The sequence below is a fragment of the Saimiri boliviensis genome, chromosome 5 (genome assembly GCF_048565385.1).
Source record: "Saimiri boliviensis isolate mSaiBol1 chromosome 5, mSaiBol1.pri, whole genome shotgun sequence".
In the NCBI taxonomy this organism is placed as follows: Eukaryota; Metazoa; Chordata; class Mammalia; order Primates; family Cebidae; genus Saimiri; species Saimiri boliviensis.
The window spans coordinates 27,494,294-27,704,584 of NC_133453.1; the positions used below are offsets into that span (position 1 = coordinate 27,494,294).

Here is a 210,291-nt window from a genome sequence, read left to right on the forward strand (position 1 = left end):
CCACGCCCCCGCCAGATTCCTGTGTTGAAATAGTAACTCCCAGCTTGGTGGTGTTAGGAAGCGAGGCCGTTAGGCAGTGATCAGATAATGAGGGTAGAGTCCTCATGACTGGTATTAGTGACATTATACGGGACTTCAGAGAGCCAGCTAGCCCCTTCCACCACATGAGGACAGAGAGAAGACAGCAACATCTATAAATATGAAACTGGCCGTCATCAGGCATCAAATCTACCACCGCCCAGATCTTGGACTCTCCAGAACTGTGAGAAAAAAAATACAGTTGTTTATAAGATACCCAGTTTATGATATTTTCTTAAGTTATGGCAGCCTGAACAAACTGAGTCAATATCCATATTCATATTTTCCAGAAAAAAGAGGAGTTAAGAGGAGAGGGAATAATTAAAAAGGTAACATGAACCATTCTATGGCTACTAAAGGTAGGAGTCTTCAGAAGTAAATACATCATAAAGGACAAATGCAATTTTGCATATTTACATACTTTTGGTTAAATTTCAGAACAAAAATCAAGAGAAGATCCTAGAAATATAGAACTTTCTTCTCCCCACCTGCAAAATGTCAGCATTTTATTTCTTATTAGCAACTCTGCATTCTGAAAGACAGTGGTAAAATGTCTCTAATATTTGCCGAAAATGATTCTGAATATTGAATCATCTGGCTATTGGTATTACCAATCTAATATGAAAGAAAAATGAACACATTTCAGACATGTAAGAATTCAGAAAATGTACCTTCATGTGTTTTCTTTTAAAATTATTGGAAGAACAAAATGAAAGAGGGTTTCAAGAAAGATAAATTGCTGGGCATAAATTGCAATTCAAGAAATACGGTGCCTCAGATAGGAACACTACAAAAAGAAATTTCGGAATAATAGCTGGCCAAGGGACCTAGAACAATGTGACTACATATTGGAACATTCAAGACATAATGTGATAAAAGAGCTAGAGTACATTAGTTATACAACAAAAGGCATTTTTGATAAAAATACTAAAAATAAAGGCAGTTTAAAATTCTTGGAAAAATAGAACATTATTTAAAGTCTTTGTTGAAATAAAGCAAACAAAAATATAGCATGATTCTAAAAAAGGCATTACATTTAAGACAATAGAATCCTATTTTTCTTCATGTGTGCATATATCACTTCAGACAGCGAAATTTTGCTAGAAGTAAAGAATTATGTATGTATTTTAACTTTTGTGGGTATGTAGTATGTGTATACATATTTTGGGGTACAAGAGATATTTTGGTACAGGCATACAATGCATAATTATTATATCAAGGTAAATGGGGTTTCTATCCCCTCAAACATTTACCATTTCTTTGTGATATAAACATTCCAATATACTCTTAGTTATTTTACAATGTAAGAAATTGTATTTTTTATGCATAAACGCAACCAGAATATAGTCAATAGTAGTTACATAATCATAATATTATAAATTCTATTCATTGAAATCAACTTTCAGAATGAATCTTCAGTAAAAAAATTAAAGGTAATTCTAACTAATATACATTTTAATGTATATATTAAATATACATTTAATAATTACTTTACATTTAATGAATCTATAGTAAAAAATTAAAGGTAATTCTAACTAATATACATTTTAATGTATACATTGAATATACATTTAATAATTACTTTAATAATTTTAGTTATTAAATGTATATTTTAATATACATTTAATAACTTGTTGAAATAAAGCAAACAAAAATATAGCATGATTCTAAAAAAGACATTACATTTAAGACAACAGAATCCAATAATGTATACATTAAAATATACATTTAATAACTAAAATTATAACTGAAATTATTAAAGTGCTAGCATATCAGATATAATTTGTGAAAGTGGAGGCAATTGGACAAAAGTTAATGGTTGCTGGCTAGGTACAGTGGCTCATGCCTGTAATCCAGAACTTTGGGAGGCCAAGGCAGGTGAATTACTTCAGGTCAGTGTTCGAGACCAGCCTGGCCAACATGGTGAAACTGCATCTCTACCAAAAATACAAAAATTAACTGGGTGTAGTGGCAGAGCCCTGTAATCCAAGCTACTCAGGAGGCTGAGACTGGAGAATCTCTTGAACCTGGGAGGAGGCAGTGGTTGTGGTGAGCTGAGATCCTGCTAGGGCACTCCAGCCCAGGCAACAGAGCAAGACTCCATCTCCAAAAAAAGAAAAAAACAAAAATGTTAATGGTTGCTAACTTCATCATTCATTATGTGTAGTTGAAAAACAGTAATTTAAAAGAGTTGGATACTGAAATAAAGCTTAACTTTTACTAACTAAATTTATAATATGAAAATAAACTCGAGTAGGAAGTAGAACGAGAAAGTAACTCTTACATTGTGGAGAAACAATAGATTTTTCTTAGAGATGACATATTAAGAAATACAAAAACATACAACTTATATCACCAGAAGAACTAAAAACAGAGATGGTCAAAAATAGCTACATGGAAGAAAGGGATCTGAGAATATAAAGTGAGAGGATCTTTTACTAGTCATTTTTCTTCTTCAATGCATTTTGAACTTTTATTTCCATGCCCCTATATTAAAATTATAAAATTTTGTTTTGGAGGTTTGCTAAAACTTGTTCCATTTATGTTACTTTATATCTGAGTGGATTCTCTTCATCAAGCTAGAAATGCTTGAAATGCATGTGGATTTATTTCCTATGAAGGAAAAAAGTGACACATTTGTGACTTTTGTTAGTTCAAGGAATTAGACAGAAACTTTCTAACTATAGTTTCTAGCTTTATCTTTTTCCAAATAAGAAACATGCCACATTTTTTATGATCTTCCATACCCCCAATATTTTATTATGCCCTAGAATTTTGCTGAGATCCACGGCCTATTAAACATTCCTTTTCTTCTATTGAGGCTTCTTAATAAAAGAAAAATTACAATTAAGAGGGTAATCAGATAAAATTTTAAACATTTGCATTTCCTGAGTGAATGCATTCAACATTTATAATATATAAACAATATATGAGCAATATGTATCCATATCCAGGCTGGGTGGGGTAGGGAACAGGTTGCATTTTTATCTCTGACTCTCACATAATTTTTATGTATGCAAAATTTATGGCCTAATAGCATAAACGTGCAAGAAAATACCTATATAAATTAAAAGCATATTATCAGAATGCTATATTTAAAATATTGATTATCAATCATTAAAGTAATGTGGAATTATTCTGTTAAGTATACCTTTGTTGAAAATGAGGCAATTTTTGTTCTATGAAATAATATCAACATATGCTCACATATTTTTAACTAGAATAAGATTATCTCTATGAAGCCTTAAACTGTTACCTCACTGAGAAATTATATTGTTAGGAAAAAACAGCCAGTAAAACTTTCATAAGATTTTGCATATTTTTAGCCTTGTTATACATTTCTTATTGTGAGAGTAACTAAAACTATACCAAGTCCATTCTGATTACTCTCTTACTTGCAATTTTTCTTTTATTAAGAAGCCTCCATAGAAGAAAAGGAATGTTTAATAGGATTGTGGATGTCAGCAAAATTCTAGGGCATAATAAAATATTTGGGATATGGAGGATCATAAAAATGGAGCTAAAATTAAAATATATGCACTATAATTTTACAAGTATATTGAGAAAATATTTTAAAATATAACAAATATTCAAAGTCTAAAATATAATTCGTGGTTCAGATTAAATCTGTAGGTAAGTTAGATAAGCAAGCATAATTTTGTGCAATTTATGTAAAATGAGCTAAGCTGTTAATTTTTTTTATTCAGTGAGATTTCTCCTTCCTCTTGTTTCTCCTTAAAAATGATTGCAATTACCAGTAACGCATTGATGCACCTGACGCTAATTGTATTCTTTCGCTGAAAACCTTCATGACATCACATTGCCATCACAAGATTAGAAGTTGATGCACCTGCTGACATCTCTCAGTTAAAATGAGAACACTGCCATTCCGTTTGGAATCTGTAGATAATTCAGAAATGTTTCAAGATGGCAGTTGTTATTTTGCTTTAGAAGAGACAGGCATAGAAAACTAACACTCATAATTGTCTTCTTATTGTGTCAAAAGAATAAAATCAATGTTATATCTTAAATATTACCTTCAGAGTTTGTATGGCTAAAATGAATTCTATACAGCTGACAGAATTTTAATGAGGCGTAGATATTAGATAATATCAAGAAATTACTATGTATTTTTTCAAGTAATAATGTCATTATGATTATGTGCTTTCTAAACTTTTTATCTATTAGAGATACATATTGAAGTATTTATGAGTGAAATGAGATGATGTCAGGACATTCATTAAACATCTCAGGAAAGATGAGAGAGAAGGAGTAAGGAGGAAAAAATTACACAATATAAAGATAATTATTTTTGAAGCTGAGTATCGTACATGGAAGTTCATTGTAACATTCCACTTTTGTGGCTGGTTGAAATTTTCTATAGTAAAAAGGTAAAATTAACTAAAAAGGAATTTCCAAAAATAGCCAAATTAGGACCCAAAGTATTATACCATCTGATTCATATCTTTATGACAGAACTAACTTGTATTGTGAATATTCTTAATTAGATTATAAGCAGTTGAGGATAAAGTTTCTTTTCTAAAAGTAGACTTTATCTTTTAAGTGTTTAGGTTCACAACAAAATTAAGCAGAAGATACAGAAAGTCTTTATCTTTCACGTTGTTTTTATCTCTATAGTCCCTGTACCTGACTAACATAAAAAAGGAAATGCTTAAGGCTACCTCAGTAAATGTAATTAGTTAAAACATTTTATTCACATTTTATTATAAACATTTAATAATATTTATGGGATAAAAAGCTTCTAATTTGTTCCTTTCATCTTAAAGACATGATTTCTTACCGAAGTTGGGAGTGATTTTCAAAAGACGTCTTAAGGTTAAATATAATTAGTTCATCTGTTTCATATTTTTAATTTTTAGAACCTGTTAGTATGATGCTCTGTGGAAGATGAAAGGGAAATATGGCTATGGAGCTGATTTTCACATAGTTACCTTATCAGTTCGAATATGTTTATTCTTATTTAAGTACTAATATGTTTATAAGGAACTAATAAAATAAAATGTACAGAAACAAGATTGATAAAGTATTAATTCACTGGATAACTATGTAATCTGTTCCTCTGAAGTGCTGTTTTCAAAAAAATTGCTCACATGCCAAGTAGAAAAAAATAATTATTTTTCAGAAATGAAAACTCACAAAACATCTATAATGAACGTTTTAGTCTAGTTCTAATTCCTTGTTCTTAAAAAAAAAAATCCTTTTAGAGAGAATAGAATTGTACTGCTAATATATGTGTTTTAAATGTAAATATAGAGAAGAAAATTAATTTAATAGTGTTAAATTAATAGGCAGATGTTGTTCAATGTGAAAAAAGAAGTATTTTCAAAATATAAACTCAAGCTAGGAACTGTGGCACATGCCTATAATCTCAGCTACTCAGGAGGATGAGGAGGGAGGATTGCTGAGCCCAGGAATTCAAGAGCAGCATGGGCAGCGGAGTGAGACTCTGACTCATTTTTTTAAAAATGTAAACTCATTAAAGAAATATAACCTACTGCTTTTTATTTTACCATTTAGAACTTTTCTTGCCTTTACTTTTTATTCTATTTTTTTCATAGACTATTTTCTGGAATGACTCAGCAATTGTCAAAGTTTTCAAAATACTCTATTCTTAATGGTTACTATTACCCCACGGACATATAATTCTTCTTCATGAAAATGTAGGCAGTAAGCCAAAATATTTTAAAAGTTTCCAATTTTCCAATTTTCAAAGCTGTCTCAAAATATTACATGTATATAGAATCGCAGAGAACAGAGCGTATGTTGTGCATGTGTATGTGCTTACAAGAAAACAACAAAGACTGAGCAAGGAAAGGACTGGTAAGAGATTAAAACGGAGATAGGTAGCTCATTATCATAGACATAGCCATCAGCTGGCACACTTCAGAGATCTAAAGGCACTGCTTGTCTGACGTGGTCCATTATTCAGTCACCTGACTGGAAGATACAATTTATTTACTGAGGAAAAAAACCCACAAATAGCATATGCTTAATTTTTATATTATGCTATACTAGTTTGAGCATATTCCAAGCATGATTTTTAGTCTTAAATATTTTGTGTCAGTGAAATACTTTCTTGACTTTTGATATAAAACTATCATGGATGATATTATTTTGGAAATCTGGCAGATACATGAATAGAGAAGTGAAGCAAGAACATCTTCAAAGAAAAGATAGTCGGTAATTTTAATCTTATTACATATTTTAAGACTTATTTTGTAGCCTAACATATGATCTATCCTGGGGAATGCTCCATGTTCCCTTGAGAAGAAAATGTATTCCGCTGCGGTTTGATGGAATGATTCGCATATGTCTCTTTTGTTCATTTAGTCTAAAGGGTATAGTTCAAGTCCAGTGTTTCCTTCTTCTTCTTCTTCTTCTTCTTCTTCTTCTTATTATTATTATTATTATTTGGTCTGGATGATGTATCCTTTGTTGAAAGCTGGGTATTGAAGTCCCCTTCCATTATTCTATTGCAGTCTCTTTCTCTCCAAATCTATTAATATTTGCTTTATATGCTTGGGTGTTCTGATGTCAGGTGAATATTTATAATTTTTGTACCTTCATAATGAATTGATCCCTTTATCATTATATAATGGCCTTCTTTTTCTCTTTTTGTAGTTTTTGACTTAAGATCTGCTGTATCTAAGTTTAGCTATCACTGCTATCTTTTCGTTTCTGTTTGCATAGAATATCTTTCCCCATACTTTCACTTACACTTGGATTTTAGAGGAAAGTGAGGCTCTTGTGGATCTTGTGGTTTTGTTTGTTTGTTTGTTTGTTTGTTTGTTTTGTTTTGTTTTTGACCCATTCAGCCGCCATATGTCTTTTGATTGGAGAATGTAATTCATTCATATTGAAGATCATTATTAATATATAAGGACTTACTACTGCCACTTTGTTATTGTTGCTGTTGTTTTTAGCTCCTTTGTTCCTTTCTTCATTTTTGGCTGTCTTCTTTACTGATTAGGTGATTTTCTCTAGTGATAGGTTTTGTTTCCTTGCTTTTAATATTTTGTGTACCTACTGTAGGTTTTATACTTTGGTTACCAGAATTCTTATATAAAACAGTTTATAGTTATTACAGACTATTTTAAGCTGATAACGACTTAACCTTGATTGCATAAAATAAATCTATACTTTCATTCCACCCCATTTTATGTTTTTGATGTCACAATTTATGTATTTTTAGCTATTATTTTAATAGTTTTATCTTTCTTTATACTAAAGATATAAGTGATTTATACAGTATCATTACATTAGAGTATTTTGAATTTTATTGTTTACTTACTTTTACCAGTGAATTTTATATTTTCAGATGTTTTAGTATCCTTTTCTTTTTGCTCTCTCTATTTTTTTTTTTTTTTTTTTTTTGATAAGGAGTTTCGCTCTCCTTACCCAGGCTGGAGTGCAATGGCGCGATCTCGGCTCACCGCGACCTCCTCCTCCTCCTGGGTTCAGGCAATTCTCCTGCCTCGGCCTCCTGAGTAGCTGGAAGTACAGGCATGCGCCACCACGCCCAGCTGATTTTTTGTATTTTTAGTAGAGATGGGGTTTCACCATGTTGACCAGGATGGTCTCGATCTCTTGACCTCGTGATCCACCCGCCTCGGCCTCCCAAAGTGCTGGGATTACAGGCTTGAGCCACCGCACCCGGCCTTCTTTTTGCTTTCTTAACATTTCTTGGAAAAGTCTGTTGATGAGGAACTCCTTCAGGTTTTTCTTATTTGGGCAAGCATGTATCTTGTCTTATATGTAAAAGACAGCTTTGCTGAGTGTATTAGTCTGTTCTCACACTGCTATGAAGAAATACCTGAAACTGGGTAATGCATGAAGGGAAGAGGTTTAATTGGCTCACAGTTCTTCATTGCTGCGGAGACCTCAGGAAAATTTCAGTCACGGTGGAAGGCAAAGGAGAAGCAGGTACCTTCTTTGCAGAGTGGCAGGACGGACTGAGTGCCAGCAGGGGAAATGCCAGACAGTTATATAACCATGAGACCTTGAGACTCACTCACTCTCATGAGAACAGCATGGGAGAAACCACCCTTATGATCCAATTACCTCCACTGGTCCTGCTCTTGTCATGTGAAGATTATAGGGATCACAATTCAAGGTAAGATTTGAGTGGGAACACAAAGCCAAACCATATCACTGGGTAAAAATTATTTTTGTTTGTTAGAGTTTTTTTTTTTTTTTTCTCTTCAGCACTTTGAATATATCATAGCATTTACTCATGGACCGTAAGCTTTCTGCTGAGAAGTGCACTGCTAGTCTTATTGGAACTGCCTTATATAGAATTTGCTTCTTTTCTCTTGATGCTTTTAGGGTCTTCTCTTTTTATTTGGTTTTTGATAATTTGATTATGTCTTGGTACAGTCTTTTTGGACTTAATCTGACTGGAGATTTTGGACCTTCATGTATCTGAATGCTTTTTATCTTTCTCAGGTGTGGAAAGGTTTCTGCTACTATTTCTTTAGATGAGCTTTCTACCTCTTGTCTCTTTCCTCAGCTTATTCAACTCTTATAATTTGAATATTTGTATTTGATGCCATCCTATAAAACCCATAAGCTTTCTTCATTCATTTTTGTTCTTTTTTTTCTTTATTCTCCTTTGTATTTTAAAATAGACTATCTTCAAATTCACAGATTTTTTTTCTGCCTAATTCTGCTATTGTATTCTATTTTTTTTATCTCTGTAAGTTTTGTTTGTTCTTTTTTATAAATTTTTATTTCTCCAATTTTTCATTTGGGTTGTTTATTATTTTTCTTATTTTACTGAATTATTTATCTGTATTTTATTGAAATTCACTGAGTTTCCATTAAACAATTATTTTGAATTCTTTGTCATGCTGTTCCCATCTCTCCATCTTTAGGAGTGTTAGCTACTGGGTGATCATTGTGTTCTTTTCATGATGTTAAATTTTACAGGCTTTTCGTGTTTCTTGTTGCTTTTACATTGATGTCTGTACATTTGGTGGCCCTCTTGCAGACTTTATATGTTAGTTTCCCTGTGGAAAGACCTTTGTCTAGGGATGTTGCAAGGGCACTTGCTGGATGAAGTGCAGTTTTTCTGGTACCAGTGAGGATGCCAGATATGTAGTCTCTGTGCTGCTCTGATAACTGAGGTCAGTGTTGATGAAGATTTCAGGGGTCTTCAGCAGCCAACGCTGTATATGTCCACAGTGGCAGCAAGTGTTAGGGTCTTTGATGGTGACAGTTTTTAATGTCCTTGTGACCTCTTTTCCTCATACCAGAGAAGTTGTGACTAAGGGAATCTTTTCTGGAACCCTATCTGTCTGTGTACTCCCTTGTGGTAGTGGTGGTACTGTTATCTGGTGGAGTGGCCAGAGAGCTGAGGTTAGGCCTGAAGTACAGGCAAATATGAAGGGACTATGACCCTGGAAACCAGGGTGATAACGGAACTGGTACCTGAGGCATAGATTCCCCCATTGCCAAGTTTATAACAGTATGCAAGGAAAGGGTGTTCGTAAAGCAGCAGAGGAGCCGAGAATGGGTAAACGGGCGTGTACAGAGTTATAGTGGCTCCGAAGTCAGAGCAAAGCCTAGCTATCTATAGAGTAGCCAAGCTTGTGTCTAGAGAATGGACATCCACAGAAAGGGCTTGGCTCTGAGTCCTGCAGTACAATCTAGCTCAGTATGGCAATGGCTGTGGTATATGAAATATGATCAGGCCTAATACAGTCACAGAACCCGGGCCTGGAGGACGATCACTCATGAGGTGGCCGTAGTTCCAGGGTCAGGGCATATACTCAGGGTTGGGAGAGATCGGTATACATTTCAAGAAAGGAACACCTCTACTTTCAACAGTGGCCACTTCTTGAAGGGGAAGAGTGTGCAGCCCCTCTTTTAACAGAGGATTGTTAAAGTGGTTGAGGCTATTGGTTACCTCAGTGGCAAGGGATGCCTATGTTCTCTGTGAAGCAGGATACTGGTAACCACAGTGGTTCCTGTCAATGAACCAGGCTGATAGCCTATACCATTCTTCTTTACTCCTAGTTTTCTTCTGGCATCTCAGGTACTTGGGTATGCTGTTCTTACCAGAAATTCTTTCTATGTGGGTATTCTCCACATTTTTACTCCACTGGGTTGCTGCAGATTCTTTGATGTGACTGTGGGCTGCCTCTGGGGTATTTTGGTGTGTGAATTGCCGTCCATATTTTTGTCTGTGGACAGATGAAGTGTCTCCTTGTATTAGTCAAGGTTCTCTAGAGGGACAGGACTAATAGGATAGATCAATATATGAAGGGGAGTTAATTAAGGAGTATTGACTCACACAATCATAAGGTGAAGGTGAAGTCCCACAACAGGCTGTCTTCAAGCTTAGGAGCAAGGAAACCAGTTCAAGTTCTAAAACCTCAAAAGTAGGGAAGTCAACAGTGCAGCCTTCACTCTGTGGCCAAAGGCCCGAGAGCCCCTAGCAAACCACTGGTGTAGGTCCAAGGGTCCAAAAACTGAGGAACTTGGAGTCTGATGTTCGAGGGCAGGAAGCATCCAGCACAGGACAAAGATGGATGCCAGAAAACTTAGCCAGTCTAGTCCTTCCACATTTCTCTGCCTGCTTTCATCCTAGCCATGATAGCAACTGATTAGATGATGCTCACCCAGATTGAGGGTGGGTCTGCCTCTCCTCTAGTCCATTGACTCAAACATTAATCTTCTTTGGCAACACCCTCCCAGACACATCCAGGAACAACACTTTGCATCCTTCAATCCAATCAAGTTGACACTCAATATTAAACATCACACACCTATCGCACCATCTTGATGCTATCACCATTTGAGAATATGTTTCTGAAATGAATAAATTATATCAGCTCTGGAAAACACAGCTTATCAATAGATAAATAATTCAAGGCAGAAGCATAATTGAGTTGAGGAAATAAATAATCATATAAAACTAGAGCATATGTTAAGGAGAGCCCCACCAAGAAGGTTAGTGATAGAATTCTAGCAGTTTCTGCAGAAATGTCCAGAGCATGAAGAAGCAGGGCGTGGAAAGAAAATAGATATTTGTTGTTGATTGGTGAGGGCTAGGGAAACAAACAATTTTAGAAACCTGCAGAATCCACAATTCAAAATGTAAAATTAATGCTCATTTCCACCATTTACGGGGCACAGAGTGTGCATACTAATGCAGGGAGAGAAGTCAAGAAAGGCAGATAAGAATGGCTAAGCTAGCTTCGGCCTAAAACAAGAAATAAGGAGACGACAAAGGAAAAATAAGCTCCCATAAGACAAAATACATCCGCACCCACTCCTTATTTCCTACTTCCTATTTCTTAAAAACAACTGATGCAAAAACCAAATAAAGGTGGAGGGAGTGTGCCCAAACTTGGAGTAACATGAATGGAAGCAGATTTAGACAAGTGAAAAATGTGGCATAGAATTCCCAAGCCTATAAAGATCCTGGAAATTGCTACTAGGCATAGTCATGGGAGCCTCTAAAAACTGTATTCATCCTCCTCCACTACCTAACAGATGTGACATGATAAGGCAAGGTTCTGGCATTATTTGAACTAGAACCTCAAGATGATATTCAGGTCAAATACAGAAGTGGAGTGGTGAAGTCACTACTGAAAAATTCAACGGCAGAAAAGAAAGTGCCCAGAAATAAATGAATGCCACTTGAACTCAGATGCCGTCTAAGGAACTCTTTGTATTCTTATGGCTATCTGAAATCCTACTTAACAGAATAAGAATATAGGAAATAGAAACTTTTCCCACTGCTATCTAAAGATCTGAATAGAAATCAACACAGTTTTTGACAGAATTAAGAGATGGCCAAAGTGTTCCAAATTTATTTTATCAGGCCAGAACATTTGATACCAAAATCTAAAAGTAATACTGACAGTAAATTTTTAAAATCTTATTGACTGATCTCATTTGCACTATAAATGCAAATAGCACTTAATAAGTAAAATACTGCATATTTCTTGAAATAAAAACCTATGAAATTTTCCACCTCCTGATACTTTTCTTGGGAAGTGCCCCCACTCCAACACCAGTGAAAAATTGCACTACAAGAGAAATATCGTGCAATGAGATACATTTATCTCTGAAGCCAGAAGGAGCTTCAGAGGAGTCTCTCAAAGGACCAAAGCTTTCAGTAGCTTAAATTTTGGAACATGAAGAAAACTGTCTGCAATAGAAGAAAAGAAGGAAGACAGTAAGCAAAGAAAAACAAAATTAAGAGTTGGGCTTCCCAAGTGCTGGGATTACAGGTGCAGTGGCTCATGCCTGTAATCCCAGCACTTGGGGAGGCAGAGGTGGGCAGATCACGAAGTCAGGAGATCGAGGCCATCCTGGCTAACACAGTGAGACCCCGTCTCTACTAAAAATATACAAAATTAGCCAGGCATGGTGGCACGCATCTGTAGTCCCAGGTACTCAGGAGGCTGAGGCAAGAGAATCACTTGGACCCAGAAGCCAGAGGTTGCAGTGTGCCAAGATTGCAACACTGCACTCCAGCCTGGGCCACAGAGCGGGCTTTCCAAATCTCTGACTACTAATGTGAGGAAAATTCTGAATTTTTCTAAAATATCTTGATTTCGTGAGTGATCCCTCAGTTATACTAATACATGAAAAGTATTATTTAAATTTTTAAAAGTAAAAAAATCTTGATTAAAAAAATTTAAGAAAATATGCATAAAGTATAACTCATAATTATGATTAAAAATGGCTGTTCCAAATTCATAGCCAGTATTGTACTTATTATTGTAACTATAGATACATTCCTACTAAAGTCAGCAATAATATAAAGGTAATCATTTTCACCTTTACTATTTTTTATATTTTTCAACAAAATATTTCATGGAAATTATAGCCAATTAATTTAGACAGTTAAGTGAAATAAGAAACATAAAAATTGGAACATAATAGCTATAACAGTGAATATAATATGCAATAAGTACATATAAGTTTAAAGGAGTTTTGTAGATTTGATATGATGAAAATGGCAAGAATTTCTTGAGAGATATAAAATTATACTTGAGTAAATGCCATGGCATATTCCTCCATGAGATTGATCAATATTGAAAAGACATAAATTCCCTAAAACTATATTATAAATAAAAAGCACTCCAAATAAAAATACCAGCAGCATGTTTTCTCAAGGAACTAAATGAATTGCTAAAGATTTTCTTGAAGATGAAAATTCTAAAATAAGGAGAAATAAATATTTAAATATACATTAAAAGCACATAATTTGAATAGTGTTAAAATAATGTCAGATTGTCAGGCTATAATAGAAAGATGACTAGAATTTAGAATATAGATAACCATAGAATTTAAAAATTGGTGGGAAAGCAGCATTGTTCAATAAATGATGCTGATTAATTCTGAATAAAACAGTATGTTATATTCCTAATTCAAACTATATAAAAACAATTTCCAGATAAAATTTTAAAAACAAGGAAGCAACCTAAACATGGTGTTAAAATAAAATAAGATTTGCCAGTGAACACACCCACATATATACCGAAACCCATAAAGGAAGATATTGATAGATGTGAATAAATTTAAAAATATAAAATCTCCTTTTTGTCAAATTTAACTATAAAAATATTCAGACCCTAAGTGGCATAATAAGGTTTAAAATCTTAAATTATTACAAAAAATAAGAACGCAAAATAATATGAACAAATTATATGAAAAGACGTCACCTCCTTCAAATTACAAATATCCAAGTAAATTACAAAATGTTTTAATCTTACTAGAAATAAAATAAACGCAAAACAGACACACACATACAATTAAAATGCCTTTTAAATTTTTTTTAAATTTTAACTGATGAAGTTTTGTTCTATTTTATTTTTAAAGCATATTTGCAGATATTGAGATATGAGCACTTCAAACACCACTACTGAAAGGTAAGAAGCCTTTCAAGTTTTTGAAGTTGGTAGTGAGGGATGGTGCAAGATTACTTTCACTCTTTAGGAGATTCGCTGTTTAGCTTCCATATGGAGATTGTTGGACTAACACAAATAAGTGGTGATGGCAATTTTGTCCAAGATAGAGACCACCAAGTGGGTGCTGGAGAGAAATGAAGAAATTAAGAGATTTTTAGAAGTCACAGTCAACAGGACCACAGAGTAAGAAGCAAGAAACAGAGATGACTCCTGATTTGAGCCTTGACAAAAGAATGGGAGTAAGACAAAATAATAAAACTTTAAACATGTTGATGAGATAGCTGTCAAAATTTAACTATTAAAATACCTTTATGATCTCATCAATTTGAGCTTTCATTAATAATGCATCAAATAAAATCTGTAATTTAATATTTTAAATAAAAGAATATAAAGGACAATTTTTAAATAGATGATGGAAAAATTATTTAAAATCTGTAATGTAAAAATTCCCATTTGAATGTTACATTATAGGTCTTTTTGAAGAATAACATTTTAAAGTGAAAAGAAATAAATAGAATTACAAACCAAATTGGTCACATCAAAATTGAGTTCTATTTTGAGTTCCCTGGACCACAGGTCGAAATAAAAAGCATTCAAGTATATGGCATATCATGAAGGTGACATCTTAAACAAGAAAACAAGAATTATAAAAGTTGTATTGGAACAAATCAGTGTCATCAGGAAAAAATAAAGTGACATTCGCACTTTATATAATAAGCCAGGATAAATGCATTTATATTAAAATATAAAATATATAGTCATAAAAAATATCAGACATGGGAGTAGCCCTTCAAAAGTTTGCATGAAAACAGTTTTTATAATTTTTCTATTCAAAACTTTAAAATCATAGACTATAAGAAAGCTCAAAAGATAACAAATGGGAAATATTTTAAGTTTACAGCATACAAAAATAAATTATCTCATACATAAAGAGATCCTAGAACCTGAAATAACCAGATCAAAAGAAAAATGGAGAAAACATATGAATAGAAAATCTACAGAACAGAAAACACAAATAGTAGCTTTTAAAATCATTCTCAACCTCAGTTATAATAAAAGATCTAAAAATAAAAACTGTCCTGAATATTTGATTACTCACCTATCAGATTGATACAAACCCAAAATATTTTTTAAATGCTGTCAGAAAATAATCTGTCAATTTTTTGGTGGGGGTAATACAAAATAATTTAAAGTGATGCAATAGTAGGAATTTGAAAATATTCATATTCATCAGAATTGTAAGAACTTGTCCCTTGCATTCAGTAATTCTACTTCTGGGGCTTTTCCCTGTAGACTTATATATTCAAAACAATTTAAGTATAGGTCATTGATTGTAGTAGCAGAATATTGGGCAAAAGACAGTTATGTACCAATTGGAAACAGATTAAATGAATCTTGGTATATTATACAATATAATACTACAATGTAGATATGTGGCTCTTTCTATACCAGTATAGAAAGGACTTTAGACATCAGTGATAAAAACAATGTGTAAAGCAACCTTAAAATATGCTAAGTTTTAGGTACATAAGGATAAATAAGAATTTATGTTCAAGCTTGTTTGCATATAAATGAATCCTATGAAGGATAGAAAAAAATATTAAATAGTTACTTTTAGGTAGATTATGGCACCTGGGAAGAGACAGGACCATGCTGACAGTGGGAATTTCATAGTGTACCTAGTTTTATAGATACAATTTTAGAGCCAACTGATTTAATCCTCAAATTAAAACTACTCTTTATTCTAAAATCACACTCTTTCTGTATTCCATGATTTAAAATGTCATGATTTAAAAATCGATTACGTTGTTCTTTTAAAAATAGGTTAAAATAATATTAGAATACTTTAAATGTTTATGTTTACTAATTTTAGTAGAAAAGTACTGACATTTAAGTGCTCTTTTAAATGAAATGATTGACATATAAACATCTGCAAAACGTTCAAAAGAAAATAAATTATTAAGTCGAATAGTCAAAATAATTATTCACTTTCGAAGAAATGCAAGGGAAGGATTTGATATTATTTCTCTTTCAACAAAATAAAGAAAGAAAATAAAGAATATACCATGACTATTTTTACTAGGACAATTGCATTTTTTGCAGCCCTTTTCTATTTTATTTCAGGACTAAAAAAAGGTGGTATTTCTAATATGATATTTGTCAATGATAGGAAGAAACTATATCAATGATGTATTAGGTTATCTTCTGATAATGATTTTTTGAAGAGCCCTGAGGTTATTACTTAAATAGAAAAAGTAAATGATATTTAGTTTGAATTCTGAAGGGAGATCCACAATAAAATACATTATTTTAATCTATGCTCCATAGTGAGATGTAATCTATTTCTATTAGCCTCAGGTTCTTTTCCCTCTCTCTTCAGCTGCATAAACAAAAGAATATAACTGCATTATACATCTTTTTCAATAGCAACTTAAATTTCCAAAGGGTATTTAAAGAACACATTCATTAAACAGGTTTCTATTTCCAATTCTCCAAAGGCAGAGAAAACAACGAGAAGAGATATACTTCTTGTAAGGTGATTATAACCCTACTAACCATTACAAATCTCATTCTTATTTCTGAGTGAATTTTTCAGTGATTCATTTGGTCCTTGTGTTATGAGAATATTTAAAAAAGAAATAATCAAGCAAGAAGGAAGAGGCCTCCTTAAATAAACTACTTAAAATATACATCCACTCTGTCATATCTCCTTTTCTATTATGTTTTTCTTCATGACACTTATCACTAACTCCAATTCTCAGATAGTTTTTATTTGTTTATTATCTCTTACTCACAATAATGGAGTTCCCATTGCCTAGCACAGTTACTGAGATATAGTAGACTATTTGTTGAGTTAAATTATGATTACTACATATTTGTATATGTTATCATAGATTCATGTTCAATCTGAAACTATTACGAAATTCTTCCTATGTTCAGAGACTAATCTGAGCACTATAAATAAATGCATAGTGGAAAAATACATTTCTAACTTCTGTTTTAAACACATTGAGGTAAGGATATAACAAAAACAAGGAGAATAATGACACATGCTATGCTTGATGAAAAAAGGAGGCATCTGTAATTCCACCCTGCAATGTAAGGGAACAGATGCTGAAATGGTAATGACTTAGCCAAAGAGAAGACAGCAAACCTGTGTTTACAGAGAAAGATACAAAAGAGGATTTAAAAATCATGTAAAGTGAAAGTAAAAGTAGAGAAATTGACTCAGTCTATTGAAGAAGTAGTTAAGCCTGACAGTTCTTGGTCTCACATCCTCATTCAAAGAAAACTTACAGGATATATTATTTTTAAAAATTCAACACTCAGACCCCTCTTTGAAGTAAGGCAAATGTAAGGCACCAAACTAAAGACAAAAAGAGAAAATGACATTCTAAAAACAATAGCACCCTTCACCCCAAGTCCTCTTCTAATTAGCTGTGGGGCTTCCAGGCTTATATTCCTGGAGGTTCATATATGGAAGCTTATTCTCTACAGAGAGAAAAGACTGTGGACATCAACTTTTGGGATTCTCCAGTTAAAATGATGGTTTGTTTTGGACCATCACATCACACAAACCCCTTCCATACATAAAGTCCTTCATTCTTAGACATAACGGTGAGTCAACGATCACCAAACAACAAAGGAAAACCTCCCACATAAAAAACAGGAATCAAAATAGATGAACACATAAAAAGTAACTCAGGATAAACAGAAGAGTTACAAGCAGAAAAAACTGCAAAGATCCCATAATTGATCACATTTCAGTGTAAAAGGAAAACTATAAAACTTCTAGAAAATAACATGAAAGAAAATCTAGATGACCTAGGGTTTGGTGATAATTATTTCGTGCAATACCAAAGAAGAGTTCACAAAATAACTTGATAAGCTGGCTTTCCTTAAAATTAAAATTTCTGGTCTGTGAAAGACACTGTCAAGAGAACGAAAACAGAAGCCACATACTGGGAGAAAATATTTGCAAAACACACAACCGATAAAGGAATACTATATAAAAATAAACAAAAGGCATTTATAACTCAACAATAAAAAAATAAACAACCTGACTTTAAAATAGGCCAAAGACCTTAACAGATACCTCACCAAAGATGTATAGATGGCAAATAAGCAAATAAAATGATGTTCTATAACATATGTCATCAGAAAGATGCAAATTAAAATAACAATGAATACCATTAAACATGTGCTAAAATGACCATAAACCACAAAATTCTGGTGAGAATGTGGATCAACAGAAACTCTATTTCATTACTGGTGAGACTACAAACTGGTACAGCCACTTTGGAAGACAGTTTGGTAGTTTATTACCGTACAATCCAGCAATCTCTCTCCTTTTCAACACTTGGATGCAACCAAGCTATCCTTGATTCGGTGAATGAATGAACTATGGTACAGCTAGACCATGGACTACTATTCAGCACTGAAAACAAATGAGCTAGCAAGTCTTGAAAAGACATGGAGAAAACTGAAATGCATATTACCAAGTAAAATAAGCCACTATGAAAAGGCTACAAGCTATATGATTCCAACTATAAGACATTTTAGAAAAGACAAAACTATGGAGATAGTGAAAAAAATCAGTGTTTGCCAGAGGTATGAGGGCAAAGAGATATGAATAGGTGGATGACAGGAAACTTTTAATGCAGTGGAAGTACTCTGTCTGATACTGTAATAATGGATACATGTCATTGTGAATTTGTCCAAACATATAGAATATGTAACACTGAGAGTGAACCCTAATGTAAACAATGGCTTTGGGTGATAATGATGTATTCATGTAGGTTCATCAGTTAAAACAAATGTACCACTTTGATTGAGGATGTTGATAAGGAAGGAGACTATGTAAGTGTGGAGGTATGGAATATATGAGAAATCTCTGTACCTTTGCCTCAGTTTTGCCATGAACCTAACACTGCTCTTAAAGTATATTTTTAAAATTCCATGGTTAATAGTCTCTTAGAAATAAAAGAAGGTATTGTATTGACACAATATAAATAGAAATATTATGAAGAAAGATTATATAGTTTTTGAAAATGATATATGTTATTTAAAATGCTAATTTAATATTTCTAAGATAAAGTCAAAGAAGTTATTTCAAACAGTGGGAACTTATAGAAAATAAAAAGGTGGACTAAGTAGGAAAGAAAATGAAAAAAAAAAAACAAAACAGAAAGCCAGTACAGTAGAACCAACATTTGACTAGCATGCATTCTTGAAAGAGAAGACAAGAAAAATATGAGCAAAGAAATTAAACAAAGCATTTACAAGACTTTCACTGAAAATATGCAAAGCTTCTATTAAAAGATTTGAAAGATAAATGACAAAGTTGTACCATGTGCATCAATAAAACAATTTTCCAATGTAACTATTCCACTTATGCCAAAATTAACTTGTAAATTCAACACAACTCCAGTGAAAATTCCACATGGAGTTTTTTTTTTTTTTTTTTTTTAGGAAGTCAGTATGATTAATCAAGGTGCCTATGGTAGAATAAAAGTGCATGAAGAGTTTATGTCAATTTTAATTTTAAAAAAGACCAAAGGAAAGGCAGAGGCTCATTATTCCAGCCTGAAAAAATATTTTATAAGTTATCATAATAAAGTTGTTTGGTCCAGAACAAATTGACCAATGGAACAGGATAGAGATCTTTGAAAATTACCAATATGAAGAGAAATTGGTACATTAAATCTCAAATAAATTGGGATGCAGAAGAATTAAAGATGTATATCTTAATAGCAAAACAATAAAGAGAATAAATTATGATATAGTAGAGTATATTTTTATCTAGGAATGGAGAAAGATCTAAATAAAATCCAGAAAGTAAAAATCCATGAGAGGAACATTGGGTACATTGAAAATAAGCATTTCCATTCAATAAATGACACCATAGTTTAAATTAACCAATTAAAAAAATAGTCCATCATTCTTTGCAATGTCTAAAACTGACAAGGGATCAATATATAAAAGTAAAAAACTAACAAATAGAAAAGTACTGAGAGTCTAATACAAAAATAGGCAAAAGATATGAAATTACCATTAAGAAAAGACAAATTAAATGAGATGCTCAACCTAATCAATTTCTTAGAAGCTATTTAGCTCATCTATTTCTTCCATGGAAACCAGCTGATCTGAAAGAAGTTACTGATGAATATTTGAATAATTACTTTAAGTCTTTGGGAAGCAATGATTTAGTAGTTTGTATCTTTTAAGAAATTTGTTCATTTAATCAGTGTGTTTATTGACAATAAAATTGTTCTTGATGCTTTCTGATTATCTTTTAAACATCTGGAAACTTTGTAGCAATGAACCATCATTCATTCCTCTTATTGAATTTGAATCTTCTTTCTGACCAGTCTAGCTAGATGTTTAACAGCTTTATCAATCTTCACAAAGAACCAGCTTTTCATTTCACTGATGTCTCTATCATTTCTTTTTTATTTAATTGATTCATTTTAATTTTATTATTTACTTTCTACTGCTTACACTGGGATTTATTTGTTCTTCTCTGACACAAGTATTTCCAGAATTCAAGTAAAACAAGAGAATACATAGCGTTGAGCAAACTAAAAAAAAAAAAAAAAAAAAAAATTAAGAACTATAATCAGTAACATTAATTCTCAGAGACATACATAACTGCATCAATTCATTTTTTTCTCTTGGTATTTGCATAATCTCAGTGGAAATGTGCTGCATCTTTTAATTAGCAATATTCTTATATTTACTATTAGTTGCTTTTGTTTTTCTGGTTGTTGTTTTTATTTTTCTGCATTAATATTCTCATGGTTGATGCATCATAATTAGTGACATCAGTGAGGGTAATTGTAAAAGTTGTGCTAATGCAAAGGCTTATTGGGAGGATTTTACTGGCAAAGAAAGAAGTAAACAAAAACAGCAGCAATACACATCAATATTTTGTTCCTTATTTTTCTTTCTTTTAAACTTGAACTTGACAGATTTTTATCCCATAAAAAAATTATAATGTGAAGATTATGCTTTCTTCTCTCTCTCTCTCTCTCTCCTTTTGAGACAGAATTTCACTCTTTGTTGCCCAGGCTAGAGTGTAATGGTGCGATCTTGACTCACTGCAACCTCTGCCTCCTAGCTTCAAGCAATTCTCCTGTCTCAGTCTCCCCAGCAGCTGGGATTACAGGCATCCACCACCAGGCCTGGCTAATTTTTGTATTTTTAGTAGAGACAGGGTTTCGCCATGTTGGCCAGGTTGGTCTCGAAATCCTGACCTCGGGTGATCCACCTGCCTCAGCCTCCCAAGCTTTCTTCTTAATGAATAAGAAAACACTGAAAAAAGTAAAGCTTTGTAAAAATAATTAGCTTGGTTTCATGTAAAAATAAACAAATTGAAAAGGATGAATAACCACAAGTACCATATTCAAAAGGATTTAATATGCGTTAACTTAGTTTAAATTACATGATAGCAAAGATTTTTAAAATTCTTACTTATTCATTTATATCTGAGATTGTTTCTCATGTAAACTGTGTTCTTACTATGTTTATTTTAATTCCAGGAAGAAAATTATCATCAAACTAATTTAAAATATCAAGTATAGTTCAGGCTTAATTTTGAGAATTTGGCTATGAAAATGGACTTTTTTTCTGGATTAAACTAACTCTGACTTTGTGGTACTTACAGACAATGGCATCTGGGACTCATATAATAACCATAGAGGTGATATCTTTATTTACTCCCCAGTCCTACTACATGTCAACCCCTAGTTAGGAAGAATTCAGTGGGTATGATTTAAGTTACAGAAAAAAACAATTTATCAACTGTCAAAGACATTTCTTTCTTTAGACAAGGGAAGACATTAATTATCCACCAGCTTTTGCAGAAGAGGAACAAACCACTGTTGTTTTCTTTTTAGCTGTGTTGACAGAGGTCTGATATTCTTGTTCTTTATATTTATTACACATCTTGGAAGGGTTCTCTCAACCCTCTTCTATCTGGCTAAAATCTCCCCCATCCTTCAAGATGTTTTTATTTTTATTTTTAGAGATGAAGTCTTGCTCTGTCACCCAGGATGGAGTGCAGTGGTGTGATCTCGGCTCACTGCAACCTCCACCTCCCAGTTATGAGCGATTCTCCTGCCCCAGCCTCCCATGTAGCTTGGACTACAGGCATGCACCACCACACCAGACTAAGTTTTGCCATTTTTAGTAGAGATGAAATTTCACCATGTTAGCCAGGCTGGTCTCAAACTCCTGACCTCAGATGATTCATCTGCCTCAGCCTCCAAAAGTGCTAGGATTACAGGTGTGAGCCATGGTGCCTGGCCCAAAATGTTTCAAGAGCGTACTCTATCAGCAGTTTTCACTCTCTGCATCCTAATTTCTGTATTCTAATGATAAGGTTTTTGAGGAATTTTCCTCTGGAGACTAGAGATTATTGCCCCAAAACTGTCCTCAAACAGTTCTACTGCTCTCTCACTACTGAGACCTCTATTTCTTCATGGCCTCCATTTTCAGCCTTTTGTTTTCACTGTAAATGAAACAATGACAGAAGTGTCAAAATAGAAAAAAAAAAAAAAAAACCATGGTAACAATAGTAGTGACCTAATCAATGGCAGAAGTAGCACATATGTAACAATATTAACTATGCAGAGGAAAGCCCTCTCTAGTCTTTACTTGTATCTCTGAGTGCACATGCACACACGTGCACACACACACACACACACATACATAGCTTCCATACCTCTCCCTAGCTTTTCACATTCTCTCTTTTGGTGTGCGTATGTACCCCCAGAGTACTACAAGTACCATAATCTTTCTGTACTTTCTGGCATTTCCGTGGTTGTTTTATTTACAGTGAAAAGTAAAGTCTGAGGCATAATATTTCATTTTCTAAATCACATCATTGGCTACTTTAATTAAAATGCATAATTATATGCTAGGTCATTGAACATTCTCAAACTTCTCCACATCGTGAAGAACTATAAATGAAACACTTTTTTACAGATGAAATATTATTTTTCATAATATGGAAATATTCCTTTATATTAAAGTCTTCTAATTCTCTGTTGGAAAAATCATTAACAAAGCAATTAACTCAAGGCCAAGAAACTTTTGTTAATTAAAGATGAAAAAAATAATGACAGAAAATGAAATGTAAGAAAATATGAAATATTCATTGACTTATATAAAGGTAACCTACATCAACCATTTTAGAATAGTGTTGACATTTATGAAAATAAATGATAATTACATAATAAATGTATATCCAAATTTGTATTTCCAAGTTCCAAGGTTAGGGAACTTCAGACATGGTGTAATATAAAGATTCAGTTAGAAGTACAATGATTTTTCCTCAAGGACCTAGAAATAGAAATTCCATTTGACCCAGCAATCCCATTACTGGGTATATACCCAAAGGATTATAAATCATTCTATTATAAAGATACATGCACACTTATGTTCATAGCAGCACTGTTTACAATAGCAAAGACCTGGGACCAATCCAAATGCCACTAACGATAGACTGAACAAGGAAAACGTGGAGAACATATACACCATGGAATACTATGCAGCCATAAAAAAAAGATGAGTTTGTGTCCTTTGTAGGGACATAGATGAATCTGGAAACTATCATTCTCAGCTAACTGACATAAGAACAGAAAATCAAACACTGCATGTTCTCACTCATAGGCGGGTGTTGAACAATGAGAACACATGGACACAGGGAGGGGAGCATCACACATTGGGGTCTGTTGGGGGAGGCCAAGTGAGGGACAGTGGTGGAGGGTGGGGAGGTCAGGGAGGGATAACATGGGGAGAAATGCCAGATGCAGGTCACGGGGGGATGGAGACAGCAAACCACATTGCCATGTGTGTACTTATGCAACAATCCTGCATGACCTGCACGTGTATCCCAGAACCTAAAATACAATTTAAAAAAAAAGAAGTACAATAGGTTTTTAATGTAGCTTTGAAAAAAGTAAAATCCAAAAAAGCAATAGTCTTGTTTGTGAGGTTGTGAATTTAACTACATTAATGACCTCACTTCATTCAGCTTTCAACATTAAAATATCATTGTGCTAATAAGAAACTCCATTTATTTCACTTCCTTTATCTAAATTGTGCTGACCAACATGATTACAATATGCAAAATATGTCAGTACATTAAAATAATGGTGTAAAAAGATGAAATTAAAAGACTCATTATGCCAAACTTAATATTTTGATTTCTGTCCTTTGTCAAGTTGTTTAAAATTACATTTTAATTTTTTAAATATCAGTAACAACCTGAAAATAATTTTCATTAATAGTGTACTTTTATTATTATTATTTTAAGCATACTTTTAGCAAAAATTCGTATGCTTGATAGTATGGTTTATTAACAAGGACAACTGTAGTGTTCACTTTTTGTTCAGTTATAACACAGTGAAGCACAAGAAATCACTCAATCATTCATTTTTTTTTTTTAAGTGAGAAAAATCATGATTGCTTTCTTTGTTTGCCGAACACCAAATAGGTCTGCTGGGTACAAAGACACAAACATTCTGTAGTGAAAACTTGTTTGGACTTTTTAATAAACATCTAATGATAGTTGTATAATTGAAAAAGACTTGCACAAAACATATTACAAGATTCAAGTAATTAAGTTTTTGGCTAACTGAGTTTCACTTTGAACTTAGCTATATTTAATGTGCTTAATGAGCAATTAAACATTGTCACAACATACTATACTTTCAGCTTAAACAGATATTGGTGATTTAGCAGGTGTCAATGAGGGGCAGTATCACAATATCACAAGATCAACTACTAATTGCTGCTATTACTAAATAAAAATATTTTTAAGGGATAATTTTAGCATCCATGAAGAGTATGTCATACTATGAATCTATGGGTTTTATAGTATTTAAGAGCATGTCTGCTTACTCTTCATAAATTCATTCAGGATCACTGATAGTTCAAACCCTCCTGAAAGCACAAGACAGATCTTAATCTAAAGAAGCATATCACCTGTCTTAGAAGATAACTAGATTATATGCATACTTTTAAGTTTGAATGAAATAAAATTCATTTTTACAGATCACTGTTACATTTATACAGTATATTTCCACTGGCAAAATTAAAGAGTATATCTAATCAAAGAAAACCACAAATATACTAAATATCAATTATGATTATATGTGTGTGTATGCATGCGTGTGGATAAATAGATGATGACAGATAGATAGATAGTTAGATAGATAATTTTTTTGGTTAACACAAAATAATCCTAATCCTGTGAATGGTAAATAGTACTTTTTGTGTACTGAACTTTAAAAAATGTCAAATATTTAATTTAACTAAATCAATGGTAAAGCTATTAGTCAAAGGAGAAACAAAGAAAACATAGGGAGAAAATACTTAGGGTGATGGCAGAATCCTTTGATGCAGACATTCTCCACATTTTTAAAAAAAGTGATTATTAACATACTCCCTTAGTAACTACTCACTATGATTGCCTTCTCTAGATTAACTATGAATCTGTGAATTTTATTTTATTAAGGGTTTTTTTTAAAATAAATAAACACGTTATTGTTCTTTTACATTACAGAGAAAGTTACCCTTAGAGAATCATAGAATATGCTACACATTCCTGAGGCATAAAAAATGTTAATCAAAATATATCCTGATTTCTTAAGAACATATATAATGAATTCAACATAGCATTTCAATTTAAATACAGGCTGTAACATCACATCCCACTTAATCTTGATTGAAATGCCCAAAAGAATTTAAAATAGGGAAAACGGAATCATTCTGGTAATTAGAAAAATATATCATCCAAACAGTTCATCAAATTTTGTGCTACATGTAGAGCAGTTAGGACCATATTGAAAGAAAAGAGTATTTTCAATATTTCCATTTCTGAAAAAGTGGGTTTAAATTTCTTAGATTTTCACTACCATAACTTGGAATTATATATCGCTTTCATTTGTTTTCTGATTGTTACCTAATCTTATATACAAAAACCTCATAAAATTAGAGCGAACATCCTTTTGATCCTGCCAGTACTAAGCTAATACATGGAATGATGGAAGAGTGAGTGAATAAACCTCACTGACACTTTCTGTATTAAGAAGTAATAGCTGGAAATAAGAGAAAGCTCGAGAAAGATCTGCTGCCAAGTATAACTACGTCAGGAAGCGGCTGCCCTGAAACACTCAAGCAAATGTAACTGACCCAAACATTAGAGCAGTAGGCAACTGACATTATGACATCAACAGCTTCTATTCCTTAACAGACTATAAAAACCAAGAAGCAGAAAAAACACAAGCACAATGAGTTTCTAGATTGTAAACTAAACCAAGCTGAAATCAACACACAGAAAAAAATGTCAAGAGGTGGCTTTGCCAAATATAGACATCAAAAAACAAAAACACCTGACTGTGGAGAAAAAAGATGCATAGGCGTGGCTGTGCTACCCCTCACTGCTCCCTATTACTCTCTAAGTGCACTATCACTGAACTTATTTGAGCAGAATTCCATCATCAGCCCTTGGAGATTCTTTTTCATTTATTTATTTATTTATTTATTTATTTTTGAGATGGAGTCTTGCTCTGTTGCCAGACTGGAGTGCAGTGGTGCAATCTCAGCTCACTGCAACCTCCGCCTCCTGAATTCAAGTGATTCTTCGGCCTCAGCCTCCCGAGTAGCTGGGACCACAGTCGCGTGCCACCACGCCGGGCTTATTTGTGTACTTTTAGTAGAGATGGGGTTTCACCATGTTGGCCAGGATGGTCTCGATCTCTTGACCTCGTGATCTGCCCGCCTCGGCCTCCCGAAGTGCTGGGATTATAGGCGTGAGCCACCGCCCGGCCGGAGATTCTTTATGTATCAACCCTCAGTGATTTTTTTTTTTTTTTTTTTGGTATATGGTTTAAGTTTATTACTGTGACCTTGGGCATAGAGTCCTTTCTGTTTTTTTGTTGTTGTTGTTGTTTTTTGTTTTTTGGTTTTTTTTTCATTTTTCATGTAATACCTTAGTAGGAATTTGTGTTAGGAGATGTGGTCCTTGGCTTCTTTGAGAAGACTCACTGAGGGCAGGGGCAGTGGCTTCTTGAATGATTTTTCTTTTTTTTTTTAAATATTTATTTATTTTTTTATTGCATTTTAGGTTTTGGGGTACATGTGATGAACATGCAAGATACTGTTGGTGGGAATGTAAATTAATTCAACCATTGTGGAAGACAGTGTGGCGATTCCTCAAGGACCTAAAAATAGAAATCCCATCTGACCCAGCAATCCCATTACTGGGTATATATCCAAAGGATTATAAATCATTCTACTACAAGGACACATGCACACGAATGTTCATTGCAGCACTGTTTACAATAGCAAAGACCTGGAACCAACCCAAATGCCCAACAATGATAGACTGGATAGGGAAAATGTGGTACATATACACCATGGAATATTATGCAGCCATCAAAAATGATGAGTTCACGTCCTTTGTAGGGACATGGATGAACCTGGAATCCATCATTCTCAGCAAACCCTCAGTGATTTTTAAGCAATTTTAAGTTGATCCATATGAAATCTCACTACATAGGATTTTTACACTGTAAAAATGAAATTTCATACAGTTCAACCTAATGCTTGATCCAAATAGTTGTTTCTTTATTCAAATTTGAGTAAAAACAAGAAGAAAAATATCAACATCATTTTGAGAATAAGTCAAAATTTAAGAGGCAAAATAGAAAATGTTTAAAATAAAATTCAGTATACAAACTTAAATATGCACACGTGCACACACACCCACATACCTCTTGGATGAAAGAACAGATAAAATATGTTTTAAATTTCCTTATTGTAATTCAAGACAAGCTTGTACTTGCATTACTTAATAAAAATCCTCATATCAACCCTATAAAATATGTTCAAATATCCACATGATATTACATGTAAATAGATTGCTGTCAAGACCCATGAAAAAATGTGTTCAAGGTTACAGTTAAAATGTAATAGTTTTTTAGCCTGCACTCTTAATTGCTAAAGAACACTTCTTCTTCTGATATGGACTTTTAAATTCATATAATCATTTACACATACCTGCACTCATAAATATGAAAAACTGGCATTTCATATCAATGAGAAAGTGACAGTGTTCTGAATATTGTTTAATAATACAGAAAAATTAATTATATTATACTTCACATTATACAAAATACATTTAAGGTAAGCTTTCAATATGAAATAAAAATTGCAAAGAAATTACAAAAACGTTTGTTTTAATATTTTTGTCTCAGGGTGGTGCATACACTTAGCATAAATGCAAAGGAAAATAGACATAAGTGACGTTATTCAACTCAGACATAATTTTCATTTCTAGAAATTGAATTTGAATCTTGTTTATATTTCTCATTGTGTCTACTTCACTTGCTTAAACTTTCTTTTAGGTTATTGAACATATGGTATGTAGTTATTTAAATGTTTTAGCATACTTATATACTAATTCTATCTTCATTGTTATTTCCATATTATTTATAGTTGTTTAACGTTTTTGTACTCATTTGGAGTCATGTTTTTTTGCTTCTTGGTATTCCAGGTAATTTTTGTTTTGATGCTGAACATTATGATTTTACATTGTTGGGTTCTAGATATTTAAACATTTTTACGAATTTTTAAAATTTTTGTTCTAGTACCACAGACCAGGTAACTTAAGTCACATAAATTTATTTTCTCACAATCTAGAAAGTAGAAATCCAAGATCAAATATTAGCAGGGTTGGTTTGTAGACAGTTGTCTTCTTTCTGTGTCTTTACACGGTCTTCCTTTGTGTGTCTTGGTGTTCTAATCTACCCATTTTTTTAAGAACACCAGTCATACTCAATTAGGGCCACCTATATAAACTCATTTTAATGCATTGATTGTTTTGCAATTTTTTTTTGTCTCATTAGCTATAGTTAGTGTTTTTTATTGTGTCATGAGACAATTCTTCTTCTTCCAATGTAGCCCAGGGAAGCCAAAAGATTGGACACCCCTGATTTAAATACAAGAAAAGATTACAGGAAAGATTTCCAGCTTGTTCAGGCTGTCAAATCGGGGGAGTCAGGCTAAGTTTACTTAAAATATCTTCAATAGGGAAGTAACAAGTGACTTCTGGATTTACTCATACAATTTTTGGTGAAATTCTTCTGTGTTGAGAAAGCAATTAAATGAATAAATCATTCAAGATTAAAATGTATGAAAGATTGAACACACACACACACACACACACACACACACACATACACACACACACACTTCCGTTATATACTATATATAAAAATTTAAAAGTTAGGCCGGGCACAGTGGCTCACACCTGTAATCCCAGCACTTTGGGAGGCCGAGGTGGGCAGATCACGAGGTCAAGAGATCAAGACCATCCTGGCCAACATGGTGAAACCCCGTCTCTACTAAAAATACACAAATTAGCCAGGCGTGGTGGCACGCGCCTGTGGTCCCAGCCACTCCGGAGGCTGAGGCGGAAGAATCGCTTGAACCCAGGAGGTGGAGGTTGCAGTGAGCCTAGATTGCACCACTGCACTCCAGCCAGGCAACAGAGCAAGACTCCATCACAAAAAAAAAAAAAAAAAAAAAAAAAAAATTTAAAAGTTAATGTATATAACTTTGGTAAAACCAAAATAGGTTTCCCATTCTGCAAATTAAATTTTACTTTAAAATGCTTTGTAGTTTTATTTACAACATCAAACTTTACTCGATTTTTACCCCAGCCCCCAACCAAAGACTATTTTTTCCAGGTATTAAAATAATATCTTAGAAAATAACTGTTATTTTTCTCTAAATTACCAATATAATATTGGAGTTTCACCTATCCTGAAAATTACCCACTGACTCTATTTCATACCCTTTGGTCATGGAAGAGGTTCTGATGGGCAGCCCATTGAAAACATGGGTTTGTCCTGAATTAAAATCCCAAATAAGCTCCATCTCTTCTGTTATATTTTCCAAGTCTATGGTTTGTCAGTATCTGCCTTGTTTGATATTTATATCATGATTCATATCTTCTTTCCCTCATCTAATTAACTTCATTTCTTTTTGCATTCTTACTGATTTTTCTCAAGCCTCTCATCCGTATCCCTAACTACTTTTCAGTAGTTTATGATATATGTTGCTACTACTAGTTTAATTTTCATTTCTTTAGTGAATTTTATTTTAGAAAACTTCTAAGTGCTGCAAGGAATATATAGATGGTTGTGCACATAGCACCCTTTCTTCTACAGTTTGTTGCATTTTTTTCTGTATATTTCATGTATCTCCTGACCTATTTTGAAAGTATTCTTTTGTGAGTTGTGGCTGATTTCTAGTTTCATTTAAATTGTTGTCTTATTTTCTGTGTGTTGAGTTTTTAGTGTAATTTTTTTCACAATTTCTTTTAGAATAGGAAATGTAATGAAAATCTTCATTGTGCTATATTTGATCAGAATTTTGTACTACTGCTAATATTTACAATTTCAGGGAGAAGAACATTTTAACAAAGAGGCAAAAAGGCAGAAATTATCATTGATCAGAAGTTGCAATTTAAAGAATACATTAAATGCAAATGCTAAATTCCTCTCCTCAAATCTCAGCTAAAATGACAATAAGGAGTAAACAAAATTCACCAAGGTTAAAGAAAATATAAAAGAGCAACAGAGGCGAGGTGCAGTGGCTCACACCTGTAATCCCAGCATTTTGTGAGGCGGAAGTGGGTGGATCACGAGGTCGAGATCAAGACCATCCTGGCCAACATGGTGAAACCCCATCTCGACTAAAAATGCAAAAATTAGTTGGGTGTGGTGGGATGTACGTATAATCCCAGCTACTTGGGAGGCTGTGGCAAGAGAATAATTTGAACCAAGGAGTCAGAGGTTACAGTAAGCCAAGATTACGTCACTGCATTCCAGCCTGGTGACAGAGCAAGACTCCACCTCAAAAAAAAAACAAAGAGCAACAGAAGCAGAGAGAGAATAACAAAATTTTAGAAGCTGCAAAGCATATGAATATTAACCAATTAAGCTGTTCTGAGAAGGCTAAAACCAAGCAGCTTGTAGGGGTAAGACTCACAAGAAGCAAACCAGTTTTTCCTCCCAGAACCCTGAAAAATATGGGATTATGAGGCACTGAGTAAAGCTGAAAATGGGGAGAATGGTAGAAACTTTACATCAGTGGCAGCTAGACTCCAATGTCCTTCCCTAAACTACACAGCCTCCTTGGAAGGAGGCAAAAGATTTACTGTCTGAAGACACTGATCCATGGCAGTAATAGTCTTAAGGATACCAGGCACAGCTGAACGGAGTGTGAGAATCTGTACAGATAACAGAGAGGTTAGCTTAAATTAATTTCTAAATAATGAGATTCTGTAGTCATCTTCTCTCTTTCAGCCAAAGCAGAGCACTGGATCCTTCTTCTCTGGAAACCACAAACCAACCTAGAGAAAACACCTGTAGATTCTAACCTTTATGTAGATACTGTTCCCCACCCTTATGATGAAGTCTTCTTGACAACCCCACACACATTCCCAAGTTTAGGACATGGTAGCAATACTTCAACATTCTGAAGGAAAAAAAAATTGACCTAGGAATTTTCTCTACCGGGTATGAATCAGAATAATAAAGACATTTTCAGAAACGGAGATTCTCAAAATGTTCATTTTCTTTGACTTCTTTCTCCTAAAGCTGGCGGAGAATATACTCCACCAATATGAGAAGATAATTCAATAGGGAACAAAATATGGTCTCCAGAAAGTGGAATTCAACAGAGAGATGCCAAAATTTTCTTAGGATGCTGCCAAAAGGAGGCTCTGAGATGATACCTGTGCAACCAACCTAGAGAGCACGTGGTCCAGATCAGAGCAGGAGGATGAAGCGGTGCTGGAAAGATCTCTGCCTCCAAGGGGAAAGAAGATGAAACCAATTTGATTAAAGGAAGTTTTACACATCTTTCCAAAAGTTTGAGGATGAATTTGTAGTAAGTGTGTAGAATTAAACAAGAGTGAAATGAAAATAACACCAGAACAAAAGATTGTACAAAAAGAAAACATTGACATAACTTGATTCAGCTGAAAAAAGAACTTCCATAGTCATATTGTGTTTATACTAAATAACTGAAGATTATGTGAATACTAAACATTGAATTTGTGATAAATTATGAAATAATTACAAATTGGGAGACTAGAAGGAGAGAAATTGTGTAGGTGAATGAATAAAGAGAAAAGAAGTGTTTGATGATTAAAGGAAGATAGGTTTTCTATGTTAAGAACTCTATGTTAAGAAATTAAGATACAAAGCTTAAACCAGAAAAATTTATTTAAAAAGGAGGTTATTTAGGAAATGTAGAGACAAATAACAGATAAATAGGTAAAAGCGATTAATTCTGGAGATGCAAGGTGAGGAGGAAAAGAAGAGAACAATGCTATTTTATTATTTTTATAATTGCACTTTTTTTTTTTTGGAGGGGATGGAGTCTTGCTCCATCGCCAGGCTGGAGTGTAGTGGTGCAATCTTGGCTCACTGCATCCTCCACCTCTCACATTCAAGCAATTCTCCTGCCTCAGCCTCCTGAGTAGCTGGGACTACAAGGACATGACACCATGCCTGACTAATTTTTTGTATTTACTTAAGTAGAGATGGGGTTTCACCATGGCCAGGATGGTCTCAATCTCTTGACCTTGTGGTCCACCTTCATCAGGCTCCCTAAGTACTGGGATTACAGGCATGAGCCACTGCACCCAACCAGCACTATTATTTTTTATTAAACACATGTACAGCCTAGTTAATTGTAAAATTTGTAGCTAGTAAAAACTTAAGAATACATAGATATGGATATCTACATCTATATCTACCTAGGTAAAGCAACAATAGATTTATAATAGATCTACCAATGTAGATGCAGATGTAGATATACATAGACATAGATATATTTAAGAAAGTACTTTGAAACTCAATTATGGAAAAGAAATGATATAGAAAATTCGGTATTTAAAAATTGTAACATTAGATTAATTAGTGTATTAGTCCATTTTCATACTGCTAATAAATACATGCCCGAGACTAGATAATTTATAAAGAAAAGAGGTTTAATTGATTCACAGTTCTGCAGGCTGGGGAGGCCTTAGGAAACTTACATAACTGGTGGAGGGGAAGCAAACATTTCCTTCTTCACGTGGTGGCAGCAAGAAGTGCCAAGCAAAAGGAGGAAATGACCCTTATAACAACGTCAGATGTTGTAAGAACTCACTCACTATCATGGGAATAGCAGCATGGAGGTAACCACTCCCATGTTCTCACTATCAAGAGAACAGCAGAATGGGGAACCGCCTCCATGATTCAATTACCTCTCACTGGATCCCTCCCATGACATGTGGGGATTATGAGAACTACAATTCAAGATGAGATCTGGGTGGGGACACAGCCAAATCATATCAATTAATAACTGGGAAATCAAGTTTTTTGGACAAAGTTTTTTAAATTTAATAATACAAGGGCTATTAATAGTCATTAAATTAACAATAAGTAGTTGACTCTGACTTTTCATAATTTTGAATGAACATAAATATATATAATTTAAATATATTCTAAAATGCCTAAAACATATATATACATAAAGTTTTATATATATATATATACATATGTGTGTGTACATATGTATATATATATACGTTACACACATATGTATATATATACGTTATATGCATATATATATATTTGGGATATAAGTTTTAGGCATTTTAGAATATATTTAAATTCCATTTACAAATCTCTCCCAAACTAACTCCTGAAATTATATTTGTGGTAGACACAAAGATGTGTTGCCCAGATCCCCATTTCAAGAAAGAATTTGCTGCTCAATGTTGGGATGTGCAAATAGCAGGTGGTATCCAGCTATGAGCTTCTTCAGAGTCTGTCTTAGCCACAGAGAGCCACCTTGTATAAGGTCATATTCCTCCAGGGGCCAGTAACTGAGAGGGAGGCAGGGGTGTAAAGGCCAAACTATTTCAGTGCGGTGCAGGGCATAACCCTGCAGGATTGGTTGAGGTTCTGTCCACTTTTCCCTCTTCCCAGTCCTCTCCTTCCAAACCCACTTTTAAATAGCTATTGGCAGGTCTGCCTCTAGACGTTACGCAGCCCAGGCAAATATTTTTTGTTAGGTTCCTATCTACATGAACAATTTTACTTAAAATATATTGTCTCATGTGAAATACCTTGATTTATCAATAAAGCTTTAGAATAATGATATTGAAAAGTGTTTATATCTATGTTTATTATCCATTCAACAAACTTGAAGATTCCTTATAGTGGCCAGGGCCCCATCTCTTCCTATTCAGGTACTGGAACCAATTCTTTGTTCTTTAATCTCAAATAAGCCGCTCCTGGCTAATTTCTTATAGCCAGCCACAGGAAAAAGATAACAATGCTATTGTTACTTGCAATACTATAGATCTTCAGAACCTGTTTATATTGAATGATATAGATGTTCTTGGCTCTGCAGCTCCCTAATTCCATTTATTTGATGCTCACATTATTGCTCATAGACTGCATCATCCGTAATGAATACTGGCTTCTAATGATATGCTCAAAAGGTATTGCTGTGCTTCATTGATATTGACCACACATGCAAGTCTTACCCAGAGCATGCAGGAAAGCATAAACAGTAATTTACTTTGTAGTCATGCTAACTTTACCATTTGTAATAGTAACACATAAATTTTAAACAACACATTAACCATGGGAGTACTGTTAATGTAAAATGACACATTTTCAAACACGACTACTTTTGAACTCTTCAGACTATAATCAGTACATTTCTGAAATATGAGCTTTTTTGATATTGACACTGGCCTTCTGCAGACCGACACCAGCATGAAGGATAGGTGAGGAACACATGAGTAGTTCCCTTCATGCAAGGATATCTGTCCTGCATCAAGCATGGCTTAACACTGACCTAGAAGTGCACAGCATACCCACATGGATTGGACATAAGAAAGAACATGAACCAGAGGACTCATTGGTACCATGGAGCAAGAGAATCAAAAGCTCTCAGAGAAAAAGGCTCTACCATCCTGGAAGCCTTCCTGAAATACATTGACAAGCCTGAAAAGGAGGTGTGGTGATTGTCCTTGGGTGCTACAGACTCGAATCTGCACTACAAGTCAGAATGGAAACTGGTGAGAGCCTAGGCATAAACTGGCAAGAGCCAACACCCAGATCCTTGAATTGTCCTATGTCCAATGTGAATGAGAAGTCATCCCAAATCAGCTTGGTTCCAGCAGCTCAATCCTGCATGATCCTGTAAAAGAATTATCATCCAGTAAGCAGAAATCATCTACCAAGAAGGCCACCTTCCTGGAACCAGAGCCCACCTTCCTGGAACCAGAGCCCAGACATTAAAGTCCTGAAAAGATGCTATTAACACAAGTTCATGAGCTCCATAGGGCATCTGGTTGAATCCACACATAGATAAAAGGATCAGAGAGGACCCCAAAAAGGATAAATTGGGATACGGTACCCTGCCAATCAAAGCATCTGGCAGATGGCATTGCCAGCCCCAGACATTCCTAGGTACCAAAGGAGGACCTAAAAATGTCAAGGAAGTCACTCCAAATGGTAGGACCTCTGAGGATCAAAAGAATGATTTGTCCAAGTCTAAGGGCAGTACTACTGACTGTTGATCTTTGATAGATATACCTAAATCTCCAGCTGAGTGACTAATCCCAAGAATTATATGATAATAATTCACTTAGACAATTACATAAAATAATTACAAGTTACTTGAGTGAGTAATAAAAGCAAAACTTGTGGAATGCTTTGTATTTTTCGGAAAGATATTGTTTCTAAGTTTATGAACAGAGCAATGAGAACACACTAGTAGTTTCCTAGGGCTGTTGTAACAAAGTACAAGTTGGATGGATTAAAACATCAGAGATGTATGCTTTACAGTTCTGGATGCCAGAGTCTGAAATCAAGGTACAAGCACAGCATGTTCCTTCTGGAGGCTGTGAAAGATAAACCATCCCATGACTTTTTCCTAACTTCTGGTGGTTGCCAACGGTCCTGGTCATTCCTTGGCTTGTGGTAGCATAACTCCAATCTCTGCCTCTATCATCACTTAGCATTCTCTCTCTCTCTTTCTCTCTCTCTCTCGTGTGTGTGTGTATACATGCATGTGTGTATGTGTTTGTGTATATATGTGTGTCTCTTCTCTTTTAATAAGGACGTCAGTCATACTGCATTAGGGGCCATGCTAATGCAAAATGTCCTCAACTTGTTTACACCTACAAAAACATTATTTCCAAATGTGATCACATTCACAAGTACAGGGGATTAGAACTTCAACATATCCTTTTGAGAGATACAATTCAACTCAAAACAAAAAATACGGTATGAAAATGTGTGCTTTCATTTCATTTTTTATATGATTGCTACAGAAAAAGTAAATACAAAGGCACTATACACTGCTGAATAGAGTTTGTTCCTAGGAGTAAATGTTAACATTCTTAGGCATAATTTTAATCACAGACATATTAGTCCATTTTCATGCTACTGATAAAGATGTTCCTAAGACTGGGCAATTTACAAAAGAGAGAGATTTAATTGAACTTACAATTCCACATGGCCGGGGAAGCCTCACCATCATGGCAGAAGACGAGGAGCAAGTCACATCTTATGTGGATAGCAGCAGGCAAAGAACTTTTGCAGGAAAACTCCACCTTATAAAGCCATTAAATCTCATGAGACTTATTCACTATTATGAGAACAGCATGGGAATGACCTGTCCCCATGACTCAATTATCTCCCACTGGGTCCCTCCCACCACAGGTGGGAATTATGGGAGTACAATTCAAGATGACATTTGGATGGGGACACTGAGCCAAACCATATCAACAGGTGAACAATTAAAAGTTAATTTTTTAAAAAGTAAGGGTATGAGGCCGGGCACGGTGGCTCAAGCCTGTAATCCCAGCACTTTGGGAGGCTGAGGTGGGTGGATCACGAGGTCAAGAGACCGAGACCATCCCGGTCAACATGGTGAAACCCCATCTCTACTAAAAATACAAAAAATTAGCTGGGCATGGTGGCGCGTGCCTATAATCCCAGCTACTCAGGAGGCTGAGGCAGGAGAATTGCCTGAACTCAGGAGGCAGAGGTTGCGGTGAGCCGAGATCGTGCCATTGCACTGGAGCCTGGGTAACAAGAGTGAAACTCCGTCTCAAAAAAAAAAAAAAAAACTAAGGGTATGAGTCAGTAGAAAATTTTAAGCTTTCTATTCAGCATTTCAGAAATGATTTTTTGGTTTTATAACTACCTTTTTTTTTTTTAAGAGACAGAGGGTACATGTACGAGTTTGTTACTTGGGTATATTGCACCCAGGTAGTGAGCATAGTATCCAACAGGCAGGTTTTTGACCTAACCCCCCGCCAGTAGTCCACAATGTCTGTTATTGCCATGTTTATGTCTATGTGTGCTCAATATTTAGCTCTCATTTATAAGTAAAAATATGTACTATTTTCTTTAAAATTCCTGCATCAATTCACTTAGGATTATGGCCTCCAGTTCCATCCATGTTGCCACAAAGGACACGATTTCATTCTTTTTATGGCTTCATAGTATTTCACAATATATATGTACCACATTTTCTTTATCCCGTCCACCGTGAATGGGCACCTATGTCGATTCTATGTCTTTGCTATTGTGAATAGTGCAGCACTTAACAGGCAAATGCATCTTTTTTGTTTTCCTTTGGGTGTATAACGGAAAACAGGATTGTTGGGTTAAATGATAGCTCTGTTTTAAGTTATTTGAGAAATCTCCAAACTGTTTTCCACAGTGGCTGAACTAATTTACATTCCCACCACCGCTGTACGTGCTCCCTTTTCTCCACAGCCACACCAGCATCCATTGCTTTTTGAGTTTTTAATAATAGCCAATCAGGCCAGCCATGGTAGCTCATGCCTGTAATCCCAGCATTTTGAGAGGCTGAGGCAGGATGATTGTTTTAGACCAGAAGTTCAAGACCAGATTAGGCAACAAAACAAAACCCTGTGTCTACAAAAAATAACCTTGTCTCAGCCTCTAGTCCCAGCTCCCTGTAGGAGGCTGAGGCAGGAGGATCCCTTGAACTCAGGACTTTGAGGTTGCAGTGAGCTACAATCATGCCACCTGCACTCCAGCATGGATAACAGGGCACGAATCTGACTCAAATAATGATAGCCGTTCTGACTGGTATACGATGACTTCACATCATGGTTTTGATCTGCAATTCTCTGATGATTAGTGATGATGAGCATTTTTTTCACATGTCTGTTGGCCACTTCTATATGTTCTTTTGAAAAGTGTCTGTTCAGGTCCTTTGCGCATTTATCAGTGGGGTTATTTGTTTTTTGCTTGTTAAGTTTCTTACAGATTCTAGATACTAGGCCTTTGCGAGATGCATAGTTTGTGAATATTTGCTCTCATTCTGTAGGGTGTCTATCTAGATTGATATTTCTTTTGTTGTACAGAAGCTCTTCTATTTAATTAGGTCCCATTTATCAATTTCTGTTTATGTTGAAGTTGCTTTTGGTAACTTAGCCCAAAAATCTTTGTCAAGGCCCATGTCAAGAAGGAAATATCCTAGGGTTTTCTTCTAAAATGTTTATAGTTTTAGGTCTTATATTTAAATCTTTAATTCATCTTGAATTAATTTTTGTATATGGTAAAAGATAAGGGTCCATTTTCATTCTCTGCATATGATGGCCCAGCTATCCCAGCACTATTTATTGAACAGGGAGCCACTTTCCCATTTGTTTTTGTCATCCTTGTCAAAGATCAGATGTGTGTGGTTTTATTCTGAGTTTCTATTCTGTTCTGTTCCATCTGTCTATGTGTCTGTTATTACACAAGTACAATGCTGTTTTGGTTGCCGTAGCCATATAATATAGCTTGAAATTAGGTAGTGTGATGTGTTCAGATTTGTTCCCTTTGCTCAGAATTGCTTTGGCTATTCAGGGTCTTCTTTGGTTCCATATAAATTTTAGAATTGCTTTTTCTAATTCTGTGAAAAATGACATTGGTAGTTTGGTAAGAACAGTGTTGTGTTTGTAAATTGCTTTGGGCAGGGTGGTCACTTTAACATCATGGATTCTTCCAAACCATGAGTATGGAATACTTTTCTCTTTATTTGTGTCATCTCTGATTTATTTCAGCAGTGTTTTGCAATTCTCCTGGTAGAAATCTTTCACCTCTTTGGTTAGCTGTATTTCTAGGTATTTTGTTTTCTTTGCAGCTGTTGTGAATGGTATCATGCTCTTGACTTCACTCTCAGCCTGGACATTATTGGTGTATAGAAATGCTACCAATTTTCATACTGATTTTTGCATCCCGAAATCTTACTAAAATTGCTTATCAGTTCTATCAGCGTTTTAGAGGAGACTCTAGAATTTTCTAGGTATAGAATCATATCAGTGAAGACATAGTTTGACTTACTTTCTTATTTTGATGGCTTTCATTTTTTTCTGTTGCTTGATTGTGCTGGCTAGGACTTCCTCAGCAATGTTTTAATGCAAAAAGTGATGGTGGATCACAGTGCATTAAACAAATTCATTAATATGAAATCCATTATCATCTTGAAACTTTTTCTACATTTTTCCATTTAATGAAAAACAACATAATTATTTTTTTAAAAAAGTATTTCTCATCAAATATACACATTTCTCAGTGCTACATTCAAAGGCTACCTGTAACGGGGAGATGTTTTGACATTCAACTTTACGTCACAGTTTGCTTCAGGAGGCACCGTTATGTGGTTATTGTATTATTTTTCTAAGTATGACATACAGCTAGATTTTGAGCTCTTTGAGGACAGAGATTATCTTTACTTTTATAATTCTACTACCTAAGATAGTGACTGATACATATTAATATCTAAATAGATATTCTGGAATGAAGGAGAAAATAAAAATGAGAGAAGACTTATGAGTACATAGCTCAACCTTTAACCTAGAATCAGACTTCCCAAGGAAAGTAAGAAATGTAGACCATTCTCTTTAAAACTAAAGAAGCACGAAGATAAGTTCATTTATTGAGAAAAAGATAAAATGTTACAAAAGAACTTGGGCGTCATTTTTTTATAAGATGTTAGTAATGTATGGGCACTTACTGAAGGGAAAAAATGATTGGACCGCAATGGTGAATTGATTATTTTTATTATGCCATTACTTAAATACACACAAAGTAGGTATAAATTTCCACAGCTGATGTGAATTCCAGAGTATAATTTCATGAGTGCAAGAAATGTTAGGTTCTTAATCTTTCTCTGGATTAGCTGAATTTTTCCTTTGAGCATAATTTCTTAGGGTTTCCCATTTTATGCTAACACTGGGGGTAACACCATAAAAGCCTAAATATCTACTGGCTTTATAGTCATCACTTAAATCATTTAATAATAGTTCACACAAGTATCAATGGAAACTTCTGATTCCCTTCTCTCCCTATGGCCTGTTTGTTTCAATAGCTCTCTTTCTGCCACTTCAGTTTCATTCTTGGGAACACAGGAACCATTGAGCAATACCTATTTCATACTAGAGAGCTAAAAGTCTGTGATGGTATCTGTCTAGACACACAATGCAACAATTTTTTTCTGAGATCTTGTCATATTTAGGGCTGGACTTAGGAAATGGAAAGCAGATCTCTTGCATTCCTGAATCCCATAAAATTATCTGAAGGTAAAGGAAAAAGGGGTGGATGAGTATTAACTTAATTATGTTTGTTCTGACGTGTTTTTGCTATGCAATGAGCCTTTTCTGCTCCTAAGAGCTTTAAAGTACAAAGGTAAGAAAGCTATTTTTAAACCTCCCCATCTCTTTTTTCTGTCCTATTTCTCCCCACAAGCAGAAGTATAGAACCAAACTGTTTCAAATGGGATAAAGGAAATAGAAAAAAAGAAATCACATCATTTTAAAAAGCAGATAATATTTCAAGAATATCTTTGACTCACATACCTTATGCTTGCATCAGGGACACAGCAGGTATACAAACATGGCTCAAGAAATACTCCAATTGAGAGCAACAGGGCAAAAGCCTAGCTAGGGAGGTAGGGGCCAAAGTATAGAGGAATTTGGTTTTTATCCATAGGTAAAAGAAAGTCATCAATGTGAGATTGTTCAATAATGGGTTTTTGGTTTCAAAAGAATTGAATGACTTTAAAGGATAAATTGAAGTTTGAAGGTATCAGTCGGGGCTATTGAGTCCAAGAAAGAGTTCAGGAGGACCTAATTTGAGTAACCTTTAAATTGATTCAGACAGAATGGATTTTTATATATGTGCACTAGTCATCTAATAGTTTGAATATTTATTTAGTTTATTTCACAGTTACATACAACTTATCTGTTTTACAGAAAATAAGACACATAACACCTGACATGTTATTTCAATAAAAATATAAATCTACCTCTAGAAGATAAAATTTAAATATGGTTAGCAAGAGACTTTAAAGACCCTTGATGTTGATAAGTGAACTATTATAATTCATCACATTAAGACAACTTTAGAAGAGCATCTGTGATTAACCTAGAAAAATGTGTAGATTACTTATTATCAAAATGATTACATCCATCATAGTAAAATAACTTAATAGGATTCCATTTTAGGAATGCATAATAATTAATTATCCAGGTTATTAGAGCAATTAGCATAGATTTGAATCTTCACTATCAAATAATTTCAGTGTTATAAATTATGTTTTACTTTCTATCTATGAGAATTTAAAAAGTTAAAGATATAATAATATATTGAGAAAATTATAAATTTCTAATAGTAATTTTTAATGAAGTAAGCTATATTTTTAAATGATGTCAACTCTCATTATGATAACATTTTTATATTATCTTCAAAGTTGAGGGCTCATTGTATTTAGCCTAAACTTTCACCAAGAATGCAACATTTATTTAGGAAATAAAGTAAACTGCATAGAGCACAGTATTATGAATGAATGCCAAGGGCCCATTTCTTCAGCTTTCATGCACTTCTCCATAAACCATTATGTGAACAATAATCTCATGATTTCTTTGAGACTATTTATATGAAGCTTCCAAGGACCATCTAACTTCTAAAATTAGCATCATTATAATCCTCACTGGGCACTCCATCTTTCCAAACTGTCTGCTCCCTTGGTTCTGTGATACCATTCCGTCTTGATTCTTTGTCATACTCATGATAGATTAACTGTGTGGTATCTATTTACTGCTCCCTCCTCTCCTTACAAAATCCTAGTTTTTTCTGATTGCTCAATCCTTCTCCATACTGTAATTTTCTCTGTGATCAAAGCTATGAGAAAATATTTACAGTCCATGATTGAAAGAGAGGTTTTCTTCCTCTCTCCCACTGGATATAATATTTGCTACTGCAAATGGCCTGATAGAAATTATAAAGGAAACAGCCACCTCATAAATATGAAGGGGACCAGCCTAAGTATAAAACAGAAAGATGATGTGACAGAGATTCTGCTACGTGCTTTAACTTTAGCACACATTATGCAGTCTTCCTTGCATCTAGCTCAATACTAGGTGACTACATTCTAAAATGTTTAATATTCCCAGGAGTGGCCATAATACTCCCATCCATTCTACTTTCACCCATCTCAAAATCTTAAAGGAGGTCAGGTGTTGAAGATACCAGTATTACAAATATAGAAAGATCCTAAATCCCTGAGATTCCATGCGTCACCACTTGCAAAAAAGATGCTCAGAAAAGCCATCGAAATAGGAAAATCTCCATTGCCCAGGTTTGAATGAGAAATAAACTTTTATTTTATAAGTATGTGAACCCCAAATTGCCTGAGAACATGTATATAAATGTAAATACTGGAAGTCAGATATAAAAGAGACTTCAAAAATTGTAGATCCCCATCCTCAAAGTGGTGCATTCATTGAAAGTAGAACATGGGTCAGCCACAGTGTATGACCACATTAGATTTGGAATGAGCCTTTGCAAAAATGGGGCATAGAGAAGTATAGCAGTCATATATGCTAAGTTCTTTACAAAACAACAAGTCAAGGATAAAATGACAAGCAATTAGGTGATGAAACAAAAAAAGAGAAAAAAACAAAACATATCTAGTGGAAAACAGGATCATAGAACAAATAGCATTACACTGGGTATAGCTTTAAAAAGAGTTAGCTGAATGCATTACAACCATACTCCATTAATGAAGTTTCCAGGAAGAGGGCTCTAAAGAACTACTCTGCTGATAAAATTAATACCTATGGAAGATAAGAAAGCTGAAGATATTAGGAATTACCAGCAGCGGTTTTGGGCTATTTTGAGTCTTGGTGGGTAGTGCAGAGGTAATCATAATGACTAGGTTTGATTGTTGCCTTTCAAGTCAATGAGGATTCAAAACTTCCAGTTCCCAACAAACATAGAAAACCCCTGGAGATGGTGCTACATAATCTGTTCAGCTGAAAGTAATGATATATGATGAGGAATATTTATTCTGGAAAATCCTGGTAGTGTTTGGTAAATCTGCTAGGAACCAGATGGAGTCAACCTGACCTGCACAGCACTGGGCTCTCAATCTCTTGGTTTAGGCAGCCACACCCTTCTTACATAAAGGGCCCAGTGACAGCTCCAGTCTCCTTCTACCAGAATTTTTAGGGCTATAAATTAAATTGCCAGTTCACACAAAGTTTATGCCATGTGATGTTAATCAATAGTTGTCAATCTTTCATCACTTTTTCCAGTAATTATGTAGGAAGCAGTTCCCTCACATGGCCTTTAGTAATTATACAGGAAGCACTTTCCTTATATGGCCTGATAGGTTTAGGGCTCTGCAGCTTCAGTGCAAAGAATAATTTTTTCTTGCAATATGACATGACAACTGATGTTTACCTTGTTTCAAGTCCATTTTGTCTGTTTCTCTAACTTTATCATGCTACAGAAAAATCAGTAAATGTATACTCCACCTCATTCAAAAGTCCAGTTTGTTTGTTTATCTTCTTTCCCCTTTATATGCTTCTTTCCCATATCATTGAATTTTATATGCATTCTACTTCTTACTGACTTTACAGTGCCATTGAAAATTTGTTTTGCCATTACAATAACATACTGTCAGTATGGCTTTTATTTATTGATAACCATGACTGTTGCAATTTTAGGTAATTAAGCTAAAATATAATCTATGCTTCTCTATAAAAATAGCATAACATTTTATTTCATTTTTCTCAGGAGGAGAAAAATTAGACATCTATAACATTTTTCTGGGCTTCATAAAGAAAACAAAGCTTAGAACTAAAGTATTGTAGGTGCAAATGTTTTAATAAGAAATGAGATGTTAAAAAAATGCTTTTATATTTTATTGTTTGTAGATTGGCCACCCTGTTTTATACAGCTCTAAAATATGACTTTACATCTATCAAGGATGACAACAGAATGAACATGAGACCCTTAAAGGAAATATGATACTGTAATTTTGAAAGGCAAGAAATATCACTAGAATAACTTAAGTTTGATAGTAGAAAATTTTTAATTTAAAATATAATGCTAAAAGGTTTTATATCAAGAATAAAAAATGCCAAAGAAAAACAAAGCATGAGACACATACAAAGCACAAAGGCCTTTTCCAGGTAGCAACTATTCTTTTTGATGTGCTTATGGGTGAAATAAGATTTTTTTAAGAAACAGAAATAATAATTATGCTATAGACAAATCTAAAATGTATTTTCTTAAATTGAATTTTGTCTTTAGAACCAATTTATTTCAAATCACACCAAATAAAAATGCAGAATTATCGTTCAAGAAGACAATAGTGATGTATTTAACTATACATATTTTTCAAATCTGGAAATGATGGTATTTTATTTTCAACTAGCCTTCAAATCATGTTAGTTTTTTCATTGATATTTTGAAAGTGGTGGCATTTGAGATTCATCTCAGCTCAAAAAATCTAGTTACTTACTGGTGCTCTCTATCTTTGTTTAGTTGACATATAAAGCTAATAATATCATATAAAAATATTCTGTCAAGTCAGTCTCAATATGAGTCAATGTGTAAACATATGAATATCAACAGGATAGTGTTGTAGGAAAGAGAAAATTATGAAAAATAAGTCAAGAACTTTATATTAATCTTTTACTCATATATTAATATACCCAAATGCCATTTAACATTTTTAATATTTTAATATTCAAAATAACTTTTCCAAAGGGCTTTCAAAAATAAAGTGCTATTTTTATCATAACTGAGATGTTTTTATGAATCAGAATTATTCATATGGCAGTTTAAACATCACGAAATGAAAAAGCAAGTGTTTTAAACTTTGGTTTCAATAAGATGAACTCTAAATTGGTTGCAGGATTGGAAATATATTTACTTATTAGAAATATAAGTAACGTATTAATTATAAGCAGGCAGGCATAGGTATATTCTATTAAGTGTTTACTACATGACATAAGTTTCTCACTTAATCAACTCACAGTTGAGTAAAGTTGATGTTTCATGGTCAAATGCACTTTTCAGATGAGAAAATTATGCCTGTATTAAGTCCAGTTATCAACACAAAGGTCGCACAGTAAACCAGCGATAGTGTAGGCAGGGTAACTCTAGAACCCACATTGCTAATCCCTGAGCTTTAACAAATATCCAAGTTAAAGTTGTTTCTATTTACATATATCTGAGTCAAATATATACCATATCATGTTGAGATTTAATATAAATTATAATATAAATTTATAACTTGCAAGGACCTTAAACATTCACAATTGAAAGTTCATTGTATACCTCATCAACAGGTGACATCATGTTATACTAATGCACCATAACTATCATCTGTAAACAAAATAAAATAACATGTTAAGTAGTTAAAGAATGTGATTAGTTATCTCACTACCTTTATTAAATGTATCCCAATCTATCCAAGTACTTCTACTAAAATCAAACCAAACTACAACTATATCATTTTGCTATGGTTGAGAACTAAACCCCATAAACTATACTAGAATCTTTGTCCCATTATGGATGGACCCAATATCTCCAGGAAAGACCTGAAGTGGCACGAAAATAACTAGAATTTTAGATTTCAAAAAGTGCTATACGAGGGATATCTAAAATTTCCAGGGCCTGGCAAAAATCATTTATCAGGTTAACAAAAATACTGCTTCTTATAGTTTCTTTATAAAAAACTAATTTTTTGTTTGTTTTTTCTCTTAAAGCACATGAGCCTAACAAAAAATAAATTAGCACGTTATTGGCTTCAGAATATAACAAAATTGACACACAAATTATAAAAACATGTCCTGCTGGCTGGGCACAGTGGCTCATGCCTGTAATCCCAGCACTGTGGGAGGCCAAGACAGGTGGATCACTTGAGGTCAGGAGTTTGAAACCACCCTGGCCAACACGGTGAAACCCTGTCTCTACTAAAAATACAAAACAATTAGCCAGGTGTGGTGGTGTGCACCTGTAATCCCAGCTACTTGAGAAGGTGAGGCAAGAGAATTGCTTGAACCCAAGAGGTAGAGGTTACAGTCAGCTGAGATTGCACCACTGCACCCAAGCCTGGGCAACAAAGCAAGACTCTGTCTCAAAAAAAAAAAAAAAAAAAAAAAAAAGTTATACTATCTTGAAAGCCATTGCTAACATTCATTTTGATATTTATCTTTCTAGTCTATCCATAGATGAGTAAATGGAGGATAGATGGTTAGAGAGATGAATGGATAGAAGGGTGGATGGATCAGTAGATATACAAAACTGCTTATTTCTTTTTCCTCCTTGTTTTTGACCTTAATTCTTTCTCATACTGTATGAAGATTTCAAGCAAAGATTTTAATAAGACATAGTGAATCTCTCAGAGACATTTATAAAACATGCTTATGAGGTCATAAATTATGTTGGTCTACTCTATCTGGAAATATACATAGAAAATATCAACATCAGTCAAAGGCTGTGGGACTTCCAATTATTAGTTTTACTTAGCATTTAAACCACCAAAGCAAAGCATACAATGTGATGGGTATTGTTTCAATTTAGTGATCTTAAAGTGTCAATCATTTATTTTACCTGAAGCTCTTGCCCCAGACATATGAGTAATCTACTTCTCCATACAAAACTGTTGTCTCTTACCATGCAATATTGATTAATGATTGTTTACGTAGAGGAAAATGAAGGGATAATGGTCAGAGCTGAAATAGATCTGCCCTCTAGAATCACACAGATTACCACCTAAGAAGATAGATAAGAGATGGCAGCAGAGATTCAGAGGGAAGACCAAATCATCCTTTTCACAAATTAACCCCATCTCCAGTCAAACAGCACCAGAAATCAAAGATGAGTTTCAATAGGTATAGTAATACTTAGAGGTCCAGGTGAGTAGGTAAAGAATGTTTTAAAGGTAAATTCCTAGTTGAGAAGGCCCTGTCTCAGGTCACTACATTGCTGAAAAGGAGGACTGCCTATTCCGAATACGCAGAAATGAAAGACTATCATCTACCGAGAACATATCATGTAGTATGCAATACTAAATATTACAAGAACAGGGTCTTTTAAATAACAGTGCCAACACTCAGAGACACCAGTGTTAGAAACTTGAACAGTACAGCAGGTAATTATTTAGCATTATTCCCTTTCTCTCTGGTAGTAATACCTAGGCATTTTTTAAAAAAAAGAATCTCCCCTCAAACCCCTCCTTTTATTATCAGTTCAAACTTATCCTCACCTTTAGGATAAGTTTTGATAGCTTTCTGTTCATACAATGGTCACTCTCCCTGGTCACAGTTTTCAACTCTGGGATAGCATTTAATTTGGTAAGTCAATGCAACACAGGGAGGCATCTGCCTAAGCTTGCAGAAAAGATAACTTATATTTTGTTTCTTTGAGAGATATAGAAAGAGACTCTCTTCCTAGAGAGCATTGTGAAAGCATATAAAATCTAGAATTGCTTCAGCCATTTAGCTACCATGAAGGAAGAGCTGAAGATAATGTTGACAGAAAAGACAGAAAACAGTAAGATCAGGTACTTGGTAATATCTTTAAGATAGTGAATCAAGTTTAAACTGCAGCTATTCCTAATTCTGATCTTTTTAATTGATTAATCCAATAATCTCATTTCATCTTTAAATCAATTTTTGTTGTATTTTCAGTCACTCTCAACATAAGACATCCAATTTATATTGGTAGCAGATGAGATTGCAGCGTGGTTCAGGTGATAAACACTCTCTCCAAAATGGCCATCGGGAAATCATTTATTTAACAAACCTAAGTGCATGAGGAGCTGAGATGAGGGTTCAAGATAAGACAAGGAAAGATTTTTAATCACAATGAGTTAACGTGGTCCATATGTGAAAAAGGTATAGAAGGAAATTAGGTATACAGAAATTTTTTTACTTTAATATAATAAAAATTTACCTTCACACACTTGGGATAAAATTTATTAAGTGAAAGCATTTATACCTATCAGATTATACCCTGGAATTAAAAAATTTATAATGTATTGATATTTTTATAAATATTAATGGAATTTCCCTATGTTTACTCTAACATATACTGTAGTAGAAGAAAATAAATTCACAAGTGAATAGCTAAAATAATTAGCATGTTTCTATATAATACATAGAAATAAAAATATTATTGCATTGAGGACTATTTTCTCATCTAATGTCCTTATTTCCTTAAATTAAGCACTTGAATAGATTGTAGTTTAATTATAGAAGGTACCTTAACCCCAGAAATATATTGTATCCATAAATATCTAATACAAATGGAGAAAGTACAAAATATCATAAATTACAAAGAAATTCAAATGAAGCAGATAAGTACATAAAGATCCCTGTTAAAGGGAGGCTGAGGTGGGTGGATCATGAGGTCAGACTGAGACCATCCAGGCCAACATGGTGAAACCTCGCCTCTACTAAAAACACAAAAATTAGCCTGGTGTGGTGGCACACACCTGTAATCCCAGCTACTCAGGAGGCTGAAGCAGGAGAATTGCTTGAACCCAGGAGGTGGAGGTTACAGTGAGCCAAGATCACACCACTTCACTCCAGTCTGGGCAACAGAGTGAGACTCCATCTCAAAAAAAAATCTGTTAAAATATAATCAGAGCTGTGTTATTTCTTCAAATGAGAAGATAAATTATTATATATGATTTATTAATATTAATCAGATGTATAAACAAGGATGGAATGGCTAACACAGAAGGATAGTCACAAGGTCTTAATTACATAAAGCAAGTTTCAGAACAGTCTTATATGCTTCTGACTGGATATGGAAGGATGGCACTTGTAGGGATTTCTAAAAGGACAATAGTTATCCGAAGTGTTAATAAGGTTTATCTGTTTTGGTATTTGAAAAGTGAAGTAAAGGGGAGCATGTATTACTTTTTTAATTAAAAAAAGAACAAACTTATTTTCATTTAAAAAAATAATAAACATAATTAAACATAATTATCTCTAAATACAAAGCTGCCACAAGTTATATGTAATTATGTATTATTTAGTAATTTTACCTGCAATTAAAAGTTGTCATTATCATCGAGTCCTTCATCTTAATCAAATTAAATACTAAATTATTTTAAAATATTGTTAACAAATCAATATTTTCAATACCAATATTGTAACAACACAACCTTTCAAAATAAAATACCAAAAACATACATTTGTATGGTAGAGTAAATCTTGCAGAGTGCTACTACCAGATTATAGTAGAATTTTACTCATTATCTCCAAATAATTTTAAAAAGAAAAACCAAAAAAAAAAATTTTAATGTGTCCACGTATAAATCTCATTTCAACTGTAGCTACTAGTTTTGACATCGTACATTTAAATTGATAACCCTTATCCATTTCTCTAATACTCTTTAAATCTGCATTATATATAATATGTGCAGTCCAGGTGAAATTAAAGGTCATAGTTGTCAAGTAGAAAGGTCTACTTATATTTATACAAAACAGTTGCTGTTATAAATGATAATAAATGCTGAAATGTCAATGATACAAAATGATATTTTGAATGCACACCAATCCTTAAATGTTCTTCCTCTAACCAAAATAAGTATTTTTCGATGCTGTGGAGCAAGTCTGAGGGGGAAAGACTATGAGACACAGACCACATTGCCTTGGAAAACTCTGAAGGGCATGAATTTTTTGCCAATTTGAACAAGTCTGTGAAACCCTGACAGGCAGGGCCTAAGATCAGGTGAAAGTAAATGGTCCTCTATAAATGTATGCATTTTGCATATTTCCAAAGAAACAGCTATCCAGAATTCAACCTCACTGGACTATAGCTTGGAGCTTTTATACATTTTCCTTTTTTCGTCTTCCCACCATATTTTCTTTCTTACATCTTCATAGAACATACCATTTTATAGCCTAGCAGCTCACCATTAGTTTAGGGTTTCCAATTTGATTTAATTCTTGCTGCTTGTTTTAAATTGCTCCTTTTTCAAACTTCAATTGGATCCCTACTTCTTTTATCTTTAAAAGTCTTCCTATTTCCAGCATGACTTCTTTACCTTCAAATATACTTTTGTTTACTATGCATATAAAGAAATCCTTAATTGTCTTTATTTTACACTAAAAATATATTTTTTTGCCCTCTAGCTTAACTTTTTTATTTGCTGCCTTCTACTTTCAGGTTTTTAACCTCTAGATTTCTTTTATTTTAATACTTTTATCTTTATTTCTTAAAGTGTGTCCCTGATTAAAATTTAAAAATGTTTTGTTTCTATTACCGTAACCAGGGACCTAGGTTTTAAATATCACCCACTTTCTTTTCCTTCCTTCCCTCCACTTTCACTTCATCATTCCTTCCCTCTCTAGACACTGCCCTCTGGCAATGCAGGTCAATCTAATTATGTTCTTCCTTAAGAAATTCCAGAGGCTAATCTTGATACAAACCAGGCATGGAGCCCTTGCAGAGTCCTCCCGCTTAAAAAGAGTCACAAAAAATCGTTCCACCACCATTGGGGGAAGTGAAGACAATGTCAACCAGCCTTCCAGACCAGCAATAACCCACAGGGTAGCCATGGGAACAAGACACACAGACCCTGCACCCTGCACCACACCCATGTTTCCCATACAAAGGGCCCCTTAAAAAATCCTATGGTAAACTGTAAAATTTAAGATGGTATTTTAGAGCACTAGTTCACCATCTTCTCGGTTTGCTGGTATTCCAACTAAAACTTGCTTTTCCTCCCATCAACCCTCACCTCTTGTGTTTGCGTTTCAAGTTGTGAGGAGCTGAACCTAGGTGTGGTTACATTCCTAAATTGTAATTTATTTAATTTTAAACTCTTAAACGTCTGTATTTCACCATTTCACTTTCATTTACCAATTTCCCTTTATTCCTTGTCACAAAATTGCTCTAGTTTAATGATTTATTTTTAAACATAGTGCTAAGCTATTGGAAAATTTCCTCCAAACAAGAAAAGTTGGTAGCTTTGCCTCCCAGGTTTCCCTGTGTCATTCCTTACGACCACAAGTGGTTCCCTAGCCTTTTCATGAATACCTCTCCAAAAACAAATGGTCAATCTCACTTAAGAATATTGAAGTCACTTTATAGGCTAAACCAGACCTGAAGCGGGTGAGGGGTGGTGAGGAACAATGGGACTGTTGCTTCACTTCATCATCAAACCTTCTTCTAAAGTGGTGCCTTTTCAGTATTTTAAGATAATATGCCAACATGAAATTTTATGGCAGTGTCAAAAAGAGATCTAAAAGGAAGCACTGTGAAAACAAGATGGTGAGGCACATGAAAAAGGCAGGCAAAGAACAAAACCCTAAGTCCCTCCTTTCTGAGGAAATCAACATTTCAATGTCTTCACCCACTGCTTAAATCATGTTATCAATCAGAGCAAAGCTGCCCCCATAGAAGCAAAAACTGATTCATTGGGGAGGTAAAACAATATTAGATATTAGAATGTTTTGTGGGCTTCCAAAAGTCCAAGGTACATAAGCAGTTACATGGTCATCAGTACTATTAAATTATCATGATGCATGAATGGCAATCAAGGGTAAATGTCTAAGGCTGAGAAACTGGGTAACTCATATTAAGAAGAGTCTTTAAAACTCATCTATGTTTGACCCTTCTGTTGTACATATGACTGACTAGAAAATGCAGACTCAATGTTTTCTAGGAATTCATTCACTCATCAAGCAACTGTGTTTTAAGTGCCAACTGTGTTGACAGAAGCTAAACTATGCTAGAACATGTAAAGAAGAGCCAGTTCTTTCCCAAATAACTTGATAGCCAGTAACTGCTATATATGATTTGATTTTAAAAAATGACTATCACTCCTTGGTAGTGGGTCAAGGCTTTTTGAAGAGCATGATAACAAAGAAACATGTGCTTCAGGCAGTTCAAGGAGATTACACAGCATTTGAAAGTGAGACAAATGAAACCTTTAGGAAATGGATGTAGTTGATTAAATTTAGTATGGTTGGTGGAATGGATAATGTCCAAAAGTGGTCCACAAATTCCTTCTCTTACTGTATGCACATGTGACTCCACTCATCAAAATGTGCCAAATCCTCCTTACTCAATATCACCCACCTTGAATTTTGGCTGGCCTTGTGACTTGCTTTCACTAATAGAATGCAACAAAATTCACACTCTGAGATTTTTAAGTCCAGGTTCTAAAAACAATAGCAACTTTGGTTTTTTTAATTTTTGGAAGCCAGCTACCATACTGCAGAAGAATCCGGGAAATCTTGCTAGAGGGGCAAGGACATGGGGAGAGGGATGTAGGGAGGGAGGAAGGGAAGGAAAGAGAAAACTTGGAGAAATTCTAGATAATAGGAGATCATGCTGAGAGAAGAGAAACAGTCTGACACACCAAGCATGTCAGTAAGGTTTCTGGAACTTTACATCCACTAGCTGAGAACAGCTGAGTGACCTTGGCTGAGATACATGGAGCAGAACATGCAGCTGAATCCACAGAATTGTAGGAAATAATCTAATGCTCTCGGTGAAGTCATTGAGTTTTGAAAAGGTCTGATTGCTGAAACATCTGGCATACAGTATAGGGACACAGAGTTGGAGAAGTAAGAAAAAAACAGATAGAAAAAAGTTTTATGAATCTTGTGAAGGAATTCAGACTCTTTTCTCATGAACAGTGGTTACTCCTAAAGACCCTTTAGAACAGAGTAATCAGGATCAAATTAGGTAGACCAGGTAGGATCTTCCCTACACTGAAAGAAACAGGTTCCTGAACTCTAAGTTAAACTGCTTCTAAAGAGAGCAGATGCAGGCAGAAAACTGAATTCCCCACCAATGTCTGCTTTTGCGGGATTCTAAAGGTAAGACAGTTAAGGTGGCAAATTATTTTCTTTCAGTGAGTGGCTGTTAAAAGCGTCAAGTCAAAATTATGGTCTATCTCTAGCAAATGGATAGTGTCACTTGACATAGATTTTGTATAATAAGCTGTCACTACAAATTTCAATTTATTTTTCTTTTGTCATGGTTTTTCTCAGCTAATTATTTTAAATTTTATTTTATTCCACTTTGCTGTATTAAATGTATATTTAACTCCCTTAAATACCTTTTGATAATATAAAATATAAACTAATGTACACTTCCATCCTTCTAGGTTAGAGTAAGATTTCTTACTTCCTTAATTCAAATTTTTTGAGGTAAAAGAATCTTTTGAAACTCCTTTTTAAGTTTTAAACTTTATATAACTAAATTATTAGGCAATCATTGAAAACTTTTAAATACAAAATTCTGTCATTTTGAAATTTAAAATACCTTCTACCAAAAATGATGTTTTCTTACATGCAATAATTTTCTAATTAAAGTGATGCAATTTATCCATTCTACTTAGATCATTAACTTGTTATTAAACAAACATATATAATGCTTAAAAGGTACTATTTTATTTAAAGTATTAACTAACTTAAACATCATAACAGTCCTTGGAGTACGTATAACAATAATTCTGATTTTATAAATGAAGAAATAGAGGTTAACTAACTTGACCAAGGTCACAGGGCTAACATATTTTTTATAAATAGAAATAAGCAGGCCAAGTAATTTGCCTACAGTCACAGAGTTAATATGTAGTAGATCCAGGATTTGAACACAGTTGAGTTATCACTAACATATGTAATCATTATTATTATTATTAATTTGAGATGGAGTCTCACTCTGTCACCAGGGCTGGAGTACAGTGGCATGACAGCTTACTGAAATCTCTGCCTCCTAGTTTCAAGCGATTCTCCTGCCTCAGATTCCTGAGTAGCTGTGATTATAGGTGTCTGCCACTATACCCAGCTAATTTTTTATATTTTTCATAGAAATGGGGTTTCACCGTGTTGGCCAGGCTGGTCTCGAACTCCTGACCTTGTGATTTGCCTGCTTCAGCCTCCCAAAGTTCTGGGATTATAGGCATGAGCCACCACATCTGGCCTTGTAATACTATTTTCCTAAAGTTGTGTCTTTTAAAATCACATTAATTAAAAAGACAGATGAAGTATGCACATCAAAAGAAAAAGGTACCAAACATTCCAGAATCTCAGACTTCTTCTCTGTAAAATGGATAAATAATAGTATGATATTTAAAAAATTATTCATAAGGATTAAATGAGAAATTATGTGAAAAGCCTTTAACATGACTGGCTCAACTTTGTAAAACATGTTGATTGTGATCATTGTGGTAGCATCATCCAAGATTTAAGCATAAATGTTTTCTGATCTCTTAATAGAGATTAATAAACTAATTCACAAGTCACATTTTTATTTACCCTATTATTTCAAAGTTTCTACTTTCATCTAAATGACTTTGTAGTGAACAAATAAAAAATAAATTATTTTTATTTATAAGTGTAGCTCCTTGTATAAAAGGGACAACTTTTGAGGTAGCTGCAGTGGCTCATGCCTGTAATCCTAGCACTTTGGGAGGCTGCGGTGGAAGAATCACTTGGGCACAGGAATTTGAGATCAGCCTGGGAAACATGGCAAGACTCCATCTCTACAGAAAAAAATTTGTTAAAATATCTGGGCGTGGTGGTGCATGCCAGTGGTCCTAGCTACATGGGAGGCCGAGACAGGAGGATTGCTTGATCCCAGGGGGTCCAAGCTGCATTGAGCCCTCTTCACACCAGTGCACTCCAGCCTGAGTGACAAGATGAGATTCTGTCTCAAAAAACAACAGCAACAACAACAAAGATACAACATTTCAATTTTTTTAAGGTTTTCCTTACTATGTCTTATTTGAGAATAAAAGTCACTATTTAAATTTTAAAAATCACTTTGAAAATAGCTAAATAAAAATAAATGTATGTCATTTGGAGGGGGTCCCAAGATGGCCAAATAAAAGGTAGCTCTGGAATGCAGTTCCCGGAGAGAGAGACACAAAAGCTGAATGGGCTCCACAATTCCAAATGTGGTACCAGGTTCATTTTGTGGGTCTGGTTGGGCAGTGGGTATAAACCAAATAGGGCAAGTTGAGGCAAGGCAGGGCACTGCCTCACCCAGGAGGTGCATGTAACTGACCAGAGGGCTAGGGGATCTCACACTCTGGGACTTTGGTTCGGATACAGTGCTGCACCCAAGCCCTCTACAATCCACAGAACAGGAGATCTTCACCAGGCTGAAAAGCCTCAGCAAGCTAACTGAACAGGGCAGAACAGCAACTTCGGCCAGCGCCTCACCTGTCAGCACAGATCTAGGCAGAAGCACTGGATGATGCCAAGAAAGCCAGAAAGCCAGCTGGATGGAGCTACCTGTGCCCCAGAAAGAGGGGAACTGAAAGCAGGGAAAGATGCCATATGGCAGGACTGGTCTCCCCCACATAAAACCTAGAAAGCTAAAAAACTCTCACTTCAGAGTTTCGCACCCAGAACATCAATTAGAGAGCAACCAGGAATGATCGAGCTTGGCAGGGGGAAGGGCAGCCACCATTGCAGAAGCCAGCCTAATTTTTGTGAGTAAATAAAAAACAAAGGAGCTCCACTGAATCTGTGACAGCCCAGCAGCGCCTCTGCAGGCAGACAAAGGAAAGGCCGTCTCCCCAGCAGCTACCTTAGATCAAAGCTATATAAATCCAACAAGATGGGAAGAAACCTGCTCAAGAAGAATGAAACCATCAAAAATCAGAACGCCTCTCCCCACCACTGCCCCACCCACGAGATCACAACTCCTCCCAGCAAGGGAACAAAGCTGGATGGAGAAAAAATTTGACAAATTGACAGAAGCAGGCTTCAGAAGGTGGGTAATAACAAATTTCTCTGAGTTAAAGGAACATTTTTTAACCCAATACAAATAAACTAAAAAACCTTGAAAAAGGTTAGACAAAATGCTAACTACAATAACCAGCTTAGAGAGGAACATGAACGATTTGATGGAGTTGAAAAACACAGCACAAGAACTTCATGAAACATACACAAGTTTCAATAGCCAAATAGATCAAGCAGAAGAAAGGATATCAGAGATTGAAGATCAACTCAATGAAATAAAATGAGAAGGCAATAAAAGAGAGCAAAGAGTGAAAAGAAATGAACAAAGCCTCCAAGAAACATGGGATTATGTGAAAAGACCTAATCTATGCTTGATTGGTGTACCAGAAGATGACAGGGAGAATGAATCCAAGCTGGAAAACACTCTTCAGGATATTATCCAGGAGAACTTCCCCAACCTAGCAAGGCAGGCCAACATTCAAAGCCAGGAAATACAGAGGACACCACAATGATACTCCTTTAGAAGAGCAAACCCAAGACAAATAATCAGCAGATTCACCAGGGTTGAAATGATGGAAAAAGTACTAAGGCATCCAGAGAGAAAGATCAGGTCACCCACAAAGGGAAGACCATCAGACTCACAGCAGATCTCTCAGCAGAAACCCTACAAGCCAGAAGAGAGTGGGGGCCAATATTCAACATCCTTAAAGGAAAGAACTTTCAACCTAGAATTTCACATCCAGCCAAACTAAGCTTCATAAGTGAAGGAGAAATAAAATCCTTTACAGACAAGTAATTGCTGAGAGATTTTGTCACTGACAGACCTGCCTACAAGAGCTCCTGAGGAAGCACTACACACAGAAAGGAAAAACTGGTACCAGCCACTGCAAAAAAGAACCAAATGGTAAAGACCAATGATGCAATGAAGAAATTACACCAACCAAAGGGCAAAACAACCAACTAGTAACAAAATGGCAGGATCAAATTCATACGTAACAATACTAACATTAAATGTAAATGGATTAAATGCTCCAATCAAAAGACACAGATTAGCAAATTGGATAAAAAGCCAAGAACCATCAGTGTGCTGTATTCAGGAGACCCATCTTATGTGCAAAGACATACATAGACTCAAAATAAAGGGATCAAAGAAGATTTACCAAGCAAATGGAGAGCAAAAAAAAGCAGGGGTTGCAATCCTAGTCTCTGATAAAATGAACTTTAAACCAACAAAAATTAAAAGAGACAAAGAAGGCCATTACATAATGGTGAAAGGATCAACAGAACAACAAGAGGTAACTATTCTAAATATATATGCACCCAATAAAGGAGCACCCAGATATATAAAGCAAGTCCTTAACGTCCTACAAAGGGACTTAGACTCCCATACAATAATAGTAGGAGATTTTAACACTCCAGTGTCAATATTAGACAGATTAATGAGACAGAATATCAACAAGGAAATCCAGGACTTGAACTCAGATCTGTACAAAGCAGACTTAATAGACATTTACAGAACTCTCAACCCAAAATCCACAGAATATACATTATTCTCAGCACCACATTGCACTTACTCTAAAACCAACCACATAATTGGAAGTAAATCACTCCTCAGCAAATGCAAAAGAACGAAAATTATAACAAACAGTCTCTTAAACCACAGTACAATCGAATTAGAACTCAGGATTAAGAAACTAACTCAAAACACAAAACTTCATGGAAACTGAACAACTGACTTCTGAATGTTGACTGGATAAACAATGAAATGAAGGCAGAAATAAAGATGTTCTTTGAAACAAACAAGAATGAAGACACAAGGTACCAGAATCTCTGGGACACATTTAAAGCAGTGTCAAAGGAATATTCATAGCAATAAATGCCCACATGAGGAGCAAGGAAAGATCTAAAATCAACACCCTAGTATCAAAATTGAAAGAGCTAGCAGTGCAAGATCAAACAAACTCAAAAGCTAGTAGAAGACAAGAAATAACTAAGATCAGAGCAGAACTGAAGAAGATAGAGACACAAAAATCCCTTCAAAGAATCATTGAATCCAGAAGCTGGTTTTTTGAAAATATCAACAAAATAGATAGACCACTAGCCACACTAATAAAAAAGAAAAGAGAGAAGAATCAAATAGATGCTGTAATAAACAACAAAGAGGACATCACCACTGATTCCACAGAAATACAAACTACCATCAGAAATTACTACAAACAACCCTAAGCAAATAAATCAGTAGATCTGGAAGAAATGGATAAATTCCTAGATACTTTCACACTCCCAAGACTAAACCAGGAAGAAGCTGACTCCCTGAATAGACCAATAACAAGGTCAGAAGTTGAGGCAGCAATTAATAGCCTACCAACAAAAAGAAGTCCAGGTCCAGATGGGTTTACAGCTGAATTTTACCAGACATACAAAGAGGAGCTGGTACCACTCCTTCTGAAACTATTCCAAACAATACAAAAAGATGGAATCCTCCCCAAATCATTTTCTGAGAGCAACATCTTCCTGATACCAAAACTGGTTAGAAACTCAACAATAAAAGAAAATTTCAGGCCAATATCCATGATGAACAAAAATCTTCAATAAAACATTGGCAAACCAAATGCAACAATAAATTAAAAAGCATATTCATCATAATCAAGTAGGCTTCATCCCAGAGATGCAAAGCTGGTTCAACATACGGAGTCTATAAACATAATCCATCACATAAACAGAACCAAAGACAAAAACCACATGATTATCTCAATAGATACAGAGGAGGCCTTCAACAAATTTCAACAGTCCTTTATGCTAAAAACTCTCAATAAACTAGGTATCGATGGAACATATCACAAAATAATAAAAGCTATTTATGACAAACCCACATCCAATATCATACTGAATGGGAAAAAAACTGGAAGCATTACCTCTGAAATCTGGCACAAGACAAGAATGCCCTCTCTCACCTCTCCTATTCAAGAGACTATTGGAAGTACTAGCCAGAGCAATCAAGAAAGAGAAAGAAATAAAGGTTAATCAATCAGGAAAAGAGGAAGTCAAATTGTCTCTATTTGCAGAAGACATGATTGTATATTTAGAAGACCCATCGTCTCAGCCCAAAATCTCCTGAAACTGACAAGCAACTTCAGCAAAGTCTCAGGATATAAAATCAATGTGCATAAATCACAAGCATTCCTATATACCAATAACAGACAGAGAGCTAAATTAAAAGTGAATTCCCATTCACAATTGCTACGAAGAGAATAAAATACCTAGGAATAAAACTAACACAGGATGTAAAGGACCTCTTCAAGGAGAACTACAAACCACTGCTCAAGGAAATAAGAGAGAACACAAACAGATGGAAAAACATTTCATGTTCATGGTTGGGAAGAATCAATATTGTGAAAATGGTGATACTGCTCAAAGTAATTTATAGATTCAACACTATCCCCATCAAGCTATCAATGACCTTCTGCACAGAACTGGAAAAAACCACTTCAAACTTCATGTGGAACTAAAAGAGAGCCTGCATAGCCAAAACAATCCTAAGCAAAAAGAATAAAGCTAGAGGCATCATGCTACCTGACTTCAAACTATACTACAAGGCCACAGTAATCAAAACAGCATGGTACTGGTACCAAAACAGAGACACAGACCAATGGAAGAGAACAAAGGCCTCAGAAGCAACACCACACATCTACAACCATCTGATCTATGACAAACCTGGCAAAAACAAGCAATGGGGAAAGTATTCCCTGTTTATTAAATGGTGTTAGGAAAACTGGCTAGCCATGTGCAGAAAGCAGAAACTGGACCCCTTCCTGACACCTTACACTAAAATTAACTCCAGATGGATTAAAGATCTAAACTTTAGATCTAATACCATAAAAATCCTAGAAGAAAACCTAGTCAAAACCATTCAGGACATAGGCATAGGCAAGGACTTCATGACTAAAACATCAAAAGCAATAGCAACAAAAGGCAAAACAGATAAATGGGATCTAATAAAACTCCAGAGCTTCTGTACAGCAAAGGAAACCATCATTAGAGTCAACCGCAACCAACAGAATGGGAAAACATTTTTGCAATCTACCCATCTGACAAAGGGCTAATATCCAGAATCTACAAATAACTAAAACAGATATACAAGAAAAAAAAAAACAAATCCATTGAAAAGTGGGCAAAAGATATGAACAGACACTTTTCAAAAGAAGACATCTACGAGGCCAACAAACATATGAAAAAATGCTCATCATCACGGGTCATTAGAGAAATGCAAATCAAAACCACATTGAGATGCCACCTCACACCAGTTAGAATGGCAATCATTAAAAAATCAGGAGACATCAGATGCTGGAGAGGATGTGGAGAAATAGGAACACTTTTACACTGTTGGTGGGAGTGTAAATTAGTGCAACCATTGTGGAAGACAGTGTGGTGATTCCTCAAGGATCTAGAAATAGAAATCCCATTTGATCCAGCAATTACTGGGTGTATACTCAAAGAATTATAAATTTTTCTATTATAAAGACACATGTACATGTATGTTCATGGCACTGTTTACAATAGCAAAGACTTGGAACCAACCCAAATGTCCATCAATGACAGACTAGATAAAGAAAATGTGGCACATGTACACCAGGGAATACTATGCAGCCATAAAAAAAACAATGAGTTTGTGTCCTTCATAGGGACATGGATGAATCTGGAAACAATTCTCAGCAAACTGACACAAGAACAAAAAACAAAACACTGCATGTTCTCACTCATAGGAGGATGTTGAACAATGAGAACACGTGGACACAGGGAGGGGAGCATCACACACTGGGGTATGTTGTGAGGGGTAGGGGAGGGACAGCTCGAGGTGGGGAGAATGGAGATGGATAACACGGGGAGAAATACCAGATATAGGTGATGAGGGGATGAAGGCAGCAAACCACCTTGCTGTGTGTGTATCTATGCAACAATCCTGCATGATCTGCACATGTACCCCAGAACCTAAAGTACAATTAAAAAAAAGAAAAGAAAAAAATATATGTAATTCTTAAGTAACTTTGGTTAATAGCGTAAGACATCATTTGATTTGGACTAATTCAGTCTCTAAATTTTCTAATTAACAATTTTCAGGGATTTTTTTTCTTGTTGGCATCTTTTTTAGAAAGAAAAGTAAATAGCAATATTACTAGCAGTAAAGATTAAAATCAATAAAATTATTTTTCTACAATAACTAAGCATTGGTATATAGTAAGTCCAATATTTATTTTTAATATCTAGAAAAACATTGCAAATACATGTATATTCTCTATCTAGCACAAAAAGGAAAAGTATACTCTATTGCCATGTAATAAACAATTAGATTTAAATGTACTATAACATTCTGCACAAAAGGAGAAAAGGTGTCAAAATTATCACTAAGAAATTATGGTAGTTATTTCTCAATCCCTCTGTTTAAAAACACAAAGCAGGCCTTAATACATACTAATTCAGCTTCCTATTGAGATCAGAAATGTGCAGTCTATGGCCATTCCACAATGAACATGCCCTATCTCGTCAAAACTTGGATGCTAACCAGGGTTAAACCTGGTGAGTACTTGGATGGGAGATTAGAAATACACAGGTACCTTTTCTCCTGTGGGAAAGGTCTCTCCCCTAACGAGGAATTACCCATGTGTTTGTATACCATAAAACATATATCTCATTACCCTTGACCTACACTGTTTCAACTTTCTTATCCCTTTCCTGATATTGCTCTGATGTGATTAGGAGCTAGAGCTGTTTGGAAAGTAGGAGACCCAAATCCTTCCATGGTCACCTTTTAATTCCTTCTGAAGAAAATATGCAAAAAGAACTCTCGGTAAATGCAAACTAGTTAATCTCTGCTCTCAGATGTGACAGCTAGACTCCTTGGACCTACGACCTACAACCCCACTTTAAGGCCTAAAATAACATCGGTCCTCCTCCCTCCTTTTCTTCCAGGCCCATAGTCAATAATTGGATCTCTAGGTCGTACTAGTGTAATGATAAAAAGAAGCACAGAAATAAATCGCTCTCCTGCTCATCATTTTATTCCTAATGTTTAGAACACAAGGTAGGAATTGAGTATACAACCATTGAATGAACAAAGAAAACCAAGAGGAAAAAATTGTGTTTTCTTCAATTTAAGACCACTTTTCTCCTCTCACATAAAGTTCCAAGTTTTAGCAATATGACCTAATTATATTCTGGGCCTTAACCAAATCAGTCATCTTTCTCCTATTCATGGTCTTATTGGAAAAGGGAGGAGATTTTGACTACATTTTACTCCGTATCTATGACATTCTTATATCAAATGTACCTGAAATGCCTAATTTTCCTCTCATATAGTCTTCATCACTTGAAAAGTCCTAAGCCCATGGTTCAATCCAGAACACACAACATACTCTAAATTTATATTTGATACTAGGTTTCCCCACAAAAGCATTCTGTGGGTTTGTCAGGTGTACTCTCACCCACCAAGTGGAGAATGATGTGAAATACAGCTGTCAAGAGTCTGATTGGACAGTTAAAGAATAGAACTGGGAGATTATGGAGTAAAAAACCCAGGTGTCAGTTTAGCAAGCTCAAGTTTCAAGGTTAATTGGCAGTCAAAATTCAGAATCAAGTAGGCCAAATAGATGAGGAAAAAGCAGAAGATTCAAGAATCCAGTGAAAGTCTTAGGAATACTGAAGAAACCAGATGTCTGGAAACCGGGAGGAGGAAGTCCATATGAGAAGTGGGGTATGACTATTGAGAAGACAGAAAAGCAAGAGTAAGAAACCTAGAAATTTGAACAAATAAGGCAGGCTGAAAAAAAAGGGGCCTCTTCTGTGCCTTCTGAAAAGTGTGAGAGAATTGGGTCATGAGCACTTGACAGAAGTAACTCTAATTATTATGAGTAGTGTTTATAGCTTCCCTATATGCACAGAGAATGCCAATTATGGCTATGACAATGAGTTGAAAAAAATAGACCACAGGCATTCATAGAAAATTCTTGATTTTCAGGTTAAATAAATTTTAAAAGACAGGGTGACATTTGGTGATGCCTAGGTTATAAGCAGATAATATATAGTATTTTGAAAAACCTAGCTATAGAACTATAAACACTCATAATAACTTTACTGAAGTCATTTATTCATTCTTTCAACACATACTAAGGTACTTCCTATCTGTCAGGGACTATTCATAATGACAAGTTATAATCTGTGCCCTCAAGAGTCCTTTCTGGGGAGTTGGGAGACATAGACACAAAAATTAATCATAGGGAATCAATAGGTTCTGTTCTATGAGTCCCTATATTATGCATTTTTTATGTTATATACCTAGTATCACGAGAACAGAAAGGAGCTCTAGTTTAGTATGGAAACATACTTTAGGTTCCTTGAGTATTTTCAGGTGAAAAAAAAAAAGAGATAACATGTATAATGGTCAAAGGAACATAAGCCAATGCATGAACATATGAAGGGATTTCACTGAACACAGAGCATAAGGGGTGCAGAGGCAATGAACACAATAGAACTAGGGAAAAAATGGGTTAGAGCTACATAGAGAAGAGCCAAATGTGTCTTAAGGGCTAATACGATATTGGATCTTTATTTTAGAAAGACTACTATGATGGCAGTAGCAAGGATAAATTCCAGTTGGAGGAGTGACTGGAAAAGACCAGAAGGAAGCAGCTGGGGAAACATAAGTGACAGATGATGGTCTTCAACAGAAGAGAGTGACTGAACAACTCATTTTGGACACAATATACACAGGCTTAAGTGACTGATTCCATGTGATAAATAAGTGGTAAAGAGGATGTTAAGATTCCATGTGATAAATAAGTGGTAAAGAGGATGTTAAAAAGATTCACAGTCATCTTAGGTGACCATATAGATGATAATAACATGAAATAGAATGGGAGAAAGTTGGTGAGCATGGAGAGGAGGGAAATGATGGAAAAGGAGAACTGGTATTGAAACCTGCTAAATTTGAGGTACTCACAAGATATCCAACTTGAAATGTCCTATTTCATGAGGTACTCTGAATTAATAGTCATTGTACTTTGGGATAACATCAGTAATTTAAAAGTTTAAATCAGAGCATCAATGTTGTTATATATGTTGGCTCTAATAAATCTAAACAGTTTTATTACTTTCTATTAGACTATAAAAGCATTTTAATATGAAAAATTTAATTATATAAACTAATATGACAGTATCATTCTAGTCATGACCCCATAAGAAATTGTAAAAATTGGTTTAATATTTAGATCTATGACACAAGCACTGATGTTTACAACTCATTCATCACAAAAATAAATAAATAAGTGAATTATGGGATACCATTCCACATGCATCGGTTTCACCTCAACTTGCCCAGACATTGGCAAGTGGCAATGACTGCTGCCATTATTTGATGGGTGCTTCATCTAAATCAAAAGTACTGATTGCTCATACTTCACCAGGTCTTGCCACCTTTAATTATTTAAACAGAATAATGAGTACATGTGTGAATATAATATCGTTTGAAAAACTAAATAAATTTTCAAAGAGAATAAGAGATACATTTGTACTTGTTCTAAACCATCTTCTCTGACATTCTGCATTACAAAGATTAATCTTTGCTTTGAACTTGCATTTCCCTGTCTATTACACAGTATATAATCAGAATTACCAGTATGTAGCTAAGGAGGAAGCTGGATGGAAAGATGCTTTCTATATTTATTAGAATATTCTTAATGTATTGTCAGTCTGTGGAAATAAACCTGCCTTACCATAAAAGTACACTCCAGAAAAAGTTTCACGTGAAAATGGAATGTCTTAATTTTTTTTCAAAAACTGAAACTATGTCTTAAGGCAAAAAAGCTTAGTTTCATTTTTTACCAACCATAGTTAAAGGATGGGATTTTATGTGTTGTTGGCACTACACATAATGGCTATATATAATTATAGTATGTCCAACAATGCCTTCTTGTAGGTCACTGTGGTTATTACTATAGATCTAGATAATTAAAAGACAATGAAAAATGTTTATGGTCCCAGAAGGGCAACTGTCAGACTATCACTGAGTCTATGAAACACTGGAATTGAAAATGCTTTGTGCATCATCTGTGACCAATCACAAAGCCTTTCCATAATTTTAGCTGTGAGTTAACCAAGAAAAGCAAGGCAGAACACCTTCTGGAAGATGACAGCTGCTCAAAAAACCCAGTGTCTAAACAAACTCACTTTACAGTTGAAGACAGACACACGCAATGGCTATAAAGACAATCTGAAATAAATTGAAAATCGAATCTACTAATTAGATAATGTATTTATTCATAGAACACACCCCCCAAAATAAATAGCTCATTAAAATGGATGTTTACATTTGCTGCATATTGTACACCTTTCTTCTTAAAATTTAATGGCATAAATATCATTATTTAACGGAAGCTAGTTGAATGCCTTAGTACTTTGATAGTAAACTATAAAACCAGCAGAATGTATCTTTATATTGTAGAAAATATTTTAAATTATTCTGTATACTATTTATAAGTAATGATCACAAGTGTTTTAATTGTATGTAATCATCACTTTCCTAAGATGAGTTTTCTTGAAGCTTAATGGAGTATAAGTTCTTTCCCTCAGAAATGCACAATTTAAATACAGACTTTGCTCTAATAGATTGCTTGTTTGTTTTGAGGGGATATAAACATAAAAATTACAACATAATTTCAGCTTATTTTAAATATCTGTTGGGAAATATAAATATCTATAATTATTTTAAAGATAATATTTAATTTCAAAACTCACATTTTAAAATATAACTAATACTTTCTTTAAAACATATAATTTATACAGTTTATATATGGATATATATAATTAAGTGCTTAAGCTTTATATTGACTCAAGTCCAAAAGTTACATCTCTATAATGCCCATATTTTCACAGTTAAAGTTACTTAGTAACTTTATTTTTGGTGTCTGTTTCAATTAAAATACATGGACTAGTACTGACATGAACCTGTTTGCTAGGCAGCACACACAGTTATGAACATTGTTCACAGCACAGTCTAAGGTGTCCTATATATATCTAAGTTCACTTAGAAGTTTAATAACCCTCAATCACTTAACATGTCAAACCTATCCAAACCTGTTCCTTCTTTAGTCTTCCCCATATAAATTAGTGCTCACTCGATTCTTCATGTTCTCAAAGCAAAAAACTTGGAATCATTCTTAAATTCTTTCTTTCACTCCACAACCAGTCCATCAGAAAATCCTGTTGACTATCCTACCAAAAAAAGGAAAATCTGACTGCTTGTTAACCTCTGTATCACTGTCATCTTAGTCCAAGAAACCTTACAATTTTCTCAGATTACTGATATAGCTGCTAGCTAGTCTACACGCTTCTATTCTTATCCCCTGAAACAATATAATTTCCTCACAGCAGTTATAGAGACCTTGTTTTTATGTAAGTCAAATTGTGTAATTCTTCTGTTCAAAATCCCCTAATATAAGACCTTCCTAACATACTAAGATTAAAATTCAAAGTCCTCTTTACTGTGATTTACAAGGCCCTAAGTCACAGCCTCTTTGATCCCCAAGTACCTAACTTTATATCCCCCCACCTCCCCGCCATTCTCCAAGCTCACTTATTCCGTCCATGCTGGACCCCTTGCTGTTCCTTCAGTATTTGGGACATGCTCCCACCTCAAGGGCTTTGCATTTGCTGCTCCCTCTGACTCTAATTTTCTTCCTAGTGCTCCAGATGTCTCACTTCATCACCTGCTTCAGGTTTCCCTTACATAGCACTTTCTCAAAAGAGAAAGTCTCTCTTAAAACTGGTCACTCTCCTTAAAACTGGATTCAGCCTACACTCGGTTTCTCTCTATCTCACTTTATGTTTTTCTACAGCATTTATGGCCATCAAATACAATATGTGTTCACTATTGGCTTATTAACTGTTCCCTCAATCAATGTACTCTCCCTCAGAACATGTTTCTGTCTAGTTGGTTAACTGCCCAGAATAGTGCCTGATACGTGTTCAATAACATTTTGCTGTATGAATGAGTGAATGTGAAAATCTCTTCAATCCTTTTACTTTTAAAATTCATTTATCATATGTAGATTAAAATCTAATTTCACAAAAAGATAGCATATTAGTCTGGAAAATTAAAGCTTGATACAATTTGGAGAACTCTACAAGCAACAAATGATTCAGGGAACCGTGCTGCTGCTGCTGCTGCTGCTGCTGCTGCTGCTGCTTCTTCTTCTTCTTCTTCTTCTTCTTCTTCTTCTTCTTCTTCTTCTTCTTCTTCTTCTTCTTCTTTCTTCTTCTTCTTCTTCTTCTTCTTTCTTCTTCTTCTTCTTCTTCTTCTTCTTCTTCTTCTTTCTTCTTTCTTCTTCTTCTTCTTCTTCTTCCTCTTCTTCTTCTTTCTTCCTCTTCCTCCTCCTCTTCCTCCTCCTCCTCCTCCTCTCCTCCTCCTCCTCCTCCTCCTCCTCCTCTTCCTCCTCCTCCTTCTCCTCCTCCTCCACCTCTTCTCTTCTTCTTCTTCTTCTTCTTCTTCTTCTTCCTCTTCTTTTTAACAGGCTCTTGCACTGTCACCTGGGCTGCAGTGCAGTGGCACAGTCTCAGCTTACTGTGACCTCCATCTTCTGGATTCATGCAATTCTCCTGCTTCCTCAACATCCAAGACCAAGCCAGACCCAAGCCAAGCCAGCTGGGATTACAGGCACACACCACCACACCCAGCTAATTTTTTGTACTTTCAGTAGAGATGGGATTTCACTATGTTAGCCACACTGATCTCAAACTCCTGACCTTGTGATCTGCCTGCCTTGACTTCCCAAAGTACTGAGATTACAGGTGTGATCCACTGTACCCGCTGTGCCCAGCCAGAACCATGCATCTTCTATCACATGGCTTAGAACTTTCAAAGTCAATAGTGAATCCCATTAGAAGTCTTAAGGGTTAGGTCTGGAAGTGGTATGCACCACCTTTAGTCACTTTTAGACACATGGCCAAATTCCCAAATTCAATTCCAAATTGAAGATAAAATCTCCCAGTGGGCTCAGGGAAGAGGAAACTGGTTGGTGAGAATCTACCCATCTCTGCCACACATAAACTAGGACAACACTGCATGCCTTCTGAGAACCATAAATGAAATAAAGTAGAATGAAGGGACTGAACATGACTAAGGGAGTGAGAAGTAAAGTATTAGCTACATTTTTCAGGCACTGCCTCTCTGAGGAAGTAACATTTGAGCTAAGAGAGGTAAGAATGAGCTAGACATGCAAACATTGGAGGACTAATACTGGGAGTCCATGGAGAAGGTAGTGGAAAGACCTTGGAGTAGAATAAGTGTGGCATGTTTGCAGAATAGTAAGAAGACTGGTGTAGTTGAGGAGACGGGGCAAGGGAGAGTGGGAGAGCATGCAGCCAAAGAGGTAGGCAAGAGTCTCATCTTACAAAGGCCACACAGTAAGAAGTTCGTATTTTATTTTTTTAAAAAAGGGGAAGACATCATTGTATTTAAAGCAGGAAATCTCATGATCTGATTTACATTTTTAAAATGTGCTTGGCTATTGTGACATGAGTGGAATTATTGTGGGGTAAGACAAGGTAAAATAGGAGGCTTTTGCAAGAGTATGAGAAATCACCATAGTAATACAGATAGAAAGAAGTGGGAAAAAATTAAATATATTCTGGAGGAAATGCCTATCAGGCTTTCTCGTAGATTTAATGGTGGAAATTGCAGGGTGAGAGAATGATGAATTAAAATGACTCCCAGGTTTTTAGCTTGAGTAAATTCACACAGATTTGGTACTTTTGCAAAAATGGGGAAGATAAGGAGAAGAATAGGTCTTCTGGAGGAAAGCCAGAGTTATTTTTTGAACAGATGAAACTCTAGAGAAACCTATTATATATTAAAGTTCAGGAGAGACATAATGGTAAAGATACCACCATATGAAAAGCATTTAAAGCCAAAGGATGGAAGAGGCCACCTGAAAAAGTGAAAAAATGAAGCTATAAAGTTGAGTCCAGGGCCAACCTATCAACCAGAAATCTGGCCAGAGAGGAGCAGCTCACTGAAGATGCTGAGCGGGATATGAGCCTGGGAGTAAGCAGGAAAACTAGGATCATGCAAATAATAGGAATCAGGAGAGGAAAAGCAGGAGTGGTCAGTTGTACTGACCGCAGCTCAGAGGTGAAGAAAATGAGAACGGGTGAGTGACTGCTGGTGATGGACATGGCGAGTGGCTAATGACTGGCAAGAGCAGTTTCAGGAGCGGAAAGGAAGAGAACCCCATGACAGGGGAGAATGGGAAGGGCAAGTGGAGGCTGTTAGTTCACTTCACACTCGCTTTTGTCAACCTCCTTAGAGACAATGAGCAGGATATGAGGAAAGAGCACAGGTTTGATGGGGAGTTCTCTGGATAGGAAAAAAATTTTTTTGTAAACAACTTGGCCAAAATGGTGAAACCCCATCTCTACTGAAAATACAAAAATTAGCCACATGTGGTGGCGGGCACCTGTGGTCCCAGCTACTCAAGAGGCTGAGGCAGGAGAATCCCTTGAACCTGGGAGGCAGAGGCTGCAGTGAGCCGAGATCATGCCACTGCACTCCAGCCTGGGCAACAGAGCAAGACTCTCTCTCAAAAAAAACAAAACAAACAAACAACCAGTGGCAGTCACTGGAAGACACGTTCTAGACTGATGGGAAGCATCCTTTAAGAGTAGAAGAAAGACATCTACCTAAATCAGACCTTAAAAACTCTCTTAACTAATTTAATTTAAAATCTTTCTGGTTCTTTGACTTATGAAGCTATACTCTATTAAAATGCAAATTAGTAAGACATCAGTGATTTTTAAATTACCTGGATTTTAATATGCATTTATTTTATTATGACTTTGTTAGGAAAACATTATAAAAATACATTTTGATAAATCTGCTTTTCCAGAGAAAAATTATATAATTAGTCTGCACTTAAATGCTATCTAACTACTTATTTTAATATTTAAGTTTATAGCAATTATCCTAGGTCATGTTTTTCATGTATGTTGCTCAAATCATAGGTCATACAGTTGTGTATTACTGGCAAAATTGTATGCCCAACTTTAAAAACAGAGATTTTTTTTAATCATATTTATTTAAAATAATGTGTGGCTATTCACTACTTTTGTAGTTTGCCTTTGGGTTAACCAAATCTGACACAAATTCTGTCTTTGTGATTCACAAGGTGTCTGAGTCTCGTGTATATGTGTGACAGAGAAAGAGAAATGAGAGACAGAGAAAAAAATAGTAACTGTCTTACAGAAATATGAAGATCAGAGATAGTGTGTGCATACAGCAGCTGAATCCTGGCATTTATAGAGGCTTAGTAAAGCACTGTTATTGATATTATTTCCATTGCCATTGCCATTACTCTTATTGCTATATTTTTGTAGTTAGGGAACCTATACACCATAGCTGAAGAACTTTCTTTCCACTGATGGCAAATGAAAAACAAAAATAAATTTTAAAACACATAGTCCCCAAACTAAAAACAAAACAAAAACTTTCTTTTTCTTTAAAGAAATATACAATTGGGTCAATAAACACTGTATTGTAGACTTATTAAGTACTAATTTTTGTAGGTGTATGTTTGCATAGGGGTAGTATTTGGTTTGAAAATTAAGAACACAGATTATGAACCTATTTGAGAAACACTAAAAATTTTAAATTGAATTTTATATTATGGCTAGCTAAGTATTGGTAGTATGAAATGAGAGTATTAGAAAGAAGTAGCAGAATAAGGTACTACTTTTGCCATGTGTTTGGGAGAGACACAAACACACATAGCAAAAAAAGAAATAGTACAATAAGGAAGCAGAAAATGAGACCAATTGGAAAAGAAGTAGACAAGCAAAAAATGTCCCAAGTAAGTAAGTTGTTCCAAAGTCACAACTTAATCTTCCACTGAGGTATGTTACCCTAAGAGACTAGTAATTATTTTTCTATTACCAATTTATTTTTCTACTAATTAACTAATAATACCACAACCTTCCCTCCTAATAGGCATTTAACTAGTCAAGATTATTACAAAAAAAAATATTCCTTGGGTTGCAGTAGTAGTAATCAGGACAGCTGTCTTTCCGAAGGCTGGAAATATATTAAGCTGAAATCCATATTTTGCTGTTGCCTATGAGCTAAATGTTTCCCTCCACTTCTTTTCCACATTTTCATTTAATAGAAGCTTTCCTTAACCACCACTTAACTGCTGTATCGACCAACACGTTCCATTATCTCCATAAAATACACAAGCTGCACTCACTGAACCCCAACTATTCAGAGCTCTCCAATCACACACAAGTAGGCCAGCACTGGCTACTCCTGTCAGTCAAGGTTCATGATTCAGGGTTCACAGGAGTTTGGTCCTAAACCTGTTTGTAAGCCAGTTGTGTTTGCTATTGTGGTATAATTAAACGTTAGTTATGGTGATGAAATATCAGAATGATGAAACAGATTTGCAGTCAATGAAAATTAAATTAATGTTACAAAAAGGTGGGGAGATCATCTGAAGTTGCCTGAAGTTCTTTTAGATTTAAAAAATTACAAATTGAAAATGTAGAATATGCATTTTTGGCCTGGTTTAAGGTAAGAAATACTGTGTAAAATTCCAATCAATAGATATTTAAGGAAATGTCATGACCTTACATCAAAAGACTGGCATATGAATGTACAGGCACTTGTTTTACATTGAAATAGAACATTAAGGCATAAATGTATCATTTTTATTGTTCCCTTTACCAACAGACCTTTTCAATTCATTCACCTACTACTTTAGGTCATGACAGATGTATTCATATGTGCTATGCTCTTATGAAATGTACCATAGACAATATACTTGCTACCAGGAAATAATCAAACAAATGGAGTTTAGGAAGTAGATTGCACAGACCATATGGTCATCAAGAGCAGAGGAGGCTTTGCAAATGAAAAAAAAAAAAAAACTACCACAAGTAAAATACATGTGTTAAAGAGTAGTTAATGTCTCTTCTGAGTCATTAGTCCTCCTTAAGTATAATACGAGCAATTATTAAACAAATGCCATATATTTTTGTACAAGTCTTAGATTTCTTGAAGAACAATTACATAAATTTGAGACTCTATGACCAAATACAAGAAAACGTTACTTATATAAACTAAACCAATTTTGTTGATAATCATGGATATATAAATGATATATATAAATGATATATCCATGATTATCAACAAAAGCTGATCATTTAATGAAATGTAAATAGACCATGGAATTAAAAGGTTTATATAAGCATATTTCCCATGGAACTATTTTTTAATTTTGAATAAAAATACCATCCATTTTATAAGATTTAAAATAAAAAATTTATGAATATAAATATGCAGGTTCATAAAACAATTTATTTCAATAAATGTTGAGTAACACTAAGTTTCATCTTTAAACCTATGAGATTATAGTTCACAAAATTATGGTCCTCATACCAACCAAGTAAAAAGGATTTATTAACGGGGGAAAAGTACATTGGTAAAATTGGTAAGTAAAATAAACAAATGAATTGCATAGTTGCTGATATCCTATCTCTAAAGTCATCCTAGAAACTTCTCTAAAAAATGATTTGTGAATTTTTACTCCAACCTCTACAATAAAACACACAATAGTGCACTTAGTCTGCACTGCCACCAAGTGCTTAAACCAATTACTTTTAAGAGTCTTCCAGCAGCTACTAGCAGATTCTTTCACTGCTATGAGTAGCAATTTTGAAAGCAAACCATTTCGACCATGAATGACTATTAGAGCACCAAAATTTTGACATGAAAATAAAATCTCAAAACTATTAATAAAACATCAAAAATTCATACCAGCTCACTGGAAGTTCATGAAGTCTAAAAATGTTTTTCAGCTTGTAGTCAAATTTTGCTGGAGAAAGATTTTCTTTACAAACATTCAGGTTTGGATTTGGTTGCATATCTATGGGAAATTCTGAATCCTAGAGAAAAAAAATAAACAAGAGCTCTGAGTTAAATATCCAAATCACTGCACATGTTGATCCTCTTATTTAATATTAAGGGACAACATAAACATTATAATTATATTTGCCCAGAATTTACATTAAGTCCTTTATTTCCAATTTTAGTTTTGAGAAAATAATTAAAAAGATAAAATTTTAAATAAGGTACATACCAACTTATATAACCGATTTCAATTTTAAGCCACATGCTACATGATAAAAATTATTTGAAAATACTCCCTATTTGAATTCTAATGAAGCACAATATAGCATTGTCATATATTTTTGGTTGTCTTTTTTTACATAAGCTTTCCAGGTCCAACAGTAATGTCACCAGTCAAAAGTCTATGACAATTCTTATACCCCTTTTGTCCCCATAAATGGCAGACTAAAAATACTTCCATTGGGTAACAAAGTTAACATTTACGAATTGATTGATTATGGTTCTCTTTTTAAATCTAAGGACACAAAGCTAATTTAAAATCATTTACTTAAGGTAAACCATGTCTATTAATCCTTTCAAATCACATACATTAGAATCCACATCTGTCATTTGTTGGTCACCTCCCTCTCCAACAAGCAAACCATAGCTAAAGATCAAAAAGCATTTTCAGTCCATGAGAAAGTAGTCTTTCCTCAGTGGAAAAAGGACATGCTACAAATAAGCACTGAAAGCATAATGATGGACAGATTAATTGCTTAACTTTACTCAAAAAAGGAAGTTATGAATCCCCTTACAGCCAATTCTTTAAAATTGCTCTGAGAGAAGGCTCACATTGTGAATTTTTGCACACATTTATTTATTCAAAAGTTTTTTTTTAATCTCAAACATTGTTTTATGCATGAAAATCTTTTTTTGCTTTTGTTGCCCAGGCTGGAGTGCCATGGCACAATCTTGGCTCACTGCAACCTCCACCTCCCAGATTCAAGCGATTCTCCTGCCTCAGACACCTGAGTAGCTGGGACGACAGGCACGTGCCACCATGCCCGGCTGGTTTTTTGTATTTTTAGTAGAGATGGGATTTCACCATGATAGCCAGGATGGTCTCCATCTCCTGACCTCATGATCAACCTGCCTTGGCCTCCCAACATGCTGGGATTATAAGCGTGAGCCACCGTGCACGGCCAGCATGAAAATCTATCAGTGACCAAAGCAGATAAAAAATCTTGCCCTTATGGAGATTATATTCTAGTAGATTCTTTAATAAATTCTCAGAGCTGAAAAAATGATAAAGCCAATTTTCAAATATAAAATCGTATATATTTTTTTCTTTTCTTTTCTTTTAGATGGAGTCTCTCTCTGTCGCCCAGGCTGGAGTGCAGTGGTGCAGTCTCTGCTCACTGCAACCGCTGCATCCCAGGTTTAAGTGATTCTCCCGTCTCGGGCTCCCAAGTAGCTGGGATTACAGGCACCCACCACCACGCCTGGCTAATTTTTTTAATTTTTAGTATGGATGGGGTTTCACCAAGTTATCTTCAATATTCTCCTGGGATATTGATTGAAGCCGACTTGATTTTAACATAATCTTACCTCTCTGAATCCCAGTTTCATAATCAGTTAACTGCTGGCTATCTCTGTATGTCCCAGTACCAATAATAAAATACGTTATTGCTTCATGGGCCAGTTGGAATTAAATATAGTCTTATATTTAAAAAATGGAAGATCTGTGCTTGGCCTGTTTCACTTAACATAATAACTTTCTGTTTCATCCATGTTGCTGCAAATGACAGGATTTTATTCTTTTTTATGGCCAAATATTATTCCATTATATATATGTACCACATTTTCTTTTTCACTCATCTATTCATGGGCACTTAGGTTGATTCCATATTTCAGCTATTATGAATAGTGCTGCATTAAACAGAAGAACGCAGACATCGCTTTATTATATCAAGTGAAATATGCCAAGCACAGAAATACAAATACTGTATGTTCTCACTCATATGTGGGAGCTAAAAAAGTGGATCTAAGAAGATAGAGAATAGATTGGTGGTTACCAGAGGCTGAAAAGCTCAGTGGAGAAGGAAAGATGAAGAGAAGTTGAATAATGAGTACATTTAAATACATGGTTTGATAGAAGAAATAAGACCTAGTGTTCTGTAGATCAGTAGGGTGACTATAGTTTACAATAATCTATAGTACATTTCAAAATAGCTAGAAGAGAATAATTCAAATATTTCTAACATAAAGAAAAGACAAACATTTAAGGTGATGGGTTCCTCATTGAAGGAAGGAAAGGAAAGGAAGGGAAGAGGAGGTGAAGGGAGCGGAGGAGAAGGGAGGGGAGGGGAGGGAAAGAAAAAGAAAAATATTTCACTAACTCTAACAGCAATCAGATATAAATAACTACTAGAACACTAATAAGAAATACGTTAAGCCTAAAGAAAGAAACTACACTTTATTTGGAGATATGAAGCAAGGTCATATTAGCATAGATAGTCCATGGACTCAGAAAGTCTCCTGATAAACTTCTGAAGAAGTTCAATTTAAATATTCAATGCAAGTCAAAATACCAATGTGAATCTTAGAGCAAACTTATCTCTTGCAGTAGCCAGTATTGCTTACACTGATCAATACTATTGGGAAATGATGATAATCCATCAGTGACCATTCAAATTAATTTTTAAAAAGAAAAAGTTAAACAGTATGTTAAGATAGCTATTTTTAAAATAAACACCCTGTTAAAACAGATTTTATGTGGCTTTTCTTTCCTTGTCTTCATTTCTCATGTGGAGAGAAATTTACCAAAAATGGAGACATTTTGTTTAGGCCTCTGTGCCCTCATTATTTCATTCATCACTCAAACGGCCCATTACCTGCTGGCAAACTTCACACATCACTACCTAGGAGTGACTGACAGCTGACATTATCAGCAGGACTTGATTGAGCTAATTGATATTCACAATCTAAGTGTGTAAATAAGAATGGGTCAGGAAAAGCCTTTCTAACTCATATATTTATTCAATATCTTGACCTTTATGTCTGTTTTCATTTCTTAAGCTTTACACTATAGGGAGAAGGATATATTTGCAAAATGCTATTTCCCAAATGTACTTAAATATTTTTGATTTAGTACTCCTCAAGTATCTAATTATTCTTTAAGGTTTCTATTCTAGATGTTTATATAAAACAAAATAGTTTTAATGTATTTTAAATTTATCACTGAATCATTTTTTACTTTGACTCATATTAGATAAGGCTGAAGCCATAAAATGAACAACAAAGATGTACATCCATAAACATTCACTTGGAAACTTTACAACTTCATTGTTTCAACTTTATATTTCTAGACTAAACTTATTTGCGTCATAAACTAAGAGAACAGAGATCAAAGATCTGCTTGATTTAAAAACACAGAAAATGATGATTAGATTTATATTTTCTTAATATGCACAGTATTTTATATAGAAGGAATTATTTTAAGAAACATTTTTAGAATAGAATTAAAGGCTAACACAAAAATTGATATGCTTAGAAAATATTTAGCTTCTGAAGTTAAATAAGTGCATATTTTTACTATGTTGAATAATAGTGAATATTATTTTAAAACAAACTCCCGTTAGTCAATTTCAACAGCTCTCCCAGAAGCAATCCTCTGATCAGGGCATCAACATTATCTGGGGAACTTACTTGCAATGCAAGTTCCCAAATTTACTAAATCAGAGTCTCTGAGAACGGGGCCCAACAATCCATGTTTTCAATGAGCTTTCCAGGTGATTCCGAGGCTTGCTAAAGTTTGAGAATCCATCTGATTAACAACCCATCTTTTCAAAATTTGGTAAACAGTTAAAAGATTTATAAAACCTATCTGTAAGCACTACTATAATAGGTTCAATATATATATACCATGTTAATTTGTACAGGTGCTCTTATACACTGCTGGTAATACTACAAACTTTCTAGAAGGAAATTTGGCAATATATATCAAACGTATTAAATAATGACCAAACATCTTCCATAAATAAGTCCATTTCTAAAAACATATTCTGAGAAAATATTTAGACCAGTTTGCTAAGATCTACGTATGCAATTTTCTATGGATCATTGTTTGTTATAGTGAAGGACTAGAAACACCTAAATTTCAAATCAAAGATGTTAGTTGATTGAACCATAGAATGCCATGCATCCAAGTTATGAAACATTATTTAGTTGTTAATAATTATATAATTAGATTCATGAAGAATACAGGCATAGGAAAGTGTCCACATAATATAGATGACATATGTATGATATACTTACATATATATATGTGCAACAAAAAGTGTCCAAATATTAATAGTAACTACATTCATATGCTTTTCATTTTATAATGTTTTATATTCATTTCTCCATACTCAAATTTTTCTATAAGGAATTAATATTACTCTTAACACAGAAAATCATGGAATTAATTATGTATATAAACTATAAATACCATATTTAAAAGAATATAAGCAAATTAACTTAATGGCTTGTCTATTTAATATTCTTTTTTTTTCTAGCATAAATGAGCTTTGCCACTTTATTAACAATCTGGTTCCTGGCCACATAACTCTGCACTCTAATCAGAACCATGATTCACAAAGCCTTTTTCTCATATATTACCAGATACTGTATCAGGGAGTAATCAGATATTTCAAATAGCATGTTCCACTGATAGTTTATAATTACCTAAGAAGAACATAATTATACCTAAATCTCAATTTTATTAGTTAATAAAAATGAACATACAAATTAGAAGAACTATTACACCACTTGATTTTATAAACCTCCTCCTTCCTATTAAATAAGAATATGCTTATAATCTGACTACTGTCAAAACCCAACACATGGCACTGATTTTCACTGCTGACATTTCCTTAAACTGAAGTAAATTCAGCATCAGGATATTTAGTAGTGTTAGAGTTATTTCCAAATGTCAGTGCTATGCCCTCTTGTACCTGAGTGTGGCCATGTGATTTACCTGACCAATGAAAGGTGAGCAAAAGCAACATGGGGCACCTCTGGGAGCAAGCCTGAAGTGCCAGCATGTATTTGGCCACTCCTTTGTACCCTTCATCTGATAATATGAAAGTATGGGGCAGGCATTCCCATCCAGCCTGTGCTCCTCAGTGATTATGATGCACGAAGCCCCTTTGCCGACCTACAATGCAGTGCAAGAGAGATATGTTTTGCTGTTTTAACCCACTGAGATACTTGAGTTGGGTTTTTGTGCAGACACAAAATTTCAAGTTTTACAAAAGATCACATATACTGATAAAAAGTTTAGGAAAGTCTCATTTTCTATTCTCATTACCAAATCAAAATATCCTGTTACTGTTTGTAATTCCCAATTATAGTATATATTTCAGTGATATTCTGATTCTTTCTTCATTTACAAAAATCACTACAATGGCAGCCTTAATAAACTTGTGTCACAAAGCAAGAATGAAGTCTATGCCCTTCTCTTGCACAGACATTTTCTGAGAAATGGGAATAATGATCCAATTAATTTATGTCCCTTTAACTAAAATTTCCCTTTGGAGAATGCAAGAAATATTCTGTTCACTATGCACAGTGCCAGAGTGCAGCCAGCTCGCATAGTTCCTCTTACTGGCACAAAGTGGACACACTTGGGTTACTTATCCTTCTATTTCTTTGGAAGCCATCCTGTAGGCTCCCATAATCCCCAAGAGCCTAAACAGTGGCTAAACAAAATTGAGGCAGGATTCAAGAAGTCAGGGGGCACTTACATAGTATCTAGTTATTGCTTATGGGTAGCTACTAAAATACAGGTGTTTATTTTGCTGATGGTTTAAAATCAAGTCAGTTCACAGTTATGATAAATGGTTGTAACAATTTTTAAAACCTTATTTAAAAACTAAAAAAATCTGAGCAATTAATTGAAAGATGACAAAAGTCAATGGATTGGATATTTATCAATAAAGAACATATTCTATTAAGATTTGGAAAGTAAGGCAGTTTCTCCACTAGAAGTAAACTTTGAAAATGAATGAAGACTTTCTAAGCTTTTATTAATTCCTCTTGCCTAGCAGCATGTAACCTAAAATTGATAGAAGTGGAAATATCAATGACTTTTAGATTATATCCCTCTCAATATAATTTTCATTTAAGATAAACAACTGTGTGTTCTCTACAAAGCAGAGACCAAGAATAAACCTTATAAAGGTTAAATTTGCCAGAAAATGTATCTGACCAACTAGAAATTGCTGAATTGAATGACTTGTCATGTTGCATTCACTGTCTTAATATATTCTGTAGTTGGCAGGCTTCCAAAATGAAAATTAAGCATGCATTTTTGTAATTGAAATTGCAATACAGCTCAGCTATCTTATCCTGACTTTAATGATAACAAGTTAATAATTACAATTTAATGACAATTATTTCTAAGTCACTCAATTTTTCTTTTTGATAAGCTTGTTATGCAATAATAAAAACATCTGAAAAGGGTCAGTTATATGTTACATGTAAAATAATCCTAGATATGGCCAGGCACGGTGGCTTACACCTGTAATCTCAGCACTTTGGGAGGCTGAGGTGGGCAGATTTTAAGATCGAGACCATCCTGGCCAACATGGTGAAACCCTGTCTCTATTAAAGTACAAACAAATAGCTGGGTGTGGTGGTGCACACCTGTAGCCCCAGCTGCTCAGTAGACTGAGGCAGGAGAATTGCTTGAACCCAAGAAGCAGAGGTTGCAGTGAGTGGAAGTCACGCCACTGTAGTCCAGCATGGCAACAGAGCAAGATTCTGTCTCAAAAGTAATAATAATAATCCTAGACACTAAATTATAATTTTTGTTTAACACTGTGTTTTATAATCACATAAAAGTGTTGCAAACCTAAAAATATTCAAAGGGGTAATATACAAAATAGAAAGACAAATAGCCAAAAGCACATGAAGGTTCAAAATGTGTGCCATATGATGACACAAGTGACCATTTCTGTCAATACTGGGTGCTGAAACAGTGCTAGACAATGCTTTACACAAAAGTCAATAAATGGAACAGCTTTTGAAAATGGTGACCTAGTTTTTAACAGATTTGCTAAATTAAGAATTCATGGATTCATCTATTTCAGTTATGGTATTACTCTGAGTAAATGTCTACGATTTTCTGATTAGTTTTGTGGATAGAAAGTATGGACTCTTCTAGCAAGGCTAACTTATTTGCATTATTGGCTAAGGGGACATGCCAAATAGTACTGTCTCAACCAGTTGGCATCTGTTTGCTTTACGTGCCCAGCTATAAATGCCAGTTTATGCCTAAAGTGATAGCATCTTAGCTAACTGAAAATTTCATTTTCTATAGATATCCACAAGGATTATTTCCATGTAGTTTGGCAATTTAAAATGTAATAAAATTCCACAGTAAAATAACTAAATTCCACTATTAGCTACTCAAGATACTGGATCTTACTACAAGCTTTCATAACATGTATCTTCTTTCTGATAATGTATGCTTCCATACTTCTTATCTTTGAATTTTAAGTAAAGTTGTAGTTATGACCACTTAGAGCAGAGGTCAGACATTCAAAAGCCAGGCATCAGAAAAATAATTCAAATGAACAAATTAGGTGGGCATATGAAGAGAAACATTCTACAGGTTTAACACATAGATCAATTCTTCACCTCAACATAGAACATACTGTCCCCCTTGTTTCAATAAACATAACTTTCTGGCTCTTTCTTGTTCCCATGTTACCCCTTTTTGATATAGACATGAGTACTAGACATAGTTTTCCTCTTTACTGTTAAAAAATTATGTTAAAATACTGTTAAAAAAAAGAAATATGAAGAGAAATGCCAAAGCAGGTAAGGCTCAGCACTGGGAATACAAGTAGGGTGGTGATGGCTGTGGAGGACTGAGGAATGCATGTGTGTCTTGCCTAAAGCACCTGCTGCCTCTCAGTTCCAACAAATGGTGGGGGGTGAAGGAATGTAAGCCCAATGTTAAGAGGTAGTGCTTTTTTTTTTTCCAAAAAGCCATATATTTGGGGTTGTCATTGAGTCGTTCAACAAATATTTATTGATAGTCCTAATTTATCAGGCATTATTCCAACTGCCTGAGATACACTAGTAAACACACAAACAAACAAACAGATCCCAACCTTCATGTAGCTTACAATATATTGAGGAGACAGAAAATAAATAACAAACATACACAAGTATATCACATAAAAAAGATAAAAATGCAGTGGAAAGGAAAAGACAACAGGATAAGAGAGACTGAAAGCACATAGGGAGAATTTTGTAGAGGATAATGTATGAAATTACACATGTGGCAATCTGGCAAGGCCTCATAGAGAAGGTGACATGCGAACGAAAACTAAGACAGTGATAGAATTGATCACGATAATATTTAGGGGAGGAACATTCCTGGCATAGGAAAAAGTCAGTTCAAAGTCCAAAAGGAAAGAGTAAATGTGGCATTTTCCAACAACAAAAGGAGGCTAGTGTGGCTGGAGAAGAAAAAGAGAAACAAATACATATTTAGGTGAATTAGAATAAATTTTGAATGCTGACAGTAAATTTTTATTATAATTATTTAACCCTGAGATATGTCAACATTGGGAGGACCAAGCAAAATGTGTCTATGGACTGCCAATTTTCTATCCCTATCCTTCATTTGTAACTCATTAAATGTATTAAAAATCCTTAGTAAGATTATTTAAGACTATTGGTTAAATTGAAGATTCCTAAAACTATTCCAAAGATGAACGGATAAAAATAATTAAATGAAGCCTTCCTAATTTTAGCTTCTCCCACCACACACAGAGTAGGAATACAGCAGAATCTTCTGGAACATTCACATACTTTTTATTAACTCATTCAGGAAAATGTATTAATATGTAAGTGGCAAGCTAAATGCCTGGGATATGGAACTATGAAAGGCGTTCCCTGATCTCAAAGTACTTAAAAAGAAAGTTTCTAGTGAATCACTATCCTTGAGAGTAGAGAAGATGGAGTATTTTTGTAATAGTAGCTATCATCACATTCTTGTTCACAGGTCACAAGAAGAAGTCACACTTAAAAATTTTCCATGAGTGGCCAGGTGCGACGATTCACACCTATAATCCCAGCACTTTGGGAGGCCGAGCCAGGCAAGCAAATCATGAGGTCAGGAGATCGAGATCATCTTGGTCAACATGGTGAAACCCTGTCTCTACTAAAATAAAAAAATTAGCCAGGCATGGTGGCACATGCCTGTATACAGGTCTCAGCTACTTGGGAGGCTGAGACAGGGGAATCACTTGAACCCAGGTGGTGGAGGTTGCAGTAAGCCAAGATTGAGCCACTGCACTCCAGCTTGGTGACAGAGCAAGAATCCATCTCAAAAAAAAAAAAAAAAAAAAGATTTCATTAGTTAAAAATAGTACTCATATTTATGACAGAATTTACAAATCCCTTTCACATATACTGCTACATTGATACAGACAGTGTTTTATTTTGCTAGCTAGACTTAAGATGACAAAACAACTAAGGTGGTTTGCTTATTAAAGTCAGAGTGGCTTGACATAACCTCATGACAAAATGTAAATATACCTATTTGATATTCTTTGATCTTTATATGACTTCTGATATACAACCCTGTATTATTCCATTCTCACACTGCTATGAAGAAATACCCGAGAATGGGTAATTTCTAAAGGAAAGAGCTTGAATTGACTCATAATTCCACATTGCTGGGGAGACCTTAGGACACTTACAATTATGGCAGAAGGCAAAGGGGAAACAGGCACCTTCTTCACTGGGCAGCAGGACAGAGTGAGTGCAAGCAGGGGAAATGCCAGACATCAGATCTTGTGAGACTCACTCACTATCACAAGCACAGCGTGGGGGAAACCACTCCCATGATTCAATTATCTCCGCCTGTTTCACTCTAAAAATGTGGGAATTATGGGGGTAACAATTCAGGATGAGATTTAGGTAGGGCCACAGAAACTAACCATATCATTCTGCTCCAACCCCTCCCAAATTTCATGTCCTTATATTTCAAAGCCAATGATGCCTTCCCACAGTCCCTGGAAGTCTTCATTTATTTCAGCATTAACCCAAAAGTCCAAGTCCAAAGTCTCATCTGAGACAAGGCAAGTGACTTCCACCTATGAGCCTGTAAAATCAAAATCAAGTTAGTTATGTCCTAGGTACAATGGGGGTACAGGCATTGCATAAATTCTCCCATTCCAAATGGGAGAAATTGGTGAAAACAAAGGGGCTACAGGCCCCATGCAAGTCTGAAATCCAACAGGGCAGTCACTAAACCCTAAAGTTCCAAAATGATCTTTTTTTGATTACATGTCTCAAACCCAGGTCATGCTGATGCAAGAGGTGGGCTCCCATGGCCTTGGGCAGCTCCACCCCTGTGGCTTTGCAGGGTATAGCTCCCCTCCCAGCTGCTTCCATGGCTTGGAGTTGAGTGTCTGTGGCTTTTCCAGGTACATGGTGCAGCTGTCAGTGGATCTACCTTTCTGGGGTCTAGAGGATGGTGGCCTTCTTCTCACAGCTTTATTAGGCAGTGTTCCACTGATACAGACAGGAGATAGACAGATTCACAGGTGGACAGGTATGGGCCCCTGATGAAACTTGACCTTCAAGCCAAGGACAGCCTAACGCCTGAAAACTGAGCTGCCAGTTCCAAATAAAGTCCAGGACCACAGCGAGAACTTCCATCCCCATCTTATCTAGTCTCTCAATTGGTTCCTTCTGAATGATGCCTTTTAACCAATCAATGGTGCCTTTTCCAATCCCACCCATGGACCAATCAATCCACATTCATTCCCGCATTCTAACCCTATAAAAACTCCAGACTCAGCCTCACAAATGGCAACAAGCTTTTGGGTCCCCTCTTGCTGCTGAGAGCTTTCTTTCTGTCACTGAATGCAATTCTACTCTGCCTTACTCACTCTCTAGTGGCCACGTACCTTATTCTTTTGGTCACCAGACAAGAACCCAGAAATCTCTGAACTGCTTGAATGAAAAAGCTGTCACACTCCTGCTCACCAAGCTGTGGACAGAGAGAGTAAAAGACCTGTAACACTCCGTTCCACTTCCTGAGCTAAAGAAGAGAAGAGGGAAGAGGCCACTGAGCCCCACTCCCTCCTGCTTACTGAGCTATGAGAGTGAAGAAGCCACTGGATGCCACTCCTTCCCACTCACCAAACTATAGGATCACAAATGCCACAACATTTCTGGGAGTTCATCCAGGATCAATGAAAGAGTGTTAGTAGACCTGTGACTCTTTGCTTTCATTCTGAGGCTCCTGTCCTCAGATATTTTTCCAAAAACAGAACACGAGGCCTCTGTCAGCCAGTTTAGAGTGGGTAATCCAGCTGCTGATCTACAAGATTCAGAGAACAGGCTTGCTGGGGAGGATTTTGTCAATCCCCCTTCACCCTCAGGTGTTGGGTATGTTGGCTTTGTTCCAATCCAGCTTCTCTTCCAGAGGTCTAGCTGTCATGTGGGATCAGAATAAGGCCCTGAGACAACTGAAGGTATCTGGCCAAGGCCACACCTCAGTGTAACCAGAAGTCTCATGGACTGGCTCCAGTCCCAGACAGCCTCTTCGAGTGTCAGACCAAAACTTCCAGTCTTTCCTATCATATTTTCTTTCTTTCAAGACTCTTTTGGCTGCTATCCCCTCTTTATATACAATGTTACAACCAAAAGAGATAATATTACTGAGTAGAATTAATACTTGGCTTAGTCATCAGGAGTGTAATCCTGAACAATGGTGTTTCTGTGCATTCTTAGAAACAGGGAGATGCAACAATTAAGAGAGTTTTCCTTCCCCTGTTGAAGAAAGCCATTAGCATAGTGCAAGAGGCTATTTCCCCCAGGCACCTTCCCTCCTCTGCATTTAAGTAGTTTTTTGTTTGTTTGTTTGTTTGTTTGTTTGTTTCCTACCATGTCAGGAATCAACATAAACTTGCAAATACAAGGAGCTTTTCTATGTGAGGGATTAATTTTTTTTTTTTCCTTTTGGGAGACATCTTATTAGATCAGGTCCCCATTTCCCAGGATTCTCTTTCTTTCCTATGTTTGAGGAGGATCTATTTCTATAGCTTCACCTTAGCATTACTCCAATGTATTTTTCAAGCTTTGTTTTGGAGCCCTAAAAAGAAAACTAGATCTGAGGATCCAGAGGCAGTCAACAACAGAAGGCTAGGACACAGTGCAGGTAAGCATGACTATCCCTGCCAACTAGTCCTTCCTGCTTCATGGGAGGAGATCTTGCTCACATCCATGGCATAAGCACCAAGAGCCTGTCCATAGAGCCAATACCAGGTACTGAGATTCAAAGAATCCTTCAAATTCAAGATGAGCAAGGGAGAGACTAATGTCTTTTCTCCCCTCTCTCTTTTCCAGTGGGTAACAAACCATGTACAGCCTGTGCTCCCCTCAAATATATCTTGAATCACTGGGACTCCTTTGACCCCTCAGACTGAAGAAAAAATGTCACATATTGTTTTGCCTCCATCCAAAAAATCCTCGTTTTAGGCAGATCCCAGCCTCACTCATGCCCCTATATGAAATGCCTTGTGAATACGGCCCCATTAAGGTACAGGTCTCCTGAACTTTACAGGGCTTAAGACAAATTAAAGGGGATCTTGGCAGATGAGTCTGACAGGTATATAGAGGTTCCCCAAAATTTAACCCAAGTATTTGAACTCTCCTAGAAGGATGTAATGTTACTTTTGAATCAAACCCTGATTACTGCTGAGAAGCAGACAGCCCTGCAAGTGGCAGAGGAGTTTGAGGATGAGCTTTGCATCTCATATAGTGCCAAGGAAGGGGAAGAACCTTATACAATTTTAAAAACAGAAGTACCATTGGAGGACCCTAAATGGGACCCCAATCATGACATGTGTGATGGTTAATACTGAGTGTCAACTTCATTGAATTGAAGGATGCAAAGTATTAATCTTGGGTGTCTGTAAGGGTGTTGCCAAAGCAGATTAACACTTGAGTCAGTGGGCTGGGAAAGGCTGACCCACCCTTAATCTGGGTGGGCACCAACTAATCAGCTGCTAGGTCAGCTAGAATATAAAGCAGGCAGGAAAATGTGAAAAGACCAGACTGGCCTAGCCTCCAAGCCTACATTTTTCTCCCATGCTGGATGCTTCCAGCCCTGGAATATTAGACTCCAAATTCACCAGTTGGGATTCAGACTGGCTCTCCTGCTTCACAGTTTACAGATGGCCTACAGTGGGGCCTTGTTATTGTGTGAGTTAGTACTTAACAAACTTCACTCTGTGTGTGTGTGTGTGTGTGTGTGTGTGTGTGTGTGTCTCCTATTAGTTCTGTTCCTCTAGAGAACCCTGGCTAATACAGATTTTGGTACCAGGAGTGGTTCTAGAGGAACAGAATATTAAGAATGGAGTTCTTTCATTGGTTTTGGGGTTTCTAGAGTTGGTTGCTTAATGTGATTAGACCCAAAAATGCTAAGGACTCTACTTCTAATAGCATGGAGAACATTGATAGTTCTTGTTGTGAACTATTTGTAGAGTTACACAAAATAAATGCATTTGACAATCCCGATTCACGGCTCATGAGAGGCAAGAAGTTAAGTGATCCTATACATAATACCTTTAACCATATGTGGAAAACCAAGGAACATAATAAAGCTGATTGGTTGCTCCTAATTTCAGTGGACAAAGTGATGAAAGAAAATGATGAACTCAGGGATTCTATCTCCCAGCTTCAGAAGCAGATACTGAGCCTCAAATCTGCTAAGATTTCCCTGAGTGAGAGTCCCATCTCCTGTAGAGAAAGAGCTGACATTACAGAAAAGTAGACACAAGCTCTTATCTTGTGAGTGGCTGGTCTGCAACAAAAAATGCATGCACATCCTTACCAGGTGTCTATGTTAAAGTCAGGGCATTGATTGGAAAAGAGTGGGACCCTGCAACTTGGAATGAGAATGTGTGGGAGGACACTGATGATGCTAGGGACACTGCACTTGTAAACTCCAATAAACCTTTTTTTGCCAGAAGGTACAGCTTCTTCACACCCAGTAGTGGCAGCATTCCCTCCCCATTCCATGCTGCCATCAGCCTTTCTAACTTGGTCTGAGGAGATAAACCCTGTGCTGCCTGAGGCAACAGTGATGACTTCCCCTGAGGCAGTTGCCAGGCAAGATAATGTTGATGCTTCTCAGGAGCCAGCCCCAACACCCCTGTTTGCTTCTAGACCTATAGCTAGACTAAAGTCCCAGCGGGTCCCTAGAGGTGCACTAAACTTGAAATAACTGCTTAAGTTTTCTAACTTATATAAGCAGAAATCTGGAGAACAGGCAGGGGAACGGATATTAAGGGTGATGGATAACGGTGGAAGAAACACAGAGGATCAGGTTGAATTTATTGATTTGGGCACATTAAGTAGAGACTCTACATTTAATATTGCAGCTTGGGGAGTTAGAAAAGGTTCTAGAGCTTATTTGCTTGGTTAGCTGAAATGTGGGTTAAAAGATGGCCCACTGTGCCTGATCTCCCTTGGTTTAATGTAGAGAAAGGGATCCAAAGGCTTAGAGAGGCTGGGATGGTGGAGTGGATCAGTCACTTCAGACCCACTCATCAGCTGAGACGGTCCAGAAGATATGTCCTTGACCAATGCCTTACAATATAGATTTGTGTGGGCAGCACCTGCATCTTTGAAGAGCCCTATAATTGCTTTTCTCTGTATGTGAGATCTAACCATGGGAACCACAGTCACTCAGCTACAAAATTTAAATACAATGGAAATAATTGGATCCTGAGGTGGCAGGGACCAAGTGGCAGCACTCAACTATCAAAAGCAAGGTGAGCATAGCTACCACAATGGACAGCAGAGACAAAGAAGCAATCAGAATAGTCTGACTTGAGTAGAGCTCTAGCACTGGCTAATTATTCAGAGTTCCTGGAAGAGAAATTGATAGGAAGCGTACTGTATTTCTACTTAATATATAAAAGCAGACAACTTCTAGATAGAAAGGACAAAAGACTAATTTGAATTATAGAAACAGAGAATCATGGCCCCTCAATCAATTTCCAGACTCAAGACAAAGTTTACAGACACAGAACTCTTTGAAGGACCCCATTACATTACTGACAATTTATGCTGTTAATCCTTCTTCCATCCTTCCCCAAGGAGACATCTAGCCTTTTATTGGGGTAACTGTGCATTGAAGAAAGGGAAAAGATCAGACATTTCAAGGACTACTGGACACTGGCTCTGAGTTACATTGATTCCTAGGGACCCAAAATGTCACTGTGGTCCTCCAGTTAAAGTAGGGGCTTATGGAAGGTCAGGTAACTAATGTGGTTTTAGCTCAAGTCTGAATTTTAGTGCATCCAGTAGGTCCCTGGGACTCATCCTGTGGTCATTTCCCCACTGCTAGAATGCAGAATTGGCATAGACATACGTAGCAGCTGGCAGAACTCCCACATGGGCTCTCTGACAGGTAAGATGAGGACTATTACACTGGGAAAGGCCAAACGGAAGCCATTAGAGCTTCCTCTATCCAGAAAAAATAGCAAATCAAAATTGATATCCCATCCCTGGATGACTTGTGGAGATTAGTGCCACTGTCAAGAACTTGAAAGATGCAGGGGTGGTGAATCCCACCACATCCCCTTTCAACTCTCCCATTTAGTTTGGGCAGAAGACAGATGAATCTTGGAGAATGACAGTACATTATCATAAGATCAACAAGTGGTACCTACAATTGCAGCTGCTGTACCAAATGTGGTTTCATTGCTTGAGCAAATTAACACATCTCCTGGTACCTGGTATGTAGCCATTGACTTGGCAAATGCCTTTTTGTCCATTCCTGTCCAATATGCCCACCAGAACCAATTTGCTTTCAGCTGGTAAGACCAGTGATATACGTTTACTGTCCTTCCTCGGGAGTATATCAACTCTCGGGTTTTGTGTCATAATCTTTTTCAGAGAGACCTTGATCACTTTTTGCTTTCATAAGATGTCACACTGGTCCATTACATTCATGTCATTATACTAATTAAATCCAGTGAGCAAGAAGTAGTAAACACACAGAACTTACTGGTGAGATATTTGCGTGCCAGAAGATGGGAAATAAATCTGACTAAAATTCAGAGAACTTCTACTTCAGTAAAATTTCTAGGGATCCAGTGGTGTGGGATCTTTTGAAATATTCCTTCTAAGGTGAAGGATAAGTTGTTGAATTTGATCCCATCTATAGCCAAGAAAGAGATAGAATGCCTAGTGGGCCTATTTGGATTTTGCAAGCAACACATTTCTCATATGGCCTATTCATTGAGTGACCCAAAGGGCTGCCAGTTTTGAGTGGGATCCAGAACAGGAGAAGGCTCTGCAACAGGTCCAGGCTGCTGTACAAGCTGCTGTGCCACTTGGGCCATATAACCCAGCAAATTCAATAGTGCTAGAGGTGTCAGTGGCAGATAGGGATGCTGAGTGGAGCCTCTGGCAGGCCCCCGTAGGTGAATCACAGCAAAGGACTCTAAAATTTTAGAGCAGGTCCTGCCATCTTTTGCAGATAACTACTCTTCTTTTGAGAGACAGCTCTCAGCCTGTTACTAGACTTTGGTGGAAACTGAACATTTGACTATGTGTCATGAAGTCACCATGTGACTGAACTGCCTATCATGAACAGGGCACTTTCTGACCCATCTAGCCGTAAAGTGGGTCATGCACAGTAGCATTCCATATCAAATGAAAGTGGTATATACATGATTGGGCTCAAGCAGGTTCAGAAGGCAAACGTAAGTTACATGAGAAAGTGGCTCAAATGGCCATGGTCTCCACTCCTGCCTCCCTATCTTCTCTTCCACAGCCTGCACTGATGGCCTCATGGGAGTTCCCTATGATCAGTTGACAGAGGAAGAGAAGACCAGGTCCTAATTCACAGATGGTTTGCACTATATGCAGGCACCACCCAAAGCAGACAGCTGTAGCCCTATAACCCCTTTCTAGGACATCCCTGAAGGACAGTGGTGAAAGGAAATCTTCCCAGTGGGCAGAACTTTGAGTGGTGCACCTGGTTGCACACTTTGCTTGGATGGAAAAATGGCCAGATGTGTGACTATATGCTGACTCATGGGCTGTAGCCAATGGTTTGGCTGGTTGGTCAGGGATGTGAAAGAAGCATGATGGGAAATTGGTGACAAGAAATCTGGGGAAGAGGTATGTGAATGGACCTCTCTGAGTGGTCAGAACTGTGAAGATATTTGTATCCCATGTGAGTGCTCACCAGTGGATAACCTCAGCAGAGAAGGATTTTAATAATCAAATGGATAGGATGATCCATTCTGTGGGCACCACTCAGCCTCTTTCCCCAGAACCCCCTGTCATTGGCCAACAGGCCCATGAACAAAGTGGCCATGGTGGTAGGGATGAAGGTTATGCATGGGCTTAGCAACATGGACTTCAAAGGCTGACCTGGCTATGGCCACTGCTGAGTGCCCAATTTGCCAGCAGCAGAGGCCAAAACTGAGCCCTGGATATGGCACCATTCCTCAGGGTGATCAGCCAGCTACCTGGTGGCAGGTTGATTATATTGAACCTCTTCCATTATGGAAAGGGCAAAGGTTTGTACTCACTGGAATAGACACTTACTTTGGATATGGGTTTGCGTATCCTACATGCAATGCTTCTGCCAAGACTACCATCCAATGACTCATGGAATGCCTTATCCACCATCATGGTATTCCACACAGCATTGACTCTGATCAAGGCACTCACTTCACAGCTAAAGAAGGGGGGCAGTGGGAGCATGCTTATGGAATTCATTTTTCTCACCATGTTCTCCATCATCCAGAAGCAGCTGGATTGATAGAATGGTGGAATGGCTTTTTGAAGTCACAATTACAATGCCAACTAAGTGAAAATACTCCGCAGGGCTGAGGCAAAGTTTTCCAGAAGACCATGTATGCTCTGAATTGGCGTCCAATATATGGTACTGTTTCTTCCATAGCCAGGATTCATGGGGCCGGGAATCAAGGGGTGGAAGTCCAAATGGCACCACTCACCATCACTCCTAGTGATCCACTAGCAAGATTCTTGCTTCCTGTTCCCAAGACATTATGTTCTGCTGGCCTAGAAGTCTTATATAGAGAGGAATGCTTCCACCAGGCAACACAACACTGATTCCATTAAACTGGATGTTAAGATTGCCACCTAGACATGTAGGACTCCTCCTGCCTTTAAGTCAACAGGCTAAGAAAGGAATTACAGTGTTGGCTGAGGTGATTGACACAGACTATCAAGATGAAATCAGTCCACTACTCCACAACAGAGGTAAGGAAGGGTATACATAAAATACAGGAGATCCATTAGGGTGTCTTGTATTATTACCATGCCCTGTGATTAACGTCAATGGGAAACTGCAACACCCCAACCCAGGCAGGACTGCAAATGACCCGGACCCTTCAGGAATGAAGTTTGAGTTGTTCCACCAGGATAAGAAAAAAAACATGACCTATTGAGGTGCTTTCTGGAGGCAAAGGGAATACAGAATATGTAGTAGAAGAAGGTAGTCCTCAATACCAGGTATGGCCGCATGATGAGCTGAAGTAACAAAGACTGTAATTGTCATAAGTATTTCCTTCATCTTTCATGAAAAACATGTTTGTGCATGTATACACCTGTACTAAGAAGATATCTGCAGTTTATTTCCTTTTTGCTTTATCATGTGATGTAAGATTTATTGACTTCACATCAGAGTTTAAGTACTGTTAACTTTATGTTATGGTATTTGGGTTGGGGATTGGTGCATTTCCCATTTTATGAAGGATAATTTTATTATGTTAGGTGTAATTATGACCTTATTGTTGTCTTTATTTGAAGTTTATGTTTGATATCAAGAGATGTGTAGGGGTTCAAGTTGACAAGGCATCGACTAGTGATGGTTAATACTGAGTGTCAACTTGACTGGCTCATAAGATGCAACGTAGTGATCCTAGGTGTGTCTGTGAGGGTGTTGCTGAAGAAAATTAACATTTCAATCAGTGGGCTGGAAAAGACAAATCCACTCTTAATCTGGGTGGTCACCATCTAATCAGCTGCCAGTATAGCTATAATGTAAAGCAGATAGAAAAATGTGAAAAGACCAGACTGGCCTAGCCTCAGCCTACATCTTTCTCCTATGTCAGATGCTTTCCCCTGGAACATCAGACTCAATATTTTTCAGTTTTGGGACTCAGACTGGCTCTACTTGCTCCATAGCTTGCATATGGCCTATTGTGAGACCTTGTGATTTTGTGAGTTAATACATAATAAACTCATATATGTATAATATATATATATGTATATAATATATATATACACATACATATACATATACATATATAAAAACTCCCATATATGAATATATGAAATATACAGGAATATATATGTGTGTGTATATATCCATATACACACACAGAATAGGATATATATATATTTTTATATATATACAAATATAAATATATATATACAAATATATGTGTATATATCCTATATACATACATATACATATATATCCTATATACATATATATATCCTATATACATATATATACATATTTAAAAACTCCCATATATGAATATATGAGATATATAGGAATATATATGTGTGTGTGTATTATATATATATATATATACATACACACACAGAATAGGATATATGTATATCCTATTCTGTCCCTCTAAAGAACCCTGACTAATGCATCATGGGAGAATGGAGGAAGAGACACTTTCAGATGTGCATATTGGCTGCTTATGAAGGACTAGAACTAAGCCTCTCAATTACTCCAAACTATCCATGATAGACCAGGGATCAGATGACCCATTTCCTTTCTTGAAAGGCTAAGAGAGGCCTTGGTATACCTCTCTATCCCCTAATTCAATTGCAGGAGGACAACTAACCCTAAAGGGTAAGTGTATTACTCAGGCAGCCTCTGACATCAGGAGGAAGCTGCAGAAGCAGGCCATGGAACAATCGTACTTTAGAGAACCTCCTGAAAGTGACTACCCGGGCCTTTTACAACAGGGATTAGCAGGAGACTCGAGAGAGAGAGGAGATATAAGAAAAAAGGAAGACGCTCAAATGGCTGCCTTGTAGACTTAAAAACTCAGAATCCCTGATGTGCACCTGATAACTGCTACAAATGTGGCAAGCCAGGGTACCTTAACAACTGACCAGACAGCATGAAGAAGCCACCTTGACCCTGTCCAATCTGTGGAGGGAACCAATGGAGGGTGGACTGTCCCCAGAGACGTAGGTCACTGAGTGCAGAGCCAGACTTACAAGTGGTCCCGCAGGACTGCTGGGTCCTTGGACTCCTCTCCCTGGCTCCAGTAACTCAAAGTGCCACTACCATCCAGGAGCCCTGAGTGATTCCAGAAGTTGAAGAGAGGAAAGTAAACTTCCTTTAGGATACCAGCACAGCCATTTCTGTGCTCCTCTCCAATACAGGTCTCCCCATTTCCCTTAAAACGACTGAGAGGCATGTCAAGAAAACCTTTAACCTGATATTTTTCCCAACCACTCACTTGCAGTTGAGGAAACCTCTTGCGTACTCATGTCTTTTAAATCATGCCTGAAGGGCAACTCCCCTCCTTCACAAAGATATTTTAGCTCATAAGGAACTACCATCCTTATGTCTCCATGGCAGACTCTTCATCTCCCACTGGTGGAGACTAATACTAACCCAAAAGTTTTTGCAGCTTAAGGAAAAATTAGTCAAGTCACAACCACCATACTGGTCTGATTCCACCATTAGGATCCTACCCCCTTCACTAACCAGAGACAATATACCCTAAAACGAGAAACTAGGAAAGGGCTAGAAGCCATCATTGATAACTTGAAGAGTCAGGGCCTCCTCAAACTCTGCAACAGCCCTTGTCATACCCCAATATTGGGAGCACAGAAATCCAGTGGGGAATGGAGATTGCTCCAGGACCTCCACCTCCCTAATGAGGCTGTGGTCTTGATCTATCTGGTGGTTCCCAATCTCTATACTTTGCTAACTCAAATACCTGAGGGAACTGAATGACTTACAGTCCTGGACCTAAAGAATGCCTTTTTCTACATACCACTATACCTCCACTCTCAGTATATGTTTGCATTCAAGGATCCCTCCAACCACCCAGCTAACCTGGATGGTGTTAACTCAGAGATTCTGAGACAGCACCCACCTATTTGGGCAAGTATTGTCAAGGGATCTCTCTGAGTTCCTTTATCCTCAGTTTAAAGTTTTACAATATGTAGATGAAATTCTCCATTGTGCTCTAACTGAGGAAATCACCCAGGAAGGCAGTAAGGCTCTTCTTAACTTTCTGGCTAACAAAGGATGTAGGATCTCAAAAGCTAAGGCTCAGCTTTGTCAGGCTCCAGTGAAGCCTCTAGTTCTATTCTTGTCAGAGAGAACCAGGGAACTAGGAGAATAAAGGATTAAGCCCATTTCCTGCTTTCCCCTCCCCCAACTCTCAAATAATCAAGGAGATTCTTGGGCATTACAGGATTCTGCAGATTATGGATACCTGGGTATAGTGAGATAGCTCATTTCTTATATCACCTAATAAAATAAACTCAGGCAGCTAAGCCTCACTCCTTAATTGGGGAACCAGAGACTAAAAGGGCCTTTCACCAATTGAAACAAGCCTCTAGGTAGTTCCAGACTTTCCACATCTTTCTGTCTTCTTCTGAAGCCCTCTGAACTGTTTCAACCTTTGCCTGTTATCCAGCTCCAAAGTTGCTTCTATATTTTGGAGTATCGAGAACAACAGCCACTCTCTGTGGTACCAATTTACTGTATAAGTCCATTAGTCCATTCTTACATTACTATGAAGAAATACCTGAGACTGGGTTATTTATAAAGGAAAGAGGTTTAACTGACTCACAGTTCTGCATCACTAGGAAGGCCTCAGGAAACTTACAATCTTGGCAGAAGGCAAAGGAGAAACAGGCATCTTATTCACAGGGCAGTAGGACGGAGTGAATGCAAGCAGGGGAAATGCCAGATGCTTATAAAACCATCAGATCTTGTGAGACTCACTATCAAGGGAACAGGAGGGAGAAAACCACCCCCATTATTCAATTACCTCCACCTGTTCTGCCCTCAAAATGAGGGGATTACAACTCAGGATGAGATTTGGGTAGGGACACAGAATCTAACCATTTCAGACCCCCAACTAAGATGTTATCTCCTCCAAATGCAATAAAAAAGTGCTTTTGTACCCAACTCCTAAAAAAGGTTTACAATGGTAATCCATCCAATTTCTACAGATTGCACTGAGGTTATTTTATGGCTGAGGTGTCAATTAGTAATGACTGAATATAATAGTGTCCAGCTGAAATTAACTCCGTATACTGTCTGCATAGTTATGTGGACTCTGTTTAAAGCAAAATATTGTGTTTGACTGTAGGGATTCCCTATCCTCATTTCAAAAGTCCAGCAATTTTGTAGAAGTGGTCTTTGACAGCATGGGGTAAGATAAGTCAATCTCTTAAAAATTGCTCTACACAATGTCTTGCCTCTTATTGATTTGCTGTGAATGTGTCACTATCAATGCTTTAAGTCATAATCAGAATACAATGTTTTTAACATTTTTTTCAACATCTCATTTATGACAGATAATCTAATGTTAACCAACAATTTATCTGGCCTGTCCAGGCATTGTCACTGTATTTAGTTTAGTCAGCAGAATGCTACACATACATACACATACAAATGCACATACACATACATACAATCTGCCCCTTAAACACTAGCTTCTCCTGAGTCCATAACTGTCCTTATCTTTTCTCATTCCTCATCTATTCCTGTAGCATTTTTGTCCATGCCTAGGGTTTATCCTATTGTATCTTTGCTGGCTTTATCTAATTCTACCTGGATGTTCCACTGTCTAACACTAAACATTTTTTTTTTTAACTTTCACTTAAATCAGTTTCTTTTCTCGCTTTCATGATTTTGATTAATGGCACTTGCCAACCTGAAAAGTGGCATTATTCTAATTACTTAAGCTTTCTCAAACCATATATTAAAAATCCATTGCTCATTTTGTATTCACTTACTCCTTTCTTATTATACGTTTCATTGTTTTCACAAGATGTTGCTGCAGCCTCTACCATGTCTCCATGCATAATAAATTTCTCATACAAAACAACGTTATTAAAAGACACATACACTTATACATCATTTGTCTATGTATTACCACCAAATAGCACTCTACTATCCACTGGGTAAAGTTTGCATTCCTAAGACTGCTCTACAGGATCATCCATAGGGATAACTCAAGCCTATCTCTCTAACATAATTTTCTGCTGCTCCAATAAATATATGTCCTATACTGAGCCATGCCATATTGCCTCTTCCTCTTTTGCCGCCTCTGCTATTAATGTAGAACTGCATTTATTACAGAGCATTGCAAGTGTCTCATTGCATAGTCTTTCCATTCACCTATGAGCTACTAGCAAACAAGGATGGCATATTATTCATTTTTGTCTCTCTAGCATAATATCTTATCCATAATAGGCACTATATAAATGTGTATTTAGTGAACAAATGACTCTATCACAAATGAATGTCTTGTTTATGTTTCATTCATAGAATAGAGCCAAGCTATTCTGAGGTAGAAATGGCACGAAAGTAGTAATGCTATTTCCCTAATTCAGTCACTAGGTGGTATGGACTATAAGAGACTTGCTGGCGACATTATTCATTTTTGTGCTATAGAATAATAATGAGTGTTAAAGAGTTAGTGGCTCTAAAATATACATTTGCTGATTTACTATGACAAGCCATAGCATTATGTAAATATGATTTTTAGCCATAACACATTTATATTTTAGCAATATATTTCAGAGAGTCTGGTTCAAGTTCTATCTTTTGACTTCCAGCCATGCACATGTATACCAGATTTTCTATGCATTCATAACAAAATCAAAGATTAAAGAGTGACATTTCAAGATAACCTGTGTTTAAATTATTCCAAACATTTTTCTTATGGACAAAATTAGCTTAATCTCTTTGTCAAGTGATTCTTTTTTATTCCTGTTTGAGGGACCCTGCAACATCAGCAAGCCCATAAAAGGAAGTAAAGCACATTTATTTACAGCCATGTAATTTTCAGCAGAGGGAAACAGCTAGAATGGGATAGAGGCCCTGGTATGGAAATATCCTGAATCAGTCACATTACACTTTTTCTATGGATATAGATCAACTAATTTCAAGCTCAAGAGATTCACAGTGTGCACACAGAAAATGGCATTATATTTGCAGAAGATGGCAGCAAACAACATCCATTAATCGAAAAAATAATTTGTATTTGGGGAAAATCAAATCCTGGTACTGCAGATATCTTTACAGACAGAGTGTGGAAGTAAAAAAATGTCAACTCAAGTGAAAATCAATAAACAGATAATAGAAGCAGACAGGAATGAAAAGTCTGCAAAGGTTAGTGGGAGAAGACCATGAAGAAACAAGAAGACCAGATAAAACAACTGGACTTCCACATACAGTGGAGGAACTGAAATCTCTGGCCAAGACTATGATTCTAGAACATATATCAGACTTTTCAACAATAATATATTGTTTTACATTATTCAGTGGGGATAAAATCTACACATAATTATAGAAAGGTATACCTCTAAATATTTTTTCTTAAAGCTGTGGAGATTTTCAGTAATGATGAACAAGGTTACATGGAACAATCTTCCATTTGAAAGCAAGAGGCAAATATGGTCAAAATATAAACAAATAATAAATATGTTTGAAAACATTGGATAATGTAACAATATAGTGAAGAATAATAGATTCACAGCTAGGTGCAGTGGATCACACCTATAATCCAGCACTTTGGGAGGCCAAGACAGGCAGATCATGAGGTCAGGAGTTCGAGACCAGCCTGGCCAATACGGTGAAACCCCATCTCTACTAAAAATACAAAAATTAGTTGGGTGTGGTGACAAGCATCTATTTCATTTCATAATCCAAGAGAAGAGAGACATGCATGCAGATGAGCCTTGCACTTGGAGTTCATCTTTTTCTGAATATTTGGCTGCTGCCAGACAATTCTGATGGAGAAAGCAAAGAAATTGAAATAAGAAGGACTAAAATTGAAGCTGAAGGCCTTCCAGGAAATGGGTTCCAGTGATCGCTCCATGCTTTAGATTCAGACTCTGAGGGCTACAAAGAAAGAATGAGAATGATCCTCATTCCTAGAAATAGACTTGACCTACAGGATTGAAGTGAACCTTTGAATCATCTCAATCACTAATTGGATTAAGGTGACATGGAATTAATATTGCTTCTAGCACCGTTGCCTGCAGGATGTCAGTATAAGAGTTCTTTAGAAGAAGGTAATATTACTCTTGAGCCTTAAGTTAGCCCTCTATTTCTTAAGGGAATAATGTCTTGCACCCAAAAAGAAAAAATAAAACCAAACAACAAGAACAGTAGGTATATGAAATGTAAGACTGTATGACCAAACCCAGGAGAAATTAGGGACATTAGAAATTCACCAACAAGGTATGCAGATAATAAAGAAATTAGTCACAACCTTTAATTTGTGAACTGGAAGACTGATCCAAAGAAAACAACTGGTTGGCATAGGAAAAAGTTAAAATATATAGTAAAGTAAATAAAGGGGAGAAATTCTTCAAAAATATAAATTGGAGTCCCAGGTTGGAACAGAGAGAAAATAATGTAGAAGCAAGCAATATTTTAAGATATAATTGCTGAGAATGTTTCCAGTTGATAAATGACATCAACACGCAAATTCAAAACGCATGGTAAATTACATGCAGTATAAATAAAAAGAAAAGCATATTTATGTATGATAAAAATATAATTCCTGTTCATTACAGATAAAAGAAAATCTTAAATGTAACCAGAGGGAACTATAGATATACTGTATTCAACGGAGGAATAGTAAGAATGACAGACAACTTCTCAATAGAATAAGGAAAGTCAGAAGACGATTGAACAGTATCTTCAAAGAGCTGAAAGAAAATACTTACTCATATACTACTGTGCACCCAGTGAAAATATATTTCAAAACTAAAGATAAAAAAAGGAATTTTCAAACAAAATGAAATAATGTGTTGTGAGGCTTACATTTAAAGATTTTTCTTAAAATCTTCATTATTTAGAAGGCAAATGATCTCAGATGCAAACTCAGGGATATATGAAATAATGATGATAAATAACATAGGTAGATATGTGAGTAAATCTAAAAGAAAAGTGGCTGTGTTAACAATAATAATGAAGCCTTATGAAATAAAAAATCTATACAAATGAAAATGTGGCAATAGTAGAATAGCAAAAAAGGAAAGGCAATAAATAAGATCCTAAAAAGAGGTAAAAGTATTATTTATATTACAATGTAATGAGTAAGAAACTCAAGCAGTCATCTCTAATATGTCCACTAAATGTTACCAAGCTATTACTAAGCTAGAGGAACAATAGAAGAAGAAAGTAATAAATAAGTGAAAAAGGCCAAGGAAGGAAAGAAGAAATAAAACAAGAGGGAATAATAAAAAGAAAGTGTGTAGTAAAATTTAACCCAATATGTCATCTAATTACATTGAATGTAAGCATAATAAATGCTCTAATCAAAACAAGTATGCTGTCAGAAAGAATTTAAAAGCGCCGGGCGCGGTGGCTCAAGCCTGTAATCCCAGCACTTTGGGAGGCCGAGGCGGGTGGATCACGAGGTCGAGAGATCGAGACCATCCTGGTCAACATGGTGAAACCCCGTCTCTACTAAAACTACAAAAAATTAGCTGGGCATGGTGGCGTGTGCCTGTAATCCCAGTTACTCAGGAGGCTGAGGCAGGAGAATTGCCTGAACCCAGGAGGCGGAGGTTGCGGTGAGCCGAGATCGTGCCATTGCACTCCAGCCTGGGTAACAAGAGCGAAACTCCGTCTCAAAAAAAAAAAAAAAAAAAAAAAAAAAAAAAAAAAAGAATTTAAAAGCAAGATTTAAGTATATGCTGTGTTGAAATATAAAAATAAAATATATAGATGCAAAAATAGTGAAAGCAAAGTGAAGAAAAATATATACCATGTACATCAAAAAAGTAAATCTGGTCTGGCTAGAATAATACACGAAGATTTTAATACAAGGGTTTAAAACAAAAGGGACAACCATAATGTTAAAAGTCTTTGGGTAGTTATAATAATTCTAAAGTTCCTGTATGTTGCCTCAAACTATAAACCTCAAGTGTATGAGAGAACAAGTGTGCCTATAATGGCATCTCAATATATGTTCTTTAAAAATAATATTTAAAAAGTGCAAAGTACAAGAAACCACAAAAAATAAAACTTCAGAATAGTCTGCCCAAATTTAGAAGTAACTGAAGTACATAGAAAGAAATTGCCAAATTCCAGCAACCAATCCTCATGTCTCCACCCTACTCTAAACCTTCACAGAGGAAAAGCACCCGAGAAAAAAATGCATGGAAAAGAGGAATGCAAAGCATACCCATCAACAGAAAGAACAAGTCCATCCTAAATAGTCAAACAGGGACACAGTTTTCTGGTAGAAATTTAGGATTGCCGGGAAGGAAATTAGTAAAACATCCAATGCTAAGTAGAGAGCTTCAAAAGACATGATTTCTGGGAGAAAAAGCCAAAAAGAATAGCTATGCTCTTTGAAAGGGAAAAAATGAAATGGGAACATCCAGGATCCAACACCACAAAAAAAAAAAAAAAAAAAAAAAAAAGGACAGATAACTCAAAAAAATTCAGTAACAAAACCAGCTTTGCTATAAGATAGAAGAAGGCATTAATTAATTAGGAATGTTACAAACAATACCAAATCAACCAAAATAAGCAGAAGAAAAAATATTAATCCAGAGTTGTTACAAAAATTAAAATAAAAATATTGATTCTATCTGAACTGACAAAAATTCCCTCACAAAAATATTCATGAAGCAGAAGAAAACTATAAGTCACAATTCAAAACTGAGTTAAATACACTCAAAGAAGAACTTGGTGGAAAAGATCTTTGACTCATAGATTAAACATTAAAGGCAGAAATGGAGAAAAGAGAAAAGAAATGAAAAGAGCTGACAACTCAGGAAAGAATGAAAGCAAAAGATAAAATTATTTAAGAAATAAAAAATAAATTACAAAATATCTAAGAGAAAATGAACTCAAATGAACATTTATTAAGGAACATTGAAGAATGGTAGGGAAACAACCAAGGGAATGATACCTTTACATAACATTAAAACATTACATCAGACAAATGTATGCTTCTTCCTTCTGCTATGTTCACATCTTAGCCATTGATAGTTTCCCTAGCCACACACACTGAGTAAGGCTTCCTTAATAGGGTTTGGTATTAAAGTACATACAATAAATTATTTGAATTCCTCAGTTTGTAAACAAAAAACAGAGTGAAAGATGAAGACTTTTGGGAGCACTCGAATATGCAAGAAGAGCATAATTAAGTATGTAATTACAGCATACAAATTCTTCGGAAAAGCACAGCTGGCAATGAAAAAACTTTGTAATAATATTATAAATAATAACGTAATATAGAACATTTTAAAAGACCTTACACACAAAAGTGTAAACACATGCAAATCTGGCTGCTCACTGCTGAGAGCTGAAAAACATGAGAATCAAGGTGTGGTGAAAGGAAGGCAACTTAATTCAAATGCTAGCAGTTGGGGAACGGACAAATTTATTCCCTTAAAAGATCATTCCAAACTTTAGACTGGGGAGAAGAGTTTTAAAAGGGGAACCTGGAATGGAAGGCAGGCAGGAGTGGTGCTGGATATAAGGTCTGTGTGTCCTGTTCTGGTGGCTATCTTGAGTCACGCTCGCCATCCCCACAGCAGCAGACTGGTGTCGGTCCATGGCCTGGTAAGAACCAGACCACACAACAGGAGGTGAGCCATGAGGAAGGGATCATTATCACTTGAGCTCTGATCCCTGTCATATTAGCAGGGGGCATTAGATTATCACAGGAGCACAAACCCTATTGTGAACTGTGCAAGTGAAGGAACATTCTCAGGTTAAATGTTATAGGTTGTGAGCTCCTTATAAGAATCAATGATGATGATCTGAGGTGGAAAAGTTTCAACCCCAAATCAAACCACTGCCCTGTCCATGAAAAAATTGTCTGCCATGAAACCAGTCCCTGGTGCCAAAAAGTTTGAGGACCGCTGACCTGGAGCACACGCTGACATCATCTCAACAACAGCCAGACTGTTGACAAACTGCCTTGGTAATCTCTGGAATTTCACAGCTGGGTCTTGATGCTTGGTTTGTTTCAAGATTAGCCCTGAAACTTTTTTCTTTCTCTTTTTCTTTCTTTCCTTTTTTTTTTTTTTTTTTTTTTTTTTTTTTTTTTTTTTTTTGAGACAGAGTTTCGCTCTTGTTGACCAACCCGGAGTGCAAAGACACAATCTTGGCTCACTGCAATCTCTGCCTCCTGGGTTCAAGCGATTCTCCTACCTCAGCCTCCCGAGTGGCTGGGATTATAGGTGCAGACCATCACACCCGGCTAATTTTGTGCATTTTTAGTAGAAACAGAGTTTCACCATGTTAGCCAGGCTGGTCTCAAACTTCTGACCTCAGGTGATCCACCTGCCTCTGCCCCCTGATTACAGGCGTGAGGCACCGTGCTGGGCCCACCCACTGGAACCTCTAAGTAAGAGCATCATTAGATAAGCTATCAGTGCCAGGGAGTGTCTGGTGGGGAGGGAGGTAAACAAAGAGTTTTAAAGTATGCTTCAGATTAAAAGCAAGAAAGGAAAAACTGTTTCAAAATACATTTTGAAGCTAAGCTACTCCATCACAAAAGTATATGCGAGTTTTCCTTTTTTCCTCAGGTAAAACTTTAGAATCACATCTTTTAAGAAATCTCATTAATAATGAGAGAACTTCAAGGCACTCTCATTAGTGGGATAAGAAAATGAATAAAAAGTCAAACTGTGAACAAACAAATTTCATTATCTGGCATTTGCTAACTAGGAAGTTTTTGAAATCTGTATTTCAAAAAATAAGACATTAAAATTATTTCTTCCACTAACTTAGAATGAACTCTAGATTATTTCAAGATCTTTAGAATAACTCTGGAAGTTTATAAAATAGAATCAGAAAAAACTATAAGATATAGAATATAAACAGATATGGTTTAAAACTCCAAAAGAGATGTATGCCTAACAGATGGAAAGAATATGTACATTTGTACTTGTATTACAAAATTTGATCCATTCTAATAAGACAATAAAGAAATAAGACATTAGATATGTGATTTAAATCCAACCTGACTACTGCACTTTTAGCTTTGACTGTAAAAGACAAGCTCATCCCTGTGGTTAGGCTTATGAGAAAAACTGCCCTACATGTGGACAGCCACAGATTGAGGCCTGAGCAGACTCTCTGGTTAATAAGCAATCTCAGAAAGTCACTGCTAAGCATTATAATTGTCTTCCTGGTGGCCAAATATCTTTAGTTCTTGGAAATTTTTGATTAAGTATAGAGATGAAGAAGTAAATCTGTGATATTAATTTGGAAATCCGACCATTTCCAAAGCAATTCTGAAGACATCAACATTGGGAATAGAAATACAGTGTCAACTTCAATTCTATTAACTGTCTTTTACATATGAAAAAATCACAAAGTTATAAATAACAAGACAGATATAGAGAAAATATAATCTTGGTATTATTCTATAGCCTAACATACATATATATGTATTAAAAAACAATGGAAAGAAATAATATTTAAAATATTTTAGTGTTAGAATTTCGGTAAGAAATATACACTGCTTTCTTAAAATGTTATCAATAGTTTGCTAACATCAAGAATATTTTTAAGTTGAAATTAATGCATAATTTTTTTGTTTTCTGTTAAGTAAAATTATAATCTAAGAAAAAGCTGTAGATAATGTGGCCATAATCTCAATTTCGCTGGAGAGTTCTGGTTACATGTTCCCCATTTGCCATCAGAAACAAGTATATTAGGGATTTCTGTCCATGTACTACTTTCCTGCTAAAGAATCAGAGGTTATATCGAGTCACAGAGAAGTAGAGGAAGAAAGAGAGTAACAAATAAAGGAAGGGAAGACAAGAGGAATAGATGAAAAGAGAATGAGAGTAAATTTTACATTTGCTCAGCAATGAACCAATTTGCTTTTTAATATAGAATCTTTCCCCTGCAATGTTTTTGGACACAATAGCCAACAATATAAAAAAAAATCTACCTATGTGACTCCAATGAAGTTTTTCTTGAAATGCTTGTACTCTTCCCATAGAACCAGTTCATTGTCACTGACTCCCTTTGCCGACTCTGTTTTGAGGCTGGGCCATGAGAGAGCAAGGTGGGCCATCAGTCGCACACTCACTGCCTGGTGCCTACATCCCTCACGTGCAGCAGCTGGGCCTCATTCTACTTTCCTGTCTTTCACAGCCAGCCCCCACTGGCAGAGGTGCACAGGGCCTCCCTTACTTAAGTGGCTTATCCCGCAAAAACTTTTGTATGCACCCCATTATCTCTTTTACCACAACTCTCCATTTTATTAATGTTATAAATTATGAAAATATAATTAAACTGCTTAAACTGGAAAAGCTAAGACTCATGTTTTGCTTTTGAATATATTCAAGACAAGTGCTGAATGTCCAATATAATCTATTATTATAATGCATATGTTAAAAATATACTGTCACTGCAGAACAGTAGTTTTAGAGTCAGCTCTGATTTCAAATCCCAGCTCTCTCACTACCACATTATATTAATTGATTGAAAATTATTTATCATTATGAACCAGACACTATGAGAGGTTGAGATATAGCAATGGACAAAAAGAGACAGAGTATCAGATCTCTCTGAGCTTGAAATGGAAGAAATAAATATTGATCAAGAATGATATTAATAACTGTATTATTACAATACAAGAACTAAAAACTGAGGCAATGTTCTAAACAAAAAAGAAACAACAGTCTAGATTCTATGAGATAGGGAATAAAAACTAACCTGGCCTAAACAGAGGAAAAACTTCCCTAAGAAAATGAGGCTTGAGACTCATTTGAAGAATCCATAGGAACTAAGAGCCTTAAAGGTTGTTAATTCAAAAAGATCTCTTCAAAAGAAAATGGAATTCTAATATTTTACATGGTATCTTCTTCATGTTTGCTAATAATAATAAACACAATTATTTGGAGAATAATTTTTTTTATTAATTTAGCTGAGACAATAGCTCATCTTTCAAAGAGAGGTGATTTTAAGTTGTGTTAGGGCATATGCAAAGGCCCAGCCTCAGGAGAAGCCATGATGCATCTAAGCACCTGAGAAAAAGGGTCCTAAAAGACAGAGGAGTTCGTTGTAAGATTCGGTAAGCAACGGCAGGGGCCGAACATCCCAGTCTATGTTCACCTTGTTAATGATTCTTGTCCTCATCTTAACAAGCGGAAGTCACTAAAAGATTTGACATAAAAATGGTGGTATTTTAATTAGATCACTCTGTTTCCTGTGTGGGTATACCGTGTAGAGAATATAGTAATACTCCCAATGAAGGAGGAACGTGATTTGACTAGGGTTAGTTCCTGCAGTAGAAATGGCAATGCATGGATATATTAAAGAGAAGTGAGAGAGAAAAAAAAAAAAAAGAATCTGGTGATAAATTGAATACAGAGGGAGAAATGTAGAGGGGAAACAAAGATGGCTTTGAGTTTTCTGGTTTGCCTAACAGGATGGGTGATGATGACAATCACTGAAATATGTACCAAAGTAGTGTTATAGGAGATGAAAAGAAATCATTTAGGTAGTTAGATAAAGAGAGTCCCTGGCAGAAAACTTTCTTTCTAACAAAAAGCAGCTCAGAAATTGCTCCCTTTCTAACCTCATGCAGTTCAAAGAAATCACCTCTCTTCCATCATGCAGTTCAAAGAAATCACCTCTCTTCTTACAAAGAGCAGCCTGGAAGATCAGGCTGAAAAATACAGATATGCAACTTGGGTACAGAAGGGGAAGTTTCCTGGGTAATTACAAAACATCACATACATACAACGGGCCCAAATAAAAACAGTGTGCCTTAATAAGCACATTCCTTTCCCTTTCTTTAAGCACACTACAATAGGGAAGCTGAGCCAGAAGCCTGCGGGGGAGGAGGTGGAGAGTAGAATGGGATGGGGGTGAGGGGCAGGGCAGGAGTGGCCATGAGATCAAAACCTAGGTATTTACCCCAGGCAAGGAGACCGTTTTAGTAGAGATGGGAGATACCATGAGTTCACATATGAAAATGTTGCATTTGAGATGCCTTTGAGACATCCAAATGGAGGTTCCATTAAGAAGCTGGCTGAACTGTGCTGAAGATATGTATCTGAGAATTACTAACATAGAGATGGTAACTGAACCTGTGGGCATGGGACAAATTACCTAGGAAAAGAGGGTAAAGCATTCCTTTCTAATCCTATTGGAATTAAAGCCTTTTTTTTTTCATTTAAGAAAAAGGGTGATTTTTTTTTTATTTTTTGAAATTCCCTATTACTGTCTTGAAAAGAAATAAATATCATAACCTATTTACATACATAATGAGATAATATTCATGAAAGTACTTCACAGACAATGTGGAAAATTATTTACCTATAGTTCTTTCTCAGCTGACTGAAACAATGATGGATATGTTACATAAAAGCAATAAAACTAAATGAAATTCATACTATGCCTAATTACTATATAACACAATAGCTATAATAATTATACACATAATTATATGTCAGATCAATTTTGCTTCAGGTTTTAATTAATTCCCAAACAAAACTCATCAAATGTGGTAAACTTTAATAGCCTCTTTCACAGAGCATAATCCCACCCATATATTTAAAAAATGTAGAGAACATTATTCTCCAGATATATAGAAAAAAATTATATATATGGAAAATGAAGCATTCTAGTTCTTTCAGAGCAAGCTATATGCAGGTGAATATTGATTAAAATACACATAAATTACAGTTAATGTGAACAAATACATAATAATTTTGTGCACATAAATTCTAAGGTAAACAAATAATGCGGCTAAAAATCATACAAATAAAAAATCTAAAGCCACTGAAATATATACATAAAGTAATTTATTATACTTCCAAAAAATAAAACAGCCAAAATAATACACATTCAATTAATGTAAATTAAAAGTGAATTTAAAGATAACTCAACAAAAAAACTTTATGAAATCACAGAAATATTTCAAATTCCTTTATATTTAAACATAAATATGTGTACACCTAAAGAGTTAGGACAGGAGACAGTACTGTCTCCCAAAATAAATGATACACAATATAACCAAGTTAAATGAAGATATAATCAAAGCTTAGGCACTGATTTGAACTAGAATTGAGTAAGAGAAACAAATGTTAATGGACAGTTTCTTTTCCTTTTTGTTGTTTTGAGACGGAGTCTGACTCTGTCGCCCAGGCTGGGGTGCAGTAGAGTGATCTTGGCTCACTGCAACCTCTGCCTCCCAGGTTCAAGCAATTCTCCTGCCTTAGCCTCCCAAGTAGCTGGGATTACAGGCATGTAGCACCATGCCTGGCTAATTTTGTTCTTTTAGTAGAGATGGAATTTCACTATGTTGCCCATGCTGGTCTCAAACTCCCCACCTCTGGTGATCAGATCGCCTTGGCCCCAAAAAATGCTGGGATTACAGGTGTGAGTCATAGTGCCCAGCCTGAAAGTTTTGTTTTAATCATAAAAAGACTAAGTGTGGAAAGGGCCATAAAAGAATATATTTAAAAATATATGTTTATGGAAAATAAAAAAATAATCATATGGGTAGATGTTCATTATAAAATATTAACTCTAGAAACTACATTTAGAAATTCTACTAAAACTAAAACTCTATTCAAATTTTATTTTGATTTACATTTTATTTATTTATTTATTTGAGATGGAGTCTCGCTCTGTCCCCAGCCTGGAGTGCAGTTGGAGGTGCCATCTTGGCTCACTGCAACTTTCACCTCCCAGATTCAAGTGATTCTCCTGACTCAGCCTCCTAAGTAGCTGGGATTACAGGCATATACCACCACACCCAGCTAATTTTTGTATTTTTAGTAGAGAGGGGGTTTCACCATGTTGGTCAGGTTGGTCTTGAACTCCTGACTTTGTGATCTGCCCACCTCAGCCTTCAAAGTGCTGAGATTACAGGCAAGAGCCACCACACCTGGCCTACATTTTATTTTATCTATTTTATTTTTATTTTTCAACTTTATTTTAGGTTCACAGGGTACATGTGCAGGTTTGTTCCATGGTTAAATTGTGTGTTTTGGGGGTTTGGTGTACAAATGATTTCATTACCCAGGTATTGAGCCTAGTACTTAATAGGTAGTTTTTCAATCCTCACTCACCTATCACCCTCCACCCTCAAGTAGGACCCAGTGTCTATTGTTTCCCTCTTTGTGTCAATGTGCACCCAAAGTTTATCTCCTACCTATAAGTTAGAATATGAAGTATTTGGTTTTCTGTTCCTACATCAATTGGATTAGGATAATGACCTCCAGCTCAACCCATTTTGTTGCAAAGGACATATTTTGGTTTTTGGTGTTTTTTTTTTTATGGCTACATAATATCCCATGGTGTTTACCTACCACATTTCGTAATTCAGTCCACTGTTGATGGGCATCTAGGTTGATTCCGTGTCTTTGCTATTGCAAATAAAAATATAAGTACATGTATCTTTTCAGTGAAACAATTTACATTCCTTTGGGTATATATCTAGTAACAGATTTCTGGATCAAATGGTAGTTCTAAGTTCTTTGAAAAATCTCCAAACTGCTTTCCACAGTGGGTAAAGTAATTTACCTTCTCACCGAAAGTATATAAGCATTCCCTTCTCTCCGCAAACTCACCAGCACCTGTTACTTTCTGACTTTTTAATAATCACCACACTGACCAGTATGAGATAATATCTAATTCTAGTTTTGATTTGCATTTCTCTGGTGATTAATGATATTTTTTCATGTTTGTTGGACAATTGTATGTCTCCTTTTGAAAAGGATCTGCTCATGTCCTTGTCCCATTTTTTAAATGGGGTCGTTTGTTTTTTGCTTGTTGATTTGTTGAAGTTCCTTACAGATTCTGGGTATCAGACCTTTACAGGATGTATAGTTTGCAAATATTTCTCCTATTTTGTAGGTTGTCTGTTTATTGATATTCTTGTTTGTTTTGTTTGCGATGAAGAAGTTCTTTAGCTCAATTAGGTCCCACTTGTTAATTTTTTTGTTGTTGTCATTGAGTATTCTGCATGTCTGTTAGGTTTATTCAGTCAAGTGTTGAGTTTAGGTCACAAATATCTTTGTAGTTTTCTGCCTTGATGATCTATCTAAGACAGTCAGTAGAATATTGCAGTCTCCCAATATTCAATACTGTGCAGTTATCTAAGTCTCTGTATGGGTGTCTAAGATCTTATTTTATGAATGTCAGTGCTCCAGTGTTAGATGTCTATATATTTAGTATAACTAAGTTTTCTTGTTAAATTGAACCATTTACCATTATGTAATGTCCTTCTTTGTGCTTTTTGATCATTGCCGGCTTAAAGTCTGTTTTGTCTGAAATAAGAACAGCAACCTCTACTCTTTCATGGTTTCCACTTGCTTGATAGATAGATAGATCTTTCTTCATTCCCATACTTTGAGCTTGCAGGTGTCACAGCATGAAAGATGGGTCTTTTGAAGACAGTATACAATTGGATCTTGCTTCTTTATCCAACATGACACTCTGTATCTATAAGCAGGGTATTTAGCCTGTTTATATTCAAGGTTAATATTTATATGTGCAGATTCGATTCTTTCTTTTTTTGTTGTTGTTTTTTTTTTCAAATAAAGAATTGCATTTTTATTTTATTTTATTTTTATTATTATACTTTAAGTTCTGGGGTACATGTGCAGAACATACAGGTTTGTTACATTGGTATATAAGTGCCATGGTTGTTTGCTGCATCCATCACCCTGTCGTCTACATTAGGTATTTCTCCTAATGCTATCTTTTTGTTGTGTTGTTGGCTCGTTGTTATGTAGACTTGATTGTATAGTTGCTTTATAGTGTCATGTTATGTAGTTGAGTGTGTTTTTGCAGTAGCAGGTAATGGTCTTTCAATTGCATATTTAGCACCCCCTAAGGACTGCCTGCAAATCAAGTCTGGTGTTAATGAATTCACTTAGCATTTGCTTGTCTGTAAATGATTTAATTTCTCTTTCACCTATAAAGTTTTGCTAGGCCAGATATGAAATTCATGGTTGGAATTTCTTTTCATTAAAGATGATTATAGGTCCCCAATCTCATCCAGTTTATAAGGTTTCTGCTGCAAGTCTACTGTTAGCCTTATGGGATTCCCTTTGTATGTTACTGCACCTTCCCTCTAGCTGCATTTAAGATTTTTTCTTTCACGTTGACTTTGGGGAATCTGTTGACTACATGTCTTGGGGATAGTCACCTTCTATAGTATCTTGCAGTAGTTTTCTGAATTTCATGAATTTGCATTTTGGCCTCTCTAGTGAGGTTGGGAATATTTTTGTGAACAATTTCTTCAAATATGCTTTCCAAGTTGCCTGCTCTCTTGCCATCTTTTTTAGATATGCCAATCAGTCATAGGTTTGGTTTTATACATAATCCCATATTTCTTGGAGGTATTGTTCATTTTTAAATTCTTTTTTCTTTATTTTGTCTGCCTACGTTTATTCAAAGTAGCAGTATTTGAGCTCTGAGATTCTTTCCTCAGCTTTGTCTATTCTGTTGTTGGTGTTGAATTGTATTCTAAAACCCCTGTAGTGAATTTTTATTTCCTGAAGTTTGGTTCTGTTCTTTCTTAAAATGGCTATGTCATCTTTAAACTCTTCAATCATTTTACTACTTACCTTGGATTGGGTTTCAACCTTCTTCTGTATCTTGATGAGCTTCCTTGCCATCTGGATTCTGAACCAATGTCTGTCAATTCCACCATTTCATTCTGATTATGAACGATTACTGGGGAGCTAGTGCAGTTATTTCAAAGTAAGAAGACACTCTAGCTTTAAGAGTTGCCAGAGTTCTTGTACTGGTTCTTTTGCATTTGTATGGGGTGATGTTCCTTTAACCTTTGAAGCCACTGTCTTTGGAATGGACCTTTATTTGTTTATATTCTTTGATGCTCTTTAGGATTTGACTGTGGTGTAAGTTGGGTTTAGTCAATTGGCTTCATTTCTGGATGGTTTCAGGAAGCAAGCTTCAGTTGAGCACTCCTGGGCTGTGTGCTCTAACCCTAAGGAGCTGGGACCAGTTTTGCAGCTTGGTTCTCTGGTCTCTCAAGGTTAAGTGCCTGCCAGTTTGGAGGCACTGAGGTGCTCCTAGCCCAGTGTCAACAGCATTCTGATGGGGGCTCCCAGCAAAAGTGCTCCAGTGAAGCAGTGGCGGGCCCCATGTGCATACAGGCTGCAAGCGAATACATGCAAGTTGGGGAAGGCTGTAGGTGACTCTGCACTTCTAGGGATCCCTATGCAAAAGAACTCCAATGAGTAGGGGAGCTCTGATAGCAAAAAAGCTGCTGGCAAGCTGAAGCTGTGCTGCAAGTGGGTGAGTCCATGAAGGGACCCTGGAAGTAGTTGGCAGACAGGGAGGCACTCAGTTCAGACTGGCACCATCCCACAGACAAGACATGCCTGCTTTACCCAGGTCTCACACCTAACAATAAGTAATACCACCTAGAGGTATATGGTCAGCCTTGAGGGATGGGCACCCACGGTCATTCTTCTGGGCAGCCACTCCCGCACCAAACCTTCTGGGCTCCATGCAGGCTGGAGTTGTATCTCTGCCAACTACCTAGAAGTTCTCCCTGCCAGCTCAGATGTCCACGGAGAATGTGGGCTCTCTCACAGCTAGGATCTTGGAGATCTATACTGACAGTGGGCCACTCACTCCATGTCTGTTTCACTCACATCTTCCCTAGGACCTGCTCAGGCCCAGGAGCAAGTCCTGGTGTTTGGCAATCCTGTACAGGGTTCCCAGTTTCTTCTCCTTTCAGCCTGGGATCTATATCCTCCCTCTGTTCAATCTGAATGCCCTCTTGAGATATGTTTTGAGTATGCCAGTCTACTTGATGGTCTGATCAGTGCGAGAAATTGTTCCCAGCTATGTCTAGTCAACCATCTTAGTGTAATTCAAATTTTACATGTAAAATATTAAGAAAATGTTTTCTATAAGGAAGTGGAAATATAGAGAAATAAGAGTATTTATAATCTACAATGTATCAGAAGAAAAAATAATAAGCATTTTAAACAAATAGAATTATTTTCTTCTATTTGTAACAGCTTATTTCATGACATGATGCAATGCAAATGTATTCTTTTTCATAAAGCAGCTCATTTCTGGTGCTTATTCTATTGCTATTTAGTTGTGTGATGAGTGTCAAGTCACTGTCACCAGCAGGACCTCAGTTTTCTCATCTGTGGAACACTATTTGAATAAAATGATATGGACATCTCACTCAGCTCTAATCCTGCCACCTAATAATTGAAAGACATTATCACAGTATTTAAAATCAAATATATTAGCATATTTCAGTGGCTTTAAGTTTTTAATTAAATGATTTTAATAATGTCATGTTTATATTAGAATATAGTCACATACATTTATACACAGGGTGACAAAAGACATTGTCACATTATCTAATATTGTATTTTATTATTAGGTCATGATGATCAATTGGTGTGGCAGTGTGGCAGTATTTTTTTTTAAAAAAAGCTAAATTTTGGCCCAGTATTTAAAATAAGAACAAAATGTCTGGGATTATATAAAAACCAAGATTCATGTTTGCTCAATACTTTTATTTCTAATACTGGTTTCATCTGAGAGCTCCAGAAAGAAGTAGGTTACACCTCTACACCAGAAAAAGTAGGTTACTTCTTTCCAGAAGTATCTTTAGAAAGAAGGCATTCAGAGTGGACAGAGGGAGGGTCCAGACCCCAGGCTAAAGGGAAGGAAACTGGGACCCCTGTACAGGATTGCCAAATACCGGAAGAAGTAGGTTACTTCTTTCCAGAAGTATTCTCCAGCAATTACTAGTATATCATTTTCATGATGAGATGGACACTGCTAGGTAGATATGATAGATAGTCGAAAAATAATGAGATGCAAATCCTCCTTAAAAAACAAATGAAATTGTGTGAGAAAAAGAATATCTCTGTGAATTGCGATTAAAGAATGAAGAATATATACCCCCCAAAATGAGTATTTTTTAAAATATTCGTATGGAGAGTGTATTGAGTATAGAAGAACAACTGAGAAAAGGAATTGTAGACATAAATTCTGAGCAGTATTTGAATAGTAGAAACACACTGGCATACAGAACTGAGACGGCATTCCACACATTGCCAGTGAAAAAAAAAAACAGCAGCAAAGAGGTGGATATAGACACAGTCAGGAATTTTAATTGAACGAGTCGGAAAATCCACTTAAAAAGTAATAGAAACTGAAATTGGGAAAATGAGGGGACAAAGAGGAAGGTTAGACAGGCCAACACCAGTTGACCTAGATTTTATGTCATGGATAAAAGTAGACACATAAGTTCTCAGGCAGAAAAATGAGAAAATGCTTTCACAGAATTACTTTAGTAGCTTTACGTAAGAAGAATCAAAGCAGTCAGAAGCTGAAGGAATATGGGCCAGTTCAAATGAGTACACACAAAAACACACACAGAGGCACACTCACACATACAAACATCAAGCACTGGCTAGAGATGCTGTAGAGTCTGGAAACTCTACACTCACCATTTTAGATTGAAGATGCTCTGAAATCATTACTAAATTAATATAGAAAAATATTCATAACCCCTTTAAGCACTATTAACTACTCACACAATGTCATGTAAAACTACATTTTGATTTGTTGTGGGGTGTTACTAATTTATTGATTTGTACAGACAATAATTAAAAAGCACTATAGAAGTCACTTTTTAAGGGGAGAGAGACTCCTCCCCTATCCCACAAAGCAAGCCACACCTCAGGTTATATGAGGATATTTATCGAATCTTAATGCTAACAGAAAGAGTTTCTGTTTTTTGGGTTTTTTTCTTTGTTTAGCCGCCGTGCTTTTGCTTTTTTAGAAAAGTACATTTTATATTTTAGAGCACTTTTAGGTGCACTGCAAAGTTGAGCAGAAATTGCAGAAGTTTCCCATAATCCCCACTACCCCTACACATGTATAGTTTCCCCCATTATCAACATTGCTAATCAGAGTGGTTATTTGTTACAGTTTGTGAATCTATACTGACACATCATTATCATCCAGAAACCACAGGTAACATTAGGGTTCACCCTCGGTGTTGTATAGTCTATGGGTTTGGAAAAATGTCTAAAGAGATGTACTTCCCATTATATGATACAGAGTAGTTTCACAGTCCTAAAATTCCTCTGGGCTCCTCTTTTCATCCCACCCTTCACCCATTACCCCTGACAAACACTCTCTTTTTATTGTCTCTAAAGTTTTGTCTCCTGGAATGCCATATGGATAGGATCATGTAGTATGCAGCCTTTTCAGACTGGCTTCTTTTACTTCCTAATATACATTTAAATTTCCTTTATGACTTTTCGTAGCTTGATAGTTCTGAGTAATATTCCACTCTCTGGATGTACCACAGTTTATTTATCCATTCACCTACTGAAGGACAGCCTGGTTGCTTCCAAGTGTTGGCAATTCTGAATAAAGCTGCTACAAACATCCATGTGCATGTTTTTGTGTGGACATTAGTTTTCAACTCCTTTAGGTAAATGACAAGGAGCACAATTGTTGGATCATTTTTTTAATCTTACAAGAAACCACTAACCTATCTTCCAAAGTGACTATTTTTCATTCCCACCAGCAATCAATAAGAGTTTCTGTCCCTCCAATGTTGCCAGCATTTGGTGGTTCTAATTGTTCTAGATTTTGGTCTTTCTAACAGGTCTCATTGTTTTAGTTTGCATTTCTCTGATGACATGTGATGTGGAAAATTTTTTCATATACTTGTTTGACACTATTATATGTTTTGTGGTGGGTGTCTATTAAGGTCTTTGGTTCATTTTTCAATCACATGGTTTTCTTTTCGTTTTTACAGATTTAGAACAGTGGTACATATTTATGGATACATGTTACTTTGATACAGTATACAGTGTGTAATAAACAAATCAGAGTAACTGGAACAGTCATCACCTCAAACATTTGTCATTTCTTTGTGCTAGGAATATTCCAAATTCCTCCTCTAGTTATTTTGAAATATACAATAAATTATTGTAACTATAGTTGTCCTACTGTGCTACCAAATACTAGATCTTATTCCTTCTATCTAACTGTACCCATTAAACAACTTCTTTTTATCCAAGCCCCCTCCTCATTCCTCTTCTCAGCCTCTGCCAACCATCATTCTATTCTCTATATCTTCTAGGATATCAACTTTTTATATTAGCTCCCACATGTGAATAAGAACATAGAATATTTGTTTTTCTGTGCCTGTCTTATTTCACTTAGCATAATGTCCTGAAGTTCCATCCATGTTTTGCAGATAACAGGATTTCATTACTTTTATGGCTTAATGATATTCCATTATACATATATACCACATTTTCTTTATCTACTCAGCCTTTGAGAGATACTTAGGCTGATTCCATATCATGTCTGTTGTGAATGGTGCTGAAATAAACATGAGAATGCAATATCTCTTTGATATACTGATTTCCTTTCTTTTGGGTGTATACCAAGCAGTGGGATTGCTGGTTCATGTGATAGTTTCATTTTTAGTTTTTTTGAGGAGCTTCTATACTGTTTTCCATAGTAGCTGTGTTAGTTTACATTCCCGCCAACAGTGTACAACAATTCTCTTTTCTCTGCCTCCTTGCCAGCCTTATTTTTGTCTTTTTGATATTATAAAAACTATTTTAATTGAGGTGAGATGATATTGTAGTTTAGATTTGCATTCATCTGCTGATTAGTGATGTTAGGCATTTTTTCACATATTTTTTGGTTATTTTTATGTCTTTTTTTATCTTTTGCCCAATTTCTAATCAGATTATTTGGGTTTTTTCTATTGAACTGTTTGAGTTCCTTGTACATTCTGGTTATTAATCTTTCAGTTGAATAGATTGCAAGTATTTTCTCTCATTCTGTAGGTTGTCTCTTCATTTTGTTTGCTTGCTCTCATTGTTGTGCAGAAGATTTTTAACTTGATATGGTTCCATTTGTCCCTTTTTGCTCTGGTCACCTATGTTTTAGAAATCTTACTCAAGAAATGGTTCAGGACATTGCCAAAATCAATGTCCTGAAGCATCTCCTCAGTGTTTTGTTTTAGTAATTTTATAGTTTCAGGTCCTACATTTAAATCTTTAATTCATTTTAATTTGATTTTTATATATGGTAAGAGATAAGGGTCCCATTTCATTCTTCTGCATATGGATATACAGTTTTTCCAGCACCATTTATTGAAGAGGCTGTCGCTTCTCCAATGTATGTTCTTGGTGCCTTTATCCAAAAGGAATTGACTGTAAATGAGTGAATTTATTTCTGAATTTTGTCTTCTGTTTCTAATATTAGTCTATTATGTCTGTTTTTATGCCAGTACCATGCTGTTTGGGTTACTATAGTGCTGTAGCATATTTTGAAGCCAGGTAGTATGATGACTACAGCTTTGTTCTTTTTGGTTAGGATTATTCTGTCTAGTCTGGGTATTTGTGGTCCCATATAAATTTTAGATTTTTTTTCTATTCCTATGAAAAATATTGCCTACTTTTTAAGGAATTGCTACAAAAAAAATCATAACACATTGAGGAAAGAAATAAAAGGGTAAGCAAAAAATGGAAAGATATATCATGTTCACAGATTTGACAAATCAATATTGTTAAAATGTCCATACTACTCAAAACAATCTACAGATTTACTGCAATCCCTATCAAAATACCAAAGTTATTTGTTTTCTCATTGTTGTATTTCAAAAACTTCAGAAAGATATTTTTGAAATGTCAGCAAGAGGGCAGAATAGGAAATTTCTGACTTTACCTCCTCTTATGGATGTATCAAGTAAACAGCTATTTATAGGTTAATTCCCTCTAGGACATATCTCAAAACTAGTTGATAAACACTAAAAACTGGGAAACTGATAAAATATCTGCCTCAAAAAAATGTAAAACATGTATAAAAAGTTGAGACATGCATATGCCAAAAACTCCACCACAGGACCAGCTTTGTATAGTCAGGAGAGAACCTCTTAACTCTCAACTTTTCTTTAACAAGAAAAGATTTTGAAATACACATATAGAGCCCCAAGGTTTACAGTTCCTCCCAGAGAGTTTAGCCTTTAATTCACCTACCTCTGAAAACAAAAAGGACTCAGCATTTGTGTCTCCCTAGGCTACAGAACAAAGAAGTGATTTTGAATGGACACACAGACACTTACAGGGGCTCTACTCACTCCCCTCCCCCATGAATCAGTGCAGAGAATAGGCTGAAGTGCCCAGTTCCTACACACTTTTTCCATTGGCTTTTCAAATAGCTTGCATCTGGGAACCAACAAGGACGATAAACAATCGACCTCCAGGAGCCTGAATTGGAGTGACAGTACTTCCCACACCTTCTTCCCCTGCTTGCTCCAGTGGTAAATCCAGATCTGCAAAATCTCCCTGGAAAAACTTGTGCACGCATCAAACACCCCAACTTTTATGCTCCCACCTGAAGCACTGAGACATTACTTCACATTTCTCAGGATGGCTATTATTTAAAAATAAATGAGCTAAAAGAACAAGTGAAGTAGAACAAAGCATATGACTCAGGAATCCTTCTGCTGGGTATATACTCAAAGGTAATGAAATCAGCAACTCATAAAGATATCTGAGCTCCCATGTTGATTTCAACATTATTCACAATAAAGAAGATATGGAAATGACCTAGGTGTCTACCGACAGACTAATGAATAAAGAAATTGTATACATATATATATATATATATAAATATATATATATATATATACACACACACACAATGGAATTTTATTCAGCCCTAAAGAAAAAGAAAATACTGCCATTTATGAAAGCATAGGTGAACCTGAAGGACACTACACTAACTGAAATAAGCCAGACACAGAAATACAACTCTGCATAATATCACTTATACGTAGAATCTAAAGAAAAGTTGAAAACAGAAACAGAGAATAGAATGGTGGTTACTAGTGACAAGGAGGGAAAGAAAATGGACACAAGTAGGTCAAAGGGCTCAAACATATAGGAGGAATAAATCTACAGATCTATTATAAATCATGAGGACTGTAATTAATAATAGTGTATTGTATACTAAAAATTTGTGAAGAAAGTAGATTTTAAGTGCTCTCACCACAAAATATAAAGGTAACTATAGAAGGTGCTGGACAGATTAAAATTCTTTACTGTAGTAATCATTTAACTATGTATGATGTATATCAAAACAGTATGTTTTACACGTTAAATATATACAACTTCTGAAGTCATTTGCATATTTTTATATAATAGTCCTTTATCAGATATGTCCCCTACAAATGTTTTCTCCCAGTCTTTGGCTTGTCTTTTCATTTTTTTTACAATGTCTTTGGCAGAGAAGAATATTTTAATTTTAATCAATTAAAATTAATTATCAATTTTTTTTCTTTCATGAATCATGCCTTTGGTGCTATATCTAAAAAGTTAACACCAAATCCAAGGTAATATAGATTTTCTGTTCTAGGAGCTTTACAGTTTAGTACTTTCATTTCAGTCTGTGATCCATTTTGAGTTCATTTTTATAAAGGCTGTAAGCCTTGTGTATAGATTTATTTATTTATTTATTTTGCATGTGAGTGTCCCATTGTTCTAGCAGCCTTTGTTGAAAAGACTATCTTGTCTGCCTACATTGTATTGCTTTTTCTTCTTTGTCAAATATCAATTGACTATGTTTGTGTGGATTGATTTGTTGACCACTCTATTTTTTTCCCCGTAATCTATTTGTCTATTCTTTTGCAAGTTCCACACTGTCTTAATTATTATAGTTTTATAGTAAGTCTTATAGCCAGGTAGTGTCACAGTCTTGCAATTTTGTTCTCCTTCAATGCTCTGTTGGCTATTCTGTCTTTTGAATCTCCATATAAACCTAATAATCATGTAAAAAAAAAAGCTTACGAAATTAAGAGACAAAGATTTTTTAGGAAACTTCTTTAAAATGTAGAAGGATTTTATTAGTAGTAACAACATAAATGTTTGCCATGTGCTCAGCACTTGCTTACATGCTTTGAAGGCATTATATTATTTAACCCACTGGAAGTTATGTTCAAAAATGGGATATTCTAATGCTGATTTTATAAATGAGAGCATTGAAGGTCAGATAAATGAATTTTCCCAAGGTCCCAACGTTAGTAAGAGATAAGGCCTGGGCAATGTGATTCTAAATCTCTTACCTTTCATAACAAAGCAAAGACTAAGAGGGTTCTCATTTTTGCATAGTATTATATGCCATATACTGATAATGAAAACACTGGAATTTTAAAATAATATCTAAAAGACTTACTACAGAAGTGCCATTAGTGACACTTAATGCAAATGTTCCCATAAAAGAAAAGGAATTTAGAATTATTTAAAAAGAAATTAAATGGTATTTGGAAAGGAATACTATATTTCAGATAAAGATTTGCTATTAATAACCTACATATTTTTAAAGAAAGTGAAAGTGAATTCATATAATTTAATTTCTCAAGATTTATTAAATATATACCATTAAAAAGTGTGGATAATATAAAGTACAAAACATAATACAATAAAATCAATATTTCTGACCCTCAAATAACTCATGAGCTACATGAATAAACAACAGATTAAAACCAATTAAATGCAATGATAAGAGTAAAATAATCCAATGATACAATTATATTAACAGCAGTTTTATTTGTGTTAAATTGTGTAGCTATAATGACATGGTATCAAAAGTCTACAGTATTACACGTTTTTCTAACTGCCCTGAAATCCCCATTGCTTGCCATGTGGGGCACAAATAAATTTAACCACTTTTAGAGGAAAGCAAGACTAATCTTTTGCATCATTCCACTCTTTACCCAATCCATTAGCCACACATATTTCTCCTCACTCTCTCAACCTCTAGATATTGTTTTTAATTGTCCAACTTATTCCTAGTGACATCCTACACATCATGGATCAAGAAGTTGTAGAAAAATGTGATTAAATGATTTATTTAACATTAAATACCTGATAAATAACAGCTTGGAGTGAAACTCAGCGCTTTCGACTCCAAGCCCAGTGTACTTTTGGCTACTTCTGACTAGAAATTAGAAAATTACTTAACTTAGTTCTCAGTCATCTAAATTAATGAGAATATAGGAATTAAAAAACATAAGTAATATGAAGAATAAAAGGAATATCTGGGGAATATGGTGTAACTAAGTGAAACATTAGCTGGTTCCAAAGACCAGGTTTAAGTTAACTGTCCAAAATTACATAGATAGCAAGTAGTACTGGGATTATAAAGACAGCCTTGGCATATGTATTAAGATTATTAACCTTCACCCTTAATGCATATTTTATGTCTATGTTATTTAATGGGACACATTAAAACTGATAATTTGCTACAATAAAGTGAGTTCAGATTGTTTTCTGTCCTGAACAATGTGTCTTTTGTCAGTCATTTTAGATTTAATAAATATTAAACTAAATTATATTGAGCTCCATATGGATGAAAAATATCCAATAAATAAAGAGAATACTTGTCATCTGGAAATTCTTTTATACTTTTTCTTTTTAAATATTAGCTTCTTTTTACTTTTTTATTATAACACAATTGCAATATTTTCTCTTTTTTGTTTGTATAAATTTAAGAGGTACAAGTGCAGTTTTGTTACACGGGTATATTATATAAAGGTGAAATCTGGCCTTTTAGTATAACCACCAATTGAATAATGTACATTGTACCCTTTAAGTAATTTCTTGTCCCTCATCTCCCTTCCACTTACCCACCTTTCCCAGTCTTCAATGTCTGTTATTCGCCACTATGTACATGTGGATACATTTTTTAGCACTCACTTATAAGGGAGACCATACAGCATTTGACTTTTTGTTTCTGTATTGTTTCACTTACGATAATTACCTGCAATTCACTTAAGATAATGACATCATATTCATTTAGTGATATAGTATCAGAAGTATACAGCATTACACATCCACGTTGCTACAAGAGACACAATTTCATTCTTTTTAATGGCTGAATAGTATTCCATAGTATTTCATTGGATAAAAAAAAAATTTACATTATTTTCTTTAATCATTCACTGATGGACACTTAGGTTGAGTCCATATCTGTCCTATTGTGAATAGTGCTGCAAAAACCATACAAGTGCAGCTGTCCTTTTTATATAATAATTTCTTTTCTTTTAGGTAGATACCTAGTTCTATTTCTAGTCCTCTGAGATGTCTCCATACTGCTTTTCATAGCAGTTGTATTAATTTACATTCCCATAAACAGTGTCTAAGTGTTTCATAACTATTCTCTACATCCTCAACAAATCTATTACATTTTTTCCATTTTATGACTAGCCATATTCTGACTCGGGTCAGATGACATCTCATTGTGCTTTTAATCTGCACGTCCCTGATGATTAGGAAAGTCGAGCATCTTTTCTATGCTTCTTACCCATTTGTATATCTTTTTTTGAAAAATATCTATTCAAGTTCTCTGCCCGCTTTTTTTAGAATTTTATTTTAGATTCAGGGTTACATGTGAAGGTTTGTTACATAGTAAACTTGTGTTACAGGGTTTGTCATACAGATTATTTCATCATTCATGTACTAAGCCTAATACTCAATAGTTATTTTTTCTGATCCTTCACTTCCTCCCACCCTCAAGCTTTTGAAAGGCTCCAGTGTGTGTTGTTTCCATCTATGTGCACATGTGCTCTTTTTTATTATTATTATACTTTAAGTTCTGGGGTACATGTGCAGATCTTGCAGGATTGTTACATAGGTACACACATGCCATGATGGTTTGTTACCTCCATCGCCCCATCATCTACATTAGGTATTTCTCCTAATGTTATCCCTCCCCAATCTCCCCACCCACTGCTATTCCTCCCCTAGCCCTCCAACACCCAACAGGCCCCAGTGTGTGCTGTTCCCCTCCCTATGTCCATGTGTTCTCATTGTTCAACACCCACTGACTAGTGAGAACATGTGGTGTTAGTTTTCTGTTCTTGTGTCACTTTTCTCAGAATGATGCTTTCCAGATTCATCCATGTTCCTGCAAAGGACATGAACTCATCCTTTCGTATGGCTGCATAGTATTCCGTGGTGTATATGTGCCACATTTTCTTTATCCAGTCTATTGTTGATGGGCATTTGGGCTGGTCCAGAGTCTTTGCTATTGTAAACAGTGCCGCAATGAACATGTGTGTGCATGTGTCTTTATAATAGAATGATTTATAATCCTTTGGGTTTATGCCCAGTAATGGAATTGCTGGGTCAAATTGTATTACTATTTCTAGATCCTTGAGGAATTGCTACACTGTCTTCCACAATGGTTGAACTAATTTACATTCCCACCAACAGTGTAAAAGTGTTCCTATTTCTCCACATCCTCTCCAGCATCTGTTGTCTCCAGATTTTTTTAAGGATTGCCATTCTAATTGGTGTGAGATGGTATCTCAAGTTGGTTTTGATTTGCATTTCTCTAATGACCAGTGATTATGAGCATTTTTCCATATGTTTGTCTGCCACATAAATGTCTTCTTTTGAAAAGTGCCTCTTCACATCCTTCATCCATTTTTTGATGGGGTTGTTTGGTTTTTTCTTGTAGATTTGTTTAAGTTCTTTGTAGATTCTGGATATTAGCCCCTTGTCAGATGGATAGATTGCAAACATTTTTTTCCCATTCTGTTGATTGTCGGTTCACTCCAATGATTGTTTCTTTTGCTATGCAGAAGCTCTGGAGTTTTATTAGATCCCATTTGTCTATTTTTGGTTTTGTTGACAATGCTTTTGGTGTTTTAGTCATGAAGTCTTTGCCTATGCCTATGTCCTGAATGGTAATGCCTAGGTTTTCTTCTAGAGTGTTTATGGTGTTAGGTCTTATGCTTAAAATCTTTAATCCATCTGCAGTTAAATTTTTGTATAAGGTGTAAGGAAAGGGGTCCAGTTTCAGCTTTCTGTACATCATTAGCCAGTTTTCCCAGCACCATTTATTAAACAGGGAATCCTTTCCCCATTGCTTGTTTTTGTCAGGTTTGTCAAAGATCAGATTGTTGTAGATGTGTGGCGTTACTCCCAAGGCCTCTGTTCTGTTTCATTGGTCTATATTTCTATACCCTTGTCTAGTGCCAGTTTTCAAAGGGAATGCTTCCAGTTTTTGCCCATTCAGTATGATATTGGCTGTGGGTTTGTCATGGATAGCTTTGATTATTTTGAGATACCTTCCATTGATACCTAGTTTATTGAGAGTTTTTAGCATAAAGTTCTGTTGAATTTTGTCGAAGATCTTCTCTGCATCAATTGAGATAATCATGTGGTTTTTGTCTTTGATTCTGTTTATGTGATGGATTATGTTTCTAGATACATATATGTTGAACCAGACTTGCATTCTTGGGATGACTCCTACTTAATTGTGATGGATAAGCTTTTTGATGTGCTGTTGCATTTGGTTTGCCAGTATTTTATTGAATATTTTTGCATTGATATTCATCATGGATATTGGCTTGCAGTTTTCTTTTTTAGTTGTGTCTCTGACAGATTTTGGTATCAGGATGATTGATGTTTGTCTCATAAAATGAGTTAGGGATGATTCCTTCTTTTTGTATTGTTTGGAATAGTTTCAGAAGGAATGGTACCAGCTCTTCTTTGTATGTCTAACAGAATTTGGCTGCCAACCCATATGGACCTGGACTTTTTTTTTGATTGGTAGGCTATCAATTGCTGCCTCAACTTCCGACCTTGTTATTAGTCTATTCAGGGAATTCAACTTCTTCCTGGTTTAGTCTTGGGAGGGTGTAAGTGTTCAGGAATTTATCCATTTCTTCTAGATTTACTGTTTTTTGTGCATGGAGATATTTGTAGTAATCTCCGATGGTAGTTTGTATTTCAGTGGAATCAGTGGTGATATCCCCCTTATCATTTTTATTGCATCTATTTTATTCCTCTCTCTTTTCTTTTTTATTAGTCTGGTTAGTGGTCTATCTATTTTGTTGGATTTATTGATATTTGAAAGATTTTTTGTGTCTCTACCTTCTTCAGTTCTGCTCTGATCTTAGTTATTTCTTGTCTTCTGCTAGCTTTTGAATTTGTTTGATCTTGCTCCTCTAGTTCTTTTAATTGTGATGATAGGGTGTCAATTTTAGATCTTTCCTTGCTTCTCATTTGGGCATTTGGTGCTATAAATTTCCCTCTAGACACTGCTTTAAATGTTTCCCAGAGATTCTGGTATATTGTGTCTTCATTCTCATTGGTTTCAAAGAACATCTTTATTTCTGCCTGCATTTCATTGTTTATCCAGTAGTCATTCAGGAGCAGGTTGTTCAGTTTCCATGTAGTCATGTGGTTTTGAGTGAGTTTCTTAATCCTGGGTTCTAATTTGATTGCTCTGTGGTCTGAGAGACTGGTTGTTATGATTTCTGTTTGTTTGCATTTGCTGAGGAGTCATTTATTTCCAATTATGTGGTCAATTTTAAAGTAAGTGTGATGTAGTGCTGAGAAGAATGTATATTCTGTGGTTTTGGTGTGGAGAGTTCTGTACATGCCTATTAGGTCTGCTTGCTCCAGATCTGAGATTAAGTCCTGGATATCCTTGTTAATTTTCTGTCTCATTGATCTAATATTGACAGTGGAGTGTTAAAAGTCTCCCACTGTTCTTGAGTGCGAGTCTAAGTTTCTATGTAGGTTCTTAAGAACTTTCCTTATGGATCTGGGTGCTGCTGTAGTGGGTGCACATATATTTTGAATAGTTAGCTCTTCATGTTGCATTGATCCCTTTACCATTATGTAATGCCCTTCTTTGTCTCTTTTGATCTTTGTTGGTTTAAAGTCCATTTTATCAGAGACTAGGATTGCAACTCCTGCTTTTTTTCTCTCTCTCTCCATTTGCATGGTAAATATTCCTCCATCCCTTTATTTTGAGTCTATGCATGTCTTTGCACATGAGATGGGTTTCCTGAACACAGCACACTGATGGGTCTTGACTTTTTATTCAATTTGCCAGTCTGTGTCTTTTCATTGGGGCATTTAGCCCATTTACATTTAAGGTTAATATTGTTATGTGTGGATTTGATCCTTCCATTTTTATACTAGCTGGTTGTTTTGCTCATTAGTTGACACAGTTCTTCATTATGTCAATGGTCTTTACCATTTGAAACATTTTTGCAATGGCTAGTACTGGTTGTTCCTTTCCATGTTTAGTGCTTCTTTCAGGAGCTCTTGTAAGGCAGGCCTGGTGGTGATGAAATCTCTCAGCAATTGCTTGCCCACAAAGGATTTTATTTCTCTTTCACTTATGAAGCTTAGTTTGGTTGTATATGAAATTCTGGGTTGAAAGTTAAGGATGCTGAATATTATCCCCCACTCTCTTCTGGCTTGTAGGGTTTCTGTTGAGAGATCCACTGTGAGTCTGATGGACATCCCTTTGTGAGTAACCTGACCTTTCTCTCTGGCTACCCTTAGGATTTTTTCCTTCGTTTCAACCCTGATGAATCTGACAATTATGTACTTTGGGGTTGCTCTTCTTGAGGAATATCTTTGTGGTGCTCTCTGTATTTCTTGGATTTGAATGTTGGCCTGACTTCCTAGGTTGGGGAAGTTCTCCTGGAAAATATCCTGAAGAGTGTTTTCCAGCTTGGATTCATTCTCCCCATCACATTCAGGTATACCGATCAAGCGTAGATTAGGTCTTTTCACATAATCCCATATTTCTTGGAGGCTTTGCTCATTTCTTTTCACTCTTTTTTCTCTAATCTTGCCTTCTCGTTTTATTTCATTGAGTTGATCTTCAATCTCTGATATCCTTTCTTCTGCTTGATTGATTCAGCAATTGAAACTTGTGTATGCTTTGCAAAGTTCTTCTGCTGTATTTTTCAGTTCCATCAAGTCATTTATGTTCTTCTCTAAGCTGGTTATTGTAGTTAGCATTTTGTCTAACCTTTTTTTAAGGTTCTTAGTTTCTTTGCACTGGGTTATAACATGTTCCTTTAGCTCATAGAAGTTTGTTATTATCCACTTTCTGAAGCCTGCTTCTGTCAATTATTCAAACTCATTCTCCATCCAGCTTTGTTCCCTTGCTGGTGAGAAGTTGTGATGGAGGAGGAGAGGCATTCTGGTTTTTGGTGATTTCATCCTTTTTGCGCTGGTTTCTTCCCATCTTCATGGATTTATCTACCTTTGGTCTTTGAAGTTGGTAACTTTCGGATAGGGTCTCTGAGTGGACGTCCTTTCTTGATGTTGAAGCTTTCTTTATGTTTTTTAGTTTTCTTTGTAACAGTCAGGCCCCTCTGCTGCAGGACTGCTGGAGGTCCACTCCAGACCCTGCTGGTTTGAGAATCACCTGTGGGTGCTGTAGAATAGCAAGGATTGCTGCCTGTTCCTTCCTCTGGTAGCTTCGTCTCAGAAGGATACCTGCCAGATGTCAGCCAGAGCTCTTCTGTATGAGGTGACTCTTTGGATAGACAGGGGTCAGGGAACCACCTGAGGAGGCAGTCTGTCCCTTATTAAAGCTCAAGCGCTGTGCTGGGAGCTCCCTTGCTCCCTTCTAAGCTGCTGGGCAGGGATGTTTAAGTCTGCTGCAGGGGAATTCAAATTAGGACAGAGCGCCCTTTTCCCAGGTGCTCTGTCCTGGGAACGTGGGGCTTTATTTTATAAGTCCCTGATAGGCTGCTGCCTTTTTTCAGAGATGCCCTGCCCAGCAAGGAGGGAGTCTAGTCACAGTCTGCCTGCAGAGGCATTGCTGAGCTGCTGTGGGCTCTGCCCAGCTGTTTGTAAACTTCTTTGTGCTTTGTTTACACAGGTAAGGTTAGAGCTGCCTGGGTAATGGAGGATGCCTCTCCTCCCACCAAGCTTGACCATCCTGGTTCAGTTCACATTGCTGTGCTGGCTGTGAAAATCCCAAGCCAGTGAGATTCAGTTTGCTAGTCTCCCTGGGGGTGGGACCCCAGCCAGATCACCTTGCTCCCCAACTTCATCCCCCTTTCTCTCAGGGGTATGGGCAGCTCTGTCTCCAGGCTCCAGTCAAAACAGCCACTCAGATTTGTGCTGGGAGCTTATGGCGCTGGCTAAATTGGCCACCCAGATTTGTGCTGGAAACCCACTGTGCCTGTCATTTGCCCACTTTTTAATGGATTTTGTTTTTTTGTTATTTGAGTTCCCTATAAATTCTGGATATTTTCCCCTATCAGATGCATAGTTAGCAAATATTTTATCCTATTCTGTAAGTTGTTCACTCTATTAATTATTTCCTTTGCCAAGGAAAAGCTATTTAGTTTAATTTAGTCCTACTTGTCTATTTTTTTTTATTATAGCTTGTGCTTTTGAGGTCTTAATTAAAAAGTCTTTGCCTAGCCCAATGTACAGAAGCATTTTCTCTAGGTCTTTTTCTAGCATTTTAAGCATAGCAGGTCTTATATTTAAGACTTTAATCCAAATTGAGTTTCTTTTTATATATGGTGAGAAATAGGTGTCTAGTTTCATTCTTTTGCATATGGCTATCCAATTTTCCTAGCACCATTTATTGAAAACAGTGTCCTTTCCCCATGCTATTATTTGGGTTCTTATAGTCTTGTGGCAAAACCTGAGGTCAGTTTTGTTCTTTTAGCTTAGAATTGCTTTAGCAATTTGGGCTCTTTAATGATTCCATATAAATTTTAAGATAATATGGCTTGGCACGGTGGCTCACACCTGTAATCCCAGCACTTTGGGAGGCTGAAGTGGGCAGATCATGAGGTCAAGAGATCAAGACCATCCTGGCCAACATGGTGAAACCTCGTCTCTACTAAAAGTACAAAAATTAGCTGGGCATGGTGGCGTACACCTGTAGTCCCAGCTACTCAGGAGGTTGCGGCAGGAGAATTCTTGAACCCAGGAGGCAGAGATTGAGGTGAGCCAAGATGGTGCCACTGCACTCCAGCCTGGCATCTGGTAACAGAGCAAGACTCTCTCTCCAAAAAAAAAAAAAAAAAAAAAATTTAAGATAATATTTTATAATTCTGTGAAAAATGACACTTGTATTTTGACAGAAATTATATTGCTTTGGGCATATGGTCATTTTAATAATATTAATTTTTCCAATCCATGAGCATGGGATGCTTTTCTATTTGTTTGTGTCATCTACAATTTCATTTCTCAGTATTTTGTAGTTTCCCTTTTAGGGATATTTCATCTCCTTGATTAAATATATTCCTGGCTGTTTTATCTTTTGTAGCTATTGTAAATGGGATTGCATTCTTGATTTCATTTTTAGCTTGACCATTATTGGTGCAGAGAAATGCTACAGATTTTTGTACACTGATTTTGTATACTAAAACTTTACTAAATACATTTATCAAATCTAAGAGGTTTTTGAGGAATCTTTAGAATTTTCTAATTAAGCATAAGATCATATCATCAATGAACAGAAATAATTTCACCTCCTTTCTTCCAACTTGAATGCCTTTTATTTTTTTCTCTCGGCTGATTGCTCTGGCTAGAACTTCCATTCTAAGTTGAATAGGAGTGGCAGAAGTGGACATTTTTATCTGTTGTAGTTCTTAGAGAGATTGCTTCAAATTTTTCCCCACTCAGTATGATGTTGGTCATGGGTTTGTCATATATGCTCTTTATTATTATAGAAGGTATGTTCCTTCTATGCCTAGTTTGTTGAAGGTGTTTATAGTGAAAGTATGCTGGAAATTATCAAATTCTTTTCTCTGCATTTATTAATACTATCATATGGTTTTGTCCTTAATTCTGTTTGTGTGATGAACCATATTTATTGATTTGCAAATGCTGAACAATCCTTGCATATCTGGGAGGAGTGGGGAACCACTTGATCATGATGTATTATCTTTTCCATGTGCTCTTGCATATGATTAGCTAGTATTTTGATGAGGATTTTTGGATGTTCATTCATCTATAGTTTTCTAGGTATTTTCATTGGCAAAGAATCTCCATAATTTCCCTGGTTATAAATAGCCTTAGAGTGGTGGCTTTCTCAAATGTTGGTTATATTAGTAGCAGTGGTGTACCAGGTGGGTGAGCTGGCTCATGGCCTCTTGAGAAGCTGAAGCATCATGGAAGATAGTGGTAGGAAAAGTTGTGTGAAGCTTATCTCGTTTCCAAATCCTATGCACTTCTGCCAGTAGATTTTGTATTGGATTGTGTAGGCTGAATTTCAGGCCAATAGTTCATGCTTGCAGGTAAGATCTGTGGTGATAGCAATAGGGTTCATACTTGATCTTTTTCAACCAGGAAAAATAATCCACTGTCCCAGGTAGTTGTTTAAGCCACAGAACACTCAGTGATCTGGGGCATGTGGTCCAGCATTGCGAGAAGGTTGTGTGGGTAAAGTTGGGTGAAGCTGCAAAAGGCAATGGGGAAATTCTGCATTCAGGCCCCACAATGGTGTGTACAAGCATGAGCTCTGATGGGAATTCAGGAGTAGTTGGAAGGCACCTTGAAGATATTCCTGAATGAGAAGCAGAGCAATTATTGCTGCATCAAGTTGGCACAGGAAAGGAAAGGCAGCCCAGGTCTCTAGTCTAGGCAAACAAGTATAGGATCCACCTCCCTTCTTTCATTCTTTAGACCTAGCAGGGCTCACTACACAACCCAGTCAAGGGAACAAGTGGAGACACTCAGTAAAGCCATGTGCAGTGTGTACCTTTAGTCTGCAAAACCACACTGGCTGGGCTGCATAACTTGCCACCTGGGCAAAAACATGTCTTTTTGGCAAATCTCCTTCTGCTCAATCCATGAAGGGAGAGATCCCCATTAAAATGCTCACAGCTGGACAAATGCCACACTCATCTCTCAGTTTTGGCTGTGGCAGCCCCTCTGATGTTCCAAATCCAGCATTACAATCCCCTGTCCGATACCCTTTAACGCCCAAGTCTGCCACTGCTGCTAGGTCACAGAATCCCACTTTGCTTGGTATGAGATAGGACTGAGAATCACATTCTTCTATCAGGTCTCAAGTATTGGGAAATGCTTAGGGTGCTTCCTAGTGATGTCCCTTCTCACAGTGTTTCTCTCCAATTTAGATCCAGGGCTTGGGAAGGACAAGGTATTCTCTCATAAACTGTATTGTACAGTTTTCCAGTGGAAATGTGGATTGCAAAGGTATTCCTGCTTGGATAAAGGTTCACATTGTAAATTTCTACACACTATTTTACTTCTTTCAAGTGGGTGAGGCATGCTAGAAAACCCTCTAAGCTGCCATCTTCTATATTAGCTTTTGATGATGTGTTGAACTGCATAACAAGAGACCATGGCTTTAATTCTCTATTCAGTACTATTTTCCCCAAAATCACAATTTAGAAAATAAAATGCATTAATTTTTAGATTAATAATATATTCATCAAAGAAAATTAATACACTGAATATTTTACTGATAGCCACTTTCCAGAAAAATAATCTTTCTGAAGCAGTCATTATAAAGCAGATAAAATGCTCAGTTATGGCAACCAGGCTTGAAATGCGATGAAAAATATCCTTATAATTTAATATATCAACTATATCTGGAGAACAGCAAGTTGGTCCTTGTTTTCTTTTCTTTCAGGATGAGAATATGGAGATAAAGATCATTTTCTCTGAGTTTTCTGTTCCACTTAAAACTTAACTTTCACATCCAGCTATAGACCAAAAGTGATTATTTACCCAGGATGTAAACTTGTCTTTCTTTGTTGAGATGTATTATGTATAGAATAAGTGAACCAGAAAATTAGAAGCCAGTCAAAAAAGTCCAAGTCACCATTTTTAAATTTATAAAATATGTATATTTTATAAAATATATAAAATTATATAGTATATAAAATTAGCAGCCAGTAAAAAATCCAGGTTACCAATTTTTAAATTTACAAGCAAAGTATATCAAATTATCTTCTAAATGTGATAAACAAAAAACTAAGGATACAGCTTACTCATTGTGTGTCTTTCCAGTAAGAAAGATGCTAAAAGTTTAGGGTATACTAATCCAAATTATCTAAAACAAATTGTATGTTTTGGAGAAAGTTAAAAATAGCTTTAGATTAAGAATGAGCAACTTGGGTGTGATTTTAATTTAAAGGTAAAAGCCTGTGTATTTTACGTATTATTTGATATTCACAGCTTTTTCTCATACAAGTACCAGACAATGCTGTGAGCTTTTGATATATTATTATCATTATTTTTACTTTAATTGGAATGTCCATTAAACTGTATTTATTTATATCCTTTAATTTTAGCTAGTTTTGTTTTTAGGCAAAAGGAAACCATCTTAAAAGGAAAAAAAGAATTATTTGAAATTTAATATTTAAATCCATTAATATAAGAAAAAAATCTTTGGTTATTTATTCAAGGAAGAAAATATCAAAGAAAGGATCCTATAGAGTATAGCCCTATGTGTGTGTGTGTGTGTGTGTGTGTGTGTGTGCACGCACGCATGTCTGTGTGTGTACATATCAGATTTAACATTTTTTAAAAGTTTATCCTTTTAAATACACACACACACACAAAACACACACACACACACACACACACACACACACACCAGATTTATGCTTTTAAAGAACAGTTAACCCTTTCAAGAACAGTTCATGAGCTTGTAAAGAGATGATGGTAGTATAGGTTATACTATAGGTTATAGAAGGTTATAGTATCTATCTTCTATCCAGAGAAGCAAAAATAAGAACTAAAACATCATCATTATGAAAACTAGTTAACAGTGCTAATACATAATACAAATGTCAAGTATATTTTTGGTCTGTGTAGATCATAGATTTTGTAAAACCTGCTTAGATTGGTGAAAAGCGAATCATTTATCAGCCATAGGAAAAAGTCATTAGATTTCAAGCTCACACCAAATATGCAATAATAAATTCCAGATAAAGTAGAGATGTAAATATAAAATATAAAATTATAAAAGTACTAGAATAAAATTTATGATTATTTCAATAATCTTGAATGAGAATTTTTTTTATAAAATACAAAAAAAAATCCAAAAAGTAAGAAGAGTGATATATTTGACTAAATAAAAAGTTTCTATGGTTAATATTATCATTAAAAATTTTAAAATAATAATAGAAAACTGCCAAAAATACTTGCAGTGTACATGAAAGACAAGAATTAGTGTCCTTCTTCAATAGAGACCACTTTTAAATCATATAGGCAGAAAATAAGTAGAGAATATCTGCAGACATTTCATAAAATGAGAACTGACAATAGCCAAAAACATATTTAAATGTTTTAACTAATTAATAATTGAAGAAATACTAGTTAAAATCATAATAGCAAATATTTTTCACCTATCCTATTGGCAGATCTGATAACACATATTGATAAGAATATGGAATGAGGAAATGCTTCCCAGCATTACAACATTCTCCAGGCTCAAACCATATGTTCCTTGGCCCAAGCTTAGTATCAGTCACTGCTCCAGGGAGCCCTGTTTTCTTTTACTGGAGAATGAATGACAGCACTTTTAACACTGTAAAATGCCATGTCAGCATATGAAATAAAATTTTATAATGTTAAAAGACATTAATTAATGTACTGAGAAATCTTATAAGATATTTTAATGGAATATTTATATAATGCTGATAGTTTGGTAGAAATGGAGACACACAACTTTTCCTGCTACAAATTACACATTTATATGCACAAATGTAGTACTGCCCCACATTCTTATATTCTCTTACTTTGGGTATATTCCTTATTCCCAACAAAACCACTAGACACACTCCTGACAGTGTGTCTGTACGAGAAAGCTTGCTTCTTCTCAAAGGCTCTCCAAACTCTAAGGTATCCCCAAAGACCATGGCAAAGAAATGAATATCTCAGTGGCTGGATTCCCAGCTCAGGAGAGGTTTTTTCCTAAGCCCAAAGCCTAGGAGAAGAATAAGACTCCTGAAAAAGACATCTAAAATTCTAGATTCTCAAAGCTCAAATTGTAAAAGGGTATCTTTAAAAAATGTAAGGAGTACAGCATCTCTAGCATGGGTTCCCAGCAGTATGAAACAGAACAACAGCCAGATCATAATGGTGCATAAATGTACTATTTATTTTTTATGTCATTATGGTCATTTAGGTTGCAGAAAATTAACACGTTCAAAGTTAAAGATGGGTTATTAAATTATTAAAAAGTACACTTTTAAATAAGCTCTGATATCTAAGAAAAAGATAACTAGTAAATTAGCTATAAAATATCTCAATTTTACTAATTGAGAATGTTTTAATAATATATCTTAATATGACTCTGCTAATAAAAGAGCAGTGTGTCCATCTTGTCATACTAGTTCACAAAATAGGGTTCTAAAAATAAATGTGATTAAATATAGATTCAAATTGTGGGATCTGTAATGGGTAAAAAGACATATTCTTACACAAATCACTTCAAGTTTAAAAGTCATTTAATCCTCTTCTAATCTTTCTGATAACAATTATTTTGACTAAACTACATTACAAAGGAACTGAAGTGTCTTTGAAAATTTCCCTCCTCATCTATCTGTCTAACCTTTGATTCCTTTTCACAACTTCCTTTCTCATGCTTACCCTTTGAGGATCAAAGTATCCACTTAGCATCCTGACTATACTTACTTCCCCCTAAAAGACACCCTTGCTCTATCTTCCTTTCTCTCTGTATCTCTAGAATAAGTATATGAGGAAATTAAGTGTGTCATGGAAAGTGCTCTTAGAGTTCCTGCATTATATCATAAAGTTCAATAACCTGGAAGGCCAACTATTAATATAGGAAATGTACTCTGCTGAAATTCTCTGCAAAAATAAGACATCTTTGATAATACCAGTTTTCAACCAGGATCCTCATTATGACAAAGGTCAGTAAATAAAAGGAGACTATTGAAGAAGAGAAAAAAAGGCTTTTGAGGGAGAGTCTTAAATTTGAGCTTACTTTTGACACAGACTGACTGAATGACCTAGTGAAAATTAATAAAACTTCCTGGGTTTTAGTATTTTTACCTAAAAAATGAGAATAACATCTCTTCTTTCAAGACTGTTAAAAGAACCAAAATAAAATGACATATATAAACTGACTTTAGTTAGTAGTGTTAGTATTTTCATCATGATTAATAATAGCTAATTATTGAAATAAAATTGTTTGGAACACTAAGATTCACAACAACCAAATGCAGCAGATTTAATTTGTTTCTGCTTTTACAGATGAAAACACTAGGCACAGAGAATCTATGTAACTGAACCAAGGCCACACAGCTAGTGTGTGACCAACCTAGCATCTGAGTACAGATACTATCCCTCTCTCCAGAGTCTAATTTTCAACAGGTTGCAATCCTGTATCATTAATTTTAAGGTAACCTAATCCTACTTAAAAATATTTCTTAAATACATAATTGTTTGTATCTAATTGTAGGAGTTGCACACAATGAAAGTGAAGCAAGTTAGTCTAGGAATGGGAATTTCCTTCTGCATATTTTATTCTACCCTTAAAAAAAAATAGAAGTTAAGGCTAGATGAATAGCAAGAATGTACTGGATCAAAATCTATCACAAAATAAGAGATAAAGAGATAATTTGGTCCTGGTTAACACAATCCAGAGAAAAGAATGATTCATCTCCCTAAATGAGATAAAAGTTTATATCAGTAGTAGCCAAATTCCTACACCTCTGACTTGTGAGAAAATAAGACAATAAAAGACAAGCTCCTAGTGTTTGAAGTAACAGCCTAAGGATTGGAGGACTAGAGAAGATAGCCTTGCTCTAGTAGATATCCCTGCTAGGGCAGAGATGAGAAGTACTTAGAAAGTTTAAGCTGTTGTCATAGACTGAGGATGCTGTTAGGTGAGTTATATCCATATCTTGAGGCTAAGCCTTGGATATCAAATGTTAGTTCTCAGGTTACACCAAGCTGGAAAAAATGTTAGCCACAGAGCTAATCCTTCATCTAGAGGAACCATTATATCATCAAAGGAGTAAATTGCACAACCAACAAGAATCATCCATCTTGGGTCAGAAATTAGAGAATTGTATGCTTGTGTGTACAGAGGGTGGAAGGAAGGGAGTGTAAGGGGAAGGAACTCTGTGATACTGTCACAGGATCCTTAGGTGTCACTTTTCCAGACAGAAACCTCTGTGGCTGGTGGCACCCTTACCTGAGTTTTGCTTGGGCCTGCTGGGCTCATTCTGCCCACTTGGCCCGGTAGCCTGTCTCAGCTCTTGCTACAGCCCAGATCCTACACCCTCAAGGGCAAGCCAGGAGCAGAGAGGTGAGAGGTGTGTGAGACAGTGAGTACAAGGTCCAGCCACTGTGCACAGTCAGGCATGCCAGCTGCTGCTGTGAGGCAGGCAGCTCCAGGCACTAGCACAGGCAGTGGCTCCGTGCAAGCCTGCAGCTGGATCAGATGCACTGCAAGCAGCTTCTGCTGTGGGCACCCGAATCTGCATGAGGGGAAAGCAGTGGTGCCCAGAAGCTTGAAGACATCAGAAACCACGCAGCCCCAAAGAGAGTATCACAGCCATGGCTTGGGAAGCTCCTAGGTCTGGGCTCCCTGAAGGGCTGCAGCTCTTCTCTCCTCACCACCTGCAATGTGGTGAGCTAGGGGGCATTTCAGCCCTGTTTGGGTTATAGCTCTTTTAGTCCCCCACCACTTAGTGGGTTCTGAGTTCTTGTCCAGCATCCAGGAAGAATGAGGTATGTAAACAACTGACAGGTGGGTGAGCAAGGCAGGGAGGAATTTTACTGGGTGACAGAACAGAAAACAGCTCTCAGAAGACCCAAAGTGGGTAGCTCCTTTCCTCAGGCAGGTCATCCTGATGAGTGTCCAGCTCTCAGCAGAGAGGAGTCCTCAAGTGGGTGGCTCCTATCTGCAAGCAGGTCATCTGGATAAGTCGAGGAAACCCAAATTGTGTAGCTCCTTCCCACAGGTGGTAGTCTCAATGTCTGTGTGAGTCTGGCTGTGTCCATCCAGGAGTTATTGTGGGCTCAGAAGAGAGGAAGTACATGCTGACTAGTCCTTGGGCAGCCATGGGTGGACCCAGAAAAAGCACCATAAGTGCTCACTCCCAGTTGTGGACTCTACCTGGAATTGGTAGCCTGGCCCCCAGGCTTCAGGCCATGCCTAGCTTGAAGATGGGGCTTCACCAGGGACTCAGACTTTTCTGCCCAGTAGCCTGTCTGCTTCCTGCCACCATCTACATGTCATCCACGCCACACAGGCTGTTTGTGTTGGGAAGCACCTGCAGGCTGGAGCCGAGCCACCCCCAGTACCCTTTTGGCCTCTCTCCCATGCTTGTTTGTGGCCAATGTCTGGAGGGGGCCGAGGTGGCAGGGGGCTGGTATGTCAGCACCACTCCATGCACATGTACACCTAGCTGGGTAGCAACAGCACCTGGGCTCAGCTACAACTTTGCTGTGCCCCAGAGTGGGTGACAGGGTCAGGGAGAGGCCAGGAAGTGGGACCAGGCACATCTGAGCCTGTAGGGTAGGGTGGCTTCCTGGGCCCCTGAGAGTATATGGATGCCCAGGTTCAGAGCTGCAGCAGGGTGGCTGCAGCTATGCCCAGGAGCATGGGGCTCCTGGCTCACCACTTGGTAAGGGGCAAGGCTCCTGCCTGTTTCTGGCCCACTGGCTCTGGGAGCATGCAGTCCTGGCTGTGACTCTCCTGCTGCCCTGGCCACCCCTCCCCTGTGAGCCGTCATCTTCACAGCAGCCTCTCCAGATGGGCCACTGCTGCCATCAATATCATTTCGGTTTTTCCCATCCACGTGCCAAACAAGCAGACTAGTGATTCTGTATGTGTGTATGTGAACATGCATGATGATGAAGGTTATTGCTTTCTTTTTTTGAAATACAAAAGAATGATGAATTTTTCAAAAAGAATTTAAAAGACTAACAAAAATTTACTAAAATTTACCCAGAGGCCATTCTATAACAAATATGTACTGTTTCTAGAAACTCCACAGGGTTATTAGGTTATTAAAAGAACTATAGGAATTTTACATAACACAGAATAAGCCACAGTTAAACCATATATGGCCTTGAGACAATTATTTAATTCCTTCAAGAGTATTAAGGCAACTTCCATGTTTCCATACATAGTCCCATCCTTCATTGCTGTGCAAACTCTGAAATATTTTCTTGGACTTTGTCTTTCAAAGTGAAAGTGTGTGTATGTGCCTTCCAGTTTCCAATAACACTATTTGCACTCACAAATAGTGAGTAATAATGCACTCATTTTTGTTTCATGTAGAAACACATTTTCTTCTGTTCTCTTTTTGTCATCTCCAAAATGGGTACTATCAGTCAGTTTCTGAAGAAAAATGCAACATATAAAGTATAAGCACACTCTTTAGGGATGCTCTGATAGTGTCTTTTGATGGATTATTTCAAACAATACATATCACTGTACTTATATTTCATCATCAGATCAAATGCATCATTTATCCAGGGTTCATTCTCCATGAAGAGTAAGTTCCAAGAAAGCAATAAACATCATTTTTATTTTGACATGTATTACAAATGTCAGTGGAAGATATGTCATATGCTAGGCAACATCGCAACTGAGATACCGTATAAATGAAAATTGTAAACCAATGTTTATTGCTTTAGTTATTGCTTAATGTTTGATAAAATAAATGTATGTAAATTTTATCTTGTACATATTTAGAAAAAATATTATCCATAGAGATTATTATAAATGCAACCTGTCATATGTTCATCTACTTGAGGAAAAGAGAGATAACTACATATAACTGGTTCCCATAATGCATCTATTTGCATGTGAAAGTCCACTGCCAGAGTTGAAATGAGATACATCTTTAGCCCTACTTGTTCACAGTGATCTCTTACATTATTAAACTTCCTTCATTTTTTATGTTTAACATGTTTCTTTTCAATCATACTTTTGGCTCAAAACCTATCATCTAATATGCCAAACCACACTGTAGTCCATATATCAATAAGCAACACACATGTAATGTGAATTATTTTCAAAGAAAAAAAGTAGTACACGCTTTTAATGCAAAATTATTTTCAAGAGAAAAACAATATTTACTTTTAAAAAATATGTTCTTTTTGATTGTTATTGGACATCATTATATTTTCAATGCCTGTCAGCCATATGTGTCATACATGCAGTTCCTGTCATAAGTGCCAAACAAGTACTACACATCTCAGCATATGGTCCGTTTCTGTAAATAATTTCCTCCTCATCCCTTATTTTCATTTGACCACAATAAATGCTACTAAGATGACCTTGTGGGTAAGCATATTAAAGAGGAAAAAGGCAGCATAATGAGGAGAGTGAAAAGGTCAACAGCTAAAATATTTAATATAAAGAAAAATCAAAATGTATCCAAATACAAAAAAAACAACATGAGGTACTGAGAGATGAGAGTTATTGAAAACTATTGACTGACAATACAAAAAGGGGGACCCATAGACTAGAATTTTCAGGAAGAGGTTATTGTTCAGAGACAACTCACTTGAACTGCATATCCACACAGAAAATAGCACTAGGAAAAAAAACAGGTAAGTGTCTCACAGCAGTGAGAAGAGGAGCTAACAGTAGGGGATTCATTGAACTACACAGAACAGTTTATCCCTTTTATTCCCACTCCTCAGCACTCTCTCTATTCCTACCATACCACTCCTGCAGCATAGCATCATTAGGAAACAGGCATTTAGACCTTGGGTGAAAATAGTTCCTTTCTAAAGAAATTGATCAAATATTGGCAAAGAGTAAGAAATAAATCAATCAGTAATTAATGTAGTTGTTGGTTCCCCTAAGCAAAGCTCCCAGAATTCTGGCTTTTAAAAGACCAGAGCAATGATCAGCTGCCTATCCATTCATCTATACAAAGGTTTCCAGAGGACATAGCCATGTAATCTATGCAGGGATTCAACTTAGATTTTATATTGAACCATTCATAAAAGTAAACATAAAATCAATAACCAGAAGCCTTTTACAGTAATTCTGAAGCATTTACAGGAGACAATAAAACACATTTTAAAAAACAAAAGCAAGATTCCACATAAAAGAGTAATGCCAAGATCAAAAGATAATACAAAATAAATCTAATTATTACCCTTGAAGAATATACTGCATTCATCCAGATCCATTAAAGAAAAATAGGAAGTCATGAAAAAAATTAGAGAATAACAAAGAGCTCTTTGAATCAAACATATTATCAAACCAAAAATTTTAGTATAAAGGAAGATATAAACTATGTTAGAAGCCGTAAGTGAAACTTCTTCCTGGAAATCCTCCAGACCAGGCCCTGGAAATCTAGAATGAACAGGGAACATCCTTCAAGAGTTCCATATCCTGGTAACAAGAAGAATGCTCTTGTTACAGTAATGCGTGCATGTTTTTGGGCAGATGTGTACATGGGTGCATATGTATATATGTGTGTGTGTGTAGATGGATAGATATAAATATTCATCTATAACTATAGATAAATAATATGTATGCATATATGTGTATACATGTTTAATAATATATAAGCTGCAGGCACCAGGCACGTGGCTCATGCCTGTAATTCCAGCACTTTGGAAGGACGAGACAGGTGGATCACCTGATCCAGGAGGTCAGGAGTTTGAGACCAGCCTGACCAACATGGTGAAACCTCATCTCTACCAAAAATACAAAATTAGCCAGGCATGATGGAGCATGCCTGTAATCCCTGCGACTTGGGAGGCTGAGGCAGGAGGATTTCTTGAACTTGGGAGGCGGATGTTGCAGTGAGCTGAGATCGTGCCATTGCGCTCCAGCCTGGGCAACAAAAGCAAAACTCTGTCTCAAAAAAAACCCAAAAACAAAAATTGAAATACAATAAATTTCTAATTTGATCTTTGTTTATAAAAGGAGAAAAATACTTTTTATTGAAATGATTAATTATGTATATATTTACTCATGAAAATATCTTTTTTATAGATAAGTGAAAAAAAGTAAGTCTCTAAAATATGCATAATTTGGTCCCATTTTAGCAAAACCACAACAAGAGAATGCATATATCACCATGTGTTTAAAATTGTGTATATATAACAAGTGTATTACTAACTAAATAAAAATTATTCACCAAATAATAATAACCACCATGTCAGAATAGTAGGATTATAGATTTGTAGTTTTTCATTATGGCTTAATTCACTTTCTGAATGTTTTGCCATGTGAATATAGTATTTTCTATTTAAAAAATTTAAGTTACAAAGATAAACTGTTATGGTTTTCCAAATTAATTTACACTGAAATCAGCAGGAATAGTTCTGTAACAGTTTTTTAATAAAGCAAGTTATAGTCATTCAATATTTATGTAAATGCATGTGACACTGAATACTCCGTAGTTCAAAAAGGAGAAAAACAGATCTATTTCCCTGTGTAATGTATGTTGCACAGCAGTAATTTCTTATATGTATAACAACATTTTCTCTATATGAGACATTGTGAAGTTGTGAAAACAGAAACACTAAACAGTTGTCAGAAATCCTCGCATTTGCAACAGCCCTGATGACATTTATGTATCTAGAGCAGTTTTCCAGTTTGTTTCCCTCAAATAGATTATGGCTATACCCAAAATACTGTTCCTTGTATTGTGTATGTGTGTGTGTGTATGTGTTTCTATACTTTTCTATATATTATGATGTTTGACCTCTAACCCCCTAAGGTAGCCAATTCTTAAAGACAGGAAAGACCAGCCAACATCATGCTTTCAATAAGCAAACTAACCAATCCAGAGCTTTACCTCCTTTATCAGGCCATACTCCCCAGGAATCAATATTCCTCTGCTTTAATCACCCCAGTGTAATGTACCAGGCAACCAGGGGCCACACTTACAGCTTAGAGCCTGCTCAAATCATTCAAACTGGTCGATTCTAAACTGTTCAGTCTGTCCTGCCTTCCCCTTCCTGTGGAAATCTCAGTACAGGCTCTGGCCTAATGCATTTCCCTTGCTCCTATGTTTTGCCTCCTGACCACATTGGTGTCTTTCCCAGACCATGAGTCTAATGAACTTTGTTTTCCTGATCCTCTCTTCTGTCGCATTTTGTGGCTGAACCCAGGTGACCGTCTCACACAAGAACACAAAACACTCCTCTTAGCCCCCACCCCTGGCTAGGCAAGAGAGACTTTTGACTGCCAGAGGAGTGGGAGGTTGGTTAGTCTCCTCCATCAGTGAGAAGCCTTGTTCACTTATCTCAGTAAAGTAAATCATATAAATATTTTACCCAAGTACTGTGGTATATATATATAAAAAAAAAGTCTAGTAATGCTGCCTAAAACATTAAGTGTTATATAGCATGCTGTATTCACAACACCAAAAGAAGGACCACATTTCCTGAGATAGTGCTTACACATGAAGCTGATCTAATTTTCCAGTAACCAATATGGTCCATGACCTACTTTTGGATCCTAAAAGTAGGTTTATCACTGCTGAGACCCTTCCCCCTGAGTCTCATCACACAAAGATCTGGTCCCTGATACATTCTGAGTGTCTGTAAACAGCAGCCTGTAGCTCACAGACAATGCATATGTATGTGGCAGAGTTGGTTGCATTTGAAGCCTCTGCATCTACGATAGGCTAGGATTTTGTAAGTATGATCTATTCAGATTCCTGAGAGGATGTGAAGTCTTTCCCAACCCCTATTCAGTCAAGAGCTTCTGGTACTAATTATTATTTACAGCCTCAGGCCAGCAAACTCACTGTATGTGACATCCCGCTCATCAGGTTACCACTCACAATGTGTGCCCCTTTTGGCCTTCTACTAACTCCCATCATTTCATCTTCACATTCTATTTTATGATTAAACAACTCCTCTATGTCCTCAACATCTTCACAAAGCACTACCTGCAGCTTCCTGCCTTAATTGAAACCACATTCCCTCCCCTTAGACCCCACTCCTTTGCAGCAACCTGGGGCTTTTTGTTTTCCTGAGTTTCTCCTAAACTCCACTGTCCTGTGTACAACAGTCAACCAAGAAGCTTTACTAGGATGTCCCAAAGACACCCAAATTTCCTCATGTCATAAACCAACTAATATCCTCTCCACTAAAACCTTCCCCTCATCTTTTCTTCCATTCCAATGAACGAGAATACTGTCAACCCAGCCAAAAACATTTACCAATTCCTGTTTCTCATACACACACTACAAAAGTAATCAACCATGGAGATTTGCCTCATAAGTACAAATCTGTCTACTCTTCTCCATCCCTACACTGCTACTTTCTTAGCTAACCTATCCCCATCTCTCACCCGAATAGATTGCTGCATTTATTCCCAACTTGGCACAATTATGTCCAGTTCTGTTCCACTTCGATTCTGTCTTCGTGGCTGAAAAATGATCTTTCCAGGTACAAAGCTTCTAAGCCGCTTCAGAGCATTGGAATCTGAGGAAATACCTTAAGGTAATGCCCCTAATTCCTAAGCATGGCTTCAAAGGAACTCCATGGCCTGGCCCCGGTCATCTGTCAACACTGCTTGCTCCTTGCATACTTTCCTGGCCACTCTGAAAAGCTTCTGGCTGACCTCTAGGTCTTTGCATGTGCTGGCAGAGCCTCTCCTTGTCCTCCTATATAGCTTACTCCTGCTTAACCCCTCAAGCGTTAGCTTGGCTGCCTGATATGATGTGGCTCGGTGTCTCCGCCCAAATCTCACCTTGAATTGTACTCCCATAATTCCCATGTGTTGTGGGAGGGACTTGGTGGGAAACAACTGAATTATGGAGGAAGTTTCCCCTATATTGTTCTCATGGTAGTGAATAAGTCTCACGAGATCAGAGGGTTTTATCAAGGGTTTCCACTTTTGCATTGTCCTCATTCCGTCTTTGCCTGTTGCCATCCATGTAAGACAGGACTTGCTCCTCCTTGCCTTCTGCCTGATTGTAACGCTTCCCCAGCTATGTGGAACTGTGAGTTCAGTTAATTCTCTTTATTTTGTAAATTGCCCAGTCTCTGGTATGTCTATATCAGCAGTGTGTACATGGACTAATACACTGCCTCTTTATGCAGAAAGCTTTTAATGACCCCTTAAATTTAGATGAAGCACTGTGTTTCTCTGTGCTCCTTTAAAACACTACACTTCCCACATCAGAGAAGTTTTTATAATTGCTTTATAAGTATTTCTCCCTCAACGATTGGATTCTAAGGCTTATAATCTATGCCAGAGATGAACAGAAACTATGTTTGCTTTATTCACTGCTCTGCCAAAGTAAACCAGCACACAATATTGCTTCAAAAAAATAGTTAGTATTGGAAAACATAAATAACTGCCTGTTACAAGTTACAATGAACATTGACTGGAAAGATCGTCCAAAACTACCTTGGGGACATTAAATAAATGCCAGTTTTCTTAGTTAATATGCTAATCTCTAATTTGATTTTCTATCTCAAGTGTAAATTCTACCTCAATATTAAGTGTGGTGATTTATCTAATAAATACATGATATGGGTTAAGAAGTAATTCATTAATTTATCTTTCCATAAAAAGATTTTTAACTATAAAAAAGTGATCTTTTTTATAACAAAAGAAGATAAGACACAGAGGAAAAATGTTTTGTTTTACAAACAAAAACACAGAGTCCAAAGAAATTATATATATTTTCAAAGCTATAAACACTCTTTAGCAGTCAGAAACTGATACCAAATTAGTTTTCAAGTGTCCTTTTTACTACATCACAAAGTACAGATAGCACATTCTACCAAGAATGGAGCAATGACATCAGCTACTTATATACATATATAGTCCATTAAGAATGAACAAATTGGAGCTTTAAGTCCTCATTTATCATTTGTAAGACTCTAGGTCAAATAGTTTTTCCATGGTTATTACTTATTTTACATTAAATCTAAGTCAGACTATTTTGGCTTCCTATTGAAGGCACAGTGCTTAAAGTTTCGCATTAGCAGTATGTCACAAGAATGGGAATTTATCACTTCTGTGATATAAAATCACTTTTGTGTTAAATTAATCATGTGATAATCTAGATCTAGAGGGAAAAAAGGTCTCTCAACACTACATTTTTAAATTCATTTTCCCATTTGCAATGAGAATTTGGAAACTCAAAAGTCATAATCTAAAATAAGAATACCATAAATTGAAATCTAAATTTGTTATAAATTAAACTAAAATTTAAAAAAAAATTTTGGGGGGGGCACCAAGATGGCCGAGAGAAACCAGCACCAAAATGCAGCTCCCGGAGAATGAGATGCAGAGGGCTGGAGGACTTCACGATTCCAGAAGAGGTGCCAGGTTCATTTCTGTGGGACTGATAGGGCACTAAAAATAGGCCCAGGGAAGGAGCCGCAGGTCCAGAGCCACCCAGGGGGGCAAATCAAGACAAATCAAGACAGCAGGGGGCACGTCCCCACCTGAAACATGCGGCCAGCTCAGATGGTCGGGGAACTTAACCTCCTTAGTGCTCCCTTTCAGATCCTGTGCTTATCTCATCCCTCCTGCAACCCATGGTCCACGAGAGCCCTGCCAGATGGTGGGGTGCTGTGGGTAGTCAATGTAAATCTGAGCAGTGGCTACCCTGAGTGCGGCATGTTGTCGCGGGGACCTGGGCAGGAGTTTGGACTAAGGCCAGTGGGACAGACCATCTCACATAGGGAGACAGAGTTGAAAGCAGGGAAACAGACCATAAGGCCTGGCAGGCCCCACCTCCACCGAACACAATCTGAAGCCCTCACTAGAGAGCTTGGCAGCAAACACACCAGCTTGACCCCAACCAGGAAGATCCAGCTGGGGAAGGAGAGGCCCCATTGGGAAGGTGGGGCCAATCCCACTTGCCAACAAACTCCAGGGAAGGACCACCCACCCAACAACATGACTGAACCTGAGAGAGCCCAGAAACGCCCTCTACAGGCCAAAAAAGATACAGCTCCAACCTCAAAAGAAAAAAAAAAATGTCAGCTCAGAGACTCTTCCTGAAATCACCAACTTCAAAGATTAAAGGCAGATAAATCCACAAAAAAACAGGAAAAAAACAGCGCAAAAAGGATAAAACCATCAAAGAACAGAACACCACTTCTCTTCCCAGGGACTACAACTTCTCACCATCAAAGGAACAAAAAAAGACAGAGAATGAATCTGAAGAATTGACAGAAGCAGGCTTCAAAAGGTGGGTAATAACAAACATCTCTGAGTTAAAAGACCATGTTCTATCCCAGTGCAAGGAAACTAAGAACCTTGAAAAAAGGTTAGACAAAATGCTAACTAGAATAACCAGCTTAGAGAAGAATATAAACGACTTCATGGAGCCGAAAAACACAGCATGAGAACTTCACGAAGCATACACAAGTTTCAACAGCAGAATCAATCAAGCAGAAGAAAGGATATCAGAGATAGAAGATCAAATCAATGAAATAAAACAAGAAGTCAAGATTAGAGAAAAAATCGTGAAAAAAAATGAACAAAGTCTCCAAGAACTATGGGATTATGTGAAAAAAAAAAACTAATCTATGCTTGATCGGTGTACCTGAATATGACAGGGAGAATGAATCCAAGTTGGAAAACACTCTTCAAGACATTGTACAAGAGAACTTTCCCAACTTAACAAGGCAGGCCAATACAGAGAACACCACAAGGATATTCCTCAAGAAGAGCAACCCGAAGGAACATAGTTGTCAGATTCACCAGGGTTGAAATGAAGAAAAAAATCCTAAGGGCAGCCAGAGAGAAAGGCTGAGTCACCCGCAAAGGAAAGACCATCAGACTCACAGCAGATCTCTCAGCAGAAACCTTGCAAGCCAGAGGGAGTGGGGTCCAATATTCAACATCCTTGAATAAAAGAACTTTCAACCCAGAATTTCATATCCTGCCAAACTAAGCTTCATAAGTGAAGGAGAAATAAAATCCTTTATGGACAAGCAATTGCTGAGATATTTTGACACTACAAGACCTGACTTACAAGAGCTACTGAAGGAAGTACTAAACAAGGAAAGGAACAACCAGTACCAGCCACTGCAAAAATGTACCAAATGGTAAAGAATAATGATGCAATGAAGGAACCATGTCAATTAATGGGCAAAACAACCAGCCAGCAAAAAAATGGCAGGATCAAATTCAAACATGGCAATATTAATGTTGAATGAAAATGGTCTAAATGCTCCAATCCAAAAACAGACTAGCAAACTGGATAAAAAGTCAAGACCCATCAGTGTGCTATATTCAGGAGACCCATCTCACATACAAAGACTCACATAGATTCAAAATAAAGGGATGGAAGAAGATTTACCAAGCAAATGGAGAGCAAAAAAAAGCAGGGGTTGCAATCCTAGTCTCTGATAAAATGGACTTTAAACCAACAAAGATAAAAAGAGACAAAGAAGGACATTATATAATAGTAAAAGGATCAATGAAACAAGAAGAGCTAACTATCCTAAATATTTATGCACCCAATGCAGGAGCACCCAAATACATAAGGCAAGTTCTTAAAGACCTACAAAAAGACTTAGGCTCCCGCACAATAATAGTAGGAGACTTTAACACTCCACTGACAATATTGGACAGATCAATGAGACAGAAAGTCAACAAGGATATCCAGAACTTGAATGCATATTTGGACCAAGCAGACCTAATAGACCTTTACAGGACTCTCCACTGCAAATCGACAGAATACACATTCTTCTCAGCACCACATTGCACTTACTCCAAAATTGACCATATAATTGGAAATAAATCACTCCTCAGCCAATGCAGAAGAACAGAAATCATAACAAACAGGCTCTCAGACCACAGTGCAATCAAATCAGAACTCAGGATTAAGAAAAACACTCAAAATCGCACAACCACATGGAAACTGAACAACTTGCTGCTGAATGATGAATGGATAAACAATGAAATGAAGGCAGAAATAAAAGTGTTCTTTGAAACCAACGAGAAGGAAGACACAATGTACCAGAACCTATGGGAAACATTTAAAGCAGTGAGTAGAGGGAAATTTATAGCAATAAATGCCCACATGAGAAAAGGAAAGATGCAAAATCAACACTCTATTGTCAAAATTGAAAGAGCTAGAGGAGCAAGATCAAAAATACTCAAAAGCAAGCAGAAGACAGAAGACAAGAAATAATTAAGATCAGAGCAGAACTCAAGGAGATAGAGAAACACAAAACCCTTCAAAAAATAAATAAATCCAGGAGCTGGTTTTTTGAAAAGATAGATAAAATACACAGACCGCTAGCTAGCATAATAAAAAAGAAAAGAGAGAATAATTGAATAGATGCAATAAAAAATGATAAAAGAGAGATCACCACTGATTTCTCAGAAATACTAACTACCATCAGAGATTACCACGAACAACTCTATGCACATAAACCAGGGAATCTGGAAGAAATGGATTAATTCCTGGACACTTGCACACTCCCAACACTAAGCCAAGAGGAAGCTGAAACCCTAAATAGACCAATAACAAGGTCTGAAGTCAAGACAGACCAAAAAAAGTCCAGGTCCAGACATACAGACATACAGGTCCAGAATTCTACAGACATACAAAAAGGAACTGGCACCATTCCTCTTGAAACTATTCCAAACAATATAAAAAGAGAGAATCTCCCTAACTCTTTCTATGAGACCAACATCATGCTGATACAAAAATCTGGCAGAGACACAACTAAAAGAGAAAACTACAGGCTAATATCCATGATGAACATTGATGCAAAAATCTTCAATAAAATACTGGCAAACTGAATTCAATAGCACTTCAAAGAGCTTATCCACCACGATCAAGTAGGCTTCATCCTGGGTATGCAAGGCTGGTTCAACATACAAAAATCCATAAACCTAATTCACCACATAAACAGAACCAAAGACAAAAATCACATGATTATCTCAATAGATGCAGAGAAGGCCTTCCACAAAATTCAACAGACCTTTATGCTAAAACCCTCAATAAACTATTGATGGAACATATCTCAAAACAATAAAAGCTATTAACAACAAACCCACAGCTAGTATACTGAATGGGCAAAAATTAGAAGCATTCCCTTTAAAAACTGGCACTAGACAAGGATGCCCTCTCTCACCACTCCTATTGAATATAGTATTGGAAGTTCTATCCAGAGCAATTAGGCAAGAAAAAGAAATAAAGGGCATTCAGTTAGGAAAAGAAGAAGTCAAATTGTCCCTATTTGCAGACGACATGATCGTATATTTAGAAGACCCCATCATCTCAGCCCAAAACCTCCTTAGGCTGATAAGTAACTTCAGCAAAGTCTCAGGATACAAAATCGTTGTGCAGAAATCACAAGCATTCCTATACACCAATAACAGACAAACAGAGAGCCAAATCACAAGTGAACTCCCATTCACAATTGCTACAAAGAGAATAAAATACCTAGGAATACAACTAACAAAGAAGGTAAAAGATCTCTTCAAGAAGAACTACAAAGCACTAATCAAGGAAATAAGAGAGGACACAAACAGATGGAAAAACATTCCATGCTCATGGTTAGAAAGAATCAATAGTGAAAATGGCCATACTGCCCAAAGTAATTTATAAATTCAATGCTATCCCCATCAAGCTATCATTGATCTTCTTCACAGAACGGGAAAACTTCATATGGAACCAAAAGAGAGCCCACATAGCCAAGACAATCATAAGCAAAAAAAACAAAGCTGGAGGCATCATGCTACCTGACTCCAAACTATACTACAAGGCTTCAGTAATCAAAATAGCAATGGTACTGGTACCAAAACAGAGATATAGACCAATGGAACAGAACAGAGACCTCAGGAGCAACACCACACATCTACAACCATCTGATCTTTGACAAACCTGACAAAAACAAGCAATGGGGAAAGGATTCCCTGTTTAATAAATGGTGATGGGAAAACTGGCTAGCCATATGCAGGAAGCTGAAACTGGACCCCTTATATAAAAATTAACTCCAGATGGATTAAATATTTAAACATAATAACCAACAGCATAAAAACCTTAGAAGAAAACCTAGGCAAAACCATTCAGGACATAGGCACAGGCAAGGACTTCATGACTAAAACACCAAAAGCAATGGCAACAAAATCCAAAATAGAAAAATGAGATCTAATTAAACTTAAGGGCTTCTGCACAGCAAAAGAAACAATCATTAGAGTAAACCAGCAACCAACAGAATGGGAAGGAATTTTCACAAGTTACCTATTGGACAAAGGGCTAATATCCAGAATCTACAAAGAACTAAAGCAGATTTATAAGAAAAAAACAAATACAAAGCTATTCAAAAGTGGGCGAAGGATACAAACACTTTTCAAAAGAAGATAAATATGCAGCCAACAAACATGAAAAAATGTTCATCATGATTGGTCATTAGAGAAATGTAAATCAAAACCACTTTGAGATACCATCTCATACAGAATGGTGATCATTAAAAAATCTGGAGACAACAAATGCTGGAGAGGATGTGAAGAAAAAGGAACACTTTTACACTGTTGGTGGGAGTGTAAATTAGTTCAACCATTATAAAAGACAGTGTGGCAATTTCTCAAGGATCTAGAAATAGAAATTCCATTTGACCCAGCAATCCCATTACTGGGTATATACCCAAAGAATTATAAATCATTCTATCATAAAGACACATGCACATGTATGTTCATTGTGGCACTGTTTATGGTAGCAAAGACCTGGAACCAACCCAAATGCCCATTGACGATAGGCTGGGCAAAAAAAAATGTGGCACATATACACCATGGAATACTATGCAGCCATAAAATGGCTGAGATCATGTCCTTTGTAGAGACATGGAGGAACCTAGAAACCATCATTCTCAACAAACTGACACAAGAACAGAAAACCAAACACTGCATGTTTTCACTCATAGGTGGGTGAAGAACAATGAGAACACTTGGGCACAGGGAAGGGAACAACACTCACAGGGCTAGGTGGTAGTGGGGGTGGAGGAGAGGGGACGTGGGGACAGCAGGGGAGGTGGGGAGGATGGGGAAGGATAACACTAGGAGAAATGCCTGATGTCGGTGATGGGGGTTGGGGGTGGAGACAGCAAACCACCATGATATGTATGTACCTGTGTATCAATGCTGCAGGATGCAGGACGCACACATGTACCCCAGAGCCCAAATACAATTTAAAAAAAGGAAAAAGAAAAATTTTAAATGTTCAGTATTTTTTATAAACAAAGAACAGAGATTTATAAATATTCTATAGTAAAAAATGTCAAATTAATTAAGGAACTAATCTTAATAAAGTTTCAGATAACATACTTAAACTGAATTTTTTAAGAAACTAAAAATTGTTTCAAGTAATTAATGCTTAAAGAAAGCTAATGTTTTTCCTTTTGTGATGTTCTTTTTTTTATAACATACCACAGTTTTTAGAAAGTATTATATTTCAAAGTTCTAAGAGTAGCTATATATATTGTAAGAACAATCAAAATGTATAATATCTAAAGACACAGTTAAGTATATTGCCTTTGTTCAAAGAAAACAAGGTAGAGGAGTATAAAGTAGAAGAATTCCAAAATCTAGGTGATTTTAAATTGATACAGTGCTGTCTGCAACATACTGTAATTTTAATGATTATCTTGTTAAAGTCAATCATAGAAAGAAAAGTACACTAAAATCCCACAACAAAGCACATGTAATAACTGATTTGGAACCTCAGTGGTCTGTTGTACTCTGTGCTTGTCAAACCAATGTTATCTTTGTTCGAGAGTCCTAACATGGCCCCAGAGTGTATACAAATAGTTGAAGGAACTTTGGAAAAGAAGAAGCTGAGAGATAAAGATGTAATGAAATAGACATAAACATAATGGCATATATAGTTACATAAAGAGTTTTAGTAAAAATCAGTATACATAATCTATGTATCTCTGGAGATAAATTTAACCTGGGGAGCAGGGAAAGCAAACTCTACAGAATAGAGAAAAGCAGACATCTGACATTCTACCCTAAAATGAACAGCGTTGACTCACAAGCAGTAAATACCTTTCCTCTGGAAATGACAGTATGAAAGGATGCTGCATTAGGCTGAAGTATAAAATAGATACTGAATATATCTCTCACAAATGTTAATAAAATGTTTTGCATATATTTTTATAGTTATCTCTTGATGTGTTAACAAAACCCTGTACAGTTTACTAGCTTAAACCACCATGTATTATTATTACTCCCGATTCTATGGGTTGGCTGGGCTCAGCTGGATTGTTTTCATGTGGTATGTCTCACGCAGTTACAATAAGACAGTGTTTGGTGCTGGAGTCACTTGAGGCCTTGACTGGCTGGCTCAATGTCCAAGATGACTTCTTTAGTCACGTATCTGGTGCTTCAAATAGGATGACTGGAACAGCTAGCCAGGCCACTTTCTCTATATGGCCTCTCCATGTGGTCAATATCCACATAGCATGGTGGTCTCAGGGTCATTAAACTTGTTACATGATGGCTGATTTCCCCACAGAGAGTGTTCAAGAGAATAAGACAGAAATTGCTTTTTTTTGTGAGATGAAGTTTCAATCTTGTTGCCCAGCCTGAAAAGCAATGGTGCAATATTGGCTTACTGTAACCTCTGCCTCCTGGGTTTAAGCAATTCTGCTTCAGCCTCCTGAGTAGCTGGGATTACAGGTGTGTGTGCCACCATGCCCAGCTAATTTTTGTATTTTTAGTAGAGACAGTGTTTCACCATGTTGGCCAGGCTGGCCTTGAACATTTTTTTTTTTTTTTTTTTTTTTTGAGACGGAGTCTTGCTCTGTTGCCTGGGCTGTAGTGCAGTGGCATGATCTCAGCTCACTGCAACCTCCACCTTCTGGATTGAAGTGATTCTCCTACCTCAGCCTCCCAAGTAGCCTGGATAACAGGTGCCCGCCACCACACCCAGCTAATTTTTGTATTTTTACTAGAGACAGTGTTTCACCATGTTGGTTAGGCTAGTCTTGAACTCCTGACATTGTGATCCGCCCACCTTGGTCTAAAGTGCTGAGATTACAGGCGCTAGCCACCACACCCATTCCTGGTCTCAAACTCTTGACCTCAAGTGACCCACCTGCCTTGGCCTTCCAAAGTGCTGGTATTACAGGCATTAACCACTGTGCCTGGCCCAGAAATTGTAATTCTGTTTATGAGCTAGACTCAGAAGTTATATAGCATCAACTCAACTACATTGCATTAGTCATAGATCCATTACCTCAGACCTACTGTTGAAGGAACTACACCAGGAATTGAAAAGCGCAAAGAATGAGTAGCTTTTTAATGGAGTTTTTTTGTATTTCACTTTAAAAATTAAAAATAGAACAAACACTTGTTTATATCCTTTAATCCAAGAACACCAGTTCTTGAATTTTATATCAAGGAAACAATGAGATATGAACAGAATTTAATGTGGAAGAATTGCCTCAGAATTATTTGAAACAGCAAAATACTGGAAATAAACAAAATGAGTAGATGGGAACATAAAATACATTGTGAAGTATCCAGGTAATAAAACATTATGACATTATCTAATGTTTCTGAAGAATATATATTATCATGGGAAATGCCTCTGAAATGTTAAGTGAAAAATTATCGTGACACAAAACTGTACATTAAAATGTTTTAAAATGTTATATCAGCATTTTTACTTGAAAAAAGTATATGAAATCATTCCAATTTCATTTACCTAAATATATACCTTATATGTGTTTATTAAAATGTTTAAAAAGAGACAGTTACTATAAAATGATACATGTTTCAATTCATTGGGTTGATACACCAATTCTAAACTTATATGCACCTCATAAAATAGCTTTAAAATGTATAAAACAAAAACTGATAAAACTGTAGGAAAAGATTGACAAACTCATCACCTTGATTATTGATACTGACCAAAAACAGTACAGATATAAGTTATATAAAAATCAAACTTTATTAAATATATTTAGAATTCAGAACTCCAAAATTAGAAATATGTTGGAAATATGAGAAGAAACATTTTTCTCATTTACTAAAATTGGTCATATTCTAGTTAATAAACACCTGTGCTATTAGGAAAAACAACCTACTAAAGCAAAGCAGCCTCAAAATAAAGTGGAGTGGGAAAAAATATATCTTACTAGTAATTGTGCAAAGGTGAATGATTAAAGTTGATACACAGCTGCGCACTGTGGATCAGGATTCCAGGATACCTTCCCTTTTTATTCATCCATTCTATAGGGTCTTAGTCTACCTGTCTAACCTATCAAAGATGGATTACAGGCACATGTTTGCTTCATACTAAATTGAAGAGAAATGAACATGAAGTAGTTCAAACCTGATGCTTATTTCAAGACCACACCAGGGAAGTGGCACTATAAGCAAGTTAGTGTCATCTAATAAGCAACCACAATATCATGGTGGTCTACAAGAAGCATTTATTTAGCTTCTGCATCTGTGGAGGTCAGCTGATACGACCTAAGCCCAGTTACAGCATCACTGATCCTCATGTCTTTCATTGGACGAGAGGCTAGCTGGGCCATATTCTTTTCATGCCCATAGCAGAGCGAGCAAAACTAAATGTGCAAGCATTTATCAAGCTTCTGTAGATTCCGATTTCTCAAATTATCATTGAACAAAATAAGTTACATGGCCAAACTCTACATCAATAATCAGGATCACACCTGTAATCTCAGCACTTTGAGGAGGAGGCAGGATATCTCTTCAGTCCAAGAGTTCAAGACCAATCTAAGTGCATGGCAAAACTCAATCTCCACAAAAAAAAAAAAAAAAAATTAGCCAGGTATGGTGGTGCAGGCCTGTAGTCCCAGCTATTTGGGAGGCCTAGATGGGAGGATAGGCTGAGCCCTGGGAAGTTGAGGCTACAGCAAGCTGTGATCATGCCACTGAGCTCTAGCCTGGGTGACAGAGTGACATCCTGTCTAAAAAAAATTGTTTTTAATTAACAAAACATCAGGGAAGTAGGATTCTTTCTTTAAAATAATTGGAGACAGTAAATATTTCTGAAAAGCAATTCCACAAGCACATATCTATTAAGTGCAAATGCCATTGGCAACATTTAGTTTCATGGTAACACCTAGGTGTACAGAATACTAAAAAATATAGGTGCCTAACTATATGACCAGCTATATCATGAAAATTACAGGAATAAAGAAAACATTTTTTAGTGGAAAACTAGAAATCTCTGCCATAGCAACTCCCAAGAAATGTCAAGAACTGGTTTCATACACACCATGCATTCTGACCATGATTTATTTCAACCACAAATATATAATAACTCAAATAAAAAGATCACCCAAAACCCATGCATATGTAAATCTGAAAATGTCCTCGTATAAGCCACAGGACAAAGAACAAACCATAATGGAAATATTAAAATACTTAAAACTGAACAAAAATTAAAATGCTACATATAAACACCTGTGGGATATAGTTGAAACAGCATTTAGGGGGAAATTAATAATACTAAGTACTTAAAATAGTAGAAAAGCCAACCATTAATGAGTTACATATTCAACTTAAGGAGCTGGAGAAAGAAACAAAGCATAAACTCAAAGACTATACACAGAAGGAGATCATAACAATGAAACTACAAAATTATAAAAGAAAAATACTAAACACAATAATTATAAAATTGAAAACTTGGATCTTCAAAAGTTCCAATAAAATTTATATATTTACAAGAAGACTGATGGGAGATAGCAAGGGAGGGGAGAACTCTTGGAAGGGAGGGCAAGAAATAAAATTCACAAATAAAAAGAATATAATTATGGATCCGTCAGAGACTTAAAAGATAATAAAAAATATAAATATTTTAAGCCAGTAAATTTAAAATGCAGATGAAATGGTCATATTCATGTAAGTATATTACTTCAGAATGTATACAAATTGATGCAGGAAGAAATAACTTCTATTATATTACAAATAAACCTGAATCCAAGGTATAAAATATTCCTATAAATACATAAGAGTTCCAATTAGTTTTATAGAATATTTCTACCACACATTTAAGGAATAGGTCTTCCATAGTGTAAAAACCTTTCAAAGAATAGAAGAGAGGAATTATTCGCCAACTTATTCAAATGATATTAAAATTATAAAAAGACAGTAATTGAACAGGAAAATTAAAGATCAATTTTATTCATAAACTAGAAGCATCCTATGAAAAAATAATTAACTAACTCCAGCATTACATAAATCCAATAACACAAATGAATAAGTTAGTTTTATTCCAGGAATGGAAGAGAGTAAAAATATTAATGAAGAAAATAATCTCAAAAGCAGAAAATAACAATACTTATTTATGATAAAATAAAATCTTAAAACTTAAACATGATAAAAAATTACAATCACTTATGGTTTAAAAATTAATATATTTATGATAAAATACAAACATTGAATGTGAAAACAAATTTTTCAACTTGTTAAATAACCACCAAAGACAATAAATACCATTCCTTGTGTTGAAACATCAGATGCATCACCTTTAAAATCACAAATACATAATTACCTCTATTTAACCACTTCTACTCAACTTTCTGGAGGACCTAGACAAAGCACAAATGTAAGAAATACAAATAAAATTTTCTAGGATTGAAAAATGGAAGTCACAACTATCATTTTTCACAGATGATATTATTTATAAAGAAAATTCCCCAAAAAAATCTATAGACAAATTACAGAAATAGGGAGTTTAGCAGGAATACTCTATTTCAGATCAACTTTTAGTAATTAATGCATATCTATACAACAGCAACTAATAAAACACACTTATTTATTTATGCATTCATTCAAATTTACATATTTATGGGATACTTACTATTTACCTGGCCTTTTTTTTTTTTTTTTTTTTTGGCACTGGGAATACAGTAGTGAATGCAATTAATAAATATTCCTGATTTCATGGGACTTAACATTCTAGTGGGAAGTGATACAATGAGTTAATAAACACAACATAGCATATGAGAGATTAGTAAGATAGGCAAAAAGAAAAATTAAAGCAGGATAGAGGCCAAACAAGTGTCAGCAAATTAGAGGCACCATTTCATAGAGGCTATGAAAGTCTCTCTGAAAAGGGAACATTTGAGTAAAGCTCTAAATGAAGTGAGAGATGAACCATCCGAATTACCTGAAAAACAAAATAACACAGACAGTAGAAAACACAAGTGCAAGAGCATCAAGGCAAGGGCATGCCTATGATGTTCTATAAATAGGCAGAATTGATAGGAGGCTAGAGTGCCTGCAATTGAGCAAAAGATGGGAGGGTAACAGGAGACAATGTCAGAGAGGTAATAGTGATCCAGGTCATGTAGGGCCTCAGAGGTTATAATGACCTGACCTGTAACTCAGTAAGATAGGAAGTTACTGGAAAGTTTTCAGCAGAGAAATGTCATGGGCAGATTTATGTTTTAAGAAGATTTACTCTCTCTATTGTGTTCAAAAGAGACTGAAGGAAAATAAAGACAAAAGCAGAGGTCAGTTAGAAGGCTTTTGCAATAATACCAACTAGAGATGGTAGCACACAAACACACACACAAAACAAAGAGCAAAAGTGGTGGTGGTAAGAAAAGATGAAAATGTAGATATTTTTCAAAGATAGAGTCAAAATAATTTCTTTTCATATCAGATGTGAGATGTGTGAGAGAGATGTCTCAAGGATGACTCTAGAGTTTTTTGGCTAAGTAACTAGAAGAGTGGAGTTTCCATTAATTAAGAAGGAGAACATGGCAGGGGACATAACTGAAATAGAGAAATGACATTTAACTGGAGGTGTTAACTAAGCAGTTCGATATATAAGACTAGAATTCAGAGAAGAAATCTCAGTCAAATATGTAAATTAAGGAGTAATTAATATATATGCAGAATTGAAAGCACGAGACTGGATGAGATATCCAGGAAGTGAAGACAACAAATAGAGGGTTAAGAAGTGAGCCTTGGAACACCTCTGTATGTAGAGATTGGGAGTTAGGGAACAAACAAAAAAGGAAATGAAAAATTATGGCAGTTACTGGCAGCAACAAGGCTTAGGAAATATCCATGAGAGTGAGTGGCTGAGAATAGATAAAGAGCAGGATCCCTGGAGGAGAGGCTGTTAAAGAACTGAAAGTTGAGTTAGAAAGGTCATCAATATCAACATTTCAATCATGAAGCATTATGGAAGAATTACTTTTAAGAAAGTGATAGTATCATGGGTATTAATTTCTTAATTGAGAAAAAGATGAGGTGAGAAAAGATGCCCATAACAGAAAGGTACAGTGAGTGGGCAAATCTGATGACATGGGATTCTTGGAAGGGTATGTTCATGAAGGAGGGAGGGAGAACAAACTGAAAGCAGCAATGAGAAGCAAAGCAGACACTTACCTGACTTCCAGGTCCTATGCTACCTTTGAGTGGAGTAGAGAGAACAGTTACCCTTAAAGGCACTGTAAAACATGATGTGCTGTTGCTGTCTCATACTGGCTTAAGAGAGTTAACCATGGACATCAGGTACCAGCTCCTCATTAAGTGAAGTAAGACAGTAGCTTAAATGGCTATGGTGTGAGTGTGTAACAGCACAGAAACTGGAAAACACTACAAATCAAGGGTTTTGTTTTCTTTTTCCAAAGAGTTGATTGCTAAAACATTTACCAGAACCTCAGTGGATGCAGGAAAAACTATCATGAAGGAAAATCTAGATTTTCATTAACACAGAAGGTGAGGGAGTATTCAGAGTAAAAGATTAAAATAGAGAGGACTTTTCTGTTGACCGACCTTGAATTCAATAGAGTACAAAGAAAGGGTGTGGGGAGTCAGAAAAGGGAAATATTGGGTCAAAAAAAAGAAAGGATCCTTATGAAGGATTAGAGTTCTGGGATAAATTATTAACTGGGAGTCCTGGACTCCTTTTATGAAGACTGTAAAGAACATGGATAAAGGGTATAGGTGTTGAGGAAAGGGAGGATTGGAGGAGAACAAGCCAGGAACACCTGTTGCTCAGAATTTCCCATTTGGCACCTGCTGACAAATGTCCTGAAGATGGTCAGTCTTAGTCGACAGGCTGGTGTGCTCTGTTATTCTGTTGTCTCCTGCTAATAGTGTCCTGCAGAGGTACAGTCTTATTCCAAGTTGGAGAGTTCCCTCTCCACTCCTGCTGACAGAGGCATGGAGTTAGACAGAGGGCTGTTCTGATCCTAAACTCATAAGCACTCTCCTGATTTCTGTTGAAAGAGACCTCAAAGCCAACAAAGGAACAAGTTTATTTATTTTAAAAGATATCATAAACAAGAGAAAAACTATAAGATACTTAGAATTATATTTAACAAAAACATGTACAAGACCTGCATGGGGAAAAATATAAAATTGTTATTGAAAGACATTAAAGAATGTTCAAATATGTGGGGAGATAAACTATGTTCATCCATGCATTGAAAGATTCAATATCAAAAAGATGCTAGAACCTCCATATTAATGCATAAAACCAAAAGTATTTCAATGAAAATTATGAGAAATTTTTTTTAGAAATTTAGCAAGCCTACTATTAAATTTCTAGGGATAAATAAAGGTATAAGAATAGCTAAAACACTTCTGAAGAATAATAGTAAGGTAAAGAAAATTACCTTAAGATATATCCAAACTTATTTAAAAACTAAAACAATCTAAAAGTATGCTACTGCCACAGGAGTAAACAAACTCACCAGTGAAATATAAAAGAAATTCTAGAAGCAAATTCAAGTATGCATGGAAACTAAGTAACAGAGCTGATACTGCAGACCACTGAAAAGCCATATAATTGTGTTGAAACGGCAATCATCTGAATAAAACAAAGTAAAACTGGATTCCTACTACACTCTATATTAAAAATCAATTTCAAGGTAATTAAACATTTAAAATTGTAAAGCAAAATTGTCTACACAAGATGATGTAGACTCAACTCTCCCCCATTCTTCCCTGGTAACTAAACTACAAACCCTGGAAACGATGCAAGAGACAATCTAAGGGGAACTCTGAAAGGTGGAAACAGGAAGGTAAAATAATCAGAGATTTCAGAACTGGAGGAAGAGCATAATGATAGAGCATTATATCATTTCTCATGGAACAGAAGAAGGTGAGCCAACCCTGATGCCCAATCTAGCAACAAAAAGCAATGTGTTCTCTAATCATAATGGAATCAAACAGAAATCAAACAGGGAAATCTCTAAACACTTGGAAATTAAACAGCATACTTCTGAATAACATGTAAGACAAAGAGAAAGACTTGGTAGAGGTAAAATAATATTTAGAACTGAAAGAAAACAAATATATAACATATCAAAATATGTGGAATTCAGCAAAAACAACGAAGAGAGGAAAATTTATAGCACTATGTTCTTACATTACAAAATCAAGAAGTCTCAAACCAATAATTTTTTCCTCAAAAAAAGTCTAAAAGGAAGAGCATAATAAACTTAAAGCTAGAAAAAGACAGGAAATAAAGATAAAAGCAAAAATCAATGAAATTGAAAACAGGAAATTAATATAAAAGTTTACCAAAAAAAAAAGCTGGTTCTTTGAAAAAAATCCATAAAATGGATAAATTGCTATATAGCAAGACTAACAAAAATAAATGGGAGAAGAAACAAATCACAAATACCAAGAATCAAACAGTGGTATCACTACAGATCTTGCAATTATTAAAAGAATAATGAGAGAATATTATAAACTTTATGCCCATAAATTTAACAACTTGGATGAAATGGAACAATTCCTGAAAAACTACAGACTACCAAAACTCAAGTAAAGTTAAATATCTGAATAGTGATATGGGCATTACATAAATTAAATTTGCATTAATAATTAAAGCGTTCCCATCCAAAAATTCCCAACGTCCAATTGATTTCACTGGTGAATTCTCCCAAATATTTTAAAGAGAATCAACAACTACTCAGCAATTTAATAACATGATCAACTACTGATCCACACAACATCTTGGATAACTCAGGGGAGTTATGCCAACTCTAACAGTCAACCCCCAAAAGTTAAATATTGTATAATTCCATTTAAATAATAATCTTAAAATGAAGAAAAGATTAGTGGTTACCTGGGGTTAAGCATGGACAGAGATGAAGGAAAAGAGTATGGCTATAAAAGGGCAACACCAGGGATTCTCTGGCAGGAAGAACTATTCCAAAGCTTGATTATATCAATGTCAAAATCCTAATTTTGATACTATACTATAGTTTTGCAAGATGTTACTGTTAGGGGAAGCTGAGTAAAGACTGTATAGGCTCTCTCTGATTTATATCTTACAAGTGTATGTGAATCTAAAGCTATCTCAAAGTAATAATATTAGTTTTAAGAAATTACAGAGATAATACAAGTATAATTTCTATAGATTAAAATAAAAATATTTTATAAATGTTAATTTCTTGATTTAGATAATTATATTGGGCCTATGAAATATAATACCTATGTTTTTATGTTTGAATTGGTTGGTAAAGGAAAAAATAAACAAGAGAAATGCTAAAAAGCAAAAGTATAATCTTTTGATCTTAAGGAAGGATTTTTAAATCAAATGACAGTAAGTGCTACCATAAAAGAAAGTATTGATTAGTTTACTACATTAAAATGAAAAATTTATATTCATTAAAAAATCATAAAGAAATAGAAAATATGTCACCATGTGCTACAAGATATCTGCATTAATAGAACTGATAAAAAAAAAATAAAGTCAATGATACATTTCAAGTATACTTCAAGGGCCAACAATCTAATGAAAAAAACTGCAAAAGATAAGAACTGTTACTTCACAGAAGCTAACATATGAAAAAGAAAATGTTCAATTTAATTAGTAATCAAGAAAAATAGAAATTAAGACCTAGTGAGGTAACATATTTTATTCATTTGCCTGGTAATATTGAATACAGAGAAAGATTTAGACTAGTAGGAGCTCTCTGTGGGGGTTTATAAATACATTCAACTGGCTTGAAAAAAAATGACACTATTTTATAAAATCCCTGTCCCCAGTTCCACCCCAGGTTACTGCCCTACAGAAAATTTTTCACCAATGCACTTGAAGATTTATACAAAAATATTCTTGGCAGCATTGTTTATTTCCAAGACACTGGAAACAAACTGAACACTGTAACAATAAAACAAAAAAAGTTAATATTGTGAAATGAACAATAGCCACAAATAGCAACACCAAAGACCCTTAGAAATAAAACATCAAATCAATAAAGCAAGCTGGAGACTATATACGTATTTCATAATTGGCATTTTAAAAATTTATTTAAATTTATATATTATATTCAAAAATACATGATATATTTTAACTAAACAAACATCAGTTGAACATTAGTTTTTCATTATGCTATATTCTACAAATTCATATTTTTCATAAATCAACAATTAAATATAGCTAATGTAAGTATTTATAATGACCGAAGTTTTCAAAATGTTGTAAATCCTGAGCATTTTTTTCACTGCAATCTCAGTTTTGCATTTTCAAAATGATCCAGGGCTATACATGCATAATTCAAAAATAGGTAGCAGAGTTTAAAATCTGAGAATAATTAGTTTATCTTAATTAATTTTATTCTGATTCACATTTGCTTCTCGATGTAAGCAGAATATATTTAGTGTAATCATATAAGTATTTCTATTTATTTGATTTTCTACTTAGCACGGAATTATAAACATGGCTTAATCTTTATTTAACATGGCATGATATTATAAATAAATATTTTGGTTAATATATTTCATCAGAGATGTTTAAATGAATTATTTCAACCATTGAAGATATTCAACATTATTTTCATATTATTAGTATTAAAATTAAAATTTGCAGACGGTTATAAATTTTCTAGCAACTTCTGTAATTTCAAACTCTGAAAAAAAATACAAAACTAAATTCTTTTTTAGAAACTCCATGTGTGATAAATAAAATTATTTAACAACTTGGTGTAATATTTACAAATCTGCAAAATAGCAACCAGATCCTTGGTTGATGCCAGAGTCACTCTGCATTATTCAATGACACTTCAGGCAAAAAATAATAATAATGGCTGCAAAAAAATATTCAAGAATACTGTACTAAATGCACCTAAACTAACTATAACAAACGCAAAGTATCAGTATATAAGTGGATTAGTTGAAGTGTGCCATTATCATGCCAAGATGGCATAGCACAACGCAATGGCATGTACCATTATATCAGAGTAGAGGAAACCTTTCTCTCCTCTTCACATTTGCGTATGGTTACATTTAAATTATAATCCATTTTCTATAATAACTGGCAGGTGTTGTGATGAAGCTATTAAATAACATTCCATTTTTTTCATTAAAGAAATCAAAATATAGAATAGCCCTAAAGAAAATGAGAGTTGTGTAAAGGTTTTATGAGCATAGAAGCATCTTTAAATATGGAACAGGTGACATGCAAACATTGGAACACCAGAACTGGCCACCATAATTCTCTAATCTCCATATTTCTAACTGTATATAATCTGAAATAGACAGACTATACTCACAATCAGGGAAAACTAGTGCTAAATTGTTCATGCCATTACATAACAAAATGGCTAAAATGGTTAAAAAGTAATGAATCTGGAAGTCTTTAGCAGACATATTCAGTGTAATTTATGTCACACTTAAAAGAGAAAAATAGTATTAAAAATTAAAGATCTTTTATCTTCCCTTAGTAAATAATCTTTTCTACAGAAACAAAATTACTTGAGTCTAAATCCTGTTGTAAGCACCGTGTTAGATATCTTACATATATTATTTCATTGACTCCTAACAAAAATCCCTAGATAAATATGGTATTCTTTCCCGTTTATAGACATGAAAACATAGAAACTAGGTAATCTGCCCATGTTTGTACAGATAACACTGGCTTTACAACACATATTAGGCTTCAACTTAATTCATAATCTAAAACAGTATTTTCCAAAGTGCATGATACAATTTGCTAATAGATGCTAAGCTAAAAATAAAATTGATGATGATAGTTAACTTATACAAGGGTAAGCTATAAAAGCATTCAATCAAGGCAAAAAAGTATAATATTTTGTTCCCTAAACAAAAATTACATATCGTTTCTAAAGACCTAAAGGACTTAAAATAAATGCACAAGAATGAAAACTCAGCCATAGCTTGTGAAAACTCATTCATACCTCATGAGAAAGCTGTTATTTTAATAGCTATATCAGTGGTATAAACTAAGCTTTGAAAAGTCATTTGTATATAAGGTGGATTATTAATAAACACACAATTAAATGACTAAAATTATGCATCATAAGTTATTAATGGCAATTGGAAGCTATTTTTTTTTTCAAAACTTTAGCAAAAGATATTTTTCTTATAATAAGCTTTGAGTAAATGTTCTTAAACCAGCTGCTGTCTGGGCAAATAATCTAATAATTTTACCATAGGCTCTTTAATTGCTGCTTTCAAAGTTTTTAAAATCTTATTTAAAATGAAGATGATGTGAATATTTCCAAAAATATAAGGTTTTCTCTTTTAACCTTTGACATTTGAATTATTAAGATATGAAGTATTTTAACATATTTGTTGTACATACTACAATGTTTATGTATCCTTCCTTACATGTCCTTTCTTTCTATCCTTCTGGAAATGATCCATCTTTTTTACATAATGTTTCATTGTAATGTAAGGCACATAACATAAAGCCAATTTTAGGGTAGAGTTCAGTGATCTTAAATGCATTTATAATTTTCAGCAACCATTATCCTCATCCATCTCCAGAATTCTTTTCATCTTGTAAAACTGAAGCTCTATACTTATTAAACAATAACTTTTTATTCCCTCTCCCCTAGCCCTAACAAACATCATTCTACTTCTGTATTTATAATTTTCACTACTTGAAGTACATGGAATAACACAATATTTGTCTTTCTGTTATTGGTTTATTTCACTGTTGTGAATATGCTAGAAATTCCTTCCTTTTTAAGGGTGAATAATATTCTATTGTATGCATATACCACATATTTCTTATTCCTTCAACTGCCAATGAACACAGAATTGTCTTCATATTTTAGCTATTGTGAATAACACTGCTATGAACATGGTTGTACAACAATCTTTTTAACATGCTGCTTTCAATTCTTTTGTGTATATAGGCACAAGTTTACACTTTTAAACTATGTGAGATCATATGGTAATTCTATTTGTTTATTTTTTGAGGAACTGTCATACTGTTTTCCCACAATGACTATATCATTTTACATTCTACCAATAGTGAACAAGGATTCCAATTAACCTATGTCCTCACCAACTTTCTTTTTCTTTTTAATGGAAACCACCCTTCTTAGTCTGAGGTGGTATCCTAGTGTAGTTCTGATTTGCATTTCTTAATGGTTAAAAATGTTAAGCATCCTTTCATGTACTTTACTTTTTGTATATCTTCTATCTAGAAATGTGTGTTAAAGTCCTTTGCCGATTTTTGGATTGGACTTTTTGTTGTTGAATTTTAAGAATTCTCTATGTATTCTGGATATTAATTCCTTGTCATATATTCTTATAGGTATTTTTCTCCCAATCTATTAGTTTCCTTTTTACTCCTATTATAGTGTTTTTTGATGCCCCAAATATTAAAATGTTTATAAAGTCCAATTTTTCCATTTTTTCTTTTGTTGCCTATGACTTGGGTGTCATATCTAAGAAATCATTGTTTAAATCAATGCCATGATGCTTTTGTCCTGTGTTTTCTTCTGAGAGTTTTATAGTTTTGTGTCTTATATTTGGGTCTATGATTATTTTGAGTTAATTTTTGTATATGGTATTAGGTAAGGATCCAACTTTATTATTATTATTATTAATATATTTTTTTTTTTAAGACAGAGTTTCGCTCTTGTTACCCAGGCTGGAGTGCAATGGCGCAATCTCGGCTCACCGCAACCTCCGCCTCCTGGGCTCAGGCAATTCTCCTGTCTCAGCCTCCTGAGTAGCTGGGATTACAGGTGTGCACCACCATGCCCAGCTAATTTTTGTATTTTTAGTAGAGACAGGGTTTCACCATGTTGACCAGGATGGTCTCGATCTCTTGACCTCGTGATCCACCTGCCTCAGCCTCCCAAAGTGCTGGGATTACACAACTTTATTATTTTTTATGTAGATACCCAGTATTCCCAGTACAATTTGCTGAAAGGAGTGTCCTTTCCCCATTGATTGGTCTTGGTACTATTGTCAAAATCATTTGATAATATATGCAAGGGTTGATTTCTGGGCTGTCTAGTCTATCCCATTGGTCTATATGTCTGTCTTTATGCCAGTAACATAATGCTTTGATTACTGTAGCTTTGCAGTAGTGTAGAAATCAGAAAGTATGAGTCTTCCTGGTATGTTCTCCTTTTGCAAGATTGTTTGGGCTAATCAGTGTCCCTGGAGACTACATAAAATTTAGGATGGGTTTTTATGTTTTTGTAAAAAAAAGTCTTTAGGATTTTGATAGAAATTGTGAACACAGGATATGTTTACATTTAGTAATGTCTTCTTTAATTTCCTTCAGCAATGTTTTATGGTTTTCATTGTACAAGTAAGTCTTTCATCTCTGACAAATTCCTAAGTACTTTATTCTTTTGACACTATTATAAATAAAAATGTTTTGATAATTTTCTTTTCAGATTGTTTATTGTTAGTGTATAGAAATACAACTGATTTTCTGTTGGAATTTTGAGTCTAGAAATCAGATTCTCTCCCTTCCCCACAGTTTGCTGGGGGTTTTTTTGTTTGTTTGGTTTGGTTTTTTTTTTTTTTTTTTTTTTTTTTTTTACTGTTTGTTTTGTTTTTACTATTGTTTTTGCTTATTGTTTGTTTAAATTTATTGTTGTGGGCTGTTTCTGGCCAAGGATCAGTAACCTTAGTTTTTTCTCAGGTCTTTTCTGAGCCTACATGTATCCCTGGGCTTGTGTGGTCACTTTTTGAATATCATAGACTTTAATGTTTGGCTCCTCAAAGTGGGAAATGAAAAAAAGGTGAGAAAAGGAGACTTGGCCCTTTAAGTCCCTGGAAATCACTTCAGCTAGAAAGGAAGACAAGGGTGAATAATGGGGTAAGATAAAACAACAATGGCTGTAAACCTCTTTGTCTGCACCTCTATGATAAAAAGCAGTAGTTAGAGATAAGAGTACATATTCTTTGTATTTGCAGGACAGGGTGCTTTTTGCCCACCCGGGCTCCTGCAAGGTACTCCTGGAATTTGTATGCAACTGCCTGACACAGAACTAGAGTGGCTGAAGGTAGGTGCTGCTATACTAAGAGTTGCAATTGACCAAAATTAACTATAATTTACTGTCCAATCTTTCCTGTGGACATTGAAAGACTTCAACAGACTCTAGACTTTCCAAATAGTTATATCAGACAGATTCTGTTAGTGCCATTGTTGTCTAGACAAGGACGCATCCCTGGTGCTTTCCATTCTGCCATCTTCCCGTAATCCTCCCTTCTGCGTTTTCTTAGTAGTATTTTTACAATATTTTAAAACATGGTTTCCAGCAGAAACCAAGAAGGGGTATTAGGGATATAAATATGCTTACAGACAGAAACAAAGCGATCTAAATATTTTTTCATTAGGGAAGAATTTTCTTTTAAAAGAGCATGCATTTCATTCCAACCCAAAAGAGACTAAGAATTTGGGCCAAAAAAAAGGATGGAAGAAACAAGTTAGCAGCCCCTTATCTTTCTTACTTTCCTTTCCATTTTTAAAAAATATTTTTAATAATAATGGGGTTTTTTTTCACCTTTTCTGCACTGTCATTGAATATATATGTCAAAATACAAGGTCAGAGGTAGATTTTTAATGTATTATAAATATTATAATCTAGCTCCAAATTTAACTCTACAAGGAGTCATTAAAGTAATACATTTGGACTACAGTGGATGCCATTTGATCCTTTTTTCCCTTCTACAATAAAAAAATTCTATGTATAAATAATACCTTTTAAAACTATTCAAATCTATATGGAACTCTTCTATTTTGCAGTTCCTTAAAATAATATGTTGACACATTGAAAGTTTCACACGTATAATCATCATTCTTAGTCTCAGTAAAGCAGTAACTTTTTTCTTTTAATTTTGACTTACGTGATTGCAAAAACCATACAATTAATTGTATAATGGCTCTTATTTCCTCTAGGATAAAATATATCTTACAGGTAAAGTGAAATTATGTTATAATATTTAGTTATCTTTACAAAGACTAATTCATTGACTATTTTAGTAATCCACCTATTGGCTAAAAAACTTTCAGGAGAAAATGGCTTTCATAATGTTCACACAAATTATTTCCCTAATTCAAGAGAAAATAGGATAAACTATAAGAATTGACTTTAAAATATAATCAACGTTGTAAAAGATATAAGTAAAATGTGATGTATAATGTTAGGAAAATATATATAAGAATTATCAAGGAATGTCAAGAAGCTAGATACCTAACTGGCTTCAGAAGTAAAGATACACAATTGTCTAAGGAAGATTAGGCCAGCTTATAGAGGCATGTTTTAGGAAAAGTTAACAGTCCATGAAACATAGGATGAGCTATTGAAAGAGGGTCTACAAGGTTGTGAATGTAGTCCACGGAGACCATATTTAGAAGGGTGGGAGTGAGAATTAAAGGAAAATGGGGGAACTGCAATAGGAAGTTTGGGATAGTTTCAAGAGACCTTTCACAGTCTCCACTAGATCCCCTCCTAAATCCAACCAAAATAAATATTTAACCTAAATTTGTTTTGCAAATGAAATTTCAAGATAAGTCCCTTAAGCCCTTTCCAAAAGGATCTGAACCCATACCCCACTTCCAGTCTGCTAAATACTATGGAAAAAAGACACGAATGGGGAGTCTGAGAGACATGGGAAAGAAGCGGATTAAAGACAAGGCAGACTTTTGAACCAAATAAACTAGTAGAATGTAGATACTATTAGAAGGCATTTCAAAGATGAAAAAATTAATCTGTTTGTGAAATATGATAGTTATTTGAGAATTAAGTCATGTTATTTTTCATCTCAAAATGTTAATTGTTGTAGATAACTCCAAATATTCTTATAAAGCTATAGTACAATAATATAAAAATTTGAAAGTCATCAGCAAAGAAGTAAAATTTGAAAATACATTATAGAAAAGTCATTTTAGGAAAACCAACAGCATTTTAATACATGAATTTTATGGAAAAATAAATTTCTTCTTAGTCCCAAGAAGTTAAACATGTGTGTATATGTGTATGTGTGTGTGGAGGACAGAGATGAAGAAATCTGAGAAAATGTACTTAAAAATCGGAAACCTTCATATTTACTTGAACTCTCTAGCCCTGCAAAAATGGCCTGCTTCTCCCTTTTAGTGACAAGCACACCTCTCTTGACCAAGGGCAATTCAGAGTCCTCTGTCTTATGAGACAATACATGCCATTCTTACAATATATTCCGCACCCTCTTTCCTGGCCAACAGAACAAAATTCATTTAAGTAAAAATAAAACCTAGTCAGGTTAGTAATGACTCTGTTCAAAGATGAAAAGAACTATGCCTAAAGGAACTGCAAGTATTAGCCAACATGTACCAATGGGTGCCACAAGAGTACACGCAGAATTGCGTCCTGAGGTTGTTGAGATAAGAGAGATAGAACATAAAGTTGGACAAGGCAGAATTTATCAATATGAGAGTGCCCTTTTATAACATACAATTTAACACCCTAGCAAGGAAACTGGTATTAATATGAAGTTAGGATGGCTCTCTGAAACTTAGGGGAAAGAGTGATAACCAAAGTAAATGAACTAGGAAAGCCAATGTTACACACCATAACAAAAGAGAATCTAAATACTCAGCGAAGTGAGCCTGTAAGAGTGGATACACTATACAAGGCCAAAAATCCCATGAGATAATCATGTCCATCAGATGACCAGAGAATACATCCATTAGGAAAGCAGTAAGGTGAGAGGAGCAGCAACATCATTGAGAAGCTCAGTTATGGTTCTCTATGATGATAGTAGGGTATGTTATTAGAGAACTACACTCCCTGAAAGCAATTTAGATTATAGACTCATAAGAAAGCAGAGACCAGCCAGAGCACCTAAATGCCAAAAGCAATGTGGGCTCAATTATGGGAAAAACCAGGAAGGCAGTAATGGCTATCGGTATATCCTGAACCATAGAATGCTAAGAAGATAGTCAATAGAATATAGAATCTTTAGAGAACTGAAAGATAGGAAGCCAACAATGGTTATGTTCAATCTGTACTACTAGAAGAAACAGGATGGATGATCAGGATACTGAGAGCAGACACCTTGTAAAAAGTCACTATCTCTTGCCTGGTTTCCAGAACTTAGCCAGTTTTCACACACTGAACCTACTGACTGTAGAAGTTTGGTTCCTTTGAAAAAGGATCCTTCTACATCATAGCAAGTACATATAATAATTCTTCTATTCCTTTCCCAAAGACTCAGGTAACAATACACTGGAGAAAAAGAAAGACCCAAACATTGTGAAACTGTTGACACAGGGTCTAACATGGCATTGATATTCAGGGACTCACAGTTCTATAACTTCCAGTTTCTACCCTTCACCACCTTAGAGTTGAGGATGAGGCATATAGGAACTAAGTAATAAATATAACTTGCCCAGATCTGGCTCACAGTAAGATGGAATCCATGAATCCATCTGATGGTCATTTCACAGATTCCAAACAAGTTGAAAGGACATATTTGGTATTGGGCAGAACTCCCACATTAATTCTTGACCTGAGGGATACATGTTACTATGGTGGGAAATGCCAAGTAGGAGACTTGAAAATTGCTCCTTTCCCTGTCAAGTTAATAAAGCTAATATGGCATATTGGGGTGTGGTAGAAAATGGCACAGATTTAAACAAAGGATGTAGATGTAGAAGTTCTCTTCATATTTCCATATAATTCCCTAGTCTAGTTTCTAAAATAAACAAAGATCCTGGAGGATGAAAGAAAACTACTACAAACTCAACCAAGTAACAGCCCGAATTGAAACTGTTCTACCTGATATGGTATATTTGCAACAGCAGGTTAACAGGCACCTCATGTGTTGTCATTGATCTGGCAAGTGTATCTTCTCATAAAGTGAGATTAGAAGCAACGTGCATTCAGTTGGGCAGACACCAGTTCATGTTTATATTCTTGCCAAGGTTAACATTCTACTCTAGTAATAAAATAGTCTGAAGGGAACTGTGCTGTCTAGAAATATTATAGAACATCACTAATTATTATATTATGTTAATCAGAATGAATAAACAAGACATTTACTAATAATAAGCTTTAGATTTTATGATTATATGCAAAAAGAGCTAGTTGGTGCAAACAGGACAGTAGTTCATGTCTCATATGTTTTGACTATCTACAGATGTGCTCATGAGAAGACACAGTTTTGGAACGCCAGGAAAATTTAAGGTCCTAACAACTTGTAATAGGAGCCCACTGCTGCCTCTGGGGCAATTCATTCCGGCTTTATATCCACTGAGTGTGTATCACCACTTGGTATATGCTCAAATGGTATACACCCTACTGGTGTGTATACTATCATTCAAGAAAATTCATATAATCATCATATATACTGATTAAGACCTAGAACATTCAAAACAAATGAACAACTTATTTAGATATCCAAAACCACCAATGAAGATCCTTAGCGATTTTTGTACTTCATTATAAAAGGGTCAGGAACAAGTAGAGCTAGAAGATAAGTCAAGAAGGGTCAGCAAGATGCTAAATATGCTGCTATCTTAGCATCATGTTGGGGGATATATTTCTATAACAATAGTAATAATGTCAGCAACATTAATAATATCTTTTTATTTACATAATGCTTTTACAATGTATAAAGTGTTTGTACGTATATTAACCAATATATCAGCTTACTTTTATAAAAGGAGGTTGCCAGATCCAATATAAGAGAGATAGGAGTGAAATCTTACTGTCCTAACATTTTTCAAGAATTCAATCAAAAATAATGGTATACAAGATGTTAGGATCTGCAACATATGGGCTATGCCATATGTGGTATCTTTATTGAAGCAGATAAAAATACTCTCTACTACTTGTTATGAGGCTACTGAGTTGGTGAATGTTTTATTCTCTAATCCCATCTGTGAAGGTAGTTAAACCAAGTTGCCTTTACCTGACAAAGACAGCAGAAAACTGTACTCCTTTGCCTCAGAGCCATATAAACTCCCCTATTCTCTGTTAAACTAAAGTAATCCTGGTCCTCCTCATATTTCACTATATTGCTAAAATCACCCTAAATGGATCTGATGAGCAGGAAGTAGCAAGTACCCTAGATATCTTAGCAAGATGCTTGTGCCAGACAAAAAAATAAACACCAAAGAAATTCTGAAGCCTGGAACATGATAAGATAATGCTTCTAAATAAAAGGCAAAGTTACTGTATCTTTTGTCCATGTTGAATAAAGAACATAGTATGAATGATGTTTGGACCCCCCAAAATTTAAATGTCCAAGATATCAGACAATTCTTCTCCTTGAGCTTTATGGCCCAGAAAATATTGTAATTGTTCTTCTCTGTATATCCGAACTAACAGTGGGAACTGTGGTCAACTACAAAATTTAAATACAATGGGAATAATTGGATTCCATGGTGGTAGGGGCCAAGTGGCAGCACTCAACCATTAAAGGCAAGGTGGGCAGAGCTACTATAATGTACAGCAGAGGCAAACCAGCAGTCAGAATAGTCTGACTCATGTAGCACTTTAGAATTGGTTAATTAATCACAGTGTTCCTAGAAGTGAAATTGATAGGAAGCCTACAGCATTCCTATTTAATAAATATAAGCAGAAAACTTCTAAGTCAAATGGACAAATGACTAATCTGAATTGTAAAAACAGAGAAACAAGGCTCCTCAATCAACTTCCAGACTTGAGACAGTTTATGGACCCAGAACCCCTTCAAAGAAAGGGAGGCCAGGTACCCTTGAGGAAGAATCCCATTATACTACTGACATTTTATGTTGTTAATCTTTCTCCCATACTTCCCCAAGCCTTTTACAGTGTAATTATGCATTTTGGAAAGGGAAATGATCAGAAATTTCAAGGACTACTGGACACTGGCTCTGAACTGATGTTGATTCCAGGAAACCCAAAACGTCATTGTGTTCCTCCTGTTAAAGTAGGGGGCTTATGAAGACAATTTCATAGAGTCTTAGGCTGGGTGCGGTGGCTCATGCCTATAGTCCCAGCATTTTGGGAGGCCAAGGTGGGTGGATCACCTGAGGTCAGGAGTTTGAGGCCAGCCTGGCCAACATAGCAAAACCCTGTCTCTACTAAAATTACAAAAATTTAAAAGGTGTTGTGGTACATGACTACAGTCCCAGCTACTCAGGAGGCTGAGGCAGGAGAATCTCTTGAACCAAGGAGGCAGAGGTTGCAGTGAGTGAGTGTCACTGCACTGCAGCCTAGGTGACAAAGTGAGACTTCATCTAAAAAAAAAAAAAAAAAGAAAGAAAGAAAAAGAATAGAGTTTTAGCTCAGGTCTTCCAGTGGGTCCAGTGAGTCTCCAAACTCATCCTGCGGTTATTTTTCCAGTGCCAGAATGCATAATTGGCATAGACATACTTAGCAGCTAGCAGTACCATACCCCCACATTGGCTCCCTGAATGGTAGGATGAGGGTTATTATAGTGGGAAAGGTCAAAAGGAAGCCATTAGAGTTGCCTTAGAAAAATAGTAAATCAAAAATACTATCATATCCCTGGAGAAATTACAGAGATTAGTGCCACCATCAAGGACTCAAAAGACATGGGAGGTGGTGATTCCCACAACATTCCTCCTGTTCAACTCTTCCATAAGGCCTATGCAGAAGACAGATGGATCTTGGAGAATGACAGTGGATTATTGCAAGCTTAATCAAATGATGACTCCATTTGCAGCTTCTATACCAGACGTAGTTTCATTGCTTGAGAAAATTAACACATCTCTTGGTATCTGGTATGCAGTCACTGACTTAGCAAATGCCTTTTTCTCCACCTCTGTCCCTAAGGTCCACCAGAAGCAATTTGCCTTCAGCTGGTAAGGCCAGCAATATACCTTTACTGTCCTACCTCAGGGATTTAGCAATTCTCTGGCTTTGTGTCATAATCTTACTCGGAGAGTTCTTGATCGCTTTTCACTTCCACAAGATATCACACTAGCCTGCTACATTGATGACATTATGCTGATTGAATCCAGTAAGCAAGAAGTAGCAAACACACTGGACTTATTGGTGAGACATCTGCATGACAGAGGATGAGAAATAAATCCAACTAAAATTCAGGGATCTTCTACCCCAGTAAAATTTCTAGGGGTCCAGTGGTGTGGGGACTGCTGAGAAGAATAAGCTGCTGAGTTTGGCCCCTCCTACAAACAAGAAAGAGGTGCAATGCCTAGTGGGCCTATTTGGATTTTTCAGGCACTACATTCCCATTTGGGTATGTTACTCTGGCCCATTTATTGAGTGACACAAAAGGCTGCCAGTTTTGAGTGGGGTCCAGAACAGGAGATGACTCTACAACAGGTCCAGGCTGCTGTGCAAGCTGCTCTACCACTTGGGCCATATAATCCAGCAGATCCAATGGTGCCCTCATAGGTGAATCACAGCAGGGGCCTCTAGGATCATAGAGCAAGGCCCTGCCATCTTCTGCAGATAACTACTCTCCTTTTGAGTGACAGCTCTTGGCCTGTTACTGAGCTTTGGTGGAAACTGAATGCTTGACTATGGGTCATCAAATCACCATGTGACCTGAATTTCCTATCATGAACTGAGTGCTTTCTGACCCATCTAGCCATAAAGTGGGAGTCATGCAAAGCAGTCATCATATGAAAGTGGTATATGCATGATTGTGCTCAAGCAGGTCCCAAAGGCAGAAGTAAGTTACATGAGGAAGTGGCTCAAATGTCCATGGTCTCTACTCCTACCACCCTGTCTTCTGCCTCCCAGCCTGCACCAATGGCCTCATGGGGAGTTCTCTATGATCAGGTTGACAGAGGAAAAGAAGATTAGGGCCTAGTTCACAGATGGTTCTCCACAATATGCAGGCACACCCAAAAGTTGACAGCTGTGGCACTACTGCCCCTTCCTAGGACATCCCTGAAAGACAGTGATGAAGGGAAATCTTCCCAGTGGGCAGAACATTGAGCAGTGCACCTGGTTGTGCACTTTGCATGGAAAGAGAAATGGCAAGATGTGTGATTATATACTGATTTATGGCTGTAGCCAATGGTTTGGCTGAAAGGTCAGGGACTTAGAAGCAGCATGATTGGAAAATTGGTGGCAAAGAAACTTGAGGAAGAGGTATATGGATGGACCACTTGGAGTGGTCAAAACTGTGAAGATATTTGTATTCCATGTGAGTGCTCTCCAAAAGATGACCTCAGCTGAGGAGGATTTTAATAATCCAGTGGATAGGATGACACGTTTTTGTGGACACCACTCAGCCTCTTTCCCCAGCCACCTGTCATCACTCGTTGGGCCTATGAACAAAGTGGCCATGGTGGCAGGAGTGAAGGTTACACATGGGCCTAAGAACATAGACTTCCACTCACCATGGCTGACCTGGCTATGGTTACTGTGGAGTGCCCAGTTTCCCAGCAGCAGAGACCAACGCCTAGCCTTCAATATGGCACCATTCCTTGGGGTGATTAGCCAGCTACCTGGTGGCAGATTGATTATATTGGACCTCTTCCATCATGGAAAGGGCAGAGGTTTGTCCTCACTGTAGTAGACACTTACTCTGGGATATGGGCTTGCCTATCCTAAACACAATGTTTTTGCCAAGACTATCATCTGTGGACTCACAGAATGTCTTATCCATCATCATGGTATTCTACATAGCACCGCCTCTGACCAAGGCACTCACTTTAGAACTAAAGAAGTGCAGCAGGGGGCCTCATGCTCATGAAATCCTCTGGTCTTACCATGTTCCCCATCATCCTGAAGCAGCTGGATTGACAAAACCATGGAATGGCCTTTTGAAGTCACAATCACAATGCCAACTAGGTGATAATACTTTGCTGGGCTGAAGCAAAGTTATACAGAAGGTCATTTATGCTCTGAATCAGCATCCAACATATGATACTGTTTTTCCCCTAGTCAGGATTGATAGATCCAGGAATCAAGGGATGGAGGTGGCACCATTTACCATCACCCTTAGTTATCCACTAGCAAAATTTTTGCTTCCGAGTCTCACAACATTACATTCTGCTGGCGTAGAGATCTTAGTTCTGGAGGGAAGAATGATGCCACCAGGAGACACAACAATGATGCCATTAAACTAGAAGTTAAGATTGCCACCTGGACACTTTGGGCTCCTCCTACCTTTAAGTCAACAGGCTAAGAAGGAAGTTACAGTGTTGGCTGGGATGAATGACCCCGATTATCAAGATGAAATCAGTCTACTGCTCCACAGTGGAAGTAACAAAGAGTATGCACAGAATACAGGAGATCTGTTAGGGTGCTTCTTAGTATTACCATGCCCTGTGATTAAGGTTATTGGAAAATACAACAGCCCAACCTGGGCAGGACTACATATAGCCCAGAGCCTTCAGGAATGAAGGTTTGGGTCACTTCACAAGGAAAAAATCCACAACCTGCTGAGGTACTTGCTGAAGGCAAAGGGAATACGGAATAGGTAGTAGAAGAAGGTAGTCATCAATACCAGCTACAACCACATGACCAGCTGCAGAAAGAGGATTATAATTATCATGAGTATTTGCTTCTTCTTTTGTTAAAACCATGGTTGTCCATATATACACTTGTACTAAAACAAAATCTTCATTTTATTTTCTTTTTCCCTTATCACGTGACATGAGATTTATTGACTTCACATCAGCATTTAAGTATTGTTAACTTTATATAATGGTATTTGAATTGGGGACTGATGTACTTCTGGCTGTATAAAGGATAGTTGTATTAAGTTAGGCATAAGTATGACCTTATTATTGTCTTTATTTGAAGATTATGTACGATCTCAGGAGATGTGTATGGGTTGAAGTTGACAAAGGGTGGATTTATAATGGTTAATGCTGTCAACTTGATTGGATTGAAGGATGCAAAGTATTGATCCTGGGTGTGGCTGTGAGGGTGCTGCCAAAGCAGTTTAACATTTGAGTTAATGGGCTGGAAAGACAGATCCACCCTGATCTGGGCAGGCACCATCTAATCAGCTCCTGATTTTATATGAGAAGGGGATGCATATAGTAATATTATATTGGCCTAACCTCCCAGTCTGCATCTTTCTGTCATGCTGGATGCCTCCTGCTCTCGAACATCTGACTCTAAGTTCTTCAGTTTTAGGACTTGGACTGGCTCTCCTTGCTCCTCAGTTTGCAGGTGGCTTATTATGGAACCTTGTGATCTTATGAGTTAATACTTAATAAACTCACCATTATACATTTATATATATTTATATATATATAAATATCATATAAGATATATCTTAGTTCTACCTCTCTAGAGAACACAAACACACGTGTGTATGTGTGTGTTTGTGTGTGTGTATTAGTTCTCTCCCTCTAGAGAACTAATATCTATATAGCCTTCTATCCCTGACTCATACATTGCTCATCGGGGTAATTAAAAGCTTTCTGATTTTGCCAAGTTCAAAGAACTCTAAGTCATCATAAGGTATCTCAAGTCAAGTAACAACTCTTCCATTCCTTTTTAATTTCTCTCTCCTTGCACCCTCAACCTTGCCAGTTAGCAAACTAGGAAAAAAGTATGAGGAAAAGAAATATGAACAGCCTCACAACACCACCATCACAACCCCTTCCACACTGCAACTGTCTAGCCCAAAGAAGGTTTCAGCTCAGGGTTAGGTAAAGATTTAGCTTCATGTCAAATTTGGAGTTTTTGTGTTACATAAAGCTGGACATATTTAATTACTGATTTGAGACTGTGTTTTGCAACCAGGGTAAACACACACTTTAATAATTTCATGAAGCCTTAAATGAATTATCACCCTAGGGTAAGGGTTGAATTACCTTCACTGAGCAGCTTTAAGGGTCAGTACGTCACATAAATAAAGTTGTTATTATGATTAAACCTCAATGTTCTAGTTGTTCAAAATGCTAGTTTACTAGTAAATTGCATTGCATATGGTATTTTTTACTTCGCAACAAAATAACAAGAATCAGACCAACAGCAATTATTGCTATCCTCTAAGACATTAAAACAATACCTTTAAAATTCTGGTGAAAAATTAATTTAAAACTAGACTCTATGTCCAGCAAAATATCAACTCAGTATAAGGCAGAACAAGAATATTTCAAATGTATGAACTTAGATTATTCATTTCCATTGGCCCTTTCTGAAAATTACTCAAGGGGATACTATAGGAAAATAGAAAGAGCAATCCATAAGAAAAATAGGAAAATACATAACAGGGGCAGCTAAGTATAAGCCCAGGAAGTAGAAAAGAGTGACTGTATTTAAAAGAAAAATCTTTTTAAAAGAATACCTGTGCACTTCAGATATTCTCCTATAGTTCTAGTTAGATTTGCAATGTCTGCAATCAATCACATTTACTTAAACATAATCCATTTAAAGGCTGTTTATGGGATTAAATTTTAGTATTAATTTACAGACAAAGCACAGAGAATAGAATTAAGACTACAGAACAAATGTAAATGTTATCAATTATGACAACATGCATAATAATATAACTCAAATCAAATCAGTAAAGTGCTCTTAATGCCTCTTCGTTACAGCAGAGAATCAACAGGTACCATGTAAAGTGAATGATTAAATAAACAGAAACAGAACTCAGTCGTTTGTTATAATAACAAGAAAATTAAGAGAAATATTAGTAAAAATGATTACTCTGTGAGGGTGAGAAGGATTCATTTTATTTTACACTTCAGCCCTTTAATACTACCTTTTAATATGACCTATGTCATATTAAAATGTATATTGTAGATATTACATTAAATATCTGAATGCAACACCATAAAATAAAATACTATGCATAAATATGAAATGTACTTTTCCTATATTTTAGTAGCTTTTTGTCACATAAAAAGTCAACCTTGCATTATTAACCTAAGCTCTTACAAGCCATAAGCACTGAGTGAATGAATCAACAAATCACTTTCAGCATGACTTACTACTTACTACCTGAAAGAGAATACTTACACCATTAGAGAATGAAAATAGTTCTGATGACAATCACCATCATCATTCCAAAAATCCTTCAATCTGTTGTGAGTCTACCTCACATACCATAATCTATAAATTAACTATGATGATAGAAAACAAGAAAACACTAATCTGGTAAAGCGCAAGACAAGATTATAATGAAAAGCTTATTATAAACGAAAAGTGATTAGTTTTTATTTTATTCAAATACTTTATAAAATACCAGAAGCCAGTGCATATCTTAGAGAGAAAAAATACTACTGGCATTACCTAAGTAAATGCTATTATGTGAATTCATACAAATCTATTCTTCTTCTAGAATTATTGTTACTAAGAAGAAATTGTAATTGTAAGTATTTTTATTTTAAAATAAGTGCCAGATATTTTAGAACTCTAAGGTAACAACTGCCTTTCAAGAAAATTCATTACCTGAGCTAGACTTTTATGTAATTTTCATAACAATACTAAACACTCCACAGGTTTTATGTAATTTTCTTCATTTCTGATCTCTTTGGCCAACCACTTTTAATACCATTTTCTTTAGTCACTGTGAAGATTTAAACTACCAGTCTGGCTACAAAGTGAAGGTACTCAAGATATAAGGAGATTGTTAAGTGGAGCATAATGATATTTCATTCTACCTTTAAAGAAGACTAAGCAAAGTCTGACGTTACATTTTGAGGAAAGAAATAACAAGATAGGACCTGGGAGTGATTTCTTTTAGAGGCAATTTCAAGCAGAAAAGTTAGCAGGTGAGCAGACATGATTGTGATTACATTGGGATAAATAGTAGAGTGATCCATTGAGCTGTCTCTGCTACTAATAAACATATGTCCCTGAATTAACTATTTACTAGAAACATTTGGGTACCTCCACTGTCCACATATAAACCAAGCAGTCTGGAATATACAATCTCTAAATTCCCTTTCAGGTAAAATGATGATGATACCATATGAGTATATGGATCAAAAATCTGAGTGTTAAGTATGACTTAATGCAAATAAAAATAATTATCGTACCTTTGTATTGACTTTCATCTTTGTTTTACATTTGTTTTGTTCCCTGGCTTCACGAAGACTTTTCTGAGTAGGCCCTTCTGGTGTATTTTCTTTTTCACGACTATGATCAACTACAAGATAATATAATTTATTCTTAATATTTGCATTGTTTATCTGTACAAAATGATTACAACCAAAAATATGAAAATCAAGATCTTAATGATGCATATATCTTTAAAAATTCATTAAATTAATGATTCCCAAATCATACCAAATGCTTTAGGTGGGTTCTCAAAATTCAGTTCCCAAAAATGCAGAATGGCATTACTACAAGGTTAATTAAATGCATGGTGAGCCAGTTACAGAGCACAATTATAATATATTCAAATTTCTGTTATCATGAGGTTTTGTGTATTTACAAACAGAGTTAAAGATGGCAAAGGAGAGAATGATAAGAAATGACAACATTTCCCAAGTCAAGCTAGATAATATGAAAGTTTTATTATAAAAAAGAAAATGTTGTATTAATAAAATATTATTGTCTATGCCTCCCTATGTTAAGGATGAAAAGGAAAAACACAGGGTGATATTTAAAATGGTTGTAACACTGGTCTCCTACTTCTTGTGGACATAGAAAGCAGTCTTAATGGAATCATCTAAGAGTGGGGAAGTGACAGAAAAAGTCTCTTTCTCTTTCACATTTTTCTACATATAATACATATACATATATAAGTACACATATTTCCACTTGTATTTCTAAACAGCAAGTTGATTTCAAAAAACTAAGAAAGTTATAATTACTAACACAAATAAAAGAAACAACTCAGTGTTACAAATTATGACACTAGATTTATAATAGAGGAAAGATGATGAACAAAGATATGTCTGGATGATTTCAATGTCAAGGCTCTCTTAAGCAATCCTGAGATTATAAAGGGAGGGAAGAAAATGGCTGGCATTTATTTTCTTTTCTGACCAATTTTTTTTTATTTTAAATACCAGTTCTAGACAATGGAGAAAATCCTCAAAGTAACTCCCACAATAACGTTAAAAAAAAAAAGTTCCATAACCCCATGTTACATTAAAGTACTTGAGAGACCTGGGTATTCAAACTGCCTATCCTATCCGAAGGTGCTATGAGCTAGAGTCCCACAGCATCTAGGATGCTGAAGTCTAGAGAAAAGGCAACTATTACAGCTTGCTGAGATTAAGGGAAAATATTTACTCCTGATTCTCTTTTATTATATTTTTCCCTTCAAGTACCAGGGGTGTCAACCTGATAATAATTAAAAACAATGGTTAACATTCATGCCTCATTGATATTTTACTACATAATGTCCACTATTCTAAACAAATTATATGTACAATTTTATGCAATTATGTCAATAATCTTGTGAAGGTCATAGAACCTTTTGTTCCCATTGTATATGAGAAGGGAGTGCATATAGTAACATCAGAGGAAAGAAACGGGAAATCTATAGGGAGAGAAACTCAAGACTCCAACAGATAATTCCAGGAATATAAGCAGATCTTATGTAGCATGCAAACCATTGCTAAAGGCCACTTTTATAAAAGAAATAAAATTAAAAACCAAGCAAACAAACAAATACGGTAAGAATAACAAAAATGGGAAATCCAAATGGGCTTGGTTTACGTGTATGCATTGTTGCTCTACAAACAAAATAAAAAATATACACTTTAATAAATTTTTTGAAAAAGATTCAACATCTAAAACCAAAACTTGAGAATAAACATTAGAGAATGTACAGGGTACTTGCAGAAAAATAATGTTTTTCAATTATTTCTTAATGTAGCAAGAATAAATATGATTTCCCTCTCTAGCAAGTCAGTATCACTTTTACTTACACAAAAATTTACAGAACAAATGAAAGGTTCAGACATTTAAGTCTATATCATGCTCAGGATTAAGTGCATGTAATTCTCAAATTTCATACAGCACTTCTCAATGTTGACTAACATCCCAGCAAAGTCTTGGTCTCTATCATAGCATTCTCGTGGCTGTTATCTAATGTTTATTAACAACAAAGGCTATGGTACCAACTGGTACTGTGCAGTTTTCCAATTTTACTTAGGTAAAGCCAACATTTTAAGGCATGCATAACTTCTTGAGATAAAACAAACAACAAATAAACAAACACACCTTTATTTATAGAAATTCTATTTATTGTACCTCCCAGTGCTAAATTTTTCCCAGTCAATTGTCTTTTCATGTGTGTACACATTCAATCAATGTTAACATGTTCAGGCTCTTGGATAAATATCAGAAAGACATAAATACCATAATTTAACAATTATTTATTAAGCACTTACCTTGTGCCACTCCCTAACTTCCCTACAGACCAAACAAAACTGAAAAGAGAATTTTTTAACTGAAAAAAGTTTTGAAGAAATTTTCTATAATTTACCCCAGAGAAATAAACAGAAAATATCTAAGAGCTTAGGACACATGTAAACTAAAATAAGCAGATCAGTTAGAGCTATCTAATTATAATCAGAAAAAGATAATAGTGTTAAAAGATGCTATATTTGAAAAAATTATATAGACTATGTGTTCTATTTATTAATTAGACCACACAGTCTATATAATCACATGAATGTGGCATCTCATAATGCAATTCTGAGCAGCAAAAAACCACGAACTTAAAAATCAGCAATTAATTAAACTAATAATGAGTACTTGCTCTACTGTTAATTTTAAAGTACTAATTTAAGGGTTACTTTACTTTACAATATATGACATTTATTTCTTCTTTAAAGCTCTGAAGTTAGCTTTCACAATTTTTCACTTCACCAAGCATTTCCAATTTCTAGAAGGTAAACCTAAATTAATAATTTCCTATGCATTATAAGATATACTAAAATGCAATTATATGTATCATTATGATCTGGTTTAAAAATAGGCATTATTGCACTGAAATTGCAACCTTATAGCAAACCAAAGTAATATAAATAACTAATACAAGTATGACAATCAAAACCAGTATATTTCATAAGCTTTTCGAAATAAGTAACTTGAAAAAAATACTTTTATCTCCTAATATGTAATACTAAAAAGCACTTTCTGTATAATGTCATGTAACTATTCTGTACATATGACCCTTGATAAAAATAAAGAAAAACATAATCTGTAATTGTCAGTTTAAATACCTACTCAATAATAATTCATTATTTCACAGTTTCTCCCAGAAATTTTTCTACTATTTGACCTACCATACAGAATATATGTAAAATTGAAAACTCTTGCCAGGCGCGGTGGCTCATGCCTGTAATCCCAGCACTTTGGGAGGCCGAGACAGGCAGATCACAAAGTCAAGAGATCGAGACCGTCCTGGCTAACATGGTGAAACCCCGTCTCTACCGAAAAATACAAAAATTAGCTGGGTGTGGTGGCACGTGCCTGTAGTCCCAGCTACTCGGGAGGCTGAGGCAGGACAACTGCTTGAACCCAGGAGGCAGAGATTGCAGTGAGCCGAGATTGTGCCACTGTACTCCAGCCTGGCACCTGGCAACAGAGCGAGACTCTGTCTCAAAAAAAGAAAGAAAGAAAAGAAAAGAAAACTCTTTTCAGGTGAGAAGACGAGGTAATAAAGTACAATTATCATCTTAATATGACAGCAATTATGGGGTGATTGTTTAAAATATATTTTATCATTGTCTGAATTTTGTATAATAAATATCACTTTGGTAGTCAAAAAAGTCAAACAACAATTAATATGCCTTGTTTCCAAAGTTCAGAGTGAATGACAATCTATTTGATATTTTCTAACTTCTAAGTAAATAATGTTTAACTTAAAGAATCTCTATTGACATGCCGATCTGTGCTCCAAATAAACAGACGGACGGGTAGATCAATGGATAAATGGGCAGGGGGGAAATATTTTTGAAACTAAACTTAAATAAGTAAAGAGGGAGGAAGTAATATGAAAATATGAAGAATGACAGGAATTATGAGGAACAACAACTTAACAAATAAATCATCTTTTTAAAGTATAGTCCCTGACTAAGTAGAATACCAGGTTTAAGCAACTGGAGACATGACAGAGTCTGAGAACCCACAGGCATGCTGAGATCAGAAGCTTAGGGAAAAGTACTTCAAGTTCCATGTCTAAAATGAGAGTGCATGTTTACAAAGTGCATAAAATTATTCAGTATAGCATCTAAATACTTAATTTTAATTAGTAGTGATACATAACTAATTAGTAGTGATACATAAAAGAAACAATTTCCTTTGACTAAAAGCCATTACAAAATATCACAGATCAAAACACAATTACAAGATTAATCTCCAAAGTAGCTTGCAAATGTCAGTCAAGAAAAACATGCAATATGTTCTTGTATGAATTAGACCAAACACCAGGAGATAATTTCATAAAGGAGTTATCTGTGAAGCATCAGTTTAATTGACATGTCAAGGATAAATATATAAAACTTAAACCATTAGAGTAGAATGGAATCATTAGAAATTAATTGGTTCAAACATCAACTCAATTCACAAAGTCCCTCAACCTTTAAGCTTTCTTACATATATTCTTTTTCAAAATATTTAGTCATTTTTGGAGTTACAGTTCCTGAAATGATAATTTCTTACCATCCTTTAATATTTATAGCTGATTATATTCTTCTTAAGTTATCTTAATATGAAAACAATTTTTGATGTTGACAGAAATGTATATTTTTTGTAAGAAATACAATAAAGAAAAAAGGTAGAAAGTAGTCACATAACAAAGAGAAAATTATGTTAACATCCTGATGTGCACCCTCTAATATTTTTTCTTTCCTTCTATTCAACAGGCATACACTTGTACCAAATAAATGTTTTTACTTCTTAATATTGTAACAAAAGTATTTCTTATGCATTAGTTTTAGAAACTTTTTATTATTGTGTGATCAACTATAAACATTCACTGGTGGTTAAAAAGTGAGATCGCTTGCATTGTTGTGATACTATTAATATGACTACAATAAACATCCTTGTGCATAGTCCCTTATGAATCACTGTGCATAACTGATATTACTTTAACCTAAAATATTAGAAAAGTAGGAAGGAGGGAGGAATGAATAGGCAGAGTGCAAAAGATTTTTGGGGTAGTGATACTACTCTGTATGCTCTTACAATGTTGGAAACATATCATAAATTTGTTGAATTCCATAGAAACTACAATGTCAAAAGTGAACCCTAATGTAAACTATGGATGTCAGGTGACAATAATGCCATAGACACTCATCAGTTTGTGTGTGTGTGCGTGTGTGTGTGTGTGTGTGTGTTTGTGTTTTAAGTTCTGGGGTACATGTGCAGAATATGCAGATTTATTACATAGGTATACACATGCCTTCGTGGTTGGCTGCATCCATCACTCTGCCATCTACATTATGTATTTCTCCTAATACTATTCCTCCCCAATCCCCCCACTGCCTGACAGTCCCCAGTGTGTGATGTTCCCCTCCTTGTGTCCATATGTTCTCATTGCTCAATTCCCACTTAAGAGCGAGAACATATGGTGTTGGTTTTCTGTTCTTGTGTCAGTTTGCTGAGAATGATGGTTTCCAGCTTCATCCATGTCCCTACAAAGGACATGAACTTATCATTTTTTATGGCTGCATAGTATTCTATGGTGTATGTGTGCCACATTTTCTTTATCTACTCTATCATTCATGGGCATTCAGGTTGGTTCCAAGTCTTTGCTATTGTGAAGAGTGCTGCAGTAAACATATGTGTGCATGTGTCTTTATAATAGAACAATTTCCAATTCTTTGGGTATATACCCAGTAATGGAATTACTGGGTCAAATGGTAGTTCTAGTTCTAGATCCTTGAGGGATTTCCACACTGTCTTCCACAATGGTGGAACTAATTTACACTCCCACCAACAGTGTAAAAGCATTCCTATTTCTCCATGTCCTCTCCAGCATCTGTTGTCTCCTGGCTTTTTAATGATCACCATTCTAACTGGCATGAGATGGTATCTCAATGTGGTTTTAATTTGCATGTCTCTAATGACCAGTAATGATGAGCTTTTTTTCATGTGTTTGCTGGGTGCATAAATGTCTTCTTTTGGGAAGTGTCTGTTCATATCCTTTGCCCACTTTTTGATGGGGTTGTTTGGGTTTTTTTTTTATTTTTTCTGTAAATTTGTTTAAGTTCTTTGTAGATTCTGGATATTATCCCTTTGTCAGATGGGTAGACTGCAAAAAATGTTCTGTCATGCTGTAAGTTGTCTGTTCACTCTGATGACAGTTTCTTTTGCTGTGCAGAAGCTCATTAGTCTAATTAGATCCCATTTGTCTATTTTGTCTTTTGTTGCCCTTGCTTTTTGTGTTTTAGTCATGAAGTCTCTTCCCATGCCTATGTCCTGAATGGTATTTCCTAGGTTTTCTTCTAGGGTTTTTATGGTGTTAGGTCTTATGTTTAAATCTTTTATCCATCTTGAATTAATTTTTGTACAAGGTGTAAGGAAGAGATCCATTTTCAGCTTTCTGCCTATGGCTAGCCAGTTTTCCCAACACCATTTATTAAACAGGAAATCCTTTCTCCATTGCTTGTTTTTGTCAGGTTTGTCAAAGATCAGATGGTTGTAGGTGTGTGGCATTATTTCTGAGGCCTCTGTTCTGTTCCATTGATCTATATATATGTTTTGGTACCAGTACCATGTTATTTTTCTTATTGTAACCAAGTAGTATAGTTTGAAGTCAGCTTTGTTTTGTTTGTTTGTTTGCTTGCTTGCTTAGAATTATCTTGGCTATGCAGGCTCCTTTTTTATTCCATATGAAATTTAAGGTGGTTTTTTTCAGTCTGTGAAGAAAGCCAATGGCAGCTTGATGGGGATAGCACTGAATCTACAAATTACTTTGGGCAGTATGGCCATTTTCACAATATTGATTCTTCCTATCCATGAGCATGGAATGTTTCTCCATCTGTTTGTGTCCTCTCTTATTTCCTTGAGCAGCGGTTTGTAGTCTCCTTGAAGAGGTCCTTCACATCTCTTGTAAATTGTATTCCTATTTTATTCTCATGAGAGAATGGAAGTTCACTCATGATTTGGCTGTTTGTGTATTATTGGTGTATAGGAATGCACATTGATTTTGTATCCTGACATTTTGCTGAAGTTGCTTATCACCTTAAGATTTGGGGCTGAGAGGATGGGGTCTTCTAAATATACAGCATGTCATCTGCAAACAGAGACAATTTGACTTTCACCTTACCTGTCTGAATAACCTTATTTTTTTCTTGCCTGATTGCCCCAGCCAGAATTTCCAATACTATGTTGAATAGGAGTGGTGAGAGAGGGCATCCTTGTCTTGTGCCAGTTTTCAAAAGGAATGCTTCCAGTTTTTGCCCATTCAGTATCATATGGCTGTGGGTTTGCCATAAATGGTTCTTATTATTTTAAGATACATTCCATCAATACTTAGTTAATGAGAGAAGAATCAAATAGACGCAATAAAAAATACTAAAGGCAGTATTATAACCAATCCCATAGAAATACAAACTACCATCAGAGAATACTATAAACACCTTTATGCAAATAAGACAGAAAATCTAGAGCTCACGCCTGTAATCCCAGCACTTTGGGAGGCCAAGGCAGGTGGATCATGAGGTCAGGAGAACCAGACCATTCTGGCCAACACAGTGAAATCCCGTCTTTACTAAAAAATACAAAAATTAGCTGGGTGTGATGGTGCGCACCTGCAGTCCCAGCTACTCAGGAGGCGTAGGCAGGAGAATTGCTCTCATCTGGGAGGCAGAGGTTGCAGTGAGCTGAGATCATTCCACTGCACTCCAGCCTGGTGCCTGGCAACAGAGCGAAACTTTGTCTCAAAAAAAAAAAAAAAATCTAGACAAAATGGATATACTCCTGAACACTTATACCCTCCCAAGATGAAAGCAGGAAGAATCTGAATCACTGAATAGACCAGTAAGGTCTGAAATTCAATGAGGCAGCAATTAATAACCTACCAACCAAAAACAGTCCAGGACCAGACAGTTTCACAGCCAAATTCTACCAAAGCTACAAAGAGGAGCTGGTACCATTCCTTCTGAAACTATTCCAAACAATAGAAAAAGAAGAAATCCTCCCTAACTCATTTTATAAGACCAACATCATCCTGATACCAAAACCTGCAGAGACACAAGTAAAAAAATTTCCGGCCAATATCCCTGATGAACATCAATGCGAAAATCCTCAGTAAAATACTGGCAAACTGAATCCAACAGCACATCAAGCTTATCCATCACAATCAAGTCGGCTTCATCCCCGGGATGTGAGGCTGGTTCAACATAGGCAAATCAATAAATGTGATCCATCACATAAACAGAATGAAAGGCAAAGACACTCATCAATTTTAACACCTTTATCAATCTGGTATGGTCGGTGACAGGTAATAGATTAAAAAAAAATCACTGTACTTTCACTCAATTTAGCTATGAATCTAAAACTGCTCTAAAAATTAAAGTTTATCTTTTTAAAATATGAAGCCAGCTCTCAAGACAGGCAGCAACCAGGTCCTAGGGACATCATCTTCTGGATCTAGTCATATCTGAGAACACTTCCTGTGCCTTCTAACTGTCTGAGCCAAAAAAAAATTCCTCTTTGTCTAAAAATAAAAAAATGTATACTTCATGTTCTCACTTATAAGTGGGTGTTGAACAATGAGAACACATGGACACAGGGAGGGGAACATCACACACTGGGGTCTGTTGGGGGCTGGGGGGATAGCAGGGGGTGGGGAGATTGGGGAGGGATAACATTAGGAGAAATACCTAATGTAGGTGATGGGGAGATGGATGCAGCAAACCACCATGGCATGTGTATACCTATGTTACAACCCTCTAAGGTCTGCACATGTACCCCAAAACTTAAAGTAAAATTTTTTTAAAGTATATTTAAATTTACATATTTTATTGTATGCAAATTATGCATTTTAATTGTATAGTTGGGTGTGTTTTGACAAATATAAACAGGCATATAACTACTACCAAAATTAAGATATAAAACATTTCCACCATACCTCAATTTATTTTCCTATCTTTTATTTTACATACCTTATAAACGTTACCTTATGATACTATAATTTTTATTTTAATCAGTCACTTTTCCTCTGAGGAAATTAGAAAAGGAAAACATAATTCTTGTTTTAACCAGAATTTAACATTTTTAATTCTCTGTATTCAATTGTGGTAAATCTTATTTTCCTTCTGGCAAATTTTCCTTTTAGCTCCAAAAAAGTTACTTATATTTCCTGTTGTACAGATAGGCTTGCAACAAAATCTCTCAGCTTTCCTTTATCTTAAAATGTCTTATTTTATCTAAATTTTAAAGGATATTTTTATTGGGCACAAAATTCTGAATTAAATTTTTTTCTGCACTTTAAAGATTTATTGTTTCTATCCTCCAGTATTTCCTATAAAAATCAGCCTGCATTTGAATTATTGTTTTCAAGATTTCTCACTTAAATTTTCAACAATTTGAACACAGCATGTCGAGAAGTGGTTCTCTTTATGTGTATGATTAGCCCTCTTCTTAGGTGTTTAAGTTTATGCTTTACATCCATTTGGGGAAATTTAGGGCCATGATTTGTTTAAATATTGTTATGCTCCATTTTCCTTATTCTCTTCTTTGGGACTTTAATTTTATTTATGTTGAATAGGCAATTTCCTTTAATCTTTTTATCTTTCTTCTTCAGACTAGATGTCTTCATTGATCTCTCGTCTAATTTACTGACACTTCTTTCATCTCTAATTCGTTGTGAAGTGCATTCAATAAAATTTTTGCCAACACCATTTATTAAACAGGGTATCCTTTCCCCATTGCTTGTTTTTGTCAGGTTTGTCGAAGATCAGATGGTTGTAAATGGTGTTGGCAAAACTGGCTAGCCATGTGCAGAAAGCAGAAACAGGACCCCTTCCTGACACCTTACACCAAAATTAACTCCAGATGGTTTAAAGACTTAAACGTCAGAACTAACACCATAAAAACCCTAGAAGAAAATCTAGGCAAAACCATTCAGGACATAGGCGTAGGCAAGGACTTCATGACCAAAATGCCAAAAGCAATGGCAACAAAAGCCAAAATAGACAAATGGGACCTAATCAAACTCCACAGCTTCTGCACGGCAAAAGAAACAGTCAGTAGAGTGAATCGGCAACCAACAGAATGGGAAAAAATTTTTGCAGTCTACCCATCTGACAAGGGGCTGATATCCAGAATTTACAAAGAACTAAAACAGATCTACAAGAAAAAAACAAACAAGCACATTCAAAAATGGGCGAAGGATATGAACAGACACTTTACAAAAGAAGACATACAGAAGGCCAACAAACATATGAAAAAATGCTCATCATCACTGGTCATTAGAGAAATGCAAATCAAAACCACATTGAGATACCATTTCACACCAGTTAGAATGGCAATCATTAAAAAATCTGGAGGCAATAGATGCTGGAGAGGATGTGGAGAAATAGGAACACTTTTACACGTTGGTGGGAGTGTAAATTAATTCAACCATTGTGGAAGACAGTGTGGCGATTCCTCAAGGACCTAAAAATAGAAATCCCATTTGACCCAGCAATCCCATTACTGGGTATACATCCAAAGGATTATAAATCATTCTACTATAAGGACACATGCACACAAATGTTCATTGCAGCACTGTTTACAATAGCAAAGACCTGGAACCAACCCAAATGCCCATAGATGATAGACTGGATAGGGAAAATGTGGTACATATACACCATGGAATATTACGCAGCCATCAAAAATGATGAGTTTGCATCCTTTGTAGGGACATGGATGAACCTGGAAACCATCATTCTCAGCAAACTGACACAAGAACAGAAAATCAAACACCACATGTTCTCACTCATAGGCGGGTGCTGAATAATGAGAACACATGGACACAGGGAGGGGAGCACTACACACTGGGGTCCATTGGGGGGAAATGAAGGGGGGTGTTGGGAGGTGGGAAGAGATAGCATGGGGAGAAATGACAGATACAAGTGAGGGGAAGGAAGGCAGCAAACCACACTGCCATGTGTATACCTATGCAACAATCTTGCATGTTCTTCACATGTACCCCCAAACCTAAAATGCAATAATTTAAAAAAAAATTTTTTTTTGACTGGGTGCAGTGGCTCATACCTGTAATCCCAGCACTTTGGGAGGTCAACACAGGGGGATCACTTGTGGTCAGAAGTCTGAGATCAGCCTGGCCAAACACCATCTCTACTAAAAATACAAAACTTAGCCGGTCTTGGTCGCACACACCTATAGTACTAGCTACTCAAAAGGGTGAGGCACCAGAATTGCTTGAACCTGGGAGGCAGAAGTTGCAGTGAGCCGAGATCATGCCACTGCACTCCAGCCTGGGTGACAGAAGAAGGCTCCATCTCAACAACAACAAAAATTTCATTTTAGTTATTCTATTTTTCAGTTCTAGAACTTCAATTTGCTTTGGTATGTATTTTCATTTCTCTACTGTAATTCCCCATCTGTTCACTTATTAGTATTTTCCTTTAAGTCCTTGAACATAATTGAAATACCTGCTTTAGCATTTTCTATCCTCTAATACAACAACTTAGCTACTTTATGGTAGGTTTCCATTTACTGCTTGTTGTCTTTTTTTTTTTTTTTTTTTTTTTTTTTTTGCAGAAAATGATTTATTTAGTCGGAGAGAAAGAAATAGAGAAAGAGAGCATGCGAGCTCCCATGCTGTTGTGGGAGGGGATTCCAGAAACAGAAATCTCTACTGTTTGTTGTCTTGATTCTGGGTCACATTTTCCTGTTCCTATTCACATATAGAAATGCTTGATGATATGGTAGGCAATGTGAGTGAAAGACTGTAAAGATTCTGGACGACTGCCTTCCTCAAAAGGGTGTCATTTTTTTGGTCTTGAATGTAGTTCCATTTTTTGCTGACGACCCAATCTTAGGCTTAATTTTATGCTGTGTTAGGGTGGATCCATGCAAAGCCCTAAATGTTTCTTATGGCCCTATAACTTGACAAGACTCAAACTCCAAACTCTGTGTTCTCTCTAGGAATGCTTTGGTAGCCTTGTTCCTGATTTTATAAGGTGGATATGGATGCTGAATATTAATGTGATAACAAGGTGTGAAAGAGGTCTTTCCACCCAGGAATGGCCAGACTTGCAATGTCTCCCATCATCTCTTGAATTCTAGAATCTCTGGCCTCCTCATGGTCCTATAGAATTATATCTCCTTTGTAAGTTTGTAAGTCTCAGGTAGTGTTATTAAATATATGTAATGCAGCCTCAGCTAAAGGACTCCTAGTAAACTCCCTCACAAACTGAGCTACTCCTCATTGTAGCTCTCTCTTCTCTGGTATCCTTTTCTACAGATTCTAGTTGCTTCAAAAACTGTGAACTAGGGTCTCTGGTATTTCCAGTTATCAAGATTGCCATGCTCTTATTAGCATCCATCTCCACAAAGCTCAGTTTGAAACCTTCTACAGACCCAAAGCCATGGTGATAACAGAGCTCACCTTATACATTTTCCTTCTGTCAATTGCCTTCTGTTACTTGAGCTGTCTGTTTTCTATTGCCTAAAACTGTCTGATCTTATAGCTTAGCTTTAGAGTTATTTATACAGAGAAGGCTAGTCTGGTACCAGGTATAATGGCCAGAAGCAGAAGTCCTTCCATTATAGTTGACTTATTTTTCTCTAAAATTAATCCATACAGTATGATATCAATATTTCTTATTTTGTTATTAAAATTTTAATTTGTGAAATAGCCAGCACTTACTCACTTTTAAATATCTCCAGAGTATTAGTCACTCAAAAGGTTGAGAAATCACCAAGCTATACTAAATTAGAGCTTCATCACATTTTACATTTACCTTTAATTTCAGTAACATAGTAACTATGCCCTATTTCCATGTTCTTCAATGTTTCTTGAAGTCCATAAATCTAAAAAATAAAATTCAAAGAAATGAAGTTATATATTAAATGACTTATAAAAAGTTACATAAAACACAATATTTAAATATCCATTGTAAAATGTTAAAAGTTTTAATATCTTTTAAATTTATACCTAAATATTTTTTAAATAAAACAAATTTTAACAAAAGAAAAACATAATTTTAAGTTAAAATATAATACCACAGCTAATTACTAATTATTTTAGGCAAGCATCTGAAACATTTATTTCACAGTATAGTTTCCTCAATTAAAAATACTCATTGCACAGTTTAATAATTACTCAATTCTCTATTTTGAGAGAGGTTTTTCATCTATTCAAATTGTTTCACAATAACTGTCATCTTTATATTTATAAAATATAAGGTAATTATTTCTTGGAAGGTAAAATATGAAGAGGTTGTTTGCATTCCAAAACTCTTAGCTCATTTCCCACCCACATATATTCTCTATTTTATTAAACATATCTTATAATTAAGAATATTTATTAGCTTGGTATCATGATTTACCCGTATTCCTGAAAAATAGACTTAAATTTAAAATTCGACCTTACAAAGCTATTTCATCTTGCATTGTATATGATTATACCAACACCAAATACCATCTGTTCAATTACATACAGATATACACTTTTTGTGCTATTACTGAATAACAATATTTTTTATTAACAGAAAATAACATAATTTATTAATTATAACCTACAGATGAGTGCTCATGAAATGCCTAGGTCAAGAAAAACAGTAAAAGATTAATATCTATTCCTAGAAGCCAAAAGAATTATAAATTTCAAAAATAAACTTCTTATTTAGAATAGCATAAGATTAACAGAATAATTGCTAATGTAGTACTGAGAATTCCTGTATGTCCCATACCCTTTTTCCCCCATAACATCATACATTGTAATGATACATTTTTTACAAAAAAAAATGAACCAAGATTGATACATTATTGTGAACTACAGGTTATATTTTTAGTTTTATTCATTTTTCCATAATATCCTTTTTATGTTTCAAAATTGCATCCAGAATACCACCTTATAACTAGCTTTTAGATATCCTTTGATTCCTCTGGATTGGGCTAGTTTCTCAGACTGATATAGTTTGGATATTTGTCCTCTCCAAATCTCTTGTTGAAATGTGATCCCCAATGTTGGAGGTGGGCCTAGTGGGAAGTGTTTGGGTCATGGGAAAGATCTCTCATGATCGGCTTGGGGCCCTTCCTTCCCACTGTTCATAGGAAATCTAGTTGTTTCAAAGAGTCTGGGACCTCCGTCCTCTCTCTTTCTCGCTCTCTTGCCATGTGACACACTTGCTCCACATTCACTTTCCACTGTGAGTAAAAGCTTCCTGAAGCCTTCAGATGCAGAAGCAGATGCTGGTGCTACACTGTTTGTACAGTCTGCAGAACCATGAGGCAAATAAACTTCTTTTCCTTATAAATTATGCAGTCTCAAGTATTCCTTTATAGCAACAAAATTGACTAATACACAGATTTTCCCTGATTTTAATGTACTTGACAATTTTGGGGAATGTTAATCTGACACTATGTTACAGAATAGCCCTAGATTTGAGGTTATCTAATATTTTTCCCATGGTTAGACTAAAGTTATGAATTTGCAAGAAGAAGACCATTGGGAAGAAATGCCATTAATTAGCATATTACATCAGAGCTACATGCTACCAACATGACTTAAAACTGATGATATTAACCTTGATCCTTTGATCACATGATGAGAAGGTTGCCAGGTTTCCTTACTGTAAAGTTACTTTCTTCCCTATTTCCACTGAGTTTCTGGACGCAAGTCATTACTTATTAAGTGCAACCAACATATAATAGCTGAGTTGTTAAGCTCCACCTACTGGAGGGAAGGATTATCAACATATATTACTTGGGATTCTTCTGTATAAGAGATTTGTCTACTGTTTCACATGTCTTTATTCATCATTTATTTACACCATGAAGGAATCAAAGACATTTACTTTATACTTGGGGTTATAATTCAACAACACTATGTTATTTTGTTGCTCAAATTGTTTCAGAAGGTTTGATCACTGGAGGCTCTTTCAGGTTTGATTCCTATAATGAGGAACCTGACTCTATTGTTTGATGTTTGAATGTTTGAGTGTCAACAGCCTTTAACATTTATCTTCTCCCTCTTCCCCTTGTGCCCAACATCTGGACAACTGGATAAGAATTCCTGGGTACTCCTTGTCTGGTACTGAGGAGAGACTCAAATAATTCAAGCCTCACCTCACATATGAGAATTCTTACCCTGGCCCTAACCCCCAACCACAATAAAACCCAAGCCAGTCTCCCTTCCTTGCTCTCTCAAGGCATTTCAGAAATGCTTGGGAAGTAATGTGCAGTTCTCCTCAGCAAACTCAATTACACAAGTAGTGAAATTATTCACAGCCTGTGTGTGTGTGCGTGTGTGTGTGTGGCGTTATCAAACTGAACATCCAAATCAAATTTATTGGGCATCCACTGACCTCTGCAGGTACTCACTACATATCATATTTGACACGGACTGTTGCTCTGTCACCCAGGCCAGAAGTTGCAGTTGGCTCACTGCAACCTCCGCCTCCCAGGCTAAAGCGATTCTCCTGCCTCAGCCTCCTGAGCAGCTGGGACTACAGGCGTGCATCACCACACCCAGCTAATTTTCATATTTCTAGTAGAAAGAAGGTTTCACCATGTTATCCAGGCTGGTCTCCGACTCCTGACCTGGTCATCTGCCCACTTCGGCCTCCCAAAGTGCTGGGATTACAGGCGTGAGCCAACACGCCTGGCCAACACCCCATAATTTTGTTGAGTTTTTTTTTTTTTCTCTTCTGTTTTACTTTTTGAGCACTTCCTTACAAGAAAATGTTCCGAGTGCCCCAGACTCATCTAGTATTTTCTCTGCCCAGCCCTAGAGTCAGACATTTCTCCAAAGAACCTTGGTTTTCTTTCCTTTTACTAAAGAGTAATATTAGAAACCAGTATCTTAACACTAGATATGCTGATTACTTGTGAAGTGACATTACTCCTAGATCCTCCAAGCAGACAGACCTAAATATATATGTATATATTTAGATTTAGTTTTTAGTATATATATATACACACACACATAAATATTCTGAGTTAGATTCCCATGATCCAAAAAAGATAACATATTATACGTATATACTTAAAAATTAATTCTGTTTCACCTTTTTGGGTCATGGAGCTCTAATAAAATTTTGAACAATATTTTCAATAGTTTTGAAAATTATAAACAAAATTATAGGTTTTTCAGTGTATTTTAAATAAATGTTGATTGACTGTTATCTACAAAAGAAATTTGAAAAAATACATTTCCTATTGGGTTTTTGTCATTTCATAGTGTGTTTCCACTCTTTCATATACAAACTAGATAATCCAAATTTTTAAAGTATTATAAAATCCTTCTTTATGCAAGGTATAGGTTTAAAGAGAAACACAGTAAGCTAAATGCTTATTAAGATAAGGTTTTTAAAGAAATGACAATCAGGAATCCAGAGAGAAAACATAAGATACTTCTTACTGCTCTTAACTCCCATCCTAAAGTTTTGGTTGGAAATGAATTCTCAGAGCTTAACTGTATCAAACATTGAAATAAAGAAATATTCAAAAGATAAGCACAAAAGGTAAAATATCTTCTATTTTAGATTATAAACTTTTCATATATTTTAATATATTTTCTCTGTACACATATTCTGCATAAATTCATTCTATAGCTTCATGACACACTACTAATAGGTTCAATTTAAAAAGCAAATCTGTGCCTGTACACTGAGGGTATACCTGATTAGTATGCTACAACAGAAAGAAAGGGTTGGTTGGCCATAAATTACTCTTTGTATGAAGGGTAACCAAAACGTTTCAGTTCATTAAGTGGTAACCTTAGCTTGTTCTGCAAGGACACACCTAGAGAGATGATAGGACTAGGACTATATTCTGTGCCCTAATTTGGAGAATAGGTTGTTTGAGCCTTGGTTTAGACTGGTATAAGGGGTATTCGACAGTCACTTTGTCCACTTAGCAATTTGGATTTAGAGAATTATGAGTCTTCCACCTTTTGCGATAGATATTTACACAGCCTTTCCTATAATCAGGACTTTCATTGGCTCCATCACTCCTATGTATCCATTTTGGATTCTGAACAAAATCTGGTGATATAAGGAACAATGTAGAGTATGGAATTTACCCTGAGAATGGTGGCTGCTACATCCAGTTTCTATTGACAAGTATAACATAATTCTGGAGGAGTAACAAGTATTCAGTATCAGCATTGCCCGTGGTAAAACTTGTGGTGACAGCCCAGGGGTGGCAATAGCATCTCTTATTTAAATTTGACTTTCTCAAATTATAGTGAATCTACCATCTTGATCAGCAGATTTGGTTGAGAGAGAAAAGCTACTTATAAATCCTAACTGCTTCATTTTATTTTTTTTTAACGTTAAGAGTGGGACTAACTGTTCTATATTAAATATCAAGAAATTAGCTCTTTAGACTTTTCCCATTAATAAAGATTTTTCAAATTGGGATATTTTTAGGGTAAAAGTGAAATTTATTAAAAATTACCCTGTGCAAATAGGTGTAAATCAGGAATGCTGGAACAATTTAGGACACAGAGTGTCCCCTAACATAAAAAAAGATAAGATATTCCATCCAATAGAACAAAGAAGTGAAAAAAGTTCTGTGCCTGAGGGATGATGCCTGAGGGACAAGATACAATAGGTCACATGTGAGTCCGAGTTTAGCTACCAAGTGAAAAATGCAAGTGGGGTCAGTTGGAAATGAAGGCAAATAAAGCCAGATAGTCTAGGGATACTCCAGGAATATAAATACACTTGCTCTTAGTTTTCCAGGGAATAACCTAGGAAAATTGACAACTCCTAAGAGTCATATTTTACATTCGGCTGGAAAAACTTACTAATCTCCAGGTAGTGTTGAAAATTGGCTGAAAAAGGTATATCTGTGTAGATGTACCTTAACTGGTTTCCAAATTGCTCGTGGCTTGTATTTGCAGTACAGAGAAATCAGAAGCCTCAACTACCTCAGTGGGGTACATAGAAATGTTAATATCTGATATACTAGAGCAGAAAAAAAAAAAAAAAACTAGGGTTAGGATAATGAGGCCGCAAATATAAAGGAGCTCACACATATTGTGGCAGAGGCCATGGATTTAGCAAGGTGTGGTTCCTATCCAGGAATCATCCAGGAGCTACCCAGAACTATCCAGGAACCATGTACTTGTACACCACCAACCTAATCAAACGAACACAGTACACTGGAGAGTGAAATAGCCTGAAGACTTCAAGCTATATGGATAGGTAAGCAACTTTTTTACTAGGAACCATCAGGGGAAGAATAAAAACAGAATGCCATTTGAAGGAAGAAAATTAGTACTAATAACTATGTTTTAGCTAAACATTCAGTTAATATAATATTCAAATACCCTGTGTGAAACCCAAAGAGACTGGTATAACTCATAAAGATTGGGACAGTCTTTAGTATGCAGGTTGTCTTTCATTTTGTCTTCAACAGGAGTAGGAGTTCAAAGACAAAATAAAATCAGTTGCAGATATAATAAAGATAGAGTTCTTTGCACATCTGAAAAGCAGTGTGCAAAATTCAACTCTAACTCATAGATCAAATGATTTTAACTTTTTAAACATGTTTTGATCTTACCTATTTATCAATCTTAAGACAAATAATTTATCCCTATATAATGAGTAAGAAAACAGACATATTTAAATAACTTGAATCCTCACTTGGCTGTTTACAGTGCAAATGGAATTCACACCAGCCATTCCCAATCCTTAACTCTTTCCACTAACCCATCAAAGAGCACCTTGAAACACAAATATTGTACATGGTATATGAGAGATGAGCATAAGACCAGGAGGACTAAAGAGAGTAAGATGGGTGCAAAAGTTTATGCTTGGCCTGTCTGGAATAAGAAACAGGAAAAGAGATCTCAATCTAGCTCCTAACACCTCAGAATATAGAATAAAGCCTTTTGTTGGGAGACTGGGGAAGGCAGATTAGATGAAAAGCAAGGATATAAAATTCTGGAGGTTTGATTATAATGCCATAAAAATTTAAATTACTGTTAAACTCATTTGTATTAATCCATTCTCACACTGCTATGAATAAATACACAAGACTGGGTATTTTATAAAGAAAAGATGTTTAATTGGCTCACAGTTCCACAAGGCTGGGAAGTCCTCAGGAAATATACAATCATGGCAGAAGTCACCTCTTCACAGGGCAGCAGGACAGAGAATGAATGCAAGCAGGAGAAATGTCAGACATTTATAAAACCATCAGATCTCATGAGACTCACTCATTATCACGGGAACAGCATGGGGGAAACTACCCCCATGATTCAGTTACCTCCACCAGGTTCTGCCCTTGGAGGGGATTATTACAATTCAAGGTGAGATTTGGATGGGAACACAGCCAAACCATATCATCATTGTATTCAATATTACTTATAATTCAAACATTCAAAACACAAAATTAAATTCAAGCACATAGGGCATTAATGTTGTGCATTTTCGTAGCTAAGAATTTCACACACAAGACAAAATTAACTTGATTAGAACATGTTTTAACAATAAAATTATCCAAAAAAGAGTATTAACTTCATGCAAGCTTTTGTACCTTCTGGAAGTTTGGCCAAAATGAAAATCTCCAGAAAACAATAATAGAATGTTAAGCATAGTGGTGGTTTTACATTTCCTAATAAACCGATACATGGTTTTAATGTGCATATAAACATTTTGTTTCTTTTTCTTAAATTTTATGCCAAAGGTATCTTACCTACTACCCTAGGCCTAGGCCTATAGATAAACCCTAAAAGGATATCACCCATTAGCAAAAATAACCAAAAACTTGAGTCAGTACCTAAGCATGTCAAATAATCATTTGGGAGAAAATTGAAGGGAGTTTTTATTTATTAAAATATCTCATATAAGTTTCATAGCAATCTTAAAAGGTAGGTCTTTGGTATTTGTAGCTACCTTTTATATGAGAGAAATCTGAGCTCCAATTTGTTTAAGTAACTTTCCTAAGGTTAATTTTTATAGCTGTCAAAGCTAGCATTTAAACCCAAGTTTGACCATAATGACTAAGTTTTTTCTTCTAACTACAATTTAGTAATCTTCTATAAATGTATGTCTCAATTAAATAATATTTAATTTTTTTGAGACCGTGTCTCACTCTGTTGTCCAGGCTAGAATGCATGGAGTGGTATGGGACCATCTCGGCTCACTGCAACCTCCACCTCCCAGGTTCAAACTATTCTCGTGCCTCAGCCTCCTGAGTAGCTGGGATTACAGGCATGTGCCACCACATCTGGCTAATTTTTTTGTATTTTTAGTACAGACAGGGTTTCACCATATTGGCCAGGCTAATCTCAAACTCCTGACCTCAAGTGATCCACCTCCCTTGGTATCCCAAAGTGCTGGGATTACAGGCATGAGCCACCACCACTGGCCTAATTTTATAATAATATTTATAGGTAGTGAAATGGAGAAATACTTTTTCTGAATGCTTCTAGATCTCTTTTACATGAAAATTGGTTTAATATGTTTTAAAATTAATCACAGAAACAAAACCAGTATTTCTGCTTGTATTACTAAAAAAATGATTATAAGATCATTTTAAGGCAGCTTTGACTGTATCTTTACCTGCCCAACTGCTCTGTCTCTTTCCAAGGAGGTCAGCATTTTCTCCTTTAGTAAAGTATGGTGCTTCTCATGTAATACCCTTATAGTTGGTTCATAAGATGCATAATGTAACTTCAAACTGTAAAAAATAAAAAGTCAATAGCATCTTAATGGGTAATTGAGTTAAATTGGTGATTTCCATCTAACATTGAAACTATTTATTTTTTGCTGTGAAATAAAAATAAATAGCCATGTAAAGGTTAACACACTACAGCCAAGAAGCACAAAAAGCATGCAACTTCACTGCAACGTGAGGGCGGAGGGTGTAGAGAGAGCAAACCACATGTCCTAACTAGTTCTCTATTTCCTTGCTGTGTCCAAGTATGTACTCAGAAGACTGATGCTACCAGTGGAATTTTTTAACATGCAATTTCTTTTGTCAATTTGGAAATAACTGTCAGAAAGACAAGGGCCACAAATAATGGATGATTAAACATGGAGTGTCATTCACATCAAAATAAACTAAAGGATAGTCTTCAAAACAAGTTTGACTATCTTGTATTTTTAAAATTAAGTATAAAATATTTTTATATCTAAACAGAAATAATTCAACCTAGTATATAATACAAATACCTTTAAAAATCTGTTTTATTTGAAAATGACCCCAAAACATTTTTATTAAAGCATAATTTATATAAATAAAATATATAGATCTTAAGTATTACAGTTCAGAGTTTTGAGAAATGCACACCCAAATAGTACACATTATCAAACTATGAAACGTGTCTAACATCACAGAAAATCCTAGAACTTTATTTGGTATCACATAACATGTTCTCTTTTTTAACTAGTTTATTTCACTTAGCATAATGTTTCTTTAGATTTTTCCATATCACTTTACATAGCAATACTTTACTCCTTTTTACTATGAGTAGTATTCCCTTGTATGTATGTATAGATTCCATTGTGTTTATTGTATATTTTGCTGATGAAAGCTTGAGTGGATTTTAGTTTGGGCTATCATGAACAAGGCCTCTTTAAACATTTTATATAAGTCATATAAGATTTTTTTGGGTCATATATCTTCATTTATTTTCGATAAGTACCCAGGAGTTTAATTGCTGGGTTGTAATTTATACTTTCAACAACCCTATATGACAGTCCTGGTTACTCCACATTCTTGTCAACCTCTGGTGATGATCAGTCTGAGAGTTTATTAATTTCATTATCAAATTTGTCAGTTTTATTATATTTTCCATTAACCAACATCTGACTTTGTTGATTTTTTTGGTCCATTTTTTGTTGATTTCAGCTCTTATTTTTCATTTCTTCTTGCTATGTAATTTGTTCTTTTTAAGCTTCCAAGATGACATTAGTTTTAAAACTTTCTTTGCTAAAATAAGCATTTAAAGCCATCAATATCAATTTAAGCTGCATTGGCTGCATTTCAATATGCTGCATTTTTAATGATTCAATTCAAAATATTCTCTAATTTCCTTCTTTGCCTCATGGATTATTTAAAGTATACTACTTAGTTTCAAAATATTTGGGAAACTCCCTGAGATTTTAAAAAATTGATTTCTAACTTAATTTGCTTGTGGTTAGAAAACATTCTTTGTATGACATCAATTCTTTTGAAATGTATAGAGACTGGTTTTATGGCTCAGTACGTAATCTATGTTGGTGACAATTCCATGTGTACTGCAAAGTTCAAAGTAGGAGTCAAGAAACATTAACTATGTTCAATTGATTGACAGTATTCTTCTACACAACCTCTGGAATCTCTATTTTGCTCAGAGCTTCCCAGGTGCTGTTTTCCTGCTAGGATTTGTGTTTTCTCATCCTATACTTCGACAGGTTATGCAGCCAAAGACTGAAGAGAACTATTACAGATATTTCTTAAGCTACATTTCATGTACCTCCTTCCTTCTGTGTACACCATGCTGCAAATTCCAGCTACCTCTGCAGCCCTGAACTCTGATCTTGGCCTCCTCAGCTCCGAAAACTACCATGCTCTGCTTGGGTTATATCTGGTCTCCTCTGTTAGAATAGGAGTCTATAGGGGCCAGGAAATAAGTAGGGTCCTGGCTCACAGTATATTTGGTCCATGTACCCACTCAGTGATCAGTTCCAGTGTTCCTGAGTAAATAATTTGAATTGATAGACTTGGCAATTGGAATAAGCTAGCAAAATGGGGAAGGTTATCCCCAGCCTCTTCGTGGATGTCAAATACACCTATGCATATTTCTTCCTACACTTTCTAATACTGAGTGTTAAAATCCTTAGTATAACTAAGGACATTTCTATTTTTCTTTTCAATTTTATCAGGTTTTGCTTCATGTATTTTGAAGCTCTTATATTAGAGTAATGCATATTTAATATTATGTGTTCCAGGTAAACTGACTCTTTTTATTATATGAAATGTATGAAATGTCGCTCTCATTTTCTCTGGTTCTCAGGATACCCCTGAGAATATTTTTCTGTAGCCCTATGGGCTTACAGAGGTGGTCCCCGTTTCCTAGAAAGAAGTAGTACTTCAGCTGTGCTGCAAAATGGTGAAAAGCCCTCTTCCCCCACAAAGTAACAAGTAACAGATGCTACCCCCTCCCTCAATGGAGGTGTCCCTACCTCCTCTCCTTAGTGCCAAACTGATGGTGTGATCAGGGAGGAAAGAGACTACTGTATACATCTAAACTGCTGCAAGAAATTGTCAGCATGTATTGGCAGGAACCGGGAAAATACCCCCAAGACTAGATTTTGAGGTAGTTGATAAAAGGGGCTGGAATGCAAGACTAGATAAACAATAATTCCTTGACCTCAACACAATGGATTTAACGTTATAGTAAGAACTCCAGCAAATAAGGAAAATTCACTTTAAAGGTGGTCCTCAGAAACTTGGAAAGATAGCCAACACCACTAAGTGGAAATGCTGGAGCTACCCTGGCAGACAGTAGAGGAAGCACTCCATAACACCATAACAATTATACACTGTTATAAATAGCCTCAATTTTTCTGCAAATTACCCCTGGCTATTTAGCTGCATGGCTACATACTGGGGGAAGATATTTTAAGAAGTTGTCATTCAAATTCAGAAACCTAAAGCAGAATCAAGACCCCTCTGTTAGAATGGAAGTCTATAGGGGCGAGGAAATAAGTAGAGTCCTGGCTAATGTCTGGCTCACAGCATATTTGGTCCATGTAAGCACTCAGTGATGAATTTCAGTGTTCTGAGGAAATAATCTGAATTTGTATACTTAGTAATTGGAATAAACTAGCAGAATGGGGAAGGTTATCCTCAGCCTCTTCTTGGATTTCAAATACACCTATAATGAACTATCTGATATAGTCCCAGAGGTTCGAACTATTTATGTTTCATTAGTCTTTTTTCTGAGTCCCTGCTCATTTCTTTTCAGCTTTTTTCTCTTTGCGTCACCAGTTTGACTATTTTCTAACTTCCTGTCTTCATGTCCATTGATCTTTCTATTGGCAATGTCCAATCTTCTAAATCCTATTAGTACATTTTTCATTATGCATATTATTTTTTCAGTTCTCAAATTTCAGTTTAATCCTTTATCACTACTTACAGTCATCATTTTCTTTAAAATGCTAAGCATTTTATAATAACTGTTTTAAAGTCTCTGTCTGCTAATTCTGTAATTCTATTTTCTTTATGACTGTTTCTGCTTTTTCCTGATCATAGGTCGTATCTTCCTGCTTCTAGATAGATCTATATCTATAGATAGATCTATACATATAAACTTTATTTATTTATTGATATTGAACATACACCTGTCTGAATTTTGTTTTCTTCCTTTAAAGAGTTATTTTCTGACAGTTAATTTCCTAGTGAATCAGCTTGAGTTTTTCAAAGCTTACCGTTAAGCTTTTTGTAGAAAAAGTCTAAAGCAACACTTTCTCTAGGACCAATTATGTCTAAGCTGCTTGTATGGCACAGCTTATCAAGGATATGAACTAAATGTTCAGAATATTCAGTGAGGTTCCTTCCCTTACTGCTGGTCAGAACTTCTACATCTCCCAGCATTATGCAACCTTTGGAATCTCTGTTTTGCTCACAGTGTCCCAGCTGATGGTTTCTGGTAGGCTTCGTGTTCTCTCATCCTGTACTTCCACAAGTTAGTTATGTGGCCAAAGACTGAAGAGAACCAGTAAAGGTATTTCTTAAGCTACATTTCATGTAACTCCTTCCTTCTGTGTACACCGTGCTGCAAATTCAGCTACCTCTGCAGCCCTGAACTCTGAACTCTTGATTCCTCAGCTCCAAAAACCACCATGCTTTGCTTGGGTTATATCTGGTCAAACTGTGGGTTGAAAAGTACCTTCAGGAAGAAATCTGGGTTGATCACACTGCTCATTTTGTGTTTCTCTTTTCTTAGGCATCATGGACCTGCTTTGCCAATTTTCCACCATCTTAAAAAAAAACAGCCTCATATATTTTGTACAGTTTTGTAGTTCCTTACATTTGGAGAGTGAGTCCAGTACTAGTTGGAGAGCTAATTCTGTACTGTTTACAATGGCATAGCGCAAAGCAGAAATTCCCTGAAATGCTAGAGCTGCCCTGGCAGCCAGTAGATGATTCTCCAAAAGAATATGTTTTCCATTAAAAATTAAAAGAGTTTTTCATTTTCTACAATAACTGTTTTTATAGCAGTATTTATAAAAGACATTAATTTGGATTTCATATTATAGTTTACTGATGATAGCAATAGAAATTAAGCATTAAAGTACAGTTACTTTATATATACATTTAATCTTAATACAACACTCAGAAAAAGTAACAAAAATTAAAATGCAGGTAGTATGTACAGTTCTATCCTCCATTCTGATTGGTTTAGTGGGTATATATATATACACTTAGTGTGTGTGTATATATACATATAGTGTATATGCATACTTTGCTATATATAGTATATATATATGTATATATATAGTGTGTATATGTGTGTGTGTATATATATATATATATATATATATATATATGCTTTGCTGTATACTATAATCTTCCATAAGCATTACATATTTATAAATACAAAGAAAACACAGATATAGAATTGTATATACAAACAATGTACACTGTAATTTGCGGATGGTTGAAGAATTTTAAAGAAAATATTGATGGCAAAATTTTCCTATTTTTACTAATTTTGGAATTTAACTCATTCATGAGATATGGCTTGACTATCTTCTGTTAAAAGAATTAACAACACATATTTCACTGGAATGTAACAAGGAAACAGAGAAACTCTCTGTTTAATCCATTATATAGGGTGTATCTATTTTATAAGGTCCATAAGTACTTAATTCATCTGTTTGCAAGTTGTAATATTAGATATAGATAATTCTGAAAATTAGTATATTCCTAATAAGACACTTGTGTTAAATGGGAAATACTGGCCAAGCTTGGTTGCTCATGCCTGTAATTCCAACACTTTGGGAGGCCAGTATGAAAGGATCACCAGTGGCCAGGAGTTGAAAGCCAACCTGAGCAACAAAGTGAGACCCCCATCTCTACAAAAAAATTAAAACATAAAAAAATTTAGCCAGGTATAGTGGCATGCACCTGTAGACCCAGCTACTCAGAAGGCTGAGGCAGCTTGAATCCAGGAGTTGGAGGCTATAGGATGCCTTGATCTTACTACTACATTCCAGCATGAGTGACAGAATGAGATCCTGACTCTAAAAAACAAAACAAAACAACAAACAAAACAAAAAAAAAACTGTAAAATTTATTATCAAACTAGTTGAAATTTTTACAGAAAAAAATTAAGATAAACATTTAATGGTTTACGATGAAAGGAAATATGGATGCACTATTAATGTATTTGGGTAAAATATGATATAGAGAGCTCAGACCCTAACTTTGCCTGGCATCAAAAACTCTCCATCCTATAGCTGATTTATTATGCAATGGCACACCTATCAGGCAAACACAGTCAAACTGTGTTTGACTGATTAACTTGATGCCAAGCTTTTTTGTGACTCAATGGCATCACTGAAGTTTTGTTTCAAGTATTTATAAAATGCACTTTAGTGATTCATCCAGATTTTTATATGAAGATGTTTTTCATAATGATTAAATGAAGAAATAAAGGCTATCTGAGTATACAGCAAGTGTAGTTGTATTACAAAGTAGTGTGCACTTCTTTACCATGCTACCTGAAATAATGAAACATGAAAAAACATATAATCTAAAATGATGAATTTTACATGAAAAGTAGTCCCTTTATACATATTAGGAATTTGAACAAGTATGGTCTGTTTTTGAATATAAATTGCTAGGGGCTATTGGACAGTACAGATTTAGAGTATTTACATCATCACAAAAGTTCTGTTGAACAGTACTGCCCTAAAGCAGGCAAAATGCAATTTTATTTAAGGATTATAAATTTCTTTTCTTGTTTTTGTAGCAGAGGAAGGTAAAGGAGAGAAAGTAAATCTCAATAATGCCTTCAAAATATTTCTAAGACTTATCATAAATTCAAAATCATTTAGACATATGTCCCCTATCCCGGCAATACCACAACTGCTCTTTGCTTTCCATGCATAATTTGATGAACATACCATGCTTTTTCACGTCTTGGGTGTATTTGCAGAGGATGTACTAACTGCCAAGAGCACTGTGCTGACCCCACTTCCTCACTGTCTACCTGTAATTGAGAATTTAATTCCTGTTGAAATAAATCCTTGAGCCCTCTCACACTCCAGACTGATTGGGATGACAGCCCTTTTGGGTGGCATAGCAACAATGCAGTGTATTTCTGTATATTTCTGCTTAACTCCTCCCACTTCACACACAACTAGTTTCTGGGACCCTTGACAGCAAGGGCCGCAACTTACTCATCTTATGCTCAATAAATGTGGAATTAATAACTTTGTCAAAAACTTTCTGTCACAGTCAAATTACTTAACATGTATTGAATAACTCTTTAGTAAACATGCCAACAAATATGAGAAGCTTACCCTTTGAGGTCATTAATTAATTTGTTTTTTTCCTGAACTATTCGCTTGTGATGCATTCGATGAAAATCACGTTCTTTCTGAATTTTCAGCAGATCTTCTCTAGCTTTGCTGAAAAAAAAATAGTAACTTTATAAATCACTGCTAATTCCTTTTTGAAAAATTATTTAGTCTTGAGTTCAAATCCAGTATTGGGCCCTTCAAAAGATAATAGGAAAACACATATTTTGCTATCATTCACATTGAAGGTTCCCATCAAATATAATTTGTATAAGGTCATATTGTGTGTGGGGTGGAGGATAAAAGGGCAAAACCTGTAGTTTCAAAAATATGATTCATCTACATTTCATCTAAGTAAATGAAAATTAAAGGTATGCTACCAGAACATGTCCAAAGCATAATTCATCTACTTCCAAAGAGAACTAGTTTGGCTTGCAAAATATATAAATATATATAAGACAATAATTCAAAATTATTAAAAATAAAGGCCTTATGGAATTTAACTCTGAACTTCCTAGAATGTAAGGTTAAAGAGACTATACTAGATTATTCAGTTCTGACAATTGGAAACAGAAAGCATATAAATTTTAGAAAACCAAGACTTTATTCTGGCAAATTGTATGAGAAATATAAACAATTAGTGGATCTGATTACTAGATAATTTGTAGCTTAATGAGAATGGTCTTCAATATCAGTGCTGTTACACAGAAAACTTTTTCAACTGGATATAGCATCTGCAAATCTCTGGCATAAGGCAAGCAAAAGCATTCTTTCTAAGTCCAGGTTCTATGTAAAAAACTAATGAGAATGTTTTGCTTATCTCTATAATGTTATTTTCAATATAATAATGTGAAATATAATTTATAATGAAAAAGTAGTTTCTCAGCCTCAGATAACTGACAAAGTGCTGAGACTGTCACATTTCCATTCTGAAAAATTGACTGATACCTTACATTAGGATTGAAACAGAAGAAATGTACTTTTCTGTAACAATATTTCAAGATTTTGATTCACATAAAATAAATGCACACGAACAGATTTCTGCATTAAGCAGTGTCAGAACATTCACCAAGGAACAGTGTATGGGATACTACCAAAGATGTTTATGAAATAAAGTAAGCATATGTTGAGCAGTGACTTCTTGATGCAAGATCAATGTACATGAGGCATATGTTGCAAGGTCTCTGATCCATTCTTCCAAGTTTTTTTTATTTTCTTTTATTAAATTGTAAGTTCTGGGGCACAGGTGCAAGGTGTGAAGGTTACATAGGTAAACGTGTGCCATGGTGGATTACTGCACCTATCAACCCATCACCTACGTAGAAAGCCCAGAATGCATCTGATATTTTTCCTAATGTTCCCCCTCCCTCAACCATACCCCCAACAGGCTCCAGTGTGTTTGGTTCCCTTTTCTGTTTCCACGTGTTTTGATTGTTCAGCTCCCACTTGTAAGTGAGAACATGCAGCATTTGGTTTTCTGTTCCTGCATTAGTTTGCTGAGGATAATGGCTTCCAACTCCACCCATGTTCTTGCAAAGGACATGATTCCATTCCTTTTTATGTCTGCACAGTATTTCATGCTGTATATGTACCACATTTTCTTTATCCAGTTTATCACTGATGGGCATCTAGGTTGATTCCACATCTTTGCAATTGTAAATAGTGCTGCAATGAGCATACATATGCATGTGTCTTTATGACAGAATGATGTATAGTCCTTTGGGTATATACCCAGTAATGGGATTGAGTCTATGTGTGTCTTTCCATGTGAGATGGGTCTCTTGAATACAGCACACCAATGAATCTTGAATCTATCCAGCTTGCCATTCTGCATCTTTGAATTGGGGTATTTAGCCCATTTACATTAAAGGTTAATATTATTATGTATCAATTTGATCCTGTCATCATGATGCTCACTGGTTATTTTGCAGACTTGTTTATGTAGTTGTCTCATATTGTCACTGGTCTGTGTACTTCAGTATTTTTTTTTAGTGGCCGGTAATGGTTTTTCCTTTCCATAATTAGTGCTTCCTTCAAGAGCTCTTGCAAGGCAGGCCCAGTGGTGATGAATTCCCTTAGCATTTGCTTCTCTGAAAAAGATTTTATTTCTCCTTCATTTATGAAGCTGAGTTTGACCAGATATGAAATTCTATGTTAGAAATTATTTTCTTTAAAAATGTCAAATATTGGCCCTCACTGTCTTCTGGCTTGTAGGGTTTCTGCAGAGAGATCTGCTGTTAGTTTGATGGGCTTCCCTTTATAAGAGACCTGGCCCGTCTCTCTGGTTGCCCTGAATGTTTTTTCCTTCATTTTAACCTTGAAGAATCTGATGATTAGGTGTCTTTGGGTTGATCTCACCTTACTGGAGTTCTCTGGGTTTCCTGTATTTAAACGTTGGTCTATCTTGCTAGGTTGAGGAAGTTCTCCTGGATGACATCCTGTAGTGTGTTTTCCAACTTAGTTCCATTCTCCCTATCTCTTTCAGGTACTCCTATCAGTCATAGGTTTGGTCTTTTAACATAATTGCACAGTTATCAAAGGTTTTGTTCATTCTTTTTCATTCTTTTTTTCTCTCATCTTGTCTGCCTGTCTTATTTCAGCAAGATAGTCTTACAGCTGCTTGGTCTTTTTGGCTACCGATGCTTGTTATTGCATTGTGTAGTTCTTATGTTGTGTTTTTCAGCTTGATCAGGTTATTTATGTTCATCTCTATAATAGTTATTCTTGTTAACAGCTACTGTAATGTTTTATCATGTTTCTTAGTTTCTTTGCAATGAGTTAGAACATAATTCTTTAGCTCAGTGAAGTTTATTACTACCCATCTTCTGAAGCCTACTTCTGTAAGTTCATCCATCTCAGCCTCAGCCCAGTTCTGTGCCCGTGCTGGAAACATGTTGCAAACATGTGGAGGAGAAAAGGCACTCTGGCTTTTTAAATTTTCAGCATTCTTTCTCATCATCATGAGTTTATCTACCTTTGACCTGAGGTTGCTGACCTTTGGATGGGGTTTTTTGGGGTCCTATTCATTTATGTTGTTGTTGCTTTCTGGTTTTTCTTTTAGCAGTCAGACCCTTCTTCTGTAAGGCTGTTGTGCTTTGCTGGGGGTCCACTCCAGATCGTATTTGCCTGGGCCTCTCCCACCACCGGAGGTATCACCAGAGAAGATTACAGTCCAGCAAAAATGGCAGCCTGCTCCTTCCTCTAGGAGCTCTGTCCCAGAGGGACATCAACCTGATGCCAGCTGGAATGCTCCTGTATGAGGTATCTGGGGACTCCTGTTGGGAGGTGTCACCCAGTCAGGAGGAGTGGGATCAAGGACCTGCTTAAATGAACAGTCTGACTGCCCCTTGGTGGAGCAGGTGTGCTGCACCCTCATTTGGGCTACCCTGACTCTTCAGAGCCAGCAGGCAGAAAAGACAAAGACCACTAATTCATGATACTGCA

General features: G+C 35.8%; 1 protein-coding gene across 1 annotated transcript; it reads right to left on the reverse strand.

Annotated features, from left to right (window-relative positions):
* Positions 1-72,996: 72,996 nt before the first annotated feature.
* Positions 72,997-199,886, reverse strand: LOC141584685 (sperm-associated antigen 16 protein-like). The gene is made up of 4 exons (XM_074400166.1): positions 198,405-199,886; positions 192,115-192,184; positions 179,266-179,375; positions 72,997-73,149 (listed from the first exon to the last, which is right to left on the reverse strand). Exons 1-4 carry the CDS (start codon positions 198,444-198,446, stop codon positions 72,997-72,999), a joined length of 375 nt encoding a protein of 124 aa, XP_074256267.1. The 5' UTR covers positions 198,447-199,886.
* Positions 199,887-210,291: the final 10,405 nt, after the last annotated feature.

What these genes read in the sequence shown, in the direction of transcription:
- LOC141584685 (XM_074400166.1), bottom strand. Translation starts at nt 198,446, where the DNA reads ATGATTGTATATTTCCTGAGGACTTCCCAGCCTTGTGGAACT. An exon ending in CTTCCCAGCCTTGTGGAACT is followed by an intron (nt 192,185 to 198,404) that starts GTGAGCCAATTA and finishes TTTATTTTTTAG; the next exon opens with ATTTATGGACTTCAAGAAAC. An exon ending in CTATGTTACTGAAATTAAAG is followed by an intron (nt 179,376 to 192,114) that starts GTAAATGTAAAA and finishes ATTATCTTGTAG; the next exon opens with TTGATCATAGTCGTGAAAAA.